The sequence below is a fragment of the Salvelinus fontinalis genome, chromosome 27 (genome assembly GCF_029448725.1).
Source record: "Salvelinus fontinalis isolate EN_2023a chromosome 27, ASM2944872v1, whole genome shotgun sequence".
Classification (NCBI taxonomy): domain Eukaryota; kingdom Metazoa; phylum Chordata; class Actinopteri; order Salmoniformes; family Salmonidae; genus Salvelinus; species Salvelinus fontinalis.
This window is the reverse complement of record NC_074691.1, coordinates 29,434,233-29,647,160: the sequence shown is the minus strand read 5'-3', so window position 1 is coordinate 29,647,160 and position 212,928 is coordinate 29,434,233. Positions and strand designations below refer to the sequence as shown.

General features: G+C 42.7%; 7 protein-coding genes, 1 long non-coding RNA gene and 1 pseudogene across 14 annotated transcripts in view; 4 read left to right on the top strand and 5 right to left on the bottom strand.

The window, feature by feature from the left end:
• Positions 1-3,201: 3,201 nt before the first annotated feature.
• On the top strand, positions 3,202-22,879 carry LOC129825414 (serine/threonine-protein phosphatase PP1-beta catalytic subunit-like). Its single transcript, XM_055885508.1, has 8 exons — positions 3,202-3,311; positions 12,039-12,170; positions 13,025-13,255; positions 13,403-13,507; positions 13,595-13,666; positions 13,766-13,917; positions 21,079-21,213; positions 21,301-22,879. The coding sequence occupies exons 1-8, from the start codon at positions 3,260-3,262 to the stop codon at positions 21,403-21,405; spliced, it is 984 nt and encodes a 327-aa protein (XP_055741483.1). The 5' UTR covers positions 3,202-3,259; the 3' UTR covers positions 21,406-22,879.
• An 84-nt stretch (positions 22,880-22,963) lies between these two features.
• Positions 22,964-28,271, bottom strand: LOC129825415 (3'(2'),5'-bisphosphate nucleotidase 1-like; annotated as a pseudogene).
• Positions 28,272-32,372: 4,101 nt separating this feature from the next.
• Positions 32,373-101,954, top strand: LOC129825412 (dynein axonemal heavy chain 8-like). The gene is made up of 92 exons (XM_055885506.1): positions 32,373-32,520; positions 32,765-32,899; positions 33,050-33,134; positions 33,337-33,488; positions 33,677-33,866; positions 35,237-35,400; positions 35,536-35,712; positions 35,830-35,943; positions 36,032-36,139; positions 36,304-36,405; positions 36,493-36,639; positions 36,732-36,929; positions 37,069-37,145; positions 37,457-37,556; positions 37,662-37,781; positions 37,892-38,027; positions 38,124-38,311; positions 38,387-38,467; positions 38,586-38,702; positions 38,800-38,919; positions 39,312-39,453; positions 39,569-39,666; positions 39,846-39,952; positions 40,087-40,186; positions 40,268-40,397; positions 40,606-40,778; positions 41,229-41,355; positions 41,522-41,757; positions 41,862-41,966; positions 42,094-42,207; positions 43,189-43,251; positions 43,394-43,494; positions 44,524-44,661; positions 44,849-45,089; positions 45,273-45,472; positions 45,595-45,748; positions 57,977-58,140; positions 58,210-58,312; positions 58,405-58,509; positions 58,913-59,074; positions 59,254-59,478; positions 59,598-59,770; positions 59,909-60,087; positions 60,859-61,046; positions 61,161-61,247; positions 61,373-61,480; positions 61,580-61,714; positions 61,840-62,001; positions 62,186-62,432; positions 62,694-62,935; positions 63,245-63,385; positions 63,609-63,840; positions 64,086-64,228; positions 64,333-64,467; positions 65,486-65,608; positions 66,480-66,693; positions 67,258-67,367; positions 71,174-71,337; positions 77,695-77,887; positions 78,116-78,238; positions 78,392-78,522; positions 81,778-81,931; positions 83,872-84,036; positions 84,224-84,450; positions 84,617-84,735; positions 84,874-84,977; positions 85,113-85,289; positions 85,514-85,681; positions 86,857-87,072; positions 87,802-87,939; positions 88,050-88,177; positions 88,367-88,538; positions 88,779-88,934; positions 89,097-89,252; positions 89,423-89,605; positions 89,748-89,853; positions 90,034-90,286; positions 97,207-97,397; positions 97,511-97,632; positions 97,741-97,859; positions 98,017-98,219; positions 98,306-98,379; positions 98,936-99,088; positions 99,268-99,423; positions 99,524-99,640; positions 99,724-99,825; positions 99,942-100,102; positions 100,213-100,369; positions 100,630-100,782; positions 100,973-101,162; positions 101,367-101,488; positions 101,580-101,954. Exons 1-92 carry the CDS (start codon positions 32,410-32,412, stop codon positions 101,865-101,867), a joined length of 13,770 nt encoding a protein of 4,589 aa, XP_055741481.1. The 5' UTR covers positions 32,373-32,409; the 3' UTR covers positions 101,868-101,954.
• A 1-nt stretch (position 101,955) lies between these two features.
• On the bottom strand, positions 101,956-103,976 carry LOC129825411 (SAYSvFN domain-containing protein 1-like). The gene is made up of 2 exons (XM_055885505.1): positions 103,176-103,976; positions 101,956-103,061 (listed from the first exon to the last, which is right to left on the bottom strand). The coding sequence occupies exons 1-2, from the start codon at positions 103,314-103,316 to the stop codon at positions 102,747-102,749; spliced, it is 456 nt and encodes a 151-aa protein (XP_055741480.1). The 5' UTR covers positions 103,317-103,976; the 3' UTR covers positions 101,956-102,746.
• A 3,004-nt stretch (positions 103,977-106,980) lies between these two features.
• LOC129825409 (SAYSvFN domain-containing protein 1-like) lies at positions 106,981-108,543 on the bottom strand. Its single transcript, XM_055885504.1, has 2 exons — positions 108,082-108,543; positions 106,981-107,896 (listed from the first exon to the last, which is right to left on the bottom strand). The coding sequence occupies exons 1-2, from the start codon at positions 108,298-108,300 to the stop codon at positions 107,579-107,581; spliced, it is 537 nt and encodes a 178-aa protein (XP_055741479.1). The 5' UTR covers positions 108,301-108,543; the 3' UTR covers positions 106,981-107,578.
• Positions 108,544-108,547: 4 nt separating this feature from the next.
• Positions 108,548-110,577, top strand: LOC129825413 (uncharacterized). Of its 2 annotated transcripts, XR_008754859.1 has the most exons (3): positions 108,548-108,656; positions 109,032-109,082; positions 109,169-110,577. It is a non-coding gene; the product is annotated as an uncharacterized LOC129825413 (long non-coding RNA). The 2 variants fall into 2 exon arrangements; XR_008754858.1 differs by having other exon boundaries at positions 109,032-110,577.
• On the bottom strand, positions 110,551-122,468 carry LOC129825408 (cytospin-A-like). 4 transcript variants are annotated; one of them, XM_055885501.1, is made up of 13 exons: positions 121,991-122,468; positions 121,474-121,598; positions 120,546-120,712; positions 118,703-119,191; positions 116,934-117,007; positions 115,230-115,867; positions 114,951-115,044; positions 114,734-114,809; positions 112,656-112,695; positions 112,468-112,564; positions 112,236-112,352; positions 112,093-112,152; positions 110,551-111,811 (listed from the first exon to the last, which is right to left on the bottom strand). In XM_055885501.1, the coding sequence occupies exons 3-13, from the start codon at positions 120,598-120,600 to the stop codon at positions 111,722-111,724; spliced, it is 1,830 nt and encodes a 609-aa protein (XP_055741476.1). In that variant the 5' UTR covers positions 120,601-120,712; positions 121,474-121,598; positions 121,991-122,468; the 3' UTR covers positions 110,551-111,721. The 4 variants fall into 4 exon arrangements, with proteins under 4 accessions (XP_055741476.1, XP_055741475.1, XP_055741477.1 ...); XM_055885500.1 differs by having other exon boundaries at positions 121,474-122,468; XM_055885502.1 differs by lacking the exon at positions 121,474-121,598.
• A 7,186-nt stretch (positions 122,469-129,654) lies between these two features.
• On the bottom strand, positions 129,655-148,425 carry LOC129825407 (4-galactosyl-N-acetylglucosaminide 3-alpha-L-fucosyltransferase 9-like). Its single transcript, XM_055885499.1, has 2 exons — positions 148,037-148,425; positions 129,655-131,144 (listed from the first exon to the last, which is right to left on the bottom strand). Exon 2 carries the CDS (start codon positions 131,134-131,136, stop codon positions 130,018-130,020), a length of 1,119 nt encoding a protein of 372 aa, XP_055741474.1. The 5' UTR covers positions 131,137-131,144; positions 148,037-148,425; the 3' UTR covers positions 129,655-130,017.
• A 40,422-nt stretch (positions 148,426-188,847) lies between these two features.
• The window catches only part of LOC129825406 (disks large-associated protein 2-like), a 183,097-nt gene continuing 159,016 nt past the window's right edge, over positions 188,848-212,928 (top strand). The window contains exons 1-2 of one of the 3 annotated variants that reach the window (XM_055885497.1): positions 188,848-189,497; positions 210,023-210,085. The gene's annotated coding sequence lies outside the window, so the exon portion shown is untranslated. Of the gene's footprint in view, positions 189,498-189,648; positions 189,972-210,022; positions 210,086-212,928 lie in introns of all 3 variants that reach the window. The other 2 variants (XM_055885495.1, XM_055885494.1) reach the window with 2 other exon arrangements.

Below are 212,928 nucleotides of genomic sequence, written 5' to 3'. Positions count from 1 at the left end.
AAAATACAGCAAAAAATAATTTACGTGACATGGACAATAGCTTAGTTTTAAACAAAACCAATACATTTTCAGTAACTATGTCATCGGGTATTTCAATTGCATCAGGTGAACCCCTACAAATTACCAGGATGAATAGGTCAACGTAAACCAAGCGCATTGCAATAGAAATGGGAACAAACCTTTGTCGTGGAGGTGGTTATTTCATTGAGGGGACACAAGTAGTCTCACCCGTTCTTATTATACCTCAGTGGTCTCACCATTTTAATATTTGACAGAGCCACATACAAAAGGGAAAGTTATCAGTATCTGTGGTAGTGATATGAGGGTCACAATAAAAGTAATGGACTGGTTATATCACCGAATTATGTTGTTAACTTTGAATTTACTGTGTCATCAAGCAGGTCAGCTTCCATAAAAGGTAAAGCAACCAGCAAAAGGCTTTGTTCGATCACATACAAAATACCAAATCTAGTTAGCTGGTTAGTGGTTACAAATCTTCGCCAAAAGACAGAACCCCTGACTGAACCTAAATAAACGGTGTAGCCGTGGCGTACTGCATTAGCATGAATAGCCCCTGCGATATGCAACTTTTCAGGGAAGTTAGGAACCAATATACACGGGCAGTTAGAAAAGCAAAGGCTAGCTTTTTCAAACAAATATTTGCACCCTGTAGCACAAACTCCAAAAGTTCTGGGACACTGTAAAGTCCATGAAGAATAAGAGCACCTCCTCCCAGCTGCCCACTGCACTGAGGCTAGGAAACACTGTCACCACAGATAAATCTGTGATAATTGAGAATTTCAATAAGCATTTTTCTACGGCTGGCCATGCTTTCCACATGGCTACCCCTCCCCCAGTCAACAGCTCTGCACCCCCCACAGGAACTTGCCCAAGCCTCCCCCATTTCTCCTTCACCCAAATCCAGATAGCTGATGTTCTGAAAGAGCTGCAAATCTGGACCCCTACAAATCAGCTGGACTAGACAATCTGGACCCTCTCTTTCTAAAATTATCTGGCCAAATTGTTGCAACCCCTATTACTAGCCTGTTCAACCTCTCTTTCGTATCGTTTGAGATCCCTAAAGATTGGAAAGCTGCCGCGGTCATCCCCCTCTTCAAAGGTACACACACTCTAGACCCAAACTGTTACAGACCTATATCTATCCTCCCTGACAGTCTAAAGTCTTCGAAAGCCAAGTTAACAAACAGATTACCGACCATTTCGAATCCCACCGTACCTTCTACGCTATGCAATCTGCTTTCCGAGCTGGTCATGGGTGCACCTTAGCATGCTCAAGATCCTAAACGATATCATAGCCGCCATCGATAAAATACAATACTGTGCAGCCGTATTCATCGACCTGGCCAAGGCTTTCGACTCTGTCAATCACCACATTCTTATCGGCAGACTCAACAGCCTTGGTTTCTCAAATGACTGCTTCGCCTGGTTCACTGTTAAAGGAATTTAATTCCTGTGTTTATCAACCAATTCAATTAAAACACTCTGCCCATAAATAAGAATTTGTAAGATAATTATCAGCATAAAATGGACAGATACCAGTCTTAAAATCAATCAATCAATAGCGTTTATTCTCGAGAGTACTGATCATAATACATTTTACATCAGGTTATATAATAAAGGTGATGTCATAGGTTTTAATGTCCATCCTCCTCTAGAATACAATGGCAATACAGTTCACAGCCTCATTACTGTCTGCCACCTGTTCAACTATCTGCAACCAACCCAAGGTCTTTCCCCTCCCTGGGTAGAGACATCATTCTAGCCTGTCTGAAGATAAACCCATTCTTTCTAACAAGGAACATATTACACTCAGCATTATGATTATAATAAGTTTCATTCATACAGTAACATCTATGTCAAATGTATACATATTTTAGTCATTAAACACAAAAATCCCATAACATTCACCACTCAGATAGAGTTCAGTGTGTCAAATCGGAGGGCCTGTTGTCCGGACCTCTGGCAGTCTCTATGGGGTGCCACAGGGTTCAATTCTCGGGCCAACACTCTTCTCTGTATACATCAATGATGTCGCTCTTGCTGCTGGTGATTCTCTGATCCACCTCTACGCAGACGACACCATTCTGTATTCCTCTGGCCCTTCTTTGGACACTGTGTTAACCAACCTCCAGACGAGCTTCAATGCCATACAACACGCCTTCCTTGGCCTCCAACTGCTCTTAAATGCAAGTAAAACTAAATGCATGCTCTTCAACCGATCACTGCCCGCACCCGCCCGCCCGTCTAGCATCACTATTCTGGACGGTTCTGACTTAGAATATCATCCTTCACTCATACTGCTAAACATACCCTCGTAAAACTGACTATCCTACCGAATCTTGACTTCGGCGATGTCATTTACAAAATAGCCTCCAACACTCTACTCAGCAAATTGGATGTAGTCTATCACAGTGCCATCCATTTTGCCACCAAAGCCCCATATACTGACCACCACTGCGACCTGTATGCTCTCGTTGGCTGGCCCTCGCTTCATATTCATCGCCAAACCCACTGGTTCCAGGTCATCTATAATTCTCTGCTAGGTAAAGCCCCGCCTTATCTCAGCTCACTGGTCACCATAGCAGCACCCACCTGTAGCACGAGCTCCAGCAGGTATATTTCACTGGCTAGCCCCAAAGCCAACACATACTTTGGCCGCCTTACCTTCCTGTTCTCTGCTGCCAATGACTGGAACAAACTGCAAAAATCACTGAAGCTGGAGACTCATATCTCCCTCACTAACTTTAAGCATCATTGCACCTGTACATAGCCCAACTGTAAATAGCCCACCCAACTACCTCATCCACATATTGTTATTTATTTTTTCTCCTTTGCACCCTAGTGTTTCTACTTGCACATACATCTTCTGCACAGCTATCACTCCAGTGTATAATTGCTAAATTGTAGTTATTTTGCCACTATGGCCTCTTTTTTTGCCTTACCTCCCTAATCTTTCTACATTTGCACACACTGTATATATACTTTTCTATTGTGTTATTGACTGTCTGTTTGTTTATCCCATGTGTAACTCTGTGTTGTTTGTGTCGCATTGCTTTGCTCTATCTTGGCCAGGTCGCAGTTGTAAATGAGAACTTGTTCTCAACTGGCCTACCTGGTTAAATAAAGGTGTAATAAAAATAAAATAAATAGTTTGTACTGTACAGTAGTAAACCACGCCCCCGGGTGGTGAGTACGGGATAGTTCTCTCTGCGTAGTGGTTTTCAGTTTTTTGAAGAAAATGGCGGAAAGCGAGCTCAACGTTGACAGCATCATCTCCCGATTGCTTGAAGGTATGATATATCATGTTATTTGGCAATTAACCCTGCAGTTATATGCTGGAGACAGTACTTACACGTATAACATGATGTCATTTTATTTTCAGGTGGCAAAAAGCGAATGTACCCTTATGTTTGGCATTGGCCAGTTGAGTTTGCGAGATAGCTAGCTAACGTTAGCCCGTCAGAGGAAGGTGGTTCAACAAAGTACAGTGTCAGTGGCTAGCATTAGTTAGCTACCATATCTAGGCTGAGTTAGCTACCGTTTTAACAGCAACTAGCTATTTAGCCAACCTAGCTAGCTGACTAGACATGTCGAAGAGAAAACACATTTATTTTCAAAATGATATGTTTGATTTGTGTTGCGCTGTCATGCAAGCCATTGACAACGTTAACTAGATTACCAAACTAGCTAGCCAACTAAGTTAACTAACTAGTTAAATAGATGTTGACAATTATCTCTAAAGTTAGTTAGTTATATTTTTTGCCTAGCACAGAACAGTGATGATGCTGTTTTTTTGTATACATTTTAGTGGCTAGCTACCGACTGTTAGCGAGTTAATGTGAGTTTTTACACCTTGATGAGAGGGGATTTTGCGAGCGGACAGCTTGGTTTGCCAGCGGTAACACACCCCCCCTGTCCGTGTTGACTGCAAGCTAACTAATAACGTTACATTAACATTGGTTTTCAATACACGTCTAGGGGCTATTCGGTTGTTGGTGAAGTAGCTAAGAATGTCTGTAGTAGTATGTATAGCAAGTACACAAACAAAACCTAGTGTCCGTCAACTCAAACAGCCCTAACATTCATTTTAACTGCCCTCTTGGTGGCTATTCAGTTTCGCATCAGTAGTCTGACTCACAGTAACCGCACTCAATGTTGGATATGTACCCGAGCGTTTTATTTCTGGGCAGAAATCACCTATGGAAAATTCTCAAGATGGTAATTTCCCAAACATTCTTCATAGTCTTGGTTTCTTTTCTCATAATGAATACATTTCGAAACAAGGTGATGTTAAGGAGTGAATGATGGGGTGTGACAATGAAATTATGGCGCATTTCCATTCAGGATTTACCCTGGTGTTTAACCAAAAGGCTCAAACTTTTCTGTTTCCATCTACATGGGCCGGAACCCATGGTTCCTGTGGACCTTGCTCTCACTTGGGGCCAAAGCAAGGCCACTGGTACTGTTTAGCTGGTATTTACATAACAATGGCTAACTGTGACCTTTAAAACCTCACAAAGCAACTCACAAATTTGCATCCTGTAGCACAAACTCCAAAACGTTCTGCAACACTGTAAAGTCCATGGAGAATAAGAGCACCTCCTCCCAGCTCCCCACTGCACTGAGGCTAGGAAACACTGTCACCACTGATAAATCCACTATAATTGATCATTTCAATAAGCATTTTTCTACAGCTGGCCATGCTTTCCACCTGGCTACCCCTACCCCGGTCAAATGCCCTGCACCCCCCACAGCAACTCGCCCAAGCCTCCCCCATTTCTCCTTCACCCAAATCCAGATAGCTGATGTTTTGAAAGAGCTCAAATCTGGACCCCTACAAATTTTACATTTAAGTCATTTAGCAGACGCTCTTATCCAGAGCGACTTACAAATCAGCCGGGCTAGACCATCTGGACCCTCTCTTTCTAAAATTTTCCTCAGAAATTGTTGCAACGCCTATTACTAGCCTGGTCAACATCTCTTTCGTATCGTCCGAGATCCCCAAAGATTAGAAAGCTATCGTGGTCATCCACCTTTTCAAAGGGGGCGACACTCTAGACCCAAACTGCCACAGACCTATCCTACCCTGCCTTTCTAAGGTCTTCGAAAGCCAAGTTAAACACATCACCGACCATTTAGAATTCCACCGTCTCTTCTCCGCTGTGCAATCTGCTATCCGAGCTGGTCATGGGTGCACCTCAGCCACGCCCAAGGTCCTAAACAATATCATAACTGCCATCAATAAGAGACAATACTGTGCAGCTGTATTCATCAACCTGGCCAAGGTTTTCGACTGTCAATCACCACGTTCTTATCGGCAGACTCAACAGCCTTGGTTTCTCAAATGACTGATTCACCAACTACTTCTCAGACAGAGTTTAGTGTGTCAAATCGGAGGGCCTGTTGTCCGGATCTCTGTCAGTCTCTATGGGGGTGCCACAGGGTTCAATTCTCGGGCCGACTCTCTTCTCTGTATACATCAATGATGTCGCGCTTGCTGCTGGTGATTCTCTGATCCACCTCTACACAGACGATACCATTCTGTATACTTCTGGCCCTTCTTTGGACACTGTGTTAACCAACCTCCAGATGAGATTTAATGCCATACAACTCTCCTTCTGTGGCCTCCAACTGCTCTTAAATGCAAGTAAAACTAAATGCATGCTCTTCAACCGATCGCTGCCCGCACCTGCCTGCCTGTCCAGCGTCACTACTCTGGACGGTTCTGACTTGGAATATGTGGACAACTACAAATACCTAGGTGTCTGGTTAGACTGTAAACTCTCCTTCCAGACTCACATTAAATTAAGCATTTCCAATCAAAAATTAGAATCGGCTTCCTATTTTGCAACAAGCATCCTTCACTCATGCTGCCAAACATACCCTCGTAAAACTGACTATCTTTCCGATACATTAATTCGGCGATGTCATTTACAGAATAGCCTCCAACACTCAGCAAATTGGATGCAATCTATCACAGTGCTATCTGTTTTGTCACCAAAGCCCCATATACTACCCACCACTGCGACCTGTATGCTCTCGTTGGCTGGCCCTCGTTTCATATTCGTCGCCAAACGCACTGGCACCAGGTCATCTATAAGTCTTTGACTTCTCAGCTCACTGGTCACCATATAGCAGCACCCACCCATATCACGCGCTCCAGCAGGTATATTTCACTGGTCACCCCCAAAGCCAACTCCTCCTCCGGCCGCTTTTCCTTCCAGTTCTCTGCAGCCAATGACTGGAACGAACTGCAAAAATCACTGAAGCTGGAGACTCATATCTCCCTCACTAACTTTAAGCACCAGCTGTCAGAGCAGCTCACAGATCACTGCACCTGTACATAGCCCATCTGTAAATAGCCCATTCAACTACCTCATCCCCATACTGTTATTTATTTTATTTATTTTGCTCCTTTGCACCCCAGTATCTCTACTTGCACACATCTTCTGCACATCTATCACTCCAGTGTTTAATTGCTATATTGCAATTATTTTGCCACTATGGCCTATTTATTGCCTTACCTCCCTTATCCATCCTTATTTGCACACACTGGATATAGACTTTTTCTATTGTATTATTGATTGTATGTTTGTTTATTCCATGTGTAACTCTGTGTCGCACTGCTTTACTTTATCTTGGCAAAATTAACTGTTTTTATTATGTAGAGGTTGTTGATTCTTCTCTTCAGAAGTTCTCACTGTCAGCCCTACCTCATGCTTTAGCATCTTCTGGCCTGCAAGCCCTATTCCGATCTACTCTACATTACATTTACATTTAAGTCATTTAGCAGATGCTCTTATCCAGAGCGACTTACAAATTGGAAAGTTCATACATATTCATCCTGGTCCCCCCATGGGAATTGAACCCTGGTCCCCCCGTGGGAATTGAACCCACAACTCTGGCGTTGCAAGCGCCATGCTCTACCAACTGAGCCACACGGGACCACTACATGGCCTAAAGTATGTGGGGACCTGCTTGTCGAACATCTCATTCCAAAATCATGGACATTTAATATGGAGTTTGTCCCCACCTTTGCTGCTATAACAGGCTTTCCACTAATGTTGGAACATTACTGTGGGTACTTGCTTCCATTCAGCCACAAGAGCATTAGTGAGGTCGGGCACTGATGTTGGGCAATTAGGCCTGACTTGCTGTTGGCGTCTCAATTCCTCCCAAAGGTGTTTGATTGGGTTGAGGTCAGGCCGGTCTCGACAAACCATTTCTGTATGGACCTTGCTTTGTGCATGGAGCCATTGTCATGCTATAACAGGAAAGGGACTTCCCCAAATTGTTGCCACAAAATTGGAAGCACAGAATAATCTAGAATTCAGGGATGCAAACTAGTCACCTTGTTGCAAAATTCACCATTTTCAATCCAAAATAGGTGACCTACGTGATTCGTGTAGATCCGATGAGAAAAGTTTGACAACTCTAACTTTACAGTTGGCACTAGAGGTCGACGGATTTATGATTTTTCGATACCGATTTATTGGGACCAAAAAAAGCCGATACCGATTAATCGGACGATTTATATATATTTGTGTGTGTGTGTAATAATGACAATTACAACAATACTAAATGAACAATGGACACTTATTTTAACTTAATATAATATATACAATCTATTTAGTCTCAAATAAACAATGAAACACGCTCAATTTGGTTTAAATAATGCAAAAACAGTGTTGGAGAAGAAAGTAAAAGTGCAATATGTGCCATGTAAAAAAGCTAACGTTTTAAGTTCCTTGCTCAGAACATATGAAAGCTGGTGGTTCAATATTCCCAGTCCTTCAATATTCCCAGTTAACCTGTTACGGCTGGGGGTTCCGCTAGCGGAAAGTTTCGACAACATGAAATTGCAGAGCGCGAAATTCAAAAAATTATTAGAAATATTTAACTTCCATACAATCACAATACACCAAATTAAAACTTAACTTCTTGTTAATCCAGCCACTGTGTCAGATTTCAAAAAGGTTTTACGGCTATAGCAAACCATGCTACTATCTGAGGAGAGCACCCCATCAAACAAACACATGACAATCCTATTTCAACCCGCCAGGCTTGACACAAAGCTCACAAATAACGATTTAATTCATGCCTTACCTTTGAAGATCTTCTTCTGTTGGCACTCCAATATTTCCCATAAACATCACAATGGTCCTTTTGTTCGATTAATTCCGTCGTTATATCCCCAAAATGTACATTTTATTTCGCTTGTTTTATTCAGAAAAACACCGGTTCCAACTCGCCCAACATGACTACACATTATCTAATAATTTACCTGTAATCTTGGTCCAAACATTTCAAACAACTTTCCTAATACAACTTTAGATATTTTAAAATGTAAATAATCGAAAAAATTTAAGACTGAATAAACCGTGTTCAATAGCGGATATAATGAAAGTTGATCGAGCGCTAGGTTGTGCGCCCCAAACACAACAGTACACTAGACTCAACCCTCGTTCTGAATAGCCATACTTCTTCATTACTCAAAAGAAAAACATCAACCAATTTCTAAAGACTATTGACATATAGTGGAAGCCCAAGGAACTGCAACCAAGTCCCACAGAAATCTAGATTCCCATAGAAAACCAATTGAAAACATGGTCACCTCAAAAAAGGTTGATCCTGGATGGTTTAACCTCGGGGTTTCGCCTGCCAAATAAGTTCTGTTATACTCACAGACATAACAGTTCTAGAAACTTTTGAGTGTTTTCTATCCAAATCTACCAATTGTATGCATATCCTAGCTTCTGGGCCTGAGTAGCAGGCAGTTTACTTTGGGCACACTTTTTATCCGGACGTGAAAATACTGCCCCCTATCCCAAACAGGTTTTAAGAAGTTTTTTAGGTTGTAGTTATAGGAATTATGACGCGTCGACTATTTCTCTCTATATCAATTGTATTTCATATACTTTTGACTATTGGATGTTCTAATATGCACTTTAGTATTGCCAGCCTAATCTCAGGAGTTGATAGGCTTGATGTCATAAACAGCGCTGTGCTTCAAGCATTGCTAAGAGCTGCTGGTAAACGCAGTGCTGTTTGAATGAATGCTTACGAGCATGCTGCTACCTACCACCACTCAGACTGCGCTAACAAATATCAAATCCTAGACCTTAATTATAATAAACACAGAAATACGAGCCTTTGGTCCTTAATATGGTCAAATCCGGAAACTATAATTTCGAAAACAAAACATTTATTCTTTCAGTGAAATACGGAACGGTTCCGTATTTCATCGAACGGGTGGCAGCCCTATGTCTAAATATTGCTGTTACATTGCACAACCTTCAATGTTATGTCATAATTATTTAAAATTCTGGAAAATTAGTTCGCAAATGCCAGGTGGCCCAAACTGTTGCATATACCCTGACTCTGCTTGCACTGAATGCAAGAGAAGTGACACATTTTTTTTAACTAAGTATGCATGTTTAAAAATATATACTTCTGTGTATTGATTTTAAGGCATTGATTGTTTATGGTTAGGTACATTTGTGCAAAGATTGTGCTTTTAAATCATCACCCGTTTGGCGAAATTGAAGTAGGCTGTGATTCGATGATAAATCAACAGCCACTATTGATTATATGCAACACAGGACAAGCTAGTTAACTACACATGGTTGATGATGTTACTAGGTTAACTAGTGATTATGTGAAGATTGATTGTTTTTTATAAGATAAGTTTAATGCTAGCAACCTACCTTGGCTCCTTGCTGCACTCGCGTAACAGGTGGTCAGCCTGCCACGCAGCTTCCTTGTGGTTTGCATTGTAATCGGCGTCCTTAAATGCCGATTGCCCATTGTTATATGAACTTGAAATCGGCCATAATTAATCAGCCATGCCAACCTCTAGTTGGTCAACCTCTATTTGGCATTATGCATTGGGGCAGGTAGCGTTTTCCTGGCATCCGCCAAACCCAGGTAAACGCCATTGGACTACCAGATGGTGAAGCGTTTTTAATCACCCCAGAGAATGTGTTTCCAGATTCCAATGGTATCAAGCTTTACACCACTCCAGCCGATGCTTTGCATTGTGAGTGGTGATCTCAGGCTTGTGTGTGGCTGCTCGGCCATGGAAACCCATTTTATGAAACTCCCGACTAACCGTTGTTGTGCTGATGTTGCTTCTAGAGGCAGTATGGAACACAATAGTCAGTGTTGCAACCAAGGACAAACAATTTTTACGCACTATGTGCTTCAGAACTCGGCGGTCCCGTTCTGTGAGCTTGTGTGGCCTACCAGTTTGTGGCTGATCCGTTGTTGCTCCAAGACGTTTCCACTTCACAGTAACAGCACTTACAGTTGACCAGTGCTGAACTGACTTGTTAGAAAGGTGGCATCCAATGACAGTGCCACGTTGAAAGTCACTGAGCTCTTCAGTACTGGCCATTCTACTGCCAATGTTTGTCTATGGAAATTGCAAGGCTGTGTGCTGGATTTTATACCTGTCAACGAGTTTGGCTAAAATAGCTGAATCCACTAATTTGAAAGGGTGTCCATTTACTTTTGTCCATGTAGTATATCTCTATCACTCCAATAGCCCAGCACATTTTACACTGAACAAAAATGTGAAGGCAACATGTAGTGTTGGTCCCATGTTTCATTAGCTATAATAAAAAACAAATGCAAATGTTCCATACGCACAAAAAGTTTATTACTCTCATATTTTGTGCACATCCCTGTTAGTGAGCATTTCACCTTTGCCAATGTAATCCATCCACCTGACAGGTGTGGCATATCAGGAAGCTGATTACACAGCATGATCATTACATGGGTGCATCTTGTGCTGGAAACAATTAAAGGCCACTCTAAAATGTGCGGTTTTGTCATGCAACACAATGCCACAGATGTCTCAAGTTATGAGAGAGTGTGCAATTGGCATGATGACTGCAGGAATGTCCACCAGAGCTGTTGCCAGAGAATTTAATGTTCATTTCTCTACCATAAGCTGCCTCAACTTCGTTTTAGAGATGGGTCGTCCTGGCTCCCAAGTGGGTGGGCGTATTTCCTTATATGAACTGTAACTCAGTGAAACCGTTAATTGTTGCATGTTGCGTTTTAACAATTTTGTTCAGTATAAATAAGGTATTGGAACTAACCCTGTATATAGCTTCTTACTTTCTCGTGTTCTTATTTTTATTTTTCGCATTTTTGTCCTTCCGTTGTTATTTTGTAGTACTACATTGATATTGATTACTGCATTGTTGGGTTTAGAGCGTGCAAGAAAAGGCATTTCACTATACTTGTGCACGTGACATTAACTTGAAACTTACAAAAAAATACAGTCAACCTCATCTGTATTTATTAGCCTAGATAATACACACTATGAATGAATAAAAAGCATTTTACCATCAAATTATACATAACATGCTTTCAAGACACTTTATCCCCACTTGGAACACTGTACACAGCAGCAGTGACAATCACTTGCTGTCTCGCTCTCTCTCCTTTCATGTTACCAGCACATTGCTGAACCCGAAATGGCAAGCCTTAAAAAAAAAAATCCCAACTCCATGTCATCCACGTCCTAGCCGGGAGGTTGACTCGGTGACTCCCTAAAAACCATTAGCCAATCGATCACTGTTAATGAAAGTCAAATGGCTGTGACCTGCAATCCTCTGTCATTTGTGAAGTCGAGCAGAAGGCCTTTTCTAAATGTCCATTAGGTATGCCGTTGTCATCATCCTATTAGAAATCGGTTAGGGCCTTGGAAGGTGTTTTTGTTTCAACAGTGTAATTATTATTGGTTAAAGTGTATATCTATGCCATCTGATGATCTGAATGAAATTACATTGCTATTTTTATGACATTGAAATGTGAGGTTTTGCAACGATCTCAAAAGGATTTGGTCTGACTTTTGTTTCTTCTTTTAGGACTTACACGGTGGTTTCATTTTCTGCACTGATTTGAAGACCATAAAAAGCAAATGAAACACAGTCGGCATGATTACAATGGAGAGCAGGGTCATGACTCATGGTTGTGATGATTGATTGCCCTATCTTTTTGTCAAGTGCGAGGATGCCGTCCAGGGAAGATAGTCCAGATGACGGAGGCGGAGGTGCGGGGGTTGTGCATCAAGTCCCGGGAGATCTTCCTCAGCCAGCCCATCCTACTGGAGCTGGAGGCGCCACTCAAAATCTGTGGTCAGTACAAATAGTTCTCCTGCTTGCTCTATCCTTACTCTGGAGCACGCTCTTTCTCTGTCTCTTTCTCTGTTTCGCGCTCTCTGTCTCGCGCTCTCTCTCACTCTCTGTGTATCTTAGAGCACAAATAGCATATGAGAAATGAGTCATACCAGGGTTAGAAAAATATAAAAAGCTGACATAGGCCTAAGGTGAGTGATTTTATATGGCCAAGAAAAAGGCGTCCAGAAGCCTACCTAAATCAAATCACATTTAATTGTCATGTGCCGAATATAGCAGGTGTAGACTTCACCGTGCAATGCTTACTTAGGAGCTCATCCCAATGAGAGTTAAAAATAAGGAAATGAAAACGCATGGAATAAAATACAGAATTATGAAGCTATATACAGGTACCCATACCTGTCCTCATAGAAATCTTCAGGCAAATAAAACCACAGATACCTATAAATTCACTGGTGTCCTGGCACTATCCATACCATTCTATACATTTTTATGGTCCTGGCACTATCCTTACCACACACAGTTGTCTTTCAGCCAAAATGTCAGAGAGAAAGGAGAGGATAGGATAACACATTGGAGAGACAAAGGCCTAGCTCAGTAAGTAGAGCAGGAGGATATAAATGCTGTCTCCCTCGAGGGTCTGCGGCTCTGCCGGATGGGGCCATCTCCCTTCCAGCAAGGACACAATCTGGCTCAAGTCTAGTCACTCACTCTCTTCTTCACTCCTTCCAGGTGTCCAGGGCGCACTTTAAAAAAGAAAGGCTGCGTCAATCTCAATGTGACTTCCCTGGTTAAATAAAGGGTACATCAAATAATGGTCGTCTCACAAACCCCTCTGCTCTCTCTCTCTCTAGGTGATATCCATGGCCAGTACACAGACCTGCTGCGGCTCTTTGAGTACGGGGGCTTCCCGCCGGAGGCTAACTACCTGTTCCTGGGGGATTACGTGGACCGAGGCAAGCAGTCCCTGGAAACCATCTGCCTACTGCTGGCCTACAAGATTAAATACCCCGAGAACTTCTTCCTGCTCAGAGGAAACCACGAATGTGCCTCCATCAACCGCATCTACGGTTTCTATGACGAGTGTAAGACCAGAAGCAGTGTCACACACACACACATGCTGAATCAGTTATCTTTCTCAGTGAGGATGGAGGATCCATAATAGTATTGCTTTTGTGATCTCTACTAATTCTTAGCATAATTCCATGTCCTTTCAATGTTGTGTTCCCCAGGCAAACGCAGATTCAACATAAAGCTGTGGAAGACATTCACAGATTGCTTCAACTGTTTGCCCATTGCCGCTATAATCGATGAGAAGATCTTCTGCTGCCATGGAGGTAGTATGCATGGGGGCTTTTCTATCAATTCAATCCCTATTATTATTTTTGTAATATTATTCATTAACAGTCATCCCTTTTCCTCAGGTCTCTCTCCTGATCTGCAGTCCATGGAGCAAATCCGACGCATCATGAGGCCCACTGATGTCCCTGACACAGGTGTGTTAACGTGTGTGTCGGGGGGGGGGGGGTTTTACATGTTTTGTGATGTATTTGTGACTGGCTCTGACTGTGCTGACCGTGCTTTCTCTGTGCTAGGCCTGCTGTGTGACCTGCTGTGGTCAGATCCAGACAAAGACGTGCAGGGTTGGGGGGAAAACGACCGGGGTGTCTCCTTCACCTTTGGGGCTGACGTGGTCAGCAAGTTCCTCAACCGCCATGACCTGGACCTCATCTGCAGAGCCCACCAGGTAGAGCCTTTATACTGACCCAATGTAGGGCTGTGACGATACCAGTATCGCAACAGGAAGAAGACCTTTAAAAACCTGCTGTATGTAAAACGTGTGCTGAAACTGGGAGAATAAATGTGACTCTGGATGATAGGGCTGCACGATTTAATCAAATTAAAATCGCGAGTGCGATATTGACATGCAATATCCATAGAGGCTGTGATTTTTCTCCTTTCTTTGAAACTTCATTAATACAACAAACTACACTGTTTACCTCCTCCAATGAGATGCGCATTCACTCTCTACATGCACAAAGGATGCTGACCAATCACAAGCGGGCTCTCTCGCTCTGCATGGCGTGCACATGCAGGCGAATCACAAGCATCCCGGTTTCGGGCGCGCAGTTAGATGGTGATGAGAAGAGAAAAGGGCTTCACCAAAGATAGTACAGTAGGATGTTTAGAAACTCTGTGGCTTGACCTTAGTGTGTCAGAAAAATGAGTCCTGCTAGTGCTACTGAATGTTGATTTGGTGCCAAAGTGCACATCTTCAGTGATTTGGAAGTATTTCAGCGACAGGCAAACCAATGTCAACCAAATGCAAGTGTTGTGCAAAAAGTGCCTCAGAGTTGTGGCGACAGCAAGAAGCAACATGACATGCATACATCTATGGATTAAGGCCTGAGCCTGGAGCCAGGCTGACCCACTGGGGAGCCAGGCCCAGCCAGTCAGTATTAGTTTTTCGCAACAAAAGGGTTTTATTACAGACATGTGGAGGTCCTGGGCTGACATGGTTACATGTGGTCTGCGGTTGTGAGGTCGGTTGGATGTACTGCCAAATTCTCAAATTACGTTGTACATTGCACAGGTGGCTTATGGTAGAGAAATTAAAATTTATTCTCTGGCAACAGCTCTGCCAATTGAAATATCCCTCAACTTGAGACATTCTGTGGCATTATGTTGTGACAACTGCACATTTTAGTGGCCTTTAATTGTCCCCAGCACAAGGTGCACCTGTGCAATGTTCATGCTGTTTAATCAGCTTCTTGATATGCCACACCTGTCAAGTGGATAGATTATCTTGACAAAGGATAAAATGCTCATTAACAGTGAATTTGCTGTCCCCTCAAATACCTCAATACACAGCCATTAATGTCTAAACCGCTGGCAACAAAAGTGAGTACACCCCTAAGTGAAAATGTCCAAATTGGGCCCAAAGTGTCAATATTTTGTGTGGCCACCATCATTTTCCAGCACTGCCTTAACCCTCTTGGGCATGGAGTTCACCAGAGCTTCACAGGTTGCCACTGGAGTCCTCTTCCACTCCTCCATGATGACATCACGGAGCTGGTGGATGTTAGAGACCTTGCACTCCTCCACTTTCCGTTTGAGGATGCCCCACAGATGCTCAATAGGGTTTAGGTCTGGAGACATGCTTGGCCAGTCCATCACCTTTACCCTCAGCTTTATTAGCAAGGCAGTGGTCGTCTTGGAGGTGTGTTTGGGGTCTTTATCATGTTGAAATACTGCCCTGCGGCCCAGTCTCCGAAGGGAGGGGATCATGCTCTGCTTCAGTATGTCAAGTACATGTTGGCATTCATGGTTCCCTCAATGAACTGTAGCTTCCCAGTGCCGGCAGCGCTCATGCAGCCCCAGACCATGACACTCCCACCACCATGCTTGACTGTAGGCAAGACACACTTGTCTTTGTACTCCTCACCTGGTTGCCGCCACACACGCTTGACACCATCTGAACCAAATAAGTTTATCTTGGTCTCATCAGACCACAGGACATGGTTCCAGTAATCCATGTCCTTAGTCTGCTTGTCTTCAGCAAACTGTTTGCGGGCTTTCTTGTGCATCATCTTTAGAAGACGCTTCCTTCTGGGACGACAGCCATGCAGACCAATTTGATGCAGTATACGGCGTATGGTCTGAGCACTGACAGGCCGACCCCCCACCCCTTCAACCTCTGCAGCAATGCTGGCAGCACTCATACGTCTATTTCCCGAAGACAACCTCTGGATATGACGCTGAGCACGTGCACTCAACTTCTTTGGTCGACCATGGCGAGGCCTGTTCTGAGTGGAACCTGTCCAGTTAAACCGCTGTATGGTCTTGGCCCCCGTGCTGCAGCTTAGTTTCAGGGTCTTGGCAATCTTCTTATAGCCCAGGCCATCTTTATGTAGAGCACAGGTGTCAAACTCATTCCACGGAGGGCCGAGTGTCTGCGGGTTTTCGTTCCTCCCTTGTACTTGATTGATGAATTAACATCACTAATTAGTTAGGAACTCCCCACACCTGGTTGTCTAGGGCTTTATTGAAAGGAAAAACCAAAAACCTGCAGACACAAGGCCCTCCGTGGAATGAGTTTGACACCCCTGATGTAGAGCAACAAAAAACATTTTCAGATCCTCAGAGAGTTCTTTGCCATAAGGTGCCATGTTGAACTTCCAGTGACCAGTCAGTATGAGGGAGTGTGAGAGCGATGACACCAAATTTAACACACCTGCTCCCCATTTACACCTGAGACCTTGTAACACTAACGAGTCACATGACACCGGGGAGGGAAAGTGGCTAATTGGGCCCAATTTGGACATTTTCACTTAGGGGTGTACTCACTTTTGTTGCCAGCGGTTTAGACGTTAATGGCTGTGTGTTGAGTTATTTTGAGGGGACATCAAATTTACACTGTTAAACAAGCTGTACACTCACTACTTTACATTGTAGCAAAGTGTCATTTCTTCAGTGTTGTCACATGAAAAGATATACTCAAATATTTACAAAAATGTGAGGGGTGTACTCACTTTTGTGATATACTGTATATATATAAATATATATACACACACACTTTTGTGTGTATATATAGATACATACATACAAAAGTATGTGGATTCGGCTATTTCAGCCTCACCTGCTGCTGACAGATGTATAAAATCCAGCACACCGCCATGCAATCTCCACAGACAAACATTGGCAGTAGAATGACCTTACTGAAGAGCTCATTGAGTTTCAACGTGGCACCGTCATAGGTCAGTCAGTTCTAGAGCTGCCCCGGTCAACTGTAAGCACTGTTATTGTGAAGTGGAAACATCTAGGAGCAACAACAGCTCAGCCGAGAAATGGTAGGCACCATAAGCTCACGGTTGCAACGCTCACTACCGAGTAGGGTTGCACATTTTGGGGAATATTCAGAGATGGAAACTTTCCGTGGGAATATATGTGAATTAATGAAAATATGCAAATTAATATTAATACCATTTAAATGTAGATGTTTTTTGCATTGGATATATTTACCATATGGAAACGTAAACCATTTACCTTATCATAAGTAGACATAATTGCTAATGATTAAATACTTCCATTAGAAATAAATTCGTAACTAATTATTTTTTAACTTTAAATGAGTTGACTCTTCACATGGGATGATTTCACTAAACAACAAAATTAAGAGAATATTGAATGATCCCCAATGATACATCGCATCTCCCAAAATCTGTAAAATGATAGTCTAAACTAAAGCTTTGGTTGTCTTCCTCTCAGGCTTCCATGTCTTCTCCCTGGACCTCCTCAATGTCCACCTCTTGAACATCAGACTCTGAGGCCTCATCTTCACTGTCACTTTCCAACCTTGTTGAGGATGGCTTGTCAGGCTCAAAAAGCCATATTTGTCCGGATGGCCACCAATTTTTCAACCCTTGTATTGGTCAGCCTGTTGCGTGCTTTGGTGTGTGTGTTCCCAAACAAGTTGCATACACAGCTCGAACAAGACATTAATCATCATTTCTCTGACTACGTTCCTCCATTAAGTAAAAAAACTTCTGATTCCAGAAGGACCATGAGCTGTTGCTATCAATAAGGTGTCTGATTCATCATTTTTACCTTGAATAGAAGTAGAGGGACATTTGTCAAAGGTTGCTTGTTGTGAGCGCTGAGGGAACTTTATGCACTTGGCCAGATGATTCTGCATCTTTATTGCATTCTTCACACATGATTTGGCACAGTATTTGCAAATGTACACAGCTTTTCCTTCTACATTAGCTGCAGTGAAATGTCTCCACACATCAGATAGTGCCTGTGGCATTTTCCTGTAAAGATTAGTAAAGAAAGTTTAAAAAAATACAATTCCATGTACAGATAAATAGTATAACAACTTCTCTAGGGTACGTGAGACGTTAGTGTCCTACCTCTTCAACAGCCAGTGAAACTGCTGGGCGCCAAATTCGAATACAGAAATACTCATTATAAAAATTCAGAAAACAAAACATATTTTACATAGGTTTAAAGATGAATTTCTTGTGAATCCAACCACGGTGTCAGATTTTTAAAAATGCTTTACGGCGAAAGCATACCTTACGATTATTTGAGAACATAGCCCAGCAGACAAATCATTACAAACAGTAACCAGCCAAGTAGAAGAGTTACACACGTCAGAAAGAGATAAAAATTAATCCCTTACCTTTTGATGATCTTCATATGGTTGTACTCAGCAGACATTCATTTACTCAAATGTTCCTTTTGTTCGATAGTCTCTTTATATCCAAAAACTTCAGTTTTGTTAGCGTTTTCTTCAGTAATCCACAGGCTCAAACGCAGTCAAAACAGGAAGACAAAATCGAAATTGTATCCGTAAAGTTCATAGAAATGTCAAACGATGTTTATATTCAATAATCCTCAGGTTGTTTTTAGCCTAAATAATCGATAATATTTCAACCGGACAATAACGTTGTCAATATAAAAGGTAAACAAGAAAGGCACTCTCGGTCGTGCGCATAAAAAAGTTCTGTGACACTTTAGGGTCCACTCATTCAGACTGCTCTTACTTCCTCATTTTTCAGAATACAAGCCTGAAACAATTTCTAAAGACTGTTGACATCTAGTGGAAAGCATAGGAACTGCAATTTGAGTCCTAAGTCAATGGATACTGTAATGGCATTGAATAGAAAACGACAAAACCAACAAAAAAAAACTACTTTCCGACTGGATTTATCAGGTTTTCGCCTGCCAAATCAGTTCTGTTATACTCACAGATATCATTCACAGTTGTAGAAACTTCAGAGTTTTTTTTATTTTATCCAATACTACTAATAATATGCATATATTAGCATCTGGGACAGAGTAGCAGGCAGTTTACTCTGGGCACACATTTTCATGCAAAAGTGAAAATGCTGCCCCCTATCCCAAACAGGTTTTAACAAGATAATCACTGACATGTCAGCTGGTCCTTTTGTGGCAGGGCTGAAATGCAGTGGAAATGTTTTTTGGGGATTCAGTTCATTTGCATGGCAAAGAGGGACTTTGCAATTAATTGCAATTCATCTGATCACTCTTCATAACATTCTGGAGTATATGCAAATTGCCATCATACAAACTGAGGCAGCAGACTGTGTGAAAATTAATATTTGTGTCATTCTCAACTTTTGGCCACGACTGTACTCCTTGGCTCAGACAGTGTAGTAGTGTGGGCTCAATAGCATCTCATTAGTGTGCAAGATCTTGAATCAGCTGTATGTGTGATGGAAGAGTGCATTGCACATGTGATGGACGAATGCACTATGCATGCAGAGGGTTGCAATTCCATTGAATTGGGGATAGTTTAACCAAAATATGCCACAGAATTTCCTTGTGTATCCCACAAAAAAGGTTCACTGTTATAAGCTAACGTTTGACAATTTTAAACAAAATTCCCCAAATTCCCGGGCTTAACTTCCCATGGAAAATATCTAGAACAAGTTTCTGACCCTTTGCAACCCTACTACCGAGTTCCAAACTGCCTCTGGAAGTAACGTCAGCTCAATAACTGATCGTCGGGAACTTCATGAAGTGGATTTCCATGGCCGAGCAGCTGCACACAAGTTTAAAATCACCATGCGCAATGTCAAGCGTTGGCTGGAGTGGTGTAAAGCTCACCGCCATTGGACTCTGGAGCAGTGATGAATTACGCTTCATCTGGCAGTCCGATGGACAAACCTGGGTTTGTCGGGAGAACGCTACCTGCCCGAATGCATAGTGCAAAGTTAGATCTGGGACTGTTTGTCATGGTTCGGGCTTGGCCCCTTACTTCCAATTAAGGGAATTCTTAACGCTACAGCATACAATGACATTCTAGATGATTCTGTGCTTCCAACTTTGTGGCAACAGTTTGGGGAAGGCCCTTACCTGTTTCAGCATGACAATGGCCCAGTGCACAAAACAGGGTCCATACAGAAATGGTTTGTCGAGATCAATTTTGGGGGGATTTGGTTTTATATTCAGTTAGCACAGAAGGTATTCATATGATATACATTTAGAAGTGATCTTCTCTACCTGGACAATTGTTTTAACCATGTCTTATGAAATTAGCAAGTGTTTGAAAATCACAATTGCAATATCCGGACCCAAAAATCGTAAATTGTTATTTTATTCAAATTGTGCATCCCTACTGGATGACAACATAATGGTGTTTGTTTCCAACATTTGGGCTGTTTTCCTAAAGAAGTTAAATTTGTTTTGTGTGGTTCCTTTCAATGATACTAACAAGTATTGATACTGTTATTGTCCCGGCCCTAATACTGAGGGCCGGGACAATATATTTGTATATTCCCTTCATACATTAGGATGTATGAGATACTGAAAGCTATTGGTTCATTAGGATGTATGAGATACTGAGGGCTATTGGTTCATTAGCAGTGGTGGTAAAAGTAAAGCTACCTTAATAGAGTGACTGACTCAAGTAAGTCACCCAGTAAAATACTGAAGTCAGTGTTAAAGTATTTGGTTGTAAATATTGTCTAATTCCTTAAATTAAGCAAACCAGACGGCATAATTTCCTTCATTTACGGATAGCAAGGGTCATGCTCCAACACTTAGTCATAATTTACAAACGAAGCATGTGTTTAGTGAGTCTGCCAGATCAGAGGCAGTAGGGATGTTCTCTTTAAGTGTGTGAATTCGACTTTAGCAGGAAAAGCAATCATTCAAAATGTAACGAGTACTTTTTGGGTGTCTGGGAAAATGTATGGAGATAAGTTAATAATTTTTCTTTAGGAATGTAGTCAAGTTGTAAAAAATAACCCTAGACTAAAGTAGTACTTAAAGTATTTTTACACCACTGTTCATTTGGATGCATGAGATACTGAGGGCTATGTTCATTAGGATGAAACTCTAAAGGATGTTCGTTAACTTAAGTGTTCTGTACCTGAAGGTTGTTGAGGACGGCTACGAGTTCTTTGCCAAACGGCAGCTGGTGACGCTGTTCTCAGCTCCTAACTACTGCGGGGAGTTTGACAACGCTGGGGGCATGATGAGCGTGGACGAGTCCCTCATGTGTTCCTTTCAGGTGAGAACAAACGCGCACACACTCACTTACTGTGGATGAGTCTCCCAGTGCTGTTAACACACTAAGTATTAATACTTTCTCTCTCAGATTTTGAAGCCGTCAGAGAAAAAAGCTAAGTACCAGTATGGGGGAGTGAACACGGGACGCCCTGTAACCCCGCCTCGTACTGCCCAAGCCCCAAAGAAGAGGTGAGCGCCTGGCCTCCATCTCGCCTCCTCCTTGCACCATTTCCTCTATTGCCCCCTGCAACGTCCTGTCCCCTCCCTCCCATCTATGGGAAGCGCTCTAGCCCCCCTGACCCACACTCACCTATTTCATGTGTAAAATATTAAATCTTTGCTGTGAACGTATTTTTTTTCTTTGCTTGTTTGTTGGTATTTTTATTAATAATATGTGACATGTGGTTTTTCAATGCTATGAAATGGGTTGCTAAGGTGCAGAAATACGATACACACCTTTTGTGGAAAGGGGAATTGCATTCTGAAGGGACGCTTTTCTGCCTTCAGGTATAGAAAAAGTATTGAATTTGATTTGAGTGTGTGCGCGAGTGAGTTGGGTTCTTTACCCCAGCCTTGACTCTTCAAGACCAATAACGTGAGATCCTCCCCACCCAGTCTCACAATTTACCCTGCTAACGTGTAACCTTCTCACAATATTACTAATAACATTGGCCGTTTTGGCTACAGTAACTGAGTGGAATGGTTTTGCCTCTTAATGAGTTTGGAGAAAGTCATTTTCACCCCGTTGGACTCAAATTTCTCTCTTTATGGAGACACTAATGAACTATTAACAACTTTGAAAGTACTTGTACAAATGCATATTATCAGAACCATACAAAATGACGGTATATACACACTGGGCATGTATTGTATACACATTCTGTACATTTTAACTGTGTATACATGTTAACAGTTAACAACTAGTACAGTTAAGGTCATGTGTCCTCAACTCAAAGGGTTCACAACAAATGGGTGTTTAAAATGCCTGTTGGTTTTGAATCAATCTTTTCCACCACCACACCAGCCCTCTCCTCGTATCCACTGAACCTGCTTCAATTGCTGAAGACTGTTTATGGACATTGCTTTAACTGTGTGCCTGTGAGAATGCATAGATGGTGGTGGCTTGGAAAGTTGAGTCAAAGGCACTGGATTTTTATTGGTGTTGAATATTCTTTTTCTCATAAACACGACCAGTTGGCCCCACTAGACGATTATAAGCTATTTTCAGCATCCCCTATTGCCCCTGCAGTTCTTGTAAACATGGCATATTACATCACACGCTTATTACCAAGCTCGGGGTGAGGCCGAGATGGCACTTTGGAGCGGGATCACTTACTTAGACATTGCTGCCCCCTAGTGGTAGAATTTAGGACAGCCGAAAGAGGCTGACGATGTCAACTACCAGCAAGGCATCAGAATACAGTATGTGTACCTTTTCTGGGAAGATGATTCCAATATCTGGTTCAGGATTGTCATCCAACTAATGAGCTTACTAAGGAATATTCAAATAATATTTTAGGCTTGAGTTTGGCTATATCTCGCCTTTTGCCTTGTTCTGATCTATCAGTCTCTTCAAGTTGGAAACTCAGTGTTTTAAACAGTTTAGAGATTTGTAAAATTTATTTGACTCTTTGAATGGAATAAATGGAACAGTGCCGTTGACCCTGCCTCTCGTGTCTGTCATTATTCTTTGGGCTGCCTTAAAAAAAAAAAACGCAGCTACTCAATGGGAGCAGTGTGGGAGGGCCTAGTGTTGTTCCACTGTCCATCAGAAAAGTAATAATTACATATCCGTCAACCAATTGTAAATGTAGATCAGCAGTTTTATCAAATCATTTGGACATGCGTTTCATATGTTTTGAAGGCACCCTTGGCCTACTATGTCTGTTTCATGATTATTGTGCCATTCATTTGGGTAATGAATCAGTCTGGGCTGTTTAGAAATATTTTGTACAAATGTGATTCTTTATGCCAGAAGTGTATCTATACAGTAAAAAAAGTTATGATCTCAGATGTAAGGTCTCCTGTTTAGGGGACCTGCTTGGTTCTTGTTCTGACATTTTCACTGCCATAGCTCTAAATGGCTTGCATTGAGCAATAGCCCTGGTTCCCAAAGACAGTAGTATATTTTCTGAGCCTGTGTAAAGTATAATGTGAAATCTGAACCACTTGGAGCTGGGATGTTCCTCCTAGCATTTAATTCCCTCTTCCGACTGTCCAACTCCTGGCTGAACCTTAATTCACAGCCACATGCCTGCAATCCTTAGATAACGTAGCAGGAGAGTGGTTTTATCACTATAGCACAGATTGATTTATAGCCATTGAATTTAAACAACTCTGACAAGATTCATTTGAGATGAAAGGTGAGTTGCAAACGCGTTCAGGAAGCCAAGCTAGCGCTCAGATGTTCACAGATCAGGTCAGACACTTTAGGAAATATACACGTTCTAACATTAAACATACTATAAGATTTCACTTGTTGGCCATTTTGTGGTTATACTATATTTAGAAAGCACGTTATTTCAAGCCTTGTTCATAGTTTTGAATAGGTAATACAATTTTTTTAATTTTATTTGTACTGTGTGCATGTCCTCAAGTGACTACACTTCATCAAATCAAGTTTATTTTATATAGCCCTTCTTACATCAGCTAATATCTCGAAGTGCTGTACAGAAACCCAGCCTAAAACCCCAAACAGCAAGCAATGCAGGTGTAGAAGCACAGCGGCTAGGAAAAACTCCCTGGAAAGGCCAAAACCTAGAGAGGAACCAGGCTATGAGGGGTGGCCAGTCCTCTTCTGGCTGTGCCGGGTGGAGATTATAACAGAACATGGCCAAGATGTTCAAATGTTCATAAATGACCAGCATGGTCAGATAATAATCAGGAGTAAATGTCAGTTGGCTTTTCATAGCCGATCATTAAGAGTATCTCTACCGCTCCTGCCATCTCTAGAGAGGTGAAAACAGCAGGTCTGGGACAGGTAGCACCTCACCAGAAAGGTGAGATTTGAACTGTAAGTATACAGCATTAGTAGTTATTGTTTATGGCTCATTAATTACTTTGGGGTACAACGTAGATCATTTTATACAAGTAATTATGGAAATTAAAATATTCCATTCATGACTAAAGATGCTAGAATTATCATTTGGCAGGGTTTTTGGACAATAACAGAGTTGTAAATTATGTATCAATCAGGGCTTGAGGGCCTGCAGGACTGACTGGGCTACTTTACTGGTGGGGTTGTGTAGAGTGGCCAGCACCCCAGCAGAATTCATGTGCTTAACATTAGCATCGTAACACAACGCACTGCCATGCATGTCTGTCAGCTTACCTGCAGAGGGACAGACAGAAAAAAAGACACCATTATTTTTTTCATTACTCATTAGAGGTACTTTCAGGATGATCAAGAAGAAGGATGTTGCTTACCTCCTACTGCATGCAGGATGGCTTCAGGGGCACACGTGTCCTACCTTTTAGTTCCTAGACAGGCAAAGACATAGGCTGAGGCCTTCCCCTCCACAAGCTGAACAATCTACACAAAGGGTTCAGAGAAATAAGAAATCTTATTGATGTTTACCTATGTACCCCCACCATACCTTCTCATCCCTGTATATTAAACCTTATTTCCTGCTCCGCCATCTCTCCGCCAAATCACATCATGAGGTTCCATGGCATCCACGGTGTCTGTGACAAGTTTGTTGCTGTGGGAACGGGTCGTGGTGACTACGCGTCGGCCATCCGGAACCTCCTGTAGCTCGAACCCGAAGGCGCCCAGTCCTGGCATTCCCCACAGAGTTCTCCCCATGTCTGCTGTCTCCGTCCCCAACTGTGGATACAAAACACAAGACATTACACACTCACGGACCAAGGTCGTGTTCAATAGGGCACAATGTTTTGCAACTGAAAAATCTGTTACCTCCCTATTTCTACAATGTTTTCTCCCTACTCAACGTGCCCTGATAGGTGAGAGGGTATAAGGCAGAAAGATTATTTGTCGTCGATCACTTGCTGGTACCTGGTAATTGAAGAAGGGCTGGTTGATGACCCCACAATGGCGATCAGTACAGTCACATGATCAAGAAGTCCTGAGATCAGATGACCTGTTAGTTGAAGGGAACACAAGCAGTGGACTTCACACAAGTATCGACATCATACTGTATATCTAGTAGACATACTGTAGTAGTTTTCCAGCATGAAGAACAAACAAGTGATGTAAGGGTAGTATAATAGCAAAGAAAAAAAGGATAGAGAAGTCCAAGCATTCCTCCTTTATCCACCTATTCTGCCCTTGTCCCTCCCAGTCCCAATACCATCCCTCTGTCAACATACGGAGAGTCGTGCTGAGAAGCTGGGCGTCCGACCCCGTATGACACATCTGGACCTGATCTGGCAGGTAAAGACACTTGGCCGCCGCTCAGCAGGGATGACAGGCGAGAGAGTGAAAAAGGGAATCGGCACTGATGATTAGGAGATGACTGAATTAAATGTTCCCCGTGTTTTTGTCAAAGAGGACAATGCATAGGTCTAACAGGAAGTGTAAGAGAAGAGTCTGACACTGATATACCTGGTAGTAATCGAGGGTGTGTGTTGGAAGCCTGTAATGAGTGATCTAAACGAAAGACTGGCAAAGTAATAACACCGTAGTAAGTTTACCTTCAGTGTATTCTTTAGTGCCATCAAGGGGGTCGACCCACACAACCAGCTAAAATTCAGACACCGGGACATTCAAACACAGAAACACAGCTGGAATGAGAAGTCAATACCCAGAAAATGATCCAAATCAGTACAGTAGGTTTCAGCTCTAAAGTCCCTGTGTCTCACCTCCTCTTTTAGGGCACTGTATTCCAATGGACAGGACTTTTGTAGGATTTCTTCAGACTGACTGCTCTCAATCAGGTCCTCTGGCAGATCCTGATGTGAGAGATGTTCACTGTTAAGACAGGGATGTTGTGCAACGTGTTGTGTACTCTAATATCTACATCAAAATTAATTGGTCAGTAACATTAGAACAGATCCTATTCATGCAAGTTGCATGGATTTACATTAAGGCCTGAAAAGCACTTGCCAATCGGACAAGTCAGCTGTATTTTTAGGTTGCCCAAAGATTAGTCACATTCCTGAAAATGTAAAAAAACATTTGTTTACACGCAAAACTGCGATAACTTGTTGGGCACTTAAACAACAGGGGGAAGCATAAAAATCGGTTCTACTGGTCTGCTACATCGGACGCATAACTTTTGCAGAATGTGAGACGCTCCAATTAATTTCAGAGAAAACTGGGCGTAAGCGTGCCAGCTCCTTGAAAGGCTTGCGCTGCTCCAGTGTAAAAGTAAGTTCTGGTTCTATTTTCAAGAATTCTAAGCGCAGCTCACGCCTAAGAGCAATAGGACATAGTGACGCCTGAGAGCAATAGGACATAGCGGCTAGCGCTCTGCTCCCACTGACTAGAAGTTACATTTCCAGTGTAGCCCCAATGTTAGAAAAAAATATATAGTAACTTATCTAAATGGGGCAACCACAATTTACCCAGCTGCCATACATTGTCCATCTTTCACTTAAACAATAGGGATGAACCAGAAAGATCCGTTTTAGGCTTACTGGAAATCTTTGCAGTTTTGTTGTTACATTTTTTTTTAAATAATCACCTTGGGCAACCTCAACTTCAACTTGCCTGACTGCTGAGTTCACTTGCCCCAGACAATAGTGCAACCCTTAAGCTCAATACCTGATGTTGCACACACCCACCTCCTCTCCGATGATGGTGATTTTGGGGAAGCTTTTGGATAGCAAGGCACATATGCTCTGCTGGACCAGCCTGTCTGCCAGTGTCTGTAGATCGTTAGCCCCCGTCTGTCCACATAAGAGAGAGTGAGAGATCATTTATAAACAACATTCAGCCTCCATCTCACTATCTATCAATCTCCCTCAATTTAGCACTTTGCCCCACTCTCCGTTCAGTAAGTCCAACCTTTTCCACGATTCCCAGCTCTCCGCTGTGAAGAACCCTCCGTATGATGGCTCCTGCCTTCTCTGCCACTGCGTAAGCCGAAGCCACCAAACACATCACCACTGCTGGATTTCCCGACATTGCTGATGGAAGGAGAGATACAAAAGTGTACAGCTCAGAGAGAAAAAAAAGATATACTATGTACCCTCAAGGCGTATAGATCTATATGATCACTCACTTTAGTCAACTGAATGAATCAACACACCCTCTACCTGTAGTAGGAAAAAGGACAGTATTTGTGCTTTCACCATTACTTGGGCTAAAGCATACCTTTAAGCACTTATAGACTATCTGTCTACACACACACACACACACACACACACACACACACACACACACACACACACACACACACACACACACACACACACACACAAAATGAAGTAGCTACAGCAGGGGTAGGCAACCCTGATCCTGGAGTGCCGCAAGCACTTCATGTTTTTGATTTAACCGTCCTGGAAGACCAGGTGTTTTGAATTTAAGCAATCATTGAACTGATCAATTAGCTCAGTTGGTCAGGTGTGGTGCCTAGTTGGAACAAAATCCTGCAGTATCTGCCGCACTCCAGGGACAGGGTTGCCTACCCCTGAGCTACAGTAACAAGCAGTGTGCCAGGCATAAGGCTCATTTATGCAGTTATTGAAACTGAGTATATGTCCATGATTCCACAGAGTACCCAACTGCCAAAGGTTACTAGCTAGTGGTGTGTGTATTATAGTGCTACTGCTTGAAACCTGCTGATATTTTGAAGCAAATCAGTCTATTCTCTAACTTCTATTCCCCATCCATTAGACTACTAGCTTACTAACAATTGGCACAAGTCAGCAGCCCCAGCAGTGCTGGTTAGCAAGCTAGCTAATATCGAAAGCAATCTCAATTGAGCAAATAATAACATAACAGCATTGAAGACACTATAGCTATAGCTATCTAACCTTATCTCACTGAAAGAAGAGAATGGCACTTACTAGTGTCTACTGTAGATGTTACAGCTCAGGACTGGTTGTAAATGGAAATCCTGGAATACCAGGAAATGTTATGCAATCACAGTTAGCAGTAGCAGGAAAGTATGGGTCCAAGTGCCCGACGGATTACTGCTCGAGCCGGTTGTATCATGCGTGTTCGTTTGTTCGCGAGTCTTTAGCTTTAGGCTAGCTGTAGCTCGAGAGAGTGGCAGTTGGATTTTGAAAATTTGTTTGAAATAATGGAGTCAACCTGCTGAAACGGGCTAAACGGTAATTATAATGATATTTTAATGTATTTTAGTTAGAATATTAAAACAACAGCCCGTAAATTGGCCAAACAGATAATGTTACATACCGGTGTTAATGGTGCAACCTGATCGTTATGCTAACGTTAACAAACGTTGGTTAGCTACTGTATTGTTGGTAATTGTCTTACGCATTACCTAGCTAACGTTAGATACCTTTATCTAGCTAACGTTACATAGATAACGTTAAAGTAGCTTGCTCTAACTAGCTAGCTAGCTATCGTTAAGTGCAAAAAATTAACTGTTCTTACTGGTGGATTTATTTTGGAAAAAAAAACGTTTTATTTTTTTTGTTAAGTTACTGTAACTTAGCTACGCTAGATAGTTTACGTCTAGCTAACGTTAGCTAAATAACAATGTTCTCTAACGTTAATGTTACATAATCTTCGCAAGCTAGCTTTTGAAACACTACATAAGCAATAAGGCCGAAGTGGGTGTGGTATATGGCCAATATACTACGGCTAATGATTGTTCCCAACACGACGCAATGCGGAGTGCCTGGACACAGCACTTAGCCGTGGTATATTGACAATATACCACAAAGAGGTGCCTCATTGCTATTATAAACTGGTTACCAACATATTTAGAGCAGTACAAATAAATGTTTTGTCATACCCCAGGTATACAGTCTGACATACCACGACTGTCAGCCAATCAGCATTCAGGGCTCGAACCACCCAGTTTATAATAACATTTAGACACTAACCAATTACTTTTAGATAGCTGTATACGAACCCTGGATTGCTGATGCTACAGTATGTATTGTCTATTGAGAGGCTTTGAAACCCCCTGTTGGCAATATTGACACTCCCCATTACGCCATATGAATTAAAGGAATTATTCAGTATTTCAATTAAAGGACAAAATTACTTGTTTTTAGATAAGACAGTAGCTTAACATTAGTAATTTAATGGAAAGTGTTTTTTTTATTTTTTTTATTTGTATGTTTTGCTCACATAATATACAGTGCATTCGGAAAGTATTCAGACCCTATGGCTTTTTCCACATTTTGTTACGTTACAGCCTTATTCTAAAATGGATTAAATACAAAAAAGTCCTCATAAATCTACACACAATACCTCATAATGATGAAGCAAAAACAAGTTTTTTTGAAATTTTTGCAAATGTATTAAACATAAAAACAGAAATACCTTATTTACGTAAGTATTCAGACCCTTTGCTATGATACTCAAAATTGAGCTCAGGTGCATCCTGTTTCCATTGATCATCCTTGAGATGTTTCTACAACTTGATTGGAGTCCACCTGTGGTAAATTCAATTGACTGGACATGATTTGGAAAGGCACACACCTGTCTATATAAGGCCCCACAGTTGACAGTGCATGTCAGAGCAAAAACCAAGACATGAGGTCGAAGGGATTTTCTGTAGAGCTCAGAGACAGGATTGTGTCGAGGCACAGATCTGGGGAAGCGTACCAAAAAATGTCTGCAGCATTGAAGGTCCCCAAGAACACAGTTGCCTCCATCATTCTTAAATGGAAGAAGTTTGGACCGCCCGACCAAACTGAACATTCAGGGGAGAAGGGCCTTGGTCAGGGAGGTGACTAAGAATCCGATGGTCACTCTGACAGAGCCCCAGAGTTCCTCTGTGGAGATGGGAGAACCTTCCAGAAGGACAAACATCTGTGCGGCACTCCAACAATCAGACCTTTATGGTAGAGTGGCCAGACGGAAGCCACTCCTCAGTAAAAGGCACATGACAGCCCGCTTGGAGTTTGCCAAAAGGCCCCTAAAGACTCTCAGACCATGAGAAACAAGATTCTCTGGTCTGATAAAACCAAGATTGAACTCTTTGGCCTAAATGCCAAGCCTCACGTCTGGAGGAAACCTGGCACCATCCCTACAGTGAAGCATGGTGGTGGCAGCATCATGCTGTGGGGATGTTTTTCAGCGGCAGGCATGGAAGACTAGTCAGGATTGAGGGAAAGATGAACGGAGCAAAGTACAGAGAGATCCTTGATGAAAACCTGATCCAGAGCGCTCAGGCCCTCAGACTGTGGCAAAGGTTCACCTTCCAACAGGACAACAACCCTAAGCATACAGCCAAGACAACGCAGGAGTGGCTTCGTGGACAAGTCTCTGAATGTCCTTGAGTAGCCCAGCCAGAGTCTGGACTTAAACCCGATCTAACATCTCTGGAGAGACCTGAAAATAGCTGTGCAGCGACGCTCCCCATTCAACCTGACAGAGCTTGAGAGGATCTGCAGAGAAGAATGGGAGAAACTCCCCAAATACAGGTGTACCAAGCTTATAGTTTCATACCCAAGAAGACTTGAGGCTGCCAAAGGTGTTTCAACAAACTACTGAGTAAAGGGTCTGAATATCAAATCAAGTTTATTTTATATAGCCCTTCGTACATCAGCTAATATCTCGAAGTGCTGTACAGAAACCCAGCCTAAAACCCCAAACAGCAAGCAATGCAGGTGTAGAAGCACGGCGGCTAGGAAAAACTCCCTAGAAAGGCCAAAACCTAGGAAGAAACCTAGAGAGGAACCAGGCTATGAGGGGTGGCCAGTCCTCTTCTGGCTGTGCCGGGTGGAGATTATAACAGAACATGGCCAAGATGTTCAAATGTTCATAAATTACCAGCATGGTCAAATAATAATCAGGAGTAAATGTCAGTTGGCTTTTCATAGCCGATCATTAAGAGTATCTCTACCGCTCCTGCGGTCTCTAGAGAGTTGAAAACAGCAGGTCTGGGACAGGTAGCACGTCCGGTGGACAGGTCAGGGTTCCATAGCCGCAGGCAGAACAGTTGAAACTGGAACAGCAGCAAGGCCAGGTGGACTGGGGACAGCAAGGAGTCATCATGCCCGGTAGTCCTGATGCATGGTCCTAGGGCTCAGGTCCTCCGAGAGAGAAAGAAAGAGAGAAGGAGAGAATTAGAGAGAGCATACTTAAATTCACACAGGACACCGGATAAGACAGGAGAAGTACTCCAGATATAACCAACTGACCCTAGCCCCCCGACACATAAACTACTGCAGCATAAATACTGGAGGCTGAGACAGGAGGGGTCAGGAGACACTGTGGCCCCATCCGATGATACCCCCGGTCAGGGCCAAACAGGAAGGATATAACCCCACCCACTTTGCCAAAGCACAGCCCCCACACCACTAGAGGGATATCTTCAACCACCAACTTACCATCCTGAGACAAGGCCGAGTATAGCCCACAAAGATCTCCACCACAGCACAAACCAAGGGGGGGCGCCAACCCTGAATACTTATGTAAATGTGATATTTCAGTTTATTTTGGATAAATTTGCAAACATTTAAAAATAAATCTGTTTTTGCTTTGTCGTTATGGGGTATTGTGCGGTATTGTGAAAAAAAAGATTTAATCAATTTTAGAACAAGGCTGTAACGTAACAACATGTGGAAAAAGTCAAGGGGTCTGAATACTTTCCGAATGCAGTGTAATTTAAAAGTATGCATGAAGGTTTCTGTAATAGAATAAATGTGACAAAAATAAATGTAGACATTAATCAATTAATTTCTGTAGCGTCCAAAAATATTTTTTACATTTGTGGGGAGTGCCAAGATGGAGGCATGGTGGCTACAACACAGCGCCCCCTATTTGTGATCTAGTGTATATGTAAATCATAGACACTAACATTACCAGTGACCCCTATCGTTCAATAAAGCTAGTTAAATTAACGTTATTATTTTCCAACAATCTAAAGGTAGTCCTCAAGTGCATAGATGGGATTTCTCCTGATTAATCTGAAATTTCTTATTTTCTGACATTTATCATCCATTCAAATAAAGCAACAGACCTATCCTCTAGCCAAAATCCTGATTTTGTTGATTTACTATGTTTTCCTGACTCCTGAATCACATTCTTGCAGATGAAAAGATGAGTGGAACCAGTCACCCAGATAGCACAGGTGACCCTAGCCCCATGGCTGACAACGTGCCCACAGATCGAGGTGCTGGAGGCCGGCGGGGCAGCAAGTTCCATCGATCTGGTAGTTGTGTCCAGGCTGTGCAGGAGACCATGAAGGAGAAGCAGGTCTGTTGGATGAATAGTCATGGAGGAATTAGAGTTGAGAACAAGAAGTGATGAGAACTTGTTCAATGAAGGTTCAGCTGCCCAGGCCTATGCGCTCACAAAGTCACAATTGTAGCTGCTATCACTTCATAGTATAATACATTGTTTTACTGTGGGCTGCTACAGTCCCACCTTACACTCTGTTTGCCTGATGTGCACAGTACACCACCCCATTTAGAGTAACGTTGACGCTTTGTTCTTTCAGGCCAGGTACAAGGAATCAAGAGAAGCTCGAAAGAAGCTACTTACCCCTGGGCACAAATACATCTTTGAGATCTTGGCTGACAGGCTCTCCCTCGAACTACAAGCAGTAGAAGAGTTTGTTTTAGATGCTCCTTCTGTGAGTAGAACTGTAATTGATATGAATCCCAACAAGCTGTTGAGGTTCCCTATGAATTGTTGTTGTCTGGTCAAATTTATTAACCTTTACCTGCTTGATGAACAACAAAGATCTGAGATATCTTGTAGACACTCTGCTTCCCCCCCACAGTTGGCACCATTTGATGATTTTTTTGCCAAAGGAGGAAGTAAAACCATCGCATTTGTCTACCAAGAGACAGAAGTCCCAGGAATAGGTGAATGAAGGATGATTACCTCTGTATTTCTTCATTACATAAAATGCGTACTATAGAGCCACAGTGGCACCAAGACATTATTGTTATTCATAGATTTTTGTGAAATAGATATGTAACATTTTATTGTCTGTTTATGTCACCTTTCACTCTGACCCAGACCTTTTAAATGGCGCAAGTTCAATTCAATTTTCTTTTCTTTTAGAGTGTGGACGCACCTTTCCAGGAACTGCAAAAGGAGCCATAATAATGAGACTATTTTTAGCCAATTTGTCTGAGACATGTCTGACAGGATTGTGCCCATTCTTTGTACGAACTAAAATTGACGTTCCTGTCAATATAAAAAACATACATGAGGTGAGATATTCTATGGAAGATCTACAGAAGGTAGAGACTTCTGAACTGAAGGACTAAGATTTTGTATTATGTACATATAATCTATGATAGCCTCATAATAGGTCCATATTGAATACATAAGAATGCTCTAATCATGAGTTTTCTGACTGTTAATGTTTGGTCAATTTCCATTCCCTTTCTTTTTGTAGGAGATTTATTTTTCTATGCTGGATGCCGCTGAGGGTCTATTAAAAGGCACAAGGAATCTGTTGTCAAAGATTATGATGCCAGCTGTCTGTGCAACAGAAAACTGGGGTGCCTTGAATCAGTCGAAACATGGAGAGAAGGATAAACAAAACTTCAAAGACACACTCACCCGTTATATTCATTTCCTAGATGGTGAGAGAGTTACAATAATAAAACAAAATTGTGCACACCCTCTACTGTTCAAAAGTTTGGGGTCACTTAGAAATGTCCTTGTCTTTGAAAGAAAAGCACATTTTTTTGTCCATTAAAATAACAACAAATTGATCAGAAATACAGTGCAGACATTGTTAATGTTGTAAATGACTATTGTAGCTGGAAACGTCAGATTTTTTTATGTAATATCTACATAGTCATACAGAGGCCAATTATCAGCAACCAAGAAATTGCCAAGAAACTGAAGATCTCGTACAACACTGTGTACAACTCCCTTCACAGAACAGCACAAACGGGCACTAACCAGAATAGAAGTCCTCAACTGGCAGCTTCATTAAATAGTACCCACAAAACACCAGTCGCAACGTCAACAGTGAAGAGGCGACTCCGGGATGCTGGCCTTCTAGCCAGAGTTGCAAAGAAAAAGCCATATCTCAGACTGGCCAATAAAAAGAAAAGATTAAGATGGGCAGAAGAACAGTCATCGGACAGAGGAACTCTGCCTAGAAGGCCAGCATCCCAGAGTCGCCTCTTCACTGTTGACGTTGAGACTGGTGTTTTGCGGGTACTATTTAATGAAGCTGCCAGTTGAGGACTTGTGAGGCGTCTGTTTCTCAAACTAGACACTCTAATGTACTTGTCCTCTTACTCAGTTGTGCACCTGGGTCTCCCACTCCTGTCTATTCTGGTTAGGGCCAGTTTGCTCTATTCTGTGAAGGGAGTAGTACACAGCGTTATACGAGATCTTCAGTTTCTCGGCAATTTCTCACATGGAATAGCCTTAATTTCTGAGAACAAGAATAGACTGTTCTTTGTTTCTGGCCATTTTGAGCCTGTAATCGAACCCACAAATGCTGATGCTCCAGATACTCAACTAGTCTAAAGAAGGCCAGTTTTATTGCTTCTTTAATCAGAACAACAGTTTTCAGCTGTGCTAACATTATTGCAAAAGGGTTTTCTAATGGTCAGTTAGCCTTTTAAAATCATTAACTTGGATTAGCTAGCACAACATGCCATTGGAACACAGGAGTGATGGTTGCTGATAATGGGCCTCGGTACGCCTATGTAGCTATTCCATTAAAAATCTGCCATTTCCAGCTTCAATAGTTATTTACAACATTAACAATGTCTACACTGTGTTTCTGATCAATTTTATGTTATTTTAATAGACAAAAAGTTAGCTTTCCTTTCAAAAACAAGGACATTTCTAAGTGACCCCAAACTTTTGAACGGTAGTGTAGTCGGCCTACAGCATCATTCAATTATTGTTTTCTGCATGATTTTGAGCTGACAAGTTGAGTCAGTTTGTTAAACTTAGGCAACACTTTGATTTGTATGATGTACTGCAGGAATGCAAGCATGCATTGAAGGCACTGTTCAACTGAAGACGGCCTCAAACATTGAATTCTCCAGGCTGGTATCCTTTGAAGACGTAAAAGCAGCAGCAGCAGATGTTGATATGGTGCATCAACTCGAGGAAGCGTTGATGATGTGGTACAAACAGATTGAGCAGGTACGACATAGTATGACTGTCTATGTACTATGAACCTACACATACTGTAACACAGCACAAATGTGAAAAAATGTACTTACCGATCCATAGTACTTCAAGTCTTCTGTTCTTCAACTTTATTTCTATGACCCCCAGGTCCTTACAGAGAGTGATCAAATGAGGAAAGAAGCTGATGCCTCAGGACCTTTGACTGAGTTAGAGCACTGGAAGAGAATGTCGGCCAAGTTCAACTCTATCATTGAGCACATCAAGGGCCCCGAGTGCAAGGCCGTGGTCAATGTACTCAATATCAACCGCTCCAAGACTCTAAAGGTACTATCATCACTTGGCTGTCTTCCTGAAGTGGCAATGAAAATTAAATGTTTACCATTACATGCTCCAACAAAATGTTGACATGTTCCTGTTGTTGGTACTTATTATTTACTTTAGTTGTGGAGAGAGCTGGATGCCAGAATAACCGACTGTGCCAACGAGGCAAAGGATAATGTGAAATTCCTGTACACCCTCGAAAAAGTCTGCCAACCTCTTTACAACTGTGACCCGGTAAATAAGATGATTAATTAGTCTTCATTATTCTGATTTGAAAGGTTTTATTCTAATTGATTTCACAAGTGAACATGTTTGATTTCAGGTCACCATGGCCAAGAGCATTCAGAACCTTATCAATGCCATTCGAATGATCCACAGTGTCTCACAATATTACAATACATCTGAACGAATGACTTCACTCTTTATCAAAGTAAGTACTTTCTCTGTATTCCATCAGAGATAATAAAAAAGTTAATGGAATTATTAATTCTTAAACAAATTACACACTTGGCTTTATCAACTATGGGAACTGACATGGAATTGAATTGGAGCACATGTATTTAAAGCTTGGTTGTTGTAATATTTGTCACTCAGGTCACAAATCAGATGGTTACAGCATGTAGAGCATACATTACTGACAACGGCACCTCCGGAATTTGGGAACAGGATACACAAGACATCATCAAAAAGATACAGGTGATTGATGATGGCATCAAAAATATGGTCAATTCTACCCCTGATTTACACTAGGTTTGAGTTTTGACCATTTTTGGGGGTTGATAGGACTGTATCTACTTGTTCCGGGAGTATCAGTCCTGCTTCCACAAGACAAAGAAACAAACCCTGGAGAGGCCTGGGGAGAAACCTTTTGAGGTGTCAGAGATGTACATCTTTGGCAAGTTTGAGGGTTTCTGCAAGAGACTGGAGAAGGTGTGTACCTCATTAATGCAGCCAACCTTTTCCATAAAAAAACAGAAAGCCTGCTGCTATACATTTGAGATTCATTTCTTTCTTGTTTTCAGATCACTCGGATGATCACAGCAGTAAAGACCTTCTCTGTCCTGGGACAGTCCACCATTGAGGGTATAGACACTCTGGCTTCCAAGTTCCAGAACATCTACTTGACCATGAAGAAGAAGCAGTATGACATCCTGGCCCCCAGAAAAGCAGAGTTTGAGGTGGACTTTGCAGAGTTCATGGTTCAGATAAGCAACCTCGAGGCATGTTTTATTCAACTTGGTTTGAGTAGATGAGTCTAAACTGCTTTGTTTTGTTTGTAGGCAAAGAAAAGCTCACAGCTCAACATGTCAGAGTTCTAATTCCTAATTCTATGATGTTGTCGTCCTTTATCTTCTTTAGAACCAGCTCCAGATGTTCATGAATTCCTGTTTCTCCAAAATCCTCTCGTCTCAGCATGCCTTGTTTTTTCTGAAAAGGTATAAAATATCACTCAAACAATTTTAATAAAAATAAGACCGGGTTCTCCCCAGGATTTAAGGGGGCAGTGCCCTATTTTCGACTCAGATATTTTTGAGTTTTTTTTAACACCTGTAACCGCCATTCCCTGCAATCTAGAGCCTTACATGATAGCAAATAAAGTATATACCAGCACCACTCTTATATTCTTTGGGTAGAGCCATGTAAGAGTAGTCTACCTCACAAATGGAATTAGCATGCTGGTATATTTAACATTTTCAGAACCAACTATGGAAATGTTACTTTGACATATATTTGTTATTGTCTGTAGATTTCAGAAGCTGAACATGCCCTGTCTAAAGACAGAAGTCTCAAGCACAGTTGGGCTTATTCTTCAGCACTACGTCTCAGAGCTGGAGTCTGTCAAGAAGGTATGTTTATAAATGTAATCCTTAGTCCTAAAAATGGTCAGATAGTCTATAGGCACAGACGCATTATGGATCAGACTTGAGCACAGTTTTTCTTTATCCATGCAGCTCTACCAGATTCACAGAGAGGACCCTCCATTGGCAAGGAACATGCCCCCTATAGCAGGCAAAGTCCTCTGGATCAGACAGCTCTACAGGAACATACAGGAACCCATACACTACATCGAGGTAGGTTCAAACTTCACAACATGACCTGTAAGATTTCTCTTACAGTTTCAGAAATCTACTAAGAATTTAATCTACTGAGAAACAACACTAACTGTGAACACTTTCTATAGAAAAACTCTGAGATCCTGTCGAGTCCAGAGGGAAAGGACGTTGTGAGAATGTACAACCGGACTGCAGCTGTGTTTGTGGAGTTTGAGCTTCTCTATCACAGAGCCTGGATGAGGGAGGTCTCACAGCTCCAATACGGTCAGTAGCCTATCCATTTATCTGATCTGATCTGAATTCATTTATTTTTCTCATATTTCACAAAATATGCATGTCTTTCCCCTTCTTTGATAACAGCTTTACAAGCAACCTTATTAGTCCGCCACATGGACACAGGAAAACTACTTGTCAACTTCGATCCCAAAATCACGGAGATAGTGCGAGAGACAAAGTGCATGCTGAAGATGGGTCTGGAGGTTCCTGATCAGGCTCTGCGTCTGGTCAAGACAGAGTGGTCGATGAAAGCCAACAAACTTCGACTGGAGGTAATATCCTAGACAATGCAGAGTCACAGACATTAAATTAATTGATTAACCAATTGCCCAGATTTATTATTGCAGACTTTACTGTGCAACTACGAGGCCACCTGTGAGAAAATACCTGCAGTTTTCTACAACCTGATGGCATCCAAGATAAAAAATGTAAGAAAGTTAAAATGGTCTAAAATACAGTATGATCCCTTGAAGGAGAAATGGCACTGTTTGGAAACTAGCTAGTATTACCTCATAAAGTCATTTCTGTTGTTTGTGGTCACTTTAGGTCGAGTCTGTGCTTCGCCATGGCTTGGTGTTACTCAACTGGTCATCTCTCATCTTGGACAACTTCTTTCATAATGTTGACACCGCCATGTCTGAACTTAACCATCTCCTAAAGAAGGTACACTGAAAATACTGCTGTAATCATTGTGGAGCATTTAGTTCAAATGTAATACTTGTTGTTGAGTCGTGCGCTCTGCTTTGTGTTTTATCTTCAGGTGCGAGACATCTGTGAGATGCACATTGATGCCGTCGTTCAAGACATCTCAGAGACTGTGCTGATCGATCTCCCAGAGGACAGGCCCTCGTCACTGCAAGTCCTCATCAGCACCAACGAGGTATGCCCATCTAATGGGCGGCAGGTAGCCTAGCATTTATGAGCATTGGGCCCGTAACCGAAAGGTTACTGGTTCGAATCCCCTAGCCGACTTGGTGAACAATCTGCCGATGTGGTCTTGGAGCAAGGCACTCAAATTATGTAAATGCAATGGGGAGACCTCAGTGTACAGTTTACTTTAGTTTATTGGACTTTCAACTTTATTGCAGGTTTTTAAAAACAGTTGTTACTTTGCTGTTATTATAACATAAATATTGAATAATTAAGACAAGGTTTTATAATTCCTAATCGTTAATTACAGCTTTAATCAGTTGTTATGACCGCCCCCTAAGCACTACCTGCTTGTCAGATTTCCTATTCTTACCATGAAATTGCTATGACTCTGTTTTGTAGAACCAGTCAAAGGAGTGGGCAGACATTTTGGACCACAAAAGCAGACATGTTGAAGATGCAGTGAAGGAGCTGATTGAGATATTCAATACTATTTACGAGTCAAAAGAAGTCAAGAAACCTGTGGAAGTACCAATTGTTAAAGGTATTTCATGAAAAACCCTGTAAAGAACCAGAAACTCTTTAACATCTCATCCCATCAACATACTCATATATAAACATCCTCATCAAATTTAAATGTAACTCATTTTGTATTCCAGAGCGGAAGAATGTGGCATTCTCAGAAGAAGTTAACACCTCCATTGATGATGATCATAGTGATGACAAAGAATCTGAGAAAGAAGATGACTTTGAGAAGGTAAGTATCTTCCTGCACTGACTCCACCAAAATATACTGTACATAGTGATGACAAAGAATCTGAGAAAGAAGATGACTTTGAGAAGGTAAGTATCTTCCTGCACTGACTCCACCAAAATATACTGTACATTTGTGAGAACAGGACACTTCAATGCTTTAAACAACAATCCTGATCCTAGGAGTGCAAAGAGATGTACGCCTGGTTCAGCACAAAGCTACTTGACGCCTTGGTCAAAGCAACAAGGCTATCTCTGGACACTTTGAAAAGAAGAATCTTCGTTGCGACGTAAGTATGCATGAGTTGTCATATAGAGTATTATCCCTTGGTTTAGCTGAAAGAGATGCATTGCAGCCGTATAGTGCAAAATGTTGGCCTGATATTCTAATTTGGAGTGTAAAGAGTCTTACTTCTCTGTTCAGCTTGTCAGCAAGAAAGGGACGTTTCAGCCAATCACAACCAAGCACAGAGGAGCTGGTGACTTTTATCAAATCCGAAGTCCACCTGACCATACCCAACGTGGTAAGTTCATTTTAGATTCAATTTGAAATAACAAGGTCCCAAATCAATGTTATATAATTACATTTTTACATTTTGCACCAGGTGATGGTGCCCAGTTTAGATGACATCCAGCAGGCTATCAACCGACTGGTCCACCTGGTGCTGGAGGTGAGCCGGGGAGTGGCCCGTTGGGGACAGGAGCACCACCATGAAGACAAGCGCAAGTCTGGCAGTAAGAATCAGCCACCATCTTATCTTACCACTAAACACATATTGTACATTTCTCCACTTGGGAAAATTCACTGATAGAATTAGGAATCATACAACTTCCCAGGAAATCGAATACTCTATTTTGCAGAGTTCTTTGAATTGTGTTGACATTGATTACATAATGAGTATTGATGACATGAATGAGTATTTAACTTGAGTTGTTTTCTCAGCAGGGAAGCTGAAGAACTTCTATCAGAGCGTAGCTGAACACAAGGACATTTGTAAGCTGGTGGTCCTCCTCACATCAGCAGTCAACTCTCTGAGGAAACCGGCCAGTGATGTTCTCAAGCAGTTCCATCCCTTCAAAGTGGTCTGGGCCGAGGACAGACAGATTAAGGTCAAGGTGTGTCAATGCAAGTTACAAACTTTTTTTTCTAGTTACTATTTGCTTGTTTACTACTAAGTAAGTTGGCATGTAATATAATAATATAATAATTTGGTGGGTGCTGATATTTGTCCTATTTCACACATGTGCAAGTTTGTATTATACGCATGTGTGAACTGGAAACGTATATATATATTTTTTGTATATCCCAACTTCCTCTGAGAACCTTCAGAGATTGGGGTCACGGCCAGGGTCAGCCATTATCAACGTAGACCCTGGAGTAATTAGGGTTAAGTGACTTGCTCAAGGGCACATAGACAGATTTGGGAATTCGAACAAGCAACCTTTCGGATACTGGCCCAACACTATAATCGCTAGGCTACCTGCCGCCCATATTCGGTGCAACTGTTTTTTGGTGTTTTTTTTCCTTCTCACTAACCTATGGAATCTGAACTATTCTCTGAATAGGAGTTCATGGACAACAACCCCTACCTGACTCAGATCAAGTCTGAAATTCTGCACTATGTGGCATTCGAACAGGAGATTGATGAAATCAAGCCTACCATTATTTTGGGGTGCATTGAAATGTCAACAGGTATGGCGTTTACGAACTAGGCCTTTAACTTATGAAGGCTTAATGAAACCTTCATAAGCCCTTTATAAGGCCTACATACTGTAAATGCTTCACAAGTCTTTGATACTTTGTAAACCACAAATAATTAGCAAGCTATTTATTTTGTGATCATTTTCCTTTCTCGTAGCTCCGCTGAAGATGTCTCTGACAGTCGAGGCAAAGGCCTGGAAGAAGCTCTTGTGCAAGTACCTGAATGAGCAGTACAAAAAGAAAATGATGGAGATCATGACTTTCACTGGAGAACACCTGAAAAAACTCTCCAGGCCTATCGCAGACCTGGAGGATGTGCGTTTCGCCATGGAAGCCCTGTCCAAAATACGAGACTCTGAGATCAAGATAGACATGACCCTGGGACCCATTGAGGTATAAGTCAAACTATGGCTTGTGATTTGTGGATTGCAATGGTAGAAGATTTCACAGGCACATTTGTTAAGTACTTTTCTCATACTATCTGTGATGTCTGCTAGGAAGCCTATGGGATTCTGAATAGATTTGAAGTGGAGGTGACCAAAGAGGAAGCGGAGGGGGTGGATACTCTCAGATACTCCTTCATAAAACTGCAGTCCAAAGCGGTCCGTTGTAATGGTTAACTACTATACATTTATCCTATGGAATAACTCATGTTTGCAACTCAGTTGTAGATGTTTGACGAATTACCTACGGTATTATGGCGTCAAAATAACAATTTTGCTTCCCCAGAGATCAGTGCAAGACGAGCTGGTTCGTGTGCAGCCCAAGTTCAAACGGAACCTGTTGGAATCAGTCACCGTTTTCCAAAAGGATGTTGTGATGTTTACAGACCAGTATGAACTGGTAAAGAAGAAATACGCACATTGAATTGTATTTATTTACTTCAGTTACCATACAGTGCATTCGGGAAGTATTCAGACCCCTTCCCTTTTCCCACATATTTTTATGTTACAGCCTTATTCTAAAATGGAATGAAATATTTATTTGTATTTTTTATTTTAGCAGATGTATTAAAAATAAAAAACGTAAATACCTTATTTACATAAGTATTCAGACCCTTTACTATGAGACTTGAAATTGAGCTCAGGTGCATTCTGTTTCCATTGATCATCCTTGAGATGTTTCTACAACTTGATGTCCACCTATGGTAAATTTAATTGTTTGGACATGATTTGGAGGCACACACCTGTCTAAATAAGGTCCCACAGTTGACAGTGCATGTCAAGCCATGACGTTGAAGGACAGAATTGTGTTGAAGCACAGATCTGGGGAAGGGTACCAAAACATATCTGCAGCATTGAAGGTCTCCAAGAACACAGTGGCCTCCATTCTTAAATGGAAGAAGTTTGGAACCACCAAGTGCTGACCGCCCGGCCAAACTGAGAAATCAGGGGCGAAGGGCCTTGGTCAGGGAGGTGACCAAGAACCCGATGGTCACTCTGACAGAGCTCCAGAGTTCCTCTGTGGAGATGGGATAACCACCCAGAAGGACAACCATCCAATCAAGTTGTAGAAACATCTCAAGGATGATCAATGGAAACAAGATGCATCTGAGTTCAGTTTCGAGTCTCATAGCAAAGGGTCTGAATACTTATCTAAATATGGTATTTCTGTTTTTCATTGTTAATTTAAAAAAAAAAGTAAATTGAAAAAACAGTTTATGCTTTGCCATTATGGGATATTGCGTGTAGATTGATGAGGAAAATGTTCATTTAATACATTTTAGAATAAGGCTATAACGTAACAAAATGCTGAAAAAGTAAAGGGGTCTGAATAATTTCCGAATGCACTGTAGGTCATTCTTGGGGTCATTGTTTGTTGCAGGAAGGCCCAATGGTGCCTGGGATAATTCCCAACGAGGCCAGCACCAGGCTGCAGATCTGCCAGGTAGCACTAACACACATATCACTACATCACACACACACGTCTTTCACATGACGCGTATAGACACACACAAAAGGGTTTTACAGCATGTAATCTTCACAGATGTGTTGCATGCGTCATGGGTGTTTTTCCTCCATATTTTCAGGCCAGATTTGACGACCTGTGGAGGAAATTCATCACCTACTCGTCAGGAGAGCAGCTCTTTGGTTTACCAGTCACAGATTATGAGGCTCTGCAAAAAACACGGTACACTGTAATGGATGTTATTCACCATAGACTTACACTCAGTGGTTAGTTTATTAGGTACACCCATTTAGTACTGGGTCAGACCCCCCTTTGCCTCCAGAACAGCTTTAATTCATCAGAGCATAGAAATGTTCCTCAATTTGTATCAAGGGAACTAACTTGTGACAGGAGGAAAACATTCCCCACACCGTTACACCACCGCTACCAGCCAGTACCGTAGACAGGATGGGGCCATGGACTCCATGGACTCATGCTGCTTACGCCAAATTTTGACTCTGCCATCAGCATGACGCAACAGGAACCAGGATTCTTTAGACCCGGCAATGTTTTTCCACTCCTCAATTGTCCAGTGTTGGTGATCTCGTGCCCACTGGAGCCACTTCTTGTTTTTAGCTGATATGAGTTGAACCCGGTGTGGTCGTCTGCTGCAATAGCCCATCCGTGACAAGGACCGAGTTTTGCATTCCGAGATCCCGTTCTGCACACCACTGTTGTACTGCGCCCACCTGTTAGCTTACACAATTCTTGCCATTCTTCTTCGAACTCTCATCAACGAGCTGTTTTCGCCCACAGGACTGCCGCTGATTGGATGTTTTTAGTTTGTCGCACCATTCTCTGTAAACCCTAGACACTGTCGTGTGTGAAAAACCAAGGAGGCCGGATGTTTCTGAGATACTAGAATTGGCGTGCCTGGCACAGACGATCATACCACTCTCAATGTTCAATCGAACAGTAACTGAATGCCTCAATGGATCTCTGCCTGCTGTATCTAGCACACCACGGCCACGTGACTCACTGTCTGGAGCTAACCATTTTCGTAAACTGGACACTGAGTGTATACAGTACACCACATATACAGACATACTTATAGGTAATCTAGGTTTATATACAATACATCATTGGTTGCAACTTGTAGAACAATGATATCACTGAAATACGGAATGTCTATGATGTTCAACACTCCTTGTTTCATCAACAGTGTAGATAGATGACACGATAAAGATGATCCTATTTCTTTTTTCACCATAGAAAAGAGCTGAGTTTACTCCAGAAGTTGTATGGACTCTATGACACAGTGATGGCCAAAATTAGTGGATACTACGACATTCTGTGGACAGAGGTGGACATTGAGGCGATCAATGCAGAGCTTTTGGACTTCCAGAATAGGTACTGTACTTTTGCTGTCGTGTTATATTTGTGCTGATTCAGAATTACCTTGTTGTTTCCTTTCTGTATTCATTAGGGTGCAAAATGAAAATGAGTGTGTTTTATTGGACAGTACCTTCCTGTTTCCCTCTGTTTTTTTTTTTTTGGTCTACTATTGTTGAGATGTAACAGATTGTTTGACCACTAGGTGTAAGAAGCTGCCCAAAGGCCTGAAGGACTGGCAGGCGTTTTTGGACCTGAAGAAGAGGATCGACGACTTCAGCGAGTCCTGCCCCCTGCTGGAGATGATGGCCAACAAGGCCATGAAGCAGAGGCACTGGGACCGCATCACTGGCCTGACGGGCAAAAAGTTTGAGGTGGAGTCAGACACTTTCGCCCTACAGAACATCATGGAGGCAAACCTGTTGAAATACAAGGAGGACATCGAGGTTAGTGTTATAATACACAATTCAGTTAAATATTTATTACAGGAAAATCCATGATGATGCATGTTTGCTTATATTTGTTATTTACAGGCTTAAAGCATGATTTCATCTTTGATGTAGTGTTTCTGTAGTGGTCTTCCCCACTGTTTGACATGTTAACTGTCATGTCTTGTTGTGCCACCTCAGGATATCTGCATCTCGGCGGTCAAGGAGAAGGACATCGAGGCCAAGCTGGCCCAGGTGGTGGATGTATGGTCCAGTCAGTCTCTGAGTTTCATGACCTTCAAGGGCCGAGGAGAGCTGATGTTGAAAGGTACAGAGACCTCTGAGATAGTCGCTACCATGGAGGACAGTTTGATGCTGCTGGGATCATTGCTGAGCAACAGGTATGAACAACTGACTTGGCTATAGATAATGACCTTCAGTTGATCAAAGTCAGGTTTTGTTGTTGGTAGAATGGTAATTCTGCCAGACTCTTACCTTGCCCTTATACCGTATCTTTGCATAGATACAATGCTCCATTCAAGAAAGACATTCAGAACTGGGTCTTCAAGCTGTCTACTTCATCTGACATTATTGAGCAGTGGCTTATCGTCCAGAACCTGTGGGTGTATTTGGAGGCTGTGTTCGTGGGAGGTGACATTGCCAAACAACTGCCACAGGTACTGCACAACTACCCTTCTGCAGATTAGCAAAACATTTTATTTATGCATCTTGATCATATAAAAGATCTCCACACTGTATGAACTCAGCTCTTGTCTAACAAAACATAAGGAATATTGCACAATATTCAAACATACAGTCAAAAGCTTGGACACACCTACTATTTAAAGGGTTTTTCTTTATTTTTTACTATTTTCTACATTGTAGAATAATAGTGAAGACATTAAAACTATGAAATAACACATATGGAATCATGTAGTAACCAAAAAAGTGTTAAGCAAATCAAAATATATTTTAGATTTTAGATTCTTCAAAGTAGCCACCCTTTGCCTTGATGACAGCTTTGCAGAATCTTGGCATTCTCTCAACCAGCTTCATGAGGTAGTCACCTGGAATGCATTTCAATTAACAGGCGTGCCTTGTTAATGTGTTTGAGCCAATCAGTTGTGTTGTGACAAGGTAGGGATGGTATACAGAAGACAGTCCTATTTAGTAAAAGAACAAGTCCATATTATAGCAAGAACAGCTCAAATAAGCAAAGAGAAAAGACATGAATGTCAGTCAATCCGGAAAATTTCAAGAACTTTTAAAGTTCCTTCAAGTGCAGTCGCAAAAACCATCAAGCGCTATTGTCACGCCCTGGCCTTAGTATTCTTTGTTTTCTTTATTATTTTAGTTAGGTCAGGGTGTGACATGGGGAATGTTTGTGTTTTGTTGGTTTTGGGTGTTTTTCATGGTAAAGGGGTTGTTGGGTATAGTATATGGGTTTGTGTGGAGTACATGTGTCTAGTGTTGTCTATGTATGTTTAGTTGTCTAGGAGAGTCTATGGTTACCTGAATGAGTTCCCAATTAGAGACAGCTGATTTCGGTTGTCTCTGATTGGGAGCCTTATTTAGGGTAGCCATAGGCTCTCATTGGTTGTGGGTAATTGTCTATGTAGAACGTTTGTAGCCTGTGTGTGTATGTGCACAACGTTATTTAGCTTCACGGTCGTTTGTTGTTTTGTATAGTTTGTTAAAGTGTGTCGTGTTTATTTTCGTCATCTTTAAAAAAATAAAAGAAGATGGCATATTTTCCTAAAACTGCGTTTTGGTCCATCAATCCGCCACATGATCGTGACAGAATTACCCACCATCGGACCAAGCAGCGGAAAACAAAGCAACAGCAGCAATGTCAAGACTCCTGGACGTGGGAGGAAATTCTAGACGGGAGAGGACCCTGGTCACAGCCAGGGGAATATCACTGCCCCAAGGCAGAGATGGAGGCAGCACGGCGACACGGGAGGAAGCCCAAGAGACAGCATAACATTTTTTTGGGAGGGGGGCACTTGGAGCAGTCGGCGAAGTTGAGGGGTGAGTCTGAGTGTGTCGAGGAGTTATTGGACAGATTGGAGGAGAGTGAACGAAGGGGAGATTATGAGACATTCGAAGAGTTGTTGACGAAATTGGAGGAGAGTGAAGAGAGAGAGCTGTTGGTTTGGCAGAGTATGCAATGCATTCTCCCTGAGGAGCGTATTAGCTGTCCGATGCCACCTGTGTCAGTTCCTCGTACTCAGCCTGAAACTTGTGTTAAAGTTCCGGAAGATTTGATGCCGGCTATACACACCAGGTCTCCAGTACACCTTCACAACCCGGTGTGTCCTGTTCCTACTTTTTGCACTCATCCTGAGATGCATGTCCCCAGCCCTGTACCACTAGTTCCGGCACCAAGCACTAGGTCTAAGGTGCGTCTCCAGAGCCCTTTACGCACTGTTCCTGCTCCCCGCACTAGCTTTGAGGTGCGTGTTTCCAGCCCATTACCACCAGTGCCTACACCACGCATCAAGCTTCCTGGGTGTCTCCAGAGCCCTGTTGTTCTTCCACGTACTAGCCCTGTGGTGCGTGTCTCCAGCACATTACCACCAGTGCCTACACCACGCACCAAGCCCTCTGTGTGTCTCCAGAGTCCTGTACGCACTGTTCCTTCTCCCCGTACTCGCCCTGATGTGCGGGTCCTCAGCCCGGTACCACCAGTACCGGTACCACGCACAAGGCCTATAGTACGCCTTGAGAGTCCAGTGTGCCCTGTTGTTGCTCCCCGCACTAGCCTTGAGATGCGTGTCCCTAGCCCGGTACCACCAGTTCCGGCACCACGCACTAGGCCTAATGTGCGTCTCCAGGGTCCAGTATGCCCTGTTCCTTCTCCCCGCACTAGCCCTGAGATGCGTGTTCCCAGCCCGATACCACCAGTGCCGGCACCACGCACTAGGCCTAATGTGCGTCTCCAGGGTCCAGTATGCCCTGTTCCTTCTCCCCGCACTAGCCCTGAGATGCGTGTCCCCAGCCCGGTGCTACCAGTCCCGGCACCACGCACCAGGCCTACAGTGCGCCTCAGCCGGCAGGAGTCTGCCGTCTGCACAGCGATGACTGAACTGCCCGTCTGCCAAGCGCCATCTGAGCCATCCGTCTCCCCAGCGCCATCTGAGCCATCCGTCTCCCCAGCGCCATCTGAGCCATCCGTCTGCAATGAGCCTGCAAAGCCGCCCGTCTGCCATGAGCCTGCAAAGCCGCCCGTCTGCCATGAGCCCACTGAGCCGTCCGCCAGACAGGAGCCGCTAGAGCCGCCAGCCAGACAGGAGCCGCTAGAGCCGTCCGTCAGACAGGATCTGCCAGAGCCGTCAACCAGACAGGATCTGCCAGAGCCGTCAACCAGACAGGATCTGCCAGAGCCGTCAACCAGACAGGATCTGCCAGAGCCGTCAACCAGACAGGATCTGCCAGAGCCGCCAACCAGACAGGAGCAGCCAGATCAGTCAGCCAGCCATGAGCAGCCAGATCCGTCAGCCAGCCATGAGCAGCCAGATCCGTCAGCTAGCCATGAGCAGCCAGATCCGTCAGCTAGCCATGAGCAGCCAGATCCGTCAGCTAGCCATGAGCAGCCAGATCCGTCAGCCGGCCATGAGCAGCCAGATCCGTCAGCCGGCCATGAGCAGCCAGATCCGTCAGCTAGCCATGAGCAGCCAGATCCGTCAGCTAGCCATGAGCAGCCAGATCCGTCAGCTAGCCATGAGCAGCCAGATCCGTCAGCTAGCCATGAGCAGCCAGATCCGTCAGCCAGCCATGAGCAGCCAGATCCGTCAGCCAGCCATGAGCAGCCAGATCCGTCAGCCAGCCATGAGCAGCCAGATCCGTCAGCCAGCCATGAGCAGCCAGATCCGTTAGCCAGCCATGAGCAGCCAGATCTGTCAGCCAGCCATGGGCCGTCCCTCAGTCCGGAGCTGCAGTCCCTCAGTCCGGAGCTGCCATTCCTCAGTCCGGAGCTGCCATTCCTCAGTCCGGAGCTGCCATTCCTCAGTCCGGAGCTGCCATTCCTCAGTCCGGAGCTGCCATTCCTCAGTCCGGAGCTGCCCCTTACCCTGGTGCTGCCCCTTACCCTGGTGCTGCCCCTGACCCTGGTACTGCCCCTGACCCTGGTACTGCCCCTGACCCTGGTACTGCCCCTGACCCTGGTACTGCCCCTGACCCTGGTACTGCCCCTTAGTCCGGAGCTGCCCCTTAGTCCGGAACTGCCCCTTAATGCAATGGGGTTAATGTGGAGGGGGGTCATTTGGAGGAAGCCTAGGAGGTGGTTAGGGACTGTGGTGACGTGGGGACCACAACCAGAGCCGGAGCCGCCACCGTGGATGGAAGCCCACCCAGACCCTCCCCTAGACTGTGTAATGGTGCGCCCGGAGTTCGCACCTTAAGGGGGGGGTTATGTCATGCCCTGGCCTTAGTATTCTTTGTTTTCTTTATTATTTTAGTTAGGTCAGGGTGTGACATGGGGAATGTTTGTGTTTTGTTGGTTTTGGGTGTTTTTCATGGTAAAGGGGTTGTTGGGTATAGTATATGGGTTTGTGTGGAGTACATGTGTCTAGTGTTGTCTATGTATGTTTAGTTGTCTAGGAGAGTCTATGGTTACCTGAATGAGTTCCCAATTAGAGACAGCTGATTTCGGTTGTCTCTGATTGGGAGCCTTATTTAGGGTAGCCATAGGCTCTCATTGGTTGTGGGTAATTGTCTATGTAGAACGTTTGTAGCCTGTGTGTGTATGTGCACAACGTTATTTAGCTTCACGGTCGTTTGTTGTTTTGTATAGTTTGTTAAAGTGTGTCGTGTTTATTTTCGTCATCTTTAAAAAAATAAAAGAAGATGGCATATTTTCCTAAAGCTGCGTTTTGGTCCATCAATCCGCCACATGATCGTGACAGCTATGATGAAACTGGATCTCATGAGGACCGCCACAGGAAAGGAAGACCCAGAGTTACTTCTGCTGAAGAGGATAAGTTCATTAGAGTTAACTTTTCACAAAGTTTGCTGCTTCAATGTCTTAGATATTTTTGTCAGATGTTACTATGGAATACTGAAGTATAATTACAGTGTCAATGGCTTTTATTGACAATTGCATGAAGTTGATGCAAAGAGTCAATATTTGCAGTGTTGACCCTTCTTTTTCAAGACCTCTGCAATCCACCTTGGCATGCTGTCAATTAACTTCTGGGCCACATCCTGACTGATGGCAGCCCATTCTTGCATAATCAATGCTTGGAGTTTGTCGGAATTTGTGGTTGTTGTCCACCCGCCTCTTGAGGATTGACCACAAGTTCTCAATGGTATTAAGGTCTGGGGAGCTTCCTGGCCATGGACCCAAAATATCTATCTTTTGTTCCCCGAGCCACTTAGTTATCACTTTTTCTTTATGGAAAGGTGCTCCATCATGCTGGAAAAGGCATTGATTGTAACCAAACTGTTCCTGGATGGTTGGGAGAAGTTGCTCTCGGAGGATGTGTTGGTACCATTCTTTATTCATGGCTGTGTTCTTAGGCAAAATTGTGAGTGAGCCCACTCCCTTGGCTGAGAAGCAACCCCACACATGAATGGTCTCAGGATGCTTTACTGTTGGCATGACACAGGACTGATGGTAGCGCTCACCTTGTTTTCTCCGGACAAGCTTTTTTTCCGGATGCCCCAAACAATCGGAAAGGGGATTCATCAGAGAAAATGACTTTACCCCAGTCCTCAGCAGTCCAATCCCTGTACCTTTTGCAGAATATTAGTCTGTCCCTGATGTTTTTCCTGGAGAGAAGTGGCTTCTTTGCTGCCCTACTTGACACCAGGCCATCCTCCAAAAGTATTCGCCTCACTGTGCGTGCAGGTGCACTCACACCTGCATACTGCCATTCCTGAGCAATCTCTGTACTGGTGGTGCCCCCATCCCGCAGCTGAATCAACTTTAGGAGACGGTTCTTGCGCTTGCTGGACTTTCTTGGGACCCCTGAAGCCTTCTTCAGAATTGAATTGAACCGCTCTCCTTGAAGTTCTTGATGATCCGATAAATGTTTGATTAAGGTGCAATCTTACTGGCAGCAATATCCTTGCCTGTGAAGCCCTTTTTGTGCAAAGCAATGATGACGGCACGTGTTTCCTTGCAGGCAACCATGGTTGACAGAGAAAGAACAATGATTCCAAGCACCACCCTCCTTTTGAAGCTTCCAGTTTGTTATTCGAACTCAATCAGCATGACAGAGTGATCTCCAGCCTTTTCCTCGTCAACAATCACACCTGTGTTAACAAGAGAATCACCATGTCACGCCCTGGCCTTAGTATTCTTTGTTTTCATTATTATTTTAGTTAGGTCAGGGTGTGACATGGGGAATGTTTGTGTTTTGTCTCGTCTTGGGTGGTTATATGGTAAAGGGGGTGTTGGGTTTAGTGTATGGGTTTGTGTTTAGTGAATGTTTCTAGGTAAGTCTATGGTTGCCTGAGTGGTTCTCAATCAGAGACAGATGTCTTTCATTTGTCTCTGATTGGGAGCCATATTTAAGGCAGCCATGGGCATCATGTGTTTGTGGGTAATTGTCTATGTCAGTGTGTAGTGGTCAGTGTCAGCACCATTTTGTTTATACAGCTTCACGGTCGTCAGTTTGTTGTTTTTGTTTCATTCGTTGCTCTTCTCAAATAAAAAGAGAATGTATTTCTCACACGCTGCGTTTTGGTCCTCTCTTCAAAGTCAAGACGATCGTGACAGAATTACCCACCAAACCAGGACCAAGCAGCGTGAAAGGATGGAACAGCGCTTAGTGGAGGAATGGACCCGGGAAAAGGATAAGTGGAGAACAACCTGGGAAGAGATAGACAGGTGGGCGTGCGATCCAGAGAGAGTGCCGGAGCCTGCCTGGGATTCGCTGTAGCAGTGCGAGGAGGGTTACAGGATTATGGAGTTGGAGAAAGGAGCACGAAGGCGCGGTAGGAAGCGCTCGAGGAAACGCAAAACATTTCTTGGGGAGGGGCTCATGGGGAGTGTGGCGAGTCCAGATAGGAGATCTGCGTCAACTTCCCGTGCTACCCGTGAGGACCCTAAGAAGGAACCTGAGCCAGTCGGGCTGATATTGGAGGTGAGCAATGGGAATGATACAGAGACTGTTAAGGATTTATTGGGGAGGTTGGAGGAGAGTGAAATGAGGGAGCTGCTGTGTTGGTGCGTGAGGCACAAAATCCACCCGACAGAGCGTGTGCGGGAAGTGATGTTACCTGAGTCAGCTCTCCATGCTCGTCCTGAGGTGCGTGCTAACCGTCTGGGAATGACAGTCCCACGAACCAGGCCTCCTGTACGCCTCCCTAGTCCTGCACCTCCTGTAGCAGCCCCACGTACTAACTCTCCTGTGGCAGCCCCTGTCGTGGAAAATCATCTCAGAAATATAACGCTTTATCAGAACTTGTGAAATCAAAACATGCTTTTATTTACAATAGTATAACCATCTGGAATGTCCCGCTGAACACACATCTTCCCAGAGCACTGGTTCACTCTTTATACACATCCACACACATGAGATCATTACATACATTAATTAAATTACTTCTCCTATGGTCATCTGCCACCATTATCCTTCATTTCAGGCTTCCTGCTTGTCTACGCCCAATAACGCCTGTATCCGCTCTTGATTAGATTATAATGGGGGCAGGACCCCCTTGTCCCCTAAAATTAATATATGTCTATCTTGCCCTAAGCACTTATGGCCTTTACCCTAAGCACTTATGGCTGTTCCTGTCAATTTTATCTTCATAATGGTGTCCTGCTTTTTCCATACATGCACGTTAAAGCACGTATGACTTTGGCCATCTGCTAATCTTTAGTTTCCTGTATTTACCAGAATGGCAAATGCACTCACGTCTGCCTTCTCCTGTTTTCTAGTGTACACCTGTCTATTGTTTAATAGTGTGATATCTACCTACATATGTCAATTACTCCTACATAATCCCTCCTCTTGAGGGTAATTAACCTCAAAAACTATACTAAAATGACATATAGAGAGTAGATATCAATACCAACAATTGACTAAAACATTATCAAAATAAAGCTTACAAATCACTTGTACCAAACATCTCCAATACATAAACGCAGACAGGAAGAAAAGATCCAATTGAAACATAATACACTTACAAAACCCAACTAGACCAAACATCTCCAATTAATAACATAAAATAGGAATGAAAGATCTAGTTAAAATAAAAAACACTAATAATCAACCATTATATTTTGATGAAGCAATGAGCATGTAGTATGAATCCCTGCCTGAGGTTACAAAGAACACAAAGCATTAGGCAAAATAGATATGCTAAAACCCCTTTACATAAGACCACAGTCCTCATCCTTACATACAAGACAATCTCCTCTTTGACACTTTGACAGAAAAAAGGTTCTAGGTGATGATAATGACCATCCTCATGAATTTTTGTACACCACTTGCAATTGTGACGCAAATTACACTTTTTGTGGACATGTATGAGTAAACATTAATCTGAACTGGGTAATTGAACATATACATGGAAACCATGACACGCATGAACCCCCCCCCCCCACCCCCAATCACTTCATAGAGACAGTTAGGGTTACCAAAGGGGCAGTCCAAAGGTCCACCGACCGCATTACAAGGCTTTCCATACTTATTAGTATACTTGCCTGGGCTACCCGGTACAGGATCAATCACCACAGGAGGGTCATCTCTCCTGACAGACATCTGTTTAACTGTTGTCTGAACCAAAATTGACTTTAGCAGGGGTATAACACAACAAAATGCAATACCCAGAGCCCATAACCCTCCTCCCAACATGATGGCCATCCTAGCAAACATGGCTCCCCACTTTCCTAATGCTAGGTCCAACCAAACTCATACATGAGAGTCTAAACATTTTCATTACATTTACATCAGCATTAGCCTTTACTTCTGCTCGTAATCCTTTGAGTTTGGCCATAGCAATATTGTGAATAAAAGTGCAACAGTCATCCCCAAACATGACACAAACTCCACCCTTCTCCACTAAGAGCCAATTAAGTGTAGTTAATGAATCCCTGTTGGTTATAGCTAATAAAATTAATCCACTTTAAGTTCTTATTTGGTGTTATCCACAGAAATATAGATTCAAATCCTGATTTAACCTCCTCTCTGGCCTTGAAATCCCTAAGTAGACCTCTAAGCAGTCCAATTGCATTAAGGTATACCTCAGGATCCTTATCATAAACCCTTTTTAACTCTAGGTTTAACATAGTCATCATGGAGTGATTCAATAATAGTAACCTATTTAATTGCTCTAACTAACGCACAAGGACCAATCCATCCATCAGGCAATACATTCAACAGTTAGTTTCTGGATGTGTGGAAAAAACTATCAGCAATACCTCTGTCTTGAATTTTCAACATAATAAAAGATGGCGCAACCTGAGTTATGTAACTACACAACCCTTTTCTATTCATAATCAACCCTTTATCATTACTTTTACGAACTCCCGCATTCTCTAACACCCAAATAGTATCATATTCTACAGTGGTGTTTCCTACATCAATTCCTTCGGTGTGGTGTCTGTAAAAACATTCATATTTTCCTTTAACCACGGTACCTCTGTCTAATTGAGGTACATTTAATTCAGTTCTAATGTTATAGGCAGCACAATCATTGTCTCCCAGCATGGTCTCATTCAACATAGTTTTACCCCTAGTCCTTACCCAGACCAATCCTACATTTTATGTCACACAAGGGAATAGAATACTTTCTATTGGTACAATAGTCATTTTTCCAACTTACACAGGTTTTAAATGATGCTGGTTCAGAGACTATTAAAAGATCAGACAAAGGTGATTTTCTTCACAAAATACAATTGTCCATTCTGTGTCTGTTTGCCATATACTTAGCCCATTCGTATCACTCCTTCTTCACTACTTCTTCTCATGTGGTGTCCTTGAGTGGTTCTGATTCTGATATATCTAATTCTGTTGCTTTTTCAATGTTCTTATCTTGAGGTAGATCATTAGAGTTTATCAGAAAGTTTCAAATATCAGTAAAAACTCTCCTGACTGATGTCTCAGGTTGCTTTGTTGGCACGGTGGTCTGCTTGGTAAGGGCAGTCGATGTCATCTAGTGGTAGCTACTGTGGTCGTCACAGCAGCCGCCACCCTTGTTGTTGTCACAGGTTCTTCCTGTTCCTTCAACTGGTTCAATCTGATTCATGATGAACACCCTCTCGTCTTTTTCTTTGATTAATGTCAGGTCACATCCTTTCGGATCCCAAACGACTTGTCCCTTTGTTTGGTGATATGTCCATCCACAGAGTGCCATCTCCGATAAGGGTTTGATCCTTATGATTGAGATAGACTTCAGTTCTCCTGCTTCTGTTATAAATTGAGGTGGAACATAGATTCTAACCTTGTCAGTCTTTCTGGATTGTTCGGCTGATTTCATTCTTCTCTTCCTGCTCCCACAATACATATTGATTATGCATTAGTCTGTTGTTTCTATACTAGCATTCACTGTTACTTCTGTTATGTCAATGTCATTATTCTTTTGTTGTTCTAACATCAATTGTCTGTAAAGGAGGCCATTCAAAAGTTTAAAAGTCAATTGTGGGGTAATCCCCATTTTCTTCAGCTTGCGGGACTTTTCCTCCACTTTCTTCACCTGAGGCTCCCTCCTCAGGCCTTCTCCTGTTTTCTAGTGTACACCTGTCTATTGTTTAATAGTGTGATATCTACCTACATATGTCAATTACTCCTACACCCCTCGTACCAGTCCTCCAGTTCCGGCACCACGCACCAAGCCTTTTGTGCGTTTCCAGAGTCCAGTACGTCCTGTTTCTCCTCCCCGCACTAGCCCTGAGATGCGTGTCCCCAGCCCGGTACCACCAGTTCTGGCACCATGCACTAGGCCTAATGTGCGTCTCCAGGGTCCAGTATGCCCTGTTCCTCCTCCCCGCACTAGCCCTGAGATGCGCGTCCCCAGCCCGGTACCACCAGTTCCGGCACCACGCACTAGGCCTAATGTGCGTCTCCAGGGTCCAGTATGCCCTGTTCCTCCTCCCCGCACTAGCCCTGAGATGCGCGTCCCCAGCCCGGTACCACCAGTTCCGGCACCACGCACTAGGCCTAATGTGCGTCTCCAGGGTCCAGTATGCCCTGTTCCTCCTCCCCGCACTAGCCCTGAGATGCGTGTCCCCAGCCCGGTACCACCAGTTCCGGCACCACGCACTAGGCCTAATGTGCGTCTCCAGGGTCCAGTATGCCCTGTTCCTCCTCCCCGCACTAGCCTGAAGGTGCGTGTCTTTAGCCCGGTACCTCCAGTTCCGGTACCACGCACCAGGCCTACAGTGCGTCTCAGCCGGCCAGAGTCTGCCATCTGCCCAACGGCGCCTGAACTGCCCGTCTGCCCAACGGCGTCTGAACTATCCGTCTGCCAAGCGCCGCATGAACTTCCCGTCTGTACTGAGCCTTCAAAGCCGCCCGTCTGCCATTAGCCTTCAGAGCCGTCCGCCAGACAGGAGCCGCTAGAGCCTTCCGCCAGACAGGAGCCGCCAGAGCCTTCCGCCAGACAGGAGCCGCCAGAGCCTTCCGCCAGACAGGATCAGCCAGAGCCTTCCGCCAGACAGGATCAGCCAGAGCCTTCCGCCAGACAGGATCAGCCAGAGCCTTCCGCCAGACAGGATCTGCCAGAGCCTTCCGCCAGACAGGATCTGCCAGAGCCGCCAATCAGCCAGGATCTGCCAGAGCCGCCAATCAGCCATGAGCAGCCAGAGCCGCCAGCCAGCCATGAGCAGCCAGAGTCGCCAGCCAGCCATGAGCAGCCAGAGTCGCCAGCCAGCCATGAGCAGCCAGAGTCGCCAGCCAGCCATGAGCAGCCAGAGTCGCCAGCCAGCCATGAGCAGCCAGAGTCGCCAGCCAGCCATGAGCTTCCAGAACCGCCAGCCAGCCAGGATCTTCCAGAGCCGCCAGTCAGCCAGGATCTACCAGAGACACAAAAGCTGGTATTGTCAGTGGTGGAGTGGGGGCCACGTCCCGCACCCGAGCCGCCGCCATGATGGGGCCCACCCCGGACCCTCCCCTTTCTATGTCAGGTTTTGCGGCCGGAGTCCGCACCTTTGGGGGGGTACTGTCACGCCCTGGCCTTAGTATTCTTTGTTTTCATTATTATTTTAGTTAGGTCAGGGTGTGACATGGGGAATGTTTGTGTTTTGTCTCGTCTTGGGTGGTTATGTGGTAAAGGGGGTGTTGGGTTTAGTGTATGGGTTTGTGTTTAGTGAATGTTTCTAGGTAAGTCTATGGTTGCCTGAGTGGTTCTCAATCAGAGACAGATGTCTTTCATTTGTCTCTGATTGGGAGCCATATTTAAGGCAGCCATGGGCATCATGTGTTTGTGGGTAATTGTCTATGTCAGTGTGTAGTGGTCAGTGTCAGCACCATTTTGTTTATATAGCTTCAAGGTCGTCAGTTTGTTGTTTTTGTTTCATTCGTTGCTCTTCTCAAATAAAAAGAGAATGTATTTCTCACACGCTGCGTTTTGGTCCTCTCTTCAAAGTCAAGACGATCGTGACACACCACCTGTGTTAACAAGAGAATCACTGACATGATGTCAGCTGGTCCTTTTGTGGCAGGGCTGAAATGCAGTGGAAATGTTTTTTGGAGATGCAGTTCATTTGCATGGCAAAAAGGGACTTTGCAATTAATCTGATCACTCTTCATAACTTTCTGGAGTATATGCAAATTCCCATCATACAAACTGAGGCAGCAGACTTTGTGAAAATTAATATTTGTGTCATTCTCAAATCTTTTGGCCACGACTATGTCTTCAACATTAATTAATTTTCCCAGCAATCATGTGTTGCATGCCAATATACTCACATTTTCTGTTTCTCATTCTGATTCTGACATTTTCTCTCGCTTTAGGAAGCCAAGCGCTTCCAGAACATTGATAAGTCGTGGATCAAGATCATGCAGCGTGCCCATGAGATCCCCAACGTGGTGCAGTGCTGCGTGGGAGACGAAACCATGGGTCAGCTGCTGCCTCACCTCCAGGAGCAGCTGGAGCTTTGCCAGAAGTCTCTCACTGGGTACGGATAAAGACTGTTTAGCATTAGCAGCTTACTCTTTCAACTGACAATGTTACTTGGCCTCAACAGGTACCTGGAGAAAAAGAGGCTCCAGTTCCCCAGGTTCTTCTTTGTGTCTGATCCCTCCCTTTTGGAAATCCTGGGACAAGCTAGCGATCCACACACAATTCAGGTAACAACAGCTCTTAGAACAGCAGAGATTTGTCTAAATAAAAAGAGATGCACAATGACTCAGATAAGGGAAACTTATTTTCTCTTTTCCAGCCTCATCTCCTTGGTGTGTTTGACAATGTCAACGAAGTGGAATTCCACGCCAAAGATTATGACAAGATTTTGGCTGTCATTTCACAAGAGGGAGAGAAAGTGCCGGTATGCAACATTATCAGTATGATTAAATGCAATACTCACTATGATTGTGTGTGTGTATGTGTGTGTGTGTGTGTGTGTGTGTGTGTGTGTAATATTATTTGGTAGGTAATTATATTTGTCCTATTTCACGGGTGTGAATTGGAAATCTGTTTTTTGCATATCCCAGCTCTCCCTCAGAGCGTGGAGCAAGGGCCAGCCATTATCAACAGAAACCCTGGAGCAATTACGGTTAAGTGCCTTGCTTAAGGGCACATTAACATATTGTTTCCCCTTTTCAGCTCCAGGATTCGACTGGAACCTTTCGCCACCCTCTGTGTGTGTGCGTGCGTGCGTGCATATACATTTGTGTGCGTGTGTCTGTGTGTGTGAATGACAGCTCACGTGTCTGTCCATGCGTTTGCAGCTGGACCACCCAGTGATGGCAAGGGGGCCTGTGGAGCTGTGGCTGGGAGAGCTGCAGATGCAGCAACAGTCCTCTCTACACTCTGTCATCAAGGCTGCTGATCTCCAGATCAACGACTCAGGCTTTCAGCTCCTCACCTTCCTCAACCAGTTCCAAGCACAAGTAGGGAGAGCAACCTAGAAATCCAATTATATGAACCAGAATGATGAAGAATATCCATCTAGGATCAATTGTAGGATCAATTGTCAACTCAGGATCAATTGTTGAATCATAGGATCGATCAGTTGTCAAAAATATATGGAATTAGAATAAGTATATCATTGATATCTTTGTTTTCTCAGGTGGGCCTGCTTGGCATCCAGATGCTATGGACACGGGACTCGGAGGAGGCGCTGCGCAACGCCAAAGACGACAAGAAGATCATGCCAACTACCAACCAGAAGTTCCTGGATCTGCTCAACACACTGATTTCACAGACCACCCATGACCTGACCAAATTTGATCGTATCAAGTTCGAGACACTGGTCACAATCCATGTGCACCAAAGGGACATATTTGATGACCTAGTGAGTCACTGAAAAATAAAACAACATTCTTATGTCTATAAGTTACATTTTAGAACATTTATATTTTGAATTTTGTGTTCAAAAACATAATATTTTAATTCTTTGCTATTCCTTATCAGGTCAAAATGCACATCAGGTCAACCACTGACTTTGAGTGGCTGAAGCAGAGCAGGTTCTACTTCAAGGAGGACTTAGATCATGTCTTAGTGTCCATTACTGACGTGGATTTTGTTTACCAAAATGAATTCCTGGGTTGCACTGACCGTCTGGTCATCACCCCTTTAACTGACAGGCAAGAGAAGATTGTGTGTGTGTGTGTGTGTGTGTGTGTGTGTGTGTGTGTGTGTGTGTGTGTGTGTGTGTGTGTGTGGTGAAGATCTTTCCTTAGTGAAATGTTGAATAACCATGATGTCAAACCATCCATTTATAGGTGCTACATCACACTGTCTCAGGCCCTGGGCATGAGCATGGGCGGCGCCCCAGCCGGGCCAGCCGGTACAGGGAAGACTGAAACCACTAAAGACATGGGCCGCTGCCTGGGGAAATACGTGGTGGTCTTCAACTGCTCTGACCAGATGGACTTCAGAGGACTTGGTAGAATCTACAAAGGTGAACAATCAATGCAATTGAGTTGATTTCATTGTGAACTCAATGGCAACAATTGGAGGTGTGCCCTCTTTTCTCTATGGGCTAGCTATCATTTTGGGATGCTAATGTTAGTAGTCAATTGTCCAATGCAGTGGTTCTCAAACTGTGCGGTACGCCCCGTGGGGGGGGTGTGAGGGGTCGGCAGGGGGCAGGTCCCCCACCCAAATTATTATTATTTTTTTTAAAGGAACTCAGTCCGGCTTTAAACTTACTCTTGAAAGTTGTAATAGTCGAAATCGTGTAGTGCATAATCAGTTCCTCTTGTCACGTTAGTCATTGCATACTTTCGAGAGCTATTTATAACTTTTCCAGAAATGTCCAAATCAACTAGCCCATGTCAGCTCTTTTTTTATTTACAGTTTTTAGCCCATAGACATTGTTGTAATTTTTTTGTCACTCAAATATCACATGAATACACATTAGACATGGCAAAATGTATAGAATTGCAAGAAAATTTGCTTTAAAACTGCAAAGTTTTCTTTGCACCCCATGACAAAATGTGTAGAATTGCAGGAAATAAGCTTTAAACCTGCAAAATTCTCTCCACCAACAATGGGGTGTGAACAGTTTGTCATGAACAGTGCTTGTGCCCATAGAAGTAGACGTGGCGCGTGCGTGCGCAGTGGGGGCACGTGATGTTCCCCAATGCTGGAAGGGGGGCCCCGAGTGAAAAAGTTTGGGAACACCTGGCCTAATGTCAGTTGTTAATGTCGGTCTTCTGCTTACTTCCAGGTCTTGCCCAGTCTGGCTCCTGGGGCTGCTTTGACGAGTTCAACAGAATTGACTTGCCTGTGCTGTCTGTAGCTGCACAGCAGATCTACATTGTTCTCTCATCCCGTAAAGACCGCAAAACACAATTCATCTTCACCGACGGAGACTTAGTCAGTCTGAACCCAGAATTTGGGCTGTTTATCACCATGGTGTGTAGGAGGCAAGACAACAAAGCTTTGCCATTAGTCACTGAGTACAAGCACTTTGACAAGCAGCATGTATAAAGCTTTTGAATACCAACATGTTTTCTTGTTATTTCATAGAACCCTGGTTATGCTGGGCGTCAGGAGTTGCCAGAGAACCTGAAAGTTCAGTTCAGGACGGTGTCCATGATGGTGCCGGACAGACAGGTGGGTTGAGTTCCCTTCCCTCCAGTCAACTACCATACTGGGCAAAGAGTTCCTTTAACCATATGGGATTGCAACCTACTGTGTCTTAGCTGTCGGTCAACAATGTGTTCCTCATTGTTTTCCAGATCATCATGAGGGTGAAATTGGCCAGCTGCGGTTTCATTGAAAACGTTGTCTTGGCACAGAAGTTCTTTGTGCTCTACAAACTGTGCGAGGAGCAACTGACAAAGCAGGTGAATGCAGAGGCAGTCATTCCTGTCTGTACTGGCCTTTGAAAGAACAAAAATAAATTAACTGCTACACTAAGACTGACAGTCAATCCATCCTATCAGGTCCACTATGACTTTGGTCTGAGGAACATCCTGTCTGTGTTGAGAACCCTGGGGGCCAATAAGAGAGCCCGACCTCAAGACACCGAGTCCAGCATTGTGATGAGAGTTCTGCGTGACATGAACCTCTCCAAACTGGTATGAAAAGAGACATCAGCAACACTATTGATCCTCATTAGTATGTTTTTAGCATGCTAATGCTAACATGTTTTTAGCATGCGGATGCAAACATATTTTGTCTCTTTGGTGCTTCTCCCTGCCAGGTGGATGAGGACGAGCCTCTCTTCCTCAGTCTGATCAGTGATCTGTTCCCGGGGATCCAGCTGGATGGGAGCACCTACGCTGAGCTGCAGGTTGCCGTGGCCAACCAGGTGGAGCTGGCAGGCCTCGTCAACCACCCTTCGTGGAACCTCAAACTTGTTCAGGTGACACTTTTACTTCTGTGTTTAGTCACAAGTGCTGAATGCACTGTTGTGTAACCAAAGATATACAGTATATGAACACAAAGTCAATCTATGTTTAAATGATTGATTTAAAATATAAAAAAATTACAGTAATAAAGTTACCCTCCAAAGAGGCTGAAATAAAATGTGCTGTTGTGTGTGTCAGCTTTACGAATCGTCGCGTGTGCGTCACGGCCTGATGACACTCGGCCCCAGTGGGGCCGGGAAGACCGCAGTCATCAACATCCTGATGCGGGCCTTGAGCGAGTGCGGAACGCCCCACAGGGAGATGAGGATGAACCCCAAGGCCATCACGGCCCCCCAGATGTTCGGGCGTTTGGACGCCGCCACTAACGACTGGACTGACGGCATCTTCTCCACGCTGTGGAGGAAGACTCTAAAAACCAAGAAGGGTAAAACTGTCTGACTCTGAATGCACCTTGGGATACAATATTGATATGGTTTTACCATCTGTGAGAACATTGTTAGATGAAGCAGTGTTCAAATTGTCCAACCTCTAAATAAGGGTTTTCTCTCAATGACCCAGCCACAGAGCTTCCAAGAGAGTAACAATTAGAAACATTTATGTTGGCTTGTCAATCTTCTGTGGGTGAACAAACTATGTACCATGTTAAATATTATGTTTTGGGGAAACTCCCCCCTTTTTGTTGTAGGAGAGAACATCTGGATAGTCCTGGACGGGCCTGTGGACGCCATCTGGATTGAGAACCTCAACTCTGTTCTGGATGACAACAAGACCCTGACCCTGGCCAATGGTGATAGGATCGTCATGTCCCCGGCCTGTAAGCTGGTGTTTGAGGTGCACAACATGGACAACGCCTCCCCGGCCACCGTATCCCGCGTGGGCATGGTCTTTATGAGCTCCTCGGCTCTCAGCTGGAGGCCTATACTGCAGGTACAGGGCTTATGCAATAACACAAACCATCCATGTTACGGTCAAAGTGTTCCATATTAATATACTCTGTGTGGATAGTGTAAGACTTTTTTCAATAATCCAGTGAAATTGTGAACAAACCTTTCTAATTGGCCATTGTGTTCAATATCAGATATGTGCCAAATGGCAATATGCTTTGTGTTATAGACAGAGTGTCAGGGTGGGGTAACTTCACATTACCGCAGTAAAAAAAAGCTTCAGATTCCCCTAATGTGCTTAATCCTCATGATGACCTAGTTATGACTAAGTATAATGTTCTGTATGTTGTAGGGATGGGCTTACAAACGCAGTGCAGTGGAGGCAGACAATATCATGAGTCTGTACGACAAAGTCTTTGAGGATGCCTACGTGTACTTGAAGCAAAGCCTCAAGCCCAAAATGGAGCTTTTGGAGTGCAATTATATCATGCAGGTATGAATTAAATGCCTTCAGTATTTTGTAACCTTAATTTAACCATCACTTTGTTCCAATATCTACACTAGCATATCACTTAGAATGAAGCCTTGGTTTTGGGCATGCATTCTAAGTGCTATTCAAGAGTCTCTTGAGATAAAGAATTTTGCATTTTCCCTTTTTTATATACATATTACTACATATGAAAACTAACCCTATGTCTGTGACTGTATGTGTTCAGTCAGTGAACCTGCTGGAGGGCCTGATCCCCACCAAGGAGGCGGGGGGCCTGGTCAGCAGCATGCAGCTCGAGCGCCTCTTTGTTTTCTGCCTGATGTGGAGCGTGGGAGCCCTGCTGGAGCTGGAGGACAGGGAAAAGCTGGAGGCCTTCATCAGGGCCCATGAGAGCAAGGTGGACATTCCCAAAACCCAGCCCGGAGAGACCATCTTCGAATATATGGTCAACCAGAACGGTACGTTTATACATAGCCCAAAAGGTCAGAAATCGTAAAAATATGTTGACATAATTCCTTTTACAACCCTTTATACAACCTGACCATGACGTCAAAAAAGAGTCATAATGACATCATTGCACTGTTTTGGCCCATGCCCACTGGGACTGTTTTCCCTGGATCCCTATGTTTCTTGGTTGCTGCACAGTAGTACCGTACTGTATGTGGGCAGGGCTCTGTATATGATGCAGGCGTTTTTGTTTCAGGTGACTGGGACCATTGGAATAACTATGTGGTGGAGTACATCTATCCCACTGACTACGTGCCAGATTACGCCGCCATCCTGGTTCCCAATGTGGACAACACCAGAACCAGTTACCTTTTGGAGACTATTGCAAAACAGCGCAAGGTACTGTACGCACACACACAGACACATTGGGTCAATTGGGTTAAGTCGTCTTGATAACATGTTGGTGTAATCATACGTAATTTTTTTTCCTTCACTTTTGACAGGCTGTGTTGCTTATTGGTGAACAAGGAACTGCCAAGACAGTGATGATTAAAGGCTACACCAACAAGTACGACCCTGAAACAGACCTGTCCAAATCACTGAACTTTTCTTCTGCTACTGAGCCTACAATGTTTCAGGTGAGATATGTATACATTATATACATTACCCAGTATACATTACACCATATAATACAGTATTACATAGCCTACATTACATAGAGAAGATGATTCAGTGCTATTTCTCAACAAATTTGGAGGAAGGATTGTTTACATATATTTGACATTTGTATCTAAAAGCATAATAAAAGCATAATTGAAAAATAATGAAAATTGGCATATTTATGACATTTTGGCCTTACCCAGGCCTCCTTTAAGACTCCATAATGTTTGGTGTCATATGAAGCTCTACCGCTCGTTCTGTAATATGAGTAGTATTTGGATTTAATATATATATATATTTACATTAATTTATGAATATTAAAAAATATAAACAAGAATATAGAAAAAACTAAATGTTTGATTTGGCATTTTTAAAAATATATTGTTGAACATAATATACTCTACTATGGGAATATCAAAGTTCCAGAGTGGGATCTCTTTATAAAACGGGCCATAGCTTTAAAACAAACAGACAAATTGGCATAGTCCTTCTTTTACTTATATCATTGCACATCCTGCAAATCACCAGCAGAAGGTGACCATTTTGATATGGTTTCACATTTTCACATTCACTCTTGGTAATGCTCACAAATTGGATCATAACTCTAAAAGGAACTTTTATATGTCTGTGTAGTGCATATTATGTTCAACAATAAAGGAAAACAAAAAATACTACTCATTACAGAGCAAGCGGTAAAGCTTCATATGACACCAATTTTTGCTATGTAGCACATACAGATGAAACAATGTAGTCTTAAATTAAAGGAGGCCTGAGTAAGGCCATAATGTTAGAAATATGCCAACTTTGATCAATTATTTCTCAATTAAGCTTTTGGATACAATGCCAAATATATAACAATCCTTCCTCCAAAGGACTATTCTATGGATAAAATTTCATGAAAATCCCCCAAATCATGGTATTTTTTGTCCTGGTTTCATGAGGAATCACTTTATAGTGTTTCTGCTGAGTAGTAATAAAGTGTTGTATGTATCACAGCGCACAGTGGAGAGCTACATTGAGAAGCGAATGGGTAGCACCTACGGACCTCCTGGAGGACGCAGAATGACCATCTTTGTGGATGACATCAACATGCCCATTGTCAATGAGTGGGGCGACCAGGTACTGTAGTCATAGCATTTCAATTCAACCCATCCATATAGCAGTGGTGTAAAGTACTTAATTAAAAATACTTTGAAGTACTACTTAAGTCGTTTTTTGGGGTAAATGTACTTTACTATTTATATTTTTGACAACTTTTACTTTTACTCCACTACATTCCTAAAGAAAATATTTTACTTTTTATTCCATAAATTTGCCATGACAACCAAAAGTACTCGTTACATTTTGAATGCTTAGCAGGACAGGAAAATGGTTAAATTCACGCACTTATCAAGATAACACTTGTTCATCCCTACTGCCTCTGGTCTGGCGGACTCACTAAACACAAATGCATCTTTTGTAAATTATGTCTGAGTGTTGGAGTGGACCCCTGGCAATCCATACATTTTAAAAACAAGAAAATGGTCCTGTCTGCTTTGCTTAATATAAGGCATTTAAAATGATTACTTTTAATACTTAAGTATATTTTTTCAATTACATTTACTTTTGATACTTAAGTATATTTCAAACCCAATACCTTTAGACTTTTACTCAAATAGTATTTTACTGGCTGACTTTCACTTTTACTTGAGTAACTTTCTATTAAGGTATCTATACTTTTATTCAAGTATGACAATTGGGTACTTTTTCCATCACTGCCATATAGCCATCACTGAAGCAGGGCTCTCGACTAACTTTTTCCCCTGGTGGTACTGATGCCACTAACCTTTCAGTTAAAGGGACTGGCCCATGATTTGGTTGCACACAAAAAAAAATGCGGTGTCACACAATAGAAAAAAATTGTAATCACAATTCAAAGTGACAACAGGCGTTTACAATGGTTTGCAGAATAACTGATTCCCTTGTTTGTGTTTGTTTATTCTGCACACAGATCACCAACGAGATAGTCCGTCAGATGATGGAGATGACTGGCATGTACAGTCTGGACAAACCAGGAGACTTCACCACCATTGTGGACATGCAGATGCTGGCTGCTATGATTCACCCTGGGGGAGGCAGGAACGACATCCCCCAGAGACTGAAGAGACAGTTTACCGTGTTCAACTGTACCCTACCATCCAACACCTCCATTGACAAGATCTTTGGTAGGCTACTCACCTCTGAATTACTAACTGACTGGCTGTGATGCAGCAATCAAATTATGCGATATCACACTGTTAGGTTCTAAATGAATCGTATAAAATTTCAGGCACGTAATAAAGCTCAAACCAAGTTTATTGCCCCATTGGGTCATACAGCTGCATAAGGCAAATACATATTTCCACCCAATTTGGGTGGAGTCTCCTCCTCTCTAAACATTACATCGTTATTACTAGGCAGGAAGTTAAGTGATACGGGCCACACACTGTTCCTTCTCCCGTAAGGTCACCTGACCTCAACCCCCTTCCTCACTAATCCACATCTCTCAATCCTTATCAGTCCCTGCCACATGTGATTATCTTTCCTTCACTCAGTACATTCCAAGCTTAATTACATCCACGATATCCATTCCTCCTACAGATAACCATTAACTTCTTGTGTAGACCCTAGACTATGGCACCCCTCATGTCTCAAGTATAACTGATGACTAACAATATTTAAAGTTTAGAAATCCGAACCCATCAACACACACACACAAAAGAGTACTTTATGTGTCTCTATTCCCACAGGTATCATGGGCTGTGGATACTTCCACGAATGCAGGGAGTTCAAGTCTGAGATTTCTGAGACAGTGAAATATCTGGTCTCCGCTGGTAGGATCCTGTGGCAGTGGACCAAGGTAAGCACTGTCCCAAGATCAGAATTAATGCTTTACTGAATATATTTAACCTGGTCCCAGATCTATTTGTGATGTTCGGGCATACTAACGACCATAGTAATTGACCCTTCGCTAAGCCCCGCCTCCTTGGTTACCGTTGCAACCTCGGACAAGATTTTCCTGTGAAGCCCAATTCCCCACTCAAACCACTGGAGAAAATGATCTCAGAATGTGTTTTTAATAGACAAAGAATTTAAACACAGACTACCACTTGCTCAGGTATGTGGTGGCGGAATGTCATTACAATTGCTTCACGGGAACCTGGAAAAATTACGTTTGTAGTGTGGCTAGCCACAAGATGGCTCTGACTATGCACTATCAGCATGCAGTCAAATCAAATTAAATGTATTTATATCGCCCTTCTTACATCAGCTGATATCTCAAAGTGCTGTACAGAAACCCAGCCTAAAACCCCAAACAGCAAGCAATGCAGGTGTAGAAGCACGGTGGCTAGGAAAAACTCCCTAGAAAGGCCAAAACCTAGGAAGAAACCTAGAGAGGAACCAGGCTATGAGGGGTGGCCAGTCCTCTTCTGGCTGTGCCGGGTGGAGATTATAACAGAACATGGCCAAGATGTTCAAATGTTCATAAATGACCAGCATGGTCAAATAATAGTAATCACAGTGGTTGTTGAGGGTGCAACAGGTCAGCACGGCCAGGTGGACTGGGGACAGCAAGGAGTCATCATGCCAGGTAGTCCTGACGCATGGTCCTAGGGCTCAGGTCCTCCGAGAGAAAGAAAGAAAGAAAGAGAGAATTAGAGAGAGAATACTTAAATTCACACAGGACACCGGATAAGACAGGAGAAATACTCCAGATATAACAGACTAAACCTAGCCCCCCGACACAAACTACTGCAGCATAAATACTGGAGGCTGAGACAGGAGGGGTCAGGAGACACTGGCCCCATCCGATGATACCCCCGGACAGGGCCAAACAGGCAGGATATAACCCCACCCACTTTGCCAAAGCACATCCCCCACACCACTAGAGGGATATCTTCAACCACCAACTTACCATCCTGAGACAAGGCTGAGTATAGCTCACAAAGATCTCCGTCACGGCACAACCCCAAGGGGGGGCGCCAACCCAGACAGGAAGACCACGTCAGTGACTCAACCCACTCAAGTGACGCGCCCCTCCTAGGAACAGCATGGAAGAGCACCAGTAGGCCAGTGACTCAGCCCCTGTAATAGGGTTCGAGGCAGAGAATCCCATTGGAGAGAGGGGAACCGGCCAGGCAGAGACAGCAAGGGTAGTTCGTTGCTCCAGTGCCTTTCCGTTCACTTTCACACTCCTGGGCCAGACTACACTCAATCATAGGACCTACTGAAGAGATGAGTCTTCAATAAAGACTTAAAGGTTGAGACAGAGTCTGCGTCTCTCACATGGGTAGGCAGACCATTCCATAAAAATGGAACTATATAGGAGAAAGCCCTGCCTCCAGCTGTTTGCTTAGAAATTCTAGGGACAATTAGGAGGCCTGCGTCTTGTGACCGTAGCGTACGTGTAAGTATGTACGGCAGGACCAAATCGGAAAGATAGGTAGGAGCAAGCCCATGTAATTCTTTGTAGGTTAGCAGTAAAACCTTGAAATCAGCCCTTGCCTTAACAGGAAGCCAGTGTAGGGAGGCCAACATTTTTTTGGTTCTAGTCAGGATTCTAGCAGCCGTATTTAGCACTAACTGAAGTTTATTTAGTGCTTTATCCGGGTAGCCGGAAAGTAGAGCATTGTAGTAGTCTAACCTAGAAGTGACAAAAGCATGGATTAATTTTTCTGCATAATTTTTGGACAGAAAATGTCTGATTTTTGCAATGTTACGTAGATGGAAAAAAGCTGTCCTTGAAACAGTCTTGATATGTTCGTCAAAAGAGAGATCAGGGTCCAGAGTAACGCCGAGGTCCTTCACAGTTTTATTTGAGACGACTGTACAACCATCAAGATTAATTGTCAGATTCAACAGAAGATCTCTTTGTTTCTTGGGACCTAGAACAAACATCTCTGTTTTGTACAAGTTTAAAAGTATAAAGTTTTTAGCCATCCACTTCCTTATGTCTGAAACACAGGCTTCCAGTGAGGACAATTTTGGGGCTTTACCATGTTTAATCGAAATGTACAGCTGTGTGTCATCCGCATAGCAGTGAAAGTTAACATTATGTTTCCGAATGACATCCCCAAGAGGTAAAATATATAGTGAAAACAATAGTGGTCCTAAAACGGAACCTTGAGGGTAGACCGAACTTTACAGTTGATTTGTCAGAGGACAAACCATCCACAGAGACAAACTGATATCTCTCCGACAGATAAGATCTGAACCAGGCTAGAACTTGTCTGTGTAGACCAATTTGGTTTTCCAATCTCCAAAAGAATGTGGTGATCGATGGTATCAAAAGCAGCACTAAGGTCTTGGAGCACGAGGACAGATGCAGAGCCTCGGTCTGACGCCATTAAAATGTCATTTACCACCTTCACAAGTGCAGTCTCGGTGCTATGATGGGGTCTAAAACCAGACTGAAGCGTTTCTTATACATTGTTTTTTCTTCAGGAAGGCAGTGAGTTGCTGCGCAACAGCTTTTTCAATTTGTTTTGAGAGGAATGGGATATAGGCCGATAGTTTTTTATATTTTCTGGGTCAAGGTTTGGCTTTTACAAGAGAGGCTTTATTACTACCACTTTTAGTGAGTTTGGTACACATCCGGTGGATAGAGAGCCGTTTATTATGTTCAACATAGGAGGGCTAAGCACAGGAAGCAGCTCTTTCAGTAGTTTAGTTGGAATAGGGTCCAGTATGCAGCTTGAAGGTTTAGAGGCCATGATTATTTTCATCGTTGTGTCAAGAGATTTAGTACTAAAACACTTGAGTGTCTCCCTTGATCCTAGGTCCTGGCAGAGTTGTGCAGACTCAGGACAACTGAGCTTTGAAGGAATACTCAGATTTCAAGAGGAGTCTGTAATTTGCTTTCTAATGATCATGATCTTTTCCTCAAAGAAGTTCATGAATTTATTACTGCTGAAGTAAAAGCCATCCTCTCTTGGGGAATGCTGCTTTTTAGTTAGCTTTGCAACAGTATCAAAAATAAATTTTGGATTGTTCTTATTTTCCTCAATTAAGTTGGAAAAATAGGATGATCGAGCAGCAGTGAGGGCTCTTCGATACTGTACGGTACTGTCTTTCCAAGCTAGTCAGAAGACTTCCAGTTTGGTGTGGCGCCATTTCCGTTCCAATTTTCTGGAAGCTTGCTTCAGAGCTCGGGTATTTTCTGTATACAAGGGAGCTAGTTTCTTATGACAAATGTTTTTAGTTTTTAGTCAAGCTACTAACCACTTTTGGAGCTAATTAGTGCTCTCAAATGTATCTTGATGTTGACAGCAGATGAGAGTTATATTAATAATATAGTTAACTTAGCTAGCTAACATACATACTCTAGCCCTTGTGCACTGTTCAATTATTTAGCCATTTCAACAATCATTTTTTTGATAAACTCTCTGTTTTTGCCACTGCCCTTATTGGCTTCCATGCATTTGAATCTAGAGATTGCCCAAGGCTGGTTGGTCTCGAGCATGGTAAGCGACAGTTGCTATCCAATGGAGCACTGCAATTGGTTGGCCAAAATTCTGTGGCGGGGCTTAGCGAAGGGTCAATTGGCTATACAGCACAAACAGATCTGGGACCAGACTAGTATTTGATCAGTCAGTGCATGAACAACATCTCTGAAGTTCCAACATCTCTGAAATGTTAATGTATCCCTGTACTATGACCTTTCAGGTGAAAATGCTGCCAACGCCCTCAAAGTTCCACTACATCTTCAACTTGAGAGACTTGTCAAGGATCTGGCAGGGCATGCTCATCATCAAGGCAGATGAGTGTGATGATATCCCCACCTTGCTGGCGCTGTTCAAGTGTGAATGCACCAGGGTGATCGCAGACAGGTACAGTACTGGAATGAATGGGATCCATGTTATGAACAGAACACTTTGCATTCATAGTGATAAAGTCACAATCCTTAATTATTTTTTCAACCGAGTGGCAGCCCTGACACTTGGTTTCCTCTAAAGCTGAGGGATGGGTCTGGAGAAATTACGTAAACATTGATGTAGTGCAATTTTTTTAGCTGCCGGAGCACCAAAAAAAAAGTTTACGGCATTTATTTCACAATCAGAGTTTGTACAAATTGATGTAGCCTATTGAATATCATTAAAGCATATGCATTATATTCACCCTCCAAATGCAACGTCTGCCTATACCTACACATAATGTCTTAAGAAATGGTTCTATTTTTAACCCATTGATGTCCATAAAGGAAAAAAATACTCTGTTATACTTGTTCTCTGAGCTTACTGATGGACAAATCTGAAGAAATGTGTCAAATCTGCGAAAGCGTCAGTCGACAGTGTGAGTTTTTGATATTGTACTATATTTAGTTATTGGACACATGGGGTTACTGTTATTTCATGAATCAAGTCATGTGAATACATGTTCAAATGATCAGATCTTAATCATGTTTTGTATATATATTGCCTGGATCATTATATACAGTACTGTGAAAAAGTATTTGCCCTCTTTCTGATTTTCTGTATTTGTGCATATTTTTTTACACATATTATACTAACAAAAGTATAAACACAACATGCAACAATTTCTAAGATTTTATTGAGTTAAAGTTCATATGTGTCACACCCTGACCATAGTTTGCTTTGTATGTTTTATGTTTTGGTTGGTCAGGGTGTGATCTGTGTGGGCATTCTATGTTGTATGTCTGGTTTGTCTATTTCTGTGTTTGGCCTGATATGGTTCTCAATCAGAGGCAGGTGTTTTGCGTTGTCTGTGATTGGGAACCATATTTAGGTAGCCTGTTTTGTATTGTGGGTTGTGGGTTATTGTCTATGTCTATACGTTGGATGCTTGTGTCTGCACTTTCGTATTATAGCGTCACGTTCGTTTTTTATTGTTTTTGTAAGTTTGTCAAGTGTTCTTCGTTTATTCTTTATTAAAGAGAAGAATATATTCAAACCACGCTGCGCTTTGGTCCGATCCTTACTCCTCCTCAGACGAGGAGGATTACGACGTGCGTGACAATATGAGGAAATCAGTCAATTAAAATAAATTGTATCTATAAACTTAATCTATGGATTTCACATGACTGGGAATACAGATGTGCATCTGTTGGTCACAGCAACAAAAAAATGGGCCTCACAATGGGCTTCAGGATCTCGTCACGGTATTTCAGTGCATTCAAATTGCCATTGATAAAATGCAATTGTGTTCGTTGTCCATAGCTTATGCCTGCCCATACCATAACCCCACCGCCACCATGTTCACAACGTTGACATCAGCAAACCGCTCGCCCACACAACGCCATACATGTGATTGCGGTTGGATGCCAAATTCTCTAAAACGATGTTGGAGGCGGCTTATGGTAGAGAAATTAACATTAAATTCTCTAGAAACTGCTTTGGTGGACATTGGTGGACTGCAGTCAGCATGCCAATTGCACACTTCCTCAAAACTTGATACATCTGTGGCGTTGTGTGACAAAACTGCACATTTTAGAGGGCCATTTTATTTTCCCAAGCACAAAGGGCACCTGTGTTATGATCATGCTGTTTAATCAGCTTCTTGATATGTGTCACGGCCGTCGGAAGGAGACCAATGTGCAGTGTGGTGAGCGTACATTTGATTTTATTATAGTAAATGTCGCCAAGAAAACAAAGAAACGACCATGAAGCTTAACATGGCATTAGTGCCACTAACAAAGATAACTACCCACAAACACCAAAGGAAAAAAGGCTGCCTAAGTATGATTCCCAATCAGAGACAACGATAGACAGCTGTCCCTGATTGAGAACCATACCTGGCCAAAACATAGAAATAAAGAACATAAAATGGCCAACAAATCACACCCTGACCAAACCAAATAGAGACATTAAAAGGCTCTCTAAGGTCAGGGCGTGACAATATGTCACAACTGTCAAGTGGCTGGATTAAATTGTTTTAATGAACAAAGTTATGCAAAATCCAACGGCCCTTTTTGAAAAGTTTTTTTCAATTTAACCTTTATTTAACTAGGCAAGTCAGGCGCCCACATGACGCCGTACATGTGGTGCCACTGGTTGTGCCATCTTTAGCTGCCATGACAACCAAATACTTCCTGTAGTTGTTGATCAGTTACTCTGAGGAATTTTGGCCCACTCTTCCATGCAGGACTGCTTTATCTCAATGACATTTTGGGGTTTTCGAGCATTAACTGCTCGTTTCAGGTCCTGCTACAACATCTCAATCGGGTTTACAGTTGAAGTCGGAAGTTTACATACACTTAGGCTGGAGTCATTGAAACAAGTTTTTCAACCACTCCACACATTTCTTGTTAACAAACTATAGTATAGTCGGTTAGGACATCTACTTTGTGCGTTTCCAACAATTGTTTACAGACAGATTATTTCACTTATAATTCATTGTATCACAATCCCAGTGGGTCAGAAGTTTACATACACTAAGTTGACTGTGCCTTTAAACAGCTTGGAAAATTCCAGAAAATTATGTCTTGGCTTTAGAAGCTTCTGTTAGGCTAATGGACATAATTTGAGTCAATTGGAGGTGTACCTGTGGATGTATTTCAAGGCCTACCTTAAAACTCAGGGCCTCTTTGCTTGACATCATGGGAAAATCAAAAGAAATCAGCCAAAACCTCAGAAAAACAATTGTAGACCTCCACAAGTCTGGTTCATCCTTGGGAGCAATTTCCAAACACCTGAAGGTACCACGTTCATCTGTACAAACAATAGTACGCAAGTATAAACACCATGGGACCACGCAGCCATCATACCGCTCAGGAAGGAGACGCATTCTGTCTCCTAGAGATTAACTTACTTTGGTGCGAAAAGTGCAAATCAATCCCAGAACAACAGAAAGCACCTTGTGAAGATGCTGGAGGAAACAGGTACAAAAGTATCTATATCCACAGTAAAATGAGTCCTATATCGACATAACCTGAAAGGCCGCTCAGCAAGGAAGAAGCCACTGCTCCAAAACCGCCATAAAAAAATGCCAGACTACGGTTTCCAACTGCACATGGGGACAAAGATTGTACTTTTTGGAGAAATGTCCTCTGGTCTGATGAAACAAAAATAGAAAATAGAATTGTTTGGCCGTAATGACCATCGTTATGTTTGAGGGAAAAGGGGGAGGCTTGCAAGCCGAAGAACACCATCCCAACCGTGAAGCACGGGGGTGGCAGCATCATGTTGTGAGGGTGCTTTGCTGCCTGAGGGACTGGTGCACTTCACAAAATGGAAGGCATCATGAGGCAGGATAATTATGTGGATATATTGAAGCAACATCTCAAGACATCAGTCAGGAAGTTAAAGCTTGGTTGCAAATGGGTCTTCCAAATGTACAATGACCCCAAGCATACTTCCAAAGTTGTGGCAAAATTGTTTAAGGACAAGTCAAGGTATTGGAGTGACCATCAAAGCCCTGACCTCAATCCTATAGAAAATGTGTGGGCAGAGCTGAAAAAGCGTGTGCGAGCAAGGAGGCCTACAAACCGGACAGTTACACCAGCTCTGTCAGGAGGAATGGGCCAAAATTCACCCAACTTATTGTGGGAAGCTTGTAGAAGGCTACCCGAAACGTTTGACCCAAGTTAAACAATTTCAAAGGCAATGCTACCAAATACTAATTGAGTGTATGTTAACTCCTGACCCACTGGGAATGTGATTAAAGAAATAAAAGCTGAAATAAATCATTCTCTCTGATATTATTCTGACATTTCACATTCTTAAAATAAAGTGGTGATCCTAACTGACCTAAAACAATTTTTACTAGGATTAAATGTCAGGAATTGTGAAAAAATATATTTAAATGTATTTAGCTAAGGTGTATGTAAACTTCCGACTTCAACTGTAGGTTTTGACTTTACACTTGTGTTTTTTCTGCCATTCTGATGTAGACTTGCTTGTGTGTTTTGGATCATTGTCTTGCTGCATGACCCAGCTGTTCTTCAGCTCACAGACGGATGGCCTGACATTCTCCTGAAGAATTCATGGTTCCTTCAATGATGGCAAGTCGTCCAGGTCCTGAGGCAGCAAAGCATCCCCAAACCATCACATTACCACCACCATGCTTGACCGTTGGTATGAGGATCTTACTGCGGAATGCAGTGTTTGGTTTTTGCCCGACACAACGGGACCCATCTCATCCATAAAGTCAAGCAAGTCAAGATCAGAATGTCTGAAAAGCAACACATTTAACATTTTTGAATGGCCTAGTCACAGTCCAGACCTAAACCCGATTGAAATGTTGCAGTTCATGCTCGAAAACCCACTAATGTGCTAAGTTAAAGCGGCTCCGCATTGATAAGAGTGGTCCAAAATTCCTCCACAGTGATGTTAGTGACTGATCAACAACCTCAGGAAGGGTTTGGTTGCAGCCATTGCAGCTAAAGGTGGCACAATCAGTTATTGAGTATAAGGGGGCAAATACTTTTTCACACAGGGTGATTGGGTATTGCATACCTTTGTTTATTTAAGTGATAATTCCAGAGAAGCCGATGTTTGGAGGATATTTTGGCATGGGTGTTGAAACCGGGTTACCAACAATATTCAAATAAAACGCATTAAAAACGCTATTTTTGATTAATTTATTCATACTATTTCATCCTTCCACGAGATATAGTCCCAACACAAATCTGGGGTTGCTACCCAAGCCGGCTGGTCGTTCGTTCTATCGGTTCAGTTGCCAGAGACCTGACCCAATCGTTAAGTCTTTTTGTTTTAAATCTATGGACCCAACCCAGTCGTCTGTTCTAAATGTTCCGCATTAGACCCACCTGTTATATAATAAATAAATGAAATAAGTATCACATTTGTGTTATTTGGTCACTTTATCTAATATTAGATTTTAGTTGAACATTTGATAACATTCAGTTTCAAAAATATGCACAAATAAAGAAAATCAGAAAGGGGGAAAATACTTTTTCACGGCTCTGTATATAAAAACAGTATCTAAAGAAATCCACACACACTCTCTCTTTCTCACACACACACCCCTAGCGTATATGCAGTTTAAACAAATTCAATGAGACTCGAGAGTGAGTCATTTTACAAAATTTTCTCTCTTTCTCAGATCTTAAACATGTTCAAAAATCTTAGTCATTGTCTGGACCAATATATATATATATATAACAACAGTAACTCCTAAAGCATATTATACAGTATAAGCAAATCCAATGCAACAGAGCTGCACGCTGACCTTGTAACGGATGTCTAATGCCTCCTCGGATGAGGAGGAGGAGTAAGGGTCGGACCAAAATGCAGCGTTGAATGTAGACATAATGAATTTATTAAAGAAAGACGAAACACGAAAACAACAAACGACGTAGACAGACCTGAACTTGAGAACTTACATATAGAACACGAAGAACGCACGAACAGGAAAGACTTGCCGAACGAACGAAACAGTCCCGTGTGGTGCAACAGACACAGACACAGGAACAATCACCCACAAACAAACAGTGAGAACAGCCTACCTTAATATGGTTCTCAATCAGAGGAAACATCAAACACCTGCCTCTAATTGAGAACCATATCAGGCAACACATTTAACCCAACATAGAAACACATAACATAGAATGCCCACCCCAACTCACGCCCTGACCAACTAAACACATACAAAAACAACAGAAAACAGGTCAGGAACGTGACAGACCATTTTTACAAGGAACAAAATAAAAAAAATATTTGAGGTAATAAAGATAGTCTTTCATTTTTCAAGGTGATTCTAAATAAAAATTCCAGGTTGCACAGCAAAATGTTTAGGTTCATATGCGAGTGAAATGGTTGCGCTGTAGAGCCCTGTGCAAGTCAGTGGCGAACAGGCCTCACTCTCCATTGACTTGCACAGGATCTGCTTATACTTTATAATATACTCTAGGAGTGAGTGTGAGTGGATTTCTTTAGATATTGTTTTTATATATGTGTTTATTGGTGACCTGTTGAGTTTGGCCGAATGATAAACATTTCTTTATCATTCAGCTAATCATCCAAAAATCTCATAAGAAATTAGGTGGTGTTTTGGTCTAACTGTAACATTATACTCTGCTATTATATTTGGTTCTGTTATGTAGAATACTAATTTGAGATCTAACTTTAGTAAACAAGCACTTTTGTGAGAATTGGCGGACGAAAGCACTACACCCTTTGGATGTAACCATTCTCAAATTCATAGATGGATGACTGACAGTCCATGAGAATGAAACCAATGGTGGTCATTGTGTCCCTGTGCTGCAGGTTTGTCTGCTTTGAGGACAAGGTGTGGTTTGAGAAGGCCATATCCAGGGTGATCCAGGATCACGTGGACCCCAGCCTGGTCCCTGACCTCCACCCTGACCCCTACTTTGTGGACTTCCTGAGAGAGGCTGTCGAGCCCACGGGAGATGAGGCAGATGACGTCTGTTTGGACGCCCCCAAAGTTTACGAACTGGTAAAGAGCCAAGGCACATTGTAGTCTTATGTTGTTCAAACTAGACATAAGGGCTGGTTTCCTGGACACAGATTAAGCCAAATCCTGGACTGAAAATATACAGTATTTCCTGCATGCTTTTCAATCCAGTACTAGGCATAATCTGTGTTTCGGGAAGCAATCCCTGAAGGTTTAGATTTCATCCATTTGCAAAATGTGTATCTAACCAAAGTAATGTTTCATCATTAGGTGCCCAGTTTTGAGTTCCTGTGTGAGAAGCTGATTATCTATCAGAGCCAGTACAATGAGAATGTTAGAGGGGCCAGTCTGGACCTTGTGTTCTTTACAGATGCCATGACTCATCTAATCAAGGTTAAACTAACATCCTGACTGCCATGTTATTCATAATCACTCAATATTACTCTGTCATCTGTTTTTCGAACATTTGTTTAATTAAAATAAGGTTTTGTAACAACATCTTTAGATAAGGTGAGAATCTTTATCTATCCTGTGGTCCCCCCACAGATCTCACGTATCATCCGGACAGACTGCGGCAACGCTTTGCTAGTGGGAGTGGGAGGATCAGGAAAACAGAGTCTCACCCGACTGGCTTCCTTTATAGCCGGATACAGTATATTCCAGATCACCCTGACCAGGTAAGTACGAGGGGTTATGTGGTTGATTGTCAATAACAGTTAGGTAAAGTAGGTCATGATGGATCATAGAGATCCTATTATATTACTAAAGGGACAATGTCATAAAACCTCAAAGTTCCAGAATAAAATTATAATTGCCTTCATTGTGGTAAAGGAAATCCAAACCAGTCTAATTGGAATGAATGACATTAGAGGCATAGGTGATGCCTTTCCTGTTTTTACTTATGCAGGATTTTTTGTGAAATACATTTTATTCTAATTCCTAATTCTATGTGAGCAAAGGATTTGGAAAATATGAAAGTAGCATAGTAAGGGCAGCAATTAGTGTTATGCAAATCAAATCAAATGTTATTAGTCACATTTGGTCCCCCTCCACTCAGTATTTTTGTTAAACAGAAAACCCAAACATATGGCAGCAGATCCACAAGGTCTGCCATGAGAGGTGACTGTGTAGTTCCCCTAAGGAAAAGCACCTTTAGTACGGTAAATCCGCTTTTTCTGTGAGAGCTTCCCATGTCTGGAATACACTGCCATCAGACACACATAACTGCACCACATATCACACTTTCACAAAATGCTTGAAGACATGGCTAAAGGTCAATCAGATTTGTGAACATGGTCCCTAGCTGTGTGTTGCCGCTTTCCATGTCTGTTGTCTGTAACTTGTGAGGTGTGGAAACACTTTGTTGCTTTTATGAATTTTGTCTTGCTGCTTTTTGTTCTATGTTGCTCTGTCTGTATGCTACGTCTTGCTTGTCCTATGTTGCTATGTCTGTATGCTATGTCTTGTTCTATTTTGCTATTGTCTATATTGTAATTGTTTTTAATAACCTGCTCAGGGACTGCGGTTGAAAATTAGCCGGCTGGCTAAAACCGGCACTTTTACTGAAACGTTGATTAATGTGCACTGTCCCTGTAAAAATAAACTCAAACTCAAACATGTGCCCGAATACAACAGGTGTAGGTAGACCTTACAGTGAAATGCTTACTTACGAGCCCCTAACCGACAGTGCAGTTTAAAAAAATATGGATAAGAACAAGAGATAAAAGCAACAAGTAATTAAAGAGGAGCAGTAAAAAAAAATATATATATATACAGGGTGGTGCTGGTTACAGAGTCAATGTGCAGTGGCACCAGTTAGTTGAGGTAGTAGGTACATGTAGGTAGAGTTAATTAAAGTGACTATGCATAGATGACAACATGGATGGCAGGAAGCTTGGCCCCAGTGATGTACTAGGCCATTCACACTACCCTCTGTAGTGCCTTACGGTCGGAGGCCGAGTAGTTGCCATACCAGGCAGTGATGCAACCAGTCAGGATGCTCTCGATGGTGCAGCTGTAGAACCTTTTGAGGATCTGAGGACCCATGCCAAATCTTTTCAGTCTCCTGAGGGGGAATAGGTTTTGTCGTGCCCGATTCACGACTGTCATGGTGTGCTTGGACCATGTTAGTTTGTTGGTGATGTGGACACCAAGGAACTTGAAGCTCTCAACCTGCTCCACTGCAACCCTGACGATGAGAAGGGGGGCGTGCTCGGTCCTCTTTTTCCTGTAGTCCACAATCATCTCCTTTGTCTTGATCACGTTGAGGGAGAGGTTGTTGTCCTGGCACCACATGGCCAGGTCCCTGACGACCTCCCTATAGGCTGTCTCGTTGTTGTTGGTGATCAGGGCTACCACTGTTGTGTCATCGCCAAATGTAATGATGGTGTTGGAGTCGTGCCTGGCACTGCAGTCATTAGTGAACAGGGAGTACAGGAGGGGGCTGAGCACATACCCCTGAGGGGCCCCTGTGTTGGGGATCAGCGTGGCGGATGTGTTGTTACCTACCCTTACCAGCTGGGGGCAGCCTGTCAGGAAGTCCAGGATCCAGTTGCAGAGGGAGGTGTTTAGTCCCAGGGTCCTTAACTTATTGATAAGCTTTGAGGGCACAATGGTGTTGAACGCTGAGCAGTAGTCAATGAATAGCATACTCACATAGGTGTTCATTTTGTCCAGGTGGGAAAGGGCAGTGTGGAGTGCAATAGAGACTTTATCATCTGTGGATCTGTTGGGGCGGTATGCAAATTGGAGTGGGTCTAGGGTTTCTGGGATGATGGTGTTGATGTGAGCCATGGCCAGCCTTTCAAAGCACTTCATGGCTACAGACGTGAGTGCTACGGGTCGGTAGTAATTTAGGCAGGTTACCTTCGTGTTCTTTTGCACAGGCACTATGGTGGTCTGCTTGAAACATGTTGGTATTACAGACTCAGACAGGGAGAGGTTGAAAATGTCAGTGAAGACACCATGCGGCCTTGTGAATGTTGAAAATGTCAGTGAAGACACCATGCGGCCTTGTGAATGTTGACCTGTCTAATGGTCTTACTCACATCGGCTGCGGAGAGCGTGATCACACAGTCTTCCAGTACAGCTGGTGCTCTCATGTATGTTTCAGTGTTATTTGCCTCGAGCCGAGCATAGAAGTAGTTTAGCTCGTCCAGTAGGCTCGTGTCACTGGGCAGCTCTCGGCTGTGCTTCCCTTTGTAGTCTGTAATGGTCTGCTGGCCCTGCCACATCTGACGAGCGTCAGAGCCGATGTAGTACGACTCAATCTTAGTCCTGTATTGACGCTTTGCCTGTTTGATGGTTCGTCGGAGAGCATAGCGGGATTTCTTATAAGCTTCCGGGTTAGAGTCCCGCTCTTTGAAAGCGGCAGCTCTAGCCTTTAGCTCAGTGCGGATGCTGCCTGTAATCCATGGTTTCTGGTTGGGGTATGTACGTATGGTCACTGTGGGGACGACGACATCGATGCACTTATTGATGAAGCCAATGACAGATGTGGTGTACTCTTCGATGCCATTGGATGAATCCCAGAACATCTTCCAGTCTGTGCTAGCAAAACAGTCCTGAGGTTTAGCATCTGCTTCATTTGAGCACTTTTTTATTGATCTAGTCACTGGTGCTTCCTGCTTTAATTTTTGCTTGTAAGCAGGTAACAGGAGGATAGAAGTATGGTCAGATTTTCAAAATGGAGGGCGAGGGAGAGCTTTGTATGCATCTCTATGTGTGGAGTATAGGTGCTCCAGAGTTATTTTCCCTCTGGTTGCACAGGCATTTAAATTAGGCAAGTCAGTCTCAAAACCGGCTGTATGGTATTGAACATGTATTTATATTCCTGTCTGAAGTATAATAGTAATTAATTGATACTCCATATACTAAGGAGATAATGGGAGTCCAGCTGAGAATTGGTCCCTAATGCCCCTGTTTCCTACTAGGACGTACAACATCAGCAACCTGATGGACGACCTGAAGGTCCTTTACAGAACAGCCGGGGCAGACGGCAAAGGCATCACCTTTATCTTCACAGACAACGAGATCAAGGATGAGGCCTTCCTGGAGTACCTCAATAACGTGCTCTCATCTGGGGAGGTGATCAATTTTTTTTTTTTTTTTTTGCAATTTCTTAGGGGGTAGATCAGCTTTAATAATGCAGATAGATTGTAGCTTCCATCAATGTAATTGTCTGCATCATTTCCAATCCCCCATATATTTTTGGGTAAATATATACAGTATATATACAATACCAGTCAAAAGTTTGGACACACCTACTCATTCCAGGGTTGTTCTTTATTTTTATATTTTCTACATTTTAGAATAATAGTGAAGACATCAACACTATGAAATAACACATATGGAATCATGTAGTAACCAAAAAAGTGTTAAACAAATCAAAATATATTTTATATTTGAGATTCTTCAAAGTAGCCACCCTTTGCCTTGATGACAGCTTTGCACACTCTTGGCATTCTCTCAACCAACTTCATAAGGTACAGTAGTCACCTGAAATGCATTTAAATTAACCAGTGTGCCTTGTTAAAAGTAAATTTGTGGAATTTCTTTCCTTCTTACTGTGTTTGAGCAAATCAGTTGTGTTGTGACAAGGTAGGGGTGGTATACAGAAGATAGCCTTATTTGGTAAAAGACCAAGTCCATATAATGGCAAGAACAGCTCAAATAAGCAACGAGAAACAACAGTCAATCATTACTTTATGACATGAAGGTCAGTCAATCTGGAAAATTTCAAGAACTTTGAAAGAATCATGTAGTAACCAAAAAAGTGTTAAACAAATCAAACTATATTTTATATTTGAGATTCTTCAAAGTAGCCACCCTTTGCCTTGATGACAGCTTTGCACACTCTTGGTATTCTCTCAACCAGCTTCATGAGGTAGTCACCTGGAATCAATCAAATGTATTTATAAAGCCCTTCTTATATCAGCTGATGTCACAAAGTGCTGTACAGAAACCCAGCCAAAAACCCCAAACAGCAAGCAATGCAGGTGTAGAAGCACAAGCAATGAATTTCAATTAACAGGTGTGTCTTGTTAATGTGAGAGAAAAGACATGAAGGTCAGTCAATCCGGAAAATGTCAAAACATTTAAAGTTTCTTAAAGTTTCTTAAAGTTTCTGGAAATCTGTCCTTTGGTCTGATGAGTCCAAATTTGAGACTTTCGGTTCCAACTGCTGTGACTTTGTGAGACGCAGAGTAGGTGAACGGATGATCTCCGCATGTGTGGTTCCTACCATGAAGCATGGAGGAGGTGGTGTGATGGTGTGGGGGTGCTTTGCTGGTGACACTGTCAGTGAATTATTTAGAATTCAAGGAAAACAAGCATGGCTACCACAGCATTCTGCAGTGATATTCCATCCCATCTGGTTTGCGCTTGGTGGGACTATAATTTGTTTTTCAACAGGACAATGACCCAACACACCTTCAGGCTGCGTAAGGGCTATTTGACCAAGAAGGAGAGTGATGGAGTGCTTCATCAGATGACCTGGCCTCGACAATCACCCGACCTCAACCAAATTGAGATGGTTTGGAATGAGTTGGACCGCAGAGTGAAGGAAAAGCAGCCAACAAGTGCTCAGCATATGTGGGAACTCCTTCAAGACTGTTGGAAAAGCATTCCACATAAAGCTGGTTGAGAGAATGCCAAGAGTGTTCAAAGCTGTTATTAAGACAAAGGGTGGCTACTTTGAAGAATCTAAAATACATTTTGATTTGTTTAACACTTTTTTGGTTACTATATGGTTCCATATGTGTTATTTCATTGTGTTGATGTCTTTACCATTATTCTACAATGTAGAAAATAGTAAGAAAAAAAAAAGTGAAAACCCTTGGAATGAGTAGGTGTCCAAACGTTTGACTGGTACTGTATATATACATATATTTTTTAAATATATTTTCCTTTATTATTTTCCCCTGTAATCAAGTTACTCTAATGTTATCTATCATTATTCTAACGCTACTCTAGTAAAAGAAAATTTCCAATTTGTCATTCTTAATTATTATGCTTGTTGTGTGCAGGTGTCCAACCTGTTTGCTCGTGACGAGCTAGACGAGATCACTCAGAACCTCATTGGTGTAATGAAGAAAGAGTTGCCTCGCGTCCCTCCCACCTTCGACAACCTGTACGACTACTTTATCTCCCGAGCCAGGAGGAACCTGCACGTGGTTCTTTGCTTCTCTCCGGTATGATTTAGTAAAACCGGAAACATAAAAACACCACCTCCATGATTGTCTCTCAAGAATTCAGGAGTTTGTTATGTAGTATCCCAGAGTAGTTCCATATAGAGGTTTGCTGGCATCAGCCGTTGAGGGCAGAGTGAAATTACATTTGTTCGTATTCATCCATCCATCCCTTTATTTCCCCTGACAGGTTGGTGAGAAGTTCCGTTCGCGCTCCCTGAAGTTCCCAGGTCTGATCTCAGGCTGTACTATGGACTGGTTCACTCCCTGGCCCAGCGAGGCTTTAGTGGCCGTGTCCCAGTACTTCCTCTCTGACTTCCACATGGTGTGCTCCCCCGAGGTCAAAGCCGCGGTGGTACAGACCATGGGCATATACCATGATAAAGTGTCCGTCACCTGCGAGAGCTACTTTGACAGGTATTGTAGTTGACTGAAGTTGGGAACTCAAATGCAAATCTAGTCTTAAATCCACATTTATATTTATAAATGACAAGAATGTACATGCCAGATAAATGGCATCCATTTCTTATACCCAAAGCCTGCCAGAATAATTGACGTGTGTGTTTTAATTTTTCCACCCCAGGTTCCGAAGAAGAACTCATGTGACCCCTAAATCCTACCTGTCTTTCATCAATGGATACAAGACAGTATACAGTGAAAATTACAACTTTATCAACACACTGGCTGAGCGCATGAATGTTGGTATGGAAATCCAATTGAGTGGCTACTAGCTAAGGCATAATGATGAACTTCAAACTAACTGCTTATTATATTGTAAAGAAAATAAATGTTGGGATTTCTTGTCAGATTGCAGTGTTGTGTAAATGCTTTGTATTGCAGGTCTGACCAAACTGTTGGAGGCTAGCGAGTCTGTGGCTCAGCTGTCCAAAGACCTGGTTGTTAAGGAGAAAGAGCTGGCTCAGGCCTCCATCAAAGCAGACAAGGTAAATGGGAAATAAAATAGAAACCATAAAATGTTTATTTCATTATATTTCTATGTAGGAATCACCCTTTCACATCCATTCACAGAATACATGCATGTAAAGTTTGCCTGCTGATTTGTTGTCTTGTCTGTACAGGTGCTGGCAGAGGTGACAGTAAGCGCTGAAGCAGCCACCATCGTAAAGGCTGAGGTCCAGATTGTAAAGGACAGAGCCCTGAAGATTGTGGAGGGCATTGAGAAGGAGAAAGCCTTTGCAGAGGTCAAGCTGAAAGCAGCTAAACCGGCTTTAGAGGAGGCAGAGGCCGCTCTGAATGTGAGTCTTACTGTACATGAAAAGATCCATTTGAAAAACAAAAAATATATATATTTTGGGCCATTTGAAATTGTTTCTTGTCATTTCGGGTCATGTTCAGTAGGTAACAAAACAGAAGAAAAAGGACTAAAATAGGGATGGTACTACCGCAACTTTTTTCCTTTTGCAAAATGTTTTCTGTTACATTCCCTAATGATCTCAACTCTGTTATATATTCTCCTTAGACCATTAAAGCGGCTGACGTAGCCACGGTGAGGAAGCTGGCCAAACCTCCCCACCTCATCATGAGGATCATGGACTGCTGTGTGCTGCTCTTCCAGAAGAAGCTGGACACCATCACCATGGACCCAGAGAGGCCCTGCCACAAGCCCTCCTGGGGAGAGGCACTCAAGGTCAGAAAGCCTCCATTCTAGACTCTACCAGACTCATAGATCTCTACATCTCTCTATGTATGACTCTGGTTATAATAGTACAACAAAATAGAATAGAAGAGGCCTTGATATATTGTCCTCGGAGAAGAATATTATTTTTACCAAGATTTTACACTATCCACCACATCAAACCATCAGATAATCACTCAGATGTTACATTTACATTCCCAGTCCCGTCTCTGTATATTGATTTGATTTGTTGTAGCTAATTGTTTGGTTTGTTGTAGCTAATGTCTTGGTTTGGTTTGTTGTAGCTGTCTTGGTTTGGTTTGTTGTAGCTAATGTCTTGGTTTGGTTTGTAGTAGCTATTGTATTGGTTTGGTTTGTTGTAGCTAATGTCTTGCTTTGATTTGTTGTAGCTAATGTCTCGGTTTGGTTTGTTGTAGCTAATGCCCTGGTTTGGTTTGTTGTAGCTAATGTATTGGTTTGGTTTGTTGTAGCTCATTTCTTGGTTTGGTTTGTTGTAGCTCATTTCTTGGTTTGGTTTGTTGTAGCTAATGTATTGGTTTGGTTTGTTGTAGCTAATGCCATTGTTTGATTTGTTGTAGCTCATTTCTTGGTTTGGTTTGTTGTAGCTCATTTCTTGGTTTGGTTTGTTGTAGCTCATTTCTTGGTTTGGTTTGTTGTAGCTAATGTCTTGGTTTGGTTTGTTGTAGCTAATGCCCTTGTTTGGTTTGTTGTAGCTAATGTATTGGTTTGGTTTGTTGTAGCTAATGTATTGGTTTGGTTTGTTGTAGCTAATGTATTGGTTTGGTTTGTTGTAGCTAATGCCATTGTTTGGTTTGTTGTAGCTAATGCCATTGTTTGGTTTGTTGTAGCTAATGTATTGGTTTGGTTTGTTGTAGCTCATTTTTTGTTTTGGTTTGTTGTAGCTCATTTCTTGGTTTGGTTTGTTGTAGCTCATTTCTTGGTTTGGTTTGTTGTAGCTCATTTCTTGGTTTGGTTTGTTGTAGCTAATGTCTTTATTTGGTTTGTTGTAGCTAATGTCTTGGTTTGGTTTGTTGTAGCTAATGTCTTGGTTTTGGCCAAAGCCCCCCCCCCCCCTCCCCCTCCCCCTCTATGTGCTTTAGCTTATGAGCTGTGTCCTTTGTGTTACTTCAATTGCCGGCCTTCGGTATTTAAATTTGCCTTTGTAGCTGATGAGCGCCAGTGGTTTCATGGCGTCACTGCAGCAGTTCCCCAAGGACAGCATTAACGAGGAGATGGTGGAGCTACTGCAGCCCTACTTCCAGATGGAGGACTACACGTTTGAGTGTGCCAAGAAAGTGTGCGGCAACGTGGCAGGCCTGCTCTCCTGGACCTCAGCCATGGCCACCTTCTTCGGCATCAACAAGGAAGTGCTGCCACTCAAGGTACGGGGAACATAAGCTAAATGATTCTACCCTCCATGAAGTAGCATGGGAACACTATTTGTGTGTGTGTGTGATCCGATATATTGGAGTGTTGGGCCAGTAACCGAAATGGACCTGCTGGATTGAATCCCCGAGCTGACAAGGTAAAAATCTGTCGTTCTGCCACTGACCTAGGCAGTTTAACCCACTGTTCACCGGGCACCGATGACGGCTGTCCATTAAGGCAGTCCCCCGCTGTCACGCCCTGGCCATAGAGAGGCTTTTATTCTCTATTTTAGTTAGGCCAGGTTGTGACTAGGGTGGGCATTCTTTATTTTTATGTTTTCTATTTCTTTGTGTTTGGCCGGGTGTGGTTCTCAATCAGAGGCAGCTGTTTATCATTGTCTCTGATTGAGAACCATACTCAGGTATCTCTTTTTTCCACCTGTCTTTGTGGGAAGTTAACGTTGTTTGATGGCACTTAGCCTTAAGCGTCACGGTTTGTTTTGGTATTGTTTATTGTTTTGTTGGCGACATCTGCTATTAAAAGTATGTACGCTCACCACGCTGCACCTTGGTCCTCTTCTTTTCACGGCCGTGACACCCGCACCTTTCTGATTCAGAGGGGTTGGGTTAAATGTGGAAGACACATTTCAGTTGAATTCATTCAGTTGTACAACTGACTAGGTATCCCCCTTTTCCTTTTGATAAGCATTGTGAACAGTAGTTTTTCTCCACGTGTGTGGACAGGCTAACTTGATTATCCAAGAGGGCAGACTGTCAAAAGCCAATTCCGAGCTAGCAAGTGCTCAGTCTCAGCTGGATGAGAAACAGGCCGAGTTGGACAAAGTACAGGCCAAGTTCGATGCTGCTATGAAAGAGAAACAGGTGAGGTCCAATCCTTAAAAAATAATGTATTCTTAAAATAAATATAAATATATAGATAGAATAGCAGAATAGAATGTAGTTCAAATAGTTGATTTTGTGATGCTTTACAGGATTTGCTGGACGATGCAGAGATGTGCAGGAATAAAATGGTGGCAGCGTCAGCACTCATTGATGGGCTTAGTGGAGAGAAAGTGCGCTGGACAGAGCAGAGCAAACAGTTTAAATCACAGATCAACAGGCAGGTTACAGATAAGAGGATAGCATCAAGTTTCTTTACTTTCAGTGTTTTGACTGAAGTCATTGTTACTTTGTACAAAGATTTCATGCAATGTAATACAATAAACTACAGACAATATCAATGCTCAGTTCTTTCCATCAGAGGCTTTTCAATGTGACCCTTGACCATCTGTTGTCGTCTCTTGGATAGACTCGTAGGGGATGTCCTCCAGCTCACTGGCTTCCTGTCGTACTGTGGACCCTTCAACCAGAACTTCCGCAACATGCTCCTGAAGGACATCTGGGAAGCAGAGCTCCGCAAGAGGAAAATCCCTTTCACTGATAACCTCAATATTATCTCTATGCTGGTGGACCCCCCTACTGTAAGAAAAGATCATGAACGCAGTAGTGAATTGAATTTTACTTTTGAGTTGCAAACAAAACAGGCATCGACAAAATTTGCATTTGAATCCCAGAGGATAACACGTTAAAATATTAATGAAAACACTTATTTCCAAAGTGCTTCTTAGTATCCATTTCACTGAACTAGAAGTTGTACGAAATGTGTTTTGTTATGTCCCAAAGCACCACACTGAAACATCCTTTCCTTTTTTGTGTGTCAGATAAGCGAGTGGAACCTACAGGGACTGCCTGGAGACGACTTGTCAGTGCAGAACGGCATCATCGTGACCAAGGCCACGAGGTTCCCTCTCCTCATCGACCCTCAGACCCAGGGCAAGGCGTGGATTAAAAAGAAAGAAAAAGCCAATGATCTGCAGGTAAGCCACTCACTGACTGACAAGAACTCATGACTAGCCATGTTTAGTAGGTAGAAAGTGTTTTAAAACAGAATGAAACTGGGAGGTACTACATGAATGTATCCAATAGGAACACACCATTTTGTTTTCCCCTACTGAACACGACCATGATATCTCTTGCAGGTCACGTCCCTCAACCACAAGTACTTCCGTACCCACCTGGAGGACAGTCTGTCGATGGGACGACCGCTGCTCATCGAGGATGTCAGAGAGGATCTGGACCCCGCCCTGGACAACGTGCTGGAGAAAAACTTCATCAAGTCCGGCTCCACCTATAAGGTACATACCACAGCTCTCAGATCAGTTTGACTTGAACAGCAGTGTTGTGAAATAGCCTGGTTAAACCAGACTGAACACTGTGTTCACCATGAAATGTAGCGAAATCCGTTTGGATGCCAAGCTAATTGGGAAATTAAGCTCCCATTCAAACCTGTGCTCATTGGTTGTAGGTGAAAGTGGGAGACAAGGAAACCGACGTGATGGATGGCTTCCAGCTCTACATCACCACCAAGCTGCCTAACCCGGCGTACACGCCCGAGGTCAGCGCCAAGACCTCCATTATAGACTTCACTGTCACCATGAAGGGTCTGGAGAACCAGCTGCTGGGCCGAGTCATCCTCACCGAGAAATACGTAAGCCTTCATTAACACTTTATAAACCATTCATAAGCCCTTTATAAAACCTATGTGAACATTTTCCCTCAGGACTTCAGAGGCATTGGTTTTGGTGTTGTCGGCAATACGTTACATGGATGCTCTGATGGTACTGTAACAGGAGCTGGAAGCAGAGAGAGTCAAGCTAATGGAGGATGTGACGGCCAATAAGAGGAAGATGAAGGAGTTGGAGGATAACCTTCTGTACAAGCTCAGCTCCACCAAGGGTATTGACTCCTAGGATAAACAAATCATATTAAGTGTTACATCTGATGTTTGGGTAATGTTTCAGATACTCAGACTGCTCAATCTGCATGTTTGTGTGTGTGGTGTCTGTCTGTGTTTATGTGTCTTTCTGTGTGTTTCTGTCTATGTGTCGGTGCATGCGTGCATCTGTGTGTGTCAAGGTTCCCTGGTGGATGACGAGTCCATGATTGGCATCCTGTCGGTAACCAAGCTGACGGCGGCCGAGGTGAGCGAGAAGCTGCACGTGGCAGCCGAGACGGAGGTGAAGATCAACACGGCTTCAGAAGAGTACCGGCCGGCTGCCTCGCGTGGCAGCATCCTCTACTTCCTCATCACTGAGATGAGCATGGTCAACGTCATGTACCAGACCTCCCTGGCACAGTTCCTCAAGATCTTTGACCTATCAATGGCCAAGTCAGTACCAGGGATGGGATTTTTCCTGATTGATCAGGAATTCCTGCTTTTCAGATATTTATCCTTCATACAAATATATTAGAAATGGACCTATCCCAAAATCCAAATTTTCCTGATCAAATCCCTCAGTACACAGAACACATAGCAAATTCACCCGCTTGTTTACCCTTTCATAATTTTTTTGATCAAGTTTGTGTACACTCACATTATATCAGTCCATACCAGGGGTCTCCAACCTTTTCTAGCAAGAGAGCTACTTTTAAGAAATTAAATATGTCGCGAGCTACTGTTTTTCTTCTAGCTTTCAAACAGGCACATTCTTCTCTTCTCCTCTACCCTGTAACTCTTCACCAGGTCCTTAGTGTACAAGAGAAAGCAGTGCACTATGTTTTCTCCCAATATACCTGGTAAAATAAGGGTTCATAAGCAACTCTGCTTTTCTTTCCCCAAATTATGTTATCAGTTTAATTTTTTCCTGGTTTTTGATTTTGTTTTGTTTTTCACTTTCAAAAATTACACTTGTTCATGCAGGTTTGACACAAACCGGTCCACCTGGCACCTACTACCATACTCAGTTCAAAGGCACTTAAAGGGGGTCCCCTTAGAGGGGGTCACACTCGGACATTCAGAGAGGGGGTATATTATTGTGGCCCTGGCGGCACAGAATCAAGGTCGGACTGCATGGAGATGCGTGGGGACATGGTCATGACTGGTGGCCGTATTGTGGGTGTTTTTTCAGGAATAGGGTGTACATTTGACTGCCATTATCTAGGATATGACAATGGTAAATAAATTTCAAATTTTGCTTATTTTTTTGCGCGGTCTTGCAGGCCTTCTCATGCAGCTGCAACTGCAATAGCATTTGGAAATCATGACCCATCTTGAGTTGGGCTCTGGGATGGTGCAACTGTTGAGAAAGTGAGCTTATGGTTGTGTGGGGGTAAGGGCTGAGTGTGTATGTGTGTATCCCACAACTGTTGCGAAAGAAGAAGTAAAAGATGTAAGGTACAATAGAGGATGATCCACAGCTATATATAATACAAATCGAGGTGACGGCAATGGAAATGCATATGGCAATTGATTTACTTCAATTCGGTAAATGGAACTGTATGCTCTTTTCAAAGAATGGATCCCAGTCGGTTCAGGGCTATGGGATACAGGGGGTCGAGGGTGGTCTGCCGGGCATTGGGATGACAAGCCATCTCGAGATGAGGCCTTTTAGCGGGTGGAATAGTAGGGACCAATTGGAGGTTTACTTAGTAGAAATGCAAATATCATGGTACAACTATATAGACACTCAATCATTATGTTACTTTTTAATAGTACGTTTACAAAAATATATTCTGATTAAAAGAATGAAAGGTGTGTCTCATGGTAAGTGGTGAAATAAGTATAGCCAGTTACAATTGTAATGGCTTAGCAGATAATAAGAAAAGACGATCAGTATTTACCTGGCTAAAAGAGAAGGATTATAATATTTATTGTTTACAGGAAACCCATTCAACAGTTTTAGATGAAGTTTTGTGGAAAAAGAACTGGGTGGGCAAAATATATTTCTCCCATGGGCAAAGAAATTCAAAAGGGGTGATGATCTTAATTAACAATAATTTTGATCCAAATGTGCAAATTGTCCAAACAGATCCTCAAGGTAGATGGATTATTTTAAATATGTTATTGGACAATAAACAAATATGGCTTGTTAACCTATACGGTCCGAATAATGATGATCCAAGCTTCTTTGAAAATATATATAAGAACTTATCAACTCTACAAGCAACACTAGACTCTATTATTATAATGGGAGATTTTAATACGGTCTTAAATAGCTCTATAGACCGGAAAGGAAATCACACTACAAATTATCACCCTCAGGCACTTAAGGAAATCATGAATGTCATGGATATATTGGAATTAGTGGATATATGGAGACTTAAATACCCTGATTTAGTGAGATATACATGGCGGAGGCTGAATCAAGCTAGTCGTCTTGACTACTTTCTTATTCCATTCTCTCTGGCACCAAAAGTTAAAAAAGTGTTGATGGGGGATAGAATGCGGTCGGATCATCACATAATTGGCATATATATTTCTCTTACAGAATTTCCACGTGGGCGAGGATATTGGAAATTTAATCAAAGTCTACTAGATGATAAATTGTTTAGAACTAGGACAGAAGATTTTATAACTGACTTTTTCAGACATAACATAGGTACAGCAGATCCCCTTATTGTATGGGACACTTTTAAGTGTGCCTTTAGAGGCCATGCAATTCAGTACTCATCTATAAAACAAAAGCAATTTAGATCAAGAGTCCATATTAACAAAGGAAATTGAAGGACTAACAGTACAGTTAGATAGCAATAAAAACGGTACCATAGAGGCACAGAATAATTTAGAGGAAAAACAAAAAGAAATGGAGGAACTTATTCAAGAAAGATCCAGTGTAATATATTATAAAAATAAAGCGAACTGGATGGAATATGGGGAAAAATGCACCAAATTCTTTTTCAATCTTCAATATAGAAATGCTACCAAAAAAAATGTATTAAAACTTGTGACAAATGATGGAGTCACGCATGATTCACCAAATGATATTTTGAAAGAGGAAGTAAAGTACTTTAAGAATATGTTTTCGTTTCAGGCTCCTCCATCTCCACTAACTGAAACTAATTGTATGGATTTTTTTCCTATTAATAATGTAAAATTAACATCTGAACAGAAAGACTCATGTGAAGGCCAAATTACAGAGGAGGAACTGCTTGTTGCAATTGGGGCCTTTAAAGATGGGAAAACTCCAGGGCTGGATGGCATACCAGTGGAAGTATACAAAACGTTTTTTGATATACTCAAAGGACCATTATTAACTTGTTTTAACCACTCCTATATAAATGGTAGATTATCAGACACACAACAAGAAGGTCTGATATCGTTATTACTGAAACAGGACCCAAGTGGTATATATAAAGATCCAGTCCAATTAAAAAATTGGAGACCTCTTACACTTCAGTGTTGTGATGCAAAAATCCTAGCAAAATGCTTGGCGCATAGAATAAAAAAAGTTTTGTCAGATATTATTCATCCTAATCAGACAGGTTTTTTACATGGACGATACATTGGAGATAATATAAGGCAAGTACTGGAAACAATAGAACACTATGAGATATCGGGGACACCAGGCCTGGTTTTCATAGCTGATTTTGAAAAGGCTTTTGATAAAGTACGACTGGAGTTTATATATAAATGCCTAGAATATTTCAATTTTGGGGAATCTCTTATAAAATGGGTTAAAATTATGTATAGTAACCCTAGGTGTAAAATAGTAAATAATGGCTACATCTCAGAAAGTTTTAAACTATCTAGAGGAGTAAAACAAGGTTGTCCACTATCGGCATATCTATTTATTATTGCCATCGAAATGTTAGCTGTTAAAATTAGATCAAACATTAATATTAAAGGATTAGAAATCCATGGCTTAAAAACTAAGGTGTCATTGTACGCTGATGATTCATGTTTTCTTTTAAAACCACAACTAGAGTCTCTCCAGGGCCTCATAGAGGATCTAGATACCTTTGCTATCCTCTCTGGATTAAAACCAAATTATGATAAATGTACCATATTACGTATTGGATCACTAAAAAATACACATTTTATATTGCCATGTAGTTTACCAATTAAATGGTCTGACGGAGATGTGGACATACTCGGTATAAAAATCCCAAAAGAAAGAAATGATCTCACTCCAATAAATTTTTATAGAAAGTTAGCAAAAATAGATAAGATCTTGCTACCATGGAAAGGAAAATACCTGTCTATTCGTGGAAAAATCACCCTAATTAACTCTTTAGTCATATCACAGTTTACCTATTTGCTTATGGTTTTGCCTACACCTAGTGACCTGTTTTTTAAATTATATGAACAAAAAATATTCAATTTTATTTGGAACGGCAAGCCAGATAAAATTAAAAGGGCCTATTTATATAACGAATATGAATTCGGAGGGCAGAAATTATTAAATATTAAAGCATTAGACCTCTCACTAAAGGCATCGGTCATACAAAAGTTATACTTAAATCCAAACTGGTTCTCTAGTAAACTGGTACGAATGTCTCATCCTATGTTCAAGAAGGGCCTTTTTCCCTTTATTCAGATTACACCTGCTCACTTTCGGTTGTTTGAAAAGGAAATGATCTCCAAAATATCCTTATTCTTTAAACAAGCCTTAGAAAGTTGGTTGCAATTTCAGTTTAATCCACCTGAAAGGACGGAACAAATAGTACAACAAATATTGTGGTTAAATTCAAATATAATAATTGATAAAAAAAACTGTATTTATCGAAGAAATGTTTAAAAAAGGTATAATTTTTGTGAATGATATCATAAATAGGACTGGTGGAGTTATGTCACACATGCAGCTAACACAGACATATGGAAAAGTCTGCTCTACCCAAAATTACAACCAATTAATTGCAGCATTACCACAAAAATGGAAGAGGCAAGTAGAAGGGGAAAAAAGTAAGGAACTTGTATGTCGGCCCTGTATTAAAGAACAAAAATGGTTAAAGAAAAGTGTGATAAATAAAAACATATACCAATTTCATTTAAGGACCAAAAAACTAACAGCTGTGCCATACAAATTGCAAAATAGTTGGGAAGAGATTTTCGATGTACCCATTCCATGGCACATGGTTTATGAATTGATACGCAAAACAACGCCGGATTCAAAACTTCGAATTTTTCAATATAAATTACTGTACAAAATGTTTGCAACTAATAGAATGTTATATATATGGGGTATACAATCTTCCCAGCTCTGCAGATTCTGTTGTGAGGAGGCAGAGTCATTAGATCATTTATTTTGGTATTGTCCATATGTAGCTCGTTTTTGGTCACAGGTCCAGGAATGGCTGAAGAATTGCAACATTTGCCTAAAACTAACGCTACAGATAGCAATACTGGGGGATTTGAAAAGCCATAGTCAATCAATCAATAATATAATAATTATTTTGGCAAAGATGTTTATTTTTAATTTACAATCTGTAGAAGCTATGAGAATAGGAAGGTTCAGGTCTTTTGTGAAGCATCACAGCACAGTTGAGAAATGTATGGCAAATAGAAATCCGAAATGGATGATGTTGGAAGATAGATGGGAGGGGTTGGGTGGAGCTGAAGGGTGGGACTAATAACAAGATAAACAATATAGGGCATACGGGATCTGTGAAATGTGTATAGGTGCGGAGCTTTTGTGAAATAGCACAGTTACAAGTGGAAATAAAATTGGATGGACAACAGAAATAGAGGAAGGACTAAGAACAAATAAGAGAGAAGTATTGTAAAGTAGACTGTGTCTGTAAGATAGGTATAAGATGTAGAAATTGAAGGTAAAAGCAGAAGTGTTTATAAGTTTACTCCAATTGGGGGATTGGTGGTAGGGTCGCGGGGAATAATAATAAAGGCATATTCTTTAAAAAAGTATGTATGTCTATATAGGTATGTGTATGTATATATGTGTATATGTATGCATACGTGTATGGATATATATATTTACACAAAAAAATATGGGGGAATGGAAATGATGCAGACAATTACATTGGAAACAACATTCTTTCCGCAATACTAAGCTGATCCACCCCTAAAAAAGAAAAAAAAAAAAAAAGGCACTTAAATCTTTTGTCTTGCCCATTCACCCTCTAAATGACACACATACACAATCCATGTCTCAATTGTCTCAAAAATGTAAAATCCTTCTTTAACTTGTCTCCTCCCCTTCATCTATACTGATTGAAGTGGATTTAGCAAGTGACATCAATAAGGGATCATAACTTTCACATGATCAGTCTATGTCGTGGAAAGAGCAGGTGTTCTTAATGTTTTGTATACTCAGTGTACTTCTGCCAGGTAAGCCTACTTTGCAGTTAGCATTTAATTGAGAATGTTTTGGGGGAAGTATTTCAGTCAACCCAGAAGACGGTTATCACATCAACTGGCAACACACGGAGTGATTGACATACGCACACATCACACAGACAGACAGGGGCAGTATTGCTGAAAGTAATTGGCAGATATTGTGTTAGGTTTGGCTTTTTAGCCAATAGTGGTTAACCAGGGGTGGTATAATGACAATGCTGCGTTGATTAGATAGCAAGCTCCCAGCTACTGTCTGATATTTGATATTATGACCGTTTGTGGTGGAACACTCGAAAATTACTTGTACTTTCAGAATTGTTTGCCGAGATACTCATAGGTGGGCTGGGAGCTACTGGTAGCTTGTGATCGACCTGTTAGAGACCCCTGGTCCATACAAACGGAAAAAGATGAGCCTGACAAATGGCATAGGCCTAAATCTAAATACACAACAGCGTTTATAAATGTATAAAAGAACAACCTCTAAGGGCCTCCCGGGTGGCGCAGTGGTCTAGGGCACTGCATCGCAGTGCTAACTGCGCCACCAGAGTCTCTGGGTTCGCCCCCAGGCTCTGTCGCAGCCAGCCGCGACCGGGAGGTCCGTGGGGCGACGCACAATTGGGCTAGCGTCGTCCGGGTTAGGGAGGGTTTGGCCGGTAGGGATTCCCTTGTCTCATCGCGCTCCAGCGACTCCTGTGGCGGGCTGGGCGCAGTGCGCGCTAACCAAGGGGGCCAGGTGCACGGTGTTTCCTCCGACACGTTGGTGCGGCTGGCTTTCGGGTTGGAGGCACGCTGTGTTAAAGAAGCAGTGCGGCTTGGTTGGGTTGTGCCTCGGAGGACGCATGGCTTTCGACCTTCGTCTCTCCCGAGCCCGTACGGGAGTTGTAGCGATGAGACAAGATAGTAATTACTAGCGATTGGATACCACGAAAATTGGGGAGAAAAGGGGATAAATTAAAAAAAAAAAAAAAAAAAAAAAAAACCTTTTTGAACCTTTTGTTTGTTTTTTCCTCATGCAGGTCAGACAAGTCTCCTCTCACTCAGAAGCGTATTGCTAACATCATCGAGTACCTGTCCTTCGAGGTGTTCCGCTACACGGTCCGAGGGCTTTACGAAAACCACAAGTTCATCTTCACCCTGCTGTTGGCGCTCAAGATCGACTTGCAGAAGAACAACGTCAAGCAGAACGAGTTCCAGATCCTCATCAAAGGTATCAGATCCTCACTACTGATCCTAGTTAACAGATCTCTGTATAGGTAGCAGTGTAGGAAAAAAGTAATGGTTTAGTAGTAGTACATATGTAATGTTCTCTGTGTGTTATAGGGGGTGCTGCTTTAGACCTGAAGGCGTGTCCTTCCAAGCCGTTCCGTTGGATCCTGGATCTGACCTGGCTCAACTTGGTGGAACTCAGCAAACTGTCACAGTTCACTGAGATCATGAACCAGGTGGGGCTGAACACTACAGTACGATTTATTAATTATATCATTAGCAATGGTCACAGCTTTGTCTGAGGAGTACACTGCATTGACTTTACTTCTCTATTCATCTTATAGGTGTCTCGTAATGAGAAGGGCTGGAAGGTGTGGTTTGACATGGACAACCCTGAGGATGGTGTGATTCCTGATGGATACAACGACTCCTTGGATGTCTTCCATAAACTACTGCTCATCAGGTGAGCTCCTGCTTCTCAACATCAATATTTTACACGTATTTTTTTTTTACTAAGTCCTTTGTAGGCCTCTTACAAGCCTGTTATAAACAGATCTCTCTTGAGGTTGTGGCTAGCGCATTCAGGTTCGAACCCAGGTTTGGTTGTACTCTCCTCACAGATCATGGTGCCCTGACCGCACCCTGTCCCAGGCCAGGAAGTACGTTGGAGACTCGATGGGCATGAGGTTCGCTGAGCCTGTCATCCTGAACCTGGAGAGTACCTGGGAGGAGAGCGACACCCGCACCCCCCTCATCTGCTTCCTCTCTATGGGCTCTGATCCCACCAACCAGATCGACGCTCTGGCCAAGAAACTCCGGCTAGGTTAGCCCTATGCCTATCACCCTGAATGAATCACTAACAAGTCACTGACAATACTGTCATTGTGATATTGTGTTTATTTGTTGCAGAGTTCAGAGCGATATCAATGGGCCAAGGTCAGGAGATCCATGCAAGAAGGCTCTTACAGATGTCAATGACACAAGTGAGGGCTTCTGACATTCAACTCTTTGTAAATAAATGTAGTATTGTTAAAGGAATTTTGATTCCTGTTTATTAACCAATTCAATTAAAACACTCTGCCCATAAATAAGAATTTGTAAGATAATTATCAGCATAAAATGGGCAGATACCAGTCTTAAAATCAATCAATCAATAGCGTTTATTCTCGAGAGTACTGATCGTAATACATTTTACATCAGGTTATATAATAAAGATGATGTCATAGGTTTTAATGTCCAACCTCCTCTCGGATACAATGGCAATACAGTTCGAGTTCTCATTACTGTCTGCCACCTGTTCAACTATCTACAACCAACTCAAGGTCTTTCCCCTCCCTGGGTAGAGACATCATTCTAGCCTGTCTGAAGATAAACCCATTCTTTCTAACAAGGAACACATAACATTCAACATTTATGAGTTATAATTCTAAGTAAAATGTATACATATTTTAGTCATTAAACACAAAAATCCCGTAACAAGTATACAGCATATACAAATGTTTTCACATGGCTAAAAGTGTTTGTGTGTGTACACACAAGGGTGGCTGGGTCCTGCTCCAGAACTGCCATCTGGGCCTGGAGTTCATGGATGAGCTGCTGGAGACCGTCACCACAGTGGAGACCATGCACGACAGCTTCAGAGTGTGGATCACCACCGAGCCCCACGACCGCTTCTCCATCACCTTGTTACAGGTAAAGGCCCTGTATACACCTGCACAGACAAGACCAGTAATCTCCCCAACAATATTACATTCTCCATGTGAAACGGACCTATCCCCTAAGCCAAAATCCAGAATTGCTATATTGTCCTAATCACATCCCTTATGTCTGAGAATAAATATTTACTGACATGATTATTTTCTTTCTTCCAGTCCTCTATCAAGTTCACCAATGATCCCCCCCAGGGGGTGCGGGCTGGCTTGAAGCGTACGTTTGCCGGAATCTCTCAGGATCAGCTGGAAATCTGTAACCTGCCCATGTGGAAACCCATGCTTTACAACGTAGCCTTCCTACACACTGTGGTGCAGGTACAGACTCAGCCCACTGTCTTGATACATTCATATTTCTAGATATATACTGTATTTAATGTAATTTACTGATTTTGCCTGGTCTGTTACTCTGTTGTAGGAACGTCGTAAATTCGGGCCCCTGGGTTGGAACATCCCGTATGAGTTCAACTCGGCCGACTTCACAGCCAGTGTGCAGTTTGTCCAGAACCACTTGGATGAATGCAGCCCCAAGAAGGTACTATAAAAATAGTCTAGGTCTATCTGAAGCTACAGTGACTATAGTGTGCTCACAGACCTACACGTAACATTTTTCTCCAGGGTGTCTCATGGGTCACGGTGCGTTACATGTTAGGGGAGGTGCAGTATGGAGGAAGGGTCACTGATGACTACGACAAGCGGCTGCTCAACTGTTTCTCTCGGGTAATGTCATTTTCCTTTTCAGTTAACGCAACTGTCTTGATAAATCTGTTGTACATGTGGGTAATCAAGTGGGAAGCACAGACTTTGTGTTCTAAGCATCATGTGTTCCCCAACAGGTGTGGTTCAATGACAAGATCTTTGAGCCGACGTTCTGCTTCTACACTGGATACAAAGTTCCTGTGTGTAAGACAGTGGAGCAGTACATGGAGTACATCGCCACCCTGCCTGCACTGGACACACCTCAGGTCTTTGGTCTGCATCCCAACGCAGACATTACGTAAGACACCGTTGATCATCACAACGCTTCTCTCTTATCATTTCTATGCTGTGTGTTAGTCTTAATACTCAATATGAATACATTCATATTATATACCGATTCTTGTTCAGATATCAGACCAACACGTCTGCTGAGGTGCTGGACACCATCACCAACATCCAGCCCAAGGAAAGTGGAGGAGGAGCAGGGGAGACCAGAGAGTCCATTGTCTACAGACTGGCAGAGGACATGCTGGAGAAGTTGCCCCCCAACTACGTACCCCATGAGGTCAGTGCTCACTCTGTTTATGAAGGACAGGAACACAATGTAGCAAAATGTTTTGCAACGAATAATACAAATCTATGTTCTCATTGTACAAATTACAGTAATAACTCCCTGTTTCAAAATGTTTTCCACTTACTGAACACCCCATATGGTTCTAATGATGGACTTAGCCTTAAGATGCTTTTGGGAAACCAGCCCTTGGCTGTAATGAGCGAATACACTGTATGCTCACACAACAAATTATATTGTGATGTGTACTGTAGGTGAAAGCCAGGCTGGTGAAGATGGGTGCCTTGAACTCCATGAACATCTTCTTACGCCAAGAGGTGGATCGCATGCAGCGGATCATCGGAGTGGTGCGCACCAGTCTGGTCGACCTCAAACTCGCCATCGACGGTACCATCATCATGAGCGAAGTAAGAGAGCTGGCTAGAATGACCACTATAATATATTACAACTATATTACATGTTAACACTTTAATTGTGTTATATTTCAAATTAATATTTAGAGGTTTATAGCTTATAAATCTGTAATAACAATGTATGAAATTGTGTGTTATTTTGATGCTTAAATATTCAATGTCATATTCATGTTTTACCTCCTAGAACCTGCGTGACGCCCTGGACAACATGTTTGATGCACGCATCCCCAACATGTGGAAGAAGATCTCGTGGGAGTCGTCCACTCTGGGCTTCTGGTTCACCGAGCTGCTGGAGAGGAACACACAGTTCTACAGCTGGGTGTTTGAAGGCAGACCCAAGACCTTCTGGATGACTGGCTTCTTCAACCCTCAGGGTGAGTCTCGTTCAAACCGTGAATTAGGCTAACTGATCAAACTTGCAGGGTAAGTTCCATTTACTTGTAATATTCAAAATACAGTTCAGCATAAATTAGCTTGTCATGTCTTCATCCTATTACATCACTGAAGATCGATTACATTTGTTAGATATGTCATTATAATCCTATCTCTTTATGTTTGCGCCCTTTGTATGGCTATAGGTTTCCTGACTGCCATGAGGCAGGAGGTAACCAGGGCTCATAAGGGCTGGGCTCTGGACACAGTCACCCTGCATAATGATGTGCTGAAGCAGAGCAAGGAGGAGATCACTGCCTCTCCTGCTGTAAGTAGCCTCATGCAAAATACTATCATTGACAACACATGTACAAGATACAGCTTTCCCTCTTTACCATCCATCATTCTCTGTCTCTCAGGAGGGGGTCTACGTCTACGGCTTGTACCTGGACGGGGCCGGCTGGGACAGAAGGAATTGCCGTCTCATCGAAGCCACTCCCAAGGTGTTGTTCTGCCCCCTGCCTGTGATTCACATGTTCGCCATCAACTCCACCGCCCCCAAGGACCCCAAGTTCTACATCTGCCCCGTCTACAAGAAGCCTCGGCGCACAGACCTCACCTACATCACAGGGGTTGTGATACGGACGGTGCAGTCACCCGATCACTGGATCTTACGTGGTGTTGCCTTGCTCTGTGACATTAAATGATGGACAACTTCTCAGTATTTTTTGGGTGTTTGTGTAACCCTGTGTGGTTTCACTCAAGTAACACAAATAAAATATAAAAAAATCCAACTAGTGAGATGTACATTTTTATGGAATTAACAAGCAGTTTTACATCACAACCAATACTAGTGTTTCGTTAATTGAAAGGGTCGAGGTGCATCCAAGCATCATAAGATAATGTTAACAGAAAAACTCGCTCACATTTCAAAAAGTTCCTTAACTAGCTATATATTATAACACCAGAAAATGTGATTTAACCCAAAAGATGTAGTATCCATTATACTGGGAGTTACAGGTTAGGTACTGTTTGGTGTAGCACAGAATTTAAGACCAATTTAGCTTGGCGATACTGTATTTGTCCTCGATTCGTGGAAGAGTCTCAAAATGTCCTTGTCCAGTTGCAGGGGGTGGGGTCCCTTTGAATTAAGAAAATGCACCGTTATTAAAATAAATATTTTTTTGCTCCATGAAGTAATCCAACTATATGTGTATGTTGTCATCTTGTCTATTTCAAGTCTTCTCTCATTGATCCACCCCAAAGTGCTGCATGTCATGACAGACGCCGGTCTTGATCAATGAGAGAACTTGAAATAGACAAGATGGCGGCGTACACATTGTTGGATTACTTAATAGAGCAAAAAAATACAATTATTTTAGAAATTCAAACGGACACCCTGCAACTAGACAAGTTCATTTTACGAGACTCCCGTTTCCACGAATCGAGGCCGAAGGCAGCATCAAAGGTTGGTTGAAAATTCAGTGCAACACCAAATAGTACCAACCTGTAACTCCCAGTATAATGGATACCAATTTGGGGGATTTAAATCACATTATCTGGTGTTACAATCTGTAGCTGTTCCTTTACATGGTTAGCTGAAGTATTCCCATTTCACAGTCCAACTGCTCTGCTGTGAGGGTGCCCATGAGAGGCTGACAGTCAGGGTTGAATACTGAGTAAGCGCTCAGTTCTCCAGGTTGACGTTTAGCTGGGCTCCGCAGCCCCTGGTAGAGCCAGTAGAAGAGGGAGATTAGGAAGAAAGGCAACCCGAAGGCCAGCTCAGCGAACAGCCCAAGCAGAACCAGCCAAAGCAACACCTTCAGCAAAGTCCGGTTTGCAAAACCAAGTTGCCTTGAACCAAGCCTTCGACCCAGAATGCAGTCCAGCAGACAGTCATCCTAAAAAAGTGAAGAGAATCACGAGTTAGTTAGCTAACATTGAGGGGTGGAATTTAAATAAACGATCTCTACCATGACGTGCCTGAAGTTGTCGTTTTTTTGTGTTTAGCCTACCCCACACTGTAAAGTCCCTGTAGCCTGAGGTACAGCAGGCATCTGATGTTTTGTCAACTCCTGTGCGTCTTTATCAGCTGATGACTCCCAACTGGCCGACTTCAAAGTGCTTCCAATGCCAGGTGTTGTTATGGGCTGCATCTCACAAGCCCTTGTACGGGGCTCTGAACTTTGCAAGCTTTTGCTAATGCTAACAACTTCTGATTCATACTCATGCAGAAATGAAAGACTGTGTGACAATGTATGCAATGTGCACGACGGGTATCAAGCACTGATAGCTAGCGAACTAGCTAGCTAGACTGATTTGAGACGTCACTTTGTTCTAGCAAATTGCCCCTCGATTGTGTGAAACGTAATCTAATCAAAAGCGGAAATGTTATATAAGGTGCTTTCAATGCATTGATAGAATTCAACGTTTCACTGTCACAAAGAGTGATGTGAAAAATCCGTTAAACAGATCTTAAAATATGTTGTTCTACTTCGGCAAAGGTATTTATAACTAACCCCGGGTTGTTTACTTCCTGTTCCGGTTCGGGCGTAAGTAATGACGTCTGTTGTGTCGTGAAGCGCAGGGAAATAAACTTGACTCAACCGATAACTCAGGGTCGTCACTAGTTAACCACTGCTAACCTTATGCCTAACCTTAAATTAAGACCAAAAATCTCGTTTTAGTTATTCATTTGTACGATATAGTCCATTAGGATATTTTAACTAGTGGAAACCAACAGCCAGGGATGAAGAGCTAGGGTGATTTCATTACGCTGATGCAACATAATCCGTGTACTCTAAACGCTGTTTGAGTTCCGTATTGTTCTTAAACGGAAGTTGTAGTTCAGTCATCTCTCAAAAAAATTTAGCAGCTGGAGGAACAATTAAAATGCATTACAATATCCCAACAGCTTTTATGTCACATCGAAGAGTATTTGGAGTAGTGGAATCAGTGTAATGAATACATCCCTGTCATATTTTCCTCAGTAAGTGGGAGAAAGTAGAGGTCCTCTTTGGAACTGTTTTCTTCTTCTGTAGGGTTTTATGGCGGACTACATCCCAAAAAGGTATATTGCCAAGGGGTAAATATTGGCAATATAGTAAAAATGTATGAAAACATTTTTTTCTTTTTGTTTAAGGTTAGATATAGGGTTATAAGTGTGTTTAAGGGTATGGTTGTGGTTTAAAATCAGATTTTAAGAAGATAAATTGTAGAAATAGGCAGGGTTTATGATTGTGGTAACTAGTGACGACCCCTGAAACGTGCGTGCGACTTAAAAAAGTATTATTCCTTTTACTTTTATTTATTTAGGGTAGCCCAATTGAGATCAGTGTCTCATTCCGAATCACGTCATTGTTCCCTTTGTAAACAAAAAGGGCGTTATGGTAGACAGCAGCCAAAGGTTTAAGAGTAGCTGCAGCTGCAATCTGTTAAACGGTTTCACCATAGTCAAGAGCTGGCAGGAAAGTTGACTGTACAATCTGATTCCTGCTATTTAGGCAAGATCTACAGTGCATTCGGAAAGTATTCAGACCCCTTGACTTTTTCCACATTTTGTTACATTACAGCTTTATTCTAAAATGGACTAAATGGCATTTTTTCCTCATCAATCTACACACAATACCCCATAATGACAAAGCGAAAACAGGTTTTTAGAAATTTTTGCAAATATATTAAAAATAAACAAATACCTTATTAACATAAGTATTCAGACCCTTTGCTGTGAGACTCAAAATTGAGCTCAGGTGCATCCTGTTTCCATTGATCATCCTTGAGTCCACCTGTTGTAAATTCAGTTGATTGGACATGATTTGGAAAGGCACACACCTGTCTATATAAAGGTCCCACAGTTGACAGTGCATGTCCGAGCAAAAACCAAGCCATAAGGTCAAAGGAATTCTGTAGAGCTCCGAGACAGGATTGTGTTGAGGCACAGATCTGGGAAAGGGTACCAAAAAATGTCTGCAGCATTGGAGGTCCCTAAGAACATAGTGGCCTCCATCATTCTTAAATGGAAGAAGTTTGGAACCACCATGACTCTCCCTTGAGCTGGCAGCACGGCCAAACTGATCAATCGGGGGAGAAGGGCCTTGGTCAGGGAGGTGACCAAGAACCCGATGGTCACTCTGACAGAGCTCTAGAGTTCCTCTGTCGAGATGGGATGACCATCTCTGCAGCACTCCACCACTCAGGCCTTTTTGGTAGAGTGGCCAAACGGAAGCCACTCCTCAGTAAAAGGCACATGACAGCCTGCTTGGAGTTAGCCAAAAGGCTTCTAAAGGACTCTCAGACCATGAGAAACAAGATTCTCTGGTCTGATGAAACCAAGATTGAACTCTTTGGCCTGAATGCCAAGCGTCATGTCTGGAGGAAACCTGGTACCATCCCTACTTTGAAGCATGGTGGTGGCAGCATCATGCTGTGGGGATTTTTTTCAGCGGCAGGTCTGGGAGACTAGTCAGGATCAAGGGAAAGATGAACGGTTCAAAGTACAGAGTAATCTTGATGAAAACCTGCTCCAGAACGCTCCGGACCCCGGAAGGTGAACCTTTGCCCCAGTCTAAAAGGACAACGACCCTAAGCACACAGCCAAGACAGATGGCGCCGACAGATATAGCAGCTCTGCTTCTAGCTCCTAAGCAACTTTGCAGTATTTTGTTATTTTGTGTTATTTCTTACATTATTAGCCCAGAAAATGTTTGTGTTATTATATACAGCCGGAAATAACTTTTGGATATCAGAGCGGTGGTAACTCACCAGCATTACGACCAGGAATACGACTTTCCAGAATTGGATCCTTTGTTCATACCCCCCCCAGAGCAATTGCTCCAAAACCCCGCCGGTGGAGAAGAGGTATTCGGAATGAACTTCTAGTCCGACTCAGGAGACATGCACATCATCCACGCTTCCGAGTATATTACTCGCTAATGTTCAGTCTCTGGATAATAAAGTAGACAAGCTCAGGGCAAGGATTTCCTCCTAGAGAGACATCAGGGATTGTGGCATACTCTGTTTCACAGAAACATGTCTCTCTCAGGATACAGACAATCACGGACTACAAAGGCAAAACCAGTCACGTCACGGACACCGACGTCTTGCTTCCGGACAAGCTAAACACCTTCTTTGCCCGCTTTGAAGATAATATACTGTTTTCTATTCAACTGTATTTTAGTCAATGCCACTCCGACATTGCTCAATCTAATATTTATATATTTCTTAATTCCATTCTTTTACATGTGTGTATTGTTGTGAATTGTTAGATACTACTGCACTGTTGGAGCTAGGAACACAAGCATTTCGCAACACCTGCTAAATATTTGACCAATAAAATTAGATTTGACAATGCAGGAGTGGCTTCAGGACAAGTCTCTGAATGTCCTTGAGTGGCCCAGCCAGAGCCCGGACTTGAACCCGATCGAACATCTCTTTAGAGACCTGAAAATAGTTGTGCAGCAACCATCTAACCTGACAGAGCTTGATAGGATCTGCAGAGAAGAATGGGATTAACTCCCCAAATACAGGTGTGCCAAGCTTGTAGCCTCATACCCAAGAAGACTCAAGGCTGTAATCGCTGCCAAAGGTGCTTCAATAAAGTACAGAGTAAAGGGTCTGAATACTTGTGTAAATGTGATCATTTTTTATTTTGTATAAATTTGTAAAAGTAACAGTTTTTGCTTTGTCATTATGGGGTATTGTGTGTAGTTGGAGGGGGGGGGCAATTTAGTTAAGGCTGTAACATAACAAAATGTGGAAAAAGTCAAGGGGTCTGAATACTTTCTGAAATGCACTGTATTTCTAAAAATAGAAAAAAGAAGCCCACTTTAAATCTCAGCTTTTTAATTAGCTCACCCATAAGTTTATAAATATTTTTTTTTACATTAGATCTTTGTCAGTCCGAATGCCCAGATATTTATAGGCAGGAACCCGATCAATGGGAGAACAATCCAATGAATAAATATGTAGTTCATCTGAATTTATTTTGCTAGAATTAGAGAACACATATTTAGTCTTGCCCACATTAAGTACAAGTTTTAAACCAACCAGGGCTTTATGTAAGGCAACAAAGTCACATTGCAGCTCTAGCCTGGTCAACAGTTTGCAATGGCATACATAAGTGTCATCTGCATACAGATGACTATTACATGTTTTAAGACCAAAATAGTAAAGAGCAGGTCCTAGTACAGTAATACAATTTTACAAGCAGATGGTGCTTTCCCAGCATCATCAATATGCACTTGTGGTGAATGATCTTGTAGTATGGAATAGGCTCCATTTGACTTCAAAATCAATACCAGCAATGTTCTTCATTCAAAGAAATACGTTGCCAGTTCCTTTTTAGTACAATGGGAAGCTTAAAGTACAGTAGCTATTCCATTTCAGATTAAAGTCAGTTGTTTGAGTGTCTTGAAGGGTTTCATCTGTTGGCCAGTGGTCTGTAGCCCATCTCTCCCTCTAGCTGCTCAGCTGTAAGTGCACCCAGGAGAGGCTGACAGTCTGGGTTGAACACTGAGTAAGCACTCATTTCTCCAGGTTGGCGTGCAGTTGGGCTCCGCAGCCCCTCATACAGCCAGTAGAAGAGGGAGATTAGGAAGAAAGGCAACCCGAATTCCAGCTCCGCGAACAGCCCAAGTAGAACCAGCCAAAGCAACACCTTCAGCAAAGTCAGATTTGTGAAAGCCAGTCGCTCTGAACCAAGCCATTGACCCAGAGTGCTCTCCAGCAGCCAGTCATCCTAAAAAAAAAAGGGGGGGGGGGGGGTATTAAATGAAGTTACAGTAGCTAACATTGACAAAATGGAATCAACGTTTAACAAGCATGGTCAATGAATCTCGAAAGAAAGTGTTTATTAGTCCAGGACTAGGCCTAAACAGTGTAGGGTAACCAGCCCCTAATATTTTGAGTAGATTTTTAGCCTACCCCCCAATGTTTAGTCCTTGTAGCCTGATGGACAGCAGAGACTGGATTATCTGTCAACTCCTGTGTGTCTGGATCAGCTGTTGATGACTGGCAACTGTCCGACTTCAAAGTGCTGCCATTGTCCGATGAGTTTATGGGTTGTTTTTGAAAAGATTCGCTCTTCCTAGCGGCCACATCAGCCCTTCTTCGGGCCCTGAACTCCGCAAGCTTTTGCTCCATATGTGTACAGCTTCTGAGTCATGCAGCAATGAAATAATGCGTGGCAACGCGTGCACGACAGTTTGCTAGATTTTTTTGAGAGGTCCCAAAAAAGATTGTTCGCGTGAAATCGCGTCTTCTCAACCGCGGAAATCTTGTCTAAATAGTGTTATGGTAATAATTGAATTCACTGTCACAGGAAGTATGAAAAGATTTTCCTTAACAAATCTGTTTCACTTCAGTTTGTTTACTTTCCGGTTCAGCTAGGCGTACGTAACGACGTAGATTGTGTCGTAAATCGTCAACCCCATCACCCAGTTGACAAGCCAAACTTGCTTTTCTTGGTAGACGGTTTGTCTTTAATCAATTTATATATTGTAAGTAACCAAATGTGCAATTGACTGATTATTTATGTATTTAATTGCGCATTCCAGAGCATTATAGATTATAATTCAACGTGTACAGTAGTTAGCTCTGCTCAGCTAGCTAGCTAATTTAGCTACAATCCTACTCATTTCAAAATTCTCCATCCATAGTTATGGATTAATCGAATAAAGGTAAATATATAGCTAGATCAATATGCCCTTTTAGATATGTCCCTTTATGTTTGTATAAGAAATGGACACAGGAAAGTATTAGAGTCACTGACACACTACATAAAAAAGCAGAAGTCAGCTAGCTAAGTATTTTAATCTGATTCACATTATTCTTTGCAATATTCTCTCTAATATCCCAATTTTTTCCTGACACAGAATGGACAGCCCCAGCCCAGCAACCCACACTCACTGTTGAGCAGGCCAGATGTAAGAACAGTTGTCACATACTTTTGTCTTATTACTAATGCCCAGTAGTGCCACAGATCTCTTCAAACTGCTTGTGTTGCTGATAGAGGTCATCCAAGCCTTCTCTGTGCCAGAGACTTCAGCGTGGATGGAGGAGGCACGGGAGAGCGCCTACAACATGGGCAAGATGCGATAGCTGGTGCTCCCCATGGCCACCCAGATCCAACAGGAGGTCATCAAGGCTTATGGCTTCAATGAGGGAGAGGGTGAGGGAAGCCACTTTGTGAAACCAGTTCCATACAGAATGAAAGGGTAGAGATAGACAATCTATTGTCACTTGTCAGTGGCATTGTTTTGTGTGAAGACTGAATGCTATCTTTTTGCATCATGTTCAGTTTGACCTATACTGAAAAAAAATATAAATGCAGCAATTTCTATGATTTACTGAGTTAGTTCATATAAGGAAATCAGTCAATTGAAATATATTCATAAGGCCCTAATCTATGGATTTCATATGTTGGTCACAGATATCTTCTTAAAAAATGGTAGGGGTCGTGGATCAGAAAACCGGTAAACATCTGGTGTGACCACCATTTGCGTCATGCAGCTCGACACCTCCTTCGCCTTGAGTTGATAAGGCTGTTGATTGTGACCTGTGAAATGTTGTCCCACTCCTCTTCAATGGCTGTGCGAAGATGCTGGGTATTTGCGGGAACACACTAACACGTCAATCCAGAGTATGAAAACATGCTCAATGGGTGACATGTTTGAGTATGCGCTGGTGGAAATTCCTGCAGTCAGCATGTCAATTGCCCTCAACTTGTGGCTTTGTGTTGTGTGACAACTGCTCATTTTAGAGTGTCCTTTTGTCCCCAGCACAAGGTGCACCTGTGTAATGATGATGCCATTTAATCTGCTTCTTGATATGCCACACCTGTCAAGTGGATGGATTATCTTGGCAAAGGAGAAATGCTCACTAAGAGGGATGTAAAATGTGTGTCATACTGAGAGAAATAAGCTTGTTGTGCGTATGGAACATTTCTGGGATCTTTTATTTCAGCTCATGAAACCAACTCTTTACATGTTGCATTTATATATTTGTTCAGTGTATTTGTGAAATCATGGTGGTCAATCATAGTAGTCATTGCTTGTTTTAGCTATTTTTCAGGTGTTCTTAAATTTGCCCGTCAGGTGAAGATGTATGAAACACAGGATGCAGAGATAGCAGCCATATCAGTCAAACTGGGGTCTCTTCTCCTGTCCACTCCACCCATAGGTGGTGCAATCCCAGCAAACTATTTTATTGTGGACCGCTTTGTTTTTCCAGAAGGGACATCTACAAAATGTTACTGTACTTTCATCAAGTACGTGCAATCAAGTACAATACTGCTATTGTATAAAATGTCAATCTCAGTTGTCACAGCTAGATAAATTGTATTAATATAAAACTCAAATTTGAGATTTTTATTAAAGATAACAGCAACACAAACAGATTAAAACAACCTTTATTATGGCAGTAACGCTTTGGCAACTGTTTGTCATTTATCATTCTCGTACAGTACCATTGTCACAGTAAAACTGTTTAGGGAGGGCCCCTGTGTCTCAATTTATACTTGAGACACATACAATACATCACTCTTATTTCTCACATTCTCCCTCAATCACAAAGACAAGCAAACATTGTAGGATCCAGTACTTATATGGCCTCATTGTTGCTCCTATTATCAGACAAAACCTCATGACACAGTTCGTTCCCATACTCCATAACAGGAGACAAGTCCCTCTGTTGGATAGTCCCCCCTATGGTACTTCTGTTTGCATACTACATTTAAAACATTTACTTTAAAAAAAAAGTTTTTCCAAACAAAACGTACATTAAAAATATTACTAGCTAGACAGCACAGTACACACATTTTTCAAAGGCAGTCACTCTTGGTTGATCGCAGTTGTGATGCACACAATGCCATTGAATGAACTCATTCAAGATGTCCGGACCTTTTTTCCGCTTTGAATTGGGGTGTATACAGACATTAAAATACTACTTCTGGCTACATTAATATCACAACGGGATAGAGTTTTCTAAGGGTATAAAATCAGATACATGGGGAGAGCGTGTCCATAACATTCAAATCTTCCAGTTAAAAACTTGTGACAGACTTCATATTGTTGATAAAATTTAAAGGCATCCAAATAAGTGCACAACAGAGTGAACAGCGGTAGCACCCTAAGTGATGAACTTGAAGTCATTGTTAATTTTTACTGAGGCAAATAGTAACATCCTTCCCATATCCACAATTTCCTAATTTTTGGTGCTCCTTGTGGTCATTTCCAATGGCTCCTCATTCAGTGCAATCACTTTGTATTTACCAAAAGAAAACAGCTCTCAGCCCAAAACCCCCATGGTCAGCGCTTTCTGAAATCAAGATCGACCCAGTTCACAGTAGCTCCATCCGCAGTGCACCTACAACCAATGGCCAGCAGCAGGAGCCTCTTTGCACAAAGAGTGAGGCTGAAGCAGAATTCCATTCCAACAGTAGTCCTAATCGCCCTAGTGGTATATCACTCAGAGTCCAGTTCACGATGCAACAAAAATAACCAGACTGGTGGTGGCAGACCAGTTAGACGTAGTGTTAGGTATGGAACCCAGAAGGGAAATGACCTTACATCTCAAAGTGACGAAACATGTTTTCAACATACCCCAGGACCCTCTGCCAGTCGGGCCCACCTGGTCTCAGCATCTCCTCCACGGTCTGTCAAGCAAACACAAACACTATGTTGAAGAATAATAACTCCATACTCTCCGTCATGGACAAACTCTATTCTCATGCAAAAGTGCCCACTGAGGAGTACTACGCAAGGACCCAATCACAAATACAAACATCAGTGACATCTTACATTTTAGTCACAAGTCAAGCTCCCTACCATATTTTCCCAACAGCTGTGTTCCATGTTCATGGTGACGTGTTAGTACGAGTAATATGCAGGTGAAATTCCCAGTAGTTAGACCAGTTAGTTTAAATGTGGGTCTCACCAAAGTGGCTGGGATTCCAACACTTTCCCCTGTCTGGAAGGCTAGATCCAGGTTCTCGCTCTGCACAGAACAAGTTTAGGACTTAACTGTAGGGTCAATATAACAATATGTTCTGTATGTGAAAGGGTATGCATTCCTCTTACCTTGTCTCCTGTGCTGAGACTACTGTAGGGGATGTGTGTGGGCAGATAGGTGTGGTACACAGCACAGAAAGCCAGACCATCCTCCCAACTGCTACTGAAGTTGGTGATCTCAATATTCTGTAAAAAAAATAAAAAATAAATCTAAGTTTTGTATGGGTCAGAATACAGACCGATGTTTTAAAAATATGAATGTTAAGCTTGAGTTATTCTAGAAAACCTTGCCACTTCTGACCTTATAGCCCTGGGTGCGGCTTTGACACCAACGCAGGAGTGAGTTCCGCCTGGAGCCTCCATGACGTCGCAGCAGCATGCTGAAACCATCCTGAGGTCTGGAAGGTGGATAGCAGACAAAAGTTATGCAGATAGAAGGCTTTATTTGGGCATATTTCTTAAGTATCTCTAGAGGGCCTGTCTACTCACCTGAACAATGGGTCTGCGTTCTGGTCCTCCTCCTGTTTTTCTGCCAGACATGAGCAATTAGTCAAGAGCACGGTAACTTTAAATGCGGAAGACACATTTCAGTTGATTGCATTCATTGTACAACTGTCTAGGTAAAATGAAAGCAGTTGTGGATTAACTCATATACAGTGTCTTCAGAAAGTCTTCATACCCCTTGTCTTATTTTGTTGTGTTACAGCCGTAATTCAAAATGGATGAAGTAATTTTTTTAAATCTCCACACAATACACCATAATGCAAATGTATTGAAAAATAAATACCTCATTTACATTTTAGGGATTTAGCACACACTTATCCAGAGTGACTTACAGGCGCAATATGGGTTAAGTGACTCGCTCAAGGGCACATAAACAGATTCTTCACCTAGTCGGCTCGGGTACCTTTCGGTTACTGACCCAACGCTCTTAACCGCTAGGCTATCTGCCACCCATAAGTATTTACACCTTTGAGTCAATACTTTGTAGAAGCACTTTTGGTGGCGATTACAACTTTGAGTCATCTTGGGTATGTCTGGATCAGATTTGCACATCTGGATTTGGGGATTTTTTCCCATTCTTGTGTGCAGATTTTTTTTAGTTCTGGTAAATTATATGGGGAGCGGTGAACAGCTATCTTCAAGTCTTTCCACAGATTTTCAATGGGATTCAAGTCTGGGCTTTCGCTGGGGCACTCAAGGACTTTGACATTCTTGTTCTGAAGACATTCCAGCGTTTCTTTGGCTGTATGCTTTGGGTCATTGTCCTGTTGGAACATAGACTGGGGCAAAGATGTAAAGTTATTTGCACTCTGAAGCAGGTTCTCATCTAGGATTTGCCTGTATTTGGATCCATTCATTGTTCCCTCTATCCTTACCAGTCTCCACAGCAGGGATGATGTTAGACAGGTGATGAACTGTGCCTGGTTTTCTCCAGACAAATCTTTTGCCTTATGCTCGGAGTCTTTAACAAACTGGCTCTAACCAGAATAGAAATTAGGAGTGGGAGGCCCCAGTGCACAACTGAGCAAGAGATGCTTGCCTTCTAGGCAGAGTTCCTCTGTCCAGTGTCTGTGTTAGTTAGCCCATCTTAATCTTTTATTTTTATTGGCCAGTCTGAGATATGGCTTTTTCTTTGCAACTCTGCCTAGAAGGCCAGCATCCCGGAGTCACCTCTTCACTGTTGACATTGAGACTGGTGTTTTGCGGGTACTATTTAATGAAGCTGCCAGTTGAGGACTTGTGAGGCATCCGTTTCTCAAACTAGACACTAATGTACTTGTCCTCTTGCTCAGTTGTGCACCGGGCCTCCCGCTCCTAATTTCTATTCTGGTTAGAGCCAGTTTGCGCTGTTCTGTGAAGGGAGAAGTACACAGCGCTGTACAAGATCTTCAGTTTCTTGGCAATTTTTCGCGTGGAATAACCTTAATTTCTCAGAACAAGAATAGACTGACGAGTATCAGAAGTTATTTGTTTCTGGCCATATTGAGCCTGTAATCAAACCCACAAATGCTGATGCTCCAGATACTCAACTAATCTAAAGGCCAGTTTTATTGCTTCTTTAATCAGGACAACAGTTTTCAGCTGTGCTAACATAATTGCAAAATGGTTTTCTAATGATCAATTAGCCTTTTAAAATGATAAACTTGGATTAGCTAAAACAACGTGCCATTAGAACACAGGAGTGATGGTTGCTGATAATGGGCCTCTGTACGTCTATGTAGATATTCCATTAAAAATCAGCCGTTTCCAGCTACAATAGTCATTTACAACATTAACAATATCCAAACTGTATTTCTGATCAATTTGATGTTATTTGAATGGTCCAAAAATGTGCTTTTCTTTCAAAAACAAGGACATTTCTAAGTGACCCCAAACTTTTGAACGGTAGTGTATATAAATGAGATATTTCTGTATTTCATTTTCAATACATTTGCAAACATTTCTAAAAAAAAGATGGGTGAGATATTTTTTTTTTAAATTCAGGCTGTAACAACTAAATGTGGAATAAGTCAAGGGGTATGAATACATTCTGAAGGCACTGTAGTTAATGAATTGACACACACTTGTATAGAAGCTGGACCAGCTGTCCTGTCGTTGCAGTATGCGGTCCATCCTTTTCCCTTTGGCTGGCTCTTCTTTCTAGTAAGAGATAGAGAGAAGAGACAGACAGGACATACTGCATACATGCATGACTGATCCCAAAATGGACCCTTGAATTTCAAGTCCAGGCTTTCTGATAGCATTTCAAAAACAAACTTGTTGGTTGAATATTAGTGTTACCTTGCAGAGAGGCAGTGTTGTACTGGTAGTGGTCTGGGAGCTACCTTTCTGTGCAGGGAGAGAGTCAGTGGGCAGGGGAAGTCGAGAGAGGCTCCTGGAACAGATAAGATAGGCCACAGTTAGTTGCCACAGAAAAATGTAGGATATGTGTGTCTATAGCATGGCCTTGCGCAACAAGGTCAAAGGTTGCTCCTACAGAGACACAGGCTGGCTAGCTTACATGCTCCAGATAACAACAAACAGATGGTCCACCCCTAAAATGCATGTTGAGGCACTCACCTGGAACGCTCCACAATCCTCGGCGAATCTCTCAAGCCACACCCCTTCTCCCCAGCTGCCAAATTCCGTAGGTATGCCGCCGCCACCCCCTTCACTTTGAGCAAGTTCTCCCCTCCTCTAACAAGCTCCTTTGGAAACTGCTCTCCCATGTTAACATCCTCTCCCTCACTCTTCACCCTTTTCTCTCCTTCCACTTCTCTTTCTGAATCCTCTCTTTTCTTCCCATCCAGTGCCTCCATCGTGCTTATGTCTTCACTAGTGTCTTCTCCCTCCGGCCTCTCCTCCATGTCTCTTCCCTCTATCTCTCTGTGTGAGTCCTTCTCTCTTTCCCTCAGTGAGTCCCTCTCGCTCTCCCTGAGCGTGTGTCTCCGTGTGTCCAGCTCAGCCCTAGTCTGTTGGTGCTCCATGGTGAGAGCAGACAATCTGTGACAGGCCTCTCTGTGTTCAGCTCTCAGGCTCTCCAGCTCCCTGTCCGTGTCCCGCTGTCTGCACTGGGCCTCGTCCAGCTGGCCCGCCACATTCCCATGACTCTCTCTGAGCGTGCCTAGAGTCTCTTCCGCTTCCACGCGCAGCCGGTCAGCCACAGACACTGCCACCTGTAGATCACACTGGAACTGGAGCCACTCAGCTCGCTCAGTCTGCCAGAGAGAGAGAGAGAGAGAGAGAGAGAGAGAGAGAGAGAGAGATAAAGATCCTGTACACTCAAACCAGAACCATACATCAGAATATAAGAGAGTGCGTTAACTCATTGCATCAGAAAAACATAATCATAAAGAAGAGACAGGGGAACTCGCAGGTGAGAAGTAGATGTATCAGTTTACATCCAGGCCAGCAGAAAGACATGCATACATCCTGTCACTGTCTCAGAAAATCTATAGTGCTGTTGATACAGTCTACAGAAAACATGTCTGACAAGCAGAGACTTTGCTTTAGTCAAGTAAAAAAAAAAAAGATCAATAGGTTACCAAGTTCAGAGTCTGTTTTAGCTAAACTAGCCAGCCCAATTCAGGTGAACGCATAAACAAGATATGCCAGGAATGCCTGCAATGTTCCTTGTGTACAGTTAATAACAGTAATATAGAGATAGAGGGACAAACTTCCATATGGCAGGGCCTTCACACTGCTCATCACTGGCTCATGTAGACTAGTTGTTGTACCATGTTTGCAGATGGAGGCCAATAGCTAACAGAACATCTTAGAAATAAAGTCAAAGTGCATCACATTTTTTTACCACTGATAAGCGTGCTTAGGTTAGCACAAATATTTCCATTTCATTCAGGCAGTAAGTGCAATGTTCAGGCTAGTTGCAGGGTTTGTGGAAGGCAGGGTTTCTCAATATTCCTGCTAACCTAAGCAACCTTATCAGTGGTTCAAAAATGTGATGGGGCTTTGACTTTTTTTCCTACGATGTTCTGTTACAGAATATGTATGGCTGTTGGCCTCCACCATCTGCAAACATGGTGCAACAACTAGTCTACATAAGCCAGTGATAAGCAGTGTGAAGTCTAAAATATCTCACATAGTACAGTACAGGGTAGAGAAGGGAAAAAGCAATCCACATCAAAGTAATAGGGATGGATTTGTGTGTGGTCTTAAAATGTCCTCCTCTATTCCCGTCTGCAGTGACCGAGAGAGAGGGAGGGAATGCAGTGGGAGAGAGGTAGGGAATGCAGTTGGGAAGAGAAGGAGGAACGTCTACCTCACCCTCAGTGTGTCCTTCAAATTGCGCACCTCCTCGACCAGCTCCTCTCTCTCCACCAGCAACAGCCTCAGCAGCTCTGACACACAAACATACAGTAAACTTAAGGATGTATTTACACCCCTTGACTCTTTCCACATTTTGTTGTGTTACAGCCTGAATTCAAAAGGGATTAAATGAAGATGTGTTGTCACTGGCCTACACACAATACCCCAAAATGTCAAGGTTGAATTATGTTTTATGACATTTTTACAAATGAATTTAAAAAATGAAGAGCTGAAATGTATTGAGTCAATAAGTATTCAACCCCTTTTTTATGGTCAGCATAAATACGTTCAGGAGTAGAATTGTGCTTAACAAGTCACATAAGTTGCATGGACTCACTCTGTGTGCAATAACAGTGGTTAACATTATTTTTGAATGACTACATCTCTGTACCCCACACATACAATTATCTGTAAGGTCCCTCAGTGGAGCAGGGAATTTCAAACACAGATTCAACCACAAAGACCAGGGAGGTTTTCCAATGACTCTCAAAGGGCACCTATTGGTAGATGGGTAAAAATATAAGGCAGACATCGAATATCCCTTTGAGCATAGTGAAGTTATTAATTACACTTTGGATGGTGTATCAATACACCCAGTTACTACAAAGATACAGGCATCCTTAACTCAGTTGCCAGAGAGGAAGGAAACTGCTCGTGGATTTCAGGGAGGCCAATGGTGACTTTAAAACAGTTACAGACTTTAATGGCTGTGATAGGAGAAAACTGAGGTTGGTTCAACAACATTGTACACTGAACAAAAATATAAAGGCAACATGTTGTGTTGGTCCCATATTTTATGAGCTGAAATAAAAGATCCCAGAAATGTTCCATACATACAAAATGCTTCTTCCTCTCAAATTTTGTGCACAGATTTGTTTACATCCCTGTTTGTGAGCATTTTTCCTTTGCAAAGATAATCCATCCACCTGACAGGTCTGGCATGTCAAGAAGCTGATTAAACAGCATGATCATTACACAGATTCACCTTGTGCTGGGGACAATAAAAGGCCACTTTAAAATGTGCAGTTTTGTCACACAACACAATGCCACAGATGTCTTAAGATTAGAGGGAGCATGCAATTGGCATGATGAATGCAGGAATGTCCACCAGAGCTGTTCCCATGTTTCTGAGAGAAATACACTTTTTGTACATATGGAACATTTCTGGGATCTTATATTTCAGCTCATGAAACATGGAACCAACACAACATTTAGCATTTATATTTTTGTTCAGTATACTTTAAAATCCATGCAAGACCTGAAAATGGATGTCTAGCATTGATCAACAACCAATTTGACAGAGCTTAAAGAACTTTGAAAAGAATAAATGGGCAAATGTTGCACAATCCAGCTCTTAGAGACTTACCCAGAACGACTCACAGCTGTAAATAGCTGCCAAACGTGTTTATACAAAGTTGACTCAGGGGGTGATTAGCTATTTCTGCATTTAATTTTCAATACATTTGCAAACCTTTCTAAAAACATGTTTTCCCTTTGTCATTATGGGATACTGTGTGTAGTTGGATTATATATATATCTTTTTTTTTAATCAATTTCAATTCGGCTTTAACAAAATGTGGAATAAGACGAGGGGTATGAATACTTTCTGAAGGCACTGTTCATACTGTAAGAACCTGCACGCACACTCTGTTAAGTAGAGAAAAGACAAACATAAACTATTATGAACCGATTGGGTTGCTATGGCCACGCAGATGCAGAGTCCTTACCGGCTGCTCCTGCTGGTGCGTCCAGGCCCGGACTGAGCTCCAGTGCAGACCTGTGATGTTCCAAAAGGCTAAACAGTGCCAGGGCCATCTCCTCCCCAGCTCGCTCTGGCCTTGCATGGGGCTCCATCCCACTGTCCCGCTCCTGCCAGCTATGCTCCAAAGGGCTACCCTCAAACTGAGGCTTCTGGCCTGGAGACACAGGGCTGCTGGTGTGGCTGTTAGAGCACCGCACTGTCTGCCTTCCACCTTCCATCTCAATCCCAGTCCCCTGCGGAGACACACTGCTTTCCACACTAATCACGGCACATTCTGGGGGGACGGACAGTGTGTGTCTCCATTTGGAAATGGGGGAGGCTCCACCCTGGCAGACGATGCCCCGGGTGGCCCCGGAGGACGGTGTCCCCTGCTGCAGCAGCTGAGCCACGGCTGGAGCCAGGTCAGAATCAGAGAGGGAAGAGGGAGGAGTTTGGAACAGATCTAAATGAGACCCTGGAGAGAGACCAATGGAGTGGAGAGAAAGAGGGAAGGATTAGAGAAAGATGATATAAGGTAAGGAAGAGATGGAGGGAAGAGGAGAGATGAAGAGGAACAGAAAAGTGAGAGAGAACTGCTGTCCTAAGCTATTTAACTGTCTACAAAAACAATACAGAAGAAGACCACAGTTGGTTGCGCCCCTTGGAGGATGCCAGTTGGCTGCGCCCCTTGGAGGATGCCAGTTGGCTGCGCCCCTTGGAGGATGCCAGTTGGCTGCGCCCCTTGGAGGATGCCAGTTGGCTGCGCCCCTTGGAGGATGCCAGTTGGCTGCGCCCCTTGGAGGATGCCAGTTGGCTGCGCCCCTTGGAGGATGCCAGTTGGCTGCGCCCCTTGGAGGATGCCAGTTGGCTGCGCCCCTTGGAGGATGCCAGTTGGCTGCGCCCCTTGGAGGATGCCAGTTGGCTGCGCCTCTGGGAAGATGCCAGTTGGCTGCGCCTCTGGGAGGATGGCTGCTGACGGACACTGCAGAGCCTGTCAACGCCTTGGCACATAGACATACACATACACTCATCTCTGAGTGGCCATATAGAGAGACAAACTACCTCACTGAATCTAGATGCAGCATCAATGTCCTGCTAGCAGCCAATTGATTAACATGGGAAACCCATACACTATGTTTATTCTCTAGTGCGCATTCACACAGACACACACACAGGTCCATAAGGATGTGTGCTTGGCCAGCCTATAGCGTCTCATGTTCCCCCTCCCCCTGTCCTTGCATTGGGCAGCAGAATTCTGCAGACTCCTCATTACGCTATCAGATGTGTTGCATGTGACTAGCGGTGCACACACAGTATCCAGTGAGATATTCTCACCCCAGTCTGAGTCTGTTTCCTGCATACTGAAAACAGCTAGAAAGGATAGGAACGGCCAGGGTTTTAAACAGGTGGATAGGGATGCGTGTCAGAAAAAGAGGAGACGATGCAGGTAGGATGCATGACGTTCAACATCTAGCCAGCAATAACAACAGAAAAGAACTGAGAAACCCAGCTAGACAGATCGAGAAGAGGATGGATGAAGATAATACACAAATTGTATAAGCATACAAACAGCATGAAAGGAAATATTGTAGACAGATGCTCTTTCATTCACTCACACAAAAACACATTGGAATGTTGGAGAAAGCAGTTAAGGAGTAATGAAGTCATTTAATCAGGAACACAACGTCCTGTGTCTGTGGGAATCAGGAACAGAATGGTCTAAACATAGTTACTGTCAGAAAGTCTAATATTATGAAATGTGACAATGACTGTAAGGCAAGCATTCATGTGTGAGACTAATTATGTAACCGGTGTGTGTGTATGTGTACGTTCATGTAGGGAACCTGTAGGGCCATGGCCGTCCTTTCCACCGACGTTACCCATGATGCAGCAGGTGCAGGGAGGAAGCAGTGTGAGTGTGCTTCCCAGCACCCCTCACTCTCCCCTCTGGTGCTCTCTCTTAGGTCCACCGCAGATTGGATAGGGCATAATACACCTAGAAGTGCAGAGAAAGCTCAGACCATTAATATTTTAATACAAATATGGTTAACACTACTAAATCCCCCTTTAATAGAGTGGGTACCCTGACTAGAGTGGAAAACAATGTTGTTGGGTTTTTTTCTCAAGTGATGGGAGCAATGACTCATACTTAAAATGCTGCAAGGTAATTGAGCAGGGATGACTACTGCTATATGTGCATATCCCTGCAGGATGTTCACCATCATCATGCCTGACTCCCCATGTCCAGTGTAGTATTAGATTAATAACACAAGTAGGCGATGAGAGAGAGAAAACCTGACAGTCCCCAGGGTTTAATGTGGAATTAATAGGTTTAATGTGGAATTAATAGGTTGTTAAATTGATTAGGACAGCCTGATCAATGGAAAGGCAGCTGCTTAGTTTTCTGGACTGATGTGTGTGTGTGTGTGTTCTTGCAGAAAAAAATACCTTCTGAATACTAGTGTCTAATACTTGTAAGGCATGGTAATAAGGCTAATGCAAAACTCTGAACATTTACAGACATTACACAGCGGATCCTGAATAAAATAATCCCTGTGATATACAGTATCACCAGTTAGCAATGGCATAGACTCGGTTCTGTAAAGGTAGACTAGACACTCGAGAGGGATACAATAACAAGGCAAGAAATACACATACTATCTCAGTGTCTATTCGCTGCACACACAAAAATCACCGTGCGAGCTATTGGAATCAGGCAAACACAAACACTGTATTATCTTGTAATCAACCACCCACCTTGATATATATTCCCACGACCACGTAGCCTACCGCCCGATAAATACTGTTGTAGCTGTCTTTTCAGCTTTCCTCGTCACCGCATTTTTCTCCGTCTTCAATAGTCAGAATTGGGAGGCTGTTTCCTGCAGTTGAAACGTGTGTAGTAGGAGAGTTACAGAGCGGAGAAAGATAATTGTGGGACCTGCTTGTAAGAAACGATGCGGCAAAACTGCGAGTCAGACGGAGGGACGGACTGTACTACGCCGCGCCGTTAAACCGTTGGGGGCATGGAAGCCAGTCTACTGTCCTACTGTGAGAAATTGTATCCTAGAACACTGGATATATTTAACTATAAATGTGTGTATAAAAAGCTCCACGGTCAGAAGTGTTGAGCGAGGAGAATATCATGAATTTGGTTTAAATTCAAGTTGAGAATGACAGATGCCTGGGATACATTCAGTAGCTACAGTGTTGGAAGTTCCGACGCAATTATCATTTGGCAGAGAAGGTAGCGTAAACCTATTTAATAGAATACCTTTATTTTTCCTGAAGGATCTTCAGTTTTTCTTCAAGAGATTCTCCAAGTATTTTAGATCAGCGATCAACGAAGGGACCTATAGGATTCCAGAGGGGCCTACTAGAACTTTCCGGGGGTCTCTGACTATATACCTTTACTTGGCCCAACCAACCGTTGGACGGCGCTATTTTCCTTTTACGTCGTTTGTCATTGCGTCTCTCACTCTTGTCCCCCCGCGGCCGGCTCGTACATAAAAACCATAAACCCCGCCTATTTCGATAATCTCTCTTCTTAAAAACGGTAACTAACCCTCAAACCCAATTTCAGCCTTTGCCCAACCCCTTCAAATGTATAAAAAAATGCATTCAGGTGAGATGTTGTGGGTGGAAGAAATTGTGCAAAAATATTCATTTTTCGGTGGGTAAATGTAGATGAAACACTTTCTCACTAAAGCATTATTTACCAGACGTCCACTGGCATATTCTGATAATAAAATGATGTGCATCGCATGCAATTATGGCTCTGAACAGTTAGCTCACAGTGATATGGCGCCGAGTTCCTGACATCTATTCCCACTTGCTGGGCGCTTCCCCAAAATATTTTGCGGTATTTTGTTAGGAAGAGAAGTGCAATCATCGCCTAGAAATGGAAGATTATGGGCTCAATTCAATCCAACCCGCATTGCAGTGTTTTTTCCAATGGTCTAATTAAAGCATACATTGGTTTTAAGTACTGTATAAAAAAGCTAGTACCAGGGCGACCCTTCTCACAGGTATGTTTTCACTTTTCAGAATTAAAACAGCGTGTTTGCACGGGATGAATATTGTAAATAAAGGGTTAAAAGAAGAAAAAAAAGATATGCAGCCCATGTGGGATTAAAACTCACAACCAACTATGAGACCATTGTTATTAGCGGACTGCGCCACCAAAAAGTTAATTTGTTTTCATTAATTTTTACAACAAAAAAAGTAAAAATATGAGTACTGTCTTAATAAAACAATTTACACCACCATGCTAGAGTACACTGGCTAATGTTACTGCCTCACGTTCAGGCAATCAGGTTGTAGCAGTCTGTTTACCCTGGCTGAACGCTGTGTGCAACATCAGGAAGTAACAGACATTCTTTCTTCAACTTTTTTAAATATATTTTTTTATTTTGAACACAACAAATACAAAAAAAAACTGAAATATACAAACAAGAGTACATAAACCTAATAGACAGGGGTATTATATATCAATATTCATTTTCAATTTGTTAAATACTTTTATGGTGCTTATTGCTTTTTTGTTTTTACATTTACTGATCATTTCAAAATAATATTTCAATTCTATCTTAAATAATGTGAAGAGGGGTTTGTTCTCTGCCCACTTCCTTTTATGGACAAAGAATCTTCCATGACAGATAAACAAATTAACAATATAAGTTCAATCAGGGTCCATATCATTTGGTTCAAAATAAAACATAATATCAGAGTCTTTCAAATTAACATTAATAGTCATTTCTTTTAAAATGACATTTTCTAACTCCAAAATCTTCTGACATAAGAGCAGTCCCAAAATAAATGGTCAAGAATCTCTGGGTCACAATCATAAAATACACATTTGTTATCAATAGCTATTTTAAATCTTTGTATAATAAAAGGTCTTTGCAGGGTAGATTCTATGAATGAGTTTGTATGATACTTCTTTCACCTTATTAGATATACAATATTTACCAGATAACGAAACTTTGTTCCAGTTCACTTGTCCTAGGGCTGCATTCCAGTTCACTTGTCCTAGGGCTGCATTCCAGTTCACTTGTCCTAGGGCTGCATTCCAGTACATTTTAGCAGAGGGAATAGTAACATATTGACATAGTTTCCTTATATACATGTTATTACATTTATAGTTTAAAATGTAAATTCCTTCTAGTTGTATTGAGGCTACAAAATCCTCAACAGTTGCACTTGGAGTATTGTTATATTCTCCTAAAAGAAGAATAGCACCTTTAGGGACAGCTCTAACAACTATTTGATATTCCTCAGGAGTGAATGTAACATTGTGTGTTCTAATAAATTCTGGATAATCATATAGTTGTCCATCATTATTCAATAATTGTTTAACTCAAATAATGTTGATGTCAAACCAGTTCTGGAGACATTCTATCAACTATCTCATCCCCATATTATTATTATTATTTTGCTCCTTTGCACCCCAGTATCCCTACTTGCACATTCATCTTCTGCACATCTATCACTCCAGTGTTTAATTGCTAAATTGTAATTACTTCGCCACTACGGCCTATTTATTGCCTTACCTCCCTAATCTCACCTAATTTGTACACACTGTATATATATTTTTTCTATTGTGTTATTGACTGTACGTTTGTTTATTCCATGTGTAACTCTGTGTTGTTGTTAGTGTCGCACTGCTTTGCTTTATCTTGGCCATGTCGCAGTTGTAAATGAGAACTTGTTCTCAACTGGCCTACCTGGTTAGGTGAAATAAATGACTGTTTGAAGTATCTACATTTATAAGTGCCTCAGAGACCAATTGGTACACTCTGATTTACCACCCCAAGATATTCCTGAACAACCTCTATTTGCGCCCCTACTCGATGGAAATTACAAGTAATGGCTGTGCTTAATGCAATGGCACTTATAAATGTAGATCCTTTAAACACCCACAAACAGGGAAACAGATCCCAATCAAAGGTGTTATTACGTGCTCCACTAAGGCAGTTATTTATCTTTTAACTTGTCATTGTGGTAAAAATTATGTGGGTAAAACAAAGCGCGAATTAAAAGTACGTATCTCAGAGCATCGTAGCACCATTAGGTGCAAAAACTTGACTTACCCAGTTGCGGCACACTTTTTGGAAGCAAACCACTCGATTTCGTCTCTGCGTTATATTGGCATCGAACATGTCACCCTCCCTAGGAGAGGGGGGTGACCTTGATAATTTATTGTTAAAACGAGAGGCTGCATGGATCTTTAACTTAAAGATCCTTGCTCCCTTTGGTCTCAACGTAGACTTTGATCTGAAGCCATTCTTGTGATTGTGACTTTGCCATTGTAATTGTTTGTAAGCTTGTGTAGTCTAAAATGAATCTATGATCTTATGCTATCCATTTGTTTTTTTGTATGCTGTTCTTTGTATGCCATTTTAATATTTGATAATTAACCAATGATATTAGGCCACACTTGGCCATGATTACAGACACCTGTGTCTTTTGACACTGTATAAACGAGTCATAGCGCAGTGTTTGATCATAGCCTGATGAAAACAGCTTGGCTGTTGAAACGTTGGACATTACATTTTTGCATCCGAGCTCCTAGTGTGCGGCTCTCCTATATTTTCATGAAATGATACTGACATTTAGACCATGACAAAGCCCTTTCAGTGTAAGAGCTGTTTGAAAAGACCGCCTGAAATATCAGCCTGTTTTGGTGGGATGGAGTTTGTCTGCCTGGTGACATCACAAGACGGTAAATTAGTTAAGACCAATAAGAATCAAATAAAATTGTATTAGTCATATGCGCCGAATTCAACAGGTGTAGTATAGACCTTACAGAGAAATACTTACTTACGAGCCCCTAACCAACAATGCAGTTAAAAAAATAGGTTAAGAATAAGAAATAAAAAGTAACAAGTAATTAAAGACCAGCAGTAAAATAGCAATAGTGAGACTATATACAGGGGGGTATCGGTACAGAATCAATGTGCGTGGGGCACCAGTTATTTGAGGTAATATGTACATGTAGGTTAAGTTATTAAAGTGACTATGCATAGATGATAACAACAAAGAGAAGCAGCGTGTAAAGGGGGGGGGCAATGCAAATAGTCTGGGTAGCCATTTGATTAGGTGTTCAGGAGTCTTATGGCTTGGGGGTAGAAGTTGTTTAGAAGCCTCTTGGACCTAGACTTGGTGCTCCGGTACTGCGTGCCGAGCGGTAGCAGAGAGAACAGTCTATGACAAGGGTGGCTGGAGTCTGACAATTTTTAGGGCCTTCCTCTGACACAGCCTGGTATAGAGGTCCTGGATGGCAGGAAGCTTGGCCCCAGTGATGTACTGGGCTGTTCACACTACCCTCTGTAGTGCCTTGCAACTGCTCGGCCTCCGACCGCCATACCAGGCGGTGATGCAACTAGTCAGGATGCTCTCGATGGTGCAGCTGTAGAACATTTTTAGGATCTGAGGACCCATGCCAAATCTTTTCAGTCTTCTGAGGGGGAAAAGGTTTTGTTGTGCCCGCTTCACGACTGTTTTGGTGCGTTTGGACCATGTTAGTTATGTGGACACCAAGGAACTTGAAGATCTCAACCTGCTCCACTGCAGCCCTGTCGATGATAATTGGGGAGTGCTCGGTCCTCTTTTTCCTGTAGTCCACAATCATCTGCTTTGTCTTGATCACATTGAGGGAGAGCTTGTTGTCCTGGCACCACATAGCCTACAGGGAGGAGGTCAGAGATCTGGCCGTCTCGTCGTTTTCCGTGATCAGCCCTACCACTGTTGTGTCATCGGCAAACTTAATGATGGTGTTGGAGTCGTGCCCGGCCGTGCAGTCATGAGTGAACAGGGAGTACAGGAGGGACCCGTGTTGAGGATCAGTGTGGCGGATGTATTGTTACCTAGCCTTACCACCTGTTAGTACCCCGTCAGGATGTCCAGGATCCAGTTGCAGAGGGAGGTGTTGAGTTCCAGGGTCCTTAGCTTATTGATGAGCTTTGAGGGCACTGTGGTGTTGAACGCTGAGCTGTTGTCAATGAATCGCATTCTCACATAGGTGTTCCTTTTGTCCAGGTGGGAAAGGGCAGTGTGGAGTGCAATAGCGATTGCATCATCTGTGGATCTGTTGGGGCGGTATGCAAATTGGATTGGGTCTAGGGTTTCTGGGATAATAGTGTTGATGTGAGCCATGACCAGCCTTTCAAAGCACTTCATGGCAACAGACGTGAGTGCTACGAGTAGGCAGTCGTTTAGGCAGGTTACCTTAGTGTTCTTGGGCACAGGCACTATGGTGGTCTGCTTACAACATGTTGGTATTACAGACTCAGACAGGGAGAGGTTGAAAATGTCAGTAAAGACACTTGCTAGTTGGTAAGCGCATGCTCGTAGTACACGTCTGGTAGTCTGGCCCTGCGGCCTTGTGAACGTTGACCTGTTTTACATCGGCTGCGGAGAGTGTAATCACGCAGTCTTCCAGAACAGCTGGTGCTCTCATGCATGTTTCAGTGTTATTTGCCTCGAAACGAGCATAGAATTAGTTTAGCTCGTCTGGTAGGCTCATGTCACTGGGCAACTCGTGGCTGTGCTTCCATTTGTAGTCTGTAATGGTTTGCAAGCTCTGCCACATCCGACGAGCATCAGAGCTGATGTGGTAAGATTTGATCTTAGTCCTGTATTGACCCTCTGTCTGTTTGATGGTTCGTCGGAGGGCATAGCAGGATTTCTTATAGCTTCCGGGTTAGAGTCCCGCTCCTTGCATACGGCAGCTCTACCCTTTAGCTCAGTGCGGATGTTGCCTGTAATCCATGGCTTCTGGTTGGGGTATGTACTGGTCACTGTGGGGACGACGTCATCAATGCACTTATTGATGAAGCCAATGATTGATGTGGTGTACTCCTAGCAAAACAGTTATGTAGCTTAGCATCTGCTTCATCTGACCACTTTTTTTATTGATCTAGTCACTGGTGCTTCCTGCTTGAAAGAATCAGGAGGATAGAATTATGGTCAGATTTGCCAAATGGAGGGCGAGGGAGAGCTTTGTATGCATCTCTGTGTGTGTACTAAAGGTTGTCCAGAGTTTTTTCCCCTCTGGTTGCACATTTAACATGCGGATAGAAATTTTGTAAAACGGATTTAAGTTTCCCTTCATTATTGTCCCCGGCTACTAGGAGCACTGCCTCTGGGTGAGCGTTTTCTTGTTTGATTATGGTGGAATACAGCTCATTCAATGCTGTTTTAGTGCCAGCCTCTGACTGTGGTGGTATGTAAAACATCTACAAAAAAGTACAGATGAAAACTCTAAGATATTAGTTTTGAATGTCCTGTTTGTAGTTTAATCTTCCGCATAGGTCATCTATTTTATTGTCCAAAGATTGCACGTTTGCTAGTAGAATGGAAGGAAGTGGGGGTTTATTTGATCGCCTATGAATTCTCAGAAGGCAGCCCGGGCCCTTTTTCTCCGCCTCTTCACGCAAATCACGGGGATCTGGGCCTGTCCCCAAGAAAGCAGTATTTCGTTCGCGTCGGCATCGTCAGATTCGTTAAAGGAAAAAAAGGATTCTGCCTGTCCGTGGTGAGTAATCGCAGTCCTGATGTCCAGAAGTTATTTTCGGTCATAAGAGACGGTAGCGCCAACATTGTGTACAAAATAAGTAAAAAAAAAAAAGACAAATGCAAATAAACTGAAAAAAATACAAATCGGTTGGGGGCACGTATAATGGGTTCCAAGGGTTCCAACCCGCTCTGCCAATAGCAGATAGTTTTCAGTTTTGCCTTCCCCACTCCCAGCAAAATTACTTATTGAGAAATTGCTCTTTGCCAGTGGTGGAAAAAGTTCCAAATAGTCATACTTGAGTCAAAGTAAAGATACCTTAATAAAAAATGACTCAAGTAAAAGTCCCCCAGTGAAATACTACTTGAGTAAAAATATGAAAGTATTTGGTTTTAAATAAATATACTTAAGTATCAAAAGTAAATGTAATTGCTAAAACATTTGAATATTGAAAGTAAATGTATAAATCATTTCAAATTCCCTATATTAAACAAATCAGATGGCACCATTTTTTTTAATTAACCATTGATTTTTTATTTATGAATAACCAGGGGCACACTCCAACACAGACATCATTTAGGGATGACCAGGGATGTTCTCTTGATAAGTGCGTGAACTGGACCATTTCTGTCATGCTAGCCATTCAAAATGCAACGAGTACTTTTGAGTTTCAGGGGGGGGGGGGGAAGTACATTATTTTCTTTAGGAATGTAGTGAAGTAAAAGTAGTAAAAAATATAAATAATTAAGTACAGATACCCCCCCAAAACGATTTAAGTAGTACTTTAAAGTATTTCTACTTAAGTACTTTACATCACTGCTCTTTGCTAAGACGCTGTTTATTTTTTTATGAAAACATTCAAATAGAAACAAATCACAGCAAGGCCTTTCCTGCAGTCAAATGGCCAAATTTCCCTCATGGGTGGAATGATATTCATATTTTAAAGCCCATAACCATGTGAGGTATATACTTTTGTTTCAAAGTAGATTTGTTTAAGACTACCAATAATCACTCTTTGACCCCGATTTAGCCTACTGCTGTAAAAGGTAAATTGTTAACCAGAAATTATAAGATATTGAGATAAAAACACCTTCAGTAACCGAAAGGTTGCTGGATCGAATCCCCGAGCTGACAAGGTAAAAATCTGTTATTCTGCCCCTGAACAAGGCAGTTAACCCACTGTTCCCCAGAAGGCAGTCAATGTAAATAAGAATGTGTTCTTAACTGACTTGCCTAGTTAAAATAAATGATATATATATATTACAATACATTTACACCATTTCCCTCCAGGGGTACCAACCTTCACAACCTATAAAAAGAGGCATTGCATTTATAGGATGTTTTACAGTACACTGCAGCTGCTCTTCAAGCCAAACTCAGTTTCAAGTCTCTGATGTGTAACTGTCTCATTTCATGGACAATTTTAATTGCATTGCTCACTTTATTACATAATTATTTCAGCTCAAAAAAACATGTAAAAGATATAAAACAATCAAGTAGTATTTCAAACAGGAAAGAACGCAGAGGTTGTTGTTGCATAAGATTTTGAATGGTTCCGGGTGTCATAGTTTTACAACGGGCACTTAACCTAGCTACAACCGGTCGACATCCAGGTACACTTCTCCTACAGGTAGTGTGTACACAGATAATAGGGCATAAAGGCACTGTCAGAACATTGCTATGATGGGTTGCTGGTTGTGACCAAATTCCACCTTGGAACATGGTACATTGACAGGATAATATGGTGGTAATAGACATACACGGAAGAGGGTGTAAGTGACTGATTAACCAAAATGCCATTTGTAAATATCGTGAACAACCCTGTACTCCTTATGTTTGCCTACATGGTCACAGGCATAACAAATAGCTTGGATGAACTCTTGACTCAGTTGAACCAGATGTCGCTGAGCTGAAAAGTGTTTATGCCACTGAAAGTAGCGAAGATATGCCTCCTCATCCTTGTCCAACTTCAGGAGGAATTCAGCCAGGGCTTTTGCATTGGGAAAGTCATTAACATGGATGAAGGAATCTCCCGGGACAAAGTCCTCATAGTTCTGTCTCGGTGGGCCCAATACTACTGGCACAGTTCCTGCTGCAAGTGGTCCGTTAAGCTTCTCAGTGATGTAGTCTCTGTGGACTGAGTTCTCAAAGGAGAGGTAGAACTTACAGCTGGAGAGTGTTGAGTAGTAGTCCTCATATCTCAAGAATCTTGCAAAGGCCTTTCCAAAGAGATCCACCTTAATATGTTTGACAAGTTCTCTGTAATAGTTATCCCTTACTGCTGTTCCAGTTGCAGGGTTATTGTTACTCACAATCCAGCAAACTAATTTATCCTTCTTGGGCAGTACAAAGTCCTCACCCTGGCCTTTCCTTGCAGTTAAGCGCCAACGTACAGGGATGTCTGCGTCTTCCCTATAACTCAAGGTCAAGTTGAAAAGGTTCTCTAGACCAGGTATCCTAATTGTGTTTGTAGGTGATTCCACATGGTACCAGATCCACTTCTGGAATGGTGGTCGAGGTGATGGAGGCAAGTTGGATAAATCGTGTTTGATGGATTTGTGAAAGATGAGCACCCCGTCTGCCTTGTTGTACAGAGACTGGTCATCTGTCAGTTGGCAGCTATCAATGTTGAACAAAGTGGTGCAATCGCTAAAATCAAACCTGCGGTTTTCAGGCCAGAACCACAACAGCATGATGGGCTTGTCTGGTTCTGGCTGCTTCTTAGACAAGGAACTGTTCTCAGGTGGCTTTGAGTAATGACGTGGCAAAGCAGGTTGGGGTCGGCAGATCTGAGATGGAGCTGATTGATAGTACATTACAAACAGCGTCAGAAATCCTCCTAGACCAAGGATCCCCATCAAGATGATACGCAAAGGTCCAGTAAGGAATATACTAGACAGCATTTTGGCTCCTGTAAAGAGCAAAATAAAAACATTATTACATTCACACAAAGAAATGCAACTAAATTAAGAATTTTGTTTAATTGTTAAACAGCTTGTGTACAGACAAAGTAAAAGAAAATAAGTTGGTGCAGATTAAACACGTATATTATATTTAACATTTAATATACACTGCACATTTGTGGCCCGCTGGAGGTCATTTTGCAGGGCTCTGGCAGTGCACCTCCTTGCACAAAGGCGGAGGTAGCGGTCCTGCTGCTGGGTTGTTGCCCTCCTACGGCCTCCTCCACGTCTCCTGATGTACTGGCCTGTCTCCTGGTAGGGCCTCCATGCTCTGGACACTACGCTGACAGACACAGCAAACCTTTTTGCCACAGCTCGCATTGATGTGCCATCCTGGATGAACTGCACTACCTGAACCACTTGTGTGGGTTGTAGACTCCGTCTCATGCTACCACTAGAGTGAAAGCACCGCCAGCATTCAACAGTGACCAAAACATCAGCCAGGAAGCATAGGAACTGAGAAGTGGTATGTGGTCACCACCTGCAGAACCATTCCTTTTTTGGGGGTGTCTTACTAATTGCCTATAATTTCCACCTTTTGTCTATTCCATTTGCACAACAGCATGTGAAATTTATTGTCAATCAGTGTTGCTTCCTAAGTGGACAGTTTGATTTCACAGAAGTGTGATTGACTTGGAGTTACATTGTGTTGTTTAGGTGTTCCCTTTATTTTTTTGAGCAGTGTATTTGCCCTCATCCTGTCCCGAAAGACAACTCTCTCAAAAGCGATAAAGAGCTAATACCCAGGAGCGGCAGGTAGCCTAGCAGTTATAGGCAATCCTGGACGAATTCAGTGTCTGACGGTTCTGGCAGTAAGTGAGCTGGCAACCGGAGGGTTGCTGGTATCAAATCCTAGATGCCATTGTGCCCTTAAGCAAGGCACTTAACTCCCCACGACAACAGCTCCTCAGGCACCCAGTGTGGCAGCCCCCCCACACCTCTCCAACACACACACACTACATACATATTTTGGAGGGGTTAGGTTAAAAGCGGAGGTAAAATTTCAGTTGGACCTTGTGTGCAAATTCTGATTGGAAATAGAAACAAGGAAACATCTACCTGGCTACCTCAGGATTGTGTTCAAGTTTATTTCAGCACAACCTGTTGGATATATTTTTTTGACAATGGTTGGTGAGGTACACTTAAAAAAAAAAAAAGTAATCTCATACCCTCTTGCTTTACCAACATAGGCCCGGTTTTAGGTCACATTGATATTTTCTTTTGCTGAAAATAATTCTAGAATATAGGCTAAAGAGCTCGCTGTAGCTCTTAAATGATCTATGGCTATTCAAAAAGTATTTTTTTTACACAATACAGTTTTCCCATCAAGAGAATAAATGTTGTGTAGCCTATTATGCATCTAAGTGTTTGTATTATACGGTGTGTTTGCCACGTGTTACGTATTTTCCATACTATTGTGTATACAATGTTTGAGTATGTAAAATTGTGCATAATTCAGTGTGTGTAAACTTTGACCAAAAACAAGTAAAGCCGGAGTCGCTCGTTCCCACTTTTGCTATAGAAAATATCAATGTGACCTAAAAACAGGGTATTTTGCAATTGCTCAAATCATTGTAGCCTAATGAAAGGCGGGAATTGAGCGTCAAGTAGGCCTACAGATTCTACAATTAAAATAACTTACCATGAAGTAGCAAGTGAAGCGACGTTGCCATAGATCTAATATGTTGACCTGTAGATTATTGGTTAGGCTACTGTGAAATGTGTGCGCTTTTAGATAATAGTAGCCTATAGCTGGCCTAATAAATACGAATATTGAAGCAACTGATGTAGCCTAATGGCTTAATACTAGGTAGGTCTATCGATTGAACATACATGAAAGTGATGTCAATATTTAGCCTAATAATCTAACTAGCTATCATATAATTCATACGTCTTGGTTTTACTTTGTTTTTTTAAATGCATCCTTGCTTCGCTTGTTTATAACATTGCAAACTTTTTAGGCTTTATATTCAACAGTGAAGTTTTTGGAGGTCAGAGACAGATAAACATCTTCCTTCTATGTTTAGCAGAGGTGTAAGTGACACAGGAGGGCAAACAGTGGTATAAGACACATACACCTCGATCACACCGACAGTGTTGTTTCACTAAATGGTTGGCAGATATCTGGATATTTGTTCAACATTTCACCTTCTGATACCACTTCTGTCAAGCATACAGTTGAGGTATATGTTCGATAAATCCAACGTATGCACTACACAGAACGCACTGCAACTGCCTCTGCAACGCAATGCTGCAAGGCAAAAGCAGCGTTCCATTGGAAATGAATGTACTTCTGGTGGACCAAAATTCAATTTTCACCGTCGGTGTAATTGAGGCATAAACTGTTCTATAAGTGGTCTGAGGCAGGAGTTAGATTATGAGCGATTTCAAGTGCAACGTTAATAAAAAGCTGTTTTGGGAAATGGCTCAGGAATTTAAAGATGCTCTTACGAAGGTTCTAACAATGAACTTATTAGCCTTAAGATGTTTTTGGGAAACCAGGCCCTGGTCTGCGTTCAGTAAAAACAGAAACTGTGATTTACTGAATGACCAGTTGTGTTCAAAATGCACCGCTGCCCTTTACATATGTCACTCATTGATTAAAGCCACAAGCACCAAACATTACGAAGAGTATAAGGGCCAAGTGAATAAATGTTTTTTTGTGAACAGTAGCAATATATCTTTTTTGAGACGAAAGTAAACATTTTTATAATAAAGTCTCAGTTATACAGTATTTCAATATTAATGTAGGGGATATGGTTAAAGGAATGTCTCCCTGGCTCCCCGTTGCTGTGCGTGCCACCAATGAAATGCCTGAGTTAGATGACCTGGTGAAACTATACTTTAGAATTGGCTTTAGTAAGGAAATCCTTGATCTTTTAGCACATAATATTTTGTAGTATTAGGACCTGGAAAATATTGCCACAGATTGTTTTCAGAAGGAGGAACTGTGGTCACATACACTACATGACCAAAAGTATGTGGACACCTTCACGTCAAACATCTCATTCCAAAATCTTCGGCATTAATATGGAGTTGGTCCCCCCTTTGCTGCTATAACAGCCTCCACTCTTCTGGGAAGGCTTTCCACTAGATGTTGGAACATTGCTGCAAGGACTTGCTTTCATTCAGCCCCAAGAGCATTAATGAGGTCAGGAGATTAGGCCGGGTTTGCAGTCTGCGTTCCAATTCATCCCAAAGGTGTTCAATGGGCTTAAGGGCAGTGCTCGGTGCAGGCCAGTCAAGTTCTTCCACACCAATCTCGACAAACGATTTCTGTATGGGCCTCGCTTTGTGCAGGGGGGCATTGTCATCTTGAGACAGGAAAGGGCCGTCCCCAAACTGTTGCCACAAATTTAGAAGCGCAGAATCATCTAAAATGTCATTGTATGCTGTAGCGTGAAGAGACTTCCCATCACTGGAACCAAGGGGCCTAGACCGAAACATGAAAAACATCCCCAGGTCATTACTCCTCCACCAAACTTTAAAATTGGCACTATGCACCCAGATGCATTCGTCAGACTGCCAGGTGGTGAAGCTTGAGTTATCACTCAGAATGTGTTTCCACTGCTCCAGAGTCCAATGGCGGTGAGCTTTACACCAATCCAGCCAACGCTTGGCATTGCTTCAAGATGGCCTTAGTGATTTATGGAGGTTTGGAAAAAAAAAGTCAAGGCCATCAGTCCCTGTACCTAAGAAAGCAAAGGTAATTGAAATAAATGACTATCGCCCCGTAGCACTCACATCTCATCATAAAGTGCTTTGAGAGACTAGTCAAGGATCATATCACCTCCACCTTACCTGCCACCCTAGACCCACTTCAATTTGCTTACCGCCCCAATAGATCCAGACACGATGCAACCACCACCACACTGCCCTGTCCCATCTGGACAAGAGGCATACCTATGTAATATAAGTGTTTATTGACTATAGCTCAGCATTCAACACCATAGTACCCTCCAAGCTCGAGGCCCTGGATCCCACCCTGTGCAACTGGGTCCTGGACTTCCTGACGGTCACCCCCAGGTGGTGAAGGTAGGAAACAACACTTCTTCGCTGATCCTTAACACTGGGGCCCCACAAGGGTGCATGTTCAGCCCCCTCCTGTACTCCCTGTTCACCCATGTCTGCATGGCCATGCACGTCTCCAACTCAATCATCAAGTTTTCAGACGACACTACAGTGGTAGGCTTGATTACCAACAACGATGAGACAGCGTACAGGGAGGAGGTGAGGGCTCTGGGAGTGTGGTGTCAGGAAAATAACCTCACACTCAACAAAACATAGGAGATGATTGTGGATTTCAGGAAACAGCAGAAGGAGCACCCCCTTATCCACATCGATGGGACCGCAGTGGAGAAGGTGGAAAGCTTCAAGTTCCAAAGCGTACACCGCACTGACAAACTGAAGTGGTCCACCCACAGAGACAGTGTGGTGAAGAAGGCGCAACAGCGCTTCTTCAACCTCAGGAGGCTGAGCCACTGCCTGTTCACCCTACTATCATCCAGAAGGCGAGGTCAGTACAGGCGCATCAAAGCTGGGACCGAGAAACTGAAAAACAGCTTCTATCTCGAGGCCATCAGACTGCTAAACAGCCATCACTAGCACATCAACGGCAGCTGGCTAGAGACATAGATTAGGAATCACTGGCCACTTTTAGAAATGGTTTACTAGCCACTTTAATAAGGTTCCATATCTAGCATTACTCATCTCATACAGTTGAAGTCAGAAGTTTACATACATTTAAACTCAGTTTCACAATTCCTGACATTTAATCCCAGTAAAAAATCCCTGTTTTTAGGTAAGTTAGGATCACCACTTTATTTTAAGAATGTGAAATGTCAGAATTATAGTAGATAAAATTATTTATTTAAGCTTTTATTTCTTTCATCACATTCCCAGTGGGTCAGACGTTTACATGCACTCAATTAGTATTTGGTAGCATTGCCTTTAAATTGTTTAACTTGGGTCAAACATTTTGGGTAGCCTTCCACAAGCTTGCCACAATAAGTTGGGTGATTTTTGGCCCATTCCTCCTGACAGAGCTGGTGTAACGGAGTCAGGTTTAGGCCTCCTTGCTCGCACACACTTTTTAAGCTCTGCCCACACATTTTCTATAGGATTGAGGTCAGGGCTTTGTGATGGTCACTCCAATACCTTGACTTAGTTGTCCTTAAGCCATTTTGCCACAACTTTGGAAGTATGCTTGGGGTCATTGTCCATTTGGAAGACCCATTTGCGACCAAGCTTTAACTTCCTGATTGATGTCTTGAGATGTTGCTTCAATATATCCACATACTTTTCTTGCCTCAGGATGCCATTTATTTTGTGAAGTGCACCAGTCCCTCCTGCAGCAAAGCACCCCCACAACATGATGCTGCCACCCCCGTGCTTCACGGTTGGGATGCTGTTCTTCGGCTTGCAAGCCTCCCCCTTTTTTCGCCAAACATAACGATGGTCATTATGGCCAAAGAGTTCCATTTTTGTTTCATCAGACCAGAGGACATTTCTCCAAAAAGTACGATCTTTGTCCCCATGTGCAGTTTGCAACCCATAGTCTAGCTTTTTATGGCGGTTTTGGAGCAGTGGCTTCTTCCTTGCTGAGAGGCCTTTCAGGTTATGTTATAGGACTCGTTTTACTGTGGATATAGATACTTTTGTACCCGTTTCCTCCAGCATCTTCACAAGGTCCTTTGCTGTTGATCTGGGATTGATTTGCACTTTTTGCACCAAAGGACGTTCATCTCTAAAAGACAGAACGCGTCTCCTTCCTGAGTGTTATGACGGCTGCGTGGTCGCAATTATTTTTCTGAGGTCTTGGCCGATTCCTTTTGATATTCCCATGATGTCAAGCAAAGCGGCACTGAGTTTGAAGGTAGGCCTTGAAATACATCCACAGGTACACCTCCAATTGACTCAAGTGATGTCAATTAGCATATCAGAAGCTTCTAAAACCATGACAATTTTCTGGAATTTTCCAAGCTGTTTAAAGCCACAGTAAACTTAGTGTATGTAAACTTCTGACCCACTGGAATTGTGATACAGTGAATTATAAGTGAAATAATCTGTAAACAATTATTGGCAAAATTACCTGTGTCATGCACAAAGTAGATGTATGTAAACTGCACTCCACACCATCTTAGTCACTTAGTCACTAACACCCATCTCATATGTATATACTGTACTCTATACTATGCCACTATCTTAGTCCAATGCCACTCTGACACATATATATTTCCGTGTATATGTTGTGAAACTGTTAGATATTACTGAACTGTCGGAGCTAGAAGCACAAGCATTTCGCTACACCCACAATAAAATCTGTTTATGTGACCAATAAAATTTGATTTGACATGGTGATTTTAGGCTTGGCTGCTCAGCCATGGAAACCCATTTTATGAAGCTCATGTGCTGACATTGCTTTCAGAGGCCGTTTGGAACTCGGTATTGAGTATTGTAACCAATAACAGACGATTTTTACGTACTACAGCACACGGCGGTCCCGTACTCTGAGCTTATTTGGTCTACCACTTCGCGGCTGAGCAGTTTTTGCACCTAGACGTTTCCACTTCACAATAACAGCCCTTACAGTTGACCAGGGCACCTCTAGCAGTGCAGAAATTTGACGAACTGACTTGTTGGAAAGGTGGCATCCTATGACGGTGCCATGTTGAAAGTCACTGAGCTCTTCATTAAGGCCATTCTACTGCCAATGTTTGTCTATGGAGATTGCATGGCTGTGTGCTCCATTTTATACACCTGTCAGCAGCGAGTGTGGCTGATATAGCCAAATCCACTAATTGGAAGTTGTCATCTGAGACAACGTTCTGCTGCATAGCCTAGGCAAACACCTTGCAAATAAATATGTGCATAACGGCAACTATTATCAACTTTATCCATGGTGCTTTACTAACAGTATTATTATTTACGGCAAAGATTCCTTCTAACGACTATAGGCTAGTTGGCCATGTGAGCACGCCCAATAAAACAAATGATCTTGGGATCCTGGAGACCAGAGTATGCCCCATGTCAAGCTGCTCTCCAAATTCGCTCCAACACCACTATTTTGCAGCCCTTTATAAATCTATAGCGGCACACTAGATTAGCCTACAGGTTAGGGTACTCAATCATACATTACAGTGGGTAAGTGAAAGTAAATTACAGGCCTATGGCTGCCGGAGGAATGAACAATGAAGCAGGGGTTTTCCGCAAGAGTCTGAGGGAGGAGAGGCAGCTCAAGTAATAAGCATAGGCCTATGAGGCTACTTCATTGGAAGTGTAGCCTACATAAAGCACCATGCCATTACGATATATAGGCTGCTGGCCTAGCTGTTACTCTAAAATATACTATACAGTGTTGGCATACGCAGGGGATGGAGAATAACATTGTAGCGAATTCGAAGGCCACCATGTCTGCAGGTAACTCCACGCCTTTTCGCAGTCTGACAATGCACAATGGCCGTTAGAATGGTGTTGCTTTGGGGATACCGTGTGTGTGTGTGTGAGACGCCTGTTTGAACGACTGTTTCAGACACACACACCTCCCGCAATCTCCAAAATATAAACAGCCACAGGACAACTTTGGTTGAACGTGGTAAAGGACCAGTCGCCAAAACTGAAGAGATCTAGCTAGCTAACGACCCCCTTTTCCACATATTTATTTATTTTTATTTGACCTTTATTTAACTAGGCAAGTCAGTTAAGAACAAATTCTTATTTTCAATGACGGCCTAGGAACAGTGGGTTAACTGCCTTGTTCAGGGGAACGACAGATTTGTACCTTTTCAAATCCCCGAGCTGACCTTGCAACCTTTCGGTTACTAGTCCAACGCTCTAACCACTAGGCTACATAGAAAAAACAAGGCAGAGGCTTGCTAGCTAGCTAGCTGTGATTTTCTACAAGGAATCTGCCTCCCGAAAAAAAGCTTCTCCCAAGTGGGTGTAACCTACTCCCATTGCCTGCTGCACTGCTTTTTGGATTCCACCTGGCAATGTGTTGACCGTCTGCCTTGTCTCCCCTTGTCTGGTACAGGTACCCCCGCCACACTCCCGAGCTTTCGCTCGCCTCCAGCACACACGCACTGTTGGGGCGAGTGACGCTTTGAACTTACAATGGCTAGCCCCAAGTCGTTATATAATTTTTCTGGTGCTTTATGCTATTTGCCTCATGACTCCTGAGAACTGAGTTCTGCTCTCGTAAAAGCCTGTGTTTTCTGCACGTTAACACTAGGAGCTTATTACCTAAAATGGATCAATTGAAAGTGTGGGTCAACAGCTCCAATCCAGATGTGTTGGTCAGTACTGAGACGTGGTTAGGGAAGAGTGTTTTGAATACTGATGTTAACCATTCTGGTTCTAACTTTTTTTGGAAAGACATATCTTCCAAAGGTGGTGGAGTGGCAATCTTAACCAAGCAACACCTTCAGTGCTCAGTTGTCTCCATCAAGTCTGTCCCCAAACAATTTAATTTGCTGGTTTTAAGCATTAAACTTTCAAATAGCTCTTTGTTGACTTTTGCTGGGTGTTATTGTCCACCAGCAGCACCAGCCTGTACCCTACCTGCCCTAAGCTCTCTCTTGGCCATTTACACTAAGTCTGAATTTGTCCTGCTAGGTGACCTAAACTGGGACATGCTTAAACCACCTGACCAAGTCATAAAGCAATGGGACTCCCTAAATCTTTCTCAGATTATTACCAACCCGACTAGGTATGATTCCAAGCACCCAGAAAAGGCTACTCTGATGTTTTCCTCACAAATAATCCTGATAGGTATCAGTCTTGTGTTTTCTGTAATGTCATTAGTGATCACTGTTTTACAGCCTGTGTTCATGATGGCTGCTCAGTGAAACGGCCCGTCCTGATTTCTCATAGACGCTTGCTAAAAACTTTCATGAGCAAGCCTTCCTTCATGACCTGGCCTCTGTAAAATGGTATAGAATCAGCTTGATCCCCTCTGTCGAAAATGCTCGAACCTTCTTTTTTTGATATTTTCAGTGGTATTGTTAAACAAGCCCCCATAAAGAAAACGAGAATTAAATACAGGTTCAGCCCCTGGTTTGGCTGTGATCTGTCAGAGTTTCTCCACTTCAAGAATTCCATTTGGCGAAAGGCTCGGCACAGGCATAATCAGGCTGACTGGCTCACGTTCAGGCAAATGAAAAAAAGTGCACTCAGGCTATCCGGAAGGTCAAAGTTAGTTTTTTTAAGGAGCAGTTCTCCAAGAAGTTCTGGCGGTTAAAGACCTGGAGAATAAACCCTCCTCCTCAAAGCTGCCCATGTCCCTTAATGATGTGGTTGTTACTGACAAGTAGCACATGGCTGAGGTCTTTGAATCACTACTTCATTAACTCAGCCATGCCTCCTCGCTTGTCCAACATTTCCTCATCTCCCACCCCTTCAAATGCACATAGCCACGATGCTCCTCCCTCTTTTTCCCTACAAAGTTTCTTCATGCAGACAGTCACTGAGTTCGAGGTGCTAAAGGAGCTCCTTAAACTTGACCCCCAAAAAACATCTGGGTCATATGGTTTAGACCCTTTCTCTTTTAAAGGTTGCAGCCCCTATCATCGCTAAGCCTGTCTCTCCTCTCTGGCGAGGTTCCCATAGCTTGGAAGGCAGCCACGGTGCATCCTTTATTTGAAGGGGATGTCAAGCTGATCCTAACTGTTATAGGCCAATTTCTATTTTTCCCTGTTCATCAAAAGTGTTGAAAAACTTGCCAATAATCAACTGACTAACTTTCTTGATGTCTATAGTATTCTCTCTGTATGCAATCTAGTTTCCGCTCAGGTTATGGATGTGTCACTGCAACCTTAAAATGTCCTCAATGATGTCACCATTGCCCTGGATTCGAAGCAATATTGTGCTGCTATTTATACTGACTTGGACAAAACTTTTGATACGGTAGACCATTCCATTCTTGTGGGCCGGCTAAGGAGTATTGGTGTCTGAGGGGTCTTTGGCCTGGTTTGCTAACTACCTCTCTCAAAGAGTGCAGTGCATGAAGTCAGAACATCTGCTGTCTCAGCCACTGCCCGTCACAAAGGGAGTATCCCAAGGCTCAATCCTAGGCCCCACGCTCTCCTCAATTTACATCAACAACATAGCTCAGGCAGTAGGAAGCTCTCTCATCCATTCATATGCAAATGCTAGTCTTATACCCCTCCCTGGATTGTGATAAACGCTCTACAACAACGCTTTCTTAGTGTCCAACAAGCTTTCTCTACCCTCAACCTTGGTCTGAACACATCCAAAACAAAAGGTAGTGTGGTAAGAAGAATGCCCTTCCGCTCACTGGTGTGGTTACTACCTGAGTATTTAGAGCTGGAGGTAGTCACCTCATAAGTACCTGGGAGTATGGCTACACAGTACACTCTCCTCACAGCACATATCAAAGCTGCAGGCTAAAGTTAAATCAAGTCTTGGTTTCCTCTATCGTAATCTCTCCTCTTTTACCCCAGCTAAACCTGATAGAGATGAGCATCCTACCCATGCTAGATTACGGAGACATAATTTATAGATCGGCAGGAAAGGGTGCTCTTTAGCTGCTAGATGTTCTTTACCATTCGGCCATCAGATTTGCCACCAATGCTCCTTATAGGACACATCATTGCACTCTATACTCTTCTGTAAACTGGTCATCTCTGTATACCTGTCGCAAGACCCACTGGTTGATGCTTATTTATAAAAACACTTAGGCCTCACTCCCCCCTATCTGAGAAACCTACTGCAACCCTCATCCTCCACATACAACACCTGTTCTGACAGTCACATTCTGTTAAAGGTCCCAAAGCACACACATCCCTGGGTCACTCCTCTTTTCAGTTCGCTGCAGCTAGTGGACTGGAATGAGCTGCAACAAACACTCAAACTGGACAGTTTTATCTCAATCGCTTCATTCAAAGACTCAATCATGGACACTCTTACTGACAGTTGTGGCTGCGTCGCATGAAATATTGTTGTCTCTACCTTCTTGCCCGTTGTGCTGTTGCCTGTGCCCAATAATGTTTGCACCATGTTGGGCTGCTGCCACGCTATTTTGTCATGTGTTGCTGCCATGGTATGTTGTCGTGTTAGGTCTCTCTATGTTGTATTGTGGTGTCTCTTGTCGTGAAGTGTGTTTTGTCCTATATTTAAAAAATAATAATAATCCCAGCCCGTCCTCGCAGGGGGCCTTATGCCTTTTGGTAGGCAGTCATGATAACAATTTGTTCTTAACTGACATGCCTAGTTAAAGAATGGTTAAATCAAGTCATCAGATTTCAAATGTGATTAGTGGCAAAATTGGGAAGAAGTGGAATAATAAAATAAGTGTGGGGAATAACAGTAGTGTTCTTTCTGACAAGCACAGTAATTACAATATATATTAGCCCATTGTTAATGAGAATAGTTCAGCTGTTAAGACTAAATTAAGTAAATAGATAAGTCTCCTTTTGACAAGATTTCAAATCTGCCCCTACACCCTAACCAAATTATTCTTCTATTCATTGTCCCCCCCAGAATCAAGCTTACACTTTTCAGTTCACAATTATTTTAATAGCTACAAATCAGGTCACCCTACCAAACTTCCCTGCTAAAACATACAGTAGGTCTGTCTGCTGACTTCTCGTTGTTGCTTCCTAAATGCCAATCACAAAACAAGGGGACTAATGCAATTGTGGATTAAATCAACTTTAGTACATGCTGTCAAATGTCTGCAATAATAGGGACGGGAGTAACAACACTAATTGTGTTAACATTGTACATAAAACAGCACTACCGTGATCCTCTTTTTTTACAGTTTTATAAACTCAGCGGAGAACTTTCTCGCTCCATTCAGCTCCACTCTAATCTTGAGGGGCGTTTCTTTAAAACATGCATTCAATCCCCTTACATAACTAGACCAATGTGCAGCACGACAGGACAATGACAGAGGTTCCGCTCATGATGTTAAATTGCTCCGATTTGGAGCACAGTTAATGCTCTGCTACTATAGAATGGACTAATTCAAAAAATAAAAGCAGTTCTTTTCAAACGAGGTAAAGACAGTTTCAGGTTGGCTAGTCGACGGATATTCACGCTTTCAAATCTTAATAGCCCTCAAACCACTTGAGCCACAGACTCCAAATAAGTGTCATGATGTTGGAAAAATTGCGCACAACATTGCACAGGACTTATTTTCCTCGATTTGAATTCGCTTTACAAAGATAATAAACATGTGGAGAAGTGAGCAGCATTTTGTTTTCCTAGTTGAATTAGGGAGCGTGACCAAAGTACAAACTTTTTTTTTTTTTTTTTTTTTACATTCGAATTTCAATAGCTCCTTAGTCATGTGACCTACTGACCTCAAACTACTTTCAGAATGTCCACGGACTGGCGGAGACGGGCGCCGTGAGGTGTCCAGTGCAGAAACGCAACCGATCCCGGAGAAGCTGGCGGGAGCCCCGGGGAGAGTTCTCTTTTCTTTGTGAAGGGCAGGGCGCCCTGGAATGGGTTCGCCCGAAGGGGTCACTCCTTCGCCACCATTGGAAGTTCGTTGTGCGGCCAATCTCGTGGTCTCGCAAGGGGCTGTGTGCATCGGTTTGTCAGGGTGGTGTCCGTCGGCGGACCGGTGGGGTCTGGCGGTTGGCGACTCTGCGACTCTGGACACGCGCCCTGCCCCATCTCGTGAATCTCCCGAGCTATGGCACACGCCGGCCCCGTTCGCGCGGTGCATAGCAGCTGACTTAGGACTGTTACGGACCAGGGGAATCCAAGTGTTTAATTAAAACAAAGCATCGAAGGCCCAAGGTGGCTGTTGACGCAATGTGATTTCTGCCCAGTGCTCTAAATGTCAAAGTGAAGAAATTCAATGAAGCGCGGGTAAACAGCAGGAGTAACTATGACTCTTAAGGAGTCCTTAGCCCAGGACATTGGGGGTCTATGCTTCTCAAAATAATGTGAAGTTGAATACGGGCGAGCCCAAACCATACATTGTGTCACCTGCTTGCAGGTGGCCCTAACATAACAACAAACTGGAGCAAAAGGTGCCTTTAGGTCGAACGAAACCCTGGTCCGGCTGAGAGGGACTACCTCGGATAGGTTAAGACAGGGGAGGTAAGGGAAGACGGCAAAGTCAGATCCATAACTTCGGGATAAATAGTACCGTAGCCCTTGGAGGGCTCTTCCAACCTCTACTCTGTGTGTCACTTGTTTGAGGGAGTCTCTCCAACAGCTAGGATACATACTGTCTCTAGCATGTTAGTACAGGGGGTAAGGGAGATAACTGCTAGAGGGCTACCTCATTCTCTTCCAATCCCTCCCTGTATGTCACCTGTTTTCAGGTGTTGCTAACGATGCAAACCAAACAGGAGTTAGCTGCAGATGGTGACGGCTGTTGATTGTTTACGGAAGGTGGCAGTCGGTCCTGTAATATACGGCTTTCGGTCAAGCATGAAAATGTGAGGGCGGTTCCACCAGACTCAATGATTTTCTGCTCTTGTAAATCTGAGAATAATGGTTCGAACGCATCCCTGGCTTTGGCTGTGGGGGTTAAGTCCTGGGAGACGGCTGATGAAAGTGTACTATGTGGTGAAACGTTTGAACACGACTTTCCTAGTTAAATAAAGGTTAAATAAAAAGAAATAAAAACTTAGCCAACTCTAAACCAAAGGTTTGAATCGAAAGCTGGCTTTGGCTGGACCCGCTAACAGTGGAGCACTAAATGGAGATGGAATGTGCCTAGCGGGTATGAACACTGCCAGGTCTCAGGTTCACCGGGGTGCGGGACTTTACACATTCTATGTGGGAGCTCTCCTCCACGCTCCTTGGAGCATGTAGTGGAGAGGACATGTGTCTTACCATTAGCTGACACTACCAGGCCTCAGGCTTGCCTGTGTGGGACACCACACATTGTATTTGGGGAGGTCTCCTCTACGCTCACTAGACTCGAGGTGGAGACTAAACCCATTGTCCCCGCAGTGACAGGGCAACGCATGGATCTGGCTCATGCCCTACGAAGTGAGGAGAGGTATCTCCAGCTTGTCTGGGGAGGGAGGCCTACATCTGATGTGGGTAGTACCATCAACACCCATTGATTTTCTGTGGACCCATAAAACGGACGGAAGCAGCCTAAGTCTAAGTCAGAATCTCCCCTAAACGTAACGATACCTTAGCGCCACGGATCTTCGGTTGGCCCAGGATAGTCTACCTCTTTTGGCAGGTGAGTAGAGCCGTTCGTGACACAGTTGGGGTGCGGCCGGATGAGTTGCTGCCCCTCTCCTGATGCGCACCACATGTTTGTAGGGAACCTGGTGCTAAATCACTCGTAGACTACCTGATTCTGGGTTAAGGTTTCGTACATGGCAGAGCAGCTCACTCGCTGCGATCTATTGAAAGTCAGCCCTCGATCCAAGCTTTTGTCGGGGATGGAAGGCGTCTTCCTCCACCATCCTCCTTCTTTACTAATGGGTTACCAGGTGCACGCAGACGGGCCAGAAGCCAGACACCGAGTGTGAGTGGGCACAGGCAGGCGGGTAGAAGGCATAAAACATTGAGTTTGGGCTCTGGATATGTAGGGGGCTAGGTGGTGGTCACCCATCCACCCGGACTCGTCCTCTGGTGGGACTGTGAGTCAGGTTGGGACTCGCTGTGGAAGTCAAAGGGTCACCAGGTGCACTAGGAGGCCTCCCCCAAGGCGGGGGGCACTCAAAGTCCGAGCAGGGGCGGCCGGACTCGGGGGGCTGGGAGCAGCACTCAGACTGTGGAGGTTGGAGCAGGGACTTAGTCTCTGAGTGTAAAAAAGTAGGTGGGTCACTAGGTGCACAGAGCCTGTTTCACGGGGTTCCTGACAGCGGGACTATAGACGTCTTAGTAATTCCAAGTAGTAAGCTATACTCTAAGGCCAAAGGAGAGGGGTGTTGACCGGATAGGGAGAGTAGGTGTGGAGGCCTGTAGTTCCAGGGAGTAAGCTATACACTCTCAGGCCCAGGGAGAGGGCAGGCAGGCGGGCAGGCAGGGAGTAGGCCTAGAGGCCAGGAGACAGACATCACCAATCCCTGCCCTCCTCCTCTATTTTCCTTACATTTTGTGGCTAGAGTCAAATATTCTCTATAGAACAAACTTCAAGTCAGGACAGTCAAACAAAATTAATAATTCATGTATGTGTGTTATATTAACCAGAGGGAGTAAAATGTAGGCAAGCAATAAACATTTCAAACTACTAGACAAATAAGACATGTGAGAGATTTATTTAGACTAATACACTTGAAACAAATAGCGAAACCTAAAACTGCAGACATTACTAGTGCGTGCCCCCCCCCCCCATCAAACCGCCATAAAAAATATAATGAAACGCAGCCTGATGTGATCGCCTTGAAGGACACACAAAAACAATGCTTTCTGCTACTAAGATCAGTGAAATGTAGGCTAAACTGACAACGGAGTGAAGAGCAGAAATCTCAACTAGCAAGCAAGTCGCAGCAATGAAGAAATGTGTGCGCGTTCACGCGAGGGGAGAGCGGGGGCAGCATAACACCCGTGCCAATATAGCCTCAACAGCGGCTTCTCGGGCATTATCACTTAAATTATCGAAAGGCAGAAATCAACGTAATTGCGCATTCGCAGTATGGATAAATCTAGCGGACTAAAACTCCGCTAGGAAAACCTAGTGTGATTATCTGTTGCATAGGTTGCCTTTACACAGGAAGCACAATTCTGATCTTTACTCCTAACCTAATTATTTTCACAATTAAGGCTGCCTGTCTAAACGCAGCCTACGGAATCAGTGTTTACTAAAAAGTAGGTAACGTTCTAAATAGTAGCCTAAAGTATGACTAGTAAGCTTGGGGGACCGATTTCACAAAAACATATTAGATCTAAGTTCATCGTTAGAACCTTCGTATGAGGTTCATCACATCTCCGAGCTATTTTCCAAAACCATCGTTTTTAACGTTGCACTTAAACATTCGTAATCTAGGGCCTGTCCCAGACCACTCGTACAACAGCTAAATGCATAGTTAATTCTTTTTTTTTGCCCTCCCTTGTCACTATATACACAGATCTCCGCTAAACATATAATCACATGGTTTATCCGTCTTCTCTGTGACCGCTGATAGAGGAACAAAGTTGACGAAAAAAAGTAGCAAATGTCTTTGCAATTGATACAAAGAAGCGACGCATACAAATATGCTTAACATGAAAACCGAGATGACTACAATAAAAATATAACACACTAGACTATAGGCCTATTTCAATCATATTGAAATATATTTCATGTTCAATCAATTGAGTTCTATTGTGTTACTTGTAGGCGACTAATTTGTCTCAATATATTTCAGGATCTAACATATGCTCAATGTGCCAAAATCGTCGATTAAGTGCATTTTCATTGGGCAAACGGAATAAACCCCTCTATTTGCAGCCGTAGTTGGCCTATTAATCTATAGCAGCTGATTAGTTGTCAGTATTGTGAACGAATTATATGGTTAAGGAAATATTTAAATTGAGAAAGCGGATACGAGTGCTCTTCTTGCGAGCCTATCACTATTGACACATGCTCCAACCACGCACCTAGCGACCGTTCTTTCTACGTGGTGTTTTGAGAAACGCATGTTGAAACGCGGCTGCTGTAGGAAAGCTGCATCGTTAAAACACTCGTAAACCTAAATGATATCGCTATCGGGAAACTGAGCACAGCACAGTTGGCGATGTAGTTTGAGTGAGTAGTAGACAATACATTTCGGACACGGCCTCAGAAATATAAGTCAATCCTGTAAAATATATAAGTACATTTGGATGTATTATTTTACTTGACCATTCAAAACGGAACTCAACAAGGCACCAATAAGTGAAAGCATGTAAGACAAAAAAAAGTATGCCTCACCGGTCAACAGGTTGTTCTTGTCACGCCGTATTCAGAGCTTCTGGTCAAGTCATTCATACACACACGCCCGATGAGAACTATGGTAGCTGTGAGGTGTTTCTTTGGTAGGCCTACTCAGCAGTTCAATAAAGCTATAGGAAACCGCGAGAAGCTGTTTCACAAGATCCTCCAAATACATTGGGTGTGAGAAGGAAGAAAATATCCTTCTGGACACCCTTGCAGCTGGAAAATATAGCAGTATTGTCAAGGCGAAATAGAGGTTAACCTCAACGGGGAGGGGCAAGCCAGATCGCGTTACTTCCTTCTAAGCCACGCCAATAAACGGTAAAGAAAAACATCCTCCATCGGGTTTCTTAGGAAAGTGGTGATGCAAGAAGTTCTACTTCATACATTTCAGACGTCAGTACGGTTGAAAGTATTGATTATATCAGGTAATAATAACAATAGTCACGCCGTTGACGTGAAAGCGTGGGAGGAAGTGTGCGTGGTTCATATAAAACCGTACACCAGACACTCATTGTCCATTATTTCTTCTCGCAAAGTTATTTTAGTAGTATCAAGCAAGTTGACTGCTCCCATTGTTCGGATTGCATCTTCCCATGTCCTGTTTTTAGGATATGTCGCCGTTGACATGACAGCGCATGATTTATTTAATTGGCCGTAATTTAAGTTAGGCTATTTGATCGGAAAAACCTGCATGATGTAAAAGGTGTCCGTCTCATTACATTGCCATACATTTTATCTCCAGCCTGTAGGCTACAGAAAAGGCCACATACTATTTCTACCATATCCTAAAGCTACATTATTTATTTTTTATATATATTTTTTGACCGAACTTTGGTGGAGCGCCCCAACTATGCGTCTCTCCAACAGCACCCTGGAGAGGCGAGCTGGGAATGGACAAGCAAAATATTTTGTGCCCCTCTCTTTGACAGTGGGAACTGTTTATCACAGGGCGGCATCAGCACTCACATAAAAAGCCCATAAGGCACTGGGTTGAGAGAAATTGTCATTGTTTTTTAGCAGAATTATGTTTTATGTGTTGTTAACCAGACCGGACTTGGTGAGTTTGGCTCAGAAAATGCCACCCTCGTCAATTTGCCGCCTAATTCTGCCAAATGAACGGGCCGGCCACAGTGACAGCTCTCCGCTACCTATCCCCTTTATTGGAGGACATCGGGCTTCCTTGTCTTGTGCTGACTTAGCCCCCCAGCTAGTGTGTGTGTTGGCCACTGTATTCCGGTGCTAACCTTTCCAAGATATCCTCCACTGCTGTGCTCGTTATCGAGGCCACCGGGCACTAGTCGTCCTTCGATTATTTTAAACTCCAAACGGTCACTTCCCTATATAACCGTGTCTAGGAAGGATGTTAGTTTAGCCAGCTATAAATCGTGAGATTCGGGTTGCCACTGTAACAGGGTGGTTATGTTTCCACTTGCCTCTAAAGAAAGGTGTATTTAATGTTCAAGCATTCTTATTGGGTGGTTCAATTCCGATGACAATAAGGCGTGTTGTGATTGTCCCTGCTTGCAGATGAGGGAGATCGCGAACGTCAGGTCTCCCCAGTATGAAATGTGATGCAAGGGGTAGGTCACGTTCTGAATACTGTTTTCTATTTTATAATGTGTACAAGTTTGCTGTACATTGCTGATTTATACATGTGTGTGTATATGGTACCTGTTAGGGACGGAGGGACTTTCTGAGATGTGTTTTGGTGTATGATTGCTGTATATAAGTGTGTTACATGCTGACCAGACCGACACGTCTCGTGCGCGAGCATCGCAAAATAAATGTAGAAATCCATGTTATTCAATTATTGCACCCACACTGCTTGCACGCACCAACAAGCATCTGCTACGCCAAGGGCTAAAATAGAAGTCATTCCTATTTCTGACGCAGATCGCGCTGAAAGTAATCTCCTCATTGGTTTATAGAAGCAGGTACCCACGTGCTATCCCCTCATTGGTTATACCCACGTGGGTGATTGAAAGACGAACTGTTTTGCCGGTAGTCGTGGTAATACTATGAAAGTTTAGATGCGATCACCATATAAGTTAAACGATGAAAAGGCCTGGAAGGAGGAGAGATGACTAGAATCGATTCGGTTGGCTGTTTCATGTGTGGATTAATTGTCAGAGTAGAGGTCCTTGTGCATTTCAGGTAAAACAACAACTCAATGTTTATATCCCAGGACAAATTAGCTAGCAACAGCAAGCTAACTAAATAGGACAAATTAACATTAGCTAGCAAGTGAAAGCTAACTAGCTAAATTGCCACACATGTTTAATGCTTTTCGACCTGTCCCCAAATTAATGTCATTGGTTCAGAGATTATTTTGATATTTTAACCTGCGTATCGTGATCGCGTTTGGTGTGGGGGGGCAAAATAAATTTAAGCACAATGGCGCACGCGTGCAGCCGGTTTGGGTTCCGTGTTAGCTAGCATGCTGGTCACCTAAGCCCACTGCTAACAGTTGTTTTCATGCTACAGATTTTACCATCGACAGCCATCAACATCATCAAGCCCTGCACAACTAACGTGCTGTTTCCTATTTAACAACAGCAGATAATAAATAATGTTCAACTGGGACCACTGCCAGGGGTGATTTATTTGGACAAAACACAACGCAAGGAGAGTATGATCAACATCTGTTACACCTCCCATAGGTATCCCTCTCCCCTGGTATTACTAGCACGCTAAAAGCCAGCTAGCTAGTTTACCAACTCAACCTAGCTGCCACTGTGTGTTGTCATCTTGGCTTACCAAACGACTGCCATTTGTGCGTGTTTCGCATATATGCCTACGTTTCAACATGATATGTCTCCTGCTCCAGCCCTGTGGTCATAACTAGGCTCACCCAAAATTATTTTGCGGGTGCTCTACAACTCCCGCCAGATTATTGTAGCTCTATACTCGGATGTCATAAGGTGAATGCACCAATTTGTAAGTCGCTCTGGATAAGAGCGTCTGCTAAATGACTTAAATGTAAATGTAAATGTACCTTTACTGTGTATTGTGGTAGCTGTTGTAATACAGTCTCCTATTACTATTATGTTAGTTAATTTGATTAATAAGTATGTTGCATAAGAAATATTTATATTTTATTATATTTTTCTTCACCTTCTGAGCTGAGAAAACACTGCATCACCATGATGCTGGGCATGCATGGCTGCGCCTCTTGTGGAGCTGAACTACAAGTCGAAGATAGTCATGACCTGTGCTACGCCTGCCGAGGTGTTGGCCCCCTGCCTGTGAGGCCTTTTCTGACCTCTGCATTAACTGCGCCATCCTGTTTGTGAAGGTGTGGGAAGCACGGTTAGCCAGGGTTGAGGGCCTGGTTTTCACAGATAATTTACAAGCGTCCGGCATTGTTAACCAGGACGCATCCAGGGCCACAAAACCGATGGCGGCCCCCCGGTGAAAATGTCAAAGAATAAGCGCCTCACTCAGAAGGTCGATTCTTTATCTTCTGAGATAGAGCAGCTAAAAATGCTTTGCGTTCCTTCAAGCCCCCTGAGTCGGGGCCCTATAGCACTCCCTTCAGCATGGGGGATGCAACAGAGGACTCTGATATCCGTAATGATGACCTACTCTCCACTCGGGCATCCATCCAGCACTTTAGTGACCAGGATGATGAGACACCCAACATGGTGAAGGAGGTGCCAACCAGTGTTGTGGACCCATTCAGTGTCAATGCTAAAGATGGGTCAGAGGAGTAATTCCGAGGCTCTGATCACACTGAGTCAGAAGAAAGCTCTGCTTCAATACGTGCTGTCCTGCATGCAGACTTAGCTAGGCTAGAGCTTGATGGTCGTATAAACTGCCCAGGGACTGCGGTTGAAAATTAGCCGGCTGGCTAAAACCGGCACTTTTACTGAAACGTTGATTAATGTGCACTGTCCCTGTAAAAATAAACTCAAACTCAAACTCCTCAAGCCACAGCCTCTGCAGCTAACCCGTTCTTTAAGAAGGTCCCCGCAGCTACACCGTTCGGTGTGCCACCTTCACCAGATTTAGTTACGGAGCTCTAGAGATGCTGGCCAGACCCGCGGGCTCTCGCCCCCCACGGCAAGGATAGTAAGATGCTATCTGCCATGCACGATTCAAAACAACATGGGCTTGACCATCTGCATAAGGTGTATGAATGCATAGCAGAGCTGATGCTCTCCCCAGCTGAAGCCCACTGCCCCAGACCTCACTACAGGGGCACAGATGAGCTACTGTCATGGGCCTACAACACAGCGGCCCGCATTGGGAACTCCGTTTCAGTGCTCGTGCTAGCACAGAACAGGATGCTCCAGCCGAAGCACGCAGACCTGGACCTCTTCAAGCTTTGCGTTCATGACCAGAAAGCTAGTCATACTGATTTACACCCAAGTTGTGACTCGTCGCTAGGTCTTTCCCAAGCCCCAATGTCCAATGACTCTAGAAGGACTCAGAGAAAGCTTCCAGTGGTCCCCGGACTGATATTCGCCCCTGCGGCTGAGCGGGCAATCGAGTGTACAAAACAGCTGAGTCAAGCTACACCACTGTGGAACCCACCGCTCAGAAACCAGGCATCACAGAGTAGTGGCAGAGGGAGGCCTGACCTGCATGAACCCCGCCTCTCTCACTCGGCCCAGCACCACATACGCCCTTGGCCCTACCACCAGCCTAACACAGGCGCTTGCCAGCCCTAGACAGCGACGCAGCCACCCCCCAGCCCCCAAGATGCCGGGGCCATAGCAACCCCCAACCCCACAAACAGGCATGGGGGCAGAAACTGAATGGCAGGTGTCAGCCGTCGGCTGATTTACCCAGCAGAACCTGACCTACTGGGCATCCCATTCCTCAGACCCATGGGTGGTGATGACCCTCTCACAAGGGTACAGGCTGTAGTTCTGACGCCAACTCCAGCAATTCTCAGGGATCAGAATGACTTCAGTCACAGACCCCCTTAAAGCTTGCACCCTCAACCAGGAGATTACATCTCTCCTGGAGATGGGCACGATCACAAAAGTAAAAGCATCAGAACAGCAAGATGGCTTTTACTCAACCTATTTCCTGGTTCCCGAAGAAAGATGGAGGCTTCCGTCCAGGTCTGGATTTAAAATGGTTCAATTCTTTCTGAAAGTTCTCCCCTTTCACTTGTTGCGGATGGTCAATGTTCCCCAGACAGTAGCCGCAGGGGAATGGTTCACATCCATGGACTTAAAGGATGCTTACTTTCACGTTCCTGTGTAATGAGGGCGTTTTCTATGGTTCGCCTTCCAAGGCTAGGCATATCAGTTTGTGGTGTTACCCTACGGCCTCTGCCTGGCGCCTCATGTCTTCACAAAATGCGTGAGCGCGCCCTGAGATCCCTCCACCTACAGAGGATCAAGATCCTTCCTTACCTCGACGACTGGCTCATCTGCACCCCTCTCGCGAGTGTGCGGCTGAGGGCACAGTGCTGACACTGACCCACGTCACCGCACTGAGTTTTACCCTGAACAACGAAAGAGCAACTTCACATCAAACCAAAAGGTCACCTTTATTGGCATGGCTCTGAACTCCCACACTATGAGGGCATGTATAACACCTCAGCACGTGGACAGCATTCTTCTTCTGCAACAATTCCAGTTGAACGCACTGGTGAAGGTACGAATGTTCCAACAACTGATGGGCATGCTCACGGCGGCCTCCGCGGTGATACCGTTAGGCATGCTATCTTTAAGGCCACTACAAGTGTGGTTCAAAAACCTTCCACCTCCGCTTGGACCCCAAGCGGGACAGAAACACCAGAATACGGGTGACGACAGCGTGTTACTCTACTCTGCAGCCATGGAAGAAGAGAACCTAACTGACTACAGGTGTCACAACCGACGCTTCACTAACAAACTGGGGAGCACGGGCAGAGCTGGAGGAAAGAGCACATCAACGTGCTAGAAAATCAGAATCACTTTCTGATGGTTCTCAAACACAAACATGTCCTGATACGATCAGACAATACATTGGGTGTTCCACATCAACCATCAAGGGGGAACGAGGTCTGTACGGTCCCTCCATGGGCCCTACCCGTATTGACGGTCTGAAAGGTATGAAGTAGAATGGAAGTTATGACTAACTATGGTTCTACGAATACCTGGAAGACCATCAGTACTTTCTTGTCACTCGTAATCTTTTGGCGAGAAGATTCTTTGAGGCAATGAGTGGTCTGACGTAGGGTTTTATATGATGCTCAGGGACACGTCCTCCCACGCTGTCATGTCACTGGCGTGACTTCGTTGTTATTATTAGTCAACCTGTGCGGAGTGCAAGGGAATAATACATACTTTCAACCATACTGGTGTTCTTCCAGGTATTCGTAGAACCATGTTTACATTCGTAATTTCCATTTCTAGGAAGGTAGATTTGCTAGGCCGGATGGAACGCAGCAACACAATCAAGGATTAGCTGTTGAGTACAGAGAAATTGAACTAACAGGAAAATGACGGAAGTGGATGTTTTGTATCAGATGGCATGTTGAGTGGACCGCCACAGAAAAGGAAGACCTAGAGTTACCTCTGCTGCAGAGGATAAGTTCGTTAGAGTTACCAGCCTCAGATTGCAGCCCAAATAAATGCTTCACAGAGTTCAAGTAACAGACACATCTCAACATAAAATGTTCAGAGGAGACTGTGTGAATCAGGCCTTCATGGTCAAATTGCTGCAAAGAAACCACTACTAAAGGACACCAATAAGAAGAAGAGACTTGCTTGGGCCAAGAAACACGAGCAATGGACATTAGACCGGTGGAAATCTGTTATTTTGGTCTGATGAGTCCACATTTGAGATTTTTGGTTCCAACCGCTGTGTCTTTGTGAGACGCAGAGTAGGTGAACGGATGATATCTGCATGTGTGGTTCCCACCGTGAAAAATGGAATAGGAGGTGTGATGGTGTGGGGTTGCTTTGCTGGTGACACTGTCTGTGATTCATTTAGAATTCAAGCAAGGCAGCAAGGCTACCACAACATTCTGCAGCGATATGCCATGCCATCTAGTTTGTTTTTTAACAGGACAAGACCCAACACACCTCCAGGCTGTGTAAGGGTCATTTGACCAAGAAGGAGAGTGATGGTGCTGCATCAGATGACCTGGCCTCGACAATCACCGACCTTAACCTAGTTGAGATGGTTTGGGATGAGTTGGACCACGGAGGGAAGGAAAAGCAGCCAACAAGTGCTCAGCATATGTGGGAACATCTTCAAGACTGTTGGAAAAGCATTCTAGGTCAAGCTGGTTGAGATAATGCCAAGAGTGTGCAAAGCTGTCATCAAGACAAAGGGTTGCTACTTTGAATAATCTCAAATGTAAAATATATTTCGATTTGTTTAACACTTTTTTTGGTTACTACATCTTAGCTCTTGTGAGTTTGCTGTGTGGGTCTTTTGACTCACCATGTTGTTATCCTGAAGAGCCACCGTACTTTGGCAAAACGTTGTTGTTATACGAGCTCAGGAAAGTGTGAATGTTAGCGTGATAGCTAATAAATTTGTGTCGTCGATAAAGAACAAAGTCTCATTCTTTCTGCACACGTCATCCCCACCATCTTTCTGCCTCCTCCGGACCCGTTTCTCCAGACCCGTTTATAATGCTCCCTGTCATTCCCTGTGAGCAATGGAAAGGGTAGTTTGAAACGTACCTTCTAGCCATAAGAATGGGTACTGTTGCAGGCACCAGAAAACATGCTATCCTCCTACACTGCCTCGGAGAGGTAGGGCGCCACATTTTCAGCACTTTGGGTCCTGCGGTTTCGTACGAAAAAACTATTTTTTTTCTTCTACTGAGATAGCTGCTGTTCAAGCAACAATGTTAGCGAGCTGCAAGGTGGTGAGTCAGCAAGCCAGTTTGAAGCTGATTTTAAAGCTCTAGCACAGTCATGTAATTTTGAACAAACTGATAAGAGATCAGCTGATTGAAAAAAACATCCAAACCCCGGGTACAAGAAAGACTGTTACTTAAAGATGCTAATTTCACCCTTGCCAATTCACTCACACTTTCTCTGCAAATTAAATCCGCCACTGAATGTGCTGCTGAAATAGTTGAAACACAAGCTTACCCCACAACAAGTGCTATTATTACGATGCAGTCAGTGCAGCAGCTACATGCTAGCTATGAAGTGTGTGAAACATTCAACCGCCGCAATACAGCGAGCACAGCTTCACCAAGGGTGCCTACAGAAGCGCTGTGGAAATTGTCGATTTACCCGTCAAGCTTCAAGGGCTCCAGATTGCTCGGCTAAGAGCCAGACATGCAGATGTTGTCAAAAATGTGAAATAAATTCTCCACACCTGCTATCGCATCAGCGCAACCGTGTGCCTACGACAACCGCGTGCTCCACTCAGTGAACTTTACTATGTGCCCTCTACCTGGAAGAGAGCTACGTTCCCGCTCTCCTTGACACCGATGCCAAGGTGTCTTTGCTTAATGCAACAACATACAACTAGTTATTCCAGCACGTACCGCTGCAGCCTCTGTCCAGCACACTCTTTGGCTACGGTCAGAGTAAGATAGACGTCATCGGCCTCCTCCACCTCACAGTACGTTATGGTGCCAAGGCCTTAGACTCCTTCCCGTTTCAGGTCAGATGCCAGGGTGCAAACATCATGGACCTGAACCGTTTTGTCAGTCTTGGATTCTCTCTACAAGACAACAGTGGAGCCAAGATACTTCATGTGTCTTCTCTGTGGCATCAACAGTATCCAGAGTTGTTCAGTGGTTTGGGATGCCCGACTGCATTCACACACAAACCGCTGTTGGACCCCAAGGTTCCTCCTGTAATTCACCTCTGCGTCGGATTTCCTTGGCCCTCTGCATGTTGATGAGGAACTCCAACGTTTCGTGGCAGAGCATCTAATCGAACCCATCGACGCATCTCTCTGTTGGACCTGGTGATCGTTCAGAAGAAATCAGGGGGCATCAGAACCTGCATTGGCATACAAGCAGCCAACAATGCAGTTGTGCCTGACAAATATCCAGGAGCTCAGAACACACTTCCATGGCTCCCATGTCTTCTCCAAAATCCACCTTCGACAGGACTATAAGCAGGTTCCTCTTCATCCGGAGAGCAGGAACTACCGGTCTTCACCACTCACACTGGACTGTATCGCTACACGCGCATGGTTTTGGACCTGAGCTCAGCACCAAGTTGCTTTCAGAAGATCATGACCAACATCATCGCCGGCTGCCCTGGTGTTGTGGTCTACCTAGATGACATTGTGGTGCATGGGTCAGACTTGCCACTCATGATGAGCGGCTACAGCACGTGTTCACCAGCCTCAACCGCCATCACCTCACACTGAGAACTCACACTTTTCAGTGTCAGCCATAGATTTTGTGGGGTTCCAGGTGTCATCGAAGGGCATCTCTCCGCTGCAGTCGAATGTGGATGCCACCCCCACAACAGCTTCACAGTTGGCATCATTCCTAGGTATGACCACCACCTACAGTACATGCTGTTTCTACCAGAATATTCCTTCATCACGTCACCACTGCGACAGCTGCTTAAGTAGGACACTCCTTGGAATTGGACTCCGGCCTGTCAGGAGTCGATTAAGGAGCTAAAACGCCTTCTCACCACGTCTCCAACCCCTGGCTCATTTCCACTTGAACTGCCCCACGCTGGTGACCTGCAACGCCTCAGCAGTGGCTATGATGGCTGTCCTGTCTCAGCTGCATGATGACGTGGATAAGCCCATAGCTTTCGCCTCTCGCACTCTTTCCAACAGAGCAAAACTACACAGTAGGGGAGCGCAAGGTTTTTGCTTGCATCTGGGCTTGAGACACATGGCATCTCTACCTTTTTTTTATGGTCGCTTCTTAACCCTCAGAACAGACCTGACAGCCCTGATGTCCAACACTGGCAGGGGACACAGGGCCCTCTGTTTCCAAAGGTGGTCAGATGGCTACAACAGTATGATTTTCAAGTACAGTTCCCTCCAGGAAAAGACAATGGTAGCAGACGTCCTGTCCCTCCCCATCACCTCAGAGCTCATCTACTCAAATGATGACAGATGGTGAAGAGGAGTTGGTGCATCTTGTCTTCTCTCCTCTACAGAATGCTGTGTCCCTGCAGGACCTCGAGGATGCATCAACTGCAGAACCATCATTTGGAACACTCCTGGACTACATCAGGAACGGATGGCCTTCCACATACCATCAGAACTGGAGTCATTCTCAAGTGTGAAAAACAAACTATCATGCTGGGGTGATGTCTGCGTCGCACGCTGGCCACTGTGCAGTGATCCCTTTGGCCCTCGGGTCGTGTAATGGCGATGCCGAACTAAGGTCATCTCGGCATTGTCAAACTGAAACAGCAGTGTCGTGACATGGTGTGGTGGCCTGACATAGATTGTGACCATGAAGAGCTCATCAGGTCCTGCACGTCATGCCTCATCAGTGGGAAGACTGGCCCACCTGCTCCTTCCCTTGTACAGCCCCTGGACTGGCCATCCGGGCATTTGGAGCACCTACAGCTCGAAGTTTGTGGGGAGCTACACAACGTCTCACACCATCAAAGGTTGCTCATTGTGCTGTATGACCTTCACTCTAAATGGCCCAAAGTCACCCCAATGGATACAGTCACAGCGGAGACCATAGTCAACTTTCTGGATCAGCTCTTTGCTCTCTGGGGCCTGCCTCGGGCCATTACTACGGACAATGGACCCCAGTTCCTGTCAAACCACTTCACCTCTTGCCTCACAGGCAAAGGTGTTACCCACATCCGTACTGCTTTCTATCACTCACAGGCAAACAAGGGGGGTGGAAATATTGAATCAGTCTCTAACAAATGGACTGTGTGCGCACATGGCCGAAGGTTGCTCTCTGGGGACTGTACTCTCCCAGACCCTTCTTCCCTACCGCACAGCCTGTCACTCCTCTCTGGGAATCTCCCCGGCCTCACTCATGTTGGGGCATGAGCTTTGTGAAAAGGGATCTACATGGAACCAAAAAGGGATCTACCTGGAACCAAAAGGGTTCTACCTAGATCCAAAAAGGGTTCTTCAAAGGGTTCTCCTGTGTGGACAACCAGACAACTGGAAAACCATTTTAGGTTTCTAAGAGTGTACAGTCGTGGCCAAAAGTTTTGAAAATGACACAAAGATTAATTTCCACAAAGTTTGCTGCTTCAGTGTCTTTAGATATTTTTGTCAGATGTTACTATGGAATACTGAAGTATAATTACAAGCATTTCACAAGTGTCAAAGGCTTTTATTGACAATTACATGAAGTTGATGCAAAGAGTCAATAGTTGCGGTGTTGACCCTTCTTTTTCAAGACCTCTGCAATCCGCCTTGGCATGCTGTCAATTAACTTCTGGGCCACATCCTGACTGATGGCAGCCCATTCTTGAATAATCAATGCTTGGAGTTTGTCAGAATTTGTGGGTTTTTGTTTGTCCACCCGCCTCTTGAGGATTGACCACAAGTTCTCAATGGTATTAAGGTCTGGGGAGTTTCCTGGCCATGGACTCAAAATATCTATGTTTTGTTCCCCGAGCCACTTAGTTATCCCTTTTGCCTTATGGCAAGGTGCTCCATCATGCTGGAAAAGGCATTGTTCGTCACCAAACTGTTCCTGGATGGTTGGGAGAAGTTGCTCTCGGAGGATGTGTTGCCTTTTTTTCCGGATGCCCCAAACAATCGGAAAGGGGATTCATCAGAGAAAATGACTTTACCCCAGTCATCAGCAGTCCAATCCCCGTACCTTTTGCAGAATATCAGTCTGTCCCTGATGCTTTTCCTGGAGAGAAGTGGCTTCTTTGCTGCCCTTCTTGACACCAGGCCATCCTCCAAAAGTCTTCGCCTCACTGTGCGTGCAGATGCACTCACACCTGCCTGCTGCCATTCCTGAGCAAGCTCTGTACAGGTGGTGCCCCGATCCCGCAGCTGAATCAACTTTAGGAGACGGTCCTGGCGCTTGCTGGACTTTCTTGGGCGCCCTGAAGCCTTCTTCACAACAATTGAACCGCTCTCCTTGAAGTTCTTGATGATCTGATAAATGTTTGATTTAGGTGCAATCTTACTGGCAGCAATATCCTTGCCTGTGAAGCCCTTTTTGTGCAAAGCAATGATGACGGCACGTGTTTCCTTGCAGGTAACCATGGTTGACAGAGGAAGAACAATGATTCCAAGCACCACCCTCCTTTTGAAGCTTCCAGTCTGTTATTCGAACTCAATCAGCATGACAGAGTGATCTCCAGCCTTTTCCTTGTCAACACTCACACCTGTGTTAAAACTTCTCTAGGATAGGGGGCAGCATTTTCACGTTTGGATGAAAAGCATACCCAAATTCAACTGCCAGCTACTCATCCCCAGAAGATAAGATATGCATAGTATTAGTATATTTGGATAGAAAACACTCTGAAGTTTCTAAAACTGTTTGAATCATGTCTGTGAGTATAACATAACTTATTTAGCAGGCGAAACCCCTGTTTTGTTTTGAGGTCACTCTCTTTTCAATGGGTTTTCATTGGGAATCCAGATTTCTAATTGACCTTCTTGCAGTTCCTACCGCTTCCACTGGATGTAAACAGTCATTCGAAATTGGTTGATGTTTTTTCCTTTGTGTAATAAAGAAGTACAGCCATCTTGAACAAGGGTCACTTGAATTGTACTTTTAGATAGAGGTGCTTGACCAGAAAGCTAGCTACAGTTTGTTTTAATCCTGTATTGAACACAGATCATCCCGTCTTCAATTTTATCGATTATTTACGTAGAAAAATACCTAAAGTTGTATTACAAAATTAGTTTGAAATGTTTTGGCAAAGTTTTACAGGTAACTTTTGAGATATTTTGTAGTCACGTTGCACAAGTTGGAACCAGTGTTTTTCTGGATCAAACGCGCCAAATAAATGGAAATTTTGGATATATATCGACGGAATTAATCGAACAAAAGGACCATTTGTGATGTTTATGGGACATGTTGGAGTGCCACAACAGAAGCTCGTCAAAGGTAAGGCATGAATTATATTTTTATTTTCTGCGTTTTTTGTCGCGCCTGCAGTGTTGAAATACGCTTCTCTCTTTGTTTACTCTGTTGCTATCCTCAGATAATAGCATTGTTTGCTTTCGCCGAAAAGCCTATTTGAATTCTGACATGTTGGCTGGATTCACAACAAGTGTAGCTTTAATTTGGTATCTTTCCTGTATGATTTAATGAAAGTTTGATTTTTATAGCAATTTATTTGAATTTGGCGCTCTTTGGCGCTCTTAATTTTCTCTGTGTGATGTAATGAAAGTTAGATTTTTATAGTAATTTATTTGAATTTGGCGCTCTGCATTTTTTGGGCCACGACTAGTCTCGGTTGTCTTCAGGTACCAACATCAGCGCTCAGACAGAGGAGACCCAGGAAACGGCCCTGCCGGGGCCAACATCAAACTGGTCAGCTCAACACTTGTCATAGAGGGACACCTGGAGCTGGTCAAATATCTGCTGGCTGCAGGTGAGCAGAACCTCTCTTAACTGGACAGCCTATCTATTTGGTTCTCTCAAACCAAACTCTACCAACCTCTATTTGAGATGATCTCATCCTCAATTCATACATTCTGGAAATTCATTGGGCTATCACCAAAAACCTCAAGTTTTTCCTTTTGTTAATCGGATCACACACACACAACCCTTGGGGTGTAATTTACACCTGTGTTCTTGTCCTCAGGAATCAATGTTCATGTTGCCACACAAACGTGGCTGACGTGCTTCTGCAGACAGGGGCTGACCTGGTGAGACAGTGCAATGCAGGTGTAGAAGCACAGTAAATCAGTCTTCTCACTTTTCTTTATTTTTGTTGCTGAATGCTCATGCATTTAGATATTTTTGTGTGTTGTTTTTTCATTCACACTGGCCAGAAAGGAGATCCATGAAGTGAACATGGACAGCGTCTCTAAGCCTGATTTCTCATAGGAGAAAGGTAAGGATGGCTCACCTAGGGAGCTCTACACTCACAATTCCACTTAGTTCAGGAACTGAATGGGCATTATTAAGGATAAATCAAATGTCTTATTCAACTGAATTGAGATACAATTGATCTGTAACTCTTGACTTGTTCGGGCTAATCCCAGGGTTGGACGGGGCAGTGCATTTCCTCAAAATCAAGGTATTCCCTGACAGTTGGAAGATGGACCTGAGCGAGATCTTAGAATCGTCCAGCAGTGACGAGGAGGACAAGGAAGGAAAGGAGAGCGGAGAGGAGAAAGAGGTGCTAAGGGTGGTCAGACAATTGTGGTGTCCTACCTCCTCAACTACCCCAACAACATTGTTTCGGTCCCCGTGCTAGACCTATCTCATCTCTCACCCCCCTCCCAAGACACCTCTCAGATTGGGAACACTGGTTTACAAACAGACAAACAACTACTGTACTTCTACAAACATGTATGTTTATTTGTCTGGATGGAGTTATATTGACATCAAATTTGTATAAATTGATACTAAGTATTTATACCAAATATACTTTTGTAATATCTTCCCTAACGCAAATAGGCTCCATGACTTCTATTCCAAGCTCTGGCCATGGTAGTGCATCCCCAAGAGCCAGACAGAATACCCTCCAACATCACAACATCTCCACTTGCCATCACAAAAGGTCAGTCCAACAGTAAATACAGATCTAACTTTGTTAATTCCCTGACCAACAAGACACCAGTTGAGCGCCCAAGGCATCAAAGCGTTATGATTACTGTAATATTGTATGGTACTGTACAACCTTGTAGCTAACTGGTTGTGTTGTCCTGTGTGTCTGTCTCACGTGGCTCCATGCAGAGGCTGAGCCCACTACAGGTTAACGCCCTTGCTGCAGAGCGCATTGTGGAAGAGACTGAGAGCAAGTTGAATGAGTTGAGCCAATGGATCTCAGCCATAGAGAAGGCAGAGCTGCAGCAGAAGAAAATCCTCAAGGAGCAGTTAACCAAAGTGTACATGAAGGTCAAAGGCCTGAAGGATGACCCAGGTAATTTATGTCACATTAACTAAACTCTTACTCATATATCACTTCTAAACTGACAAATAAACATCAAATATACCTTTTACAAATACATTAGCATGTTTAATACATTTGTTTCAAGCAATAGAGCATATGCTTTGAATACCGGTCTGTTGGGCAAATATGCAGTTCTGGGCAAATTCTCATATCACTTTGCTCAATTTGTCATGTATGGCTGTTGAAATGTGCAGAACATTAATCAGCTATGCCTGTGTAGCAGTGTGATGTTGTTCCCCTAGATTACGCACCAAATTGCACACAAGGACCAATTCAAATAGGCCAGGTCAAGAGGGGATGTTAATAATCTGATAATAATAATAATAACAATTCAGTGTATTTTTTTATTTAATTACAGCTGCATAGCTAATGTTTTTATTTGGTGTACAAACACTTTTTCATACCAATATTGTACATACAAGTGATTGTAAAAGTTTTGTATATTTTGGTTTGGCCCATCGCGGGTTATCTGTATCCCCATACCACTTTATCGTTCTCTTTTGTCTGACCCTCGGCTAGCAAGGTATGTTGTCCTTGGCTCCGAAACTGTTTAATATGGAACCGTCATAAGGTTATACAATGTACTGTTTTGCAACCATACGTTTGTTATAGTGTGGACAGTGTAGGAATTTATGTTAACAAGTTTCACAGAGCTCACTGACTGGGGTATCTGTTGTAACTTCTAAGTACTTGTGACAGTGGTTGAGTGAGTGTACATGTGCTCGCGCAGGTGCCGGAGAGCTGTGACTGCACCAAGGGTAACGTGTGTGTTGTCTCTTCGTGTGCAGGTATGTCTTTTATTTTGTCAGAATTATGTTCTGTATAGTTTTACTTGTATATGCTGTTGTGCAGCGAGTTTGCACGCAGCACCTGTTAATTCCTTTTGGCGCTCTTTTGTCTGACCCTCGGCTAGCAAGGTGCCGGAGAGCTGTGACTGCACCAAGGGTAACGTGTGTGTTGTCTCTTCGTGTGCAGGGCAAATAAAAAGATTTCAACGAGCAGACCATCAGTTGTGGCAGCGTCTTCATTAAGAATTACACAACGCAGAACGAACCACGCTACACCTGCCCCATATGTAAGGCCCTCTGAGATGTTGCTGATGACGCTTTACTTTCTTGACTGTGTCATGGGACCTGCTCGTACGCTTGGCACACTCCATTGAAGCAGCATCAGCTCTCACAACTCCTCTCTGATTGCACCAGTGTCACCAAAGTGCTGTCAAGCCACAATTTGTTCATCACATTTGTTATAGCATGGCTCCCTCATTGAACGTGGCTACTGCCGTACTGGCTGCTCCGTCAATGCAGCTTTTGCCCAAGAAGACAGTTTTGTGGCATCGTGACCATATTACAAAGTTCAGACATTCCTTTGCATTCTGGGTTCCTCCGTGTTACATTCTTTTGAGGATGTTATTATTTGACATCCTATGATATACAGGTACCATTGTCTGTGCAACTGCTCTATTAAAAAATGTATGGTCTCCAAGGTTTTTGTCACAGGGTGGACCTTCACCATTTTCTATGGCTGGCTGGTACCAGCACCAATGCACACACCTATCCCGTAGTTGGAAGTGAATCCCCTCTTTTGCCAAGCGCCATCGAAGGATATATTAATGTCTATGATGGCATCCTCATCCTCCTTCAGTAACTCTGCTATGTCTGGGTCTATATCTGTATCCTCATCCTCCTGCAGCAACTCTGCTATGTCTGGGTCTATATCTGTATCCTCATCCTCCTTCAGTAACTCTGCTATGTCTGGGTCTATATCTGTATCCTCATCCTCCTTCAGTAACTCTGCTATGTCTGGGTCTATATCTGTATCCTCATCCTCCTTCAGCAACTCTGCTATGTCTGGGTCTATATCTGTATCCTCATCCTCCTGCAGCAACTCTGCTATGTCTGGGTCTATATCTGTATCCTCATCCTCCTGCAGCAACTCTGTTATGTCTGGGTATATATCTGTATCCTCATCCTCCTGCAGTAACTCTGCTATGTCTGGGTCTATATCTGTATCCTCATCCTCCTTCAGTAACTCTGCTATGTCTGGGTCTATATCTGTATCCTCATCCTCCTGCAGCAACTCTGTTATGTCTGGGTATATATCTGTATCCTCATCCTCCTGCAGTAACTCTGCTATGTCTGGGTCTATATCTGTATCCTCATCCTCCTTCAGTAACTCTGCTATGTCTGGGTCTATATCTGTATCCTCAGCCTCCTTCAGTAACTCTGCTATGTCTGGGTCTATATCTGTATCCTCATCCTCCTGCAGCAACTCTGCTATGTCTGGGTCTATATCTGTATCCTCATCCTCCTGCAGCAACTCTGTTATGTCTGGGTCTATATCTGTATCCTCATCATCCTTCAGTAACTCTGCTATGTCTGGGTCTATATCTGAGTATACTCTTCTAATTATCTTTGCAGCACTCTCCATTGACTGTAGCCCTCTCTGCATCTCTGAAACTAAAGTGGGGTGGGAAAGTACTTATGTCTGTCGACATTACAGACATAACTGCAGGACTAAATATCAGCATGTTACCATATGTAAATATTAGCATATCAGCATGTATTTACTTTATGTAATGCTAATTTCTCACTAATCACATTAGGCTACAGCCCTATGGCACTCTCTCATTGTATAGTTATGTTTTCTTATCACTCTGTTTTGTTAACTTTGAATACATTTGCTGGAGCAAGGAAATATATATTATTTATACACAGCAAGTCACCTGACAATAATGTGCTACTCTCCCTTTTTATTTACCTGTCACTGTCATGTCTCTGATATGAGCTGAGAAGCAAGGAAGGAATCCCTAGGACTTTCCTTATTTTCTTTAGAGCTGCATAACCAAGTACAAGTTCGTGGGCTAGAAGAACCATCCCCACATTTTATATCAAATTCCACATCTCCCCTGGAGCATTCCTGCAGCCAGGAGGAAGTGTAAACACCTCCTAAATGCATCACGATCACCTTCACAGCCTGCGCATTCTATCATGGCAGAATCACTGGTTGGTGAAGTCTATGGTGATTTTCAGTCCAGTGTTTAGACACTTATGGAAAATCAAATCATGTACAAATTGGTTAATTTGAGACGTGGAATAAAAGCCACTGTTGGCTGGCAGCTGTCTGGTTGATCGCTGCTAGTTGTCATGTCAACTAATTTGCATCTCAACGCGCTGCTGCGAGCTACCGGCTTTTCCTCCTCTACCTGTACTATCGAGGCAGTAACATATTGTCTATTTTTATTCACATACTGTAGGTATATTCTTCGAGATTTTCTAATTTTGTCTCTCTCTTTATGTTGATTCTTCGCAGGAAATATTTTCAAACAAGGAAGGGCTGCGTGTCATGTGAGACATTTTAACCAATCAGGTTGCCGGAAAGGGCATTTAAATGCCAGTAACCAATCGGATGTCAGGAAATTACTAATCTTTCAGCACGAAGCGAGAGTTAACTAGTAGCGGTTGAAGTTCTACATGTAACATGCTATTAAGAACGACATGTGTGGTAGGTGTAGTTGACGGAGTTTGGATAAAATTATACTGTAATGACCTGACTAGATCATAAAAGAACAACTGTCCAGACAGAGGATTGAGTTTACGAATGGACGGTTTATTAAACCAACTTCACACAGGCTACTGTTTGGCCGTAGCCCACGCCAAATAAATGAAAGATAGCCCACAAGCCAATCGTGACCTTCTCTTGTGAAGCCCAGACGTAAGAGAGAGAACAAAGGCGAAACCTGGTCTTAACTTCCAATGCTCCATCCCCCTGCCCAACCCCCCTCCACGCCACTCCGCCAACCGCCAGGATGCCCGGCATCAGAACATTCCAGGCATTCCCGTGATTGGCAGATAGCAGGTTGATTGACATGTCGGACACCGCGAACACTGGGTACTGGTCAGTACAACACAACCACCTACTAGCCTAACACATAACACACAGCTGTCTGTGCGGGTCGCTACAATACAAATAAAGTATGTATATACATTTATTGCCGATTTCTGGGGTGGGGTATTTTATGTAAGTATGGTAGTTTTAGTTGCAAATTATCCCAAAATCAGAAAATGTACAGATGAAAGCCAAATCACACTTTTTGCCTGTGGTGCCTGGCCTTAATAGTCCTGTAATAGCAGACCAATATAGCCTTCAGTAGCACAGACCAAACACAATTGCATCGTCGCAATATACACTATATATACAAAAGTATGTGGATACCCCTTTAAAGTGTGGATTTGGCTATTTCAGCCAAACACGTTCCTGACAGGTGTATAAAATTGAGCACACATCCAAGCAATGTTCATAGACAAACATTGGCAGTAGAAACCCCATACTGAAGAGCTCAGTGACTTTCAACGTGACACCGGCATAGGATGCCACCTTTCCAACAATTCAGTTTGTCAAATTTCTGCCTTGCTAGAGCTGCCCTGGTCAACTGTAAGGGCTGTTATTGTGAAGTGGAAATGTCCAGGAGCAACTACAGCTCAGTGGTAGACCACACACGCTCATAGAATGGGACCACCGAGTGCTGAAGCACGTAGCGCGTAAAAATCACCCGTCCTAGGTTGCAATACTCACTACTGGTTTGCAAACGGTCTCTGGAAGCAGCATCAGCACAATAACTGTTCGTCGGGAGCTTCATGAAATGGGTTTCCATGGTCGAGCAGCTGCACACAAGCATAAGATCACCATGCGCAATGCAAAGCGTCGGCCAGAGTGGTGTAAAGCTCGCTGCCATTGAACTCATGAGCAGTGGAAGCGCTTCTCTGGAGTGATGAATCACACTTCCCAATCTGGCATTCCAATTGACAAATCTGAGATTGGCGGATGCAAGGAAAACGCTACCTGCCGGATGCAAGGAAAACGTTACCTGCACCAATGCCAACGGTAAAATTTGGTGGAGGAGGAATAATAGACTGGGGATGTTTTTCATGGTTAGGGCTATGCCCCTTAGTTCCAGTGAAGGGAAATCTTAATGCTACAGCATACTATAACATTCTAGATGATTCTCTGCTTCCAACTTTGTAGCAACATTTTGGGGAAAGCCCTTTCCTGTTTCAGCATGACAATTCCCCCATACACAAAGCAAGGTCCATACAGAAATGGTTTGTCGAGATCGGCGTGGAAAAACTTGATTAGCCTGCACAGAGCCCTGACCTCAACCCCATTTAACACCTTTGGGATGAATTGGAACGCTGACTGCGAGACAGGCCTAATTGCCCAACATCAGTGCAAATTAGTGCAAAATGCAAATTAATTACTTAAAAATCATACAATGTGATTTTCTGGATTTTTGTTGTAGATTCCGTCTCTCACAGCAGTTGAAGTGTACCTATGATAAAAATTACAGACCTCTACATGCTTTGTAAGTAGGAAAACCTGCAAAATCGGCAGTGTATCAAATACTTCTTCTCCCCACTATATATATTGTGTGTATCTGTGTGTTCCTATTGAGACGGATGGTGTCTCCAAATTAAGAATATGCCACTGACTTCAGAGCAACTGTCTTGGTTTAGCAGGGAGCTTACCTCCAGCCAGGTTGTATGAGCAGAATCAGAGAGCCTGACCTCGCACTGTGTGTCAGTATGTACCAACCACCAACTGGGCTAGCCGGTTAGAGTTGTTTTTCTTGGGTGATGAATGTTGTTTATTTTCATGAGCAATACATGTGAGATCACCTTACATTGCCGCGGAGCTGATGTTCATTTTACTGTAGGTGTCTTTTCTCATGTTTGTTTTGTGTATGAAAATGCTATTGGCAAAAAATATGTTATTGAGACCAATACATCACTGAGAGTAGGATGGTTTTGAGGGGTGTGTGTGGGCATTGTCCTCTCAGTATTGGCTGCCATTTAAACAGCATTTACGTAAATAACTGGCTCATTAAAGAGCTTTCCCCTGTTTGTAAGGTTCCAGAGATGTGGGTGAAAAACAAATGGTGATTTGCAGCCTGCCAGTCTGTGTTATCAACCCCTCATGTTCTCCACTGACCTAAACATTACTGCAGAATCTTCTCTTCAAAAAGCATCCACCTGCATTCCACTCACTAAGTATTGAATACAGATGCCACCTTGTTCTTACTAAGCCATGACTACTGGCTTCCCACATGAAAAAAATACTATAGTATTCTCTGTAGTGTTTTTGCTGACTTTACTGTAGTATTCACTGTAGTAACTAAAGTCTGCAAAATGTCTGTAAAACACTAAAGTCAGCAAAAACACTACTGTGGAAACTAGTACTTACTGTAGTATATTGTAGTGAACTGTAGTATTTACAGTTAACTATAGTATAAATACTGTAGTAAAATAACTCTAGTATATACTATAGTAATTAATGTAGTGTTTTTGCAGATTGCAGTATAATGTAGTATTTACTGTAGTGTTTTTGTTTTATTATCTTTGACACAACTGTAGGTTTTCCGCTTCAGGAAACCTACTGGAGAAATAATAAAGGAGCACATTTTCGATAACCTGGAGGTAGGTATAGGATTTCTGCTGTTTTCCATGACCTGTAGGGAACACAATACAGAATTTTGTCTATACTTGGCATGTAGGTTTCTCACTTATGTGTGGTACAAATTGCGATATGGGGGAGGAAAACGGGCAGGGTATATGTAAAATAAATACTGTAGTTAAACTGTACTGTTTTTGCAGACATTACTGTAGTATTTTACAGTAAGTACTACACAATCAATGGATAGGACAGTGTGTAGTATACTACATAATTCTATAGTAAGTACTGTAGTGAACTTGGGACTTCTGTCTTGCTAGCACACGTGACCGCCCTCCTGAAGCGTCTTACCAGTCGGTGCCACGCGAAAAGCTAGCTATTTGCTGGCTTAAGTGGGGACATTTCAGGCTGAGGAGTAAGTTTCACACATCCCCATGTGCTATGCACAGAGACACACACGTGCACGCACACACACGACAAGCACAGTCACCCCTCCCCCACATACAAACATACACACAGTACCCCTATCCCCTCTCTTCGCTCGTCTCCTTTGTCTGCCTCACACACACACACACACACACACACACACACACACACACACACACACACACACACACACACACACACACACTCTGTTAGCTGCATTTATATGGCCGTTTACACAATATGTCCCTGCGGGCTCACAGTGAAGAAGTGCTTCGAGTGCCACAGCTCTGCACGGGACACATATTAACATGGGAGACTGCACACCTCAACTTGGCATCATCCCACACAGCCTGTGCAACCGCCAACCAGAGCATTTCCATACCCATGAGAACTTAGATGCCTCCATCTAAAGACAAGTCATCCTACAGTATATCACTGGTTAGTTCAGCTCTGTAATCACACATTGTATAACTTTATAGGTCACTAATGGATAGATGTATTTAATATCTCTCAAGTGAATTCAGAAGGTGGGAGCCTACTCAGCTCCAGGGTCGTTACGCATGGCTTGATACGAATACATTGCTGCAGGACAAGCTGTGGTAAACTCATGTTTACATCTTTGCATACTATATATAGACACAGCTAGATTTTGTTGGAATGAAGCTGCAATTATTACCCCATCTAGTGATTTTAATATATCCATGTATGTACTTTCTCATCAGTTTGACAAAGCATCTCCTCAACATCTTTATCCAGATCCTTATATTGCAAATCAGAAATCGTCAGTACATGTTAAATAATACTTTACATTTGATATTTGTGATGAATAATACTGTCAATTTTATATTTTGTTTAATATCTTGTATTACAGTCATTGCCTTTCAATAGTTTGGTATAACTGAGTGCTTTAGATGGTCTGCTGTAATATTAATTTAAGGGACATATCTGTCTCATTCAATTTTCTGAGTACATTTCACATGATGAAAATACATATCCATATGAAACTTTTTGGATGGGGTTGCGAGATTTATACTGTCTGTTATAGAAATGTATGATCATACATTTAAAAATATGTCACGTTTATATATGGATTTATCTGAGTACCAGTCAAACGTTTGGACACCTACTCAGACCACGTTTGGAAGGTATATGGAAGGGGTTTTCTTTATTTAATTTTTTTTTCTACTTTGTAGAATAATAGTGAAGACATCAAAACTGTGAAATAACACATATGGAATCATGTAGTTCTTCAAAGTAGCAACCCTTTGGCTTGATGACAACTTTGCACACTCTTGGCATTCTCTCAACCAGCTTCATGAGGTAGTCACCTGGAATGCATTTCAATTAACAGGTGTACCTTGTTAAAAGTTAATTTGTGGAATTTCTTTCCTTAGGGGTTATATACAGAAGATAGCCCTCTTTGGTAAAAGAACAAGTCCATATTATGTCAAGAACAGCTCAAATAAGCAGTCATTACTTTTAAGACATGAATGTCAGTCAATGCAGAACATTTCAAGAACATTGAACGTTTCTTCAAGTGCTATGATGAAACTGGCTCTCATGAGGACCGCCAAGAGAAAGGAAGACCCAGAGTTACCTCTGCTGCAGAGGACAAGTTCATTAGAGTTACTAGCCTCAGAAATTGCTGCCCAAATATATGCTTCACAGAGTTCAAGTAACAGACACATCTCAACATCAACTGTTCAGAGGAGACTGCGTGAATTAGGCCGTCATGGTCGAATTGCTGCAAAGGAACACTACTAAAGGACACCAATAATAAGAGACTTCCTTGGGCCAAGAAACACGAGCAATGGACATTAGTCCGGTGGAAATCTGTCCTTGGTCTGATGAGTTCAAATTTGAGATTTTTGGTTCCAACCGCTGTGTCTTTGTGAGACGCAGAGTAGGTGAACGGATGATCTCCGCATGTGTCATCGCCACCGTGAAGCATGGAGGAGGAGGTGTGATGGTGTGGGGGTGCTTTGCTGTTGACACTGTCTATGATTTCTTTAGAATTCAAGACACACTTAACCAGCATGGCTACCACAGCATTCTGCAGTGATACGCCATCTCATCTGGTTTGCCCTTAGTGGGACTCTCATTTGTTTTTCAACAAGACAATGACTCAACACCTCCCGGCTCTGTAAGGGCTATTTGACCAAGACGGAGAGTGATGGAGTACTGCATCAGATGACTTGGCCTCCACAATCTCCCGACCTAAACCCAATTGAGATGATTTGGGATGAGTTGGACCGCAGAGTGAAGGAAAAGCACCCAACAAGTGCTCAGCATATGTGGGAACTCCTGCAAGACTGTTGGAAAAGCATTCCAGGTGACTACCTCGTGATCCTGGTTAAGCGAATGCAAATCTGTAGTCAGGGCAAAGGGTGGCTACTTTGAAGAATCTAACATCTAAAATATGTTTTGATTTGTTTAAGACTTTTTGGTTACTACATGATTCCATGTGTGTTATTTCATAAGTTTAATGTCTCCACAATTATTCAACAATGTAGAAAATAGTAAAAATAAAGAAAAACCCTTACATGAGTAGGTGCGTCCAAACTTTTGACTGGTACTGTATAAGATCATATATTTTAAAATGTATGTCACGTTTTATATATGGGTTTTAAATACATTTTAAAATATATGGTAATATATTTAAAACCCACATAAAAAATGTGACATTTAAAAATATATGGTAATATATGTCATGTTTTATATATGGGTTTTAAATATATATTCATATATTTTAAAATGGGTCACGTTTATAAAGGGGTTTTAAATATATTAGCATATCTTTTTAAATGTATGATCATATATTTAAAACCAATGTATAAACGTGACATTTTAAAATATGGTAATTTATTTAAAACCCATATATGAGCGTGACATATTTCAAATATTTGATCAAAATGTATGTCATGTTTGATATATAAGGCCATATTACTTTTCTGTATGGTATTCATTTCATGTGCATATCTGTCTCATTCTGTTGATGTCAGATTCAGATTTTCTAATATTAAAACAACACAGAAGGCTGCAATATCTCAATATATTTTTATGAGTTGCCGGTGTATTTAAGAAGACTCATAGACTACTCTACTTCAATACCTTCCAAACGTGGTCTGATTATTGGGCTATAGATGTCATGAAAATGGCGTCTGTCTATCTTCATTTTACTTTTTACACTTGTCATGCACTTTAAAGTCAGCGTGGATAGGGCTTTCTGCTTAAAACTGTCCAGATGAACTATAAAACTGCAAATGTTCTGCAGCTCACTGTGGCATTTTTGAATAGCATAAGAGGCGTCATCGATGCGCATATAAACTACAATTATTTGGGAGTCAGTCAGTCCATTTCACAACTGACCTTTTTCTTTTAATGGGTTCGATGAAGAAGATGTAGCATAATCGCGTTGAATAAGGTACGTTGGAAAAATAAGTCTACTTATTTGGGCTATTTTAATTGCGTTCTTAATCAATTACTTATTTATTTAACATGTATTTTTTTATTCAGATGCACAATGCAAAATGTTTTTTTGCGTAGATCTGAGACACAACTGTTTCTTTTTGGGGGGGCGCGAAACCGGTGAGCTCGTGGATGATGATGATTTAGGCTATTTGCCATGGTGATAATTCTAATGAGACCGAGAAAGAGCGCAAATCATGTCCTTTTGAATGACACATTTTCAGTCAATTTAAAATAGTAGTTGACTCTTAAGTTAAGTGGAAAGTAGAGCAAAACAAATATTGTCAGTACATCATCATCCCTGATATCATGGTCCTTGTTGTTTTGTATAATACATAGGCTACATATACAGCTTAGGTATGCTGAAGATAGCATCACATTTCTTGATTTATTTAATTAGTGGTGGTGTTTTGTTTGGACTGTATTTAAATGAGTTGAATATAAAATAGGCCTATAGGCTAGCCTACTGTGCGACTAGCCTACCCATCAAACTCACCAAACTGGCATTCTAAAATCCAACTTTCAGATTGGGCCCCGTCCCCCTGCACACAATTTCTTCTCTTACAAATAGCCTAATATTTAATTGATAATGCCAGAGAAGCTGGTGTTTGGAGGATATATTGGCACAGGTGCTGTTAGGCCCTAGACAAAGTCGAGGGCCAGGAAAATGTAAATGTAATGTAAACCGTGCCAATATATCCTTCAAACACAAGCCGTGTTCGAATACCCATACTAACATACTGTATACTACATACATAATGAGTATATACTTGTCATGACTGTCCTGATCAGGTCAGGTTACAGGAGACCACAACCCTCCAGCTTATCTCTCAAACCCAACAGATGAGGAGAGATCTAAGGATCTGAAGATGTGGGGTTTTTATGAACCCTCACACCCATGGTAATTCTGAGGCCACAGAAAACATTCCCTCTCACTATGGAGAACCAGCCTCAGAACTTTAAACATGCAATAAAGGGACTTTGGAACAACGGTTTCCGTCAATTACAATGGTGGTCATGACGATAGATGGAATATGAAAATGTATGTCATTTTTGTTTTGTTATTAAAGGTTAATAAATGACGTTATTATGAAAACATTGTAACGTTAAGAGTTTTCCTCGTATATGCTTCATGTTTATACATTGTACGTTATGTGGAAAATGTCCAAATCAAAGAGAATGTTTCGGTAGAGATGAAATGTGAAGTTAGTTGTCTAAAATTGGATTTGAGTAAAATCTAGACCTTGCCTTTTAACTTGGTACGCCCAGAGAATTGCCCTGAATGCGGTAACGCCCACTTCTGACCCGAGGGTATAAAACCTGTGAGTGCAGAATTAACATACATGACTAAGTGACCCGAGCTGCAGCCAAAGGTCTAAAAGGTCAACGAACCCAAAACGCAACAAGTTGAAGACAAAGAAATCTTTTTCTACCCAAGCTACGGATGAGTAGCGTGTCTAAGCGGGTGTATTCAGGCCGAACCACCTAGCCTCCACTCCCCATCGAATCGTGGTATCTACACTCTTTCATCTTTACACTGTGAGCTCTGAGCTACAGAGCTATTTGTCCTCCGAAGACCCCTTCCAGAGCGAGGATAAAGGAACAGGCCAGTAAAGCCAAAGGACACGGACATCGTGTCGTGAACACACCTAGAGAGGTGCGCAGGAGAAGTGCGTCATTGAGCAGCTTGAACGGTCCACGCGGGATAATCCACGGAGACCTTCCACAAGTAATAACATCATTATATTCTGACTCATAACAGCGGCAGTTTGGGGCAAGGCTAGGGTTAGAATGAGCATAGTTGACAATTTCACCCAAATGTATATTCCTCTTGTGTACTTTCTCGCTTTCTCTCTCTTTTAAATCTCTATTTTGGGTAACACGCGCCCTAGTGTGTTGGCCCGTTATACTAAGTTCTAATCAATAGCCTAGAATGTGTTTTTGTGTATGTGTATCTTTTATCATCATTTTAGCTTTTTAGTAAATAAACATTCAACTAAGATTGGTGTGGTGCGAATTCATTACTGAGACCCGGGTCCGTGCAGAATCCCAGGCTATACGACGTTCAGAACGAGACTGTTAGAGGCAACTGGTTAATTAGCGACTGTGGTAAAATCGATATCCTGATATTCTTTGAGTTAATTTGGGAAATAGAAAACTCAATAAAAACTAGTTTTCCCATGGTGCCCCAGGTTAATGAGTTAATAATTGCTTGAATCAGTTAATCACGTAATTAGAAACTTGTAATCATTCGATGAGCAACAGTCGCCACATTAACTAATACAACGTCACGACATACTATATACTATTAGTTCATTTTAGTATACTGTAAAACGAACAGTATGCTTTCAGTTGAGCGTACTAGCTCTTCGCCTGTCTAGCATAACAAATTAATAGTTAGACATTTTACGACTTCGGGTGTCTTCTTAAATTCAATCTGTAGTGCCAGGGTCCACTCGTAAATTCAGAGCGTTGTCAGATTGTCTGTTTGTAAATTCAGAGCATTTCGCTCTCGGAGTGCACACAGGCAGTCAAGCACCCAAGCTAACGTTGGCTAGCTACTTCCAGACACAAATGAGACCACTCAGACTATTTTACTCGCCCTAGCAGAGCTGGTTATGCAGTTTATGTTATCCAGAGCGTTGGTGACTTTAACTGTGCTGCTGGCAACAATTTAATTATGTTTTTTTGTTTACTGACATCGGCCATATTCAACAGGTGTTATTCTGCACTCTGGTACACTCAGATGAGAGTCCTCTGAAATCAGAGTACATAGCCAGAGCAAATTTACAAAAGCACCCGAATGTCCAGCTAAGCTAAGAATGATGGAATAATCAAGTCAATAAACGTGGGGTAGTTTGTTAGATAGCCTATAGTTAATATACTGGCAAGTTTGATGTATAGGTAGCCAACTGTAATCCAAGATGGCGTAGGAGTCAGACGTCTTTGTCCTCGTCTTGTAGTGTCCCATGTATATATCTTTTTATATATTTTTTTTCTTCGCATATATTTTTCTAAACCTCCACTTCAAAATACTCTCCTGCAACCCGCCTCACCCAATGTGGTGTGGATCTGCTTTTATCTAAAGTATTTTTCTTTACTTTTGAACTGGGACCCAACAGAAGCTAGCCAGCTAACTAACTACTAGCTAGTAGTCAGCTAACCACTGCTAGCGGTCATCAGCTAACCTTTAGCTCAGAAATCTCTCGCCAGTTTGCACAACACGATTCAAACCAGAGCATACCGGACTTATTTTCTCCCCGAATTCCTACCGCAAGCTCTGAACCTTTTCACCTGGATCATCCCAGCTAGCTAGCTGCAATCCGAATGGCTACTCCTGGCCAACGTCTCTGTCCCGAAGCAAGCACCAATTAGCCTGGAGCTAGCCCATGCTAGGACCATCTCCCGGCTAGCTGAAGAGGTCCATCAGCCACTCCTGGGCTACAATACCTATTTTGCCAATTGGCCTGGACCCCTTTTACTGCCGGTTCAGAGCCCCGCCAATCCTTCACAACTGGACTAACGACGTAATCTGCCCGAGGGTGTTCTTCAACTGGCTACAACGTCGCGACATCCCCTGAATGTCCATCTGCTAGCCTGCTAGCCGCGGCCCCCTAGCTGTATAGAGCATAACGGACTGTTAGCTGGATAGGTCCATCGGCCAATTACTTGGGCCACTATACCTATTTTTCCAATTGGCCTGGACCCCTTTTTACTACACGGAGCCCTGCTTATCCATCACGACTGGTCTGCCGACGTAACCCTACGAGGACGCTATAACAGACTTCTTCCATCGCGACATCCCCCTAAGACCCTTCTGCTAGCTTGCTAGCCCTGGTCCGCTCGCTGTCTGAATCGCCGTGTCTCTAGCCAGCCTAACTACTCACTGGACCCATATGATCACTCAGCTACGCATGCCTCTCCCTAATGTCAATATGCCTTGTCCATTGCTGTTGTCCATTGCTGTTATGTTTCTAGAGACAATATCTCTCTCATCATCACTCAATGTCTAGGTTTACCTCCACTGTATTCACATCCTACCATACCTTTGTCTGTACATTATGCCTCGAATCTATTCTATCGCGCCCAGAAACCTGCTCCTTTTACTCTCTGTTACGAAAGTAATTGACGACCAGTTCTTATAGCCTTTTAGCCGTACCCTTATCCTACTCCTCCTCTGTTCCTCTGGTGATGTAGAGGTTAATCCAGGCCCTGCAGAGCCTAGCTCCACTCCTATTTCCCATGTGTTCTTATTTGTTGACTTCTGTAACCGTAAAAGCCTTGGTTTCATGCATGTTAACATTAGAAGCCTCCTCCCTAAGTTTGTTTTATTCACTGCTTTAGCACACTCTGCCAACCCGGATTTCCTAGCTGTGTCTGAATCCTGGCTTAGGAAGACCATCAAATACCCTGAACTGTCCATCCTTAACTATAACATTTTCCGACAAGATAGAACTGCCAAAGGGGGCGGAGTTGCAATTTACTGCGGAGTTCTGTCTTACTATCCAGGTCTGTACCCAAACAATTCAAGCTTCTACTTCTAAAAATCCACCTTTCCAGAAACAAGTCTCTCACTGTTGCCGCTTGCTATAGACCACTTTCTGCCCCGAGCTGTGCCCTGGACACCATATGTGAATTGATTGCCCCCCGTCTATCTTCAGAACTCATGCTGCTAGGTGACCTAAACTGGGACATGCTTAACACCCCAGCCATCCTACAATCTAAGCTTGATGCCCTCAATCTCACACAAATGATCAATGAACCCACCAGGTACAACCCCAAACCCGTAAACACGGGCACCCTCATAGATATCATCCTAACCAACTTGCCCTCCAAATACACCTCTGCTGCCAAGATCTCAGCGATCACTGCCTCATTGCCTGCATCCGTAATGGGTCTGCGGTCAAATGAGCACCCCTCATCACTGTCAAACGCTCCCTAAGACACTTCAGCGAGCAGGCCTTTCTAATCGACCTGGCCCGGGTATCCTGGAAGGATATTGACCTCATCCCGTCAGTAGAGGATGTCTGATTTAAATCTTTAAAAGTGCGTTCCTCACCATCTTAAATAAGCATGCCCCATTCAAAAAATGTAGAACTAGGAACAGATATAGCCCTTGGTTCTCTCCAGACCTGACTGCCCTTGACACAAAAACATCCTGCGGCGTACTACATTAGCATCGAATAGCCCCCGTGATATGCAACTTTTCAGGGAAGTTAGGAACCAATATACACAGGCAGTTAGGTAAGCTAAGGCTAGCTTTGTCAAACAGATATTTGCATTCTGTAGCACAAACTCAAAAAAGTTCTGGGACACTGTAAAGTCCATGGAGAATAAGAGCATCTCCTCCCAGCTGCCCACTGCACTGAGGCTAGGAAACACTGTCACCACCAATAAATCCACTATAATTGATCATTTCAATAAGCATTTTCTACAGCTGGCCATGCTTTCCAATTGGCTACCCCTACCCTGGTCAACAGCCCTGCACCCCCCACAGCAACTCGCCCAAGCCTCCCCCATTTCTCCTTCACGCAAATCCAGATAGCTGATGTTCTGAGAGAGCTGCAAAATCTGGACCCCTACAAATCAGCCGGGCTAGACAATCTGGACCCTCTCTTTCTAAAATGATCCCCTGAAATTGTTGCAACCCCTATTACTAGCCTGTTCAACTTCTTTCGTATTATCTAAGATTCCCAAAGATTGGAAAGCTGCCGCGGTCATCCCCCTATTCAAAGGGGGAGACACTCTAGACCCAAATTGCTACAGACCTATATCTATCCTACCCTGCCTTTCTAAGGTCTTTGAAAGCCAAGTTAACAAACACTTTACTGACCATTTTGAATCCCACCATACCTTCTTCGCTATGCATTCTGGTTTCAGAGCTGGTCATGGGTGCACCTCAGCTACGCTCAAGGTCCTAAACGATATCATAACCACCATAGATAAGAGACAATACTGTGCAGCCATATTCATCGACCTGGCCAAGGCTTTCGACTCTGTCAATCACATTCTTATCGGCAGACTCAACAGCCTTGGTTTCTCAAATGACTGCCTCACCTGGTTCACCAACTACTTCTCTGATAGAGTTCAGTGTGTCAAATCGGAGGCCCTGTTGTCTGGACCTCTGGCAGTCTCTATGGGGGTGCCACAGTGTATAATTCTCAGTCTGACTCTCTTCTCTGTATACATCAATGATGTCGCTCTTGCTCCTGGCGATTCTCTGATCCACCTCTCCGCAGACGACACCATTCTGTATACTTCTGGCCCTTCTTTGGACACTGTGTTAACTAACCCCCAGACGAGCTTCAATGCCATACAACTCTCCTTCCGTGGCCTCCAACTGCTCTTAAATGCAAGTAAAACTAAATGCATGCTCTTCAACCGATTGCTGCCCGCACCTGCCCGCCCGTCCAGCATCACTACTCTGGACTGCTCTGACTTAGAATATGTGGACAACTACAGATACCGAGGTGTCTGGTTAAACTGTAAACTCTCCTTCCAGACTCACATTAAGCATCTCCAATCCAAAATTATATCTAGAATCAGCTTCCTATTTCGCAACAAATCATCCTTCACTCATGCTGCCAAACATACCCTCGTAAAACTGACCATCCTACCGATCCTCGACTTCGGCGATGTCATTTACAAAATAGCCTCCAACACTCTACTCAACAAATTGGATGCAGTCTATCACAGTGCCATCCGTTTTGTCACCAAAACCCCATATACTACCCACCACTGCGACCTGTACACTCTCATTGGCTGGCCCTCGCTTCATACTCGTCGCCAAACCCACAGCCTCCAGGTCATCTACAAGTCTTTGCTAGGTAAAGCCCTGCCTAATCTCAGCTCACTGGTCACCATAGCAGCACCCACGCGTAGCACGCGCTCCAGCAGGTATATTTCACTGGTCACCCCCAAAGCCAATTCCTCTTTTGGCCGCCTTTCCTTCCAGTTCTCTGCTGCCAATGACTGGAACGAACTGCAAAAATCACTGAAGCTGGAGACTCATATCTCCCTCACTAACTTTAAGCTCCAGCTGTCAGAGCAGCTCACACTGCACCTGTACATAGCCCATCTGTAAATAGCCCATCCAACTATCTCATCCTCATACTGCATTTATTTATTTATCTTGCTCCTTTGCACCCCCATATCTCTACTTGCACATTCATCTTCTGCACATCTATCACTCCAGTGTTTAATTGCTATATTGTAAATCCTTCGCCACCATGGCCTATTTATTGCCTTACCTCGTTATCTTACCTCATTTGCACACACTATATATAGACTTTTTTCACTGTATGGGCCTTAAAGTTCGGCAATAGTGTCCTCTGCGTGTATTCTTCATATTTTTGCGAATTTAGTACGACATCCAGGAACTTTTGGCATACTAACTATATCCATACTATGACCAATAACCATACTAAATACTCAATTCAGGTCACAAATAGTATGTTTAGTGTGGTTAGTATGAGTATTCGAATACAACTACAGGCTTTGAGGGCATTATCACTTTTATATAACGGGTTACCAACAAATTCAAATAATGACTGACATATTTTCATAAAAAACATTTGAATTAATTTTTTCATACTATTTCATCCTTCCACAAGATATACGCTACCATTCAAAAGTTTGGGGTCACTTTGAAATGTCCTTGTTATTAAAAGAAAAGCTCAAAAAAAATGTCCCTTAAAATAACAAAATTGATCAGAAATACAGTTTGGACATTGTTAATGTTGTAAATGACTATTGTAGCTGGAAACGGTAGATTTTTTTAATGGAATATCTACATAGGCGTACAGAGGTCCATTATCAGCAACCCTCACTCCTGTGTTCCAATGGTACGTTGTGCTAGCTAATCCAAGTTTATAATTTTAAAAGGCTAATTGATCATTAGAAAACCCTTTTGCAATTATGTTAGCACAGCTGAAAACTGTAGTTCTGATTTAAAGAAGCAATAAAACTGGCCTTCATTAGACTAGTTGAGTATCTGGAGCATCAGCATTTGTGGGTTCGATTACAGGCTCAAAATGGCCAGAAACAAAGTACTTTCTTCTGAAACTCATCAGTCTATTGTTGTTCTGAGAAATGAAGGCTATTCCATGTGAGAAATGGCCAAGAAACATGAAGATCTCGTACAACGCTTTGTACTTCTCCCTTCAAACTGGGTCTAACCAGAATAGAAAGAGGAGTGGGAGGCCCCGGTGCACAACTGAGCAAGAGGATAAGTACATTAGAATGTCTAGTTTGAGGAACAGATGCCTCACAAGTTCTCAACTGGCAGCTTCATTAAATAGTACCCGCAAAACACCGGTCTCAACATCAGCAGTGAAGAGGCGACTCCAGGATGCTGGCCTTCTGTCAGAGGCCTTCTGTCAGACCCAGTTGTTCAGTCTTTTTGTTCTGTATCTATGGACGCGAACCAGTTGTTCATTCTAAATGTTCAATTGCCGTACTGGCTGGCAACATTCTTATTCCTTGCTTGCTAGCTAGTCAACTACAGCTAACTTACAGTCAAGTCAAACAGTGCAGTCAGAATAACAGCAAGGTAGCTGCATTTGCATTTGTTTAAGTTGTTTTCTAGTGACATTTATTTGGATACATCCATAACAATGAGCTAATGATGCACAATTTCGCCTGGCATAGAAATGTGCTCTCTTGTCAGGACACTGTTGTTCAGAGTAGTTGGCCAACAACACAGCTAACACAATCACTTCAAACTGAAGCTGGAAAGACTTCAAACTAGCTGCGTTTCGTTTCACATGTTTTCTATTTACATTTATTTGTATATATCCATAACAATTATGCCAGCTGATTCATGATTTCGACTGGCTGAGAAAAGCTGTCTGCCTGTCTGTCTCGTCCTGACTCCCGACACATTCGTTACTATGGGACAACAGCAGATCAAATTTCAATATTGAAACAATGTTGCAAATGTCGGAGAGACAGGCAGCAAGGTTTAAACAAATATCCACTGTTGTTAACGAAATGCTAGTGTAAAAGAAATGTGAGATGATGTCAAGATGCTTTTTTTAGTGGAGATCAAGTTAATCCAGGCTCTATCACATCCGGCCGTGATTGGGAGTCCCATAGGGCGGCGCACAATTGGCACAGCTTTGGCCGGGTTTGGCCGGGGTAGGCCGTCATTGTAAATACAAATTTGTTCTTAACTGACTTGCCTAGTTAAATAAAGGTTAAATAAAATAAAATAAAAATAAATTGCCAGGCTGGGCTGATGAGACAGTGGATAGCGCAGTGAGATGGAACAGAGTAAATAGGCATTTCAACGTCATAGATTTAGCCAGTGGTAACTTGTGGAATAGACACCGGCTGGAATGCAGTTTTAACCAATCAGCATTCAGGATTAGACCCAACCGTTGTATAACAACAATATACTTACTGGTAGGCTTGATATTCAACACATCTTACATTTGAAATCATAATGCGCTCATGGTCTCACGGTGTCTTGTCATAGTCAGTTAATATCTACACTTGTTCATTGTGGACCCCCCCTCCCCCCATTCAACACATCTACAGTTGAAGTCGGAAGTTTGCATACACCTTAGCCAAATACATTTAAACTCAGTTTTTCAAAATTCCTGACATTTAATCCGAGTAAAAATTCCATGTCTTAGGTCAGTTAGGAACACCACTTTATTTTTAGAATGTGAAATGTCAGAATAATAGTAGAGAGAATTATTGATTTATTTCAGCTTGTGTTTCTTTCATCACATTACCAGTGGGTCAGAAGTTTACATAAACTCAATTAGTATTTGGTAGCATTGCCTTTAAATTGTTTAACTTGGGTCAAACGTTTCGGGTAGCCTTCCACAACCTTCCCACAATAAGTTGGGTGAATTTTGGTCCATTCCTCCTGACAGAGCTGGTGTAACTGAGTCAGGTTTGTAAGGCCTCCTTGCTCGCACATGTTTTTCAGTTCTGCCCACAAATTTTCTATGGGATTGAGGTCAGGGCTTTGTGATGGCCACTCCAATATCTTGACTTTGTTGTCCTTAAGCCATTTTGCCACAACTTTGGAAATATGCTTGGCGTCACTGGGATTGATTTGCACTTTTCGCATCAAAGTACATTAATCTCTAGGAGACAGAACTCATCTCCTTCCTGAGTGGTATGATGGCTGCGTGGTCCCATTGTGTTTATACTTGCGTACTATTGTTTGTACAGATGATACCTTCGTGGTACCTTCAGGCGTTTGGAAATTGCTCCCTATGATGAACCAGACTCCCTATGATGAACCAGACTTTTTCTGAGGTCTTGGCTGATTCCTTTTGATATTCCCATGATGTCATGCAAAGCGGTATTGAGGTTGAAGGTATGCCTTGAAATACATCCACAGGTACACCTTCAAATGACTCAAATGATGTCAATTAGCTTGTCAGAAGCTTCTTAAGCCATGAGATAATATTCTGGCATTTTCCAAGCGTTTGAAGGCACAGTCAACTTCGTGTATATAAACTTCTGACCCACTGGAATTGTGATACAGTGAGTTATAAGTGAAATAATCTGTCTGTAAACAATTGTTGGAAAAATGACTTGTGTCATGCACAAAGTAGATGTCCTAACCGACTTGCCAAAACTATAGATTGTTAACAAGAAATATGTGGAGTGGTTGAAAAAACGAGTTAATGACTCCAACCTAAGTGTATGTAAACTTCCGACTTCAACTGTATATTCTGTAGTGACTCAACTTCATTAGCTTGGCCTACTATTTCTTAAACAAATGTATTCATTTGTCACAGGTGTTACCATGGCTACTATGGACACGTTGCTGCCTTTTCCTTGACAATAACCCAGGTAAGAGGCATGGGAGGGGAGGATACATCTACCAAATAAGAAAATATTTTCATTATTAGGCTGGAAGCAGCAACCAGCACTTAAGCAGCATTGATTGGACAGAAGCGAAACGAATGACGGTGAGTTCTTCAACACTAGCTGACATGCCATCTTGATTGATAGCCTGAAATGGCCTTGATAGCTAGTTATGAGATTGGGAACCTACTGTATCTAGCTGCCTCGCTAAAGCCAACTTCATAAAATTGCTAGATGGCTACCCACTGGGCAAAACTGGTTGAATAAACGTTGTGTTCACATCATTCCAACCCAAAAATGATATGTGATGACGTTGAATCAACATGGAAAATTGATTGGATTTGCAAACATTCATTAACATAAGGGAATTAAGTGTTTTTCCACCCGTCTTTTAACCTAAATCCAATGACATTATGAGATATTTAGTTGACCAAATGTAAATCACAATTAGATGTTGAAATGACATCTGTGCCCAGTGGGTAGTATTACAGAGAAACATACAACAAAATATTTTTGTTTTATTCATTCATCAAGAATAAATAATTTCTCAAATTAAATGGATGAATGAAATGGGGTAGGAGATAATGTTACGTAGTAATTATGATAAAACGGGGGTTTAGTAATTAATTTAAAAATTGAAAATAAAAATAAATCAAACAGGACAGATCTGAGGGGGCACATGCCCCTTGTGCCCCCTAAGGGCACAAAGGTCTCTCTTTATGTAGTGTTGTGGTTTCGCTATGTGTGTTTTGTCCTATATTTTTTTTTTGAATCCCAGCCCCCGTCTCTGCAGGAGGCCTTTTGCTTTTTGGTATGCCGTCATTGTAAATAAGAATTTGTTCTTAACTGACTTGCCTAGTTAAATAAAAAATGACAAAATAAAGTAAAAAGGCCATGACGCCCCTGTGTACAGTTGCGCCGTGTGTTACTGTAGAATGTATGGTCAATGGTTCAATGCTTTATAGCATTTTTGCTCTACATTTTAAAAGAATCTTCGTAAACAGGTTTGCAGGTCTTGGTGAAGGTGGTGGTTTATGCCTATCATTTATGTTAATATAGTTCTTTACATTAACATGTAAAGTGTTGTGAGTAATGGTAATGGAGTGATTATGCATGTGTGGTGCAATAGCCATGCTGCCTTAAATGTCCCTCACAGTGCTGAAGGAGCTGACATTAGACTTTTTACAGGAGAACACACACACACACACTTTTATACTTTTTACACATTTTAGATGAACTGATTGTTAATCTCTCCTTATACAAGGACGGGTCGGGAGGCTTACATTAAATTGTCCAATCAGCAGCATACCGCCTGTCTTTCACAGTAAGTCAGGGAATCAGTGTCACCATGGTTTTTGATGATCAGAACCAGCGATGGTGGACTGTTCTGAGCGTTCCTTATCGCTGCTCCTCAGGCCTTGCATTTTATCAAGCCTGACTCATCAGATTCTGTAAATTGTGCATGTTAATCACTTCAGTATAGATCATCTAACAAATATTTTGCATCTCCTGCCTGAGAAACTGGAGAGGATGGGGACAATATAGGAACGTCGCAGGGCTGTTTATGCCAATGTGTGTATCTGAGGAGCTGAGGGTAAAATCAACCAGCAAAGATTTTTTCCCCACAACTTTTTAAATCATATCAACACAGACCTAAATATTTGTATATATGAAATGCTCTTATTTGAAAGATTTGTAACACTGTACTTGTTCGCAATAACAAAATCTTACTCTACCTGCACTCTTACATTACGGGACTGTCAACCTCTGAGTTACAGCACTAGGTGGCGCTATCGCCTTTGATAATGAACACATCCAATGAACCAAGATACTTACCAGGGTGGCACAAGAACCAGTCAGTGTGGCAGTCAGATTCATTTAGGCCCACATATGTGCAATGCTTGGCTGGTTGGTTTGCAATGTGTGGCCTTGGGGGGAATCACTTCATCAGTGTCCCAATGCAATATGTTTGTGATATTCTAGGTCTGCACTAGTACAAACACATCTGCATGTTAATATCTACATTTACTCAAGAAGGTAATCTAGAGCAGTGTTTCCCAACCAGGAGTACTAGGACCCCTGGGGGTACTTGTCCTATTCACAGGGGGTAATTGAGAAGACTCGTGAGACCATAGACTTACTGGTAAAATGCACATGAGGGGTACTTCAGGGGTACTCCGGGCAGAGTAAAATTTAGTTGGTGGTACGGTAACCGAAAAAGGTTGGGAATGAACCACTGATCTATCCTAATAAACAGTGAGTGTCAATACAGAGACAGTATCTTTTCTCATTCCTTCATCATCTAATTTCTACTGGGGCTGTATTCATTACTGCATGTACCGGAAAACTGAGCTGGAAAACGAGTGTTTCTTATTGGACCAGTACAAGTACTCCGTCCCTGTTTCAGCAGTTTCCCTCCATTTGGTGCCTGATGAACACAACCCTGCTCTATTGACCTGCCTCTCCCGTGACACCAGCCTACACATCATAATACAACCACATCTCTAATTACCTTCAAATAGATCAAATAAAGACCGGATGCACATTTCATTATAACAATTTTTCGCTTTGTATTTGTGTCTTGGAGAATTGAGCGGCGTTTCTCTGGAGCGGAGCCATTTGTCAAGAGCGACGCTCTGTCCTTGAGCGAGCAGGGAGCAGTTACCGCACCTGCTTTTTCTGCCATAAATAGTGCTCACCTTAATCAAATGAGGAGCATGAACAACATAATACAGGGTCTTTTGAGGTATGCCTCAGGAATTAATGTGGGAGAATGGGATTCTCTGTTCCACGTGTGGTGTTTTTGAGGGCAATTATCATATTGTAGGCCTGTAGTTTAGAAAGCTTGACTTGTGACCATAGGGAAATTCAGGTCATGTGTGGTAGATCTAAGATTGTCGTATGGAGCAATGTTGTCTTTCTCTGGAGTATTTCTTTCGACCAGAAGTGCAGTACTGGATTACAGATAATAAAATATATATTTGGCTGAGATATTGATGAGGTAACTTTTCACAGTGAAGTTTTTCTATGCGAAATCACATTTTTTGAGACTTCCGAATTGTTGAATCAGCAGGATATTTCTGTAGTTATGGAACTAGCTTCTCTTGAGGTGAAGTTGTGCAGGATCTTTAAGACCCTATAGGGCCCTCAGACCTCTTCCAACATCTCCCTCCCTCTTCTCTCCTTTAGCCCAATGCTACAGTGTAACCAGAGCACAACCTTTTCTGCAGCCCTATTCCCTTAGTAGCATCTCTCCCCTGTCAAGAGGGAGTGCACTCTCATCCCTCAGAAACTAGTGTCCACTCCATGAGACTACCAATAAACTACATTAACTCCACTATCAATGAGCTACCTTAACCTCAAATCAATATAATCTTCAGACAAGTTGTGTATATTTTTCTCTTCAACGATACCCTCTTGCGCTGAGAGAGAGAACAGATTAATAAAATGGCAGGACGTGAGGTTAATCGGAGGGGTGATGTTTTGAGTTCTGGTACAGCAGCTGGACTGTCTATTAATGAGGAATCATGGTGGTAACTCACACTTTGATTGACAGCAGTTTGAATCCAGGCATGTTTTCCTTTTCTAAGCCTAACTATTACCTTAACGGTAGACTCAGCGAAATGCAGTGGTGGAAAAGAACCCAATTGTCATACTTGAGTAAAAGTAAAGATACCATAATAGAAAATAACTCAAGTAAAAGGTGAAAGTCACCTAGTAAAATTCTACTTGAGTAAAAGTCTAAAAGTATTGTTTTTAAAATAAAGTAAAAGTATGAATAATTAAAATGTCCTTATACTAAGCAAACCAGATGGCCAGATCAGATGCTGTAGGGATAACCAGGGATGGTTTTCTTGTGTGTGGGAATTGAACCATTTTCTGTCCTGCTAAGCATTCAAAATGTAAGAAGTACTTTTGGGTGTCAGGGAAAATGTATGGAGTAAAAGTAAAAAGTACATAATTTTCTTTAGTAATGTAGTGAAGTAAAAGTAAACATAGTCAAATATATAAATGGCAAAGTACAGATAACCCCAAAAACGACATAAGTAAAAATACTTTAAAGCACTACTTAAGTACTTTACACCACTGACGAAATGACATTGCCACGAGCAGCAACCCAGGTATTGAGAGGAGCAAGATGCAAGACTTGGCTCTCACACAGTCACACAGTCACACACAGTATCTGTGCATGGGTTCCCGTCATGCTGTTACAGCGTGGTAGCCAGGGCACCAACACAACGGAGAAGTTGAGCCTCGGGCTTCAACGGTCTTACTTGTTGCAGAAATGGACCCACTCTGCTGTTTACTTTCTGCATCTACGTCATATCGCTGAGCCTACCTTTAACCACTCATTAGCATGCCTAAACCTAACCCTAATTTAACCACTCACTAGGATGCCTAAACTAACCTGTTGCATGTAAATGTAAGTTGTTTTGTGAGTTAATGTTTCTCCATCTATTGGAATTTTGTGTTATGTGTTATGTTATTACATGATTTGAACTCCAAATTAGGTAATAGTGTCATGTGATATTACCTATGATGAAAAATCATCAACTGAAGGTCCAACTGAATCCAAGAAATGTGTCTGAAGTCTGTGACGTTAATATTCACACGAGATGAGGAAAACACTCACTGTCGGTCAGCTGAAGCAGTGATGTCATCGTCATCATCATCAGAGGAGGAGGTTGGAGCTTTATTGGGCTTGACATTTTACTGCCAGGAGTGTCAGACACATGACGTCCAGTGAGAGGAGTGAGGGACGACGCAAAGGACGGAAAAGGAGAATAAGGATCCAATGATATGGAGACAAACACAGGACGTACTCTGAACCTGTAGAGAAGAGATAGAGGTAAATCAATACAAAAATAGAAGGGGGTATGTGGAGATACAGAAATGCAGGGTTCTGAATCCATTGGACGGGAATTTAGTTGCCGTGTTTTGCGCTGTGCCGGTAGAGCCTGTGGAACATGCAGCACGAGCCTCTGTCACTCACACTGCTGCAGTGGAGGAGTACACGCAGAGCCCAGCACTGATACACAGCCACAGAACAGTACAACAGACTGGTCCTCCTGCATCTCATCCTCTCCCCATCGCACCATTCCTCTCACCCTATTCCTCTGAGGGCTTGGATAAAAAAAAGAAACAGGAGGGAAGGAAGGAAGAGGGATTTTGTTTTTTTCTTCTTCTGCCCACCAGAACAGACTCTTTCTCAGATCTGTGTGTCTCTGAATGACTGTGCTGTGTTTTCCTGTCATCGAGTGAAGAAGCAACATATGTGCTCCGATGTCTCCAGAACATAGGCACGCTGCAAGGTAAGAGCATTGGGATGCATGTCATGTTACCCCTAATGGCACAGCAAGCCAAGCCTTTATGGGCTACATCATTTTTCACAAGCAGGAGGAATTTGAGACTTATCGCAGTATATATGTATGTTTTCTTGTCATTGCCTTGCTACTGTCTCAGAGGCGGATGAAACAGGTTGATTGAAAGTTGACGGAGCCAGACCTCGTACTTGGTATTCATCTCAGTATTGGATTGGGGGACGGGTAGAACATCACACCAGATTTTCAACACCTTGGGCAGATGCAGCACATCTGTCTTCAGCTGGACGTGGAGAACCGAATGCTCTCTCCCTTCATCCATCGTCAGTGATCCGTCTGGCTAATGTATGTGTGTGTTAAGCTCGAAGAGTGGGAGGGCCAAACCACTGCCAAGGTTCTCGATGGGCAACGGGGGTAATTTTCACCCGGTCTATGTGACCAATATCTGAAGATGGAGCAACTCTGGTATGTTGTGGCTGTGAATATTTGGGGCTCCTTTTCTCAAATGATACGGATGAATGAAATGGGGTAGGAGATAATGTTACCTAGCAATAATCTCATAGGGGTTTGGTTGGCTGACAGAGAGGCATCCGTCACACAGTGTGACGAGCTGTGTGTGTGTATGTGTTTGGTGTGTGTGTGTGAGAGAGAGAGAGTGAGTGTGTGTGGGAGCGTGTGTATGTTTGGTGTGTGTATGAGAGAGAGAGAGGGGGAGTGTGTGTGTGCGTGGGATCTTGTTTGTGTGCGTGTGCGTGTGTGTGTGAGAGGGAGAGAGTGAGTGTGTGGGAGCGTGTGTATGTTTGGTGTGTGTATGAGAGAGAGAGAGAGAGAGAGAGAGAGAGGGGGGAGTGTGTGTGTGTGTGTGTGGGGGGGGGGGGGGGGGGCAGGAATGGTACAGGGAACGAGCGAGAGAGATAGTGTGACAGTCCTCCCTGTTCCACTTGACTCACTCTCTCTGTGCTCTGCAAACCATGGGGAAGACGTGGTGGTTACCATCTGAATGGTGGTTTCCCTCACATCTCTCAATCACATGTGGGAAGTCTTGGCCCTAGGGTGACCTTATGGAGATCACTTTCAACTTTCTTTTAGGGCTGGGAATTTCCCTAGCTCACAATACCATATGCATTACGATTCTCACGATTCGCAATTCGATACTGGGATTTTATTGCGATTCGATGTTCCAAACATATTGCAGCTCCAGAGGGACAAGAGAGAGCCATGAGAAAACGAGTTTTGATCAGACATGGAAATAAAGGTGCTGAAAACAAATTGGTTACCTATTTAAAAAGAAGATTAAGAACAAATTATGAAGGAAACATTTTGATGTAGGTACAGAAAACTAGAGCAAAATAATATTGCGGTATTGTCAAAACGATACGATATATCGTATATCGTAAAAAATGATATCCTTATATGTAACTGTATAAATTCAATTCCCCCAACACTACTCTCTAGGTCCCGCCCACATCTACCCCAACACTACTCTCTAGGCCCCGCCCACACATACCCCCATCACTAGTCTATAGGCCCCGCCCACACCTACCCCATCACGAGTCTCTAGGCCCCACCCACACCTACCCCCACCACTAGCCTCTAGGCCCTGCCCACACCTACCCCCATCACTAGTCTCTAGGTCCCACCCACACACATCACTGGTCTCTAGGCCCCACCCACACCTACCCCCATCACTAGTCTCTAGACCCCGCCCACACCTACCCCCATCACTAGTCTCTAGGCCCCGCCCACACCTACCACCACTTCCATAAATTAGGGGCGAAGCCAAGCTGCTACTCCAGCTCCCTCTGAATCCTTCATGCTGCTTTTGAACACCATCACAGGGCTTTGGCCAGTGTGTGTGTGTGTGTGTGTGTGTGTGTGTGTGTGTGTGTGTGTGTGTGTGTGTGCCTGACTAGCCGGTATAAGATCATTTACCATGTGTGAGGCTTGTACCCTCCAGGCTCTACAATGTGCTAGACAATGCTTTAACAGGGATCCAGAGATACATTTTATCATTGTAGATGTGATCCATTGATGTGACAAACAGGCTTACACACACGCACACACAGCGGAGTGGACGACTGTGTCGAACCCGAGGTAGCCATTTGTCATCCCTTTAGCGTTGTAATGCATAGGAGATTCTGGGAGGGATAGAATAGCAACAGCTCCTCACAGCTACCTGCACTCTGTCAGGCATCTGTGTTGCCCCATTCCCCCCAGCAGTTAACATAGCTTCCTTATAGCAGATTCCCCAGCAGTTAGCGTAGCATCCTTTAAAGCAGATTCCCCAGCAGTTAGCGTAGCACCCTTAAAGCAGATCCCCAGCAGTTAACATAGCATCCTTAAAGCAGATTCCCCAGCAGTTAGCGTAGCATCCTTAAAGCTGATTCCCCAGCAGTTAGCGTAGCACCCTGAAAGGAGATTCCCCAGCAGTTAGCATAGCATCCTTAAAGCAGTTTCCCCAGCTACTCCCTCACAACCACTATTGTATGTTTGCCCGTCTGTCGCGTTCGCACATCAATCACCTAGCTCGATTTATGAGATCATTGACGCACTTAACTGGCCTTTAGTTTCAGTCAAGGTAGGCCTACCATTCATGTTTTATGAGCAACAACAGCAGTGTGTAGATCAACACCAGAGATAATAAGGAATGGTTCCTCTCTCTCTCCACATGTAATGTTATGTCCTTGTCTATCCTGCAAGCTGTGGTATGTCTGTCTGCCACTGGTTGATGTGGTCTTCAGTGTGCTTTCTACTGTTGGAGTCTGTGGTTCTGGAAGACTAGTAAGGATATGAAGTCGTACAGCCTACTAGCATTAGGCTTGGATCCACTTTTCGGTAGTTAGTGGTGCTTAGGATCATGCGATGGGCTTAGTGTGTGTGGGTGTGCGGGTGAATACGAGCTGGGCTAGAGCGCATTCAGAGCATCCCTGTTCATTGTTTAACTGGATTGTATGGCATTGATACAAACACACACTCACATTTTCTCTGTATAGCCATGTACAATTCCAATCAACTTAAGTATACTGGGTGTATCACTGTCTCTCTTTCTCATCATCTCCAAATGTTTCTCTGTAATGGTGTGTTTCTCTGTAATGGTGTGTTTCTCTGTAATGGTGTGTTTCTCTGTAATGGTGTGTTTCTCTGTAATGGTGTGTTTCTCTGTAATGGTGTGTTTCTCTATAGTGGTGTGTTTCTCTATAGTGGTGTGTTTCTCTATAGTGGTGTGTTTCTCTAAAGTGGTGTGTTTCTCTAAAGTGGTGTGTTTCTCTACAATGGTGTTTCTATCAAATGATTTTTTTCTCTATAGTGGTTTCTCTACAGTGGTTTGTTTTTCTATGATGGTGTTTCTCTCAAATGATTTTTTTCTCTATAGTGGTTACTCTACAGTGGTTTGTTTTTCTATGATGGTGTTTCTCTCAAATGGTGTTTCTGTAAAATGGGGTTTCTCTGTAGTAGTGTTTCTCCATAATGGTGTTTCTCCATAATGGTGTGTTTCTCCATAATGGTGTGTTTCTCCATAATGGTGTGTTTCTCTATAGTGGTGTTTTTTTGGAGTGGTGTTTCACTATTGTGATGTGTTTCTCAATATTGTTGTTTGTCTATAGTGGAGTTTCTCTGTAGAGGTGTGTTTCTCTATAATGGTGTGTTTATCTATAGTGGTGTTCCTCTATAGTGGTGTGTTTGTCTATGATGGTGTTTCTCTGTAGTGGTGTTTTTCTCTATTGTTATGTGTTTCTCTTTAGTGGTGCATTTCTCTATAGTGGTGTCTATAATGGTGTGTTTCTCTATAGATGTGTGTTTCTCTATAGTGGTGTTCCTCTATAGTGGTGTGTTTGTCTATAATGGTGTTTTTCTCTATAGTGGTCTTTCTACATAATTGTGTTTCTCTACTGTGGTGTGTTTGTCTATAGTGTTGTTTCTCTAAAGTGGTGATTTTCTCTATAGAGGTGTGCTTCTCAATAGTGTTTTTTTCTCTATAGTGGTGTGTTTCTCTTTAGTTTCTCTTTCTTTATAGGGGTGTGTTTCCCTTTAGTTTCTCTTTCTCTATAGGGGCGTGTTTCTCAATAGTGGTGTGTTTCTCTATAGGGGTATGTTTCTCTCTAGTGGTGTGTTTCTGTATAATGGTGTGTTTCTCTAGAGAGTGTTTCACTATGATGGTGTGTTTCTTTATGTTGGTGTTTTTCTCTATAGCAGTGTTTCACTATAGTTTTGTTTCTCTATAGTTGTTTTTCTCTATGATGGTGTGTTTCTCTATTTTTGTGAGTTTCTCTATAATGGTGTGTTTCTCTTTGATGGTGTTTCTCTATAGTGGTGTGGTTCTGTTAGGACTTCTACGAGTAGTGGGTGCGGAGTCAGGCGCAGAGAGCAGAGGGTTTAGGACAACCCTATTTATTCCTGTGACAGAAAAGGTCACGCTGAAAAACACCAGGCAAATACAATGACCGGCCCAAAAACAGGACCCAAACAGTCCGGAGAAAATAGCACATCCACAAAACGAACAGAGAAACAAGCCCGCACAAAAGGAGGTGGGCATAACCGGCTTAAATAGCCCTAACCAAAACCCAAACAAGAAACAGGTGTAACCAATAAGACAAAACTAACAGAAAAGGAGATCGGTGGCAGCTAGTAGACCGGTGACGACGACCACCGAGCGCCGCCCGAACAGGAAGAGGAGCCACCTTCGGTGGGAGTCGTGACAGGTTCTCTATAGTGGAATGGTACTCTACAGTGGTGTGTTTCTTCATAATGGTGTTTCTGTATAATGGTGGGTTCTCTATTGTGGTGTGTTTCTCTATAGAGGATTTTTTCTCTGTAGTGGTGTGCTTCTCTATAATAGTGTGTTTCTCTTTGATGGTGTTTCTCTAAAATAGTGTGGTTCTCTATAGTGGAATGGTACTCTATAGTGGTGTGTTTTTCTTTAGTGTTGTGTTTCTCTACAGTGGTGTGTTTCTCTATGATGGTGTTTCTCTATAATAGTGTGTTTCTCTAAAGTGGTGTGTTTCTCTGATGGTGTTTCTCTATAATAGTGTGTTTCTCTACAGTGGTGTGTTTCTCTATGATGGTGTTTCTCTATAATAGTGTGTTTCTCTATAGGTGGTGTTTCTCGATAGAGGTGTGTTTCTTTATAATCGTGTTTCTCTACAGTGGTGTCTCTCTATAATGGTGTGTTTCTCTATAGTGGTGTCTTTCTCTATAATGGTGTGTTTCTCTTTAGTGGCGTGTTTCTGTATACCGGTGTGTTTGTCAATAATGGTGTTTTTCTCTATAGTGGTTTGTTTCTCTATAGTGGTGTGTTTTTCTATAGTGGTGTGTTTCTCTATAGTGTTGTTTCTCTATAGTGGTTTGTTTTTCTATAGTGGTGTGTTTCTCTATAGTGTTGTTTCTTTAGAGTGGTGTTTCACGATAGTGGCTTGTTTCTCTATATTGATTCTTTAATCTATAATGGTTTGTTTCACTTTTATGGTGTCTCTATAATGGTGTGTTTCTCTGAAATGGTGTGTTTCTGTATAATGGTGTCCTTCTCTATAGTGGTGTTTCTCTTTATAGTGGTGTGTTTCTATATAATGGTCTTTCTCTACAGTGGTGTGTTTCTGTACAGTTTTGTTTCTTTATAGTGTTGTGTTTCTCTGTAGTGGTGTATTTCTCTATAATGTTTTTTTGTGTGTTTTGTCTCTCCATAATTGTGTTTCTGTATAACAGTGTTTCTCTATTGTGGTCTGTTTCTCTATAATCGTGTGTTTCACCACAGTGGTGTTTTTCTCTTTTGTGGTGTTTTCCTCCATAGTTGTGTTTCTCTGTAATGGTGTTTTTCTCTGTAATAGTATGTTTCCCTATATTGGTGTTATTCTCTATAGTGGTGTGTTTCTCTATAACGGTATGTTTCTCTATAGTGGTGTGTTTCTGTATAATGGTGGTTTCTCTATTGTGGTGTGTTACACTATAGTGGTGTGTTTCTCTATAGTGGTGTGTTTCTCTATAGTTGTGTATTTCTCTATAGTTGTGTGTTTCTGTATATTGGTGGTTTCTCTGTGGTGTGTTTCTCTACAGTGGTGTGTTTGTCGTGGTGTTTCTCTGTAGTTGTGTTTCTCTATAATGGTGTTTCGCTTTAGTAGTGTGCTTCTGTATGATGGTGTTTCTCAATTAAGGGGTGTCTCTATGGTTTGTTTCTCTGTAATGGTGTGTTTCTCCGTAGTGGTGTTTCTATTTAATTGTGTTTATCTATAGTGGTGTTTCTCTTTAGTGGTGTTTCTCTTTAGTGGTGTTTCTCTTTAGTGGTGTTTCTCTGTAATGGTGTGTTTCTCCGTAGTGGTGTTTCTCTGTCATGGTGTTTCTCTTTAATTGTGTTTCTCTATAGTGGTGTTTCTCTTTAGTGGTGTTTCTCTTTAGTGGTGTTTCACTACAGTAGTTTTTCTCTATAGTGGTCTGTTTCTCTGTAATGTTGTTTCTCAAGAGTGGTGTATTTCTCTACAATGGTGGTTAACCTATAGCTGTGTGTTTCTCTATAGTGGTGTTTCTACAGTATATAACGGTGTGTTTCTCAAGAGTGGTGTTTTTCTTTAGAATGGTTTTTCTCTACAGGGGTGTGTTTCTCTATAATGGTGTTTCTATACAGAGGTGAGGTTCTCTATAGTGGTGTTTCTCTGTAGTGGTGTGTTTCTCTGTACGGGTGTGTTTCTCTGTAATGTTGTTTCTCATGAATGATGCTTCTCAATAGTGGTGTGTTTCTCTTTAGTGGTGTTTTCTCATTTGCAATGTGTTTCTCTATAGTGGTGTATTTCCCTATAATGGTGTGTTTCACTCTAGTGGTGTGTTTCTCTATGGTGGTGTTTCTCTATAATGGTGTTTCTCTCAATTACGGTGTTTTCTATAGCGGCGTGTTTCTCTCCAATGGTCTGCTTCTCTATAATGGTGTTTCTCTTTAATGGTGTGTTTCTCCATAGTGGTGTTTTTCTCTGTAGTTGTGTTTCTCTATAGTGGTGTTTCTCTATAATGGTGTGTTTCTCTATAATGGTGGTTTCTCCTTTGCAATATGTTTCTCTATAGTGGTGTTTTTTAAGGTTTTGTTATTCTCTAGAGTGGTGTATTTCTCTATAATGGTGTGTTTCACTCTAGTGGTGTGTTTCTCTATGGTGGTGTGTTGCTCTTTTATGGTGTGTCTCTACAGTGTTTCTCTAGTGGTGTTTTTTTATATAATGGTGTGTTTCTCCGTAGTGGTATTCCTCTATAGTGATGTTTTTCATTATTTTGGTGTGTTACACTCAAGTGGTGTGTTTCTCTATAGTGGCGTGTTTTTTGATAGTAGTGTTTCTCTGTATTGATGTGCTTCTCGATAATGGTGTGTTTCTCTTTAATGGCGTGTTTCTTTATAGTGACATTGTTTCTCTGTAATGATGTTTCTCTGTAATGGTGTTTCTCTATAATGGTGTGTTTCTCTGTTGTTGTTTCTCTAAAATTGTATTTCTCTATGATGGTGATTTTCTCTATAATGGTGTTTTTCTTAATTAAGGGGTGTCTCTATGGTGTGTTTCCCTGTAATGGTTTGTTTCTCCGTAGTGGTGTTTCTCTGTTGTGGTGTTTCTATTTAATTGTGTTTATCTATAGTGGTGTTTCTCTTTAGTGGTCTGTTTCTCTGTAATGTTGTTTCTCAAGAGTGGTGTTTTTCTCTACAATGGTGGTTTACCTATAGCTGTGTGTTTCTCTATAGTGGTGTTTCTACAGTATATAACGGTGTGTTTCTCTATAGTGGTGTTCCTCCATAGTGGTGTGTTTCACAATAGTGGTGTTTTTCTCTACAATGGTTTTTCTCTCCAGAGGTGTGGTTTTCTATAGTGGTGTTTCTCTGTAGTGGTGCATTTCTCTATATTGGTGCTTCTCTACATTGGTGTGTTTCGGTATAGTGGTGTTTTTCTCTGTACGGGTATGTTTCTCTATAATGTTGTTTCTCATGAGTGATGCTTCTCAATAGTGGTGTGTTTCTCTTTAATGGTGTTTCTCTATAGTGGTGTGTTTTTCTATAGTGGTGTGTTTCTCTATAATAGTGGTTTCTCCTTTGCAATGTGTTTCTCCATAGTGGTGTTTTTTAAGGTTTTGTGTTTATCTCTAGTGGTGTGTTTCACTCTAGTGGTGTGGTCCTCCATAGTGGTTTTCCTCTATAGTGCTGTATTTCTCTATAATGGTGTGTTTCTCTATAGTGGTGTGTTTCTCTATAATGGTGTTTCACTCTAGTGGTGTGTTTCTCTATCATGGTATGTCTCTGTATGGTGTGTTTCTCTCTAAAGTGTGCTTCTCTGAAACAGTGTTTCTCTGTATAGGTGTTTCTCTATAATGGTGTTTCGGTGTAGTTTTGTTTCTCTATAATGGTGTTTCTGTGTAGTTTTGTTTCTCTATAATGGTGTTTCTGTGTAGTTTTGTTTCTCTATAATGGTGTTTCTGTGTAGTTTTGTTTCTCTATAATGGTGTTTGTGGAGTTTTGTTTCTCTATAATGGTGTTTCTGTGTAGTTTTGTTTCTCTATAATGGTGTTTCTGTGTAGTTTTGTTTCTCTGTACTGGTGTTTCTCTACAGTGATTTTTTTCTATAAAATGTAGTGTTTCTCTATAACGGTGTTTCTGTCTATAATTGTGTTTTTCTCTGTAGTTTTTTATCTGTAGTGGTGTTAGTCCATAGTTTTGTTTCTCTGTACTGGTGTTTCTCTACAGTGATTTTTTTCTATAAAATGTAGTGTTTCTCTATAATGGTGTTTGTGTAGTTTTGTTTCTCTGTACTGGTGTTTCTCTACAGTGATTTTTTTCTATAAAATGTAGCGTTTCTCTATAATGGTGTTTCTGTGTAGTTTTGTTTCTCTGTACCGGTGTTTCTCTACAGTGATTTTTTTCTATAAAATGTAGTGTTTCTCTATAACGGTGTTTCTGTCTATAATTGTGTTTTTCTCTGTAGTTTTTTATCTGTAGTGGTGTTAGTCCATAGTGTTGTTTCTCTATTGTGGTGTTTCTCTGTAATGCTGTTTCTTTATAAAAAGTTTTCTGTTTGTTGTTGTGTTTCTCTATAGTGTTGTTTCTGTGTAGTGGTATGTTTCGCTATAACGGTGTGTTTCTCTGTAGTGGTGTTTTTCTCTCTAGTTTTTTCCTCCATAGTGGTGCGTTTCTGTATAGTGGTGTATTTCTCTAATGGCTTGTCTCTGTAGTGGTGTTTCTCCATAGTGGTGTGCTTCTCTGTAATGGTGTGTTTTTCTATAATGGTGTGTTTCTCTATAGTGGTGTATTTCTCTAGTGGTGTGTTTCTCTAAAGTGTTTTGTCTCTATAGTGGTGTTTCTCTATAATTGTGTTTTTCTATTGTTGTGTGTTTCTCTATTTTGGTGTGTTTCTCTATAGTGGTGTTTCTCCTTACTGGTGTGTTTCTCAATAGTGGTGTGTCTCTTCTTACTGGTGCGTTTCTCTATAGAGGTGTGTTTCTCTATAGTGGTGTTTCTCTATTGTGGTGTGTTCCTCTGTAAGGGTGTGTTTATCTATGGTGGTGTGTTTCTTTATAATTGTGTGTTTCTTTATAATCCCAAGACAAACACATGTCTTCACAAGGCTGCCCTTAGCGTCCTTGTGATACCTTCATAATACACACACACACACACACACACAAGCTCCATTTTGGCACTGAGAGTTGTGTGAATGCGAGGATCTGAAGTGGCAGCCAGCACCGGTTTTAAAATGTGTCCAAAGAACTCCCAAAATGTTTGACTTGGAGAGTAAGGATTGTGCATTTGCGTGCTTTTCACAGCTATTCCTGTGGGAGGGAGGGAAAGGGATTTTCAGCTTGATGTTCAGTCCATATACATTCTGAACATTGAATCCAACATTGAATCTATTTACCACCATTTTCACGACAACTCACTTACGGCTATGCTTAACAAACTATAGTTTTGGCAAGTCGGTTAGGACATCTACTTAGTGCATGACACAATACATTTTTCCAACAATTGTTTACAGACAGATTATTTCACTTATAATTCACTGTATCACAATTCCAGTGGGTCAGTAGTTTACATACACTAAGTTGACTGTGCCTTTAAACAGCTTGGAAAACTCCAGAAAATGATGTAATGGCTTTAGAAGCTTCTGATAGGCTAATTAAAATAATTTGAGTCAATTGGAGGTGTACCTGTGGATGTATTTCAAGGCCTACCTTCAAACTCAGTGCCTCTTTGCTTGACATCATGGGAAAATCAAAAGAAATCAGCCAAGAACTCAGAAAAAAGTTGTAGACCTCCAAGTCTGGTTCATTCTTGGGAGCAAGTTTCAAACGCCTGAAGGTACCATGTTCATCTATACAAACAATAGTACCCAAGTATAAACACCATGGGACCATGCAGCCGTCATACCGCTCAGGAAGGAGACGCGTTCTGTCTCCTAGAGATGAATGTACTTTGGTGCAAAAAGTGCAAATCAATCCCAGAACAACAGCAAAGAACCCTGTGAAGATGCTGGAGGAAACAGGTACAAAAGTATCTATTGCCACAGTAAAACGAGTCCTATATCAATATAACCTGAAAGGCAGGTCAGCAAGGAAGAAGCCACTGCTCCTAAACCGCCATAAAAAAGCCAGACTACGGTTTGCAACTGCACATGGGGACAAAGATCGTACTTTTTGGAGAAATGTCCTCTGGTCTGATGAAATAAAAATGGAACTGTTTGGCCATAATGACCATTGTTAAGTTTGGAGGAAAAAGGGGGAGGCTTGCAAGCCGAAGAACACCATCCCAACCGTGAAGCACGGGGGTGGCAGCATCATGTTGTGGGGGTGCTTTGCTGCAGGAGGGACTGGTGCGCTTCACAAAATAGATGGCATCATGAGGATGTAAAATTATGTGGATGTAAAATTATGTGGATATAAAATTATGTGGATATATTGAAGCAACTTCTCAAGACATCAGTCAGGAAGTTAAAGCGTGGTCGCAAATGGGTCTTCCAAATGGACAATAACCCCGAGGATACTTACAAAGTTGTGGCAAAAATGGCTTAACCTTTACTTTACACCCATCCCGGATCCGGGAGCATCCTCATCAGTAAAAGCTGACTAGCATAGCCTAGCATAGCGCCACAAGTAAATAATAGCATATAAATATCATGAAATCACAAGTCCAATACAGCAAATGAAAGATAAACATCTTGTGAATCCAGCCATCATTTCCGATTTTTAAAATGTTTTACAGCGAAAACACTATGTATTTCTATTAGCTAACCACAATAGCCAAAGACTCAACCGCATATTTTCACCATGTTTCTACCGCGTAGGTAGCTATCACAAAACCGACCAAATATAGATATAATTAGTCACTAACCAAGAAACAACTTAATCAGATGACAGTCTTATAACATGTTATACAATAAATTTATGTTTTGTTCAAAAATGTGCATATTTGAGGTATAAATCATAGTTTTACATTGCAGCTACCATCAAAAATATCACCAAAGCAGCCAGAATAATTACAGAGAGCAACGTGAAATACCTTAATACTCATCATAAAACATTTATGAAAGATAAACATCTTGTGAATCCAGACAATATTTTCCTCTTTTTCAAAGAGTTTTACAGCGAAAACACAATATAGCATTATATTAGCTTACCACAATAGCCAAACACACAACCACATTTATTCACCGCATAGATAGCATTCGCAAAAACCAGCAAAAGATATAAAATTAATCACTAACCTTGACCAACTTCAGATGACAGTCTTATAACATCAGGTTAAACAATACACTTATGTTTTGTTCGAAAATGTGCATATTTAGAGCTGCAACCCGTGGTTATACATTGTGAATATGTAGCATCGATTCACCAGAATGTCCAGAGCTATTTTGGACACTCACCTAATCTGACCAAAGAACTCATCATAAACTTTACATAAAAATACTTGTTGTATGGCAAAGGAAAGATACACTGGTTCTTAATGCAACCGCCGTGTTAGATTTAAAAAAATAACTTTACCATAACAAACAGCTTGCGTTATTGCGAGACAGCGCCCGCCAAAACTGCAGAGAATAGGAATCAACATTTTCCACAGAAATACGAAATAACATCATAAATTGTTCTTACTTTTGTTGAGCTTCCATCAGAATCTTGTACAAGGAGTCCTAGGTCCAGAATAAATCGTTGTTTGGTTTTAGAATGTCCTTTTCTCCTGTCGAATTAGCAACCTTAGCTAGCCATGTGGCGCGAACATGCCCATCTTCTCTTGACGCAAAAAACAGAAAATTCCAAAAGTCCCAATAAACGTTGAATAAACTGATACAACTCGGTTGAAAAAAAAACTACTTTATGATGTTATTATCACATGTATCAAATAAAATCAGAGCCGGAGATATCCGCTGTGTATACCGAACGCTTTTCAGAAGCCAATGTCGACGTACGTCGCGCGCCAGAGAAGACAAAGACATTTCCAGACCTGTCACTCCGAAAGCTCTTGTTCGGCCTCAGATCAAGCTAGACACCCCATTCCACCTTCCACTGCCTGTTGACATCTAGTGGAAGGCATATGAAGTGCATGCATATCGATAAATATTAGGCAATTGAATAGGCAGGCCATGGAACAGAGTGTCGTTTTCAGATTGTTCACTTCCTGTATGGAAGTTTGCTGCAAAATGAGTTCTGTTTTACTCACAGATATAATTCAAACAGTTTTAGAAACTTGAGTGTTTTCTATCCAATAGTAATAATAATATGCATATTGTACGATCTAGAATAGAGTACGAGGCAGTTTAATTTGGGCACGATTTTTTCCAAAGTGAAAACAGCGCCCCCCTATTGACAAGAAGTTTTAAGGATAACAAAGTCAAGGCATTGGAGTGGCCATCCCAAAGCCCTGACCTTAATCCCATAGAAAATTTGTGGGCAAAACTGAAAAAGTGTGTGCGAGCAAGGAGACCTAAACCTGACTCAGTTACACCAGCTTTGTAAGGAAGAATAGGCCAAATTCACCCAACTTATCGTGGGAAGGTTGTGGAAGGCTACCGGAAATGTTTGACCCAAGTTAAACAATTTAAAAGCATTGCTACCAAATACTTTTTGAGTGTATGTAAACTTCTGTCCCACTGGGAATGTGATGGAATAAAAGCTGAAAAATAATTCTCTCTACTATTATTCTGACATTTCACATTCTTAAAATAAAGTGGTGATCTCAAATTACCTAAAACAGGGAATTTTTACTAGGATTAAATGTCAGGAAAGGTGAAAAACTGAGTTTAAATGTATTTGGCTAAGGTGTATGTAGTCTTCCGTTTTCAACTGTATTTTTTATATGACTGTAGCCTCCTGTTTTAATTCCGAAAAGTTTCTTGCGATGGTAATGACGTTTGTTTATGAAGTGTAGTTGAAGTATCATTAACCTAGTCTAGCAGCTAGCTAGCTAACTTTAGCTGCTATGTAAGCTAGCTTGACTTTCTAGAAAGTAAGCAAAACAAATTGAGGAAAATTTAACTAAACATGTTTTATTGTCACCTGAAACTATATGTTTCTCATATCTTAACTGAAAACATCATATTTTGCAGTCTCCCAAAATAAATGCTATCTCTGACGAGAGATCGTCTCTCCTCCATCGTGCGTTACAAACACTGCACTTGTCCGACCAATAGTAGCGGGGCAAGAAAAGGACATAAGGCCAACGGAATTCCGTTAATTTGTGTACATGGTGTAATACACTGCAAGTGTTCGATTTCCTCAAGGATCTCCTTTTCTAGGCTACATATGGAGTTATACATCATGACGATGATGCAATATGAGAATATCATATCAGCACAACTGATCTGCTTTGAGAGCTCTCTCCTCTCAGTGTTGACGTTAGAGTGCACGCCAAGCCAGAGCTCAGCTGTTTGTCAGAGTGAGGAAACTTTTTATGGTGGAAATGAAGCAAAGCGTGTGTTCTGTTCTCTGGTATAGAGAATGTTGCAGTAAATAATGGAATCACCTTCTGTTCTGGTGTGGTTTATGTGGCTATCCTAATGAGGGTTGTATTCATCCTCTCTCTGGCAGTAACGCAGAGCGTGATGCTCTCCCCTCTCCTCTCCAGCCTGTTTCCATGGAGATGCTTAGGGCCTGTACTGTTTTTTCTTCATCCTATTTTTCTGTCTCTTTCTCTCTCTGTTTGCGTGTGCGGGTGTATGTGTGTTACACTCCACTGCGGGGGTGGGTTCATCAGGTATTGTGAGATAGTGAGTGCCATTAATGTAGTGTGTAAGTGTGTCCGTGTGCGTTTGCATGTGCATGTTGGGCCTAGGGGTATGTTCATGGGGGGGTGACTGAATGTACCAGAGTGGGCGGGATTGTGCTCTTCTGTGTTGTGATTCACCAATACAAGGTCTTCTCTGTTTCACTGCACATAGCAGGAGTGATGTGTTGTGATTCATCAATACTATATCTTCTCCGTTTGACTGCTGATAGGAGCCCATGTATCTGTATTTAGACCTACAGATGACAGATGACACAGATTCCTCTGACAAAATCAGCAAAAATCAAACATTTTTATGTCAGAGTCCAAGATAATCATCTGATGATGAGTCATAGCACAATTATAGGTGTATGTCAATGGCTTCGGTCTACTGGTTCATCAAGTCAGGTTGTAAAATATATTTGAGGGAACATTGAAAAATGACACATGAGACCCTTGTCCTTGTCCTCAAACTGTGGATACCTTCCTAGCAAGCCCAGGGTGAGTGATAGTCTTCATTCCAAGCCCAGTGTGAGTGATAGTCTTCCTACCAAGCCCAGGGCGAGTGATAGTCTTCCTTCCAAGCCCAGTGTGAGTGATAGTCTTCCTTCCAAGCCCAGGGCGAGTGATAGTCTTCCTTCCAAGCCCAGTGTGAGTGATAGTCTTCCTTCCAAGCCCAGGGCGAGTGATAGTCTTCATTCCAAGCCCAGTGTGAGTGATAGTCTTCATTCCAAGCCCAGTGTGAGTGATAGTCTTCCTTCCAAGCCCAGTGTGAGTGATAGTCTTCCTTCCAAGCCCAGTGTGAGTGATAGTCTTCCTTCCAAGCCCAGTGTGAGTGATAGTCTTCCTTCCAAGCCCAGTGTCAGTGATAGTCTTCCTTCCAAGCCCAGTGTGAGTGATAGTCTTCCTTCCAAGCCCAGTGTGAGTGATGGTCTTCCTTCCAAGCCCAGTGTGAGTGATAGTCTTCCTTCCAAGCCCAGTGTGAGTGATAGTCTTCCTTCCAAGCCCAGTGTGAGTGATAGTCTTCCTTCCAAGCCCAGTGTGAGTGATAGTCTTCCTTCCAAGCCCAGTGTGAGTGATAGTCTTCCTTCCAAGCCCAGTGTGAGTGATAGTCTTCCTTCCAAGCCCAGTGTGAGTGATAGTCTTCCTTCCAAGCCCAGTGTGAGTGATAGTCTTCCTTCCAAGCCCAGTGTGAGTGATAGTCTTCCTTCCAAGCCCAGTGTGAGTGATAGTCTTCCTTCCAAGCCCAGTGTGAGTGATAGTCTTCCTTCCAAGCCCAGTGTGAGTAATAGTCTTCCTACCAAGCCCAGTGTGAGTGATAGTCTTTCTACCAAGCCCAGTGTGAGTGATAGTCTTCCTACCAAGCCCAGTGTGAGTCATAGTCTTCCTTCCAAGCCCAGTGTGAGTCATAGTCTTCCTTCCAAGCCCAGTGTGAGTGATAGTCTTCCTACCAAGCCCAGTGTGAGTGATAGTCTTCCTTTAAAGCCCAGTGTGAGTGATAGTCTTCCTATAAAGCCCAGTGTGAGTGAAAGTCTTCCTTTAAAGCCCAGTGTGAGTGATAGTCTTCCTTTAAAGCCCAGTGTGAGTGATAGTCTTCCTTTAAAGCCCAGTGTGAGTAATAGTCTTCCTTTAAAGCCCAGTGTGAGTGATAGTCTTCCTTTAAAGCCCAGTGTGAGTGATAGTCTTCCTTTAAAGACAAGTGTGAGTGATAGTCTTCCTTTAAAGCCCAATGTGAGTGATAGTCTTCCTACCAAGCCCAGTGTGAGTGATAGTCTTCCTTTAAAGCCCAATGTGAGTGATAGTCTTCCTACCAAGCCCAATGTGAGTGATAGTCTTCCTACCAAGCCCAGTGTGAATTGAAGAAAGAAAGATGCCATCTGATGTGTTGATCCCACATTTGCTCCAATCTCCCAAGAGGCTGAAGACTGAGAGCAGTGGTTAAGACAGACTACTGAGGGTTTGTGGTGACAAGGATGTGGGACAAGTGTTACCTCTGGCCAGACAAAATGTTCGCCAGGGGATTTAAGGAGATATAAACACAGAGGACAGAGAAAAGCTGTAAAAACGTTTTTATCCTGGAGTGATGTAATGCAGAGACCTAGACAGAGAATCCTGACAGTGTTCTGTGAATTAGAAGGGAAAACCCTCTGGCTGCAGCAGCCAGCTTCTCTGTTCAACTATCCTCCAGTCCTCATGGCTTGTGTCAATATGTGAATAATGTTTTTTCTAGGAGTTTTATACAGGATTATCTATTTATCTAAGTGCTCAGGTCAAGCCCAGAAAGTATTGGGTACATGTTATGCTGATCATGGTTAGGTGTTGGTTCACATTTGACCTTACCTCATGGAAACCCACAGAACTACAAGCAGATACCCACATTTGACCTTTATTTAACTAGACAAGTCAGTTAGGAACAAATTCTTATTTTCAATGACGGCCTAGGAACAGTAGGTTAACTGCCTTGTTCAGGGGCAGAACGACCTTGTCAGCTCGGGGTTTCGATCTTGCAACCTTTCGGTTACTAGTCCAAAACTCTAACCACTAGGCTACCTGCCTCTCCAGAGTTACTAATCACATCCCTTTTTTAAGAGAAAAAAACTGCATCGACCTGTGTTGTTGCCTTATTCAGGTTCTTACCAAGCATGAAATCGATTTGTGTTTTTTTCTCCTTTTGAAAGCATGTAAAGTGAACATCTCCCCGGCAGATAATAGGATTGCCTATGTGCTGGGCTACCCTGTGGAGAAACAGGGGGGTTACAGTCACCTCTCTGGGGGGAGTCTGCTTATAGGAGGGGAGGACGATGTGGAGCTCAGGGTATCGTCTCAACCTGGGCTTGGTTGATCTCTTGGCTCTGACTTGGCTCTGCCAAGTGGCCTGCATGGTGCTAATAGGAAGAGTGTTAGACTGTGATCGGGATGGTATAGCCCTGCCAGGCTGCAGATGTCCACACTGGTAATGACGAGCGGCTAAAGCTAATGTGCTAACTACTGTAACCACAAAGGCAGGCAGGCAGTGGGGCGGGGCGGCTGAGACCAAGACCAGGCTTAAGCTTATTGTATGCTTCCTAGTCGAAACTGTTCGCACGTATATTATGATTACATTTTGTGACTTTTTTTCCATTTTGGTTTTTATCATCTGCTCGTACACACATTTTTTCTTGAGGCTAGTTGAAGTTCAGTAGACAAAGTCTACACCCCTTCATCTGTGATTAGTCAACAGTACTACTCCTAGCAGGAGTGGAAACAGGAAATGTTTGTCGTCATTTAAAGTCTTTATGGAGAATGCGAGCACAGACGGTCGCTTAGCCTAGCTGAGTTCTGCTAGGAGAAAACTGCACCTATGTATGCAGACGCCTTAACGTTGTCAGTGCATGGTACAGGAGCACGGATCAGCTGGTTAACTCTGCCACACACACACAGAGGTAATCAACCACCAAATTACCTACACAGGTGATTGCATAGGACTGAATGAAAAGTCTGTTGAAAGACACATTTTGGAAGATTACAAACCAAAATCTTGTCTTTTCGCTAAACAGATGTTAGATTTAGTTTATGCCTTTTCCTTGTCATTTTTCTAAATGGATGAACAGTTCTACATTGAACATTGTATGGGATGAGTTATGGCCAGGGCATCTGTTTGATGAGTAGGCATATGCTTAATGATTCTGATGAAAATACGCTCTGTCTATCAAATTACTACTTTTACATATTTTCAGCGTGGAACCTGCCTATGTTGTTTAGGGGGCAATAGCCTAGGCCAGTGATTCTCAAACTTTTTATAGTCTCGTACCCCTTCAAACATTCAACCTCCAGTTGCATACCCCCTCTAGCACCAGGGTCAGCACACTCTCAAATGTTGTTTTTTGTCATTGTAAGCCTGCCACACACACACACACACTATACAGTACATTTATTAAACATAAGAATGAGTGTGAGTTTGTCAAAACCCGGCTCGTGGGAAGTGACAAAGAGCTCTTATAGGACCAGGGAACAAATAAAAATATAATAATAATCAATAATTTTGCTCTTTATTTAGCCATCTTACATATAAAACCTCATTTGTTCAGAGAAAATAGTGAATAACTCACCACAGGTTAATGAGAAGGTTGTGCTTGAAAGGATGCACATAACTGCAATGTTGGGTTGTATTGGAGAGAGTCTCAGTCATTTTCCACTCACAGTCTGTTCATGTATTTAGTTTTCATGCTAGTGAGGGCTGAGAATCCACTCTCACATAGGTACGTGGTTGCAAAAGGCATCAGTGTCTTAACAGCGCGATTTGCCAAGGCAGGATACTGAGCGAAGCCCAATCCAGAAATCTGGCAGTAGCTTCTGATTAAAATTCAATTTTCACAGAACCGCTTGTTGCAATTTTGATGAGGCTGTCTTACTACTCGAAATTCGTCTTAATTCTCACTCAAAACACTCCTGTGGATTATTTTTCAAATTGGCATGTTTTGTTTCTAAATGTCTGCACAAGAGTGAAGGTTTCATTGAGTTGTGAGATTGTACTTTTACACATAACACACTGTAGATGAGGAAAGGCACTACTACCAATATAAGTGAATCCCAAATCAATGTAGTTCTCATCATATTTGCGCCTCTTCGATGGTCCAACGTCCCTGTCTGTTGTTCGGTGCTTTCCCAGGTAAGGGGGCAGCAGCTCTTCGGCTGCATCAGATTCACAACTGTCTGTGTCCATGCTAGCTGGGCTAACAACAAATGTAGAATTACTTATGCCCAACATATTAGTGGATTCGACTATTTCAGCCACACCCGTTGCTGACAGGTGTATAAAATCTAGACCACGGCCATGTAATTTCCATAGACAGGTATTGGCAGTAGAATGGCCTTACTGAAGAGCTCAGTGACTTTCAACATGGCTCTGTCATAGGACGCCACCTTTCCGTCAAGTTAGTTCATCAAATTTCTGCCCAGCTAGAGCTTCCCCGGGCCAACTAAGTGCTGTCATTGTGAAGCGGAAACGTCAAGGAGCAACAATGGCTCAGCTGTGAAGTGGTAGGCCACACAAGCTCACAGAATAGGGCCACTGAGTGCTGTAGCGGTAAAAATTGTCTGTCCGCGGTTGCAACACTTACTACCAAATTCCAAACTACCTCTGGAAGCAACATCAGCACAAGAACTGTTCGTTGGGAGCGTCATGAAATGGGTTTCCATGGCCGAGCAGCTGCACAAAATCCTAAGATAACCATGTGCAATGCCAAGCATCGGCTGGAATGGTGTAAAGCTTGCAGGAATGTTGGTTATCCCAATAGCTAAATACGTTTTTATAGGCACTTGTTTGTGTAGGCGCACACAGCACATGTGTGTAGAGGGAGCAGTCAGAATGCAATGAGTGAGTGAGACACTGAGGGGAAAGGTAATTTAGGGAGCAGAATTGTGATGCTTGGCTTGGTTTATTTTTTGTTTCCTGCAAATGCACATCTACAAATGGAAGAGTCAAAGCAAATTAACGTTGTCTTCAAGACAACATTTAGACCAGTTTTTGAAAAAAAGAAAGATCTCTGGTTAAAGATCGAGTTTTGAAGTCAATTCGAGTACTCAATTACTCATGCTCGGGTAGCTGCCTGGTGGTTAATTTTTCTGTAGAAGCACTTTGTGACCACTGCTGATGTAAAAAGAAGTGTTATAAATACATGTGATTATTTGATTGATGTTCTCTCTGAAGAGTTCAATGATCTTCTAAGGTGGATTTTAGTGACCAATTTAGAGATTTCCAATGAAAGGAAATTATGGAAATTGACCTTGTGTAAACTTGAGTCTTAGATTGGGTGGTTGTGAAAGGGAGCATGTGTGTACCATGTGTCACACTGTTCTCTGATAGGAGAGATACGAGGAACCACACACACACCTTCAATCCAACCAGTACAGTGTGTACTATCTCAATCACACACTGGCACCACAAACACTGGGAGAAAACAGCCACTGTGGGAGGTCAATAGACTGCAGGAACCTCCCAGGAACATTTCTAAAACGTTTCAACAATGTTCTCTGCTGTTGTGAATGGGTAGGCACAATGAGTAGTGTTGCTCAGTAAAATACCTGGGTTAACACCAGCTAATTATCAGAGTAGTTCTGTCTGTGTTTGTTTATCTGGTAGGGGTTTGACCTTAGATACATTTTATAGTTGAGGGCAGGGGACTTAAATGGAGACTTCTGGATTTGGGCAATGAAGCCCTTTATCTACTTCCCTAGAGTCAGATAAACTCGTGGATACCATTGTTATGTCTATGCGTACAGTTTGCATGCAGTCCCTGTAATGACCTTACTGTACCTGGCTACCCTTTGGTGGTTCCAGGTCGTGATGTCCCACACCCGGTGCATCGTGACGGTCTGGAGACAGAGAGCAAGCACCATCTGGGTAAGCACCTTCGTCACACACATACACACACAGACACACAGCCAGGCTCACAGTATGTACACAGGTTCCCAGACTTCATTACTAATTGGGTCGACATCTGGTTATGTCAAGAGGGCAAGGGCTCACTGAAGAAGATGTCTGTGTATAAGAGAATACACTCTTTTCAGGCACTCATTACATGAGAACAAGACCAAAGTTCCCCAAGAAATATTAGGTTACAAGTTTCTACTAATAGCTTCTGTACACACATGAAATATATCATTCATTAGGCATTATTTATTCCAGTTTGCAAAGTAATGTGCTTGAGGTGATCCCCAGTTACAGAATAACGGTATGTATCTGTATCCGCATTACAGGAAGGTGTGATAGTGTGATGGAATGGATTTAGTGTCCATGGGTGTATCCCAAATGGTCCATAGGACCATTGTAGTGCACTATGTAGTGAATAGGGTGCTATTGACCTCACAGCCAATCTGTAAATAGCACAACCTCATCCCCATATTACTTACCCTCTTGCTCTTTTGCGCTCCAGTATCTCTACTTGCACATCATCATCTGCACATCTATCACTCCAGTGTTAATGCTAAATTGTAATTATTTCACCTCTATGGCCTATTTATTGCCTACCTCCCTACTCTTCTACATTTGCACACGCTGTACATAGATTTTTCTATATTGTTTCTATTGGGTTATTGATTGTACGCTTGTTTATGTGTAAATCTGTGTTGTTGTTTTTGTCGCACTGGTTTGCTCTATCTTGGCCAGGTCGCAGTTGTAAATGAGAACTTGTTCTCAACTGGCCTACCTGGTTAAATAAAGGTGAAATAAAAAATAAATACAAATATTTGGGACTCAGGCCATGTCTTTCCTGTTGGGGCTGCCCTATTGGGATCTGCAAGCTGTAAGTCACCCCAAATGAGGGTAACTAAACGTTTTGATGCAGCAGTTACCCCCCTCCGTTTCTCTCCCTTTTTCCCTCCCCTTCTATTTGTGAAGCCCCTACTCATCCCTCTCGTCAAGCTTTTCTGAAGTGATGCCTAAGATTGGTACACGGAAGCCTACTCTGCAAGATGAAATGAGCATTGTCTCAGGCCGTTGCCTAGTTACAGGGGACAGGGGCTATCTCCATAGGGAAACACTCAGCCGGGGCTAACTGGCTCTGTCGCCGACACCCCCCACAACTGTATGCCTCAGTAAGTGACTTTTGAGAATGCAAACACCATTAAAAAAGTAAATGCTCTGCATTAGCTGTTTGATGGCGTGGTTGTTATTCACCCAGATCGAATCGGTCTTATTCGCTGCATGGGGCAAATACATGTGGAATAGGGGTGTGAACGTTTAAACATAAAAAAAAAAAAAAAAATTGGTATCCTTAACATTAAGAAAAATCCCTAACGGAAAAACTATTACACAAAAGTGTAATCACAGTGCAACTGCCTCGCCTGCTCTTTCTCTTCGCTAATGATGCGAGTGTGTGTTCAGTTTTTTGTGTGTAGAATATCCTAGCCTATTCATTGATGATAGGCCCTGTTTACTGAAGTTGCAAGACATTGCAAGCAAAGAAATTGGGTAATACAGCATTCCATTGCAAGATACAGCTTTTGATGGCGTAGAAGTGATGGAGCCAGAGGGGAAGGCTGCCGTCTTATCGGCTCTTAACCAACCATGCTATTTTGTTTGTTTTTTCGCGTTGTTAATAACTTGTTTTGTACATAATGTTGCTGCTACTGTCTCTTATGACCGAAAAGAGCTTCTGGGCATCAGAACTGCGATTACTCACCTCAAACTGGACAAAGAGTTCTTCTTCAATGAGTCGGGCGGGAAGGATATACTGCAGACACCCGACCAGGCCCAGATCCCAGCTAATTGCTGGAGAAGGAAACGGAGACTTTGCGGAAAGAGATGCCTTGTGAAGGGGGGTGCCTTGTGAACATCAGGCGACGAGTGGCTAATCTGCCCTTGCCTTCCATCTTGCTAGATAACGTTCAATCGCTGGAAAATAAGTGGGATAAACTGAAAGGGCATTTATCCTACCAACGGGACATTAAAACTGTAATATCTTATGTTTTACTGAGTTGTGGATGAACGACGACATTAAGAACATACAGCTGGTGGGTTATACACTCTATCGGCAGGACAGAACACAGCCTCTGGTAAGACGGGGCGGAGACCTATGTATTTACGTAATCAACAGCTAGTGCACGATATCTAAGGAAGTCTCAAGGTTTTGCTCGCCTGAGGTAAAGTATCTCATGATAAGCTGTAGACCACACTATCTACCTAGAGAGTTTTCATCTGTATTTTTCGTAGCTGTCTACATACCAACACAGACCGATCCTGGCACTAAAACCGCACTTAATGAGCTGTATACCGCCATAAGCTAACAGGAAAACGCTTATCGAGAGGCAACGTTCCTAGTGGCCGGGGACTTTAATGCAGGGAAACTTAAATCAGTCTTACCTCATTTCGATCAGCATGTTTAATGTGCAACCAGAGGGAAAAAAAATTCTAGACCACCTCTCACAGAGAGGCGTACGAAGCTCTCCCTTGCCCTCCATTTGACAAATCTGACCATAATTCTATCCTCCTGATTCCTGCTTACAAGCAAAAATGAAAGCAGGAAGCACCAGTGAGTCAGTGGTCAGATGAAGCAGATGCTAAACTACAGGACTGTTTTGCTAGCACAGACTGGAATATGTTACGGGATCTTCTGATGGCATTGAGGAGTACACCACATCAGTCACTGGCTTTATCAATAAGTGCATCGAGGAAGTTGTCCCCACAGTGACTGTACGTACATACCCCAACCAGAAGCCATGGATTACAGGCAACATTCGCACTGC

Bases quoted from the DNA above. Each gene is read 5' to 3' on its own strand.
- LOC129825411 (XM_055885505.1), bottom strand. From the start codon at position 103,316: ATGCAGCCCATAACAACACCTGGCATTGGAAGCACTTTGAAGTCGGCC. The intron at 103,062-103,175 runs GTAGGCTAAACA...TCACTTTTTTAG, and splicing joins CAGGGACTTTACAGTGTGGG to GATGACTGTCTGCTGGACTG.
- LOC129825407 (XM_055885499.1), bottom strand. From the start codon at position 131,136: ATGCTGTCTAGTATATTCCTTACTGGACCTTTGCGTATCATCTTGATG.
- LOC129825414 (XM_055885508.1), top strand. From the start codon at position 3,260: ATGGCGGAAAGCGAGCTCAACGTTGACAGCATCATCTCCCGATTGCTT. The intron at 13,256-13,402 runs GTAAGACCAGAA...TGTGTTCCCCAG, and splicing joins CTACGGTTTCTATGACGAGT to GCAAACGCAGATTCAACATA. The intron at 13,918-21,078 runs GTAGAGCCTTTA...CTGTACCTGAAG, and splicing joins TCATCTGCAGAGCCCACCAG to GTTGTTGAGGACGGCTACGA.
- LOC129825412 (XM_055885506.1), top strand. From the start codon at position 32,410: ATGGCTGACAACGTGCCCACAGATCGAGGTGCTGGAGGCCGGCGGGGC. The intron at 78,239-78,391 runs GTTAAACTAACA...GTCCCCCCACAG, and splicing joins CCATGACTCATCTAATCAAG to ATCTCACGTATCATCCGGAC. The intron at 78,523-81,777 runs GTAAGTACGAGG...GTTTCCTACTAG, and splicing joins TTCCAGATCACCCTGACCAG to GACGTACAACATCAGCAACC.
- LOC129825408 (XM_055885500.1), bottom strand. From the start codon at position 120,600: ATGGGTAACGTCGGTGGAAAGGACGGCCATGGCCCTACAGGTTCCCTA. The intron at 114,810-114,950 runs GTAACACTAATA...ATCTCTTACTAG, and splicing joins CAACACTGCCTCTCTGCAAG to AAAGAAGAGCCAGCCAAAGG. The intron at 111,812-112,092 runs GTGAGACCCACA...TTTGCTTGACAG, and splicing joins TTGGAATCCCAGCCACTTTG to ACCGTGGAGGAGATGCTGAG.
- LOC129825409 (XM_055885504.1), bottom strand. From the start codon at position 108,300: ATGGAGCAAAAGCTTGCGGAGTTCAGGGCCCGAAGAAGGGCTGATGTG. The intron at 107,897-108,081 runs GTAGGCTAAAAA...TTTTTTTTTTAG, and splicing joins CAAGGACTAAACATTGGGGG to GATGACTGGCTGCTGGAGAG.